Source organism: Serinus canaria, chromosome 5 (assembly GCF_022539315.1).
Source record: "Serinus canaria isolate serCan28SL12 chromosome 5, serCan2020, whole genome shotgun sequence".
Lineage (NCBI taxonomy): Eukaryota > Metazoa > Chordata > Aves > Passeriformes > Fringillidae > Serinus > Serinus canaria.
Window position 1 is genome coordinate 6,989,933 of NC_066319.1, and position 283,917 is coordinate 7,273,849.

General features: G+C 41.4%; 1 long non-coding RNA gene across 2 annotated transcripts; it reads left to right on the top strand.

The window, feature by feature from the left end:
• Positions 1-15,127: 15,127 nt before the first annotated feature.
• Positions 15,128-191,707, top strand: LOC127059662 (uncharacterized). 2 transcript variants are annotated; one of them, XR_007777668.1, is made up of 5 exons: positions 15,128-15,210; positions 61,038-61,212; positions 87,611-87,775; positions 185,896-186,295; positions 189,471-191,707. It is a non-coding gene; the product is annotated as an uncharacterized LOC127059662 (long non-coding RNA). The 2 variants fall into 2 exon arrangements; XR_007777669.1 differs by lacking the exon at positions 185,896-186,295.
• The last annotated feature ends 92,210 nt before the right edge of the window (positions 191,708-283,917 follow it).

Consider the following 283,917-nt stretch of genomic DNA (forward strand, 5'->3'; position numbering starts at 1 on the left):
TTTAAGGATGTATTTGAAAATAAACAAGTGCTTAATGTCAGTTTTGACCCGTGGACAGAGTGAATGAAGATTACAGGGTGGAGCACCCTTTCAAGACATGAAACAAAGGTATGTGTAAATAAAGAGAAAAATAAAAGTGAAATACTGTAATATTAAAATCCTTGCTAATGTAAAATTAAAATCTACTGTATATAAGTATATTTGGTATGTTTATATTAATTTATGTAATTTACATGCTAAGCAATGGCCAAAATTACCATGTAACCTACTGAGAAGAAACCCCTCTCTTTGTTTGAAGACATTATTGTGAAGAACCTCTAAGATGGGGGGAGATATATATATATATATCTATATGTACATATAGATATATATGTATATATAGATTAAATAGATCCTACTTATACATCTAAACCAAAAATAAAACTGTATGAGGCAGGGATGCAGAATTGGTCTGTGTAAGGACTGTGCTAATTTATGGTGACCTTTTTTGTGGTAGGAATGGTACAAATAAAAACAAATTTACTCCCAAAACAAATAGTCATTTTCAAGTTCTACAACTGATACTTCTTTTTTGTTTGTTTGTTTTTAACCAGGGATAAAACATCTTTCTGAACTGTAAAATCTCAATTGTTTGTAAATATCCCAATCATCTGCAAATGCAATCCCTGTTCCACATCATGTAACGTGCAAAAATTTGGCATTTTTCGGACTGCATTATGGTATGGAGAACTAATTACAACAACTCACAGTCATCTGAGCATGTAATTATATTTATTGATTAAAATAATGCCAAAATTTCACTTTGCAGTGCCATTACACTGGTACCTACTTAAACAATTCCTGTCAAACCATGTAAACCAGAGTGCCAAAGAACTCCCTTAAACAGATCTGGTGATGCAACAGGTGGCCTAATTACTTTAGGTAGGTCCATTACAGCCAAATTCGGGGACGAGAGGCTGAGGACGCAAGCAGGGCTACGACTGACTCTCACAGAGGGAATCTGGACAGCTGGGGCTCAATCACCAGCTGTTTGCCATGAACTGCCACCTCAGAAACTGGGGCTGGGGGATCTCGCAACGCACGTTCGTGTCCATGTCACAGCCCTGGAGAGTGGGGAAGGGTTCTGAGGGTCTCCCTGTCAGGATTCATGGAGGCATCAAATTGTTGGACAATTAAATGGCAGAAGTCCTGTCTTGGTTTTTTGGCAGGGACACGGAGTTACTCCGGAAATGCAGTTGGGTTATGCTTGATTGTCACCAAAGCGGGTGACCTGGTAGGGTGGCCCTTTCACTGCAGGCAGGGCTTGTGACAGCATCTACTGCTAAGGCTGCCAGGCACTTCCAGCCCTTAAGGCCTATTTTTGGCTGTTCACAACTTTGTCAAAGTAGCTTTTCAAACTAAATTTTTCCATGTTTCATTTGATGTCTGCCTCTGTCTGAATTCTCTTCAGAAGCTTTCAGCCAAAACAGTTTAATGTCTTCCAAGAACAAGACTTAGAAAAAAATGCATTGTTTTTCCTATGCTACAAAAAGATTGGATTTTTTTTTTTTCTGAAAAGATGTAGTTGTCCCTCTCTGGGAGATAGTTTTTACTCAGCCCTGTCAAGGATATGTAACTTTTGTTCACATCAAGAAAATTATGTAGCTACCTACCACATATTCAAGGGGTACAAGATCAGGTATAATGTGAGGAAATGAGGATAAGGGAAATGGCAGGGAAATAAAAGAAATTATGATGAGGTTTTAGCTAACGAGGATAATGGGCTATGCATAGTTAATGAAAGGCAAGCTGGACTGCACCATGCAGGAGAGAGAATTGGATCCAGGAGTGAGTGAGATTGGAGACACTGATGAAATTAGGATGGTTTGGACAATCAGCAGACAGGACAAAAGTGGAGTTGGAAATACGTGACCTACAACATTCTATGATTCTATGACTCAGGAGGCTAAGACTTATTTAGCAAACTGCTTTGAACTTGGAATAAAGAGTCCAGGGAACTGTCAAAAGGATAAGAGCTAGAAAAAACACTTGCTGGATCACTATCCCTTTAGAATATGGTATAAATCCTGGAACCTAAGTAACATCCTTGTTTTTTGGCTGTCAGCAAATTTCTGGTTTTGCTGGTAGAGCATTTTATGCTGAGCATCTACCGGGCTGTATTAATGGGATGTGACAAAGTTGAGTACTGACATTAGAAAAAGAATAGAATTAAGGATTTATATGCAATTTTTGCTCTGTTCCCTGAGTATCGTGACAGGTTCTTTTGCTCATTTGTTGGAGAGGATAAAGTGCTCTGAGACTGAAGCTTGCAGGAGCACTGCTTTGAATATCCCAGAAACAGAGTGATAGTCTATGAAATGCAGAGCTCTAGGAAGACTGAAGTTTGAAGTGCAGCGATGAGGAAATTAATTCTTTGTCAGTCATTGAGTTCCAAGTGAAAACACTTAGAGATACTTATTCTTTGCTTTGTGGCTGTTTACCTGAAGATCCTTGGCCTAATTTGCTTATTTTCCAGTTTGCTATTTGCCTTTGCCAATCACCATAAACTCCAGATTGTCAGTTTAACAAATAAATTAGTCCCAGTTTAACAACTTAACAGGTACACTGAAGAATCAGATTCTGAGAATCTGAAGTAAGATGTGTAAAATAAGTAGATTCAAAAGGAGGAGTTCCTCTGTAGTTTGTTTTTTTATTGCAAAATGAGATAATGCGAATATGTGCAAAAGTGTTAATCAACATCTGCAAAACACACACATTATGGAGGAAAATTAGGAGGAAATTAATAATTCCTACAATGTGGACAAAGTGCTGATAATGAAGAAAACATGAGAATTTATAAAGCAACCACTGTCCATCCTGTCCAGCAAATGGGGCAGGAACATCTGGGAAAAGTAATCTCCTTGGCAAATGAGTATAACAAAATGGAGGAAAAGTACCTTTACCTCTCCATATGAATGAGAATAAACCAATACTTCCTTCTCTCTAAGGTGCAAATGAGTGCCCAGATATGTGTATTTAGCATCCAGACCCTTTTCACAGTTGATTGTCCCACAGATGTAGAGCTTCCAGCTCTGAGATGTGAGTGCTCTGGGTGTATGAAGAAATTAAAAAAAAAAAAAAATTAGAATGAAAACACCCCCAGAATTTAGGTATGTGTGGGAGACTTTTAATTTTTCGTGTTGACCTTAGTTTCGAAGACTGCATATGAGTGGTACATGTCTAAATACTTTTTTTTTTTGAAAGGCCCAGGTGAGTTTGAAACCTGGATCCTGTATTTAAAGGAATACTTGAACCTGCATCTATAGCATGTGAGTTTAAACTCATTTCCTGACTGTCTCCCCTTTGAGAATTGGCAGCCTTATAACTCTTCATCCAAGTTTCTAACTGATACTTATGAGGTGGAGAGTCCCTATTTTACTCTTTCAAGAATACCTTTTTCTTTGGCATAAGGTTTTTAAAATCTCCAAATAATTGGTGCTCTTTTCTGGGAATTATTACCAAATCATAAAATCTAGAATTAGTTGTTTCTCCTCCCTAGTCATTGTATGAAGACAAATTCATGGAAGAAGGCTTCATCAAGGGCTATTAAGTGCAGGAAATTCTTATGCTACAGAGTGCTGAGAGCTGAAAAGGGTATTAAAGAAGCATCACTAAATGCTTGTTCTATTCTTAGTCTCTTTGAAGACATCCCCTGTCATTATGATGGGAAAGGTGCAAGTTAGCTGATTCTCCAGGGTTCTTCCCTACTGGTCCAGGACACAGTATTTCTCTTTGCATTTGAAAAATAAGAATCTGTCCACGATGGTACTTAGAATAGATCACTGGGACAAATGTTTTGAGAGGGTTGGAAGAACTGGCTTCAACTCTCTGTGTCCTGGACAAAGCAGTGCTGTACTGAAAGGATGGAGAGGAGGATGGCAGGGAGCACTGGGAGCTGCCTGCAGACACCTGACTCCCACACGGTCTGTGCTGATCCCAGAGCAGGTACTTCCAGGAACATCCCTGGTGGTGAGATATCTGGTTTTGTGTCTTGCTCGTCTCTTTCCTTAGATGTGCTTTCCTTGGCGGGCACCTTAGACTGAACACAGCCACTTCCAGTTTTTCATTCCCTGCAAAATGTCTCCCACCACGCCTACATTTAAAAGGGCACAGGATCCAGCCAGCTAATTTGTTCCTAGGCAGTTAAACTACTTCACACGAGCTCCAGACCCTGGAGTAGGTTTAACATACTATTTAAAGAATATGTGAGCAGTGCTGTGTATGGGGACGGATCTGTGTCTGTCTTAGAGCGATAATCTAATTGGAGGAAGTCCTTTGTGTAACCCTGTTAACATTTTAGACTATTCTGGGAAACCCCATGGCCCAAGTACTGTGGAATGTAGTTAGGAAAAACAGTGTTTTCTCAAATATTTCAGATGTGGAATATTTATTTTGTAGCCAGAGAAACTTGTCACCAAGCAACTGACCTTGAGTAGGATCTGCTGCCAACTTGGAAAAACAAGGAAAGAAATCTGCTTACCTCTCCTCAGGCTGCATGTGAGAATTAAAATGCAAGGAGGAGAAATTTATTACAAAATATCCATCTGACAGGCTTCATCATTAGTGGTCTCAGATCAGTCAGGTCTTTTCCCTTCACCTGCCCCTGTGTCATATAATTGACAGAAGCCACTAGTGAAGCTATTGGTGCAGGCAAACCAGTGATTTCAAATCCATCCCATTTTGAAGACTGTGTTTTCAAAGCCCTGGAGAATGGGGTTTGATTGTGCATTCTTTGCTGGTCCAAAATCAGACAAGGACACAACTTGGAATTCTGCTGAGATTATTTTATTGACTGAATATATTTGCTTGAGCAGGCTTCCAGAGACTCAGGTATTATTTGTTTTTAGAGTTCAGGTACCCACGCTGTTTTTTAGAAGGAGCTAAAGATGCTCAGCCTGCCCACAATGGATGAAGCCCAAAATGGGACATAAATTGCTTTGAAGGAAACTTGGAGCAAGTTGGTAAGTGGTGGTAAGTGTTCCACACAAGCAAAGCTTTCCCTACTGCACAGATCTGTTGAATGGGGAGTGTCTGATTGAGGAATTCTTGGTAGCAAAGCTGCCCATTTTGCTGGGTGCATCTGGAGCAAAAAGTCATTCTGGATAAATTCTGATGTCATGGAGATTCCTTCCCTGCAGTGGGAAGGGCTGCGATCAGTGCTTCCACCTCTGCTTCTGGTCTGAGGCTTTTACCAGCCATACTAATGGGGGAAAATGTTCATTAATGGCTCTTTTGAAAGATAAATGGCCTGTTTTGGCACAAGTGGGCACAACAGAAATGCCACCTGGCTGGATAAAGAAGAGAGAACATTAATGTTGCTTGATACAAGAATCAGGCTTACAGCGAAGTCTGATGGAGAAGTGAGTCACAAAACTCTAAAAAGAGCTGTGAATGTGGAGGGTTTTAGAGCAGTCTCAGTGATGTTTCAGAACTTCTCACAAGATATCTGAGCACTGTTTCTCAAAGCATGGATCTTCAGGGCTTTCCCAGAGACACCCAGGAAGCCCCTGTTTATCTGTTTATCCAGTATGTCTTGGTTTATCTGCTCTTTGTTGTGTGGACAGTGCACTTCCATGCTTCACTGCCTGCTCTGGAGATGCTGCTTGGGTTTTTCTTCTAGGAGAGGTCAGATGTCAAATTCTTTCTGTTTCTGAGCACAATAGGAGCTTGCCTGTGAGGCTGCTGCTCAGCCTCCCAAAGCTTCCTCTCCAAACTTGGCTCTTCTTTCCATGTTGTCCCCCTCCTTCAGAACAGTGCCTGTCAGTTGACCTCATTTAGCAGTCAAGGCCCCACATGGTGGCATCACCTGTTCTACAGCTTGGTCTTTAACTGCTGGTAGAGATTGTGTGCACACATGGTGGCTTGGTCAGCTTCAGTGACCACAGATGATTTTAAAATTGCAGCGTTGCATCAGGCATTTTCGTGGCTCACAGGAATTAATTGGAAAGTTCAAGTGATGGATTACTTAAAAAAAAAAAAAAAAAGCTATTTAAAATAATATATTTCCATCACACAAGAGTGGTTATTCTTCAGTAAGACAGGAAAATATTTATTGGACGTGAAGATAAAGATACTTACCAATTTTCTGCTGTGCTGGGGGGGGGGGATTAGTCTCCCCCAAATTCTACTCATGATATTTTTCTCTAGCTAAGAGTATGTGTAATTTCTATGCTGATTAGTTTGAGATTTTTATTAAAATATTTATTAGTTGTATTTTGGGAAAATTTAGATGTTTCGGGCTGGATTCCAAAAATGTAGAGTGAATCAAAACATTGTTCTCTACCTTAAAACCGGATAAATTTACCTTTGGTGCAAAAAAGTGCATGATTATTAGTGATGAATTCAGTTTCTGTCATCTACATGTTAGAGTAATATTATTAACAATAAAGATAATGTATACAATCTGTATCTCTATCAGTGGCTCTAGATCAAGACTGTAAAGACACGTTTGGGAAGTAAAAGAATTTTTTTTTTCTCATAAATATTAACATTTTTTCAGCAGAACTGGGGTCATGGTTCTTTCCAAGTTCTCCCTCAGCCCATTACCTGGGAGTTTTGTCTCCCAGAAGTTCCTCACTGGCTAGGATCAATGCTGCTTGTGTCGTGTGTGAAAGGGAGAAACCTTTCCTGGATGCATTTGTTTCCTTGTCTTCAGATCACCCTGATTTAATTTGTAGAAGAGCTGGAAATCCTGAGAGTTCTTACTCAACTCATAGCTCACTGCATTCCATAGGTGAGCAAAATTACTAAAATGTGTGGTCTCCTTAGTTGTCAGTTACTTCTCAATATTTACTTCCACCAGTGGAAGCATAATTTTTTTTGGTCTGTTTGTTGGCTTTGTCTTTTTCTGTAGTACAGGGGATATAATTTCTCAGATTTAGTCAGGTGTTGACATGCCTATGGTTTGTACTAAGTATCAGAATTTCAGCTTAGCCATTTAGCACCTTGACCTCAACAGAGTGGATATCAAGTTTGGATATAAAGTTTGCACTTGATATCTATTAATTAATGAACCTGCTTTTTCCTTTTGCATAGAATTAAAAGTTAGATGAATGCTAAAGAACACAAAATCAGTTTTTTGATGACACAGGTTTTCAGGTTATTTCCTGCAAACAATTTTTTAAATCACTGAGAATGGCAGAAATCTTCAAAATAATCTTCAGATTTTGCCTGCTTAAAGATCCAGGAAATACTGTTCAGTCATTTTGTTGGCATTGCAGAGTAGTGTGAGGAGGGAGCAGAGGCAATGGGATCTGGTTTTGCTGTCCAGTCATAAACAAGGGTAACAGCTGATGACAGTATGACCCAGCCCGGTGCTTTGCCCAAATCTGTGGTCAGACACATGGTAACACGTTTGTTTTATTTTAGCAGATAATTTTGGATAACAGATAGGCCAGGTTTTTGTAAGAATGGGAGGTGCACATTCCCCCTTTTCATCCCAAGAGCTACTGCAAACAGTACCACCTGAAGCTTTCCCAGCTCTAACACGGGCACAGTGGCCGTGGTCCTTTGTGCATTATTTTGTTTGTACTTTGTGCTCTCACTACGTGCAGTGGCTGCACACAAGGTCCTCATTACTCAACCTGGCTGGGGCTCCTGGCTATGCTGTCAGAGGTTTTGCTCTGGATTTGCACCACAGAAGTCACTCTGTGAGAGAGTCAATCCTCTGTTCCCCCTCTCTGCCTGTGCTCCACAGGCTGCAAAGCCATGAGTGTGGTCAGAACATCCCAGCAATGCCTGAGACCTGTGCCAGCTCGGAGCCCCTGGCAGCTGATGGGAAGCAGAGCAGCTCTGAAGATGCTCCGCTTTCCCCTGGGGTGTGACCTGGAGTGGCCTGGCAGTGTGTACCTGCCCTGGCTCCACTCTGGGATATTTTTGCATGGTTTGAATGCTGCTCAGAGCCTGGCTCAGTGGGTGTGTGCTGCCTGTAGCAAGGCTCATGTTTTCTGAGTGCCTTCTGAGTGCTGGATGCACTTGCCTGTGTCTGAGGCTGCAGTGGATATATGTGTAAGCCACAGCTGATAAACAAAATAGAAAAAATAGAAGTGAGTCAATTAGCAGAAATGTTTTTTCATGCTTCTCATTATTTGCAGTTAAATTTTACTTATTTGCAATAAAATGCATTGATGCACCTAATGCAAAACCAATATAAAATCATGTGTCTGCTGAAATGCTGCTTCTGCTTTTTCCAGGATCAGAAAGTACCTAAGTATTTTTTATTTTTCACGAAAGATAGTGATTGAGGGTGGTGCTAGGTCATTGCCAGATACTTATAGTTACTTTTTTTGTCCCATTTTTACTTTTTCTGTCAGTCTTGAAAAAATGGGCTGTGCAGCCTTCGGTCACCTGTGTAATATTCAGAGCAAAGCGTCATATTCTGAGGCTCCGCTTTCCCAAGGTTTCCTGAAGGAGTCTCTGTTTATCATTCAGCCTGCAGTGCCTGTATTGGGTTATGCCAGGAATGTGGAAAGCTATATGGGAAAATCTGTCAGGCTGTGAAAAGGTCTCAGGCTTTGGAATTTTATGGAGCATGCTGGCTAATGCACATTCCATATTTCAGGGTGTCTGGCTCCCCTTGCTCCGGGTAAGGATGTGACATGGAATATGTGGGCACGTTTTGTTACAGGCACTGCTGAGCTGATAAACAAGGCCACGGAACTGGGGAAGCACCAGAGAGGAAATCCCATGAAGGAATAAATTACAGTGACACCTGCTAGTGCTGGTACAGCTAAAGGTCAGTCCCCATTTACAAAACATGATCTCTAATATGGCAAGGAACACTGGTGTAACTCCTTTTCCACCCCAGCCTTCCAGTAAAATCCCAGTTTAGGAGTGGGGTGTCACCGACATGTTTTATGAAAAATCCTTTCCTTAGGATTTTTCTCCTCCTGAGAAGTTGAGAGGCCTCAGGAACAAACTGTAAACAATTCTTATCTGCTGCTGTGGAATGCAACAGGGGGAATCTGTGATTGGCCTCATCAGGCTGTTTCCAATTGGGAGCCAATCACAGTTCACCTGTCCGGCCGGTCTCGGTCTGGGAGAAGACCTTTGTTATTCATTCCTTTTCTATTCTTAGCTTAGCCTTGTAGTGAAATCCTTTCCTCTATTCTTTTAGTATAGTTTTAATATATTATCTATCATATAATAATAAATCAAGCCTTCTGAAACATGGAGTCAACTTTCTCGTCTCTTCCCTCATCCTGTGACCCTTGTGGAAAATACCACAGTGGGGCCCATGTTTTTCCTATAAACAAATATTTGAGAGACTCATCTACAGCTTAGAACTTTAGCTGCTGTAAATCAAAATCATGCTCATGAGAGGGTTTCCTTTCATATATTTCAGCAGGACCTAAATTTGCAAATTACCAAGTACAGTAAATGGTACTTGGATTAAGTGCCCTGAGTTGTGCACGTGTCAAGTACAGTGTATATTTTGTGTGCTTTGTAAAATAAAATAAAAGAAAAGAAAAGAAAATTCTTTACCCTTTGCACACACAGTTTCAAGAGTCTAAAACTGTGGATTGTACTGAAGTGGTTTTTCCCCTGATTTTTAACTTCAAAATGCCTTGTAAAGTTACCTGTATGATAACTTAAAAATAAGACAAACAACCCAAAATCTTGGGAAATGGAAGGAGCTTCCAAATTAAAAAGCTGCAATGAAAAACATTTAAACACTTTATTATTTTCCCCTCTCTGCTGAATGTAGTTGCCAAGCAAATCAACCCTCCTGACTACCTCTTAAAAAAGGTGGGATGTTAAGAAAAATCTGTTGGTGTGTGGCTGACAGATTGAATTTTCTCTGGGCATGAGCTTAGAGAAAGTGAAGCACAAATTCCAGAACTGCCGGAGTTTGGCTACATGACCACATCCAATACTGGTTCTATAAAAAAAGAGTCCAGGTTTGGAGGTGTGACATGCAGTCAAAGCCAGTCCCCCAGGTGGTGTATCCAAAGCCATTTGAGTATTTTACACATCAAATCAAAGATGGCAAAACTGGCTTAAAAGGCAGCAGACTCCCCATTCACATCCAATCAGTCCTATAGGTTCAGGGTTCAGGGAGATACTCCGTGTAAAAAATACTCCTTCATACATGCACCAAAAAAAAAAAAACCAACAAAAAATCAGTTTGTCAGCTGGATGGAATTCTGTGGCCTGGTTTATGCAAATCAGACACAATGTTGTAATTTGACTGTAGAATGACTTGATACATTTTTTTGAGTAGCTCTGTCTTCTTTGTCCAGCAGCTCCCTATTTCAAATAGCAGTAGGTGTTTAGAAGCTACCGCGGTTTTATTCACCAAACGAACAAACAAACAAAAAAACAAAAAAAAACAACAACAAAAAAAAAAAAAAAACCCAAAAAAAAAAAAGAGAAGTGCTGGTCTGAGGCAGGAGGCACTGCTTGCTTGGGAGACCATCCTTTAGAAGACATGGCCTAGGTTAAACTTGATGAGGGTTATGAATCTGTGATGCACCTGGGTGATTGCTGGCCAGACTGAATCCCTCCCCACACCTAAGCTTGTGCATATGGATTCATGGATTCACTAAGGGTGGTGGGTTATGGACACCTCCCCCTAACATTTGTGTTGTATTGTCAGCCTTATGTCCAGACCTTAGCAATATTCACACCTTATGCTTTTTTGTTTAAAATACAAAGCAAATGCATTGTGAAACTGATCTATTTCCAAATAATTTTGTCACCAGGCAATTAAAATATCATGTGCTATAAACATCTCTAAGACGTTATGGATGGGAAAGTTGCCAGTTTCACAAGTCACATTGCTTTCAAAAGTACAATGAATGTACAGTTCTCTGAACAGTCTGGAAAGAAAAGTCATTTTCCAGCTCTTAAAACCCTTTTATAGCTTTTTGCAGTGCTCTGAAGTCAAATTATGATGATTTTAAAGACAGAACTGTTAAATGCCAATGATTTGTCAGTATTGGCACACTTAAATTCGTAACATGGTTGGGCCCATGCTTAATATCTTAATTGTGCATATGAAATTCCTTTAAAGTGAAGCTGGCCAGAAAATGCATGCTTTTTATATTAAAAAAAAAAAAATCACTTTTTTATATTAGATAAAACCCCTTCAAATAGCTTACACCTTTTTATTTCAATGTTGCTGTTTCTGCTTAAAACATACGATTGTTTAGACTAGGAATTTAAAGAGGACCCTTAATCAACCCTCAATCTGTAAGGGTTGACTCTTCTGCTGTGATTAGGCACCAGACTATTTTCCTGGACTTTGAAAATTGCATTGCTCGTGGCTTGATCAAATTGGCTTCAATTTATAAAAGGTGAAAAAGCATCTCTTGAAATTATTTGTTAGCTTTAATATAAAATGCTGTGAACCTGATGGCTTGGAAATATATTTGGAGTTCTGAATGTGATGTTGTTAACCAAGTTCATTAAGTGAAAGATCATGAGCTGATTAATTGTAATCTTCATGTGGCCAGGAAGACCTTCAGTGCAATGTACTGGGGGGGAAAAAAAAAGTAATGACACTTCACAGCCTGTAATTGCTATCTGAAAAGAAGGAAAAACAATGTAACAGCCTTAATGACCAGTCCCAAAGTAATACAATTTGCTTTAGTCTGTTGTTGGTCTTTAGGAGCAAGAATTCCAATGGGAATACCCCAGAGGATGTTAACAATTAAAAAATTTACCTAAACAATTAAGAAGACTGTGCAGAGTAATGGAGTTACTTGGAAGTCCAATAGGCTATGGATGCTGTAGGTTGGTGCTCTGAAGACACACACTGGACAATGTGCTCGTGTCCAGTGGGCTCTGAGGAGTCTGTCTCAGCCCAGGAAAGGGGAATGGTTTCTTTCTTCTTCTCTACTGATGTACGAACAGCAGAGCAGACATTGAGGCTGAGTTTGCCTCAGTGATGGAAAACTGGGCTGATTTGGGGCAGTAGATGAAGCAGGAAGCTGCCTCGGGAGAGGCAGGGGCACAGTGAAAAGATCCAGCAATCAGCATCCCTCCTCCCAGCCCTTGGTCCATACAGGCAGGCAGCATAACTGACTTTCAAGGTGAATTTTGTATGTTCTCTCAGTAAAATGTATGTATATAAAATGAGAGTATTTTCAGACACAGGAAAGACAGCTCCAAAGTTTTTGAAGAGGAGATGCCTTCTGAAGAGATGCCTTTTTTGAAAACAAAGCCTTTGTCTCCTTCATCTTACCTAACCTCTCATTTTACGCTGCTTTGGCAGTGAGAAAGGACCCTCACAATGAGGATGTGCTGTTTAATTTAATTTAATTTAATTTAATTTAATGCTGCTACTCCTGGTACTACATTGCACTTCAGGAATGATGTCAGGAGAAATAGGTAAAACTGAGAATCATGTAGGTATGGATACATGCTGGAGGATATTATTGCATCCTGGTCTGCAGTATTTTTGGAAAATTCTCTCTCAAATCTTTGTTGGAAATTGTATGTGGAAAAAACCCAAAGCAGTTATTTCTTCTTTTCTGATGCTTAGTAATGTGGTATATAAATATGACCAAAGCAATGAGCATGCAATTTCACTGCAAGTGCTGAGGGAGTAATAGATGGGAATTAGCAAAAGAATAGGAGGAATGAATGGGGATATGCACTGAGAGTTTATTCTCTTTGAAAGATGATCTCTTCCTGAGTTACTGAATAGCTAATGGCTCATACAAATGGTTGCCGACAGGATAGATTGCCTCAAGATTGATGGCTGACTGTTGTTGGTCTATGTTTTTAATCCAGGCTTCTGCTGGAATGCAAAGTTCCTAGCTCAAGATCAATTATCCAAGGACATCAAGAAGAAAAAGACAGTCACAGTATTTGTCTGCCTCTCAAACTACCCAAGATGTGGTTTTGCTTGCAGTGACATGCCTGGTAATGCAATGTAATACTTTCTTATTACAACCCTGTGCTTGCGCTTAAAGGTTTAAAAAAAGAGTTTCTGAAACACAGCACCTTCCTTGCACTTTTTGATGCTTTTGGTGATGGTGTTGTCTACAGAGATAAATCCTGGGGACCTGGGAGGTCACAGCAATGAAGCTGAATGTGCCTGAATCACTTGGGCTGGGCAGCACGTCAGTAGCTGTGCTCTTCATCTGAATTCATTTCACCACATTGCAGAAATGCCAGGGTACAGCAGGGGACACAGGAATTATACAGCAAGCAGAGATGGGCCTGAGTAGCTGTGAAGGAGGCACTTTCACTGAGTTTGTCTGAAACATATGCCTGGTCTTCACTGGCATTAATAAACCAGGTTGGGGCAGGGAATGGAGCTGGGTAAGAAGTCCAAACCTTCCAGTGCAGCTCCAAAGCACAAGCCAGATAATGACCATGAAGCTGTTCTCTCAAATGTAAGTGGTTCCTTACAACAACACTTTTTAAATTTCCTTTGATTTTCCATTAACTAAATACCAACATGGAGGTACATGTGTAAGGAAGGCTGGGAAAAAGATAGAACTATAACATTTTATGGGCAATTTTTAAAAATGGCAGCTCCAAAAGAATGCATGCTATTATTTCTATCTGCTTTTAAGTTCTGATCACTCCTCTAATATACAGAGCATGAAAATTAGATAAATGCTTTGTGCTCAGTTGTATGCATCAAATTTTGAAAATGTTTGCTCATTTTTCTTCTGTGAAGAAGAAAACATTTCTCCTCAGATCAAGTGACACACAGAAGAGAGTTGATACTGGTAATGTTGTTTAAGATGATGAAATCAGCAATATACACAAATCAGATTAAATTTACACACAAAATAAGGATATTAATTTAATAATTTAATTATTTAATTTAATTATTAATTAATTTAACTTCCTGCCAATGGTGAAAGTAAAAAAATAACTGAATCAGAGAAGATAACTAGGTTAATTGAGCATATCAGTTCTTCACTACTGGGCCACTTTTAATTGAAATACATGACAATGGTGGTTATTAATTTTAAATGAAAGCTTACATCCAAATATCAAGAGCTGGGACTTCCTGTACTTTCCTAGACAACTAGCTGTGTTCAGAATTCTGTACAAGTGGGGAACTGAGTTTTTAAAGATGAAAGTGAAAGGATTTTAAAAATTTATGTTACTTATTTGTAGCTACTAAAGAATTCTCTAATGCAGCTCATAGTGTTGATGCTTTTTCTGTTTTTCTACTTCCCATTATGCCCCAATAGGCCACCATTACAATTTTCTATGCAAAATGTGGCCATTGGACCTAGAGGTGCAGTGCAAAACTTTGGAAGTTATCCCTGCTCTCTTCTTGGAAATAAAAGGCACCACTAAAATAAAACCCACTTCCTCTGCTCTGTCTGCCCCACAGAGGTTTCTTGAGTTTGGCCTGTGAGACAGGACATCCTGTGTGATTTCAGCAAGTCCATATGGTTCTCCAGAGCTTTTCCCAAGGTGAGCGTTAGAGAGCATCAAATGCTGCTCAACAGAGAGAGGAAATCTTGTGTAATGCTTTTGTTCTGCTAACATCTATGTAAAGAGCTGCCTGGGAGTTTTGGAATGGAATCTGTCATCGCTGTAATCCTGTTCTGGAAAATTGTGATGGAGACAACACAGGCAGTGATGTCATTGGCTGTCTGACACAGCCACTGCCCACAGCAAACTCATCTCCTCCCCAAACTTCCCTTTGTCTCTGGCTTTTGAAAGCCCAATTAGCAAAGCTTATTGGTGCGGCTTTTTTTCTTTTTTTTTCTTTCACAGCTGTGTTAAAATTCAAAACACAGATATGTGAGAGAAAGGCTAATACAGAGAAGGGTCTGTTCAATGTTCTCTGCAGACTTCAGAGGAATTTTTGTGCACTCTGCCTTCTGTGTCATATTGCGGAAATTCTTCTTTGGTTCATACAATGCAATAAACAAGCCTCTTGTGTATTAGCTTTTGATTTTAATACTTCTGCTCACAGTCTATGGCAAGTGGTAGAACCACAAGAAAGAAGCAATTTGCTTGTAAGGGTTCTGGCCTGCCCCTCATTGTCACAGACACTTATTTATTAGGGACCTGTTGCCATGTAGGGCAGTGGTAGTTGTGTGACATCATGCAAAAATGCTATTTATACACTCTGTGCTAGCAATTGTGTTGGACAATCATTACTATCATTCCATGCCTTTGTAAAGGAAGTGGGAAGAGAGCCTGTGTTGTAACCTTGTTTTAGTGGTGGATTGCCCTTTTTCCCAGGTAAGTTACCTGTTTGTAAGGTAATGTTGCAGGTTATGCTTTATTAATTGTGCATTTCTATTTGGACAGGCACTGAGTCACTGTTTTACAGATTATAACTTTACATATAACAGGGCACCTTGTGTTTACAGAAAATAATCCCAGAATGGCTTGATTTTGATTATGGCTGTGAGTGCTTAGCATCATTGAGACGTAGATCAGGGAGATTTGGATTAAATGTATAAAGAATACACCTTCTCCCCATAAGAATTCCTGCTTCCATGTTGTACAAGTAAAGAACCTACAAAATGTTGGTAGTTGCTAAAGCTGTACATAAAATCAGGCAGCTGCAGGTCTTTCTCAGTTCTCACAGCAGTGTGTGTTCCCTGGCTCCATCACAGCTCCATGCCAGGGTGAGATATGTGTCTCTCTATCCACATTGTCCCCACTTGTCACCCTGCTTTCCATAAGCATGAGAGCTGGATGGGAGTGGAGAAGGGATGTGCTGAAGCTGTGTCCTTGACCTGGGCAGCAGGAGGCCTCCCATGCATCCCTCCAAGATACTTATTTGACTGATGAGTTGGATTTTTTGCCTTTTGGACTTCATTTTCTGAATGTCACCAACAGGTATCACTTTATTTTGTTTTCCAACCTGATTCTTCTGTTGCTGGCATTATGTGTCTTTGATTAGACCATTGAGTGATAGTAGAGGTGTGAGGGAGAGAAGCAGGAGTGAAGTGTGACCCGTTTGTTCAAAGGGCCTGCCACTGAAACAAATACTAATAAATGGTCAACTCTGTTCAGTGGCTGAAATGACGTGGCTCTTGTGCATAATTGGTAGTTTAACTGTGTTCAGAACTCACATATAGTGGGTCTACTGTTTTGTTTTGTTTTGTTTTAGAGAAAAAGTAACTGGATGGATTGTTTGGATCCACCAGATCTCCAACACAGTAGGAGAGGGACAAATAGTATCCTCACTACTGCCAGCACCACCACCTGCAGGGGTTATTGCCGCAATCTGAGACGCAGGCATGAGGACTTGGTATCACCATTACTGCCCAGTGAGCCTGATCAAGTAAAGGAAGTTTATCTGTTCCTGAGAAATGTGTAGGTCAGTCCCAGAGCCTTTTTACTGGAGACTAGGAAAGCTTGGCTTTACCCCGGTTTAGGCAGCATCCCACATTGTGAATTTGAAAGTCAGCTTGGCTTTGGAATGAAGGTGCTGGAAACTTTGCAGACCTGTGGATGAAAAATGCTGCATCAGTGTTTCCTGTGAGACAAATCTTGGTTATGTACTCAGACCAGAAATTACCACATCACGTGCTGGCACTCTCTAAGTGATGGAGTTTTTCCTGTGCACAGTTTTTCTGTTCATCATAAACTCTTGAAGCAAGTTCCACAGAAGCAGCTGGAGGCTGAAAACTAAGGTGAATCTCATAGCAAGGATTTATCAAAAGCAGGACTGACTGTGTTTTTAAATGGAATGTGCAGAGAGCAACAGACACCCATGTAGTCTGTTGGAGACACTCTACAAGATTTCAAGTCTTTAACTTTTTAACCTTTGCATAATTCCTGCAATCTTTTATGGTTTCACTAATTATTTGCTATAAGTGTCTGTGGGTAACAAGTAGTTTTCTTAAACAGCTTTAACTCTGCTTCCACATGGACAGTGTGTTTTCCTGCTTGGGTTTTGATGCTCTTGGGTAATACTTCATGGTGGGGGGGAAGGGGAGCAGAGCTCCCGACTGGGAATCTTCAACACAAAAACTGTTAAGGGGTGATAAATCATTGGAGGCCCAGCATGTGATTCAAAGCTGTGGCCACCAGCGGTGACCCATGGGGCTGGAGATATCCGTGACAGGGAGCAGGGGGAGGTGTTTAGCATTCCTGATCAGAGGCCTATCCAGGGCACGGGGTTTGTTTATGTTTCTGTTCCACCGACTCCTGTGAAATGCCCTCTGTCTGTGCAGGGAACACACATCGAGTCAGAGAAAGTATCCTTGGTATTTCTTGAAATGTCAAGGCACGGCGACTTGAAGGTAAAGTGTGAGGAGAATTATCTGGGATTGCAGAGTGGAAACCAAACACTTGGTTCAGGGCTCTATGATTCAACTGTCAGCCTCACACAGTTATTGCAATTTTAGCTAAGCTTTGCACAGAATATTGTAAATATAGCTCCTTTCCTCTAAGCTAAGTCCATCCTAGAAAAATAATTTTTGTTGGATCAGACATGGGGACATCCAATCTCAGGTTCTACTTTGTTCTTGGTTTAATAGCAGATTTTATTTAATAAGAGTTAAAAAAATGCGGGAAAACCCAAATATGATTTGACCTGATTTGATACACTTTTTGAGCAATAATGATATGTTTTGTTGCTGTGCACCAGACAGTGGAGATATGGGAATATGGTTCTAGGGACTTTGTTTAGTAGCGAACATGGATGGTGCTGGGTTAAGGGTTGCTTAAAGGTCTTAATGATTCTGTGATTCTGTGAAATAATTTCTATGTGATATTTTATATATCAGCTATTTCCCAACAAAAAGATTTTAATCAGCAAGTGCAGAGAATTGTTCCAGTTGCTAAGTGCTGGCAAGACAGAGCAGCAATGAATGGAAGGATGGGTTTGGAAGGCAATGAGGGATGAGTGGGAGCTCCAAGGCCTTATGTGGTGAGGGTCTCTGAGTTATGTCAGTAGAGAGGTGTAGGGAGCACTCTCGGTTTGATAAGTGGAAAAGGTCACAAGAAAGGACTTGAACAGAGGCAAAATCACAACAATGTAGCAGATGAGGTGCCTTTGGAGACAAAAGAGACTTACATTGGTAAAAGGGCAACCAAAACATCTTCTTGTTGAGCGCCATGCTGTTTTGATAGACTCTCTAACTGTTCAGAGACATCCTTTTTCCCCTGTGAATTTATCCTACAATGTGGGAAAGATACTTCAAAGTATTTTAGGGATTCCTTTATGGACATGTTGTTGGATATGTTCGACAGCAGCAACCCCAGACTGCTCCAGAGAAAAAGGCAAGAAACCTCATGTCAAGTAGATGTGAAAATACAAGAGTGTCCTTCCCATCCCCTGTACGCAGAGCTTGGCTTAAGGCCTGACTCAGATTTTATGTTCCTTCCTGTGCTCCTTTTATTAGCAGTTTTCAGCTGCCATGTAATACTGAACAACCAAAAGATACCTCACTGTAAACTTCTCGACTTTTCACCAGCACCAGGAATGTCTTAAAAGTTTCACTGTGCTACAGAACAACAGGTGATTATTGTATAATTGATGCTGCTCAGTTGGTGCCGTGTGGGGTAAATGGGGGTGATGCAGGCCTACCTTGTAAAGAGAGAACATGACACAAGGAAGTTGGTAATAATTTGACGTAAAAGGATCCTTAGCAGGTTTGGAAACATTATGGTTGCCAGATGTGCTCTTCCAGATGTCAGGATTTCCTATTAAATGCTTCTTCCGGTCAGAAGGAGCGGTGCCTGTGATAAAGTGTTAGAGCCTTTGAGACATGGGGGTTACCTGACCCCAAAGATTAATTCTGTAACTTTTGCAGCAAATTATGCCTGTTATTAGAAAATATTGTGATTAAGTCCCAGCAGAGCCCTTGGCTGTTCAGGAACACGCTGTGCACAGAGATGGACTTGTCCTGCCATGATGCTGCTCAGTCAGTGACTTCCAACATTCCTGCTGCATTTGAGTAACATTATAACATGATATAACCCCAGATGATTTCATACACTGCTGCTGCTTCAATTCCTTCTCCTTGGACTTCCCTACAACTGCAGCCAGATGTTTGTGAGCCAGTTATCACCTGCTGCAAAAGGGAGTTTGCTGATGTGGTGGAACTAAACCTAGTTTTTCTCATGACCTTGTAGCTCCTCCAGATCCTCAGCACAGAATTGCTTTCTAAACTTGCATTTCTGTTTGAGTTACCTCAAGCCATGTAGCTTTGTAAGTCAGTGCTTCTCTCCATTAGTCTGACTTGTCCTATCTGAATCCCTGGAGTAATCTTTGCCTTAGTTATTCACACTCATTCCCCTGTGAAGGCCTCAGGTCCCCAAATCCTTCATGGGAGGGAAGATCTGACAGGCCCTGTCCCTGCTTTAGATTTGGGAGTTTGCCTTAGTTTGATCTGTCTCAGGCTTCCATCAGCCTGAGTTGAATCCCTGTTCCAGGACCATCTCTGTTCCCTGGGAGGCAATGACAGGGAGCGGCCAGGTCTAAGATCTAAGGGTGGCTGTAGAAAGGCCTTGAGAGACCCAAGAATCACATACAGCTCTTGTGAGTCTCAGCTCAGGGCTTTATCTGCATAACACATGAAATATTTGTTAAAAAATCTGCTTGGCTATTAAATGCTTTATTTGGTAACTAATGTATATTATTGTTTGGCTTATATTACAGTACCTTGCATTTTTCTCTAGTTATTTTCAACTTGAAATGATAGAGAAATAAGGCTGGAGGGGTCAAGAGATAGTCACACCAATAACCCAATATTTCTAGGAGCATCAGTCGTCCTAATCCAATCCTAAAAGGTGCTTTTTCTCCTGAGACTAATTGCTATGTGGACCATGTCTCTTTACAGAGCCACACATTGCTGTATGGAGCTCTCTGTGAGCACAGGCTATCATTAATTAATTCCAAAATAAGCCCTCCTGACAACTTGTGGGTGTGCTGGTAAGGCTTGAGCAATGTGGAGAAGTGTTTATGGGTTGGATGAAATATTATTATGAAAGATATTGATTATATGCTCTCAGCAGCAATCCAAATTGGATATTTCACATTTTGGCCTGGGCTACTGCTGGAAGCCCACAGTGCTCTCTCTTTTTAGATAGTTATCTGTGGCCACTTCACAATTGTTTGGCTTGATTATTTATGGAGAAACTTCTCAAATCTCATCTATTTAAAAGCCAGTCTGCACTTACAGTAAATGGTCCTCTGGCTTTCTGTGCTTCCTCCAGCAAAGTGACTCAGCCTGATTATGGGTAAAAAGGCAGTGGTGTAGTGAAAATCAGCGTTTTGCAGACCCAGAGGGTCAGAGCAGCAGCCTGGAAATGCATTGGGGTCACCATGGAGAGGGGAGAGACCTTTAACAATTACATTTAATTTGACTTGCTATCAAACAGAAGTGGATGACAAAGCAGGAAATGGCATCTTTAGGCACGACATGAAATAGTATTGCTGTCAACTTGAATAAGAAAATCTGACTTTATTAAAGCAGCTACATATTTAAATAGCCTGTAGGGTCAAACAGCCTTTCCTACAGCCTTCTGATAGCTGGCCTGATAACGGCACAAACACTATAAATATCCTAAATCAATAATCCTGTATCCCTGCTGAAAGCAGCCGTGTTCACATATCACAGCAGATGGGAAGAAAGCAAATAATATTTGTCTTGCCTTTGAAATTGATTTCCCATTTTTAGTAAGCCAGAGTATGTCCATATGTTTATCAGATTGCTAAGAGAGATAGCTCAGGGCAGCAGACTTTTACTTGACCTGCTTGCAGAAGGGGGGCAAGGAAGGGAGGAGGAAGTCCTCCATGACCCTAAAAATATCTGCAACAGGAGCTTCTGCAAATGTGATGCAAAGCCTGTGCTTCCCTGACTTCCCTGGAAATGCCCTCCTGTCCTTCCACAGGGCCAGTGAATGGCAGAATCAGACCTGTTCCACAAGGGTTTCCTGACCCTCCTTTGCTTTCCTTTTGGAGAATGTTTGCCATGATGAAAATTCTAGCATCCTGTCAGGCAGAAAGATCCAAGGTTCCTGGGAAGTGCAGAGGCTGCAGCCCCTCTCTTCTGCCTTCCCTTGCCCCTCTGCAGTGCCATGTGTATCCCTGCTCCTCCACACTTGCACTGACACAAGGCTATTTCAGCTGTGATGTGCCCTTCCACAGTGCACAAAGGCTGTCCTTAATGGCTTCCAAATGCACTCTCAGGTCCTATTATTTTTCCCCTCAGACAGGAGATTTTAATTAAATTTAACGACAAATAGTTCAGAGATCATTTGTGTGCACATAAACTCCAATGATGTTTATGGGCAACGTGCAACTGCCTGAGAGGAAATGATGGCACCCTTGGTGTTCTGAGCATATTTTCTGTGGAAGGCATTTAGGTTCCTTCTACTGGCTTCAGTTTTATCCTGTTTATACAATGTATAAAACTGAGAACATGATTTCAGTGGACACTTGGTGGATACCCCTGGCCTGCCAGAAGCTCCCACGGCAGCTGCAATCCTGCAGAAGTTGTTCTTGCGTGTTCATGCCAGCATGGCACACTGATGTTGTCCCAAATATGAAAACCAACCAAACCAAGGTAACATATTGCACTTCAAATGCAGAATAAATGCCGCAACTAATTGGCAATGGCCCAGTTTTGTATCATTTAATGTTTTATGCTTGGCTGATATGAGTTAATACAAGGTGGTACTGGCACTCACACTGAGTCCCAGTTACCTCCTTCAGGCTTTTGGGATGCAGGTGGATACAACAGGTGAAGCACTCAGCTTTGAATTAGGAAACTGCTTTCAAAAACCTACTTTCTGTCTGATTTTTAGCAACTTCCTGGTCTAAACCTTTGTTCCTCTTCTTTTGATGAAGACCTGTGCTTCCTGCCTTGTAGATTTGAAAAATACACCAAAGGCTGGGATGTGATCAGATCCCGTGGAGACACCTGAAAGAAAATTGAGTGTGCTGAGGATTAGTTTGTTTAATCCTGACTTGGGTTGTTAGCTGTTGGGGACATGAAGGGGAAGGAATGAGATGAGAATTAAGCTGTTCACTTCTTTCCTATGTTCAGTGTGCATTGGCAATCCTTGGGAAGCATCTAGGAAGTCCAAATGCAGGGCAGAACCAGAGCTGATCATTCCTTATATTTTTGAACTTGAAAGGCAAATACAGAAGACCACCCATTCCTGCAGTTGCTTTTATTGTTAGAAAAGACAAGTAATTTTTTTTTTTTTTTAGAGGAAGGATGATTTTATGGAGCTGGAAGCCAGATGATCTCACTTCTAATCCTCGTGTTGACACAGATTTTCCTGTGTGACCTTGGAAAAATCTCTTGCTACATTCCAGTTTCCAATCAGTAAAATGCAACAGTCATTCTTTGTTATCTCTAAGGAGCACGCTGCAGTTAATGCATAGTTTCCAGACAGATTTTGACACATCTATAGGTGCTCAAAGATGATATTTTCATATCCAGTCTTTTTTTTTTTTTTTTGTGGTGTTCCTATAAAAGCATTTAAACAAGTTAGGTCTTAACTCCTGTGGCACTTTGGGATCCCTCTTTCTGTCTTCCATCCACATGTAGCTTAATCCCTTTCAAAATTCTGTCATGAACTAATGTGCTTCCATAATAGAAGATCTCTAGAAATAAATTCAGCTGTTAAAGTGTATTTTAGCAATTCCATTAAAGAGAAGTCAGCAAATGTAATTAAGTCAAACTGCAAAAATATTTTAAAGTCACTTTGCTAAAATATGGAATCAACTGACCTTCTTGGTTGAGAACCAAGCTGCATCTCCTTGCTTGTGCTACCCACTCCCCACGTTGCTGCTGCTGCTACTCAGGAAAAGAACACACATTTTCTTCCCTCAGAATTTCTGCCATCAACTGTCATTTTTTTATATGCCATCATGTCATCAGTGCTGTGTTTTCCAACACATCCTCTGCCACTCCTTCATACCCAAAAACACCCTCATCACAGCTTCTGTGTGTTGCTCTTTCTTCTGACTAGGGTTCACAGGAACCAAGGAATCCTTGCTGCTCCCAGTATTTGCGCTCCCTACATCCTGCAGCTCCTTCCAGTTCAGCTGATCCGTGGCAATCGTGGATCATAAATGAGGCAAATATTTTGCATCACTGCAACTTTAAGCAGGGTAATGATGGTGTTCTCTGAGTACCTGGGGTGTGCCATTTCCAAAGAGAATTTTTATGATACCTGCCTTTTTATTTTGCAAGGCGTGGGAAATGTTTGCAGTGGATCTGAAGGGGCTCTCAGCCCTGAACCCTATCTTGGTGACCCTTTGGTGTTGATTTAATGGGCAGAGCCTCAACAAAGATCAGAACATTTTGTAGAAGCCACTAAAAACAGTCTAAGGGACAAGCTAGAGACCAAGTGACCTTTCTAAGGTTATGGAGCAGTTCAGCACCCGAATCAGGAGCAGGTTTCAGTCTCCTGAGAATAACTGAGATCTTTATTCTTTAGCCACCAATTTATATCAGCTTCCAAATATCCCAAGTTTTTATCCAGATCCTTACTGTATGTATAGCTGAGCCATAGAGGATTTTTCTTTTTTTTTCCTTTTCCAAATAAACACCATTTAAAATTCATCACCAGCATTTGTTCCTTTCGATTACTTAGAATCTTCTTAGCTGCACATCTGATTCTTGATAGAGACAGGTACTGTAATTTCTATGCTTTTATCTAATCCATTTATTAGCGTGTGTGGCTGGTTTTGACAGCAAATAAAAAGTAATCCAGTTAGACTTTATTTAAATCCATCTACTAGGAACAATTACCTCAAGTGCTACAACTTCTGACATTCATCAATCTAAAAAGAATACAAAGATGTGTATAAAAATATGACCATTGAACTCAAGTGGTGCTTCAAGGGCATAAGAATAGACTCATTCTATTGCAATAAATAATATTATGTGGTTTAACTGTGACTAGCAGGTCTTGATTGTGGCCATTAATATTTGTGTTTAATAAGGAGGGTCTAATAAAGGCACTCTCCAAAGGTTACCAAATATTGTAGAGAGTTGCTTTGCTGTTTGCATCAGCAACTGTTTTAGGTAGAGGGAGAAAATCATGGGTAAATGTAATAGATTCAATTATGTAATGTGACAATGACTTTGTTCTGCTTTGCCTTGGGTTAGTTAGAATTTAAGCTTTTCCCCTTTAGGTTTATTCAGATTGTTAAGTGGCTGCTGAGAAGCTGGAACCTTGTCAAACAAACTTGGCTTTAAATTTTAAATTATTTTTAATCAATATGTGAAGAGGCCAAGCTCTGCCATATGTTACCCACCATCCATTAGTTGGTAGCTGGTCATTAAACTCTCACTAAGGTTTCCTAACTGTGACTATTGTGGAGATTTTTTTTCTCTCTTTCTCTCTCTCTGTAGAGTATGGGCAAAGGGGAGCAATCGTGGCAGATTGCCTTGAGGACAATAAAAACTCTCATGTAGTATGGTTGTTTGTTCAGACACAAACAATAGAGACATTTTGCTATTACCATTTGCCAGCTATCAAGGGGTTTCGAGCCCCCTCCCCCTTGGTGCCTACAACTCAAAACAGATGCAAAATCTTTCTTTTCAGTCCCCCTGAAATGACCTGTGGTGGTGCAGTGTCACTTAGAGGAGAAATTATTGGAGTGAGAGTGGCTGGTAACAATAGGGGCCTTGTGCCAGGCACATGACAGAACAGTGAGGGGGCTGTTGGTGACTTTATTGGGGAGGGGAGCAGAGATCTGGCAGGTGCTGCCATTGTTGAGGGTCCCTGCTCCTAGACAGCGGTGCAGATGAGTTCATGGCACTTTGTTTCAGCTCTTTGCTCGCGTTCAGTGGAGTGACACTGGTCAAGTAGCCGATCCAGCTTTTTTGATCTCCTGGGCATGGTCCCTTCTGTAACACAACCCTTTATTGCTGAGATATGTCAACATGCTTCTGGGCCATATGGCTTCAAGCTAGAGTAACTTTTATGCTCTCTGAAAGGGACATAATCACTTGAAGTTTGCTCTGCTGCTGCAGCCCTGGTCCTCAGTGCTGACCCTGGCATTGATGTAATCCAGGAAAACCAATTCCAGTGTGTCGATACAAAATAGATCCGTGGGTTTGATGCTGAATTCAACAACCACAGAGGCTGTTGGTCACCAGCTGAAAGCACTGGCTATATTTAGGTATGTGGTCTCTGAGTGTTTTCCTTTTGATCCACAGAACCAGGATTCTGGTGGTGGGATTGCAGCAAACTGGGGTGAAGAAGTTTAAATTTCCCTGCACTCACAAGAATAAGGTGAATGGTGTTAAGTAGGAGAGGTTAAACACACTGAAATAAATGTATTAATGCATTAATTTTACCCGTGCTGTCCCTTTGCTCAAAGCACCAGGCCACACCATAATAGCTACATCTGCTTCTGTTGTACGTATTGTTTAGTTCTAGTTTTTTTTGGCTCAGAGAATAGAAACTGGTCTTTCTGTGGGGAAACAAAGAATTTGTTTTTGTAAATTGCCATTTTTTTCCCTGAATAAATAATGAAAAAACTGGCAGATTGAACAGATCAGCCATATGGAAACTGGCAAATTTTAGTCTGCTAAGGATAATTAAACATGGATGTTATGTGGCCTAATGAGATACATGTTTGTGGTACAGGGGAGGACCAAATGAGAAGATAGAGCTTAGAAAGTGAAATTACATCTTTAGGTTTTGAACTGCTGTCAGAGGAAAGATCTGAAATTGTTTTGAAAGTGGTTAATAGACTTGGGGCAGGCAGGTCTCATAAAAACAGTGGTTGTACATCCAAAACTGGATGACAATTTATAAAATTCCAAATAAGGGATAGTTGGTTTCTTAATGAACACCCCAGTGCTGATACATTAAGAGATTGAGCAAAGACTTAATATGTGGAGGAGCTCTGACCATGTGAAACCATTTGCATTGTGGATAAATGTTAATGTTCTTATTAGGCAAGTTTGCCTACCCCTTGATTGTCAGTGTATAACATAAAATAAAAGATAAATTAGTTTGCAAGTAAAGGTCTTGAAAATTTGACACTGAAATGGACCTGTAGATGTCTTTTTAAAAAAATAGCATATATAAAATTACTGTAATTGCAAAGTGATTTATTGTGATCATATAGAGAACCAAACTCTAAAAATAACCACTAAAGATAATTTTGCAGGAAAAGAAAGCTATGTAACTCTTGTTAGGAACAATGCTAAATCAAATGTAGCAGCTCTTTCAAGATATGCCTCCTCATAAAACACCACAGGGAAAAGCCTTCCACATTCCAAGCCTTCTAATTTATTTTGTGGGAACCCTATAAATGCACCACATTTTATCATATATTTTAAATGTCTACCTACAGGGTCTTCTTAAAAGCTGATGAAGTCTTCAGTTAGGATGAGCAGGTAGCACAGAAAGGAGGTAGTTACTAGAGTAAAACCTGGAGTATGGGTGAGGAATGTGTTAGGAAAAGGCCATAGGGTTTATAGGAATGTTTAGTATCAGTGTAATGGGAAAGGGCTCAAGGATGCAACCAGCATTGCCAGCCACTCCATAAACAAACATGTGCTTCTCACCTCAGCCCCCAGAAATAACAAGCAGAAAAACAAACTGAAAACAAACCTAAGGGGGAGCAGAGGAGAGTGTGGAAAAATGTGAATTGCTGAAGAACATTCCTAAACTTCCCAAACTGCACTGCTTGGAGTTCTTGGGTGAGGGAAACATCCCTTCTCTGCATGTGCTACTTGCTCACATTCTGACCTTTTGATGGAGTGAAATTCTGCTTTCTCATCTGTGTTAGAAGTAGCAGGAAGAGAGGGACCACTGCCCAGGGATGGGGAGGTTTCCATCCAGTTTAAGAGTGCACTCTGATCCTATGGATGGCAGAGCCCAAAAATACAGAGGGAAATGAGGGCACACTGAGCCATTAAGGTTGTGTGGCCAACCTTAAGTCTGACTTTTAAGGCTTTCTCAATTTTGATGACTTGATCTTGCCATCCTTTTCTGTGTTTAGCCATTTCCATAAGCTGATTTCTATCTCTGGATCCTTAAATATTCTCAGGGCTATCTGTAGGCTTTCTAATAAATAACATGCAAAGTAATAAATGATAGACTGAGCTTCATAATGCTGTTACCAGCAAGAATTTGGAAACAGGTCATCTTATGGGACTTTTTTTCCACAAGAGTGTTGTGTATCTCAGAGGTAATGATGGCAGATTAAAGTCCATCTCACCAGGCTGAGTGCACAGGAATCATCCTCAGGGCGTGTGAAGCTGAGAGTATTTTGACAGTACTTAATAACCACCCCTCATTTTAAGCTGGGAAGTAGTAATGAGGCTGAATGATGACACAGTTTACTTTAAGGGCTTCCAATTTAAAGGATTTTTTTGTCAATTACATTCCAAGGATTTTCCCTGAAACAGAGATTTATATTCATGAGATGGGCTTAGCAGTGATTTCCTCTTTGTCATTAAGCAGACTTGGTTATTGTGGGCAAATAATATAGGAATGTATAAGGAATACATCACTTGTGCACCTATGAAATTATTTATCTCCATTTTTGTAATATAAAGTCTTGCAAGGGTTATGGGGTTTTTTTGTTTGTTTGTGGGGCTTTTTTTGTTTGGTTTTTTTGTTTGGCTTTAGGATTTATTGAAAAGGTAACATCACTTAAATGGCATTTGATGTAATACTCTGGTGTGATGCTGTATTTGAAGCGTTGTGGTTGATACAGCAGAAGCTACAATTAACTCACCTTATTTTATAGCTACTAGCTATAAAATCTAACTGTTATATAAATAATATATATTTTTTTCTTTTTAGTATCTTTGCAGAGTTCTTACTTTTCTTTCTTGGAAGAAACAAAGATGTTCTTCCAATGCCTGTGTGCATAATTAACTCAAGAGGAGACACTCATGTAAAAATAAGTTACTTAAATTATTTATTCTTAGGTATATTAGCCTAATTCTTTTGCCTTATCTACCTCTCTGGGACTGAAGCCAGAAATTATACATGTAGTAGTATGTATTTTTTTCAAATTTGTGTTTGTAAATACTTGTTTTGGTAGACCACAGTTCACTTCCATTGAGATACTAAAGTTCCATCTCAATGGAACAAACAAAATGAGAAATTACATGAAAGCCTTAAACCTCTCTCTTAAAAAAACCTAACCTGGAAATGGCTGTCCTAGAAGTCACCTTTTAGGAACATGGCATAAGAAGTCTGAAAATTATCCCAGTATAACTTTATCTCCAGGATAAGAAAATGTGATCAAACCCATGCATGTTAGCAGGATGGTGCAAGGCACTGGAGACATACTCAAAGGGTGCTTTGTACAGCAAGAACCATCAGGTTTTTCATCTGGTGGGAAGGAATCTGTATTGAAGAGGATAAAATCATAGTTTTTTTTGCAATCCAGCTTACTTTCTTAAGCGTACACCCTCCAAATGGGAAAATATGAAATGGTAAGCACCAGCAGACTTTCTTGTGTTAAAAAACCCAGAACTGTGCTTGGTCATGTCTGACAAAAGTGCTGATGTGTGACTGGGTGGGGGGGGGTAGGTACCTGTTGGGAGCTGTGGGTGGGAGCAGCCCTCAGAGATGTGCTTTCACACAAGGGCCATCACTGGTACCTTGCTGGAGAGAGAATCACGTTTCTCACTTGCAACATGTTTGTTCAAAAAGAAGAGTTAGAAATACAGAGTAGTCATGGAAGCAGTACATAGAACATCGGAAATAAACACTGAGGAAAGTCATCAAACTTGCTGCTAATAGAGCTGAAAGTGTTCCACAAATTTCTTAGGCGTTTTTTATTAATCCAGTGCAGGTTCTCTGTCTTCTGTTGACAATGGCGAGGGTTTGAGGGGTTCCCCTGCCTGTGAAATCAAATGCCTGTAGGGGATTTTCCCCTGCAGTTGCATCTTGTTTTGCTGAGGAATAAAACTGTACAAATGAAACTGAGGGGACAAAAAGAAATCAGGCCACAGCCAAAGCAGCAGGAAAAGCATTCATGAATCAATTAAAACCACTGTTGGGATGTGAGGAAGATATTCAAAATGGTTTGATTTATTAAAAAAAATAATTCTAAGGAATTACTATTAATACAACCAATCAACTATTTTTGAAGACTGTTTTTTTAGCTGAAGGGGAAGAACAGTAGCTCTTTTATTATGGCAGGCTAGCACTCCTGGGAATACCCTCTCCCTCTTCTGCTGGTACAGAGTATGTCTGAAGAGATGATAACAACAAGGAGCGTATCATAGCTTTATGATCACTCATCAGCTTTGGGGAGCCTGTGAAATGAAAGGCCCCCAGACCAGCCAGGGTTGAAAGGTTGAGGCTATAACCAGACTTTTTGTTCCTGAGACGGCCAGAGCCCTCAGTGAACAACAGACAACTGTGAATAGATGATGGGCATCTTTGCTTTGCTGCTGCTCCCTGGTTTAAGGATACTCTTGTCCTCCTTCTGCCCCTTCTATATTTGACAAGTTTGCTTTCAGCAGATATGACAGGCACTGGTGGGGGTCACTGGCCCAATTCCACATTTCCACACTTGGCTTACTCCAAGTTCACTGGCCTGAACTAATGTCTCCAATGGAGGTCGTACTACTGAACATTATGAGTTTTTATATATTAAACATGCATTAGTGGGTTTACCCTGCTTATCTGACAGCTGTAGAAAAATAAAGAAAATTCAGTTTGAACTTTAAAAAGCAGGGCTTAATTTATGTCTGCTACTTTTGTTCCTCCCCTTTTTTCAATTGCCAATTGCAAAGCTCAAGGGAGATAATAAAATGGAGGAGCTGCTACTTTATACTTCCACGTGCTTCCTAGTGCCTGTGCCTTACTGGGTGAGCTAAATCTAAAACTAGGAAAAGAGTTTTCAGATGGAAATTTGATTAAACAATGCAATCATCTGTCTCACAATCTGTTTTTTTATAAGGAGAGTATTTTTTTTTTCCGGGGGGAATTTTCTTTCAGAGGGTTTTGTATGAAAAGGCAGACGTCATGAATACTGATGGGAAGGGCTCAGTGTTTTGTTATTTCTATTTAACAAAGACAAAATGCTTTAATGAAATCAGAAAACACAGATGTTACTTTGAGTATATTTTGCATCTTCTACTTTTCTCTTTTTTTTAAGGTTGGGAATAATCCCTCCCTCAGACTGACAATAGCAGCTCATGACAGACAAAATTAGCAGCTGGAAACTTAGCCAAAAGTTTAGGCTCTTTAGTATGTTGTTATTGTTTGGGATTTTCTTAGATGGTGAAAGGCACACTTAAAGGAAGAGGCACGGATTAATTGAAAGCCCTTGTTTCTCACTCTCAGTACAGTTTGACTGGGTTTTAGTTTTTATAAACAGTTTAAAATGGGAAAATGCACAACATTTTGTTTAGAAATTAGCCCATTGTGTTTTTCTCTTTTTTGTGTGTGGGGACTTCAGAAGGGAGTTCCTGTGGTTTGATAATATATACTTTTCATACTCATTTAAAAGCACTGTATTTTTATTAAATAAAAAATCAGTTCCTGTCATTGGAAAAACAGCACCTATCCATTTCTCCTGAGTAATCTCTTTTTCTTGGGAGGAATGAAGAGATACTGGAGATATCTTTTCACCCAGACTCATCATTAAATGAGTAAAGCAAAGTAATTTCCTGTTTGCCCTGAAATTCTGAGGTATCACAGTTGTATACAATTCTGTGCATTTTAGAGTGGCAAAGGTGGTTATTAGAACCTTTCCAGAGCCCAGAAAAAAGTCTTCTGTCATAACAGTGCCACTTCTATATTCTGTGCTTCTCTTCACTCTCTGCTCATAAAAATGGACACTAGATTGCCTTTGGAGTTTCTGGAAATGGGAAGGGACCATGGCTGGGGACTCCCTCCAAGGCCACCTGACTGTAGGAACTCCACTTTCCCCAGGGCCAGGAGACCACATTCCCTGAGTTTACACTTTGTGTGATGTTCAAATGCCTCTGAACACGGTGGAGCAAACCTTCAGAAGGTCCCTTTCCATGAGGTCTGCCCTAGGTCTGTTCAGTACTGGTTTGGGGGGAAACATGGGGTTTTTTTGTTTTCATGTACCTTTTCTGCACCTTGGATCTCTGTCTTCATGGGGCTGTGCTTTGGAACAGCTTCAGAGCTGAGCTATGTTTTACCTTAAGAAATTAGATTTTCTATTAAAAAACAATTGATTCAGAGGCAGGATTTTACTGTTTTCCTGGTTTTCCACAGCTATGTCTGTCCTTTGTGCAAGGTGCCTGGGGATTTCCTAATGAAACTGGACTTCCCAGCATTGCTGGGTGGTCAGTCAGTACCTGTGCAGTGTATTTGTAAGTGGATCTTTTCCCTATGCTCACTGTTGTTCTTTCAGGGTATAATCTCTTCAAAGAACATACTTCTGGATTCATTGTGCCTCTAAGAAATTGGAGAGAGTACCAGGAAAATCCACCCATCTGCCAACACTGCAATGTAATATGATCAAATGAAAGTATTAGGATTTGGGAGGTTTGCCTTCTCTTTTTTGATGTCACGTGTGTTCCAGTATTCTCCAAGTATGTGGCGATGGAAGGGAACACCTTGTAAGGCTTTAGCTTTATTGCAGGACAGCTGTAACACCTCCTGGATGGAGCTAAACAAAACATGTGAATAAGAAATGATGTTGTCATGGGAAGGGATCACAGAGAAAAAGAGGAAACACCGCTGTCCTCATTCCACTGGAAAGGTAAACCAATGTCAGATTCCTATGTCAAGCAGCCTAGCTTGTAAACATTCCTTCTAAGAGATTTGTTACCTAAGATATATATAAATCAACATAACAACTGGATGTGATTTCTAAGAATGGTCCCTGAAATACTCTGGGATTCCTAGTGTGCAGCTGCTGGAATAACAGGGAGTTGTTTGCAGTGGTAGAAAATATTATATCCTCTGTCTCTACCTGCTAGATTTAGTAAAGGGTCACCTTAAAAAGCAAAATTATTTCTATCTCTGAAAATTGTGGTATTTACTTATTTCAGTGTAATTTTCTTTTTTGAACTTTGTGGAAACTTGTTTTCAAAACATCCCCAAGTGCTGCTTCATATGTGCACATAATTACTCCCTACCTGTATTAGTGCTTCTGATGCAGGAGAATCTTTCTATTTCAAGGTATTCATCCAACTCTTAATATGCAATAGAGTAGTGTTAGAGACCCAGACTCAGTGGTGAAATTAAGGTGAGCTGTGTAGCCTATATCCATGGCTGAAAACCGAATTTTCGAGGAATGGACCTTTTTCCCTGGGCCTCTGAGAGGGTTTGGAATATGGTTGTCCACAGACTAGCAGAATTCAGGAATGGCAGAGAGAAGGGGGCGTTGATGGAAATGCAAGACAAGGAAAATATTTTGCATAGGAAAGCATTTCATATGCAGGAAGGACAGTCCTTGCTGCTGTAAAACACTCAGCACTGGGGTTTCTGGCTTTTCACCCAGCTTATTTGTTCAAGGCCATTCCCTGCCACTTCCATGGGGGAGCGCCTGAGCGAGGGCAAACGGAGCAGAAGAGCCTAATTAAAGTTCCAGGGACTAACAGAGCAAATGTTAGTTTAATGATACAATTACAGGTCACAAAGAAATTGGAGCAGATGCCCCAAGTTTTATACGTTTTTGGCAAAATGAGTGGGAAGCTATGTGCTGAAGTGAGGTCAACAGATGGAGGAAGAGAGGTGCTGGAGGGGAAGAAAGCCACACGCCCATGGACAAAATCAAAAAAGCCCCCCAAACCCCAATCAAACAAACAAAAAGAACTAAAGAGACAAACCTTGGAAGAACCAGATTTTTAAACAAAGTTTGCCAAATAAGCAAACATTTCCCCCCCCCCCCCCCTTAGAGCAGATGTGAAGTGCCTTTTCAGTTAATTTTGGATAAAAATAAGTGAACACATGCTGGTGCTTTAATAAATCTTGGCGCAACCACAATAGGGAAACTCAGACCTTGGTGAACAATTCTGTGTTGGGGTTTGGTGACACTCACCAAGCCTCTCTGTGTTCTTTCCTCTCCTTTTCTCTGTGTTCTTTCTCCTGTGCAGAAGCCTATTTCCACCCTCCTACACATGGACACAGCCAGGGCGGGTAGATTATGTCCATGTCATGAGGGGAGTACCTGGTGTTTCAAAACCTCCTATTCTGAATGTGGGGCTGGGAGTCAGAACTCAGCAGCTCAAAATCCTCACCCTATCATAGAAAATGGTCCTGCTGACTGACACTGGGCAAAAAGCTTGTATTTTCAAAATTCTTTCCCTAAATTCCTGCTCAGAAATTCAGCTTCTAAGTTTCCTTCTTAAATTCCTTCTTCAGTTGCACAGTAATCTGGTTTTCATAAAACCAAGAATTGGTGCAAACCTCTGTGGATCTCTGTGTTCCTTTTTATGAAACAGGGTAATACAGTCACTGACACTTTATCCCACTCCTTCTATTTTGGGTTATTATATTTTTGCTTTGAAAAAGCGTGGTGATGTTTCACAATAAGTTTGCATAACCATGGAGTTCTGTCTCCTGATTTGCTATGCCCTCTTCTCAACCTCCCAGCATTGTGCTGTCTATTGTTTATTCTGATTATTACTATTTTTTGTTGTTGTTATTTTTATGACAGGGATCAGGAGCAAAATCTTAGCTCTGTAAAGACCAGTGGAAAAAATCCCAGACTTCAGGAGAATCAGGATTTTATCCTAAATCCTTTTATTTTCCTCACACCCTTGGATGAATGACGATGATGATTATGATGCTGATGATGACAATAATAATAATAATATCATAATAAGCAGGTATCATGCTCTGATCCCTGCTAAGCATTCTGGATAAAGGTTTAATAGATTTGGTAAGTCTGTTATTATCAGGCTCATAACAAGGACAGAATGCACAGGGGAAAATGATCCTGACTGTAGATGTGTTGACATTGGTGAGCCTTGGAACCTATCACACATTTATACAAAGCTCTAAAGTTTACTCACAGTCCATTTTTTTTTTTTCCTGGGCTACCAGAACCTTTTGGAGAGCAGCTTTACCACAGAGAAAAGAGACTTGATATATGAGTTTCATTATGCTTGCAGCAGCTGGATTCTGTACAAATCCTGTAGTAAATGAATCAAAGCTATCCAGATATCCAGACAGTGCAAACAGAGAACATGAATCTTCCAGGTGCACTACTGTGCTTTCCAGAAAAGGCTTGAAAAATTCTGTTGTGTGAGTACTCTGAAGCTGATCCTGTAGGTGGCACTGAAAGAGGAGCTGCCTTCCTTGAAGGGAGGATTTTTTTTCTGAGCTAAACATTCTGCTTTGCTGTGTGGTTGTAGCTTAGGTTTTCCTTAATGCTATTTTTGTATGAGATCATTGTTTATTCTGTTCGAACACCTATGGAAAATGTTCAGACACCTCTTCTTTTGGAGTAACTTGGAACACCTCTGTAGATGCCAATGGTTGGGCTTGGTGGGAATGAAAGCTTTGATCTGGATGTAGATGACTAAAAAGTATGGGCTTCCACAGGCACTGTGGCACAGACAGAGCATACTCTCAAATGGAACATATTTTTCCATCCCCAGAATCCCTGGAAAGCTCCATGAAATTCATGTCTCTGGAAACTATTTGGTTAATGTGCACTGTAAATTTACAAATGTGAGCTTGTGTCATGGAAAGACCAGTCCTCTCAGTCAGTGCAGGTAATCAAACCTGCTTAATTTTGTTACTGTAGATTAAATTGACCTTGAACATTTTTCTCCATGTGGTACACACAGCACCTGATCATAGATGTGGTGTCAGGCTCAAAATAAAGCAGTTCCTGTAATCAGGATCATTCCTTGCTGAGAACTGAGAGGAAAAATTGCCTCTTGGTTTCTCCCTATTTTGAAGCTCTCAGAGTGCAAACTGATTTGTGAGTCTTTGGCTGTGAATGGTTATTAAGTTGTGACAGAGAATGGAGTGAGATATGGTAATCTGAAGGCTGTTCAGATTTAGAAACAAAGTCAAATGTAGTTTTAGAGGCCTGAGTTCTTTCTTTCTTTTTTAGTTTGAAAAAGGGTAATAATTGTAAAATGCTCTTTGGAAGCAGAAAAATACCTCCGGTCCAGTCCCCTGTGCTCACATCAGACCATGTGTTTCTGAAAAGGCCCTTGGACCTCATAAATTTCCTACTGAGATTAGTCACAAACAAGATAATTACTCATTTCTAGGCCAAAAATGCATGAATTGCCTGGAACTTAAAATACTTGTGTTTACCTTAATTAATAGATTGAGTCAACAGAAATGAAATGCTTCCTTCTCTGACTGTGATTTTTTTGTGTTGGCTAAAACCCCAGCTGTACTTGACTATCTGCACTACCTTCAACCTGTAATCAATTTTCTATATTTGGGCATTATCTGTTCAATGTGAGCAACTGCTTGTTTGGTTTCCATTGAAATAGTTCACTCAAGACTGGTTTTCATGCTGCATTTCAGTCACACTGACACAGAGGCCAGAGCTTCACTCCCATGAAATACTGGCAACCATTGGGATGAAAGGCAGACTGGATTTGACAATGATTTGTGCCCACAGTGAACAAATGGGAGGATATTGAGAGGGATTCAGATCACAGGGAACAAATGGGAGGGTATTGAGAGGGATTCAGATCACAGTTCTGATAGTCATGTGAACAATGTGGTGTTTTTACTCTCAGTTGTCCGTGGCTCTCAACTCTTAGTTGAACCAGGCACAAGTGGATGCTGCCTCAGAGATGGATTTAAGCAGCACTCAGGCTGTGGCAGTCCAATATGGAATGGACTGTTTTTATTTACATGCTCCTGATAGTTCTGTCTGAGAACACTTGTGTGTCCTGCCAGCTACTCTGGTACCCAGTAGCTATTCTCTCTTTCCACCAATGGTTTTTGCAGACTTCTGCCAAGTTGTTTCTCTTGTGTTATGAAAGAGATAAAAATAAAATGGGCTGGACCTTGATCAAGAAATTATTTTAGATAGAGTTTGGCAACAAAAGCAGACCCTCAGCAACATTTTCCATTGTACAGGCTCTCCCTTTCTGTTAACTGGGCAGTATGATGAATTGCTAGTTTCACTTCCTAAAGTGCAAGAACAAAGACAATGACACTATGGAAAATAAAAAGGATGTCCAGAGTACTGAGTTTAAATTTATATCTGTCTCTCACAGAAAGCCAACTTAAACTACAAAGATAGAAACACACCTCAGAGGGATATGGCTAAAGTCAAAGGAACAGGGATATCTTTAAAATTCACTGAGCTAAGTGGACTAAATCCTTTTGGTCCAATTTCTGAGGGAGATACCAGCATTGTTTCAAAGATCTTATTGTCATGTCAGTATTTGTCACATGAATGCTATTCATCTGTGTTCAGTATATTAAATTATTTATCCTCAGTGATAAATCCTCAGTATTTTGCTCTTTGGAAATTGGGAGATGTGGATACAACACAGTTTTAAACAAACTGGAATTAATATAAATTTGTGAATAATTAGGAATTTACCAAATCAAGTTATGTGATATTGAGACCTCTCCTATCAAACCAGATTATTTCTGATTTTTGTTGCACTTCTCAGTTTTTGGTTTTTTTTTTTTTTTTTTTTTTTTTTTTTTTTTTTGGTTTTTTTTGTTGGTATCAAAATGTATAAAGGTGATCACAAAATTTAAATGTTTCTTCATGACAGTCCTGTGGTGGCTGTTAAACCCCTGCTCTGTGGTGTGATAAAACATCTTCCTGCCTGGGTAGGTATCAAAAAATCTTTGTCCCTTTTCCTGCTCTTTATCCAGAAAACTTCTGTTGTGGCAAACTCCTGTTGAATTTGCTGCTCGTAAGAAATTTTCTAGGTTTTTGGTTCTAATTGAATAAGGGACTTTTAGACAATTTCCTGGAGTTAGAGGAGTTGGAGTGACCATCTGTGGTGCTGAAATAGTCATTAACTTTCCATAGCCATCTCCACCCTTTGTCCTCCTTTTAGGCTATGCATAAGGATTCCAGTTAGCAAACCAAATGGGACTGATGGGTTGGGATTTTATGTTAGGGGAACACCTGTCCATTAAGGAGAAAACTTCCCACTTTTTCTTTTCAAGTGGATCAGTGCAGGACTGTCAGCTGGGAGTAACATTTGGTCAGGGGCAATCTGGTCCAGGCTGCTCTGAATCCGTGACCCCAAACTGGAAGGAGGTGTTTCCTAATCAACCTACTTCTTCAGGGAGGAAGTTTAGACTGCAGCATAATTTTGGGCTGTGAAGCAGCATTTGTATAACTCTAATTATGCTTGGCTATAGTTTCAGCAATCTTTTTCCAACAGAATTCTCACCTACAAATGATTGTGGTTGTTTTTAAATGAGTGCTTCTATCTAGTGTGGAATTAGGGTGTCATCAAGCAGAGAGATGCTACATCCTCATTAATTAAATGGCTTAACAACTGGCAAATTCAAAGTGGAAGATAACTTTATCTTTTATAAGTTTTTTTGCACTTCCTATTAAAAAGTTATTTGCTTTTCTTTTAAGGGTCAGGCAAGTACTTTGTATTCACTATCTCTGTAGATGATCTTTTCTTCTCTCAGGAGCTGGTGTATCATTAGTCAATTTCTGCCACATTAACAAATTCTTCTTCTCAATTAATCCTTGTGTGTGTTTTATGTGATTGTTCTGATCTTTACTTTTGTCCTATAATGTTGTTTGAAAGTGAAATACAATTGACACTTTCTCTCTACAGCACCTACATGGTTACAGGTTCTCTATGGAAGTGGTACAAAACCTTTCTTCCTACACAAAGGATTTTTTTTTTTTTAAGTAATTCAGGAACAGGAATCAAAAACCAGTATGGAAAACATGGAAGTGAAGTATTCTGTAGCACTTATTTCTTTGAAGGACCAGTTTGGATGTACACACATCTTGGCAATATTTTTTTCAGGAATAATGATTAGTATTCAACAACTTCAGTGAATGTTGTGGAAATAAATGGTAGCTGAAGTAAGGAACCAAGTAATGGCTTTTTTTGAGCAACAAAAAAGCAAAAGGAGAAAGAAAAATGTACCCCTATTTCATCAAATTGATTTTGTATCTACTTGTCTTTTGGATGTTTGACTAAATTAATGAATTTATACTCTGGGACTTTCAGAACATTACACTTTGGTTTAAGGCTTCTGGTGAAGATGTGATTCTCTGTCCTAAGGTTCAGAGAAGAACAAGATATTATAGTTAATTATTATCACATCCTGCACATGGAACAGAAAACACTGACTGGGTTTTTTAATTTGCGTTTGGTCTGGTTTTTTAGGTCCCTCGTGATAGACTGCCTCTCTTTTGTGTTAAAATATTGCAAAGGTGGTGTTTTTTGAATGATCCACCTCTCTAAGTGGCTGTAAATTCATAGCAAGTGCTCTGAAATCTTTTCTGGCTGAGACTGGAAGAAATCAGACCTAGAAATTCAGAACAAATGATGACACAATTTCATTCAGCTCTTTTTGGTGTTGGAACCAAACACAAGTGTCTAATTATTGAAATATTATTATTAAACAATGTTTAATACTATCCTCCTTTTTTCGAGCTGTAACTTGTGGTAATTGGTCTCTGAACTGATTTTTTGTGGTGCACAGAATTTGACCCTTAATGCCAGCATTAGATGGCAGTGAAAAGCTTGTGAATTTTCAAGGTCTTCAGCCCTCTGTTGTTACAAGGCATCAAGTTCCTTTTCACCTTTCCATTCTTTTTCTTTTCTTTTTCTTTTTCTTTTCTTTTTCTTTTCTTTTTTCTTTTTCTTTTCTTTTCTTTTTCTTTTTCCTTTTCTTTTTCTTTTTCTTTTTCTTTTTCTTTTTCTTTTTCTTTTTCTTCTTTTTCTTTTTCTTTTTTTCTTCTTCTTCTTTTTCATTTGATCCATGTCTGCTGTAATTTGGCAGACAGCTTTGGATTTCCTTCTCTTTTCTAGAATCTGTGGCCACATAAGTTATCAGCTATAAAAAGGCCAGAAACAGAAAGCTTGTCCTTGACATACCCTGTGGAATCAAAAAACAAAAAGCAAACCATTTCCTATGACTTTGTCCTGTTGGTAATTGCTGTTGGAGCTTGCCAGGAGGAACAGGGCCTGTCTTCAGGTCAGGATGGTATACTCCAGTGTCCTGGAGACAAAGAAAACTAAGAAAGCTCAGTTTTTGTTTCCTGCAGAGTCTGAGAACCAAACTGGGGAGCAGGGGAAGAGCAGAAGGGTGGGCAGGGTCTGTGTCCAAAACGGAGAAGTGGGAGCAGCAGGATGAGGAGCAGCCCCACTCTGTCGTTTCTGGTCTTATTTCATCATTTAGAGATTTGCAGTTTAAAACTGCAGGTGTGGACTAGTTGACTGATACTGTGTTGCTGTGAGGAAGTGACAGAATCACTATCACAGGATCAGGAATAACTTCAATCCAACAGTTTACGAATAGTTTACATTTATTGCTGGATAGTGTGAATCATTCTTTAGAAACACTCCTTCCCTTGTAGAATCATAAGAGTTGTTTAGATTGGAAAAAACCTCCAAGATCACCGAGTCCAATCTTTCCCCCTCCGTGTTCACCACTAAACCATGTCTCCAGGTGCCACATTTTCATGGCTTTCAAATTCTTCCAGGAATGGTGACTCCATCACCGTGGACAGCCTGTTCCAGTGCTTGACAACTGTTTTGGTGAAGCAATTTTTCCTAATATCCAATCTAAACCTCCCCTGGTGCAACTATAGATCATTTCCTACTGTCCTTTCACTTGCTAACCTGGGAGAAGAGACCTTCACTGTCCATAGAGGAACGTTTCCTGGCAGGTCTGAGCTTTTGGAATAATGTGTACAGCAGTTAAAGCTTGGGCAGACACATTTCAACCATCCCTTTTTTCCAAACCATGAATTTTTCTATCCTGTAGGTTTGTAACACACATCAAACCAAAAGAGAACATCGGTGTGGCTTTTACTACAGGAAGTTAAGAATAACTAATATCATAACTAATTAAATATTGGTCATTATATAGGAGTACTTTAAGAATTCTCAACTAATATTATAAAACACTGACTTGTAGAGGCTTTTGATTTATAGAAAAGGCTCACTAAAACTCACTTTGGATCAAAGCACATCAGCTGGTGTTTGGTTGGATGTCACAAGCACAAGGAGGTCAAAACTTGTGAGTTAGACTCAGAAATAGAAAGACTTTATTGTGACTAAGCCAGTTATTTGGGTTTGAATGTTTCCAGGCTTGGAAACTTGCAAGGGGTAGTTATTATTGGACAAAAGGCTACCACCAGGAACTCTCAGGAAACACCGATAGCCGCCAACAAAGCTGTGAGAATTGGTGCCAGTTACAGCTCTGAGTGACTTCTGCAGGAGCAGGGTCCTTCCAGAGGGGACACTTGGATGACCAGGCTGGCAGGAGTGGCTGCATGGAAAATGGTCACAAAATTACTCTGTAATTCCCAGCTCTGGGAAGCCTATCTCTGTCCATCCAGAGGGACAGGAAAAGTGACTGAATGTGAGTGATTCTGCTTTCACCTTAGATGGTGACCTCAGGGACAAGAGGATTGTGCCGCTTACACACAGAACTAAGTTTACCTTGATGTTTGGATAGTGAAATCAGTAAACTCTGACGGATTAAAGCAAGAGGAATGGGGAGAGGTGATAACAATCTTCTCTCCTGCCTGGTTTATACAAGAAGCACTTCCTTCTGTACTTCCCTGTTTTCTCAAGGCACTTTGTTTCAGTCTTCTTTGATCACTGCTAATGAGGAAATTGCTTCCACTGCCTGCATTGCATTTACACTTGGAATACAGAGCACCCAGCTAATGTTCAGTGGTTGATTAGCTCTGTAGCTTTAAGGGAGAATTTGAACTTACTGGGTTACATTTCTTCCCTCTGCAGGTAATGACTGGAAAGAATACAATGAATGCCTTTATATTCATGTGAGAATTGAAAGGTATTTCCAGATTTATCAGCTATGTTCTTTGCTACAGCAAAGTTACTAAACTGGTGCCCAGTCATGCTCTCAGGTTTTTTCCTGTGTTTTCTGAACACAGCTTTGAAATGTTGGTTCACTTCAGTGGGTTGTTCAACACTCAACAAGTGGGGATGATTTTCAGACAGATGACTCAGTAGCCTTTGAGGGAAATGAATGTCAATTTAGGTCACAGTCACACTGATGATTCTGTGGTTTGTAGCCTGTCCTCAGCCTCCAGGACTTTATGTCAAATTGAGGTGCTCTTGCACAGGTATTTCTCTGCACACATATTTATTTTTTTTCCTTTTCAGCAAACTTTTTTTTTTCAATACTGCTTTTGGTTCAAAGAGCTCCAGTTTTTCTGTTCCTAAATGAGTTCATAAATGAGCAGAAAGATCTGAGAGGTTTGGATTGAGTGTGTTGACTCTAGTTTAAACACGAGATTAACTTTAAACAAGACACCAGTCTCAATAATATCAGTGGGATTACTCTGTGCCTGTGTTTAAGAAGGGCTCAGGAGTATCTGAACACTGAGGTTGAAATCTTTCATATTTCAGAAGTAACAAGAATTTCCTGGCTGAGGTACTGCAAATTCAAACTAGAAACCTGCCATGTTCCTTTTTAATTAACGGGAAAGTGTTAGATTTTTAATATGTTACATAGTTACTTTATTTTGCTGGTCATGTTTTATTGATGCGAAGCCCAAGGCTGAGCTCCTAAAGAAATTAAATTCCTCCTTCATTGTCTGTTGCTGTTCATTTAGGCTCTGTTATCTGTGGGTGTTTTGGTGCTAGAAGTATGGCATCACTGTGGGTCTACAGTGGCTCCCCTGTGCTGGATCAAGTCTCCTCTTTTTTTTTTTTTTTTTCTTTTTTTTCTTTTATAATGGGTGAGATGTGTTAAATTTATTGTAGGAAACTCTTAAAGATGCAAGATCCTTTTTAGAGGCTTCTACAATAGCCGTGAAACACTTATTTAATCCCATTGAATGGAGGGTAGATTTACTAGCTGGGCTAGACATGATTTTTGTTCAGGAGTCATCTTGGAGTACATCGAAGTTTAAAGATCTTTGCAGAAAACCCAAGGAGAAACAAAAGGAGTAAATTTTAAAAGGAACTTTGTCAAGGAGTTTTAGATGTTAAACAGATAGAAAAACCATGGTGGCTTGACTGAGATGAGTGTTGGGTTTGCAGAATCGTTACTGATCTGGTGAGACATGCTAATGAGGCACTTTAAATGCAAGTTTGATGGAAAAAGGGGCAATTTCATACCAAAGTGCAGCAAGGTTACCGAATCAAAGAAGGTACACTTCAGTTCTGCAAAAGGGGGACAATGCTCCATTGTCAGATCCTTTTTCTTTTGACTTTAAACATGTTTTAACTACACTACTTACGAAATCGTACAATGTGGCTTGCACTCTGATTGAGAATTTATGACCAGAAACAAACCTGTTAGGGGAAAAAAGGAAAACTGAGTGTGATCCATACTGTAGCTGCAGAAATAGTTTGAATGAACTTAACCTGAGCACGGTGGGGGGTGCACAATATGGTTTTCAAGCCCAGGGGCCTGGGACCTGAGTTCAAATAGAATTTCGTCTTTCAATAACAATTTAAAAAACAAGGGAGAGTGCTTAGAGACATCTGTGGCCTCTCAACCTGTGTTAATATAGATGTCTCCGTTTTGTCTTGAAAGGCCTCCTTCAGAATTGTGCCTTGTCAACCCATCCACCGTGCCAAATTCCTCAAATTGCATCATGTCTGAAGCTCACAAACATCTTGTTTTACTTCCAGTCATTAAAGCCATTTTGGTAAAAAACAGAGACCAACAACATCAGTATACTTGGTCTTACTGCCACGAAAAATTGCCACACAAATCTTTCTCTTCCATGAAGGAGAATCCAGGCTCCTTTAGGAGATTTATGGAGCAGCTTTTGTGTGTGATTGCTGCACACAAACACAATGAAATGGCCTAATTTTTGCCATTCGGTTTGTTAAAAGAATGGACAAAATTCAGTTGCAGCAAAGACCAGACTTCCTTCTCCTCATCTGGTTCAGTAGAATTGCACTGGATAAACTATAAAACATGTTACTCTTCCTTGGAGTAATAGAGCCCCAGCTCTAGCAGTTAAATTTCACTTATAAGCCATTTTTAATTTCTTGTTTTCAAAACTGCCTGCCTGTGGCAATATATTTACCATTTCACATCTTGTGAAAGGTTGCTCAGCTGGGTTCTGAATTTAACCTCCCATTTGTATGGGTTCCCACAGGCACTCGCAGTCAGAGTCAGAAACCACAGAACTAGCATAAAAGCAAAAAGGTCACTGAAGTGGAGAATCCCAACAGTTCCTTTCTCAGACCTCAAAATGGAATTTATATGAGGTTTCAAAAATTGCTTTAATTGTTCTCCATATTTCTCTGGTTTTGGGGAGTTTTTTGGGGTTTTTTCTGGGTTTTTTTGGTTTTGGGTTTGTTTGTTTGTTTGTTTGTTTTGTTTTGTTTGGTTTTTTGTTTTTTTGCCAGGGAGGGAGGTGGTGTTTTGTTTTTTTGTTAAGCTTTTAGTTCATTTCTTGGTCTAAAAGGACTATCCCGATGTGAAAGTTCTCTTTTTACACTTCAAAATGAAAAATATCTGGTACCTCCATGAGGAGCCTTATATTGCAAGGCCTTTCTGAAGGCTTTGGTATAGCACCTATATTAAGCAGGAAGGTGTTATTTGACCATTGCATTGAAGAAGATCTGCAATAAAGATTACTAGATTCTGTGTAAGCTGGCAGAGATCAACTATAGATCTACAAAATCCTACAATGTGGCAAAACTGGCTCTTGTTTTGATCCTGTGTAGCCAATTTAAGTTGGATTTTCACACTTAGTTTATATTTGGGATTAGTAATATCTCCCCTAAATAGGAATTTCAAGGTTGCATTTAGATGCATGCAGATTTTATTCAGTAATAGTTTATCCCTGGTCAATTTTGCACTATTTCAAGAGATCACAGGAGACAGATATGTAGACACATATATATATGTGACTAAAATGAAAATTGTCCAGTTTTATATATGTACCTTTTTTACCATAGAAAATGCCAAAGTCTAGGTAATAATAATAATAAAAGTTGAAAACTAGGTGGCAGTAATATCCAACTGTACAGCCCTCCTGTGAGCAATGATGGGATGACTCAGTTTTCTCAGGAATTCTGAGGGTGCTGCAGTCCCATACTGAATGGCTCAGCTATTAACAGACAGGAAAAATACAGGACTAAGTGTTCAAATGAGTTCATTTACTTAAAACCACAGAGTTAGTTATAGTCTAAAATGGAATAACAAGAAGAACTGAGGTGAATGTCCTAGGAGAACTAATTAATGCAACCAAGCTTGTTTAAATATATATGCTAAAAGCAATTTCCTTTCTGCTTGCACTGGGTGGCAGAAGAGGAGGAGCTGTGATTAATTCTGAAACTCTTGTTTCTCATGGTTGAGGCCAGAGGACAGCAAATATTCTAAAGTCCATGAGCAGATTGCTGTTCCTGTCGATGGGATGGGCATTCCACTCATGTCAGAATAAGCTAAAAGTAACACTACTGGAATCAGTGGGATCGCTCTGTAGAAGGATCATTTTTGGCTGTGGATGCAGGAGTTGGTGGTGAACATCATCATTTATCTTGGAGGTATGGGCTGAGGCTGCAGCCCTGGAAGAATTAGACAGCAGTGAGATTTATTGGCTGACTTCATTGTTTAAATGCAGCACGCTTGCCTTAGATTCACACAATTTAATTGCATGTGCAGAGAAGAATGTGATGCCCTTTTCTGGTGAGCTGAGCTGCCTGTGTGGCAGGGCTGTGCAGGAAGTTTTGGGGAGCCCTGTTCTTCTCTGCCTGACACCACTGGAAATACCTGATATTAGCTTTTTTCCTATAAACTGGAGTTTTTTGAAAGGAACAGAGCTGTCTGAGCTACCATGCTAGCAGACATTGTAGAGATTTGTTCTGTATTTGTATTTGATTTCAATTTATGTAGCTCTGTCTCTGACAAAGATCTTCTGATGTCTGCTCCTTTTCCAAAGAAATGGTTTTGAACTTTGCATAATCTTGATGTCCTGTGTTAAACTCAGGATACATCAGTGGCACTCCTGCCCCTAATATAAGCTTGCTTCCTCTAGTTCTCAAAAGAGAAATATTAAATACATAATGACTCCTGTGCCACGTGTTGAGTCTAAGTAGGATATAGCAGTGATCTTAATGTCAAGAACTATCTTTTCCCAAACCAAGCAATAACAGGAGGGCAATGCATCTTAGCTGTAGGGTCACTGGCAGGTAGCAGTCGCTGACTGACTTGCTAACCAATAGGTAACCATTAATAATGATGTTTTTCCTTAAAACTGACAGCTCATTTAACTTTCTAAACAACTCTTGTTTTCTCCAGCCTGTGTTTTCATTCTTCCTGACCCAGTCTTCCTTTGCATGACAGTGAGGCCTAGCAGCCCAGTTTTTCTTGTGCTTTTTGAAAGGTGTGATAAGATTATTTTGTCTGGTTTTTTTTTTTAATATATATTTAGGTTTTCATTCTATTAGGAAATAAATGCTGTTTCTTTTGTACCTGAGCCAAACTGACTACAGCCTCTCCCAAACCAGGGATCCTGCAGGGATGGGAGGAATTTTGACCTACTCCTAAGGACATGGGGAATATGATCTGGAGTAACTTAGTAATTCTGGGGGTTTTGTAAGTAAGTACAAGCTGTCTAGGGTACAGGCTCTCTTCAGTGATTATCCCCACCTTTTCAGGTATGAAGCCAACTCTACACACCTCCCCTCTTCAAGCTGGGAGCTTGCTCATAAGCACCAAAGCCATCGCTGTGAGTTTTTCTCTATATGTAGTTTGTAGGGTTAGAGTGCTCTTGATGATAGGCTTGTCCTTGCTCTCCTACAGGAAAAACTTTTCCATGCTGCTGGAAACATGAAATCAAAATGAAGGCACACATTTGTGGACTTTTGCCCCAGCAACTGTTGTTTTGATGAACAGAGCTAAGGGCCTGTTGGATATGATTCAATGTTTTAAACTCAAAAAAATAATTCTATAGCTCTCTATTGTCAAGAGTTCCTGTTGGTTCTAAGAATGCAACTTAAAACAAGCAAAGCAAGCCATGATAGAGTTATCAGCAATTCAGAAGAGATCTCTTACTTTTGTAACATCAGAGATCTGCTGAGGGTAATTCACATTGCCTTAAGCACACTTTACATTCACATCATAAATAGTAGGATATCTCTGATGGCTTTCAGGTCTCTGACTCTGCTTTGCTTTTTCTTGGGTGTTAACCAGATGACACTTCTGTCCCTTCATTTATTCCAACAGCCTCTCTAATGCCAAAGCTCCTGGTGATGGAAACGTCGTCTAAGAAAGGAGGAAAAGACTAAAAGTAAAATTGGATCTGTTTACAGGATTGTGTTCCCTCCCATGTGATTATACCTTGCAAAAGGTAATGCTACATTTTCCTGCAGAATGTTGCGTAACAAAAGGCAATCAAAGAGAATTCTGTATGCTTCCTGAAAAAGGCAGCCAGATCCTCCATATTTAAAGGTAACTAGAAGTAAATAATTAACATTAAAAATTTGGAACTCAAAATACTACTTGGATCTATATATGCTGAGGTACAAGAACCCAAGTATGTAGGAAGGAAGATATTTTTCTGTGCACTGTTTTCCCAGTCACCCTGCATAAATCAGTAAAGAAAGGTGTCTCTGTTTCAGTTAGTTGCACATGTCAGAAGAAAATTAATATGCTTCCCTTAAAATGCAACATATATCTTCACTTTTTGAACCTTCCAATGAGTCCAGAAAAATAATTTCTATGTCTGGAACTCAAAGACAATTTTGCCTTTTATCTTGGTGGCATCAGGACCGAGCCTCAGCATTACATTTCCATGGCAGTCACTTATGCATTACATCAAAAAGAGAAATGGAAGTTTTCCAGCAAAAGAAATATTCATTCCTAAACGAGTCTTTTTTTGGCCTTGGCTCTGTGAACATGTACAACCATTTTTTGTGTGCACCCAAATTTTCAGGATAATAAGCCTGTAAAAGCTTTTTTTATCACATATGGCATAATGCTAAGGTAATAAACCAGTCAGTGCTGTGAACAGAATACACTAATTGAGATGAAAGCCTTAAATATTCCAGGCAGAATTCTATTTACAGAAATGTTCAAGGTTGAACAGCCTATGGGACACATTCTTTTTTTGTGGTCACTGAACAACTGCTGTCACTGACCTTTTTTTCTTTTCAAGGGCTAGACACAGGTACAGCAATTGTAGAGATCTAAAGTTATTCAGACTCAAATGAGCCCTGTGTAACCTATTTTCTTTTTTGACTGGATTTGCCAGTAACCTGCCCAAAGTATCTTTACAGCATTATAACAAAGGTATAAGCACGCTGTGCTGAGATGCACTATTTTGTGCCCATCTCTTTCCCTTTACTAGCATTCTTTTGTAAACAAACTCTACAATCTGATCCTGAAAATCTTCATCTCTCCTCCTGGAATTTGGATTTTCAGGCTGGAGGATTACCTTTATAAAAAACCTACAGGTAACATCAAGGAAGTCCTCCTTACTCAATCCATGTAGGAAATTATTTTTTTACTTCCCTTCTTTTTAAAAATTTATTAATTTATTTACATTTTTAACACAACTAGATTTTATTTTCTTAGACAACGGTGTCATTTAGCTTGTAGACCAGTTATGAGTGTTTAGAAAATGCTAAAGATAACCAAAATATCCCTTCTCCTTCTCCTTCTCCTTCTCCTTCTCCTTCTCCTTCTCCTTCTCCTTCTCCTTCTCCTTCTCCTTCTCCTTCTCCTTCTCCTCTCCTTCTCCTTCTCCTTCGTCCTTCTCCTTCTCCTTCTCCTGCTCCTTCTCCTTCTCCTTCTCCTTCTCCTTCTCCTTCTCCTTCTCCTTCTCCTTCTCCTTCTCCTTCTCCTTCTCCTTCTCCTTCCTCTTTCTCCTTCTCCTTCTCCCTCTCCCTCTCCCTCTCCCCTCTCCCTCTCCCTCTCCCTCTCCCTCTCCCTCTCCCTCTCCCTCTCCCTCTCCCTCTCCTCTCCCTCTCCCTCTCCCTCTCCTTCTCCTTCTCCTTCTCCTTCTCCTTCTCCTTCTCCTTCTCCTTCTCCTTCTCCTTCTCCTTCTCCTTCTCCTTCTCCTTCTCCTTCTCCTTCTCCTTCTCCTTCTCCTTCTCCTTCTCCTTCTCCTTCTCCTTCTTCTCCTTCTTTCTTCTCCTTCTTTCTTCTCCTTGCTCTTTCTCCTTCCTCTTTCTCCTTCTTCCACTAGAAGGAAATTCCTTTCTCCCCCACACTCCAGTTACACTGAGACCACTTGTTCCCTGAATCTCCAGCCCTTTAGTGCTGCATGTTCTTTTATGGCTCACTGGAACCCATTCATTGAGTGTGGCACTTCCATATCAAACCAACCTGTTGTCAATATCCTTTTAGAGGTGAATACTTTGGCAAAGAACTCTTCCTTTGGAATGTGATGCCTTTCCCCAGCAGTTTCTCTTCCATATCTGCAGCCACCCTTCCTGTCCTGTCCTGTCCTGCCCAGAGAGCACAGCCTTCACACCATTACAAGCTGCCTCTAACTTTAATTCCTGGGCACTCCTGCTCCTCTGGGGCCTGGAACAGCAGGTCCCTGCTAGACCTAAGGTGGAAGCAAGCGTGTCTTCTATCCACACAGCTCCCACCACTGTTCCCACAGGTGGAAAGGCAGCCTTGTATGGTTTTACCATCACCTCATTGCCTCAGAACGTGAAGTGGGTGGGGGTGAAAGTGGACACGGAGCAAAGTTCTTGCAGTGACTCCTTTCTGCACTGTGCTTCCCCTTTGGTGTCAACTTTCAAATGGAAAATATTTCACGTGTCACCTCATGGGAAAGATACTGCAGGGCTGCAGAACATTGCTCCTGAAAGCTGTCATGAAATAATTGTGTGTAATGAGGTTATAAAAATGGGGTTTGTATAAACTGCCCTCTTCTAGCAAACACTTGGCTTCCTATAATTGTGTGCGCTTTTGTTTGAACTTATCAAATATGTGATTGTTCTCCTTCTCCTCCAGGGAGATAAGGAATCCACCCTCCGGATATGCAGAATGATGTTGTTGTAATCACCCTTCAAAGGGAGATCCACAGTAAACAAATGTTGTTAGCCTGTTGCCTCTGCAGCTTCTTTCAGTGAGCAGTAGAACTTCCATAAAAAGGCTAGGATTGAGAGGGGAGGAGACATTTAGCTTAAGAACAAGTAGGCAATTTTCCTTTCTTCGGTCTCAGAAAGATCACAATTTAGAGGTCTGTGTAACATACTCAAAAATACTTGTAGATAATCTTTTTTTCAAAGCACAAAGTGCTTTGCCTCAGAATAGGTTGACACTCAGATGTTTATCAGTGTTGCTATGAACCACCTAAACTGGGATAGAAAGTTATGCCTTAAGGAAAAGCGCTTAGACCAGATAATGCTGTATTACAGCAACAGGGTTTCAGTGCACGAGGTACGTAAGAATTTTACTGCTGCAGTTACACCTGCCAGAATCACATGGCCTCACTGAATCTGATATACTGGCCAAGCTTTGAATGGCAGACTACAGTTTATAGCTGTGTGGTTTAGAAGTTTTTGGGTTTTTTGTGGGTTTTTTTGGGGTTTTGGTTTTCTGGGGGCTTTTTTCTGCAAAGATAAAATTCCTAAATGTGACGGGATCATCACTATAGATCCAAATTTCCAGCCCAGTTGGACAGCACTAGCCTGCAAATTTTCCCAGCCTGTCTGGTGTTTCCCCTTTGCCACAAGGAATCCATTTCTCAGTGGCACAGCTGCCTCTCTCCACCCTAAACTTTCTGCAGTGGGCACTTTTAACAAAGCCACCGGGTGTTAATGGAGGTGTGGTCACTTCCTGGGCACAGAAAGTGGAACAGGGCAGGGCTGGGCTAGTGCTTTGTGGTGCTGAGGGTTTGATTCCTTCAGGGTGCTCCTAGGCATGGTCAAGGATGATGTTCAGGCTCCCATGTTCCGAGGTCCTCTCACATGGCTACACCCAACTACTGTGGAAAAAGTAATCTTATTCATAATTTCCCCCCCAGATTTATTTGAGCTCTTTCTTATAAAAGTAGCTAAAAAAGTGTTTTATATTAAATAGGGGAGAGGCAAACACTCAGTGCTGTTGTCAGCTCTTGATCTCCGTTAGAAAAGTGTTTCTCTAATTGCTATTCATGGTGATGTATTCATGGATTGCCATTCTGGATGTGCCTAATCTTAGCATGTTCAAGCCACCCTTTTGCAGACTGATTGTATTGCACTTTAATGTTATTATTTGTGCTCTACTCTTAGTTGCAAATCTTACCTATGACCAAAACCTGTCAGCTAATACCAAAGGTCTCCTATTCTAAATGGCTGTCATTGCCCTCATACACAGATCAAACAAACACATTCGAAATCCCAAATCCAAGCTGATTTTTCTTGCCTTGAAAACAAAGGCTCACTTGTCAGAATTGTCTATTATCTCAGCATTTTTGCAGAATCTGCATGTCCCTCAACATAGTGCATCCTTTGTTTGATTTGCTTTCAGCTTTTCCATGTAGGTGATTTTCTTCTTTTCTGTCCTAAGAAAGGTAGTTTGATTTTTCACCACTTCTTTCCAGAAAATAAAATGCTCATCTTTAAAAAGGTTTCCTTGAATGATAATCTGTAGCGTATTAACTGTTAACTTGTTGGAAATTTTGCAATTTTTGGTAGATTGTTGGAGATCATCTGAACTCTGAAAGTCTGTAAAAATCTATAAAAATTCTGTTACTATTTTTATTCCCACTGGTACTTCTAGACACAGAATGCCTTCAAGTAGCTCCATTTTCCACTGATGTTTACTTGCATGAAGGACCACATGTGCAAATATCCATCCTCACAGAAATTCCCTAGCACATCTATAACTTCATCTGTAGCATTTAATATTTTCCTGAGAATCCCTTTCTTTTCTTGCTCTCACTTTCTTCAAATAGTTCATCTCCATATTTGCAAAATTAACTTACATAAGTGTTTTTATTCAGCATGGTGGTCACAGCTTCCTTGTATCAAAATTCTTCAATTTTCTTCATTAGAGCAAGAGGATTTTTTTCACAGCTTGAATTTCACATACCTTTTATGGTTAGGTTTGCAGTGCCTTGTTTGCCTGACTACTGGCTGATACTGCCAAAAAAAAAAAAAAAAAACCCCAAAAAAACCACTAAACACAAAACCTTGTGAGTACAGGTTGAATAAAATCCAAAGTATGTGGGAATAACCAGCTGGAGTGAAAATCAAATTGGCCAGTCCTTCCTAAGAAACAATCAGTAGAAAGAATACAAGTAAACTTTGCACAGGGATATGGTTCTGTTCCAGGAATTCAGCATGCAAATATTTCTATTGCTGTTTCATGCTAGTGCCCATTTTCTTCTGCTGTTCCCTAAAGGAGGGATGCCTGAGGAGCGATCCATGCTCAGAGAAGTTTTTGGATGTTTCCATGCATGTAAGAAAGGAGAAAATTACAGGTGCACACATCTTAGAAAAGCATGGCCAGGAATATTTGTCTGTGGCAGCTCAAAATTCCCAGTCTGGGTGCAGTACCTGGCTAGACCTCCTGTAGCCATATTAGCTCCTTTATCAGCTACACTCTGGGGTGCTCTGGGAGTTCTCCCATCTTCACAGTCAGTTAAGTGAAAAGATCAATTTTCCCTCTCAGAGATAGGGTTTAGTTCATATAAGAAATAACAAGGATGGACAGGACATTGTTAACATGCAGAAACCACAGTCACCTTAAGGACTCCCTGTTTCATTTACTGACCTGAGCCACAGGGATTCTTTCACTATTTCTTTTTATTCATACAAGTACAATCCTGAGCCATCCTGAGCTAGGAAAAATAACCTGTGGGGAAACAAAAAAAAATGCAAGTTAAAACTGTCTAAATTTTAGCTGATGAAAATGAGCTTCAGACCAGAAGGTGTGATTTATGTCAATTAAAAGTAACCCCTCAATATCAGAAGATATTCCCCTTGGGCCACTTAAGGATTAAAACAGGGGTAAAAACCATGCTAATGGTCCATGCCACGACATGGGGTTACGGCTCTTATTGTGGGAGAAATAATCAAACAATAATAATTTAGGAAGTTTCTCTGTTCTCCATCTCTTACTTGAAATTAGAAGAAACAAAGATTCTAGGACAATGATTTTTCTCCTTCCTTTCACAGAGGAACCTTGGAACTGCCTCTTGCCACTCAACTTTATTACTCTCTTGGACTTTAAATTGGTTTCTTGTGAGTGAACCAAAGATTGCACTGACCTAAATGTCACTTGAATTAATTAATGTATTCTTCTTCCAGTCTTTCTTTTTTCTCTTGGAGCCATTTCGACCTTAAATTACCTTGGATTTCAAGGCTGGAAGACAAGGTCACAGTCATGCAAAGAATTAAATGTATGGGATGCTCCAAGTTTGCTTTCAGTACTTTGAGAGAAATGAGTCTGAGCACAGATATCCCTGAGCTTGTGGAATAAAGTAACTCGGATGCAACTAATTGCTGTTATTATTCCATGAACCCTCTTGCTTGGTGATGGATCCTTCAGAAAAAGAGAAGGGGAGTGATGAGCCAAGAACAGCAAGTAAATCAGAGCTGGAAAACTCCTTGATCACTCCCTGCTTATGATTTTCATCTAATTTTCCTGGTGAACATTCCTTTCCCTTTGCAGGGACCACAAGCACCCCCACCCAGCCGTGTGGCTGCACAGAACACTTGGGCTGTCAGTGCTCCTGAGTGATCCATTGCACCAGCTCAGGACTGGGAGAACCATGGCTCTCCTGGCCTGGCTGGGAACTGCCAACAAGGAAAGCAAAGTAGTGGTGTCCTCTATCCAGAAATGTTCCTCAGGGAGAATAAGCACCATTATTAAAGCTTGCTTTCTCTGAGAATAACCAAGCTATTTCATTCTGCTGGTTATATACTCATGGCAATTTGCCTGGAAAATGAAGGCTAGAGGCACTATTCTAGCAGAAGCAGAGTGTTTCTAAAAAGTGGTCTCTGATATTTTGTGGGATCCCTCTAATCCTAGTAGTTTTCTATGTGCTCTCTGCTTTTTCAAAGTGCTTTGTTACTTCTTGCCTTGTTCTTCTGGCAGAGTGATGTGGAGGGTTTTAAACATGATGGAGAAATATTTGTCTGCCTATGAACTAGTTCTCAGTCACTCCTGGATATGCCAGTGACTGGAAAATTAGGGAAACTGGGAGCAGGAAAGGGTGTATAACATGGGATGGCCATGGTGGGTGTTGAATTAATGTAATCAATTGCTGTGGTACAGAAGATCAGAGAGCTCTGAACAGACAATGAACAATACTCATAAATACTGATAAATTAGAGAAAATAACAGCAGAAAGTAAGACCAGACTTCTCAAGAGTGGCCAACTCCACCAGAGCACAAAAAAAAATTTGATGTTTGGGATTTTAGCAGTAGCAAATAAAATCCTCTTGCATGATTTTTGTGAACAGAAGCAGCAAGGTGTGCTGCTTCTTTTCAGAAGGACAAAACAAAAAGGGGGGGGATTGGTTCCATTTGGTTTCTATATTTAATTTCTGGTTACTTTCTATTTCATAGTTGTTCAATATAATGTACAAAAGATAAAATGATCCCTAAATCTCTACTTTAAACGCAGTCACCCTCCTTAAATGTAATCATATAATGTCATGGTTTCTGCTCATTAAATTTCCAAATAGAAATGTGTGCATCTTCAGGAATGTAGAAATGTATTGTAATATTAAAGCAGGAACTGTTATTCCACAATTCTCTCATAGTTTATTTTTTTTTCTCTATTGTCCTTCCATAGATCAGAGGATAAATCCTTTTTTAAAAGAGATTTTTAACAGCTGCTAATAATTTCTTATGGCCATTATTAAAGTAGAACATTAAATGGAAAATTTGAAGTGAAGAGATGCCCACTTTTATCTTAATATTTTGCCTCTTAGGTACTGATAAAACCCAGGAGATTGTTTGGAAAATTACCAAAAATCAATTCAATAATTTGCATGTGATGAGAGAAAATAATTTGCATAACTGTTTTGCATGGAAAATGCTGCAGTGCTGATAATTCTGGGTGCATTAGGAAAATTGGCTGGGCCTGTGCTGGTTTTTAATTTGTTGTGTGCCTGAGATCAGGGTCAGAAGGAAGTTGGAGGAAATTGCTCCCTTTTACTTTAGAAGTTGGGTGGTTCCATCATCTACCAGCCTCAGCTCTAAAGGGAAGTCTCTTATGTAATGTGCTGCAAATCCCAAGCTTCATCTAAAAAAGCTGTGGCTCATCAAACTCATGAGCACAGCATGCAGGGAAATATGATGTTGAAATGCACATTACATCAGTGCTGCAGATACAGTACATTTGGTGGTGCTGCTGCTTCAAACTGCTGACTTGTGATTTCTTTTTTTTTTTTTTTTTTCTGGACCAACTGAGTCATCAAGTTCAGTGTGTTTGGAGTTGCTTTATTTCCACAGCAATTCTGCTTTCAAGTGGTTGCAGTGAAAATACATCACAACATTTCCTGGATTCCTTAGTGAAAGTCATTGTTTCTAATTTTAGTTTTTACTTTATGTACAGCTGCGACCCCTGGAAAAGGAAAAATCTTCTTTATTCATATCTGACAAGCACTTGAGCCTAAAAGTTAACAAACACCAGGACCACACAATATAAATATGAATATAAATATAATCTGCAGAAGCAATTACAGGGTCCTTTCCTGTCAGTTCTTCTTGGATGTAGGATTTTAAAGGGAGTCAACCTTCTGCAACCAAGCAACACCTGGTCTGGCTTTATCTTCTTTCAGACTCCATATGTGTTATCAAATGTTGCTTGAATCCAAAGAGGATAGCTTGCAGCTCCCTCTGTAACTCAAATCTGTTTGTAACATGAAGGATGAGGAGGGATGAGGACAGGGCATGGCCAAAGGAGTAGCAGGGTCAGGTGCTGATGGCAGAGTTCCCACCTGAACAGTGCCACTTGTGGGTTCAGTCTGCTCCTGTGTCCTTGACATGTCTCCAGGCTTTTGGAGCCTAATCCAACCTTTCCTCTGGGGCAGCAGGAGCTGGCGAAATGTAGAAGAATTGTGTATAACATCAAAAGGGGTACAGCTTCTGGAAGTCCCTGCTGGTGCAGGCACAGAGCGTGGCAGCTTCGTGGGAAGAAAAAGGATCACTCTGGACAAAAGATCACAGAAGGAAGTGGAGAAACAGCTCATTGTTTCAAGAGTAATGCAGTAGAGCAGGCAAGTCTGCCAATCTGCAGAGCTGAAACACCACTGATCACTGAAGCATTTTTAGGCAGTCTTGTTGGTCTTTTTGTAAAGCACGCATGCAAAGTAAATATGAAGAAAAAATGCTTGTTTTGCCAAAATGAGAAAGCACTAAAGTTTGGCAGACACCAATCAAGTATTTGAGAATATTCAGAAGTAATTGCAACCTCAGAAATCTCTAAGTTTAATAAGAGCAACACTAGATACCAACGTGAGGGGGAAAAGACTGTACATTCCCTTGGCAAAAGATGGGGACATATTTGTAAAGATGGTTTAAAAGCTTCTGGCATAGAGCAGAGCATGGGCTCAGAGCAAATATATTCCATACATCACTGGAGCCTAACTCACAGGCTGGCAAGTGTCCTGCAGACTTGGAGTTTTAAGTTTGGTTTTTTTTTTGCTTGGATATTACCTGTTTTCATACAGTTGTCTCCCTGCTTTTGAGCATTTCCTGGTTGGTGTGATCTCAGCCTGTCCTCTCTCTTCCTGTGGGCTACAAGCACACCCCAATTTTAAGTGTCTTGAAATTTTTAGGGCAAGCCACAGAGCTCTTCCTATTTAGTAAACAGGCTTAGAGACTGAGAGCCTGGTGAGTGAAGGATATTCAGAGAAAAGAAATAGCCTGCAGATTTTATTTCTTTGTATGAACTGAGTCTCAAGTCTCATCTATTTGAAATCTGTAATATTCAAGATGGAAAATGCTCAGCTTAACTAGGAAACAATTAGATAACACATGATGTTATATGTAATTAGTGGTGTTGATGTTCTGGCTGTTGTCTTCTGCCGAGCAGTGGCCCGGGGGTGCGACAGAGAAACAGAGGGTGAGAGGTACCTGGGGAAGAAAGGGTGGGGGCAGTTTGTGCACCCAAAATGGTTTTTGCATCCGTAATGGTTTCCTGCCCATGTTTGGGCCAAGCCACTTGTCCTTGCTGAAGGGAGAGAACAAAGTTCCCCAAGAAGGACAGCAAGGACTGGGGTGACTCGCCTCGCTCCAGTTCTCCCGGCTCCCAGAAGATTCAAGAAGGGACAACAGTGACGTTCACTCTTTCTCATCCTTTACCACCTTCTGTGTTTTCCCTGCCAAGTATCCGCTAAGGTTTGGGTCGGGTAGATGTGGGAAGAGAGCTCTGGACAGAATTCCTTTGGCGGGAGATAGATGGCGCCGTGGAATAACGCTCCAGCGCTTCACCTGAGTGCTCTGGGGCAAACCCACCGCTGGGCAATCGGCGTGCTGCGGGAGGATAAGGCCAGACCGACGGCAATATCCATGTCCTGGTGTCCTCCTGAGCGCCCAGCCTCTGCTGGACATCAGCAAGGAGGGGAAGCTGGAATTGTACTGCTGCTGATGGGGTCAGAATCCTTGGCTGGACACCGGGAGCTGCCATGGGCTCACTCCAGCGGTGGGCTCTAAAAAGGCGGGTGGCTGGGACAGCAGAAATCCTGCACTTGCATCACTTGCATTAGTACATCCAGGTGGAGAGAAGCACAGCTGCTGGTGTTACCAATCAAAGTAATATTTTTAAATTTTTTTTCTCTTCTTTTTAAATTTTTTAAATATATTATATATTAAATAAAGCAAAAGCAAGGAACCTACAACCCCTGCATAACTCCTCTTGCAACACTGATGTGTATTTCCAATTTTTCAGGCTATTTCTCTGGTGGTGTTAAAGGATGCTCCCCTGGAATCATCCAAACTTTCCACTGAACTACTTTTAAAAGAAAAGAAAAAAAAAAAAAAAGAAAGCACACAATAGAATAAACTGGAAAGCACATCTCTGTGCACAAATGTCAGCACACTGCCGGGTATGGGATTTGTATTCAGACAAAGTTTTGCTCTTTCTTTTTGTGAGGGAAAAAAAAGAGTCTTACTTAAAAACAAATGGCTTATAAAACAATGCAAAGAGAGTGGGGAAGATCACTTTATTGTGAAAAACTGAAAATTCAAAGAGCAGCACCATGTGAGAACTCAAAAAGCAGTCAGCAATGGGAGCAGACATGGGACAATTTGGAGGGTGATCAGTGGAGGCTGGAAAATGTTTAATGGGGGCCTGATACCCAGCTCAAGCAGACCCACTGAATTGGTCTGTGGCTCCTGTGAAGCAAACTGAGAGATAACCAGCTTCAGACTCTCCAGCCCTGGTCCCTCATCACTGTCACTGGCCCCAGCTGCTAGCAGAAGGATGGATGAAGAGCTGGCCTAGGAAATGGGTCATCCTTTGGCCTCTAGGAAGGTTAGAACACCATGAGGCTGTCACCAGTCTCAGCAGGGCTCACAGCTGTGGGGGATGCCCAGACCAGAGGGGTTGTGTGCCTTCCTCTCTGGGGTACCTGGTATCATCTGTGACTAGAAGTGTCACTGGTGGCAGACCCAGGTCCCACCATCCCTGGGGAGAGGATGCTCTGCCCTTTCAAATGGTCAGCACCAGGCAAATAGGGGCTCCCTTCCACCCTGTGCTGCCCTGACAGGAATAACTGCTTTCAACCTTCTAAAACAAAACAAACCAAACCAAAAATAAAACCACAAAAAACACCAAAAGACAAAAGAAGAAGCCCACAGGAAAAAAAAAAGTGAAACTTAGACAAAATACCTTGGGAAGACACTCCCAAGGTTTGTTCCAGAAAAGATTGGAGGTGCGTGCGTCTCCGAGTGTCCCCGTTGACCATGTGAGGGGACAGATATTCACCAACATTCTTAAAGCCTTACTTCTTCTTCCTATTCTTTTCCTGACATTTGCTGTTTTATGCTCCCTGGCAGCCAGCAGAACTCCACTGATGCTGACTTGCAGAGCCCACAGAGATACGAAGGAAATATTTTTCCTAGCAACAAGCGGCACACGAAAACACTGAGAGCCGCTTCCCCTGCTCGCATTTCCCTTTGGTTTTTTTGGTCATCTGGTGCTGAGATAAGAGCTGCATGGTGAAACCCGCAACTGGCTTGTGTTTTCTGAGGCACTCTGGAATGGAGGAATGCATGGAATTTGTCTGCAGAGCCATGGTGCTGAGTGGGAATGCTGCCCACCATGCCCAGCTGTGTCAATCCCTGGCTGGCTCATCCCTGGCTGGTCCTGAGGGACCCTCAGGTGTCTTCCCAGCCAGGAAAGAGGTGCATGGCATCACCCTAAGGTGGCATCTACATCCAGGCTATGTGGGGCAGGTCCTTTGCGAGCACTGATGCTGCCTGAGGCACCTATTCCCAGAGAATCCATCACAGGTGAGGCTCTTGGACATTGCTCTAATGAGAATGTAACCATTAATGAGGGATTTGGGAGCATGCCCTGCTGCCAGGGCACTGAGGATCCCTCTCAAGCAGATGTGGTACTTGAGTTCCTGAGCAATCAGGAGAAGCATGGGCACTATTCCCTCTCCTTTTATGTCTGTGGAAGCCTGGGGAGGAAGCCTCAACCCCCAGGTTGGAAGCACCAACCTAGGGATGGTGCTTCATCCCTAGGGAAGGATTTTCTGTTTATTCTCTGCTGGTGAGGCAGGGATAAGGTGTTAACATTATCTTACCAAAAATGTAGTTTTGTGGGATTTAATTATTAGCCATGTGAGTGCAATAATGGGTCCTAGTGTCTGCTTGTGAGTAACTCCCCCATCTTCCCTGTCCTTGCTTAGCAATCCTGAAATAGCACCCACAGCTGGGAGTGCAGAGGGGCTTTGTCAACACCAGCAAATCACTGTTCCTGCCTCTGCAAGGTCAGGTGCTGAAGAAAACGTGTCCAAGACTACAACTGCCACCAGTGAGGAGCATGGAGAGTCGGGAAGCAGTTGGAAATTACACAGATTTGTGGGCAAAGTTGAAAGCATTCTCAAGGCAGAGCCAGCCTCTGAATTTAGCGCCAGCCTCACACCTACAGGGTGACTATTTAGTGAGTAACTTCATCAGAGTTAGGATGGAGCCCAGGAGGTTCTTACTCATCACTTCATGGGTTACTGACAAGAACAACAGCTGCAGAACATGGTCCTGTGTCATCGATGTGTTTCCTGAATTTGTCCTCTAGTATTTTAGAAGAATTTACCCCCTGGAAAAGCTCAGTGGAGCAAACTGAAAAGCTTTGTCTGCAGTGGAACACTTACCTCTCTCATTGTTTGGAAATAGCTTGCATGAAGATAGGAGCAAGTTTGTGAAACTGGTTTCAAAGCAACATATGGGCAACAGAATACACACTTCAGGCAGACATACATGTTCCAAGATAAGAAACTGTCCTGCAGGCTGAAACTGGAGATCAAAATATTATATTTTGCCTGAATATGTATCTACATTACAGTATGATTCCTACAAACTCTGTTTAGCTCTTCCACAGTTCCTATGTGTGGACATGGAGCTGTTTTTTTTGCAGTGAAACTGCAAATACGGCCCAATGATGATGATCTTACATTCTTTGAAAGAATACTGAATAGTGAAGGATAAAGTTTTAAAAATAACCTTTCAGGGTTTGTTTAACTGCTCTTGAACTCTTAAGGGGTTTCAGATTTGCCAGTTGCTCATTACAATTTATCCGGGAATTGTATTGCAGCGAACATCCCAACGTGTAGGGACCAGATAGAAGACCTAAAGGCTCTATTGTGTGAGGAAGGACAAATCTTCTGGTTTATCCTTCACTTTGGAGAGGAAAACAATGTGAGGAAATGGTGTGTTGATCAGTATGTTGCACACATCGTGCTCTATAGAATGAGAAACACAGGGCAGTTGCCCTCTATCCATTCCAAAAATGTTCTGTGGGCAGGTTGGTAAGGTACATACCCTGTTCCATACAGTGCTTAATGGCTTTTTGTTATTAATGTTCTGAACTGTAGCTGAAAGATTATAAATATTAATCTGTTTATTTCGCGACAGAAGTGGAAACATCCCCTCCTTGCAGCTAATAATAGGATCAGCAAATTGTTAAACAATTAAATTGAAAAACATAAATAATAGGTGCCTTATGCATGGTAAATGAAACCTCAATAAGCTTTCTGTTTTATTGTTTAACTGTATGTGTGAGTCATAAGGAAAGTGTTAATGTCCAGGATCGGATATGAATCACGTATTTGTGAACAATCTTGCAAGGGCACCGAAACCCCAAACACATTTATTCCTCGTTGTTAAATCAGCTCTGCACTTGGAAACTGAAAGTGTAGTCAAAGTGACAGTTTATTTATTAACCAGTGGGTGCTGTGCATCTTATTTACACTGATTGATAATGAGGGGTGAAAAACAAGGGAAGAAGCCGGTGGTGCACGGGGCTCTGTGTCCCAGGGGTACAAATCACAAAAGGAACCTGAGCAGCACCAGCACCAGCCACTGAATGCTGAAAGTGTTCTGTGACTTTAAAAGGCAATCCCCATATTCATGAACTGAATCCAAATGGCACCTTATTGGTGAGGAGAGATGCCCCATTCCCTTAGAAGCTGACTTACAGCATGTATTGTTTTGACTGCTTTAGCATCAAAAAGGGTGAGAGAATTCACTTCAAGGGGAACACACAAAACCAGTGGAGTGCACGGGAATAACTTGGGTGTTAATTATATAATGTATTGATTTGCATCCCAGATAGATAATTGCCATCACTGAACTACAAGCTCTTTGTGCTGGCTGGTTTTGGGCTTGCTGAGGGGACCAGGTTCTCTGCAGGAAGTAATCTCACCTGGTAATTATTTCCAATCACTAGTAGTAAGTGTGTTTCCAATTACCTCTTCCCTGGAAAGGAAGTCTGAGTTGCCTGTTCTGGAGGAGGTTTGGGGGCAACTGCCAGAACTCATGCCCAGAGTTTTAGGCTATAGAAATTTTTAGAATTTTAGCTGTTTAGGGGAAATACAGGTCAGCCTCTGAAGCTACCTGACCTTGAAAAACATCACTTTTTCTTGTCTGTTTTCTCTGCTGTGAAATAGATCCTGAAAAGCATTTGGCTAAGTTGCCATAGGGATTGTCCACTGCACATCCCATCCTCTACTGAGCAAGTTGCTGTTGGATTTTAGCTGTGCTGGGAGTGCATGACTGATGCCATTACGGTTCATAGCATGGAGCTGCTTTGGAACATGACTGAATTGCTGTGGATTTGCAAAGGTACGTGTTCTCCTGCCTAGCTCGTTGTTGGCTTTCTTGTAATTTGAAAATATACTTAAGTTTTAGCAATAACTGAAGTTTTTGTACTTTTGTCTACCTAAGGTTAGTTTAACACTGCCATTCTAATCTTACGAGACCACAAAAATCTGGCTATCAATGATAATGTTAAAAAGAAGTGAGAAGCAGAGCTAATACCTTGGCAAGGCTTTGACTGAGCCTGTATTTGGATGGGGAATTCCTGTACTGTACTCCTAGCACCAAACCTCACCTGCAGGTTAGAAATGACACATATTTGCTAAACGTGTTCATACACAAACCTCCCTGCTGGAGAGTCTGAACAACTGGTTTTGCTACACATGGAGACATGGCTTGTGCTCTCAGGTGACAGGATGCCTGGAGTCCCAGCTGGCACACTCCTGGCCTTTTTGGGAGGTACTGCAGCCACCTCCAGGTTGCCCCATGGCATGGCTTTGAAATGGTGTGGTTGCAAATATGTGTGTGGGGGGTGACTTTAAAGAAAGTAACCATTGGTGTTTTACTCAAAGGAGATCTAACTAAAGTGAGCTTTGGGGATCCACAGTGTAAAATCTACAGTGATTTTACAGGTGAACTTCATTTCCCAGCAACTTCCTAGTCTATGCACATCCTCAAATTAAATTTTTTCTTCTTCACTTGTTAGTATTCACAAGTTTAAAACTAGGAAGATGCAACAAGGTTGCAATAACAAAACCAAATAGATAAATAATTAGTTCACTTTGCTGTTTTGGTCAGTATTCAAGCTCTGATTAAGTAGATGTGGGGTTTTTTTTTTGTGGTGTCAGACCTAAAAATCACTGAGACCTTTTGCTGTTGCAGAAACATGAATTGACAAAGATTAGGGATGCTTCCTCCTTCAGCCTGTGTTTTCTTTCTGTCTCAAAGTGGGATGCCCCACCTGCTCTGTTCAAGTAGAAGTAGGGAATGTCTGCCTTTAATAGATAACCCTTTTCACATCATCAAATTTGGCTTATTTTTAAATTTTGTTACACTCCGTAGGTCTCATCTGCTTTGAGCAACTTCACTGGGAGCACAAAGGCAACTGTACAAAGCAATGGCAAGGACTTTATGGCAAAGTCCTTTCTGGGTGCTGAAATAAAAATACTGGATTGCACTAGAATTTAACCATCTTATTGCAGACACATGGATTGGTCTGTCTTCCTGTTCTGACCGCTTTATGTTGTTGCTTGGTGTGAGATGGTGTCTCTAGATTACATCCTTTGGGGATGTATTTATGTCTCCAACTAGGATCACACAGGCATGTGCTGTAGCTCACATCAGGAAGATGAAGCTCAAAGAGCACTTGCACTGCAGCCCAGTGGGAGCTGATACCTCTTTCTCTCTCACTTTTGTATTTGTCACTGTCTGGAGTGAGAATAAAAATAAAGAAACCTCCCTGCAGTGCGGAGCAGTTTGACTTTTGTTTTTATGCCTATCCTTGTTGTCGAAGTATTCCCAAAAAAAAGGATGAAGCCGATGCCTGCTGGTGTTGTAGTTTTGATGGACTTTAAAGATACCTTACAACCTTTCCTGTTACCTCTGTGTGCAGTCCATATCTGTAATTTTGCTGCAGCCTGATGATTTTCAGCAGTGGGTCAGATTTGTTGAATTTTTTTTCTTAGAAGCTAAAGTGCATCTCCATCCCTTGTCTACAAGAAGTCTCCCTGGCTTCTGCCTGCCCTTAGCAGGGTCAGCTCACAGAGCCTTCTCAAGGCTGAAAATTTAGGCTTTGCTGCCATGCATTGTCTGTGGGTTAAATAATGACTGTGCTGAGCTGATTACCAGAGCACGTTCAGTTTCCTTATTGCTGATGAGAGGGCTGCAAGATGTGTCCAAATCCCAATAGTAGAAATCTACTCACTGCAGAACTAGGCAAGATTTTTCAGAACTCATGTAGTACAATTGTATAAATATGAGGTATGAAAGGGAATAAACCTAATTTTATGAGCTGTTTCTGTGCTATTGCAGTGTTGGGTTTTGGGGTTTTTTTTAATTTTAAAAGCCACAGTCTGTGCTGGTACAGGGTCAAAAATTGTTCCTTAACATTTTATAGATTGGAGGTGCAAGAAGTATCTCTATAGCATGGTAGTTACACATCTGACAGTCTCCAGATCCTCACAACCAATATTCTGCAGAAACCCAGAGCAGCTGCCAGGCTCTCAGTGGTGGGACTGTGAGTGGAGTGAACTAAAAATGGTCCCATCTGAGCTGCACTTTTAAGATGCTTGTGTTTAGTGGTGCTTAGCTGCTTGTAGGAATTGTGGAGCACCTGACTTTATCAGACCCTCTGCTGTTGAGAGAACAGAGTATGACCTGAGGGGTTTTTTTAATTCCTCTACCTATTGGAAGATCCCACGTGAGAAATTCCCAAGTCCCAAAGGAGTGTTGAACACTTGTGCTTCCCTGTGGTTACCCAGGAAGAGGAGGAAGGGTTGTCATGTCTAGAATGCTCTTAAAGGTGTTTCAGCCAGTTTATAAACATCTTCACCTCAAGGGAGGCTTAGATTAGAAGTGTGTGGGGTTTTATCCCGAAATACAAACATTACTGTTAAATGCAATTATTGGTGGATATTTAATATCCAATTAATTTAATATTAACTATAATACTTAATGTTCAATTAAAAAACCCAACAACCTAGCTGAACTACCTTAAGTGTGAGTTAAAAAAAAGGGAGGACAGAATTAGATATAAATTGGCAGCAATGGAAAGATACTTAGCTGAGTTTAAGCTTTTGTACACTGCTCTCTCTATATAATGAGGAAAAACTGCACATCAGAAGCATTTATTGCTAGATGAAGCTAAAAGCTGTACAAAGTGTGCTGATTACAAAGTCCATTTAACTTCATAAGTACTGGCACTGGCTTTTAGGTATGAAAATAAGTATATTTTATTCTGATAGTAAGATTTTATGGCTCACATTCATTTGCTCGAAAATATTTATCCTAGAAAAAAGAATATCATAACTACTCATATATAGCTAAATTATTGCTGTGTGCTCTTATGGCAGCTTCAGGAGCTGGGTTTTGTGTGCCAAGGGTTTTTTCAGAATGTGATTCATTCTGCAGGAAGAGATGTGCAGTAAGAGGAAACAATGCACCCACCAAAAGTTACTGCTCTCTCTAACACACACACACACACACACACACACACACAAAAAAAAAAAAAAAAAGGGAGGGGGGGACAAACACAGACCAGAAGGGAGATTTTGTACGGCTCCTTTCTTCCATGAGGGATCTTTCCCAATAACAGAAGTGTTCCAGTTAACCTCTAAGCAGTGACAACATTGAGAAATATGATTAGGATAATAAGTGGGTTGTATTTTTTATTTTCCTCTCCTCTGTTTTTCTAACAACAAGAAAAAAATCCCAAGTAGGCATTCAACCCAAATATTTCAGGCACTGAGATTAGCAGACTTGGGTTTACATTCCCATGATTCCCTGTGGTTGATACCTTTCACTGGACTATTGATAATCACTGGGCTTTGTTTGCTTCTTCCCTTTTAGCAGCTTTGTGGGTTGAGTGGCTGTTTGTACAGTATTACTAACAAATATGCCACTAGTATGCCACTGTGAACAATTATTTCCTGTTTATTATCAGTCCTTTACAGCCTGCCTGTCACTTTTTGGGCAGGTGACTGTACTGTGCTGAGCTGCCAAGAAAGGAACTGACACTAAGAAAAAGCTTGGGGAGATTCATAGCTTAGAATAGTTTATAGGGGCAGATGTAAGAGATAAAGGAATAGTGTAATATTTATTGGTTTAGAAGATTCTAGTGAGGGCCATAAAATCCGAGCCAGAGCACAAGAACAGAAAGTAAGAGGTGTTATTTTTGGAGATTTTTTTGGTTTGTTGCTTTTCTTTAAGCTTGCTGCCCCTTACATTGTAACACTTTGAAGTATACTTGCCTGCTTTCTGCTTTTGTTGCCTTCAGATTAACCCAGCCATAACATTCTTTCTTTAACAGCTAAAAACACAAGCAAGCTGCTGATTACTCAGAGTAGGAAGTTAAAAACACAGCCAAACAAACCCACACAATTATTGTGAGATCAATTTAGAATGCATTTTGAGCCAACCTCTTCTCAAACAATGAAACATCTCTGGTTAAGGTTTATGATAAATTAAGGGATTCAGAGACATTACAGGGTAGGAAATTGAATTCCACATTGGAGCACTGGAAGTGTCTGACAGCTGTTTTCATTAGAGCTGTGAAAATCTGGTGTGCCCACAAAAAAAACCTCAGGTAGCCTAGTTTAGGACAGCCTTTCTGCCTTTGACTGAAACTGTGGCTTGCATGAAGGCCTTACAATGAGGCATTTGGTCCCTGAATGGGTGTTCCATTTGTGTGTCCCAAAATTGGAAGGGATTCCTAACAAATACCCTGGGTTTGGCTCATTTATGTTGGAAAGGGCCCCTTAGATGGTTTGTTGCCTTTGAGTCCTGCCTGGTTGCACTGGGAAATATTTACAAGCCACACTTCCTTACATTTGGAAGTACAAAGGCAAGACTCCTACTCTGCAAATAGTTTGTGTCCAGTCCTTCCTCCCCCAGGCTGTGTGGGTGTTATTTGTCATGCCTCTAGAAGCTCTTAAGCACCAGGGGCACCTGTTTATCTGAAAGGCACGAAGCAGATGCCTCTGGTTTTTGTACCTGTTCCATTCAGGTTATTTCCTCATTGCACCAGGACTGTGCTGGCTCAGACCTACCATTGTCTTAAACAGAACATGTAATAATCCACTTAAAACATGACACATTTATCACTTGCCTCGGATCAAAGGTGCATGGCTTCAAAGGCTCTGATGAAACTGTGGGGATGTAGGACACTAGCTTTATCTGTATGTTTTACACTCTGATGGTTGGGTGGTTTCATTTGGATATTTTTTTTTTAAATTCATTGAGTTCAATATTGCAAGACTCTTCCGAGATGTTTCCTGTCCTTGCTGTCAAAGTGCTCAAATAAATCCAGGGTTTACCATAAGATTATTTCCTTTTTCCTACCTAGAAAAAGTGTTTAAGCTGCTCTGCTTAGCTGTGTCATGGTATTCCTATTCTTCCTTTGCTGTCCCTGTGTTCCATGTCCCTTTTTTGCTGTCCAATATCCACAGCTTCCTTTCTCTGGCATTGCTAGGGCTGTTACTACACTCACTAGATGTAAACCCTTTTTGAAGGTGCCACAGATGAGAAATGTTTGTGTTTCTGGCTCACTTTTAAAAGTCAAGCTGTACTTCAAAGCTTGTAAACCATTTAGGTCAAAACAAGGTTGTGTCCAGGATCTCAAGGGGTACTTAGGACATTGCCTGGAAGTGTGTTTCCTTGAAACAGCTGGACTAAACCTGGTTTAGTGGTTTGCAAGGCTTCAGGCAGGGATTTTTAGAGATGCTTAGGAATGGTTGTGGGACAGTAGAAGTGTTTCCAGAAAATAATGTACCCAAGATTTCAGCTCTACAGTCTAATAATAATAATTGATAATAAGCTCCATATCGGGTGCTTTTAGGGTCAGTACTTTGGAAATAATGGAGAGGATGAAGCAAAGATGGAAACACTCATTTCTGTAAATAAAATGTCATTTTGATTTCATACTCTGCTGTTTTGTCAGTGTTGGTGAAACTCTCCTGAATAAAAAGAGGCAAGTTCTCATTCTCCAGTTCCTTTTTCCTTGTGACTAGCCAGGCCCATATGTTTCATGTGTCTGTGATGAATGAATCATCACTTGCTTCAGATACCTCTGTAAAATGATATTTGCATATAAATCTTTTGCATAAAATCTTAAAGCTCCGGTTTAGTAAGCTTGTGTGAGCAAGAAGTCAAGTGAAGGGTCTCGTTTAATTCAGTAGAAATGCTCGTGTGTTTTTGGTGAGATCAGGCTCACCAGATGATAAGTTGTGTTTTATTATAGCATGCTCCATGGTTTGGCCTGTAAAAACCAATGCTGTTTTGTGATTTTTTTATTACTATTAGTATTTATTGGCAAAAACCTTAACTGATATTCAAATATCTGGAAAGCAGATACTGCATAAATAATTCACTATTTTGTTACATAAAGGGGAGGGAGGGGAAGCAAACTAATTATATTCTTCTTCACAACATGCTGAAATTTGGTATGTAGAGTCTTAAAAGGAGCATAAGTGAGAGCCAGCTGCCTACAGAGAACTCTGCTTTTTTTTTTCCACCAGTCTTTTCTTTCAGTGCAGCCAAGTCATCTCTTGTTGTAAACTGCTGAGTCAATACTTTTAAAAACTCACCAACTGTTTCTTATTTCTATATAGTTAACTGATAAGAGCCTGTTAAGGGTTACACCTTTCCTTATTTACAGTGTTAAGGCAAACATGGAAATAAGAAGCAATTCCATTTAAAATTTAAGGTGCATGTTACGTGGTATCCCAGTGTTCATTTGGCATTTTTAATTTAATTTCATGTGTGTGTGTGTGCAGATGAGGCTGGAAGCTGGAGAGCTGCATTCCTGATGATGGATGCAGCAGGCAGCTCCCTCACAGAACCTTCTCTCAGCCTTTCAAGTGACCTAATCCTTGATGCTCCTAGAAGTAGGAAAGTCCTTCAGTCCCCTTTGCCAGCTGAAACTGTAGCAGCAGCGAGAGGTTTGCTAGAATGGAGAGACAAATCATACCAGAAATGGCACTCCCAACCCTGGGAAACAATTCCTTTGCCCCCTTTAGGTGTTAGAGCCCCCTTTCTCTCTCTGGGGAATTTAGGAAGTTTTTAGATGACAGAGGAACACGGAGAGGTGTTGCAGATTCCAGGTACAGCACGAGCTCTGTGCAGTCAGGGGGGAGTTCTGCTGAAATAGCAGGAATGAGCATCAGTAAAGTTTATAAAAACCCCTCCATAAATGTGCATAATTAAATAGAAATGGTGTTCCTTCCAACAGCTTTTAAAACACTCTGCAGGTTTTAATAGCTTTTTGATAGAGCTGTCAGCACAGACACACTTAGAGCAAGGTAATTTCTTTTTCTTTTTACATCAGAACTGTAAACCATAATTCAGTGCCATATAAAAATGTTTCTGAGAGCTCTATTTTGTATTCCTAAAATATGCATGTCAAAGATGCAACAATAAATATTTTGTGGTTTGGGTGTGTAATTGCAAAGAGTCAAGAACCTTCACCCCATCATGTCTTTTTGTTTCCTACTTTCATGGATGATGTTTGGCCAAAGCCAAAAGACAGTCCTAAACAGCCCTTTTTCCACGCTCCCTCTGTCTCCTCCTTTCACCTTTTGGATAAGTTAAGAAAAAGCAGCTGTTGTGAAGGGTGACAAAACTCAAGAACTATCTCTGGGACAGGGCAGGGTTAAACAATGTGGAAATGTGATTTCTGCTTAGGATGAACTGCTGAAGGGAGAACTTAGCACCAGGATTGTACTTAGGAAGAAATGTTTAAGGGGGTTTTTTTCCCTTGTGGATAAAATAGAATATAGGAATTAGTGGTTTTTTCTTGTCTTCCATCTTCTCTGGTTTCTTCTGTCTTTTTACCTTTGAGACAAATATTACAACAACTAAACTAATTTATAAATTATATCCAGGATATCAGTATTGCAGTTTATCTTCCTATTTAAAAAAAATATCCTAAGGGGAAACCAGTGCAAATGAGTTTTATGAGACACTCTGAGGAAATCCACCAAATGGGAGATTCTCAGTACAGATGGGAAAATAAAAAAAGACATAATGTCTGGGCTCAAGCCAGGCTTGGCTGTGACACCAGGGCTGAATTCTTCAACCCTGTCAAGACTGAGGTCTTTGGTGGGTGTTGGTGCAGAGAAGGGTTTCGGATTGATGGCATGTGTCCTACCCACATTTATGAACCAGCAGTGAGATGACAGCTCAGGTGAGGATTTCCAAGATTCCCAGTGTGCTCTCATAAACTCACGCAAATTCTTGCAGTATTTACTTTTTGCCTGTGAATAACTCCTTTATTTCCACTGGATTTCATGGGGACCTGGGTACTCTGATAGCCTTTATGCCTTTGCAAACCTCCACCAATATTTATTTGATGTATAATATGTTCCAAGGCCATTATGAAATTTGACTTGACTGTCTTTATGGCTCCTGAAAACCATGGATTATAGAAAAGTTAATAACATTTTGCTGTTAGCTCATTTGCAATTTTTTGCCTGGGTGAAGGGCTGCGTGTTTTTGTGTTGCCTGTGGTTTCTTCTTGGAGTAACAAACTTAGGCTGAATTTTAGGCATGTTACAGTAAGAATCCAGATGTTTCTCATAATGAGAATGAAAATACATTTGGTTGCCCATGTCAAAAATACTCTGAGCATCTTATTTTGGCACTTTAAGTGTGTTGGTGCTTGAAGATTGGATTGAATTGAAGATTAGATTGAATTTAGTACCTAAAATTTGGAAGGATTGCAGACTCCCTGTGAAACTTTTTATTTTCCTTTTTTGCCATTCCTGTGCATGGAACACATTTTTTAACCGGGAAAATAAAAATCTAAGTCATAATTTGGATGTGCTTATTAGGGATTTGTGATGCTGCCATTAGTTCATTCCTTGAAGAACGTGAAGTGGTTTTGAACTCTCCAAGTCTAGAGCTGAATGGGATTTTCCTAGATTTAGTTGTAGTTAAACACGGACAACAGGACGGGGAAATTTAGTTCTTGCTCTAAAAGAGGTGTCCCTGCACAGCAGAAAGGAACAGACTGGCTGGGCAGCAGGTGGTCACAGAGACTGGGAATACAAATGGAAACTAGGGTCTGGATGTTAGTTTAACAGATTACAGTTTCAGTTAAGGAAAGAGAGCAATGTTCTGTGGTAGGATGTTGAAGGCAAGAACAGTGTGATAAGAAACCAATGGGATGGTTGATGTGAAAGGTCTGAGGCAGGATGTGGGCTGGAGGAGAGTGGGACTGCAAGAAGGAGCGTGGTATCTGGGGACAATTGGATACGAAAGCTAGAGAGGAGCTAGAAGATGGCACAAGAGGAACCAAGAAAGAGCTTTGTGACTGCAAAGAGAGTTGGAGTTTTGCCAGAGTGAGGCTTCTGCATTCCTAAGTAGAGAGACCAGGATATGGATAGAGGAGAGTCAGAATGGGAACTGGGGTGTGTTACTATTAGATGAGCTGATGAGTTTTGCATTAAACCCTCAGCAGTTACTCCCTTGATCAAGGAGCCTCTAGATTTAATTTCCATGTCTTAAGCTTGCATGGTGTAGTTCCGCAGGAGGATCAAGCCCAGCATTCCAAAAGCAGCAGGAGCAGGTGTAGATAGGGAGAACACCATTGCTGCTGGAGCTGTACTCATCCCTTTGTAACCAAGTTTGCTATTCAGCTGCAAATTGCATCTGTTCCCAGATCCTTTCTCTGGGTAGAGAAGGTGATGATTTGTGTAATGGCACGATTGAAATGGATAAAGGGGAATCTTTCCATTTGGTTAACAATTGTGGAGGATACTCCCAGGGTCTCTGAATGCTGCCTGCAGATGCAGAACGATGCTCCAGTGAGCCTGGCTGTGTGTGTGCCACTTCTGAGCTGAATCATCAGTGTTAAAAACCACATTCAATGCTTTACTCCAGCGCCCGTGGTATTTCTACAAGGGAAGTTACGGTCACACTGGGCGGAGGAACCTCCCTGTCTGGCTATGGGAACAGTGAATACAAGGAAATGCTTGCGGTTCTGGACACGATGGCATCGTTTGGTATTTCTCTGCTATTTTTTGCACTGATGCATTTCATTTGGCAGTTGAGAATTTCACGGCAAACACTCTGTAAGATGCAGACACTCTGTTCCAATGTTTAATGTTTTTGAATGCTAATGGATTTTATTTTTTTTCCCCCTCCGTGCTGAACGTTTCTTTCTCTTGTGGAGGTAAACCTGTATGTGAACTGCGTAGTGAGGGGGCTGCTGCCTGATGGAGGCAGCCACACAGATGCCTTTAGTGTTCCTGAGCATCATGAGTGGGCTTTTTGGGAGCCACTCACAAGCGCTCCTATCCAAAACTGGAGGGTGCTTTCCTCTCCCCTCTCTCTAAACATTGTGCAACATGCATGTGATCCCCAAAGTGTTTCTTAAGATTCAGATGAGGAAAATCATTATTTATTCTGGTCAGCAGCCATGTAGCACTGGAGAACAGACAGTGCTCTGCTGTAGATTCTGCTACAATTGCCATCTCCTTTTTTTCCCCATCCCAGCATTTTCAGCCAAGGGTGAGAAATACTTGATGCCCACAGTCTCTGTTCATGTTCTCTTTAACGAGACTTTTGGGATCTGTAAGGAGTATTTTGTGGGACTCAGTAAGTGTAAGTTCCTGTGTATTGTGATGAGAAGTGCATATTACTCAAATTTTTGTGGGCTTAATTGTATTGGCCTAAACTTTGCCCCTGTACCACTGTGACCCAGCTTCCTGGCAACTTCTGAATTGAGGCCCTTTCATCCCAGCTGTGTGATAGATCCCAAGCAGGAGTGTGGAGTGTGGAGTAAGTGTGGTTTCTTATTCATGAATTAAGCCTTAAATGAATTGAGCAACACTGGTGTATTGTAAAAGGCAAGGAAAGATTGAAAAGATCTTTTTAGAGGACCAATGTTGAAGGTGTTTGGATTGAGACAGAAAAACTTGGAGGAGTTACAGCTGGGCAGATCAGTTTATTATTTCTTCAGATTTTTAAGGCCTTCTTTCACTTATTAATAAGTTCTAGTTTGCTATCTTTACCTATCTAACTTTGAAGAAAAACAAAAGTGATCTGTGGTATAATTCTCCTTTCTTTAGTCTCTGTTAATGAAAGAAGTGCTTACATGCAACTTAAATAATGAAGGCTTCCAGTGTGCACTATTTATATTCCCTCTTGTCTATGCTTATAGTTTTGTGAAAATGAAACGTGACTGAATATACTTTTAATTTCCTCTTCAATATTTCGTTAATACACAACTACAATTTATTGAATTTTGCACAGAACAAAAATGCAGTGTGAAATTAGGCCCTTTTGAATGTGGAATATTAAGACATAATAATTTTTGTTTTCTGTGTCGTGAAGTCTGAGACTAGACAGATGATCTGACTTTTAAAATATTTATGTGTAGTTTGAGATGTGCTCAATTTGTCTTCGAGAAATAATGAATGGCCACCATTATTCTCCCTGTCTTCAGCTGGAATTCTGGTGTGTCTGTTGCTTGGGATGACCAGGTCTCTCTCAAGAGAAAGACATTTATATGCTGACATGTAAGCTGGAGAAACCTCAGATGGTTAAGAGACAAGTGGAAATACAAGAGCAAATGAACATCTGCAGTTGTTCCTGTGCCTGTTGCTGGTACTTACATGTTCCAGAAGGCTGTGGAAGTGTTTCAGTTACTGTTCAGCCCTGGCAAATGGATATCTTTAAAAAAAAATCCATAAATTCACTGCTTGTAGCTGGGAATTTCATGTGGTTGATCAATGGGTCGTGTCTGTGGTACTTCCACAGACAGGGGGAAGGAAGGAATGAATGAATGAACGTGGGGTAGGACTGGAAGATCTCAAGAGGTCTCTTCTAATCAAAAAAATTCTGTTTGTGCAAGTGCAGGCAGAGCAGGACCCCTGTATTTGTGCTGCTCTACCTGACTTCTCTCCTCCCTGAGTGCACCAGAACTGCATGAGCAAACGTGAGATCAGTGAGCTCATGCAGGGAGATTTTGGCTTTTGGCTTTCACTATTGAAGAGCTTTAATCAAAATATCTTCTCTCTCTTCATCTATTATAGCAAATAGTTAAATGATGTGAGAGTTCTTCCCTTGGTTCAGTGTCTCAGCTGAGTTACTGATGTAATACCCTGGGGAGCCCTGAGTTTAAAATACCCTATTGCTGTCATTAGAGCCTTATATTCCATGTATTTTCATGCTGTTCTCAATCCGTGCCTTTCCAGCCATTAATGCCACACAAAGCTTTCCCTTGGGAAAGTGACCAGAAGCAGCCTGTAGCTGACATTGGCGACCTCTGGGGAGAAAAAGAGAGAAATGGGAACTGACTGTAGCATGATCAACTTCTAGATGAAACACATATCTCATGGAAAGTCAATATCTTTTCTTTTTCCCAAGCAAACCTTCCCCTCTATTGCTACTGCTGTAGCAAATCTTTTTGCTATTGGTACCAAAAAAAAAATTAGTTTAATTCACACAATTCACACAAACCTGACTCAGAGCTTGCTTTTGCCCAGTGAAAACATACACATCTGAAAATCTGACTATGTGAAAACATATGATGGTAATAAACCAATAAAGTTCATTAGATTGACAGCAGTAACTCACCTGAGTGGACTTTGAAGGGATTATTGTTTAACCAGGGATTAATTCCACCTGCACCACCTTGACTTTTGCCAAGCAAAGTGCCCTTATCTCTGCCTGTTTGTGCACTGGTCACCCCACTTGCTGGTGTTGGTACATACATCCAGGGAAGGAATGCTTCCTGGGCAGTCCATTTCAATAAACTATTGTGTATCAGAATAGATGCCTGCATTCCATGGCAATTTCGTTTTCAGCAGTTTGTCCTAAGAAAAATAGAAGATGAAATAGCGGAAATATCCAACTTCCATGTATCAGGAAATCATATGTAAAAGTGTTGTTATTGCTGGCTTAGCCCAATCTGCTGTAAGCCCTGGATCCTTGTTAGTGACCTGATGAGACCGGATTTCATCTTGTCTACCTGCTGGGTGGAAATTCATGTCACAGCAGCAAAAGCATCTGCTTCCTCTAGTTCAAAGCTTTGGCACTGCTGTGTTTCATTCTTAAATTGGTCTCAGAAGTTGTTTGGCAAGGGTGTGCTTAGTCATCTGTATTTTTATTTTTGGTTCATGTCACTCAGTAGCAGCTCTTGGTTACATTCTTCCATACAAAATGCACAGGTTTGCTTTCTTTTAAAGTTTCGGTCTTCTGGTTCACACCCTGAACATCTGGGTGGCAATAAGAAGTGAAGAAGCTTTTCATTCATAAAGCTGGAATGATTGATACAAGCGCTAATAACTTCCCTGCCTTCTCAAAGAAAAGGAACTTTATGAATGGGTGAGTCAGGTTGGTGCAGATGGCAATATCAAAAATAATACCTAATCAAGAACAAATATTTGAAATTACTTCCACCTGTGAATAAACACACCAGGTGTCTTCCAGCAAACAGGGTGCTGTGACAACCAGGAAGACATGCAGCAGAGTGATATCTGCTGACTTTCTCAATCTTGCCAAGTTTCAGAGCTGTGAGCAAACAAAATATCTCACCTTCCTTTTGCTTGTGGTGATGATAGAGTCTCTGAGTCTTTAGTATCTGGGCTGTGTGTTCTAGCTGATGGGCAGCTAGAACACACAGGCCAGCTGCCCATCAGTAGGCTCCCTCTAGTATATTTGTGCCTCTGGAAGAAGCTGTTTCTGGTTTTCTAGGCTTGTGAGAGTTCTGCTGCTCCCAGTGCCTGGCCCACTAATAAGGATTTATAGTCAACTTTATATAATGCAAAAATTAATATAATGAAAAAATTTATATAATGAAAAATAATGCATGACCATTTTGAAGAGAGAAATCACAACTCAAGTCAGTAATGGAAAAAAAAATCTAGCCCAAACATATCATGTGTTAGGCAACTAATGTATTCTTCGGTGACCATATGTAAAGTTCAGAATTCAGTGGAAGTGTTTCTGAAAAGTGCTATTTTGTAGCTGGGAACCACCTGACACTGACATGACTAGCTTGACACCCTACACTGTAAGAATACTTGTAGTAATTTAAAAGGACTACTAGTACCTTTTGTGAAAATATTTGCCTTTTCTTTTACCTTGTATCATCACCCTATTTCCCTGAGCCATCCTCCAAAGGAAAAAAAAATGTAATTAGAGTGATGGGGTGAACTCGCTGGGTGTAGATAACTGACCTCCCTTTGATTCTGCTGTCATAGTGTGCACATGGTCAATCATGAGAAGCTTCATCTTGCCTTGAGAGATAATAAGGGCCTTTGAACTCCAAAAATGAACTCACATTAAAAGAATGTGTTTGTACTAATTCCTCTTAGCTGTGATGCCAGCACTGTAAAAGTTTCTGTACATTTTACACTGTTTTTATGTTTAAGTTGTGAACACAAGATTCTGCTCATTAGAGAAACAGGGATATCAAAACATCACTTTGAAATAATTTTGGAGGAAACATCCACAGAATGTACCAGCCCTACATAAATAACACTAGTGGCATTATTAGTCCTGGCTTTATTTCTTAGCAAGAAATTATCTCTTGAACTCTGTAACCAGGAAGGACTAAAAGGCATTAGGGTAGAAATGGCTGAACTGCAAAAGGAAAGATAATTCTTTAAAAAGAAGCTTGCAGCACTGTAGGAATGGTAACACAGTTTGTGGTGACCCTGAGGGTAATATTTGTGAATTGATAACTTGCATGTGAATCTTTTGAAGTGTTTTAGAACAACAGCTACAGCTGCTTGTGTTTGAGTCTTCTTAGCTACCCTGTCAACCTGGCACCTCTCTGAGACAAGAGATTGCTGAAGGATTTGTGGTGCTGTGAACAACACACCAGCTCTTCAGTGAAATAGTGCAGACTGAGGTTTCCTCACAGGTTTGGGCTGTGGCTGTGCTATTGGAAACCCTGATTCTGAACAGGATGTAAAATGGAACTCCTGAGCTGGTTTTGATTCACCTGCAAGGCTGGGGAGAAATCCTGGTGCTCTCCTCTGGGATAGGAAGTAAATGATCCCTCTATGATTCTGATAATTTGGAGCCGCTGGGGAGGATCCAGCAGGTCAGACCTTTGGTCTGCACCTCATAGAAATAGGTACCTGATGGCTGGACCTATTCACTAAATCAGTTTTCTAAGGAGTCTTCCGTATGTAGGAAAAAATAAAAATAGCAGGGTTATGTGGGGACTGTGGGAGGATGGATTGTAGGAGGATAGAGATAGTGCTGAAGGCAGCCTCACCCTGAGGCGTTGCAGCTGTAATTAGTACAGAGTAGGAAGAGCCCTGCCCTTTACAGGCCACAGCTGTGTCCAGTGAGGATGGGTGTTATAAAAGAGTGGGTTAGCTGGTTGAGAGGAGAGTTGGAGTTTGTTGGTGTGCTGCAAGGATTAGTAAGGCTCAGGTGGTAGTGCAAGGGATAGGAAGGAGTCAGCTGGCTGTGTAGAAGGAAGAGGAGTTAGTGTTGTGAGGAGCTGCCCATGGGAATTCACAGAGAGAAAGTATGAAAGTTTTACAGTGAGATAATAAACTGGTGCCAAGCCCTGATGCCAACAATTGATGGCCCGTACAGGGATGAGTCCTGACAGAGAGGATGAAGAAGATGTAATTCAGTATGACACAAACACAACCTGGAAATGCTGGACTCTTATGTTTCTGCACAGCTACAGATGCTGATTATGGGCATGCCTTTTTTTTCCCCCCTCATTCAAGGCTTTGTTATTTCTGTATTAGAGTTGTGGGGTTTTTTTAATACTGGAGCACCTTATTTTTGTCATGTGTGATGTCTAGGATTTCCTCAAAATTCTGCTCAGAATGACTCCAGCGACCTGTTTTCACTCTGAAGTGTGGCTAGCCCTGCTTTAGTGGCTTCTTTGTAACTGGCTGCTAATGACAATTCTCATGGAGCAGCTAACAGCTTACAAGAAATTAATCACCTTTCTTAATATTCAGGCAAGATTTTCTTTGGAAGAAAGAGGGAAGTCAGTTATAGCCCTTGTAATAATTTTTAGAGTTACAAATGCTGAAATAGCCAGTCAGGAGAAGAGTACTCATAAGGGTGTTATTGAAGTTGTCCCCCTGCTACATAACTTACAAGTTAATCAATGTTTCAGAGTTCAAAAGCGAGGAAGGTCAACATGGATTCTGATAAAGTTTATCTCGTGTCAGTAAGCTCAGAGGCTGGAGAGGGTGGATGGGGAAACAAGTCCCCAAAACAGTCAGGTGAGGGGATGCAGATCCTCTGGACCCCTGGCTAGGAAGCTGCAGTGGGTCACTTAGAAACAAAAAGCATTGTCCAGGGTTGTAGCACAGACAGTATATTTTATTTTTATCCTTGTTTTCGTTTCCATTGTGATTCCCTCCTTCATTTTTGTGGGCAGCCTCCAGAAGGTAAAACGCGCGTGGCCGCACACACAATGGGGAGAGCAAAGCTTTTGAGTTAAATATTCAAAAGTCTTTATTACTTCTGAAGTTAAGTGGCTTGCCTAATTCCAATGAACTAAGCACCATGGCAGGAACAAAAACTGGTGAAATTCAAGGCCCATTAAAGCCAGAGGAATTTTCCCACGCTTTTGCTTTCTCCACTCACAAATATTCCACCTTACTTGATTTATAGTGTTGAGATTCTGATTTTTATAGTGTTGTTCCTGATTTGCTCTTGGTTCAGAATGTGGTATGCAGCAGAGCAAAAAGATTCCACTCTAGCAGGGAAGCAAAGTCTCCTGGCATCAGAGGAGATCATGACTGAGAAGTGGTTTTTAGATGCAGCAGGAAATGGAGCATTTTAAAGGCCTTTTTCAAACTTAAGGGTTCTATGATTTTGCAAAAACATGTATCTGAAGATGGTGTAAGCAAAGCCTTCCATTACTTGGAAAAGAGACCTTCAGAAAAATATGATCTGTTGGAGTTTGGGCATTCAGTGCTGGAAGTTGTCTTGACAACAAATGTATTTCCCAAATGATTTTTTACTTTTTTTTCTAGCAGGAAATATAGTTGATACAAAGTCAGAATGATGTCAGAAAACGCGGAATGTCTGCTAGTTAAAGCGGAGTTAAGAGATTTGATATTTGCTCAGAAAGATGGATATATGTAATAGAGACCTCCTTGGGCTGGGGGTGAGGGGGATGAGTCAAGGAGATTGGTTTTGGGGACATAAATGGGTTCTAAAATTTTTTTTTTTTTTTTTTTTTTTTGGCCACATGTGGAAGAAAATGCAGTTCATTTAGGATATTGACATTGGCCTGTTCTGTTGGAGGTACTGGCAAGCCTGTCTTCATAATTATACTGTACATCTCCAGGTTTCCCCTCATATTTTTTTCAGAGCTGTATATTTTCCAGCTAAATGTACATGATCAGCTAGTTGTTGAAATAATCCAAAACAGATTTTGCAAGGCAAATGCATTAGTTAGGATTTTAAATACACTTACCCCATAGTAAATAACTGTCCCGTAGAAAAACATTGGTTTTATTTCAGTCACTGGAGATGAATTTATTCCAGTTAAGGTGGGTGTTGCTATACTTTAGCTTGCTCTTCTGGAGATATAATGGTCAAAAATAGGATTGTTTTCTTTTTTTATGCCTACTGGAAAATGTGTGTGACTTTTTATTAGAATGAAAAAATATGTCCAACTCTAGCTGAACTCATTCAGAGTAGCTCCTTGAAAATTTGTCTAAATAGGAAAAAAAAAATCTTCTCAAGTCTGAGTTTTAGCTTGCTGTCAGCACTGTAGATAGCATTTGCTCAGGGCTTGTTTCAGCTGTTGCAATGTTTAGTTACTGGGCTGTTTTTGTATGCCTTCAGGAGATGCTGTCTCCAAAGCTGTGTCTTGTCCATTTGTGCAGCAGGGGGAGGTGGATTTGGGCAGAAGTGCGTGGATTTAATTTAATGCTGATCCTCTTCCATATAACACTGTGAAAATGAGGGATCTTTAGACCAATTTACTGGGCACACTTTCCTGCAGAATTCCTGAAACAGCCCTTCTCCCTGAGCAGAAGCAGTTATTGCATTGTGGAGATTCTCCTCTCTAGCCTCCCTCGCACAGAGCTCTTCCCATGCAGAGTTCCATCACACCACCCTGGAGGGGGTGATGGAGCAGCATGAGCTGAGCACCAGAGCCTCTCCCCAGTAGCTCCTGGGCTGGGCTGGGCTGAGCCACTCCAGGGGCTGTGCTTGATTTGTGGCTGCTTTTGACACCATGTGTGCAGCAAGGTGTAGTTACTTGAGCTATGTCTACGGCAGCTGCATTTATCTCTTATAGGTAAATAAATCTCAGGTAGATCCCTCTGTCAGGAGAGGATTTGAAAGAGGATCCCAACTCAGTTTTTCTCCCTGGTACACTTTTAGCCTAGCATAGTCTCCAGAGAAGGTTGTTCTACCTGCAAAAGATTTTGTCTGGTTCTCAAATTCCTTCTACAATCTTCTTGGCATTCCTAAAGCCTTAAAGTGTATTTTCCCCCTCTATTTCCTTCTGTAGGCAAAAATCTAGGCCAGCCTTACCAGTAGGGGTCAGGGAATGCCTGAGCTAATCCTGCCTTCAGCACACAAGGAATGGTGGTGGTGGAACAAAGCTTGAGACAATCTGCAACCATTATTTTTGCACAGAAATTGAGAGTTTTTGATGGATTAAGGGTTTTTTTTTTTTTTTTTGACTTAGAGAAGGGGTAACTGAGGCATTTTAAAAACTTTTATTCCATTTTCATTCTCCTGTGAAGGGTGAGACAGCACAGATGTTATAATTCCATTCCATAATGCCATTACAAATAGAAGTTAACTATTTCTTAATTACAATACACTATAAGCATTTCTTGGCCTATCAGCTTTAACCACACCATGCTGTAAATGCCTTAAAGCCAATCATTCTAACATTGCCCCTCGTGGGTCTTACTACAATGCATCTTTTATAGTTCTGTTTCTCTAAAGTGTCTACTCTTTTTTGCAAGGCCATCCTTGAAACTTGTTTCTAGTTTAATTTCTCTCTCAAAAATGTCTGTCCTATTCCATGGCATTTCTAAGTAAGCATTTCTTATCTCAAGGTATGCATACTATGTGAGCCTTCTGTCAGGTTTTGAGAATTTTCTATAAATTCATTTCCCACATGTTTTCTTAAGTTGTCGTGTAATTCAGCACTTGCATGGACTCTGCACAAAACTATTTCAGTTCCTGTCTGCCTTTAATACAGGTGCCTCAAGAACACAGAGCCCCAAAGTTTACAAGGTGTGAAGTGCTCTTAGGGTTTCTTTAAGAATCAATACCAACCAAGCCTCTGCTTAGCTTTAATTCCACATGTTCCATGGCTGTGGAGGACACATATGCAATGCTGACTGCGTGCCACGTCTCCCCAGCAAAGAAACAAATTTTGCTCCACCCACTAATTTTTAAGAGACAATTAATATTTTGCAAGCAGGTCCACCTCTCAAAATCAGTCTTGAGACTGAAACTATTTCACTGTTGGATGTCAAGAAGTGTGGCTAGGACATGCAGCAAATGCATTCCATTGCTGCCACGTCACAGCTCGTGCTCCCTCTCGGAGCAGGAGCTGTGTCATGGACAGATCCATCTCCTCAACCTGCACTGGCACCTCAGATGGAATGCAGATTTCCTGGGAGTTACACAGCCCTGTACAGAGGTGCAATAAATCTTTAAACATCATTAAGCTTGAATGTATGTGCACACACATACAAGTTCATACAGTGCAGTAAGTTATCAATCACTATCTCTCTTTGCTGGGCTGCTTTTATTTTTTCTTTCCCTTCTGCTTTTTCCTTTCTCTCTCTCTCCTTTTTTTTTTTTTTTTTTTTTTTTTAAGCCTTCCCTCAGGAATTGCTTTTGGAGGTATTTTGATTAGTTATGTAATTGGCCACTTGCACAGTTAAAAGCAAACTTTCAGGTCACATATTGTATGTTTACTCTTCGGCTTTAGGAGAGCTTCATTCAGAAGAAATTGCTATTGTTTCTTTGCCTTCCCATGGGAAAGCTTTTGTTTTGGAAACCGTTCAACAAATGTAAGGTATGCAAAGAATACTGTAAAGACAGTTCTTGACTGTGCCAATTTTTTTTTTTTTTTTTTTTTTTTTTTTAGCCAGTAGTTACCAATTGCTTTCTTCTGTATTAAGGCAGAGGTTTTCCTATGCTGCCACTGCCATGGACTGAGCTTTGATTTCTGGATGACCTGTGGAGCTGATAAATTGTCAGAGTTCTCTCTTTCCTCTCCCCTGCCCCAGACTGCAGGAGCATCCTCAAGGATAGAATGGCTCACCTTAGCTGATTCTGAGTCATTGCCTCAGCTATTATTGAGAAAGTGACTATCAGTGATGGCATTATCTGAACTGATAGATTTTTATGCTCAAATCTGCTCATATCTGTTTTACTTCTGGTGAAATGAATATATATTTCAACAGCAGATAGCTCCTTGAGACTGGGAATTCATTGGAGACCTAAAGATGCTCATGAAGGACTTAACATAGTTTTTCATCAGGAAAATGTTCTTTAGATGTGTGGCCCACAGTGCATTAGGTATGCATCATATTGGAATAATCACTTTGATTTTAGATTTAATACCCAGCTGTACTGAGTCAGAAATGCATTGAACATATCCCCATCCTAAAACAAGCCTTTCAGAGTGACTGAATGATTAATCTAGTTTGAGAAATCTGACATTTCAGTTCAAGTGGGTATATAAACTCTGGTTTGTTTTGGTTCTAGGGTGAATTTGTCAATTATTTAATCTCATGTTATTATAGTGATAAGGTACTTCCTAATAAAAATTCTGAATGTAGTTTGTGAAGATATTTGTTGAACACTTAAACCATGGAGAAATGCACTTCTCACCTGAACGTGGTAGATATTTTTTTAGGGATCTCTTATGTTAGATTTGTGGGGAGGACTTGATTTTTAACTGACAAAAAGAGGAATTCCCAGTAAAATGCAACAACTTATTATGTAGTTTTATAAAATTAATGAATTGGTGCTATCAGCTTATCGTTTTGGTAAATATCAGTCTTCTAAAATCCAGCTTTGCTGTCTAAATGGCATAGCAGAAAAGCAACAGAAACTTCTAATTGCTGCTGTAGAATGAAAATTTCTTTCTGAATGATGTTGTTACTCTATGATAAACCATAGCATGAAAATAAGTTTGGTCTTTGCATCCCCTGTTGTAAAACATTAAAAAATCCATCAACTATAACCTGTTCTACCTTACCTTTTGATGTAATTGCAGTGTGACAAAAAAGAAGTCCCCTTAAAAGCAACAGGTGACACTTCCTAACCTTGATGGTTTGTCTAAGAGAGACGGTCACGAGGAAGCACTTGGGCACCATGGTTACATAAACTCTTTTCTATTTAAAGTCTTGATGCTTGGCATAACTGTCATGCATGGGATGACCTTTCCTTCTGTTGCTCTATCCCAGCAGTTGAACTTTGATAGCTTGCAAGGGACACCTCTGCTTGCTTGGTGATGCACCTTTTCTCTTTCTTCTATGCACTAAGGAAAAAAAACCTCCCTGAGAAGAGCTGCCCAAACTCTCAGGAAGCGAATTTGTGTCTGGGTGATCAAATTCAAATCGTTATTGGCGTTGTTGGAGCTGACTGGAATACAGCATCCAGCTTGTTCCATGATTCATCTTCTCTTTGGCTTTTTGTCACTGAACATAGGTTTTTATGGACTCTCTTGCCATGGATCATTTTATTCTGTGTCTAAAACTAATAGCACTTTAGAGTTTAAAGTTTTGCATTATTGAAAGCACTGTCCTCAGTTTGGGCTGATCTGACCTGGGTTAGCTCAGAAGGAAATCTAACAGGACCTTCTCCTGGGAGTGCAAAGCCATTTTCAGGACATTTGTCATTGTCCTGAAAGCTTCTGCTTATGCTAAGTGGGAGGCCTTATAGCACTGTGGCTTGGAAAGAGCAATACAGGGTTAGCTGGGGGCAGGTCAGGTCTGTGCCAGCCAGGTTAGGGTGTCTCTATTTAATAAGGCACACGTAGCCCCAGAGCAGGTTTGGGGGTGGGGATGAGTTACAGGGCTGCCAGGCAGCTGGGTGGCTTCCTCCTGCTGCTGATACCTCTGCTGCTGCCTGGGGTTTGCATTGTTCCTGGCCTGAGCTGTGCAGCCACACTGAAGCACCTCGGGCCATCCTTATCGCTGGGACAGAGGGAACTGCAAGCCCTGAGGGAAGTAAAGCACAGGGATAATGAAGGTGTGGGTGTTTGTATTTATACAGCAGGGGCTCCATATCAAATGACCCTGGGGGGAAGCTAACCATTCCCAGGCAAAGGTGTGGTGGGAACTTAGATAAAGGTTTGTACATGGCCTGCAGGGAGAATAAATTAGTGTGAAATTGAGTTTATTTAAGCTCTTCAGAGTCTTGCAGCCCATGCAAGACAGACACTCGGTGCTGTGGCAGACACTCATCTCCACAAGCTGGGACTGCTTCCAGGTAGACCCCAGTGGAACTGTTGGGAAAGAGGTGCTCTATGCAGCAGAGACTATGAGAATTATGTGGGCATGTGCATGTCACTTTTTCAAGAGAATGCTGGTTATGTTAATTTTCCTTCATTTCCTGCCAGCTTGTGTGTGTTTCAATGAGACCAAAGGATTTGTGTCTCCTGGCCTTTAAAACATATGCTTGGTGGAGATTTGCTTGCAATATATTGATCTTCACTGTCAGAGCCTGTGCCCCAAAAAAGAGAGCAATAAAAAATGAGATAAATTTTTGGGAGGGTCCATTTTAAGCATTGATTGAGGCCATCCAGTTATTCTGAAGATATTCTTACTCTGAGGAAAATAGACCAGACTGCCTCCTCTCACCCGCTGTTCTACTTTATAGAATGCTTTGCTTTAATCATGACTTAAATAAATAAACAATTTATCTGTGAAACACTCCAGATACTGAGAATCACATTGAAATGCAGTAGTTTAGGAGGTGGAGCAATAGAAATTGTTTCTCCTGCTTCCTATTAAACTAATTGTTACCAGTCCACACAGGATCATATTATCCATAGGTGGGGCTGGGACCAAAGGGTCTGAAAGGGCTTCTTTGCCTGTTGCATTTCCATTTTGACAAATATAAAAACTGCTCATGCAGATCTGACCAGAGTCCTTTGAATCAATATCTTATCTCCAGGCCCCAAGATACCAGCCAGAATGAAGTGCAGCAGGGTTATGAATGGAGCCACATAATGGATTTGGTTGTTTGAGTCTGAGAAATTATGTGAAGCTGCTGAACTGGAATTGCAATAATCCAGAACATGCATTGAGTTTCCTGGTGTCATTAACATTGAGGTTCATTGTATCTGGCTGCACACAGATTGGGTCAACAATTTTTATCTCTAGCATAGTAGAAGAGACGCAGTGATCCATTCGCCTAACAAAAAAATAATTTACAAATCAAATACCAATGGTTAATGTGCAGGAAATGTTTTCCAGCAAATGGGAGGTCATAGTTCAGTGCACTGGAATCAAGCAGGGAGGTGAAAAAGAGCCTGATTTTCAGCAGAGCAGGTGACCACCAAGTCAGTGGTATTTGAGATTGAGGTACATTTGATTCTTCCTTTTAAGTCTATTTCATTGTGAATGTAAAGTTATCAAGGAAACTGTGTGGATTTTAAAGAAGGTATATGTGTCCTTTTACAACAGTGCTGTTTAAGGAGTCACAAATTCTAACTTTCATCCCATAATGTAAATATTTGAAGTGGATCGGTATCAACATGACAAAGTGGAATTTCTTTCCTTCTCACTGTCCATCATCCTCCCCTCCAGGGTGCTGTGGAGCAGCAACTCCTACAGTGTTGCCCTAAGCAGAGCCATCATTGTTCTGAAGGTTAAAAGTACGGCCAGGGGAGGATGGTTGGGGTTTGCTGTAGAGGTAGGGATACCTACCACAGTCACTGCTGAGCAGGGCTGCAACAGGAAAACACAGGAAGTGAAGGTATTTGGCTGGGTCATGGGTCCACTAAATTTAGGATCTGATGGGCTAGAGGAGAGAATGAAAAGACCTGAGTGTTTTCATAACAGAATTGATGAATGCACTGAGCAGCTGCAATGTTTAGTAGCTTTGCCAGTCAAACCCTCAGTTTTCTTTGCTGCCTTTTTTTTTTTTTTTTTTTTTTTACAATGGACTGAATATCTTTTGTGGAATCTGACACTTGAAGCACAAACATTTTAGTCATTGTTTTACCAGGGGGAAATAAAAAAGGTAAAAATTTCTTTGAATGGAACTGATTTTATTTATGTATTGAGTTACTAGCCATGCCAAAATACCAACATTTCATGAAACTCCATGACTTCATATAACTTCATTCTATCAGTGTGCTGAAAAAATGAACTGTTTGTTTGAGATACCTTCCCTAATACCTCCTAGGAAAATCTTGATGAGTTAATTGAAACTTACAGGACTTAATGAAGATTCAGGCTTTGGTTTTAATCTATTCAAGTTGTCCAGCAGGAATTTAAAGTGTTGAAATTCAAATGTCTAAATTCCTGGGGTCTAAGATGTGTATACAAGTGTTTGCACAAGGGGTGGAGCAGAGGTGCCCCCAGGGAAGTACACTGAGTCTGGTAGTGGGGGAGCAAAAGAGCATGGTGGGTGTTACAGTGAAACACTATTTCAGAATGTTCTCCTGAGTGCAGAAACAAGAAATATTAGAAGTTTCATTTCTCAAAGTTTTCTACTTTTTTTTTTTTTGAACACACACATAGATCTGTCCTCTGGTGAGGAATTCCCTAAGTTAAACAACACTGTATGAAGAAATATCTCCTTTTATCAATCTTTGATTTGTCACCTGCAAGATTCATTTGCTAGTTCTTGCATTGGTAACTACATGTAGCAATTGTTTGCTGTTCATCTTTTGCACGCCCATCATGACCTTGGAGATCATAACCGCATGTTCCTGATAAATCCCTGTTTTCCAGGCTGAGCACTCTCAGACTATCTTGTTATTCATTGTGTGGAAGGTGGTCTATTCCTTTGCCCATGATTATTACTTTTGTTTTTACATTCTTTAATAGAATGTATTGATTGTTTGAAGAAGGATAATGGACTGAGAATAAAAACCTGGGAGATGGGGACTGAAGGAAGATTTGAGTTTGTATTGTATGTTGTAATGTGGGTTGAGAGGGGGAGGAGAAATGTGTTTGAAAGATTTCCATTCTGTTCTTTGTGTATGTGTGTGTGTGTGTGTGTGTGTGTGTGTGTGTGTGTGTGTGTGTGTTTGTGTTAATAAAGTCTTCTTTCCTTTATTCCTAAGTTGGAGTTTGCTTGCTCTGTTTCTGGTCACATCTCACAGTAGACACCAGGGTGGATGTGTTTTCATGGAGGCACTGGCATTGTGCCCCGTCTAAAACCATGACAATTTTATAAGATGGGGAAACCAAGATTGCGGTATTTGACCCGTGGGCACATGATGGGCTGTTTAACAGGGAATGTTGTTCTTTCCTGTCTGATTCCCGATAGTATCTGCTGTCTATTTGTTTTCTGGCTGTACTGGTAAAATTCTGGTGCCTGTGTTAGGGCTGATGTACTGGGATGAATTCACTACTATGTGTTGAGTTATTTAGTAGGCTCTTCCTACTCTTTACCCTAAATAACCTTGTGCATCTCTGTTTCCTAATCCAGTTTCCTCTGCTAATAACTCACAGTCCTGCACTTGGCCAGGCTGCTTAGAAAAAGCACAAGTGCCATTGCAAACTTGCTGTTTCTGTGCTGAGGGTGTTTGCCTGCAGCTAAAACAAATTCCTAAACCCATGGGACTGATCTGTCATGCATTGAGCTGCTTTCTCAGCTTTCCCTTCCTCTGTTCCCTCCCTAACAGGGAGGAGCATTCCCTAGAGCAGGGAGTTTGCCTCCCCTTTTAGGCCTGTAGCCACAAAATAATCAACTAAAATGTAAATTGAATGGGTAATTAAGATGGACTAACACAATCTTGGTATGTGGTACTAAAATGAATGAATCTTTTGCAATTAAAAATTATGACAGGAACCCTGTATCTGTCCCCTCTACTTGCCAGCATTAGTTTTTGCACTTGCCAGTGTCATACAGAATGTTGTGAGTAGAATAAATCATTATCACCTAGGTCATCTTTGCTCAGGTTGGTACCAAAAGCCACTTTCACTGTGAGTGTGGTTAATTGCCAATGGGAACTGGCATAAACCTAAAAACTTGCTTTACATAATTCAGTGAATACCTATGCTAGCTACTGAGAGCTCAACAGCAGCTTGGAGATTAAAGGATGTGTTGTCCATGCAAATTTCATGGTGGAAAATAATTTCTTACTGATAAAATATCTGGCAATTGCTCTTGCAAACTATACCAAATGTGCTTATTTGTTGCTCTTAAAGAAATGTGTCTTGCAAGCATCTTCCCTGCTCTTTATACGTGAACACACAAATGCACCTTGCAGAAACAATTCTGAGATATAATTGCATTCTATTAGTAACTCCATTAGATTTACATCTTTGAGGGCAGACTTGCTCTAAAATGAAGAACTGCACGAGATTCACATTTGTTCCTTCAGACAGGAAGAACTTTCAGATACCACAAGGAGGGGAGAGAGTGTTACCTTAGCACACAGTTGCTCACTTGCTGTCTCCTGATCCCCATCTCTCTCTTCCTCTCCCCTCCTGCGTGACCAGATTGTTCTCTGAAATGTAGTTGTGTGATTTTGCTGCAGGCAACTAGTTGAGTTATAGGTAAATTGCTGCTTTCTCTCATACCTGTATTTCAGATGAGTTCACAGAGAAGATTAAGATAAACAGTGGAGGCTAATAATGAGAGCCAGGAAGGATGGTGAGGGGAAATCACACAGAAAGAATTGGCACCTTTTTTCCCCCCACCTTATCTCTGTTACATCTTGTGATGGCACAAAGATATGCAAGAGACATAGCACTAGGTAAGTGATGAGAATATTTTCTTAATATTGAGTGGACAGTCATTATTTTGTTATTAAATATATTTATCACAATGAATCTTTCCACATAAAAGGTTATCATTTCACCATATTACTCCTAGAGAGCTCCATGAACTTGAATGCTTTTCAAATTATTTTAGTCTTTTGGAAAGGGAATTATTGGAATGATTTCTAGGTTAAAAAAAAACCTTAAAATATTTCTGACACTAGCCCAGAGTATTCTTTAATGGTCTTTAACTTTTCTCTACATAAGCATCCAGTGCATATTGGTGAATTTAACTTTTTTATAATGTTAACTTAAGCCCAGAATTTTTTCCTTTGCTCCACTCTTCTTTCTGCAGCTCAGTCAGAATTAAGAATTTGAAGTAGGTAACAATTTGAATTTGTCATTGAAATAGAACCTGGCACCTTGCAACGATCTCTTCCAGTATAAAAAAATTCATCTCATGGATCCCAGCATTAAAAAAACCCCCAAAATTAGCTTAAAAATGTCAACTGTTCTATAGTAGCTTCCTCCCTAGGATGAAAGATGTTTTTAAACATTAGTGAATTCTCACAAAGGTTCTGTAGGAGGGAAGTTATTTCAGTTATTGGAGCTGACAGAGGAAACCTCTGGCACCAACTGGAAACACTCCCTGACCCCCAGCCATGCAGCAGCCATGAATGGTCCTTCACCCAGCAGCTCCTTTTCTAAGATGAAGAATTTGAGATGATGGAAAAAAGTGTCTAAATGATAAGTAGACGAGCAAGTAATAATAATAATGTGCTGCAAATTCAAGTTGATGGCAACTGTTGTGAGTTCAGACTGAGCAATGCAAGTATACTTTGAAGAAAGCTTTATGACTGGAAACGTGTAATGGTGATGTGGAGCATTTGACCAGCAGTGTCTTGAGCAAGCTCCTTGCAGGATTAAATTGCAGTGGACCAGCTGGAAGCTCTGATTAATAAGCAGAAATATTTGTACTGGTATCCCAGCTTCAGGGCAGTACCTATGAAAATGTCTTTGCTGGGGTGAAAATTGGATGGCACCAGGCTGCTCAGACTAATTATGAACATTTGGAGCTGAAGAAAGGGACAGAGTTTTCATTGGCAAATGAGATATGTGTTCTTAATTTGAGAAGAAAATCACTTTCCACTTCTGGGGTTTTTTGAATTTTGAATCATTCTATGAAAGGAGAAAAATAGATTAATCAGCTATTGTAACCTGAACCCAACCAAATCTAGCATTCATTCAAAAATTCCTACTGATCTAGAAGTTCTAATTGTCAAAAGAATTGCTGTTTGATTTCAGTATGTTTTGTGTTAATGAAATCTCCAGAAACTATAACCCGAGATGTTTGCTTTTGTCCTCATTTCCCTCTCAGTAGTACACCCCTGTGCCTAAAAATGACGTGATTTACAATTTCCCTGCTACCTGCCTGGCAGCTGTAGGGGTGCAGTTCCTGAATTTAAGCTTGCACATGGCCTCTCCTTTGCTGCAGCTTACAGTCCTATTTATTATAGCTGTTGTTTTGGGGATGTTTGGAACAGAATGAAAACCTTGACAAGGTGTCTGCTTGCAAAGGCCTGTCAGAGGCAGGAGGGACATTCAGCAAAATCAGCTGCAGCTTTATAAGCCCAACACTGGCCAGTAGCAGACTGGGAAAAGTCTCTTCTGCCCAGGATCCAGGTGGATGAGCTTTGTCTTCTGTGGCAGGAGTGGTCAGTGCAGGCTGCTTTTGCCCATGCAGAGCCTGTGCACATGGAAAGGGCCTCTTGCTTCCCTGCAGGGACCTATTGAAATGAAACCTAGAGGTAATAGTTTCCAGTCATAAAGGAGCCTTACATTCAAGTCAGTTTTTCTAGTCTGTGCTGCAGTAGTTGAGCTTTATTCATGCTGTTCTTCAAGCACCCAGAGGAACAAGATGTTCCTAGCCAATATTTTACTGCTTCTCGTGCTCTTTATATTTGATGAAATTTTTCATGAATATATTGAAAAAAATATCCTGAATCAATAATTTTCCCTTTGAGTTTCTCAATTCTTGGTCTCACAATGATAATTCCAAATATTCCAAATATTGTATTGATGTTTGTGAGTAGATTCTGGATACTCTGAACAATGTGCCTCCTGCTTCAAAGAGTTCATGATTTAGGAGACCAAAAGTCAGTGACAGCTGAGAAGGGCAGAGCAGGAAGGATTTGCTCCAATTATGAACAGTGAAAATTTGTCTTGCAAGGTCATAAAGCAGGGTTAGCACACCAGTTGCATTCCTTGACTATAAATTAGAAATAACTCATGAGACTGAGTGTTTATTTTAAAGGAAGTAGAGATGCTTTTTGTGTTCCTCAGTGTAGATTTGGAGATATTCATATGGTTAATACAAATTTAGTATTTTGAAAGGTTTATTCTGAAGGGATTTTCATATATGTGTCCATTTTCCACTCAGATTGAGTTTCTTGTAAAGTTGTGTGGTTGTAGGTACTTGACTCCATTACAGAAGTTATAGTAACTCAAGCAGACAATAGATCTTTATGAAAAAAAAAATCAGAAAGTTAAAAGTAATGTCTGGCCCTAATATTGAGTGGTGAAAATGCTCTCAGAATTTCAAGAAGATACCTATGAAAATCTTTAATAGAAATGCTATTAATTGAGTGCTACTTAAATTAAACCTGTGAACCCACACAAAGACAAATTCTGGAGCACAGATTCAACATTGGGATTGGTGGCTGGGTTTTCAGACTCAAGGTCAAGCACTGCTCTGGATTTCCGAGGCTTGGGGAGAGAGCAGTCCAGTTTTTTAAACACCTCTTGTGGCTGCACTGGATCTATCTGGAAGTTCTGCATAGCCACAGTGGGGTTTTAGGAAAAGTGATGTGTCTTCGTGACCTAAGGAAAACAAGTAAGGAAGAGCCTGTCCCTGTTAACATCTTTCCCATTCACTGATGTGTTTATTTTGTTATGTGTACAGCAAATCCCATTTAGCTTTCTGGTTATGGGAGATATGGTAAAAAGCTTGAGAGTGTGGAATTGTATTCCTTGGATAAAGTTCACACCTCAAATAGACCTTAAAGAAGGCATAAAACCTGCTCTGGGTTCTCAGTTGGGAGTTAAGTGGAACTTAAATGTAGCATAGACCATAGATTGGCAGATAACAATGAATTTCATATATAGCAGTAGCTAATATGGAAGTATGAATTCTTTACTTTGCATTCAAAATACAAATTAGGATACTAATGGTAGGGATGGCTATGGCATGTTTACCTGAAAATTGTGGGGATGTATAGAATGAATAGCTGCCTGGAATGTGGCATTTTCATTTTCACCACCAGACATTAGTTTTAACCTTCTGCATCCCACGGGGCTTTCTACAAACAACACCAAAAACGTTCTTCAGTGATTTATATTTATATTTTTCTGAAAAGGTGAAGCTCATAGATTCTATTTAGCTGAAAATTTATTTAGGCGACTGTACAACAGCATGCAGCATGTGAAGCACAATAACACAAGCCAATAATTAAAGGAAAAAGTTACACCCTTTTAAGGGTTCCTTTTTTTTTTTTCTAACTGCAAACTCTTTCTGTAGCAAATGTAAGCATTGTGAAGAATGATAATGGGTGTCCCCTTCCCTTTAAACTCCTTCCTGCAGAGGGGAAAGCATGAGTGTCTTACAATGGCCTCTTCCTTCCCTGCCTCTCCCGGGAGAGGTGAAATTCATCCTTGTTTGGGAGCCCTCAGATCTGTCAAGGCTTTGTTTCTGTGCATGAAGGTGAAATCACTCAGGCACCTCTTCCCCCCAGCATGAGGTATGAGCTGTGAGCGTGGCCAGCCATGTGACCCCAGACCAGAGCTACCGAGAAACAGGAGACCCTGGGGGCAAAGTGCTCTGAGGCTGCTTTTGAGTTCCACTCTTTCCAGTGGGTTAAGTGAGTCGTTACCATGAGGTTATTGCAAAACCCTGTGAAATATTGTTGGTAGCTGGGTCTCTGGCACCAGGAGAGAATTCTGCTAATTTTTTCAAAATTCTGGCTCATGTTACAGTGGAACTGAGGATAAAATATCTATCTGTCCTTCCTTCTATTTTGCAAACCCCTGAACTATTTAGCCTGCCCACACATTGTGGTCCAAAGCATTGTGTGTTTTGGATTGTCTAAATTTTTATTTTGGCTTTTTGAAAGGTATACTATTTATATGATTTAGGATGCTTAGTGGCATGCATACTAATTGTAGAAAAATCCATCAGATATTACCCAGTAGACTAGAGAGGCTCCTTCCTGGCTGTTATGGTCCATCAGGTAAATACATACTTTGGAACATGTACTAATGTCAAAAACCATGAGTTATTTACCCAGGAGATGCTGTTCCAGCATGCTGGGCAGATGTGTATCTAGGGTGGGTTTTTTTCAACAGCTGATTTTTAATTTTTTTTTTTTTTTCAAACTGAGAAGGCTATATCAATTTTGAAACAGCTGCCAGGACAATTTTTTTAAAAAGTACACACAGTTTCAAAGCTAACACGTGCCAAGCTGTGTGCTGTTATTTGTATGCATTTATACAGCTCTGTAACATTGTATATAATGGACTCTGGAACCATTTTCCTATTAAGCCAATATATCCCTGTGGTTCTTATGTAATGCTGGCTTTGTCTGGCTGGTAATGGAACAGATGGATTGTTGTTGCTCGCACCCAAGCACTTGGGGTAGTCAGACCAGTGCCAGGTCTCCATTTTAATTCCTCAGTGTGGCCCAAGTCCTTCTAGGAGATCAGGAACAGTATAAATGCATTGCATACCTAATGTAAAATGTGTGTTTTCTCTGCATTAACCCCTTCATTCCTGAAGCTGAGGTAGCCATTCACTCTTCAGGTTCTTTTATAGCTGAGTAATCTGGGGTATGGAGAGAAGCAGTAACTTGTCTGGCCTTTCTCTCTATTTTGTCTCACTCCCTTGTGTTTTTCTAAATAGTGCATATTTAGAAAAGATAAGCAGATAAGGAGACAACTTTTTGTTCTTGTCATTGGTCAGAAAACACTTTCTGAAATCATCAGGAACACAGATGTGTGGACCACAGCATCATCTGAAACATGAAGTGTATAGCCCAATGCATTTGAACATGCCCTCAGGATTTGGATCTCTTCTACCTGAACATTTTTGGTCTCCCTTTCAAGACCAGATTTCTGGGGATGCAAGCACTTGAATTTAAGTGTATAAGTTGAATTCAAGTGTGTGCCATAATCTTTTTCCTCTTTGATTTTGCTGCCATCTCCTACTCTGACTTTTCTAGGAAATGCATCCTAGCTTGGCATGGCATTTGCAAAGTTTCAGCATGCAGCTACAATTGAGAGGACAAGCTGCAGCTCGAGGCAGGGCAGTGCAGGGAGGGGAAGGGGGTCCATGGCAATCTTTTCTGCAAGAGTGCCAACCGCACGGCTGTATTAAATGACACAGCACTAAAGCCAGAAGACCATTAAAATGGTCTGAAAATGGCTCTGTTACACAGTTATCTTTATGACTTAGTCATATCTGTATCTGGAAGGACTTTGGCTTTCATTCATGTGCCAACCATGTACTACAACAATTAAAATACTACACTCATAAAACCCTGGCTGCGGCATGCGTGTGCGGCTCGATTGAAGCTCAGCAGATGAGATTGTGATCACATCCCCAGCTGCAAAAAGAAAAAAAATCTGTGATATTTGGAGCAAAAACCAAGGCTGATGGTAGTGTTATGCTCCATGTTCAAAGTGTCATTGCTGGCCAGTGATTTACATCTTGCATGTTCACTGAGCAGCCTTTCTCCTGTGTGTTAGTTTGGACGACAATGCATTTTTTCATATGGGAGGAAGCAACAAAATAATAGAGAGAAATTAACCAATCAAAATCATGGTAAATAAAAGTCTCTCTCTCTCTCTTTCTTTCTTTTTAAGGCTCAAGAGGCAGCTGGCACTCTCAGGCTTTGTTATACTGAGGAAAGAGAACAGCAAAACTGCATGCAGTATAGAGTCAATGTCATTGAAACTAATGGCATGAATGATCTCACACCATTGTAGTGAGACGGAGATTTACTGTGCTTAGCAGAGAACCCATATTATGGAGAAAAGCATCGATCTACTTCCACATTTTATTCACATGAATGACAAACAAGTTATTCACTACTATGCAGTCACATTCAATCCCTCAGTGTCTGAGTCACAATGCCTCCCAAGTCCCTCACACTTTACAGCTGTGCAGAGCACCTAGCCAATAACTATTTGTCTCCACTTTGCAACCAACAGAAAAGGTTTATTAGCCCCTCTTACTTGACCATTTTACACTTTAGACTTGTGTTTGCTGGATAATTTTAGCCACAGTGCTTGATTCCTACAATAGCATGTCCATTAATGCAGTGTCCTCTCTCTCCCCCTCTATTTCATGATAGGCATTAGGCAGGTGGGGAGAGAAGCTGTGGTTACATTGCCAGTTTCACTTTTTTGATCAGATTTTGACATTTCCATGGCCTAGGTGTTCTGCTTGCAAGAGCTCAGTGCCTGTTTCCTATGCAAAGAGTACAAATAATAGTAGGTTAAAATAAATGAAGATAGGCAGGGAGAGAGAGATTAAGTGTAGTATGGATGATTTGTTCTTGGTTTTTCTGTATTTATTGACTAATGCCACCTGATAGGGACCCTTTCCTTTGTTTTTAACTCTAACTTTGGTACAGTAATGAGATGTCATAGTGGTAAATATGGCAAAAGAAGGAAAATGCTGGCAACTTATTTCTGTTTCAGTGGGGAGAGTTAAATGATGGTGAAGAACAGTCCAGAAGCACACAGTGCATTGATTTAATTCCCTGTTTCTTTATGTTACAGCACCTGGGCAAGCCCTCCTTAGCCATGAGAGGATGCTCTTGGTACACAAACTTTGGATGAGCCAGAGTCCCTGCCACCATCCTCCTCATCATTTTCAATGTGGCCTTTAGGGCAGATTGAAGATTTGACAGGGAAACCTGTGTGCACTGTGCTACCACCCCTGACTATTCTAATGGCCTTCTGGGAAACGTGAGATTGATTTTATCATTTCCTTCCAACAGGAAAACTCACTTTTGAGCCCTTCTTCATCATCATTGTAGCTCCACATGTGTAGGACTCTGCATAGTCACCTTGTCTTTGTAAGCTTTGTTGCACACTCCTTAATTGCACACATTTTCTGTGGAGACTGCAGAAAACTGTTGGTTCCCAAACTTCAGTCACATCAAATCTATAGCTACCTGTTATCATACACTTTGTATCATTGATTCTTCACTTGTACTTCTTAGGGAGTAAAAACACATCAGCTTTCAAATTGCTAATGTTTCATAATGTTAAATGATTTGTCCCAGAGGATCTGGTGGCCAAGTCAGGAAAGGAATTTGTCTTCTAAATGCCTGCTCTCATTCTTAAAGGACACTCCATTGAGTTTCTGCATCCCCGTGATATGAACTCTGAATATAGTGTGGAATAAATGGAAAAAATATCTTAATATCCTCGTTGCTCTAAGGAAAAATGAAATTCTGCATTTCTGAATTTGTCTTTTTAATACATATATCTGGTTGCATCTTACAACCTCCTTCTCAAAATGGGATCAAATAACTGCAAGATTTTGACTTCAAGAATAAGAAACTTTTTGTTTTAAGGTTGTCTTCCTGCTGGGATCTCAGGACAGTAATTTCAGCATTAGCAAGATAGGCTGTTGAATTTCTTGCTCTTAAAAATTTACGAGCTTGGCTGATTTTGAGTTACAAGCAACACAATTTCAGGTCTTATAAACCCTTGCAATGCATTGTGGTTTCAAATGGAGGGAGTGGGAAAGAATTTCCCACTGATTGCACAATGACCTTATCAAATAATTTAGTAAAGGAAAATAACCCAAAAATAATTTCTGAGAACTGAGCTCTAGACACACAAAGTGCTTTAGGCTTGCCCTTCCTGGGGGAAAGGAGGCTTTGTCATTTTAGATCTGCAGGGAGGCAGGAGCAGAACAGGCTGAAGAACCTAGTTTTTGAAAGGATGCCCTCACACCTTCCCCCTATGAGTGAGGCAGGAGGGGTTGATTGGTGCATGGAGACCCTCCCTCTGCAGACACACTTTTTATGTGCTTAAATTTCATCTATCATTTGTGCCCACCTCTGAGATTTAGCTGGGAAATGCGTGGCTCCTTTTGCCTTTTCCTGAGGCAGGACACATGGGATAAAATCCAAGCTGGTTTCCAAACAAAGCCAAGCCCTGTGCAGGCTCCTGGGGGGTGACACACGGGGCATGTATGGCAAGCAAACATTTGCCTTCAATTCCACTGCAGCTTTTAGAGTTCTGGTTCCCCTGGCATTTTTATCTTTCCCTTGTCCCAGTTAATCTGTGTTATTGTCTCTTGCTAATTCCCATCCAAATGTAAAATGGAAGTTGCAATCAGTTAACAATTTGGTCTCAATTATACAATTACTTTTCCTTCAGTTGTTCAGATGTTTTCTGTGATTCTTTGTTTTCCCATTTCCACACCTTGGAAATGAAGAAAAATAGGATTGGAAGAAACCTCAAAAGATCTTCTAATCTATCCCTCTGCCCCAAGGTGGGATCAATTATATCTCCATCATTCCTGGCAGATGTTTGTCTCTTGCTTTTGAAGTCTTCCAGTGATGGTTATTCCACCATTTTTCCAAAGCATTAGCTCTTTAAGTCAAAATGAAAAGTCCTTGAATGTCTGGTTTAATTTTAAATCAGCACTGCAAAGGACTGGTTGTAAATGTGCTGTGGAATATGACTTAAATAGGATATAAATTGACTGTAACCTTTGGGTATATAACTGAAATTAATCTTTGCAGGGGGCTTTATGTAGGACTTAAATTAATTTTTAACTAACTCTGCTATCATGAATCTTTCACAGCTTTTGCAATTCTTTTAAACATGATAGTTCTTGCCATTTGATTACAGAAATTAGTTTAATTATAGATTGATGTCAAATGCATGATGAAACACAAATATACATTCAGAAAATTTAAATACAAGTTATTTTACCTACTCAACACAAACAGATTCCTATTTGATAAATGCTTGTTTATAAGAACTGCCAATTTTATAATTCTAGTCTTAATGAGAAAACTAGCATACCTGTGTGTCAAGGGTTGGATATTCTTAGCTTCTGTGTACTTTGTATGTTTTCTATTTATATAGAATTTGCTACTAGAAGTGTGCCATTGCTGCTGGACTGAAAATATATCCAGTGACATGGAAAAAAGCAACTGTTTTAACATTTTAAGATCTGGCAATCTTCTGCAGCCACCATTATGATATTCCTGGTGTTGGGGGTCTTTTGAATTTCTGAAAATGCTGGAAGGTTTCTGATAGAATTGTATTAAAATTGTAGTGGATCATAAATCAGTCAGCCATTAAATAGGAAGTTCCTGGGGGGCATTGATACTGAGGAATTAAAGAAAATCCACATTTTGTGAAAATCTCAGACTTGGTAAGGAAGCTAACTAGAATTTGGGGCTTTATTTACAGCTTAATGTTGTCCAAGGTCCCTCACTGATGAGGTGCTCAAATGTCCAAGATTTGTATGTATTCTTAAGATTTTACAAAGATTTTTGTTTTCTCAGTTGCAAAAAAGTGGATAATTAATTACAAATTCATCTTGTAGATGTGCATATTTGATTAGAGGTTTTCTTTTGCAGGTTGTTAGAGTTAGTTCCAAATTTTCCATACCATTTCTCTTACCTTTCCCTTCATTTACAGGGTGTTTTCTGCTTTCTGAAACTTAAACTTCCCTCCCCCCCCACCCCGCCAGAAAGAGTTTATTCTCATTCTGCTGCCTTCCATCCTCTACCTTGCTAATACTGCAGTTACCCAAGCCAGGGAGAGGATGGAAATTCTCTGGAAAATTGGGATACACATACACCGAGTGGCTGTGAAGCTGCTCTTGGGTAACACCTCAGGTTTACTCCAGTGCCTGCTCTTCGTCAGCTTGGGAGAGTTCAGGAGGTCACCTGAAATCCATCTCCTGTCTGCTGTTGCTCTCCCTCTCAGAGCCCTGAGTGTGTTAATGGTTTCTCAGCAGCAGATGAAAGGAACAGGAGAGATAAGAGGGGCACAGGGATATTATTCAGCATGGCACTACACGTGTGACTTGCTTTCTCAGGCTATCACTTAGCCTTCATGCTGTGACACTGTGCAGGAGGGGGCTTCGGATGGGCAGGAAGCAAGCAGCACCAGCTTGGGGAGCAGAGCCTCTGGCATTTTTTGGGTTCCTCAGCCAGAACAGGCTCCTTTGGCTGCAGGGTGAGAAGGGACCCTGAAAGTGTGGCTCCCCACTCACTCTTCTCCAGTCCTGTGTTTAATACCACTTCCAGCTAACCTTTAGAAAAATGCTTGCAGAGGAACGGGAAGAAGAGATTTTGCTAAGATGCAAAATGCATTTGATGTGCTAAAAGAGTGAAAAACTCTTCAAGCAGAGAGTGTTGACATATCTTATCTCAGTTGTCAGAAGTGGCTTGTGAAATCCAGTGAGATGAAATCCATACTCTACATATGGACAGTACAGGCATTTCTTGAACTTATTCGAACTTCATTAGGCAGCTTTCATACTCATAGAAGGTGCCTGCCTTGACAAATATAAGTAGGTTCTTCCATGTCTTTTTTTCCTTTGTTATTTCTTCCCTAACACCCTCCCTGTTCTCCTGCTCTGCCTCCTGTCTGACAGCCTGATTTTGGTGCCTTTCAGTACCTGAAATGGTTATAAGCTAAGGAGGAAAGTGGTATCTTGTAACTTCCATGTTTTGTTCTTGTTTCTGACTTTTTCCCTTAGAGAGTTGGGAGTGTCTGAACACAGAACACAATATCCTTTCCAAACAAGTATTTAAGGATGGAAAAGCAGTTAAAAGGACAGTGACTATAAGGGAAGTAAAGGAACACAGAAACTAACAAGAAAGTGTTAGGCATGGAAATGTGAAGCTGAAGTTACACCAGTGCTAGTTAATGAGTTCCTAATAGGGTATGCAGATGCTATCCTGGAGGGCTCTGCCTGGAGGGAGTGCAGGTCCTAATATGCATCAGAAACGTCATGAAAGATGATGCAGGAACATTTTTGTGACAAATGGATTGTTAAAGCTGGTGCCACCAGTAGAGAGACAGAGAGCTCCTTTCCCTCCATCATTTAATTAAAAATGCTCTGCTTGAGTAGTCTCTTCTATATGGGAAGTTTGTTCTCCACGGGCACTTTGTGCTGTGAGATGTGAGATATTGGCCCCAGTGCATGTGATAACATTGCATCAACAAGGAGCCTGTTCTCCGGTGTGCACAGGCAGATCTTTCATTCAGGACAAAGGAAGTGTGGTTTGTGTTAAAGATATAGTTCAACTTTCATAATGAAGCAAGTTGTGAATGATGAATGAAAGCACTTATTGAGCTGAAAGTACACACACCAGATTGAGCAATCTTGATCTTTGTGCAACAATCAGCTGAGTAAGAGAAAGCAGGGACTGAATTTTTGACTGCCTCAGTTTGACCTTCATTTTGTACTTTTTTTAGCTGCAAATTAACACATCCGATTGTCAGCCAAATGATTGTTGAAATTTTTTGCCTGTTACTTGGTGGTGCAAAAAAGATAGATATGCAAATTGCACTCACAAAAGGGTAGGCCACTCCTCTGACAAGACAAGCAATAAAGTCCAGTTGTATAAATTGTTATGCAATCGACATAGGCAGTTATTAAAACTGTTCATTCAGAAATACCATACTCCCTGGCTGATTCTGAGCCATTTGTCCTTCCTCTTTCATACCCTCCCCTCTTTGTTTTTTGTTATTTTTCCTGCAAAACCAAACACTGCCTTTTCCACAGATTATTCACCATGAAGAAATACCTTAACTGGAGCTCAAGCTGAATCAGATTTTAATTTGCAAGGAGTGTTTGAAACAGATTTTCAAATGGCATAGCAGCACAAAGGTAATTCACAGAGGCGTGTGTTTAAAATAAGGGGCTAGGTTATAGGAAAATCCGGAATGTGGGCTGGAACGTGTTCCAGAATTCCACCCTCTTGTCCTGGCTACACAAACAATGTGACCGAGGCCTGCCAAGAGTTGTCGTGTTTAAATAGAGAAGGAAAGTGGCAAGAATTCCCTCAGCACCAGGATCCCTGCAGCCCTGCTACTTGGCACTTTTAAGAGAAAGGCGGGTACAGGGAACAAGAATAAGACACAGCGCACTCCATCTCCTCTCTCCAATAAACACTGCTTAGAATTCCATCTAATCTGGGAGAATAAATATTTCTAAGGCTTTTCTCTGAAAATTTTGATCTCAGTGACTAGAGCAGCTCATTTTAATTTTTTTTTAATTCCTTGCTATTTTTCTAACTGTATGCTTGCAGCGTCAGCTTTGCACATTGTGCACTCCAAGACGTAACTTGAAAATCAAATCCTGGGATTTTTAATCAAAATCCTGCGAATTTTAACAGAATATTGGCTTTAGGAAAAACTTGGCAGTGTAGCTGCTGCTGAGTTGACAATTAGAAAGAGGTAAAGAGCATATCACTAAGGTGATGACCCTTTCATTGGGAGATTGTAAGCTAAATTGCTCAAAAGACAATTTGAATTGTTGGGCTTTTATAACCACTTAGGTCAGAAATGGATGCATAGTGCACTGGCACAAAAATGTCCATCCCACACAGAGGTTGGCAGGTATTCCCTGTCTTTCCAAGTAACCAATTTTTTATTAACTATCTGCCTCATTTCCAATTGAAATGAAAATTATGTTTTTCACTTCCTTTACAAGTTTTTTTGCCAGTTGATTTGCTGCCCTTTAATGTTCGGAAAACTGTGCTTGGGGGGGGATGTAGCTGGAATTGGTTTTATGGGCTGTGGCAGTACACAGCTGAAGCTTTAGGAGGTTATGACATTTTCCTTTTCATGCTTTGCAAAAAGATGCAAAGCACACCACCACTGCCCCCTGTTTTCCCACCTATAGGGTAGGTTTTTCACCTACTACACCCTTCACAAAATATTTCATTAACTTTTTCCTTCAATAATGTTAAGGTCCTCTTCAGACAGGGATGTACTGAAGGGTCAGAATAATCATTTAGGCTGGAGTTATTAATGAAGAGTCTCTTGAGAGTGAGCACAGAGCTTTAAAGTAATGTAGGGAATGGTAGGATCTTTCTTTCATCTATGCGTGTCTTTAGGTTGTTGCTGTCTTTGAAAATATTCACCTTTCTACATGTATTGTTTAATGCAAGTACAGGAGCCTGAAGAGTCTGTGGAAGCTTTTACCCTAGATTTACTGTTAGAACAAGTACTTCAGCATTTGTTTCACCTACAGAGTGGGAAAACTCATGGTCAGCTTCCAAAAAGTGTTTGTTAGACTAAAGCAATTAATACTGTAAATTATGAGAGACACTGAGTAAAAGGCAGCTGGTATGATCAGCACTGAATAGCTATTAATCTCCAGGCCAGGTTTTTCAATGAGCTGAGCACTCAGCAGTTGTTGTCAGCTTCCAATTCAACTCCTGAAGGAAATGCCAAAATAATCAAAACTTCTGCTGGAGGCCTAGTGCTTCAGGAAATCCAGTCATCTGATTTGGAAGTGCACGTGGGCAATTGAGCTCTGTTGAGTATTCAGGCCCTGATGGCTGTGTTTAAGGCTAGCACATCCTTCTTGGGCAACTGGCATATTAAATATTTTCAAAGGCTGTGCTTTCACTTTATTCTGGAAACAATGTTTAAAACACAAGCCTTGAAAGGTATTTCCTCCTCATTTTGCTCTCTGTGAGACCAAAGTCTCTTATTTATGAACTGCATTACAGGCAATTACAGCCTGCCATTCCCCACCCTAGGCTCCCTGGGGGGGTAGGAAGTAGTTTGTTCTTTATTCCCAATCAGTCTTTGGCCTCTCTCTCTCCTCAGCTATCAAGAAGCAGTTTGTCTCATGCAATATTGTCAACCAGTAACCAAATTGAAGCAGTTAAAAAGCTTTGTGCAGGTATCTTGTGGTAGAGACTTCAGATTGTGGAGTGAAAATCTCCAGAGTCTGTTGACAACATTTGGAACTGGTTGATGCCCCTCAAAACAACTTTAGTCTTTGTCAGTTGATTGTGTCTTAGTCTTCCTTTTAAAACTAAAGCATAGAACAGAGCAGTGTTGTTATGTTCACTGTATTAAGCATTTGAAAACTAGTTGCCATTCATAACTTGGTCTTTCTCTGTTATATTTATATACAAATGTTGTTTTAAAGGACCAGATATTTTTTCTTCCTCAGTTTTGCTGATGTAAATGGAGCAACCCGGATGACTATGCAACATGGAACTGAAACCACAAATAGGCTATTGCCTGTGTTAACTTTGGAATAGTTTGATTTTTCCTTGGAAAAATGTACATTCCAAATGATCAAACCCTCATACGTTAGTTAGGAAGAGCCTATGTTATGCCTGTCCTCAGTTGTGAAAGCACTTCATGCTTTCACAAAAGTTATCTAAGAGAATGAACTATGAAAGCTGTGGCTGATACTGAGAAAGGAGAACAAGTCCAGCTTGTTCTTAAAAACTCCCCTGTTCTTCTGGGATATTAGGACCATTGCCTAACATATGGGAGGACATACAGCAATATACATGCTGCTCTATTACCTAGATGCAATGGAATGAAAGGATCTCCTATCTCTTCTTCCTTTTGATTTCTTGTGTTCTGACACATATTTTTTTTCCCAGAGAATTATATGGAGCAGGATCACTTACCATTCTGTTTGCAAGAGCGTTCCTTCCTATATTTAATCTTCCCTAAAACTGCTCAAATTGTTATGTTAGGCATGCCTGCTACATTCATGTTGAATGCACAGAAAGGGGGCAGCTGCTTTAACAGTTGTCTTTTCTGTTACAGCCTTATCAGAGGAACTATAAAAATATGGATGTCTCTTCCTGTGTGCATGATTTGAATCGTGAATGAGCTCTGTGCCGTGCCAGCTCCTGAGAAAATGAATATTGCCACCCCAGGGCTCAGCGTTGCCAAAAGTGCTGCTGGTGCGCACAGGGAGGGGGAAACGCATCGAGCGAGGCTCCCTGTGTGCATGATGTGCCCTTTAGGTGGTGCCATAGTGTTTTTTTAAGGTGAGGCAGGATGAAGGAAAGGATGCGGCGCACAATGCATCCTCCTACCCGGGGTGACTCGGAAACATCTGAGAGCGCAGAGCCATCCCCACGCACAGGATGTAATGCTGCTAGAGTAAATATAGAACGGCTGCTGTCAACAATGGGGAGAGCAAGAGCTGAAAGAATGGCAACTTCAGACATCCTTTTTTTCTTTTTTATTTTTTTTTTTTTTTTTTTGTCTTTTAAATGACAATATCACCAAAAGCAAGAAAAGACAGTTATTAGGAGTGGGTGCGGTCTGTGGAATTTAGATTTAAACTGCCAGGCAATGCTAAACCCATCCAAACAAATGGAAGGGTTTGAATGTGTCAGTTGGCTTCACGTGGCTCCTGGTTGAGGATGAATCATGAAGAATCTCAGAAATATGCACAGAGAAATGTTTAGGGTGGGTCTCAAAGCAAAGGCAAAGTGCAGTTTGTTGCTAAGTGGGCAGGAAATTTTGCCTTATGGGGAAGGACCAGGGAAATGAGGAGTTCACATCCCCGTTTTCATAGCCCTGGCTGGCCAGTTTCTTACTGTGCTGCTTTTCTTTCCTTTTTTTTTTTTTTAATACATATTCCATACTGTCTGAGCTTCAGTTTGAAGCCATGTTCTTGAACTTAATGCTTCAATATATTTTAGGTGCTTTGAGAATGCTGAATTGAAGGGATCACATGCACACAAAAGCATTGCTGTTTTTTGCATATTGTTTAGATGGCATTTTCTTAAAAATCAGAGCACCCTCTGTCCTGTGTTTTCTCACTGCATAGGGGTCAGAAAAGCACAAAAGTACTGTATGTCTGAAACATTTCCAGCAGCTTCCCTGGACCTGCTTCCAAAGCTCATTGAAATCTTGTTAACAGAGCACTCTACCTCCCCCTGATACCTCACACTGCAAAACAGCTTTGAAGGCCTAGACTGAATAATGAAGGAAACAAGGGCATCTGGGGTCCATTATTTACCCCATTTCATAAGGCACTTCTACAAAGTCTGCTGCCTGCCTTTTCAGATCCATGACAGAAATAAACACAAAGCCTGGAAAGAGGGAGCAAGTCAGAGTCGTCTGCTGCCCTCTCCACTGCCCCCCTCCCCTTCCCCTCCTGTTTCACAGGACACATTTGTTTCATCTCAGCTACACGGAGTTCTCTTTCTGCCCACAACACTTGTTCTTCCCTCTTCCCCCTTCACGGATTGTTTATTCCAAGGAGCTCCTTTTTTCCTTTTTTTTTGGGGAGACACCTCAGACACTTCTGGGTTTTGAAGAAGACCAGCGTGAAGCTACTCAGAAATTTTTTATTTTCACTTTTTTCCTATTTTCCTCTCAAACTGACAAAGGCTTGAAGGCTTGAATTGTTACTGTGGCTGCATTAGGAAAACACACGTGAAATGGCAGTAGAGTGATTTCCATCTCAGTGTGCTAATTCACAGGAGGGCATTTTAATGTAATGGGGGTAATTTGAAATGTTAATGCATCCCAAAGGCCGGAGCTGCTGCTGAGGGAACAAGTTGTGGAAATTTTTTTTCAATTCTAGAGTGTCTGAGCATTTTTAAGAGGGTTGGCCCAAAGTACCTCTACATTTCTTGTGAAAATAAACGCTCTGCAAAGCTGGCTTTCCAGTGGAGAACCTTTAGGAATGCTCGGTCAACACTAGAGCACTTTCTCCAGACACTTAGCACCGAGTATAGGTGAAGTATCTGGGTGGCTACACCATCACAGAGCAACTGTTACTTGCAAGTGATTAATTTTGCACTTTTTTTTCTATGATTTGTTCTCTGACTAGATGATAATTTATACCAGTTTGTTAGTGCCCCGTTGGTAGCTGTCTGTTTGGATATTTGCACCTGTGGCTGACCCACAAACTTTCAGGCATTTATTGAAAGGGTGGCAATGATTTGTGAGCAAAGCCCTGCCCTTGTTAAAGTCCTTTGCAAGAATGATCACTAAAGCCCCATAGATTCTTAAAGTTATTTCTTTTTTTTAATCTACTCAGGTAGGACGTTGCTATTATATGTTGCTTCTACTTTGATTGAGTTGAGCTGACAGTTCCAAATTGAGTTAATTTCTTACATAAATGAGTGGCTGCAATCCCTCTGCAATGGACTTTCCTCTTGCACAGTTCCAAAAAGCAGTAATGTTATTAATGTGTCAAAAGAGGGCTAGAATGGGACCAAAAAAAAGTAGGAGACCTTTGGATAAGTAGTTATTTAGGGAGCTTCTAAAACCAATCCTAATTTATTAGAGTGTCCTAAATGAGGGCTCAGGTCTAAAGGAAAAGGACAGACAGTGCATATCCTGAGTTTTAGGGCTGCTGCAGCCTCTGCAGTTTATTTACAGCCATCCAAACCATTTTCAAAATGAGGTAGGGCTTCTGTTTCAGTCGCCCTGTCTATTGCTCAAGAAGTAAATGATCTTGTGTTCTTTAGGTTGAGATCAACTTTACAGGACTTTATGTGCCTGAAACATCACCCAAAATCAACCTCTGAGGTGCAGAGGCTGTTGCTGATCTCTTAAGTGCATAAAGCTGCTTCCTGGTTATTTATAAAATTAATGGGTGGCTTTTTTTCCTTTCAGAGAAAATGACAGATCTCAGTGTTCACCAGCACGTGTTTCACGGGCAGTTACCAACCTGTGATCATGTGCATACCATCTCAATAAGAGGCAGAAACTTCTCTCAGGAGCAGCATGAGTACCATTTGTCTTTCTACCATAATAATCTTAGGTTTAGCCAACAGACTATCTCACAGGATATTTAGCTAACAGCTCACACCACCAGCCTCTGCTGAATCATTGTTACATGTGCCATTCCTTTTTCTTTTTGATTTTTTTTTTTTTTTAGGTTTAGAGAGAATGTTTTGCCACTAGAGTAACTGCCAGACAAAATAATGAGCAGTCAAAAATAATGAGCAAAAAATAAAGGCAACCTGAAAATGATGGTTTAATTCAACCATGACATCTCTTGGTTGGCTGTGAATTGCTGCATAAAGATTTGTCTGTTTTCAGCAACCTGCTCCCTATCAGTCACTGATTCTTTATAACAACAAGCCCCAAAGAGACCCCCCCCCCCCCAAAAAAAAAATGTAACGCTTTCTTCTACACTGCACAATATTCTGATGCTTAGTTTTCTTGCACAGATGAGTGGAATGTTTACTGAATAGCTGATTTAATCAAAAGCTTCTGGTTGTACCTTTGCTACTATTTTGGAGGTGTTATGTGAAGGCCTTCATTCCAGGAAGTGTGAGGTGGGTTTGGGACACTGTTAGCCCATTTCTTGCCACAGAACTTAGAAGGATGCCACAGAGTGCAGAGCCAAGAAATGAGCACTTAATGTGTCAAAAGAGGGCGTGAATAAGATGAAAAAAGTAGGAGACCTTTGGATAAGTAGTTATTTAGGGAGCTCCTAAAGATAATTCTAATTATCATTTATTAGAGTGTCCTAAATGAGGGCTCAGGTCTAAAGGAAAAGGACAGTGCATATCCTGAGTTTTAGGGCTGCTGCAGCCTCTGCAGTTTATTTACAGCCATCCAAACCATTTTCAAAATGAGGTAGGGCTTCTGTTTCAGTCGCCCTGTCAGTGAGGTTGGCTTGTGCAGGGACTGTATTATCCCATGTTCTGACTGCAGCCTCCTCTCATATTTGCAGGCAAATTAATCTCATTTTCCCCACCCTTCTTGTTGAGTAAGGAAGGTGAGCAATGACAACCAGTGAGCAATTGTAGGAAAAGCTTGTGGAGATGCCAGGCATCCTCAGCTTGACCAGAACCCCACAGACAGTCCAATCCAGAAGATGGTTGCAGTTTAGCTGTAATTATGTGCTTCTTGCTCGTCTGACTTCTCTCCACACCTCCCTGGGCGCAGCACTTGTTTGTTGGGCTGGGATGGCGTGGAGGTGGTGAGCACTTTTGCTGCTATGTGCTTTGCAGACGTCTTTGTGTGCTAGCCGCAGTTGCTAGACTTTGAAACCAGCAGGGTAAGCAGCTCTGAGGGGAGCTGAGGGTGTGTGGCATCCTGCTGCCTCACTGACCTGGAGCTGCTAGGTGTGCATGTGCTGCAATCTCTATTAGTTTAGATTTCCCTGTAGCTCACAGCCTTGCACTTCCTTGTGTGGCTCCTCTTGCATTATTCTTTTTGTGTATTTAACCTTTCTCATTGGGTTTCAGTGTGATACTTGCTACTTTCCTCGTGATTGCTGTTGTTTCTTTCTTTTGTTTGTTTCTTTCTTCTCTATTCATTTTAAATACACCTGGTAGTTTTTGCAGTTCAAGCTTGCTTTTCAGAAAAAAAAAAAAAGTATTGGTCTACTGAGAGTTGTATAGATCACAGGCATGTCAGTAATTGATTCTGTGTAACCATAGGGTGTAAAATGAACAAAGAACAGGAACAGCCCTGAAGTCTGATGGCAGCTGTCTGTCTTGCTTTGAGAAGCTCAGGTAGGAACAGCAAAATTATCAATTGCTGTGGTCAGAGAACAGTGTTAAGAGCTCATTTTGTCTAAATTCCTGCTTTGGGAATTAACTTTCCCTGTGGTGTAGCTAAATTGTTCAATCTATTAGTCTTAATTTTCTTCCCTGTAAAATGGAGGTGATGCTAATTGTTTATGTATCCCATGGCACGTTATGAGCACTAATTAGCACTTGGGAATGAACAAATGTTGCTTAAACAACCCAGGGACCAAGAGAGGAAGTGGTGAAATTGGCTGGATTCATCCCCAAAGTGATGGCTGCACTTCATGGTTTTCTGTGTACTTTCATCCTGGGAGACACTTGACTTGCCAGCTTCCTTACAAATCTTGATGCACCCCAGTACTGGTGGATGGATGAAGGGTGGGGAGAACTGGGGAACAGTTCTGTGTTGTGGGCAGAAGAAGAAGAAGGGAGGAGCTGTCATCTGTCAGATTAGGAGCACACAGAGTGATTTGAACAGTTGCACATTCTCCTCCTTTCATAGTGCACCTGATCTGGTCCTGCCATGGTGATATGTGTTTAAAAACCCCACAATTTTACACTTTCTCTTGTCCTTCTCCTCCATGGTGTGCCTGCCCTTTTCCTTTTATCTCAGCCTTCTGCATCTTTCCTAACCACATGCACATTACCCACATTACAGTTTCCCTACCCTTTTGCCCACATTGCTGTTCTTCATCCTCCTTGCAGTATTTTCCCCTTTTAAGGGACAGGTTTATCTTGTCACTCAAATCATCCCATATTTCCTCACGCCTCTGTCTCCTGTTTTCCTTGCAGAGTTATGTGGTGTGATGCATTTATCATGCCCCCCTAATCTGCTGCTTGTCCAGTGGTTCAAGATTGCCAAGACAGCATCTGATTAGTGCAGGCTTTGAGATATTGGATGCAGGATTAGCTACATGGCTGAATGATTAATGAACCAGGCTCACCACCACATCTTGTTAAGTATGAGTTTATCAAATCCATAAGGGGGTTGTTCAAATTCACTACTGTGGATCATTTTTCCTTCCATAACAAAGCCCTCACCCTCTCTGCTTGTTGCAAAAAATATTTATTACCTGGTCATATCCTACCTGGTGTCCTGTATCTTCTTGGTCTGCTTTAATTGCCAATTTCATTATCATGACTGTCTCCCTCTTGAATTTTTTGTGATTTTTTTTTTTTCTGATCTTTAGCACAGAAAGACCTACAACATCTTGCTCTAGCTCTGAAAATATCTAGTTCTTTTGCAAATCATTTCAGACCTACTTCTTTGCTTTTCCATCTGCTGTGGTCTCCCTCTGCTGTTTTCACCTCCTAATATCTGTCATGGCTCAGAGCTGCCTTGTTCCTTTTCTGCAAAATTTCACATTTTCTCAGTATTGCTTTGGAATCAATACCTTTTCAATTCCTCCCCCCCTATTTCATTACTCACCAGTAACCTCCACAAGCTTCTTTCTCAGAATTCCTGTGGTGTGATCTGCCTTTTATTCCTGCAATAAACTCTTGCTCATGTAAGTGGTTCTAGTAAATGTCATCCCCATGGACTGCAAAATCCCAATGCAAAGAACTGATTTTGCAACCTGTGTGCACATATAAAGTGACTGTGTACATCGTTTGCAGGTCCTGGCCTGTATAATATTGTTAAATTCATGGGCCTAAGCATGGCCTAGTCCCTGCCTGTCAGACACAATTCCTGTGAGGATTTAGTAAGGGTTTGAACTCATCACATGTGAAAGTGCCCTTTAGTTCCAAGGTCTTCGTCCTGGCTGGTCTGTACTTGAGGTAACATCTATGTGTGTGAAAGGAACCATAAACTCAACTGTGTTGCCATCATAAACCTTTTATCTTCCTTGGTGTGTTTATATAAAGGCAGTGTGCACAATAAAGAGGGGAGGGAGGACAATTCTGGACGAGAAGCAGTGACAGTGCCGACACTCTCGGGTCAGAGTCCCTGGAAATCCACGTGGGGATTGCCTTGGTGCTCAGCAGCACCAGGGGGCTGTGCAAAGTGACCAAATATCGTCATCTGGGACAGTGCCTGTGTGTGCCATCCGTGCAGGGTCACAGACGATTGTACTGCAGCAAACAGCCCCTACCTACAGTGAATCTGTAGGAACCTCGTGGCCATTGAGGGTTCAGGCAGGTATGTGCAGTGAGCAGGTGTTTTCCTATAGGCACATCTCTCATGCAAGCATGTGTTACTGGATGGACCACAGATCTGACATTTTTCTTAGTGAACTTGGGAGAAGAATGAGGTGGAAAAGGGAGGGGGAGCAGAAACCAATCAAAGAAAGCAATACTTTTAATCAATCATATTTGATGCTATTCTTTCTCTCTCTTTCATCACTTTGATCTCTCAAATAAAATTGATACTTTGGCCACTTTCCAAACTTTTAGCTGTGCAGTCTGAGAGGGCTCTGGGTTAGCTGCTGAGGGTATGTGTTTGCAATTATGCATTTGAAAGTATTTTCCCCTCCGCTGAGATAACATTCTTTTTGTGTTACCACACACTTCTGCTGTCTCGTTTTTCTTCTCCCATGGCACTGCAGGCTGAAAGGCCTCACTGCGTTCCCCCTCCTCCCCCGATCTTTGCAACTGATATCTGAATAAAATACTTTACTCTGCTGGTATTTAACCTGCTGAGCCTTTCACTTTCTAGCTGTGAAACACACAAAAAGGGTATCGGGCAAAAACATCCCAGCAGTCTCACTTCTTAATGTGCCTCCAAGGTAAGGCAAGAATGAACAGGGTGGGAAAATTTATACTGATGTTGTGGATCTTCAGTGCTTTATTTATAGGTTAACATTCACTGAGAACAGCTTTACATTTACTTTTCCAATCTCCAATGTTTTTTCCACACAAGAGAACAAATTTGAATATTCTTCTTTGTTGTTCATCTGGCTGTAATTCAGTTAGTATGAGTAATGATCTGTCTTTTATAGGATAGGTAGGTTATAATTTTTTTAGCTGATGAATTTTGGCTTCACAGTAATGAGTATATGGAATTACATCAATTATTAACATGAGAAGATAGGCTCTGTATTCCCTGATAAATAGCCAAGTTCCTTGAGCTAAAATGCAAAAATCTGTGTGACCTTATGAGCCCTTCACACTGCAACCTGTTCTACCACGTGTGATTTTTCTGGCCTTGGACTTGCTCGTTGTGGTCCAAGAATGAAATACTATTTCTTCAAAAAGCACACTGCGCTCAGTACTACAAGAAACATTCTCCAAGTATAATTTAAATATTCTCTCTGGAGTACAGCACTCAAAAGGCTTAAAGTGATTGGGGTCAATAGGAATAGGAAAACCACTATCTTGGGTCTGCTGTAGCTTATCTCATGTTAAGTCTTTGTGAAAATTAAACATGTGGGGTCCAATGCTGTGGTAATCCTTCCCTCCCACTGGTTTAGAAAGTTGGTTGGGAGCACTCTCTCCCTTTCACACACACATGTGTGTGCTTGCAGCCACATGCACCCACACACGGGGCTCAAGGAGAGGAGCTGCTGCAGAGACAGGTCTTGTCTCTTTGTGTCTCCCAAGAAGGAATCCTGTAGGATTGTGCTCAGAGAGCACAGTTGTTCCAGGTGTTTTATCCTGAGCTTTCTCTGGCTAGGATAAAGCTGAAACCTTTTGAACATCTCTCTAGTTTTTAATATAAATCAAGGAAGGTTTTTGCAGGCCTGCAGATACCTGGGACAGGACATAGATTTCTCCATTCTTTCTTTTTGTATAGAACTGTCTGGGCAGCTAAAGTACTGGGTGAAATAAAAGTACTAGTCCAGTTGAATTTCCCTGATGATATCCTAAATATACCTGATGATAATGGCAAGGCGTATCCTAAGCGAGAGCAGTATTCTATGAAACTAAGACCTAATGCCAAAATTTTATGCTAATGATCCCCAAATTTCTTTTGCACTCATGATCAGCTCAATGTTTTTCAAAGATCCACATATACCCTTACATCAAACTTTTCACAGAGATCTTAAAAAGGAAAAGTAAATTTTACTGGCTTAGTGGAGGTCTGCAGACCAGCTTGGTGTAAGGATGTGCATGTAATAGTCCTCATGACTTGGACCCAAACCCAGTAGTTTAGGTTGAAGAAACCCAGCAGTGGACTTTTAAATAAATGACAAAATCACCTCCAAAATATTTGTAGGACGTGAAAATGGCTGTTAAGTGAAGTGTAAATGTTCTCTTGGTCATCTTTCTTCTGCTACTTTCACACAAGTCGTGACCAGCTTCATTTACTACCAACATCTAATAGTTCTTGCCCAGCTGAGTGAGATGAGCCTCTCTCTAGCCAAAAGGCTGTTCAGAGAACTGAGGATGGGCTGACTGGGTTCTTGGTGCCAATGTTTGGGAGGTGGACAGCAGGTTCAGCAGACACTGACATTCACAGGAGTGTATCCTCCTTATACTGAAGTCCAGAGTTGGTTTAATACCTTAAGGAAAGCACAAGAGGCTGAAAAGGAATCCATAGTGCTGGGTAGGGAAGGGTTTTGTGGATGAGCATCTCTTAGTTTCTGTGTCACTCAGTCTTGGGTGAAAGTGCAATACTGGATGAACAAATGGCTCCACAAGCACCAGCCATTTTAAATTGATATTTCACAGGGCTGGTTGTTCACCTCTGCGAAAAGGCCTGGACTTCAATTGCTGTAAATTGGGTTAGTCGCTGACTTAGGGGAGTAAAGGCTCTGCCCACTTCCATGAACCTGCAGCCCATTTCCTCTTGGTCTCAGCAGTGCTGCAGTAGCATTTTCAGCATGGCACATGACAAAGGATACCACGCTGGGTATCCCTGAGCCTCCCCTCCCCCTCTTCCTGACTAATGTCTTTTCCGTGTGGGACCAGAATCCTGATACGCGTGACACAAACAGAGTACGTGGGAATTAGTTCCATTAAAGCCATGCCATATGGCTCGCAGGGTGCTCTGTGATACCACTGTGCTGCTTGACAGTCCTTCCCTATGGATGGGATCAGTGCATATTCCCTGATTTGCACTCTTTTTTCAGCGTATCAAACAGGGACAGACTTTTAATTAAAAATGACATCATCACACTGCTGCCAGCTCGTTGCAGGCAGTCCACATATTAATGCTGCTTGTTTCAGTTTTCAATGATCCTATTATGAATTGTAACCTCATTACACAAACCTTGCTATACAGTGGAATTTCAAATGGGGTTTTGTGGTTTTTAGAACTTAAACAGCTAGAATAAGCACAAAGGCAGTTGTGGTCAGGCAGCTTCCTCTCTTACCGCAGCAGTTGTGGAGATGCCATTCCAGTGACCACTGTTTCTACAATGAGTCAGTTTCATTTTTAACAGTTTGACTCAGTTCTCTTCAAAGGGGGCAGCGTGTTATTTCTGCATGATTTTTGTGTGCATGACTCTCTGCAGAGGGGTCAGTGCCAACTTGAACCCCTTGGGATCCGGCCTCTTGGAGCAGCCTGGATTCTCCAGGTGGTGGGAGGTGTGCTCCTTAAACGCTGTAGAGCTGGGGCTGCTGGCCATACATCTGTTCTGCCAAACATGCCCTGTGCTTTCAGCCATCTGAAAACACCATGTTAAGCACAGCTCCTTCTACCAGTGAGCCAATGCTCGAGGTAAGCAACAGTGCAGCCTTTGCAAAAGCTCCTGCAAGGAAAGTGAGGTTAAACTGTTGCCTTTCTGAAATGAAAACATGAAATAAAAGTGCATAGATGCTTCAAAAAGTAGGGGGGGAAGAAAAGTATAAATAGGTTAGGCAGTGGCAAGAAGGAGTCCAGTTGTTTCTGCGCACAGTGAATTGTGAATCTCCAAACCCCTGCAAATGACTGTCAGTTACCTTCTAGAATCAATGATTAAGTAAACAGGAATTTATGGAAGCTCAAGCTTTGCACAGCATTCAGCTGCAAGCTCTTAAAGATCATTCATGTAAATTTTACAAACAAGGAATGCAGCAGTTTTCAATCTTAACGAAATATAAGAATGTCTTTTTCATTCAGTATGACTCACAGCTTTGTTTTGAAGTTTTTGAGCTTCTCCTAAGGTTATGGAGTGGTCAAGCGAAGCCGAACAGGGTTTTTGAAATCAGGAAGCCTGGACGCTGTTTCATTCAGAGAAAAAAAGGGGGAGAGCGAGAGAGGGAGGGAGGGAAAAAAGCCCTATTCCTGTGTTTGATTGAAAAATAAAACTGCTGCTCTCAGTGAACCTTTGAAGTCCCCCAGCCCAGTAATTGTTTCACGACATTTGCAGCTTGAGGCAGCAAGAATGTTTGTGGTTGTTTTAAAGGCATCTGAGTGTGGATTCCATATGGTTTATTTTTATTTTCTATTTTTTTCCCCTCATTTTTTTTTCCCTTCCCCACTTGGAGCCTCAAGTTCTTGCGCACTGCCCGATACCAGGTCCTAGCCTACTCTATTTCTGCATGAACTGTTTGTGAAAGAGCTGAGTGAAGGCATTGTGGCCCTAAGATTCAAGCGTGCTTAATTCAGAGAAAATCTGTGAATGCCTGTTGAGGCAATAGTTGATTTTAGCCGCGCTTTATCGATCCTATATTTGGAGTGTGGCTTACTAAACACTGTACAGTTTGCTTTCCTGAACAAAAGACCTCTTCATATGGCCTATACTTAGGGCATGATACTCCAAACGCTCACTATAGAGCATAGTGCTGGCTGTCATGCTTTCAATAGGTAGTTTGCAGTAGGCCTGATAGTGAGCCATTGGAGGCAAATAAAGGGCCTGATTCACCACTGTGTTCCTCTGGTCTCAGAGCAGTGAAACTGTTTTGTTCAGCGGGACAAGCTGAATCAGATCCAAGCATTCTGAAAATATGTACTATGGAACCGAGGAAATCTAAAGTCAATTTAAGGCAGGCAAAGTTGAAAGTGCTGTGTGTATCTGTAACTCTCCCTCACCTCACTCCTCACAGAACACTGTCCATTGTATACAGTCCAATAGGTAACAACACTGATCATGTCAATCATTGCAGTCCAGTCCGGAGCTTATTTATAAGTGACCACTAGCAAGTCATCTGTCTTTACTTTGCAAGAAAAAGTCCTGGAGCAAGTTATAACCAGCCAAGTGCAGAGTTTGCAGCCTGGGGTGCAGTTGTCTCTGCTAACAGGGGAACTTGCTCATTTACGGTCAGGGAAGCTCTGCTGAAGACCAGCAGTAACCTTTTGGTCTAGTGTGGAACCAGCTGTAGCCACAGAGGAATTGAACCTACTCAGTTATGAAGAGAGTCAGACTAGAGGGCACTACAGACCTCATCCAGAGTGGTCCTTCACTTGCTTGGAGAGACTAAATGACTTCCAGCTCTTGGAGTCTGATATGGTTATCCGTGCAGTTACAGGGGCCTGAGCGCCTTAAATCCCTTTAAAAGGGTTTAATGGGAGAGTCCTGCACAGGGAGGCTTCGTTCTATGTTTGTGAGTAGTGCAACATTACCGGAACAGATCCGATCTACAGAACCAACCAGCTGGTGCCAAGGTCCAAGCTGTCCACTCTGCAGGCTTTGGACTTGGGACTGGCCACAGGCAGGAATCTCAGTTTTGTTTGGCTGAAAGGAACTGGGCTCCTGCTCTCAGTCTGATGTGTGATGGAAATCAAAATGTGGTAATTGGAGATAATTTGAAGGAAGATGTTCCCTCACAAGCAGGCTTCCAATATGAACACTCATGCTCCTGAAAAAGCTGATTTTTACCAGTAACCTTTTAACTGTTTTCTTTAATGAAGCAACCTGGGTGAATAAAGGATAGGCATTTTCTAAGGGGGAAAATGCATCACAGGGCTTCTATTTACCAGGAAACAGCACAGCACCGATCAGTATTTCTCTTCTCTTGTGGTCTCACAGGGTTGAAATGGCCCCTGGCATGGTTTGGGCCAACTTGTGCTCTACACAATTCCTCAGCAAGCCAGAGAGTTACAAAGAGTTAACCAAAGAGACACAAGCATGAAAGTTCCTTGAAAAAAAAATTGTAAAGGCAAATTGACTTCTAATATGATCCATGTCTGTTATGTGGCTGTCTCTTAGAGAGAACTCTGCTGTTGTTTTATGCTTTCACATTATGCTATCTTCATTCTTGTCGTGTTGTCCTGTTTAGCAGGGCCTAGGGGAAATTTAGCAAGGTGCAGTGGAAAATTTAATTACAAAATAGGGGAGGAACCTCTTAGAGAGAATGAGGTGGTCCTCAGAATCAGTAGTCATGGCTGGTGTCCAGTGACAAGCCTCCACTGCAGTAAATGGTGCTTGCATGACTGGTCAGTGGGCTGATTTCTAAGAGCAGCCATAGCACCTGTGGGCCTGAACTGAAAAGAAAGGAAAATTTGAAGGGACAGCTTAAAAAAATAGAAAAACCAAACAAAACCAAAAGGTACAGAATATCAGTCTTGGCCATAATATTAGCAGGAAGCACATCTGCACCAAAGAACTTGGTCTTTGAGAAACGGAAATCAAAAATTGTCTGCTGCTTTTTATGTGCCAAGCCCACAATTCACTGACCTCCTCCAAGCCTGCCTTCTGAAACCAAGCCCAAAGCTGGGCTAAACTCCTGAATTTCTGTGAGCTCAGGTCACAGCTGACACTGATGAGAGGTGTGCAGATGAGGCAAGTCCAAGCTACAGTCACAAAAGCCCGTGGAGCACAGCAGCAGCTGCACATGCTTCCTGAGAAGTACAAATATTTGGAGGGCCAGCCTGGGCAAAGCTTCACACCCCACTGCTAAACAGTGGCTGAGGCAGCTCATTCAGACCTCCTCCTTTCACCAACTGTGCTTGCAAGGCTGAAGTTAGACAGACAAACAGGGTGAGAAATAGATTAATTAACAGCCAGTTGGAGTCCAAGGCATAATTAACGGGCCTAAATCATCATCATGAGGCAAGTGCTAAACTTGTAACTCAAATTGCAAAAATAAAAATGGCTGTCACAATGGAAATGGAGTATTTGTAATATTTGTTGAAATCAGAATATTCTAGGAAAAAGGGTCCTGTTTCACCAGTTCTCATTCTATTCATGCCAATCACACACTTAATAAAAATCGTAAATGATATTAAAAATTATAAATTACACCAGCTTTTGTGGGATGGGTATCCATAAGAATATGGATACCCTTGGCTGAAGGGAAGAGTCTGGTGTGACCACAAATGGCCATTGTCCCATTGGGATGCTGCTGAAGAGGTACCATTTCAGCGGGTGGCTGAAGTCTTGAAAACTAGGTTAGTTTGCTGAAAGCTTTGCTAATTACAGGGCAGCAGTCTCATAACTGTATGTCTGACCTTATGTCCAAAGGAAAAATACACATTTTGTAGAATGGTGTAGTTTGGAAGGGGCCTTGAAGATCTAAAGTTCCACTCCCCCCAGTTGCTGTGGGTGGAGGCATCTTCCACTAGACCAGGTTGCTCAAAGCTCATCCAACTTGGCTTTAGACGTTTCCAGGAATGCATGGGGCATTCACAGCTCCTCCTGGGCAACCTCACCACCCCCGCAGTAAAAGAATTTCTTCTTAGTGTGTTATCTAAACCCACCCTCTCTCAGTTTAAAGTCATTCTTTCTTGTCCTGTTACTACATGCCCTTGCAAAAAGTCCCTCTCCAAGCCTCTTGTAGTCCTTTAGGTACTGGAAGAGGCTCTGGAGTCATCCTGGAATCTTCTTTTCTCCAGGCTGGACTGCCCCAGCTCTCTCAGCCTTCATAGGAGAGGTGCTCCAGCCCTCTGATCATCTTTGGGGCCACCCCTGTGCGGGAAAATCGGGTGTCGTCCTGGGCAGTAGAGGGTGGTCCAACTCCCAGGGGAGCAGTCTCCTCGATCTGCGTCCACACGTGTCTCGATCCCGGATAGCTACTAAGAAATCCAACCAGAAGGAAGGAGGGCTCCACACGCACTGTCGAGGGTCCAAACAGGTTTATTGGAGGGTCGGCGAAGGGTCCAAGGTGGGGTGGATCGGAGAGGAGCAGGGAGACAACCTGACTGAAGGGAGACAGGTAGCGAGAGAGCAGGGAGACAACCGATTGAAGGGCGACAGGCGGCGGAAGCCCCGAACAGGGCGGGGACAGGGTTTATAAGGTAGTGGCAGGTAGGAGGGGCCAGGGCACAGAGCACCAATGGGGTAAGGGACCAGGGGAGGAGCAGAAGTGGGGTGATTGGGGATCCACAAATGAGATCAGGGGAGGAAGGCGGGGTTGGCACGCAGGCCAATGGGGAAGGGGGAACGGTAGAACTTTCCAGACCCAGGGGAGGGAACCCCGATTGACGGGCACCTACAGGGGAGTGCCTTCCCAAGGCATCTCCACCCTGCAGTCCCTGGGGTCTCCTCCTACACCCCTGGACTTGCTCTGACAGGTCCATGCCTTCTGATGCTGGAAGGCCCAGAGCTGTATCCAGCTGGGGTCCCATGAGAGCAGAGTGAAAGGGAGGCACCACTCACTAGACCTGCCAACCCAGGTGCAGGCAAGGACACAGCTGACTTTCTGGGATATGTTACTTTTAGGTTCTGCATGGCTTGGAATGAGTCAGTTGATAGAGAGCAATGCTTGAGAGAAGAGCCCTTGAAGTCGCATCCATTTTAATTGGTGTGGTTTAATTATTTTGCTGTATTTGTGGATAATCTAGCTACCCTGTAGAGGAGATCTGAAAAAGCTGTGGGGGCTCCACTGTGGTTGGGCAAGCTAGGAAATGTCTTACAAAAGGCACCCTGTATCTGACAAGACTAGACTACATTTGCTTGGTGTTTTAAATTCCATGGATTTTTGCATGCCTTTGAATAAATGATTCTTCTTTCAACAACAAAGGGGAATAGAGGACATTTTTACTTTTAACAGTTCTGTGCTGTAATAATTATCCCATTTCTCCAGTGACACATTCCTTAGGGTTTTGAAACTGCAAAAGGGAATCCAGCTAAGTGTAGTTTTATACCTTTGGTTCTCTATTTTCTGAAGCTGGATCAAGTCCTGCAGGGTGCTGTCACTATCTCCCACTGGTTGCACCTCAGATTGGTGGGGAGTTGAAGACACCTTGCAGAATCTGTCCTTGGTGAAGCTTGCAGAGGCTGGTTTGCCACATGAGTTGCAGAAATGGGTTCCAGTGAAGGCCTTGGATTAGAGAAGCCCCGACTCAAGAATTTTGGTTTTCCATCCAAATGTTGTAGCTGACTTCTTTCTCTAAAACTGGCCAGGCAGGATGTAAGCATTTTCTTCGGCGTGGGAAAGTTCATTTCAGTTCCAGTTCACCTTCCACAGTGCAAACCCAGCCCTATTGAATGGTGATTTTTTGCCCTTCAGAAACCGTGGTGGTTCATTTATGTGAAACATTTTGATGAGCACTTAGATTTAAGGTGACTCTCCTGAATTTCATGGAGCTCTCCGTGGCTCAGGCTCTCTGCACTCAGCATAGCTGTGTTATCCTTTTTCTCCAAATCTGCTCAAAACATTTTCCTTTCAGTTACAGTTTCAGCATCAGTTTCTCCTAATCTCACTATGAAAGGGCTCCAAAAGTGACATTTTTGAGACTTGAGGAAAAACGACGTGATTTTTTTTTCCCTCATCTGCATGATGACTGAATAAGTGGGAACTCATGTTATTTCATCTGCCTTAAGTCTTCTGTGACATTTTTATACATTCTCTCCTTCTGTATCCCAAACGAAAGCAAAATTTATTAAGAAAATAAATCCAGTTTCTAATCTGAGTCTGCAAGTCCTTGGAAATTAGGAGTGCTGAACAGGTTGTATAAATAATGTAGATCAACTTGCTTAGATAATCTAATCTCATTTTTAATTAATTATTTGAAATAACATTGCAACTGCAGTATTCAGGCATATCCATTTTATCCCTTGAAGCTTCCTTCCACAAGAAACCTCATCTCCATGATTACCCACTGTGGTTTTATGTTTTGGGCTGCTCACCTGAGCTTCCCCTGCCTCTTTCTCAGCCTTTGGCCATCTCTGGGCAGGCCATAACCTCATGTCCTTGTCTGAGATGGCTTTTACCTCCCTTCACTGGCTTTCTCAGTCTGTTCCTGTGTTTGAGAGCTCAGGGGGCTATCTGAGGACTCATTTGTTCTGATGTGGAGGGTTTGGGAGGCCGCAGGGACTGGCTACCCTTTTCCTGACCTTGATCAATCTGGATGGGAGGAGCAGGGTCTGGGGCTTCCTGCCCCTGACAGCTGCACCCTGGACAGTAGCAAAAAGAATGATAGAGCTGGAGAAGGCCAGGGAAGGAAGTTTATGCAGCATGGAAGAGTCATATCCTGAGGAAATTGAGTGGAATATGTGTGTATGATTATATAGATAAATATAAACTTTTATATTTAAGGAATTAAGAGCACCAAGTTGAAACAAGAATAGGTCTGATGAGGGAGAAGATGTAACTAACAATGGCAGCAAGCCCAGGGTCACCTTCTGAAGACAAGGAGATGAATGGGAACAGAGAATTGTGAAGAAGTGCATTTTCTGTAAGTTTGTGTTTGTTTTTTTTTTAAATCTTAAACCAATTTGCAACTATAAAGTCAAGTGTACTACTGGCCTGTATTAACAGTGGAGTTAATACAGTTAAACCAGTTTTGTTTCTTCTCTTCCATACCCCTTTTTGGTGTGGGTGTAATCTCTAATTAACCCCTGAACCTGCAGCTTGGTTCCATGTGGAGCCCTCCGAACTTCGGCTGGGGCTGGGGTTTCTCCATGTGGGAGCACAGAGGAAACGAGAAGGCAGAGTCCCTGCTGCACAGGTGCACGTCTCTCTGTCAGCACTGGCTGCCTGAGCTCTTTAACATCCTCCTTCCAAAGCACAGCATGAGGTCATTTTCAACTCTCCTTCCCAAACTCACAGCCCACAACTGTGGCTTGTGTACTGCAGAGATTTAATAATGGCAGAACAACTTGCAGGCACAGCATCCACAGCTCGGGTGGGGAGCTGCTGCAGGAGGCCAATCCTAGGGCAGTCATGGCAGGCAGAAAATGACCCCAGGTTTTGTGGCATAAGCAGTTAACTCACGTGCATCCACCGAAAAGTGTGGGATGGAGACTGTCAATGGGAAATATGGGTCCAGACTGGGAAATGAAGGAAGCCATTGCCAGAAAATCTGGTTTGGCCATCATTATTGCAGCTGGGACTTGCAGGTTTCTGGGTTGCCTGCAAAGTTTTGAGTGTCTTGCCTAAGTCCAGGTGCTCTTGCAGGCTTGTGCGTGAAGAATCCTCAAGGTACTCAACTTGAGCTGGTCTGGGGTCAGCATTAGGTGGGTTTGCACATTTATACACTGACTTTTAATTTTAGCAGTTCTGAGAGAGAAAGGACAAAGCTAAGATCACTGTAATTTGGAGTCACATCTAGCCAGCAGTAGGACTTCATTCCTAATTCAGGGGAATTTTTCTGTATTGCTCTGCTTGCTATTTTAGAGGGATTTTTCATAATACTTGACCTAGGGTGTTGTCAGATGTGCTGTTTCAGGATGGTGTCACTGCCTCTGCTTAGATTTTTATTGTTCTAAGTAGCTAGATGGAACAAGTTGCTTTCAGAATTTGGTGGTGGTGAAGCTAAAGAAAATTTCTCTGTGTAAGCACCTGGGGGACAACCTTTTTGATGTCAAATTTAAGCCTGAACTGATGGAAATCATGAGTAAATGTACTGAAGCCATCAGAGTTCATTCAATGTAAAGCCATAAGGTAGGGTCATTGTCTCCGAGTGGCTCTGTACGTGCCGAAAGACAACATGGTCTAAGTGTGCCTTGCACTTTTTCAAGAAAACATTTAAAACTGTAAAAGTTCTCAGAGAAAACTGCTGAATGAAAATAATTTGAGGAAGGAAATCTGCAGAGCAATTTATTCCTTCATGGTTCCTTTTCAATTAGAAACACTTTTGACTATCTGGGGTATTCATTTCCAAGGATGAGTTTTTCTCTGTCTGATAGCTGGTTCTGAAATTTCAAAAGTGAAATACTGCAAGTGGGAAGGCACGGGAAGACAGCAAAATTGTTTTTAAGTGTGGAGGAACTGAAAAGGTTTTCAATAATCCTGTATCATTTCAGCAGTGTTCTTTCTCTAAGGATGCCTTGGAATTAAAGAAAGGAAATATTTACATTATAATTATATTCCTGTTTATTTAATTAAGTTATTAGGCAGACCTGACACACAGAAGTGACTCCCTTTAGTCCTAATTGTTTCTCCTAATGTTGCAGTCGCAGTGTTATTGAAAGAATTCAGCAAAGAAAGGCCTGCCATCTCTGTCAGGGTGCCGCAGGAGGGCTGGGGGGGATTTGTTCCATGGGAAAGAGAGGCACTGAAACGGATTGCTCAGCTGCCCCCTCTGAAAGACAGCAAAGCAATTTCACAAAATGAGACAGGAGTCTGCAAAGGGGGGTGGGGAAGGTGGCTTCCATACAAAAACTCTTCCTAGTTACTGAACAATTTACATAGGTCTGTGTATGAGGAGATTTTTTCCAATCTTTCCACAAAGCTTTCTAGAGCAGTAATTTTTATGTCAGGATATTTATATTAAGAAGCCTGCAAAGCCACAGTCAACTTTCCATACATTTAACTTGCGTGGATCGGTATAGAAAGTTTCCATTAAAATACAGCACTGACTGTTGTATTTACTGCTTGGGCTTTAATTTCTACTTAGATATTTGTTCTTTCTCTGTTAGATTTTCTTTCCTAAAGACACTTTTCCCATTCAGGAAATCAGCATAAAGATGACTGTAAGGATAAAGAGCAAAAGGAATATGCAATTGTGGGTGCCAAATATGTATATATCTGCACAAGCAGTATTTCTGTTTTTAAAACAAATTTTCTTGGCTTAAATGTGTGTGTGTATATATATATATATATATATATATATGGATTTTTCATTTGTTTAATGAATTGTGGGCTGAAGAATTGATGTGCTTCCCCTTTCTTCTTATGACTTAAGATCTCTGAAATACAATGATACATGTATACTTGTTTGTTTGTCTATCTGTGTATTGCATTTGATCAAATCAGTTATCCTCATGCTCATACTAGAGCTTCCCATGGAGTATTCAAAGTTATTAAAGGCTTCTGGTTTAATGTTCTTCCCAGCTTATCAGAAGAATTTATGTTCATTTTTGTGACAGCACTCAACTGATGTTATTTACCAGATAGGAAAAAAAAGCTTTTGAAACACCCTTACTTAGGAGGAAGTTTAAAAAGATTAAAAATCTCATGGAAGTCTGTATGTAAATAGTATGAGTTACAAAGCCCTTTAAAAATTCCCACTCAGTGGTTGATGTGGGGGGATGAGGGAGGAGAGGGATTGGCTTTGAAATACCTCCAGAAAAGTAGATTAATGATTAAGAAATAAGGAAATAGCAAAAGAGAATGGATGAGCATTTTCCAGTAGGCAGCTGTGTTATTTTAGAGAAGAAATAAAAAGTTTCTGGTAACTTCTAAGGGTTCACTGAAGATGTGCAGTGAGCCATGAGGTGCCTTTGGTTCTAATACAGGAATCTTTTAGGAAGGCGCAAATGAAATCTGTTGAGTGTCATTAATAACATGGATTTCTTTTATTCTGCTTGTGCTTATTCCCCTCCTGGACCAAGGGTAGGTGAAGTAGGGATCCATGAAGGGATTGTTAAATAGTTTTCCTGAAAGGCAGGTGGCCAAGCGCCATAGCCTGCAGAAAGACTTGGTGGCACCCAGCAGAGCTACCTCATGGAGTGATGGTGTCGGACAGGGGATTAGACCCACCTCTGCAGAAAGCGAACTTTCAGCCTCTTTCAGTCCTCTGAAATCCCTTCCCAGGTATAGGGCACTCTTGGTGTGAGGGGTGAGTGCATATCCAGTTATACTCTGATGGGAGATGATCCATGCTCCCCCTGGGACACATCCAGGCTGAGGATGGTGGAGCCAGCCACTTTGCCCATCCCCTCACCTCCCAGTCCTGTGCCTGTTTATTAAAACATCTTGGGCACTGTAATGGTACACAGATTTAAACTCATGCATGGTTCAAAACCAGCAGTGAAAATCATCACAAGATCAGGCATTACCTTTGTGAAGTGCGGAATGGTGCTCAGACCTGAGGAGAACTTCAGCTTCTCTTTCAGTGAGGCTGAGACCATGGCCCTGTTTAGATCCAAAGAGGGGCCAACCGAGCTTTTTGTCCCAAAAAGCTGCACCTTCCTCAGCCTCCAGCTACTATGGCCTATGATGGATGCAATAATATGGAGAGGGGATTGAAAACAAGTGCAACTGCATTCTTCTGGGACTGAGCTTTACTCCCTTTTCCTGTTGTGGGGCTGTTCCATTGCTTTAGGGTGAGCACGAGGGACTTGGATCTAAGGGTTTCCCATTTAAGCAGCTCTGCTACCACCCAAGTGACAGCTGCCTGCTTGGCTGGGAGTGTGGCATCCAGTAGTAGGAGAAACTTCTTGTTCCAGCTGGCACTTTCTTATCTAACAGTCAGAGCTTTGTAAGTGTGGACAGCTGCAGTTTCAGAAATTGGCTCTATCTGTATCAATTGGATTTGTGAAGTCAGTGAAAGGGCATGAGGCAGATTCATGGGATTTCCTGTTAGTATTAGCAAATGGAATCTACTGCAGAATTTTAAAAGAATAGGAGACTCAGTCAGTGGTGCTTAAATGAGGCCTGTGGTTAGGGAAGGCTACCAAAGAGAAAAGTCACTGGTCAGCGAATGTGATGGGGATGATTTCCAGGGACATTAAACCCTCTTGGGACTAGGGCAAGGAATAGCTCCAGTGTGTGTCTGTGTATGCTGGCAGGCAGAGGATGACTGGGAAGCAGGTGGTGCCTTGAGCTGGATGGTCAGCCTGTGATGCAGCAGCTTCACCTCTGGAGAAGGGTGTGCAAGGAATGGCAGGAATGTGGAGCCTCGTCAGGGTTCGGCACTGGCTCTGCCGGGACCTGCAAGTTCCCCTCCCACCTCTGCCATGGGTTTGTAGCCCTGAGCAAGTCACATACCTTTTCCCTGCCTCCTTCCCTGCCTCCTGTGGGCTCGATGCTGCTGGAAGCGGGAGGAGTTCTGCAGAGGTGCAGTTATGTAACAGCACAGAAATAAAAAGCCTGTGCTGAACTTCCACTCCCTTTTCTGCTCCTGTGGGATGGGGGAGGGAAAAAATCACTCCAACGTTCCTGTTTACTCCTTAAATATTTCCGTGGGTACTGTATAGGATTTCCCCAGGCTGTACCAGATGGGATATAAGGGAAATCATTGGCAATGCTTTGGCTTAGCTGGGGGTTTCCTAAGTTTCAAAATTACCAGTTTGCAACAGTTTTTCTCATCATACTTGCCTGGCTGGGACTGAACTGCTGTAAAGCCAGTACTGCAACACCAGATGTTATTCATACCAACACAGGTATTTCCCTGGCTTTTGCATTTGCTTTCTATATGTCTGTCTGTGAGTAAGAAAGTTCCTTTAGCCCCTTGAGACATTTGTACCTAAAAGAAAAAAGAAAAAGAGAGATGTCACGTACCAAGAAAGTCCTGCGTAAATTTTAGTGGCATGTTTAAGGTGTCAGTTTTTCCTCCCTTCCATTATTCCTAAACCATGGCAGAGGTCCATAATCCCTACCCAGGACAGCAGATCAGGAGTGCACCTGCACACACAAGCAGCAGTTTGGGCACAGGTGCCCACCTGTGATCGGCAGTGGCTGAAATGCTGGGGGAGGTTTAGTTCTCATGGGAACAGGTCATAGGTGGAGAGCCAACAGCGTGGGTGGAATAGTGTCCTCAAACTATGGGGCCAGGCTTCTTTTTGTGGCTGACATCTCTCAGAGCCCTTGGCTTCATAAATTCGAGGTGAGGACAATCATTTAAGGGAGGGAACAGACTAGCTCTGGTCCCATGGCTAAGTTTTATTCCCTGGTTCTGCCCTTTTTTTGTAAAATGTGAAGCCCCTGAATGTTAAGGTCAAAAGTCTCTTGTAACTGCAAGCCTGCTGCCAACAGCAATTGCAGAGGGATTTGAAATGTGCCTGATGTAATTCTGCTTCTTTCTGTCCATTGTTCGATCAATTTAACAATTTTGGCACTTCTTCTGAAACCACATTATAGAGAATGGGATTCTGCCTGACTTCTTACTTCCTAACAAGATGACACAGCTGCTTCTCTAGGAAGTCACAGCCCGTGGTGGATGCTGGCAGAACCCTGGCTGGCAGCCAGCGTGGCCCCTCTGTCACCTGAGCAGCATTGCTGGGGGTTTTCCTAAACGCAACAATGTGATTTCTTTTCTGTGTTGATGTTATAAAAGCCATCAATGGCACAGAGCTGACAGACATGTTGGCCTTTTGCTCTTCGCATAGCAACAGAAAGGGTGCCTTTTAATGACATGATTAAACAGTGCTGAGAGCTTTAAAGAACATTAATCAGCAAAGAGGAAGTTCTACTATCATATGCTCTACTTTGAAGAACTGGATGGTTTCAGAGAGCTGTATGTTCCTCTTGTGTGTGCAACTTTAGGATCTGCAAAATGGCAGCTTAGAAAGTTGCTGCACAGCATTCCCAGGGCTGTAAAACCTGCAGGGCATGGAACCCTGAGCTTCTGCTGTCTGCGTGGTTAAGATTCTTTTCATGAAGGATATGAACCTTTCCTTACAAAATCTGCAGTGGAGGTGTCAGCACATACCTTTAAGCTGGACTGAAACCTTTCAATCATCAACTGAAGCATGAAATCTTATCAATATCAGCTGGACTTTCTCCATACAGGAGGCCTCTGACACATTTATATTTAGCCCTCGTGGCATACATGTGATTACCATTTGCATTGCATTTCTTGAGATAATCTAATCATATAGAGGACTTTTCTGACCAACACTGTCTATACCATTGTCTCTACACCACCATTTTTCTCTTCAAAAACTTTCTTTGGCATGATACCAAGTAGGAGGTTTCCCACTGTTTTGGCTTTCAAGGTTGTGTTGGGAACTGAATGTATTTTTCTTGCAGCACAGTGGTATCAGGGCTGCAATACAGTGGGAAGGCTCACTAAAAAGAGCAGCCACTTGCTGTCAGACAGAGAGATTTTTATTTTGGAATCAATAAGGCCAGAAGGCAGAAAGAGCATAAGTGTGCATTGGAGAAGAGGAATTGGCACGCTCCTTGTGTCTCCACCTCTGTGCCTTGAAAAAAATCACAGCTGCTTGTGTGGATATTAGACAGAAATTTAAACATGCAGCATATGGTAAAGAAAATAAGTGTTTTGTAGCTACAACCACGATGGGCAGGTGGCTAGGAAGGGTTGCTTTGTGCATCGCATGTGCTACATATAGCCCAGCCCTGCAAAACCTTTATCCTGAACCTTCATCGTTTATGCTAAGGTTTGGGGCAGGCTCTTTACATGCTCACATTTCTTTGCTTGAAGGTGTGCTAATCTACATTTAAAAGCATCCTGACCATATAGCTTCTGATCAGCAGGGCCCTCAGCACTCCTGGTTCCAGTCAGACTCAAGAGTTAAAGGCATGATTAAATTTAGATCAATTGAATAACTCGTAAAGTTGAATTTCAGAGCATGTGTAATTGCTCTGCCCAGGCCAGAATGCTGAATACCCATTGCAATCAAGTTTCTAAAAGCTTAGGATACCATTGCTTTCCGTGGGAAAGCACTGGCTCTCAAGAAGGTGTTATAGGACCAGCCCAAACTGTTCCTTCAATCCCAGGACACAGCTCAGAGGATTGCGTGGAATTAATCCTTGCATACAATAATAATTCTTGTGCTCAAAGTTTTCCCTTTAATGGATAGGTTTTCTTTTTTGTCTTGTTTGAAATTTACCAGAAATAAAAGTTGGCCTGTGTTTGCTTGAAAGTAAATACAGGGACAATCTCAGCAGCCAGGTCTGCAACCTTGTCTTCTGAAAAAAACATGGCTGAAATTTTGTTTGTTACAAAATTCAGAGCACAAAAATGTTCATATTTTGGGAAGGCAACATCTTGCATAGATCTAACACCAAATCTTAGGTGCTGCTCTGGCAGAGCTTGTGTTATTTATTCCTACACTGTGTAATATTGGCAGTGGTGCTGGGAGTCTGCCTGGCACACAGCCAAGTGACAGTTGAGCATCTGATGTTCTTTTACCCTATAATGGGTGTTTTGGGGGGTTGTTGGGTTTGGGTTTTTGTTGTCTTATTTTTTTTTTTTTAAATTATCAGGGAAGTTCCTCTCTGCTCCTTGCTTCCTCTGCCTGAGTGCAGCCCTTGGCTGCCTCCTGAGCTAAAATCTGCAGCTAACCAGATTTTTTTTTTTTTTTTTCATGTTGAATAGCATGTCTCAACGTTTTCCTCTCAACCATCATGTAGGTCTGGTTGCATTCTTGATTCCCATTACATGTCTGCTGGTATGTAAATTATTTCAATTCCCCCACACCCCGCCCTTCTGTTCTTGTACTTTCAAGGAGTTTAATCCGTGAAGGGGACTACTTCAAAGCTCTCACAAGAAACTAATTTCTTGATGGATAGAAGGGCCAATAAAATGAAATAAGAGTTTTATCTCATTGTCTCTATAGGAATGAAGTATAATAATTATTTCAGGCAAATACATGTTGGAGACAATAATTAAGATCTCTATCATGTCTTTAAGGACAAGCAGATTCTAAAATAAGCATTAGTAATGGGATTAAATATTATTGCAGTGCCCTGGATTTCAGCCCTGCCAAAGTGCCTAGCACATCTGAGTGGATGAAGCTTGCTCACTGAGAGAAAAAAGAACGAAAATATAATTCTGCATTTACAGGACTTTTTTGGCCTGTGTAATATTTAAGAGCTGAGGCTCCAATCTGAGAAAAAAAAAGAAAAATTCTTATGTGCCTGAAGGAAGTGGAAATGGGGTGGGATTTGGTATCTGTGTCATCCAGAAAGTCTGCTGGCTAACAGGGTAGGTGTCAGCATTTTTACAGCAAAGTTCCCAGGGGAATGCTGCTCTGGAGCAGAACTGCAGCTTCCCAGCAGGGCTGTGAGCTTTGCCATCTCTTTGGGATTCAGGAATTGGCTGTCACTGCCTCTGAGTCTCTGCCCAACAGCAGACCAGGTTAAACACAAGCCCCATGTAAAGTGTGGCACCTGTAAAATATTTATCTCAACCATCTGGACCAAGTTTGTGACAAGCTGACCCTTGGTGCAGCAGCTTCCCAAGTAAACTTTGGAGATGGACTGTTTCTCTTCTCCAAAGATTTGTTTTCTTTCTTCTTTCTTTCCTTTAACCTGCCTGTGGCAGTTGTCTGTAGGCTCTTTTCTGTTCTGTTCCCTCACACAATTCCCTCCTGCCTGTTCTCAGTGCCATTGCTGCTCTTGTCACACAGGGGGTTTGGCCTGTTTTTGCATATGTTCAAATGTCTTTTTTTCTTTTTTTTTTTTTGTGTGTGTGTGTAAAAATGTTCAGATTGGCCCTAATTAATTTTAGGCTAATTAGCTGCACAAAACTGAGAACCCTCCTGTGGAAAGACAACAGACTGTTGTGCTCTGTTAGTGCCTAACACTTCGTACACAAATTTGAACCATCTGGCTCATGGCATTAGCTTTGATTTATTGTAATATATCTTTACCATACCCAACACCTAGGATTTAAATGTGAATAAGGGAGGCTTCCTCAGGCTTGCTTTTCAGCTCTTACTGTAGTTTTCTTTCTTTCTAATGGAATTCAGTCACACCTATGAGAGCAGGTACCACCTGTCATCTTAAAATCTGGCTTTCATTTTAGTTTAGTGGTGTTGTTTTATTAATATTTTTTATTTGAAATAAGAAATTTTCTTTATCATTAACAAACTGTAGACAACTCTCCTGGTGTGCTGCAAAATATAAAACTCCTGGGGCTGAATTAATTTCTAAATAGCTTGGGACAAATTAAGTGAAAGCAGCGAATGCAACTTGGTTGCCCAGATCAGCCAACTGATCCCTGCTGTTGGTTTCTTGTTCAGCCAGATCTTCTCACAGGACAGAAATAAAGAAATGCTGCTAACCAGCCTAACCTGCTGTCCAAAAGTACTTAGTGAATTTTCTTCCAAATTGTGTAAAACAAATACAAGCCGTAGCAGCAGGCAAAGCTCTAATTTCAACACTCCCATCAGTCAGCAGAGCCTGCTACCATGTCTAATATCTGGCTTGTTTAGAAGACAGGTAGGGCCTAGGGGGAAAACATGGGCTGGACTGACTCATGACAAAACATTCTTTCGGTCCTGTGCAGATCTTTGGAATTGAATGGTAAAAAGGAGGGAAGTTTGTTTGGCAGGCTGGAGAAGTCAGTGCAAGGTGGCAGCTGGAGCAGCCCTGCAAAGCTACAAAGCTGGACCTCTCTGGCTTCGTGTCACTGAGTTTCCCACACCTCTCTTGGGCTCTGTTCTCTCTCCAAGGTGGTATTTGTTTTGGTTCCTCCTTTTGTTGCTCCTTTCCTACCAGCCTGAGGATAACCAAGGTTTAGACTTTAAACAGTCCAATTAATTGCCAAGCAGGGCTCCCTGGGCCCAAAAGCAATAATAACTGAAAATTTAGCACCTGCAGCAGGTAACGCTGTCCTTCTTCAAAGGAAGGACAAAAGGCAAGTCTGCCAAATGTGTTGTTTCACCAGGATCACTGCTGCCTTTCCAGAGGGGATTCTTCCATTTCTGTACCTACAGGATAAGTGGAATGAAAATAACCAAGTATTGTTTTCTTCCAATCTCTCTACCTAACTTGAATAAGAAAAGACTTGAGTCAAGCTGTGTGAGAGTTGCAGGTCAAAGTTTTTCTGGGACAATTTTTGATAATGTCAAATTGTACCCCTGTAAGATAAGTACAAAATACAAGAACCCTGTAAAGAATTCCCCTTTTGCATCCTATTAAAGGCCACACAGCTTAAAAAACCTTTCTGGATACTCTGAAAAGCTGCTCTCAAGAGAAGCATAGAAATACCCTTTTGTTTGTTGGATGACTATTCCTAAAGTTATGATAACTTCTCTTTGGCAGCTTTTTAAACTAGTCTGAAGGTTATATCAGCAAAAGGACAGGTGTATTCAGCAATTTGAGTGGACAAGCTGCAAGCAGAGACCAAAATGCAGCACTTGAGCCTCACAGTTCAGAAGCTTCAGAGCCAGCACTCTGCAGGATTTTGTCTGCTGTGATTTACAGGTTGCTAATCCTGACTCCCGCTCTCTTTGAATGCATGAATGGGGGAGGACTGGCAGAGCCCGGGGGACTCTGTGTGCTTATGAATAGTGGCAGGAAAAGACCCCTTCCCACATGAGTAACACTCCATTTTCCTCTGCCACCAGTGCAAGATAAGAGTTGGCTTATTCCTACCTGTAACTGAGTTGTTAGTACTGACAGACTGTGTTCATGTGCTGTGTGCCACCTGTGAGATGGGGCAGAGAGTTTCAGTCCAGTTCCTGACAAGCAGTTCACTGACTGAAACCCACAGCCACAGATTTGTGCTGGTTACCTGCCCTGTTATGAAGGGCCAGTGGCTGAGTCAGAAGGGGAGAAGGAACTCTCACTTCCCTTAAGTAAAAAATTCCAAAAAATTAAATTCATCATATTGAGCACAATGGGGTGATTTTTGAAAGCATATCTAAAGGTGTGTAAAATAATTATAGTATAGGTAATGAAAGTAGATGATCTGATTTGAGCTTATATTAAAAAAAATAAGAGAAATATCACTGAGTCCTCAAGGATAATTGAAGAAGTTCTTCTGAACAAATATTTTATCTTGACCTGACAATGACAACATACAGTGACTTCTAAGTTTACTTTGGAAGCCTTTCCTTAGTTGAAAAATTAAAAACGTAACTTATTTCTGCTTTTGCTCTATCTGGATGTAATTTTCAAGCACTCTGAAGTGCCTCTGTAATAGCTGATTTATTTCCATGTAAATATAATTATGCCCCATAATCAAAGCCTCTATGGTATTTCTTTCTGTGACACAGGACCATGCAGACTGAACGCCTTAACACCCCTCTCACCAAAGGACTTTTTGTATAGCTTACTGGAGTTTTAGGGACTTCCCACTGATATCAGTGAGTTTTGGACTAGAAAATGGCCCAGACAGGGCTATATGTGAATGAAGTCTGCAGAGTCAGGGCCCTGATGAAAGCATCTGGCATCCTAATCTCCTGGTTTGGTATCAGATCTAACGGAGCTGTTTCATCAATACACGCTGACGAGAGCTGAAAAGGTTTGGTCGTGCCTTTGAACATACTGAGGATTTTGAGAGGACAAAGTGGGGGAAAATAGGGACAGCTGGAATTTGTTTTGTTGGTTTTTTGGGTTTTTTTTTTTAATACAATTTAAGGGTTTTGTTTATTTTTTTAATAGCATGAATGTAACGCTTATGAAAACGCTCGCTATACACTGAAATCTTCTATGAATCAACAAAACATGTACCCGCAGTACAAACTTCACCTTGCCTAAACAATGTACATCTCAATTCCGACTTGAAGACTTGAAAAGACCACCTGTAGGGGAAAAATGTTAGTTCGGTATCCAGGGGCCATTCATTCCTTTGCCACTTTCCTGAGACTGCCAATTAGTGCCAACTTGTGGTGGCAGATTTTGTGATGTAGACACATGTTCTCTGGAAAGTGGGCTGAGATATTCGACTCATTTCACATAGGGCACAAAGAATTATTTGCTCTGTGCTATACAAATGGGAATTGTCCAAAGCTTTCCTCGGTGTTAGCCTCTGTACGCTTACTGAGTGTAAATACAGGGGAAATTGGTGTTATTGCAGGGACAAATTAGCACCAGAACTGAGCTGTATTTTTTTAAATGTGCTGCTAATTGTGCCCAATTTGTGCTGGAGTACTCACTCAAATGCAAAAGCACAAAACCAACCGAACACATTTCAGGGTGCCAAAGAGAGCTTGCACTTTTCTCTTAGCAAATTATCCTTCTAGTTTCACACTGCAGCAAGCACCAATTGGTCCCACTAAAACTTTTATCTGGAGTAATCAAATTAGCACTGCATGTTAGCAAATTAGGCTGCATTTACAAAGGTTTATATTTGCTGCAGGTTTGGGCATTAAAAGAAAGCATTTTCTAAGTTCTGCTTTAAAATTTCTTATATGAGTGACATTAATTCTGTGACATTTAAAAAGAGGGAGCTGCTGAAATGGAAGAAATGAGGCAAAATAGTTCTTTGTATTTCACTCCCAGAGAAATGTGAATTAGGAATTGCAGAAGTTTCTAAACTGTGAGGTAGAACTGAGAAAGCTGGAAGAGGTTTATTCTTGTTTGCCCAGTAAGTAGGTTCATTCTTCCCTCGGGTACACAGAGGGCCAAATAGGTGCCACTGGTTGTCCCCAGGAAATTACTGGGGCTACACAGCTGCTGTGAAGGGCAGTGCAGCATCAGGAACATCACGGAGTTTGCTCCTGCCAAAAGGTGTGCCACTGACAGGGTGAGAACTACAAAATGCTCCCAGGATTGCCAGAAGGAGAGACAAGAAAAATTGCAGGCTAAATTTCTCCCTGGCAAACATCCACAGAAGTCATCAGAGTTTTATTGGGGCTGAGTTTCAGCCACTGAGATTAATTATTTAATGTTTGTGTTATATGAAGATTAACAATGTAATTGTTAAGTACTATTGAGGCTTCTGCTTCCAATATTGTTTGTTTGAAGTTTGTGAAACTTGCTCAAAGCTGGATTATTCTTTTTTATTACGAGTTGGTTGTGAGGAGGCAGAGAAGGGCAACACACAGAAGTGCATGTGACGCTAGGCACAATCACCTCGCTGCTTTCAGCTGATCACAAGGGATAGCTTCAGGAAATCCAGTGGCAAACGAAGGCAGAGGAGTTCCCCACCCAATTACAAACGAGGCTACGCCAGAGGCACTGCCATGCTGGGGTACAAGGAATAGATGGCTTCAGCACACAGTGGCCTGAGTCATTATATTTCAATGTTGGCAGATGCAAGAAATCATTCGGGCAGAAAATTCTGTTGGATCTGCCCAGTCCATGTAGAGAGTGCCGAGCCTGAGTTTTGCCCCTCGTTTTGAGGTCTCAGCCCAGATCACTCAGTGCCTTAAGAATCACTCAGTGCATTTGTGATTTCTAGCCAGTGCTGTAAAAGAATAAATCACTTGTAATGGATTTCTGCAAACAGCTTTGTAACAATCAGGCTGTTGATCTGCTCTTCACAGATCAATATCTCTGGAAAATGCTGCTTTATTGCCTCAGATGCCAATTCAGGATCCAAGGAAGGAGCTGGAGGTGGCAAGAAGGGCAGGACCGAAGAGGCCTCACAGAGCACCAAATGAGCATCAATCACAGCCTCCTTATCAGCAGCACAATGCCATGAAAGAGCTATTGAGCACAGTAATCCAGAGCAACATCTGAGTCAGGAAGTCTCTGCATCTTTAATTTCCAGAAACTGAGAGGAAACCAGGGAGGAAATAAAAAATACCACTTTCTCCATACCCTGGTTTTGGTGCTTTGTCGTAGGTTGACAAGGAAGTGAGTTTTTTGGGAAGTTATAGCTAAACTAATTAGTGGTCAGATTTAAATATTGACACTTGGTGGAACACTGGAGACATGGGTGTACTTCTGAGTACACAGAGAGTTAGAATTAGAAATCTCTCAGAGGAACTCTTTTTTTTTTTTTTGTTTTGGTCAGTGAGGAGTTCAGAGCTGCCCTGCCCAGTGACAGGTTAGGTGGGGAGGGGAAGCCATGTGGCTTAGGCTGAGGTAGGCTGGGTGTCTCAGACAGAGAAAGGGGGTGAAGGGAATGGAACTGGACAAAAGGGTGAGAAACACTGAGATGTCTTGGACAGCCCTCTTCAGAGAGAAAGAGAGCGTGTGCCTGTGAAACCCAGGGCACCGGGAATATTTCTGTCTGCTCTGGGGTGCCCTGACACCCAGGGGAGCACTGACTTTGACCCTCACTCATGGAGAAAGTTTCCCAGACTTCAAGATAGACTAGAATCCACAAAAGTGTGCAATAGATTATAGAGAGTAGTGTAGGTGTGTCACTTGGTGAGAAATTGAGGTTTTGGGATTTTTAGTAGGTTGTGGATGGAAGCAAGATGGAGTGTACAGCGTGTTGTCCTGGGTTTCTTCTTCATGCTGCTTCTTCCTTCTTCTTCTTCGTGGGTTTGGTGGCATTCTGTAATTGGGCAGAAAAGTCCACATTGCAGCTCTTTGGGATCAGTTATTAGGTCAAAAGGGAAAATAATCCAGGTGTCAGTTCTTTAATGTCTCAAAATGAGAAATTGCTGTTTCTTAGTATTTAGTAAAGCATCCTTAAAAATAACCCTATAAACAATTTTAGTCCATAAACAGTAGTAAGAACACTATACATTAAAAAAAAGATGTCACAATGGCAGATTTTCTCCAAGTAGTCCTATGTCTAACATAAAAACATAAGAAGTTTCAACTGTTTCCTGTAGTAAACTATAATACAAAAGAAACTCCTCTTTCCCTTAATAAACTAAAAATTGACTATCTGAGAAGTAGTAACTTGACTGAGAATCCCAAGTTTTGTCTCGCTGTACTTTAGTAGAAATTAAAGTAGGGGGGAGGAGGATTGTTTTAGAAAGTTTTCATTCTAATTTTTGTGTGTTCCTTTTATTATAGTGTAGCTAAATATGGTTTTTTTTCCTTTTTTTCTAAGCTTAAGCCTACTCTGCTGTGTTTCTAGTCACATCTCACAACAGTCATTTGAGAAAAATATATTTTCATGGGTACACTAACACTATGCCAACACCAACCCATAACATGCTCCTTGGTCAAGCATCCTCCAGTGTCAACTGGATTTAGGGCTGCTTATGGCTTTGGTCTGACACAGAGTGGTTTATGTTCTTAGAAGATACTGTCACTGTCCTCCTCTGATTTCACCCACAGGAACAAAATCATAGATATGGAAACATACCCTACAAGCAAATAAGTCCATGAGCTTTGAGGAGCAAAACCGACACTTTGTTCGCTCAGCTAGATTGGGAATTAAAAAACCCCATTTTTTCAAGCAGTCTCTGAAGTTAAGCCCCCTCCCTGAAGTTTATTGCATGAGCCAAGAGAGGGAGACCATTCTTTCTAACAATGCCCTTTCAGCTACTTTGATGCTAAAAATAAAAAATGTTTGATAGCTATCCAAGCAAAGAAGGTGAAAACACAGTAATTTCCAGCTTTTTTTAAGCTCTTTGGTTACATACATTTGATAAAAGCCGAGCAGATGAAGTCAGATTGTTTTTTTTTTTTCCTGCTTTTTATGCCTATAAACTCCCTTTCACTTCTCTGAAGCCTGGACAGTTAGGACTGAAAATGTCTGCTCATTAACAGACTTGCAGAGCCACAGTACCTTTTCAGCACAGATAATGCATATTTCTGATAGTTACTGGAGTTCATGGTTAAGCTAAATTTATTTTGTGGCTGCCAGAAGAGCCTGTCTGAGGACAATAGCAAGAATTACTTTCGTAGTGTTGCCAGTCACATGTTACCCATGTAAGATAAGGCCAGGGAATAAATCTCATGGCAGCATTGATTTATAAAGGTGTTTCTCCTTGGGATCTGTTTTTGCAGGACCAGTTTCAGGGTTGAAATGGAACTCGAAACTCTCCCGATTTGGTGAAGCAATTAAATCAAACAGAACTTTTTTGTTGTTGGAACTGTTTGTTAGGCTTTAGAGAAAGGAATTTTTTCCAAGAGAAATGCATTTTCAATTCTGCTGAAGGACAGAATTCTGAAAACTGAAGTGTTGGGAGCCCTGCATTCAAGCATTGTAAGTGCTGTAAAAGAGTTAAAGGTTCTGCTGGGTCTCACCTCATTACCGCTCAGGGTGAGACTGCCCAGGAGGTGTCATTTCTAAAGACACACAGTGCTCCTTGGATCCCTGACCAGGCCTGCCAGGATCTGTCCCAGACCTCTGTTCCAAGGACTACTTCCACAGTGTCTGAAATGGCAGTTTTTCTTTGTGAGTAAAAATGCATTGTTTTCTCTAATGGAAAAAAGAGAGAGAGAGAGAGAGAAAAATCTTCCTGTTTTCCAGGCAGCTCTATTTTGATAATTTCAACTTCTGCCAGTTCCATATCCTTTTATTAATATCATCAATGGCACTGATGCTCTGAAAAAGAGCCCATGCTGGTGTAACAGGCAGGGTTTGTGATTCTCTTGCTGACAGGCAAGTCTTCAGTCACTCCAGACTAAAGCTTTTCCTGCCAGACGAGTGCTGGCTGCTGCACTGAGGCTGTGATGGGTGGGTGATGATAAATAACTTCTGCTGACTGGGATGGAGGCTACCACAGTTGGTTTTCCTTGTTGTTAAGTAAGAACTTGAACCTGAGTGTCTGGGAGAAAGCTGCTGTGTATTTACTCTGTTACCAAGATCTCTTTTTCAAAATCGGGTGTCAGTGGCAGGAAGTGCAGCCAACACACTGATTTGTGAGCACATTTCTCATCTCATCTCTCAAAAAAGAGATTATGTAGACTCTCTATAGGTAATATACTGTACCTTAGAAGGAACACTAACATGGAAAATTATTACAGCATTCCAGAAATATCTGATCATTGCTGATAAATTTTATTTGCCACTTGCGTGCACTATTATGACATATTCCTCCTTAAAGCTGAGGACATTTGAAGTCTTCACAGGCCAAACTCAAAGCCTTCAGTGTTTTGCTTCACACTTTTGTTACTGGATGTAAAAGTCTTAAAGGGAATGCTTGAACATTAAAGAGGATAAGCAAAGCATCAATAAAAAGGTGTATTTTGCTAATGAATGAGGACATTTGGGGTGATTTAGTGAGCATTTTTAAGAGGTTTGGGTTTTAAAGTAAAAAAAGAAGTAGTTTTCAAAAAACAGAAGAGAAGTGGTTTTTGACCACCTCACTGAGGTGCTCTGCATTGGGAAAAGTGGGAAACTTAGGAAAAGTCATTCTCTCTCCATTGACTGTAAAGGAAATGTGGAAAGAGGAATCAACATTAGACACATGGTGTCCTCCTCCCTGCTGGCATCTACAGTTCTTTTTTCAGTCTGAGAAGTTCCTTTTTCATACTGCTCACTTCACCTACAGTCCAGCTGGCTTTTGAAAATGAAATGTAGATGCCCAAGCTATTCAGATGTCTAAGTTATTATTTGTCCTCTTTACCTTGTCCTAGCTTGTTTTCTTCTGGAGATTCTTTGGAAGGTTAGGGAACTGGTGGGATTAAAACAAGCCATGGCATCAGGGAGATGAAATCTCATTAAGAAATCAGCTGTGGTTTTCTAATCCCTCCCTGTGAGTCTTGCTCTGAGCCAGAGCTTAGGCTGAATGAAGCAATGAGTAGACCACAGACTCAAATTCAGATCAGGAGTTTGAACCCTTCAGTGGTGTTGTGCTTTACTCTCCTAGGAAAAAAAGTGGCTCATGTAACTTTGGATGCTCAGGTGGGAAGTGTGGAGTCAAACCCTCACACAGATGAGGGACCTGAATATGTGCTGGCCACCTGCTGAATGAATAACATCTTCTCTGAGGGTCATCCAGGTCACCTCCAAAATCTTTTATCATACAGGGGCACTCGAGGGAAGAGTGAAAATGTGTTCTTTTTATTTTCAGTTTCAAGTTTGTGTATGGGTAGGGTGGGGAGATCCTTTCTCATTTCAATAGCAGGAACGGGAAGAAAATGAGATTTAGATCAAGTTGATTGTTGACTTTTTTTTTCCCTTTGGATTTCAGTGCCAAAAAAGCCCAAAATGTATCAAGAAAAGTTACATGTGAAAAGTTAGTAAGGTTCACTTCATTGCAGTTATCATCAGTGGAGCCTACTGATGTAGCATTATCTTTATTGAGGTTAGTTTTAACAAAAAACCCAACCAAAACCAACAACAGCAACAACAAGAAGCTGTTCTGAGCCCGATTTGAAGGGACATATTAAACTATCCCTCATATGGATGGAGAAGTGCTCCAGAGCTCCTGTACTAACTCAGGTCTGCTGGGGAGGCCTTGGAGCAATCTAAGTGTGCTCGCTCAGCCTGTGATAACAAGCAAACCTCACAGAGGAAAGCTTAAAAAAAAATCAGTCTCTGATGAGAAATGCAAAATCTTGTTGGTTTGGGAGTTAGCAGAGGTGGTGAGACTTTTGAGAATGTTCAGGGAAAGAATATCATATTATAATCCATTTTATATTGTGTTGTAACAGAAAGCATGGGTTGGACTGTTTCCATGATCAGCTCCAAGCACTGTCACAGGTCATGACAGGATGGATCAGTTGATTCCCATTTTCATCCTCAGTTTATATTAAACAACAGTTTTTGCCAATCTGAACATATTTTTCAACTACTCTGTGAAATGCTGATAGCAAATCTGTTCTGAGTCTTCCCTCCCACCCCCTGACCCAACCTACTCTGCTTATTCAGGAAATGATCTCTAAAGCTTGAACACTATTTACATTATCAAGATTTACTTATCTTTTCTTTTTTTCCATTGAAACACTAAGCAGCTCTTACATCAATGTAGGTGTGTTTGAGAATTATGAGAGCCTTCAATTCTCATACCAAACTACACCCACACAAGTCAATTCCAGTTCCAATGACTAAAGGTCATGTGAATGGCAAAAAGTAACAGGTAAGAACCCAATTTTGCTATTAAGAGTAACTGAATTTGCAGTTGTGGTTTATTAGGGAAGGAATTAACGCCACGAGGAGTAAATCCTTTCCCTGCCTTTTGTTGGTGTCTGTTCCCACTATTCCCGCTATTATTTTTAAAGACAGTTCCAATGGAAAAATAGACCTACGATATGTGAGAACACAGATTTGCATTTTAACACACCAGTGAGAGAGAGACAGGGGTGGGCTAGCTCTTGCCAAGAGGTAGGTAGCACTCACTACCCAGCTCCTTCTGCAGGCTTTGCTGAGAGCAAACATTTGAGTGCTGGGAATTGTCAGGTTCCCTGGGGCTGATGGCCCCTCTTTGTGCATTATACCTTTCCCAGGGAGACATATTCATGTTTCTTAGGTATGGCTGAATTCTCACATTAATTTAGTGGTTATAGTTCTTAGCATGGCCCTTTGTCTTTTTTCAGCCAGATCCTCCCTGGGATAGTGGTCTCTTTGATTTGTTCTTCTCCCATACCATACCTGGTTTTAATTTGTGCTGCCCACCTGAGCCAGTTGTTAATCTACAGGCTCTGAAGTCCAAAGGGGGGAAGATTCTGCAGATCCTCCCATCTACCTTCCGTCAGGGTGCAAAAGGTGGGGGCAACGTGAAAATATCCTCCAGGAATTCAGGAGCAAACCCAGTGTTTGTGGGGACTCTGTGTTAAGGGACTTGGCTAGTCTTGCGAATCACTTTTAGGAGAGTGAGTCTGAAAAATAGAAAGAAAATCCCACATGTGGCCATGCTTCTGTAATAAAACCCTCTTTCCCTAGAATCACCTCTTGACAAGACAGAACCTTTGATTCAGATAATGAAAGACCTGTAAACACTCAAGAAATTTTCTTCAGTATGTCAATACCTTTACTTTCTTTGGTCTCTCTTTTCTGCTTTTAGCTGTACTCTGAAGGGAAGGGTCAGTGGCATTTGAATGGTGTGATTGATAGTGTTTCTGTATTTCCAGCAAAGTGATCTCTGGAACTCCCAGTCAATGGTGCTCCATTTCTCTTTTACTTACAGCCACCAGACCTCATTTTTCCTTTCTAGAATAAGGTAGGACTTGATGTGAAGAGGAACATATATAATTATCTGGACCAAATTAAGTTATGCTGTGGCTCATCCTTGTTGTTTGTGGCTGCTACAAAGCTCAGAGGTCAGGGTTTTTTGTTGTTTTCTTTTTCCTGTCACAAACTCACAGCCGGTCAAGCTGGGTATTTAGGGTAATTGTGAGCAGGTCAGTGTCATCTAAGCAAATGGACAAAGCTTGTTTGACGTGTGGTTTTCTCAGTTGCTTCCTGCTCTATTTGTCCATCCTTTTTAATTTGAGACACATGTAAGTATATTGACATATTGAGTATATTTAATGCTGTTCCAAAAACTGCCTAAATCCATCTCTGATTCTATTAAATGCAAAAGGATTTAATGACATCCATAACAGGAAGGCTGAACATTCAGACTGGCAGCATCAGGAAAGTACCTAAGGGACAGCAGGATAAAGAGGGGTGCCAGAGAGAAACTGGGAAAGAAGGACAGGGAATGGGAAAGAATTCTTCTACCATGGTTTGGCTGGAGCAAATTTTACAGTGCATTTTGCAGCCAGTGGTGGTTTTAACAAGGGAGCAAAACTAAAGTAAGTGCCACTGTAAGTGAAAGGTTACATAAAGCCTTATGGGCTCACAGTGAGATCTGAAGTTAGCCTGACAGAAGTTAGCCTGAAGATCTGAATTTGTACCATGGTTTATTTATCTGGATCTATGTGATCTCTCTTTTTGTTTAATGGATTTTGCTGTCCTGAAGCAGCAGAAAGCTTTCAGGTCCTGTCTGCAGCCATTGCAAAGATTATTTTCTGTGCACAACTGTGTCTAGTTGTACCTAAACAACATCTTATTTGGAACACTTGAATGCAAAGCTTCCAGCACAGTCCTCAGCCTCCTGCCATGTTTATCTACACTTCCTTGGTGGTCTGGGCTGTGCTAGAGGCATGGAAACTGATAGCTCCCAAAAGGCTGCCAAATCCACTGCCCTGATCTCTGCTGGTGTGGTGCTACCAGCAATTACAGTTCTGTCCTAGGGCCCCTGTGCTCTAGTGACATGAAGGTGAAGTTGTTGTTTTGAAAGGAAATAAAATCAACTGAATTTTTGGTTGGTGCAGACATATAAAGCTGCCTTCAGCTGGCTAATCAGTAGCATTAGTAAATAATAATATGATTATTACTTAAACAAGGCCTGATTATACTTTCCTAGAGAAAAGCAATTCTTTACACTTCAAAATTAAGTGGATTAAGGTCTACAATTTTTCTTATATAGGACATCAGGATGAAAGATCACCCTTCTGGTCTGAGAGTGTCTTTCATCACTTTACCCTTCATAGACCTGCCTGGTTATGTGGCTCATGCTTTGAGAATATGTGAGGGTCAGGATGTGTGTGGCAAATGGATCTCCAGGACCATCATGGCTGACAACTTTTTGTCAATGTCTTGGCAAAAATTTGAGTGCCAGTATAGCAGCTGCAGATGAGGATCTAGCTGATCCACTGTGCTAGGAATTTCCCTTCAATGCTCATCAAATTTCTAGATTTTAACTCCCCTGGCAAAATTGCCTGATGCCTTCCAGCTATACTCCAGAAAGTCCAGAAGTGGGAAGGTCACCTTTCTTGGGACTCTTGTGGTATCTGAAGGAATGAAGTGATTCAGAAATTCTGTTTGCTTAATAATTCATAAGACTTCTTACTTTTCCTGTTAGCCTTTAAACAGTGGGAAGAGCCATGGCAAAATAATTAAGATTAAAAGGCACGGTTTCCTCTTCAGATGAAAGTAGCATTCACTTTGAAATGCTTGGTGGTGACTTTGATTCATGTCTTAGATGGACCTTTGTCTGCCAGAAGCTGCTACCTTTGCACAGCTCCAGAAAAATTGCTGGAATACACTGTGGGGCCAGGAAGAGAGGGGAGTTCAAATGTGGACCAAAGGAGAGTGATAAATCTAAAATAAAGCCACTGATCCAGGCAGACTTCCACGTAAGACAGAAGATTTAATGCTGTTTACTTGTATAATTTTTCAGAGCTCCAGTTAAATGCAAAACAAATCACAGATATGTTAAAATTTTACTGTGTGGGCTGGACTGTTGTTTTCAATGAGCAGTGGTAAAGCCCCTGCTGTGGTTTCAACATGGTTAAAAGTCCTATTTTTGCTGTTCTCAGTGATTAGAAAAATAGCACGTTTTATACGCTTTTGAGTTATGTGAACGCTTCTGTTTTAAATCATGAACGAGAAAATTGTTAACAATAGGTTAATTTTTTGTTTGTTGCTCAGATGGGATGTTTTTGTCTCTAAAATTGAATGCTAGTGTAAATCACTGTCTCTGCAGCATCGCCGCGTTTGCTTTCAGATGGATTTATGGAAAGATTTGATTTCCCTTTTCTTTAATCTTATATTGCCTTATAATGGAGCCCACACCAGAGCCTTGTAGTGAACCAGGGAAATATAGCTGTCTTCTAGCTCATGCCTCAGCAGCTGCAAGGTACTGGCACACAGCAGAGGAGCTTTGTGCCTTGGGTTTTTGGATTTCATTCAATCGGCTCCGCTTTGCATATTTATTCATAGCAAAGCACCATTAGCTCAGGACTAATAATTGGGATGGCGTGGAGAACACTGTATAAAGAAATGCAGGCCACTTGGCTCTCCAGAGGCCTGACTTGGTGAGGATTTGACTGATTCTTTACGTCAGGAGCTCTGTGAAGCCTCTGAATAACTTATTAATGCACACTGCTGCTTTTCTCATCCTCTCATTTAACATATTTCAGTTCAGTAGGATGGTTCTTGAATTATACTCATGCAGCTTAAAACCCAGCCCACAAGCTAGGTAGGAAGCCAGCTATCTTTTAAAAAAATATCTAAAAAAAATTAACATTTCTGAATTTGAACATTTCTGAATGCTGGTTCAAATGTCTTCATCAATTTCAAAGATTTAAGCTGGCAGTTTTAAATCTTCTACATGTTTATTTGTAAATGAAAGTTTAATATCAGCATAAATATGTTTCGTTTTATATACACTTCCATTAAAGCTGCTTTGACTTGGTAGGAGCCTTTTTCTTCTTAGATGAATCACTGCAAGAGCTGGTCCTTCAAAGTTTTATGTTGAAACAAATCTTACCTGTCTTCGTACCAAGCCCTTTGGGCTTTTCAGATGGAGAGCATGCTGCAATGGGAATCTTACAGAGAAAGAAAAAGATTATGGTTCAGGGTTTTCTTGTTTGTTAGTGATTCTGGCACTTGGAAAGCATGAGTGTATCAGAAACTGATTGGATTAAGAGGGTCATGACTCAAATGTCCCAGCAAAGGTCAACATTGTAATGCTATGAGTGAATTATCCCTGATTCTGGAGGGACATTAAGACGTGGATTCATTTTTACCAAAATTTGCATCTGGATATCCAATTGTTAGACCTTTGTTTGTTGAACCTCTATCTGAATGGCAGAAAACAACAGCAAAAGAAGCCATCCCAGGAGCCAGCTTTGTTCCAGGGGGCATCAGGAAGGGGTACAAAGTGTTTTAAAGATGTAGCTTGTATTCTCTGCCCGCTGAAGCTCAGAATCCTGGGGATTTTATCATATGGTGTGACAGAGAGACCCATTTAGAGAGCAACACTGAATCCACTGCAGGTCAAAAGATGAAAGAAATGTTGTGAGAGCCACTGACTGATTAAGCAGTCTGTCATCAATAATGGATTTTGAGGAAGTGGAACAGTAAATATGCCTGGGAGAAGGAAAAATTAACTCAGGACTGAACCTGTACTTCAGACTGAGGTACACTCATAAAGCAAAGAATACTGTGCTGTACTTCTGGTGTTTTAATTTTTGTGTGTAGATAGGAAGAAGTTGCTTCTGTTTCCACTTGGAAAATAGGCATTAGACTCTTAATGCACTTTCTGAGTTGAAGTCAAATAAGTGAAAAGTGCCAAGCTAGCAAATAGACCTCTATTACATCAATTAAGTTGTGGCTATTTATTTTAGAGCTGATTTTGGCTAGAGTATTGTGCTGAATATATTGCATTATGGAACAATTTGACTGTGCTTTGGGTTACTGCTCTGCAGTATGTGGGGAAGCTATTAATGTATAAATATATTAATACATTAGAAGTATAAACCCACATGTGGTTCAGTTGCATCCCAGGAAGATTCCACACTGGAGCACCCCATGGAACCCCAAATGGGTTCTGCAGGCAGTGCAGCCAAAGCCTTCTGTCCCATGCTCAGCTCTCACAGTGAAAGTGAATTTTCTGCTATTGGAAAGCACTTTTGAGTGGTGTGGCTTTACATCAGGTCTGTCAGTGAAATAAGTCGCTTCAGCAGACATAGTTTTGTGTGAGCATAACCCTATTTTTGTCCTTATGGAAAAACTAAACTAAAAAATGGCACCACTAAATGATCAGTACTATAACAGCAAAGGCTCCCACGGTTTACCTGGTCTCAGTCAAATCTTTGGTGATGTTAAAAATCACAGGGGAATGGACCTGTGGGTACCTTTCAGCATTTTTCTGGTTTGAGAGGTAAGTGAAGCAGATTTCCTACCCAGCCTCATTTAAAGCATGTGGGATATCAGTATCCATATGGAATGCTTCATGATTAATCATCGTGGAGATTTGTCTCTGTAGAAGATGTTTCGTTCAGCCCAGGACTGAAAAACAAAGGATATGTTACTGCCCCACTAATGAAAAACACAGACAATCTGCTCTTCATATGTGCCAATTGTTGCTGCAGCCTTTACATAAATGCACTTAAAGATGAGAAAAATAATTACAGGCAACCATTCTTCAGAAAGCTCACAAGAATATGGGCTCTTTAGGGGGATGCTTTCAAGTGCCTAAAAAGCCATACACAAACTTGATTGTTGTTCCTGAGTTCTTCTTTGTGCTTGCTGTTGGTCAGTCCATCAGACCACAACACCTCAATCAAAAAAGTGCCAAGCAGAAAACTAAATTGTAGTCAGGGGGTGAGAAAGGTCAAGGGAAATTTCAAATTTTAGGTAGTTTTGTGTGTAAGACAGCACAAGCACAAAACCTGACCTGAAATCCAGAGAACCTTCTAAGGATGACCATGACAGGTAGAACTGTGCACATATTGGCAATCCAGTCAGCTTCTGAATGTTTTTAAGTAACAAAAAATGTGTAAGTACTTCCACTGCAAAATATTTATATAGAAATGGTCACTTTGTGTGGGCTGAATAACATGCTACCTGTGGGTAGATGATAACTTTGAATAGATCTGATTTTGCTCACCAAGTTCCAAAAGGTATTTTGTAATATCATTGGTGAATAAGATTGGTAACTGGTAAATATTCAGGCTGTTGCCCATCTGAGGTTCAGATCCTTGTGGTATGAATAGACAGATACTTCTGCAGCCACAATCATCATAAGAATTGTACTGTTCCCTTTCTCCTGCAGATTGAAGAGGTTTCTCCTCACTTGTCCCAAACTGGGTGGGCTGCAGCCCTGGAGCATTGAAGAGTTGCCACTGTGTCATTCTGCAAGCCCATACTCCACCCATGTGCAGTGCTGGCCCCTCTGCTGCAAAAGAAACAAATCCCAAAACTACAAAAGGCCCTGGAAAGGGCAGAAAGAATGAGCAAAGGTCTGAGCATGAAATGACTGCACCTCCTGGGATGCTTCAGTTCAGAAAATAAGAGAGTAAGGTGGGATCTGAGAGAAGTCTACAAACCTCTAGTGGCATGGGTGGCTGGATACCTGTTGCCATCTCTTAGGGTGCAAGAAATAAGGGCTATCAAATTATCTTGGCAGAACTCACGTTCAAAACAAGGAAGAGTAACTTCTAGAAGTAGACTTCCTGCCAACAGATGTTTTGGATGCAAAATGTGCCTGCATGGCTCTAAGGGGAGACAAGGCAAACACCTGGAAGGGACAGCTCTGTTGGGTGTTCCTAAGAGGCCACATCAAGCTCAGGAAACATTTGAGCATAAAATAATTCCAGGACTGGGAAGGTGCTCAAAGAAAGTGTCATATACATTTGCCCCTGTTCTTAACTTAGACATGAGGTTTGCTTATGGCCATTGCTGCAGACAGGATGCTGGGCCAGATGGCCATTCTGCAGCTCCTATATCTGCTATAGATAGGTCTTGCCAAGATATTTTAACACTTGGTACACGAGACGTTGATGGTTTGGGGTTTTTTTCTTACTTGGTCAGACTTTCAGGTCCCAGATTCAGTCCAGACATCATTCAGATCATCTTCCTCCTGCTATCTGGAGAATTAATGCTGTGGATTTTAGTATGATTGGAACAAGACTTTTGAAACAGAAATTCAGAGGGCTTCAGTCTGTTTTCCACCCTCCAAGAATTATTATGGAAATGACTGCATCTTCCTTTGTTTCCATCTGTTATTTCTGTGGCAGAAAGTTCCCAAATATGCTGTAAAGAACTGTGGACTTGCTGTATTGGCTACTATCCACACATTACTCTGCTACTCATCCCCAAACATATCTCTTCAACTAACTTTCTCTGAATGTACAAGCCTCAGTTTCCTAGCCAATTTCATTTAGTTATTTTATCACAAGTGCTAACCACCAGTTTTGGTTGTTGATTTTTCTGGGATGTTTCAGCCTTCCACAAAAGCCAGAGAACACCACCATTGGGACCCTTACTGGCAAACTTTGGATCCACAATATGTGTGGTGCAAGAACAGTGCAAGTCTCTCATCTTTGTCTTTGGTAGAATGCAAGGCAAGTACATAAAATACTTCCTTATAATAATGCTTAGTAGTAAGTGTTGCTATTAAGTCATCAGCTAATTTCTGATTCTGTGAAAGAAACATGTTTTGGGCAGAAATTTTCCAGACCTAGGTTTGTTACAAAGTAAATTGTTTGCTGAATAAAAAGCTTTTAAGCAGACAGACAGCTGAAAGGCCTGAAATTCAACAGTTGCAGTTTGCATGGAAATTGTCTTTATTGTGGAGTTGTCTATAGGTTTTTTGGTTTTGCCTTCATTTTCAGTTGTCTCCTTTGCTTTGCCACAGCCATCTTGTTTAGTCTTTGCCATTAGAAAACAATCAGAAAACCAGTGTTGCCAAGTACAAATGCATCTCATTTTTAAAGTTCAGCTGGGGTTTTTTTCCTTATGTGATGAATTTTGCACAGAGACTGCTGCATGATACCTTTCAAAGATCGCCAACACTGCCAAATCTAGCGAAAGGAGCATTTTGGCTAGACGTTATTGTTGCTGCCATTGTGAGTTCCACCATTGCAAGACCTTCTGGGCTAAAACAGCACAATTTTCAGCCCCTTATCTATGAAGGCTAAAACAGCCTTCATAGATAAGGGGCTGACTGGCATAAAAGAGAAACCTTGCATTTGTCTAGGTGCACAGCAGTAAGGAGCAGGTGCACGTACAACAATGCAGAGACTGTGTAGGAGAGGTGCAGCTTCTCTAGGATTTTCAATATTGTCTAAAAAGCCCTCCAAGCAGAGCTGCAAAATAGCTGCAGACTAGATTGTGATAAGGAGTAGAAGAGATTTAGCAGATTATCAGAGACCAAAAAGGAGAAGTCATCTCTGTGTGAAAAACTCAGCAGGGCTGAGCAGCCAAAGGAAGGTGGAGGTGAGTACAGAGGTGTGAAGACTTCTGCTCAAGAAGTGTCATTGTCAGCTTGAAGGCCAAAGATTTGGCAGGTGAAAATTAGTAACATTTTAGGCATTCTAATTCCCTATCAAGACATGATGCTGGGGCTTAGTCGAAAAAGCTTAGTTGAAATAACTCCTGTCTTAAGCCATCCTGTAAAACAGGCTTCTGGAAGGGCTTCTGAAGTTGATTAACTTTGTTCTCCCACCTAGTTTGCTTTTCATGAACGTTCTGGTTTCACTCAGGGCTGGAAATGAGACTTGTCAGGAGGGCAATGGGAATTTTGTGGCGAACGAGGAAACACAAGAGCTTGCCGATGGAAACCTTTGTCTGGTGAGATTTTGTTCAAAAAAGCGTGTCCATGCAAATTCAAGTGCTGGGCAGGGCAAGTCCAACTCCTCATTCATTTTGTGCCGGTGAAGCTGTACGTGACACGACCACCTGGGCACGACACAGGGGTTGATTGCAATCAGGCTGCATTGTCACCAGCTGGCTGGGAGACAAGCAGCACTTCCAGCCTTTGCATCCCTGGTTTGACAGCAAACTGTGGAGCTTTTAGTTGGCAAGATGGATGAAAACATTGTAGATCATATTTTTAATTCTGTGTGTGTGCATTTTGGGAAGCTCCATTCTCTCTTCCTACCTCCTGAAGGCCACAGCAATATTTGTGTTACCAATATTTTTTAAGCTGGCCAGACATGCTTCTTCTTTATTGGCAAACTGGTGAAATTTCTTCCAAAGGAAAATATATGGGGGGATTATTTTGGTTTTCAGAACTTCTGCTAATATTATTTTTTCCTTCTCTGTGCATCTTTTGTAATCAGAAACAAAGTTGGATTCAAGAGAAAATGTGCTAAGAAGTCAGAGCCTTTTTTTGTAGCATTTGTAAGTGAAAGTGCAATCCAGCTGTTGGCAAACCATAAGCTCATTGTTTTGGCAACGCTGTTTCATTTACCTTTTTTTTCTGTTATACTGACTTGTTTGCTCAGGTATTGGAATTCAGAGTTTTTCCTTCTTTTTAGAAATTCACACCCTTTCTGGCAAGGTTTGAGCTGTTTTTATTGCTTACAATTATACCTACAGGTAAAATAAATACTTTCCCACGGATGCCCTGGAATCCGGTATGGTTATAAGCTGATGTAGCTGGAAGAGCTGAGTTGTACAACGAGTATTTCTACTGCTCTGTCTTTTCCTTCTGACACTTCTTAAAGACACAGGGCTTGAGTCTGTTCTTGCTCTTGAGTTATTGAGGCAGTTCTTTGTAAAGGTGTCAGGGTGTCCTCCACACAGAGCTGGTGTGGATGGGAACAGATCCAAGTGACTTGGAGATAACATACCTGTGAGGAAAACCTAAGGTGCCTTTGCAACATAAATATTCCTGTGGCCTTCAGAGCACAACTGAACAGAACTCTATGCTGTGCACACAAAAAAATTGCTTTGGAAGGACATTTTGATGTCACAGAGAAAGTTAGGAAATGCCCTAATTAAAGCTGCCTGTGCAATTCATTATGATTCATTTTTTAATTATCTGATCCCATACTATTTTTTCCGCAGACGCCTCTTACCTCTGTGCACAGGATGTTCAGAGGCCTCTTAATGAGCAGCTATTCAGCAGTTTGTTTCATCCTTATTGTTTCATGTGTGGCCCAAGGCCTTATTTACTGTGTGCTATTAAATCCTGTTTTGAGGGCTAAATCCATAAAAAAGGCTTTGGCCTGGTGACCTTGTGTGATGAAGGATCTGACTTCTCAGCCCCCTGCTGTCTGGTGTTGAGAGGTAGAGTTTATGGCCCAGGTGTGCTGTTCCAGCTGGGGCAGAATGGGGCCAGCTCCCCAGCCTGGCTCCATGGTGCCATTCTGAGCCACCCCTGGCTCAGGTGACTCCAGGAAGCATATCCCTTGGGCTGCAGCCTGCTGCCACCCAAAATCCAAACAATCATCTCCCTTCCCTGCAGAGTTAAACGGGAGCCTCAGGTTTGTGACTCATGCATCCTGTTTTCAGCAGTGCCACTTGCATGCTGAAAAAGCCCTGGAAAAATATTTCACCAAAGTTGTGACCCAATTTTCCTCCCCACAGAAAGGGAATAATGGCTTGGGCCAAACTTGGGTCTCACAGAGGTGTTCTCTGGCTCCAGTGTTTACAAGTCCTTTGGAGTCCTAGTTATTGGAAAGACAATGTATTGCTTCTTCATCCAAAATTGAAGGTCAAAGTTGTGGAAATATCCCCTTGTCTCACTGCCTGAATTAGATTTACAGAAGAACTCTCGGTGAACCATTTTTTAACACAAGAAAAATGGGTTACTTCCAGTGTTCTTCAAACTGGGATCTTCCAAATCACCCCAGAAATCCCACCAACGTGTTCTGGAGAAGTCCTGAGAGATTTATGGAGGGATAGTGAAGCAGGCAGTTTTCTTCTCAACTCAGACTGTCAGGATTGTGTCCATAGCAGAACTCAATGAGCCAGGGATGGTTCTTTGGCCTGGAGATCAAAGAGCATGGCATGACTCAGCCATGGGGCTGAGCTCACCCTCCTCCCCTCCCGAAGAGCCAAGACACCTTGGCCACGCTGCCTGGTGGAGACAATTGACCTTTGCTATCTCTCAGATCATGCTGAAGAAAACCTGAGAGAGGAGAAGCTGGCAAGAGCCAAACCCAGGTTTGTGAGCAGGCTGACAATGGTGTGGGCAGCACTGACCAGGCTTGTGCTCTGCTCCATGTCATTTATCAGTGCAGACAGGGCCTGTGCAGGGTGTTTAGCTTTCCCTGAAAACTCATCACAGGGAATGTGGAGGTATCTTTAGGATCTGCTGTGTTTCACTGTTCTTCCTCTGGGTGGTTTAGGAGGGTCTGGGTTAGGTACATCCTGTGATGTAATGGCAGCTAACCCAGGAGTCTTTGGTGGAGTTGTGGGAATGTTCCATTTCTGATGTTTTGTCCAGGAGAAATTTTGCAACATTAGATTTCTATAGGTAAATAATTCTCTTTCTGGAATACTGCTGGGCTTTATATTTCAGAGAGGGAGGGAGGGTCAGGAAGTAGATACTTGAACCTGAATCTCTTACAGTTTAGGATAACACCCAGCCTTGGAATCACTTGCTGTATGGTTATTTTCCTTGTTTTATGATGTTTGGAGGTAGATGTGACAGAGGTGGTAATTTTCTCTTTCTGGGAAAAATGCATCAAGAGATTATTGGAGTTTTTCCTTAATGGTGTTTTGATGATGTTTTCAAGGGCAGAGGAACAATTTGCTGCTTATTTCTACCCCGAGGCCCTGCCAGTGGGACCTCATGTTCATTTCCAGCCAAAAGCTGCATTGATTTTCTTTCATTTACATTTCTCCTGAATTCAGAAGCATGTAAATGATACCTCAATTGTTCCTTCTGTGTTAACATAGTGGAAATTTTCATCACATTGACTGGGAATATCCTTCCAAGCCCACGCACTCACATGGCACGTCAAATGGACCACAGTTAATATGTGTAATAAGAACAGAGCCATGAGGAGCAGGCTGCCTTGTCCAAAAGGAGCATACATTTCTGGAAACAAAACTTACTTTCACCACTGAGGGCCCGATTGCTCTTTAATTCAATCCTTGGTAGGCCAACACATGGGAAACAAGCTATGGAGTGGGAAAAAACGTGTGTAACTCTGCAAGTGCAGCTAGGCAATCTTGCATATGGCATAACTGGAGGAGGGGAGATTTTTTAATTTTTTTTTTTTAATCCAGCAAAGAAAAAAACTGCCCAAAAATCTACCCTAAACAAATCTCCCAGAAAATGAGACTCAGACCTACATTCAGCTTGTGTCATTTCTCTCTGTAATCCCTGGTGCTTTACCTCTGCCGCCTCCCTTGAGCCTGATCAGGAGCTGGATTTCAGCATTGCTGGTGCTTCTCTTGGCTCTGTTGTGCAACTGCTTGGTGAATCTGATTTTGGGACCTTCTTAGATGCTTGGTGCTAAGATACTTTCCTGATCTCTGTCCAAACCGCTCTGAAGCTCTTTGACTCCTGTAAATGCGATAATTCCGCCTGGTTGGATCCTTGTTGAAGGCTATGACACAACTTGGGTTAACTTCAGAATCAGTCCTGCTGGCAAAACAGACTTTCTTGTGAGATTTATGGAGCTTCCTGGAACAAGAATAGCCTTTCTCAGTGTCTTGGCTCTGCTCCTTCTAGAGAGAACCCAGAGCAGGACACAATGAGAAATACCAAACTTCCATAGACTAAAAAAAAAAAAAACCAAAAAACCAAACGCCTTTGCTTTTTGTTGGATTTGGTGGACTTTTCTTGTGTTACTATTATTTTTAGGGAAGAGCATACAGCAAATGCATGAAGTCATAACTCTGTGGATTAAATATAATTCAAGTTGACTTGAAACGGTGATGTTTTGGCACTTCAAACTCTTAATCTCAGCAATTATTTTGCTTTTCTTACTGTTTCATTTGCCCTGTCACTGTCACTCTTATTACCATTGAGTTAAAATCCCTAAAACAGGCAGTCTCTGTACATCTCTCTGAGACAGATGAAGGTCAATGAACATTGAAGTGATCTGCTCAAGACTGCAAAACAGGGAGAAAAAGGAGTAGAAAATCAAGGGTTCCCAAAATCTTCTTTTAAGTTGAAAAACCAGGATGAAAAATCTATTTACAATAAGAGGTTTTATTATTATCATTATCATTATTATCATTATTGTAAATAATCTTCATGCAAAATACCTGCATGACTTTTCTCCCATGCAACATAACATTCATGGTTTTGAATATGGGCAACAAAGATTTTTATACCCCCGCTGGAAGCTGGGATGATATGCATCATAAATAGTTGCAAAATAGTAAGACATTTAAAACATGCTTATTGTAGCTAATCTGAAAGTGTTTAAAAATTGAGTGTGCCACCCCCATATGAACATCATCAAAAAAGCCCAGCAACTAAACAGGTTAATCAAAATCACATAAGTCCCAAAGTCCTCAAGTTTAAAACCTGCTGACACTAAAAATACCCTCTTCATTTCTTCACCTGCTAGAGCAGACCATGTAAACAAACAGACCTTGTCTAATAATAGCTGCAGATGTTCAAAACCAGTGTTTCTATTTACAGTCATGAGCCCCGAATTTCTGTTCACAAGCCACATGCTTTCTTTCCTGATGTTTTGCTAAATATGTAGATTTTTAATAAAATCTTTCCAAAGATCCTATGACTCATGTGGAGCTCCAGCTCATTCTAATATAACCCAAGCTCTATCCCTCCTCATTCTGTAAGATCTTTATAGCTGCAGGTCCATGATTAATGAACTTTAATTCATTTAGTTCTCCTTCCTTTTTTCCTTTTGCTTCATATGTGTGTGTGTTTTTTCTTGCCAGCAAGAGGAACGGTAGTAAATGACTTTTTGTCTGATTGACAAGAATTCTTTTCTCTTCCTCCTCTTCTCACATTTGCATGTAATTCTTTAATGGGTCAGTCTTCAAATGCAAATTTGTTAGTTACCTTTATTTTATTTTATAACTTTGCCTACCTTGGAAAGCCCTAAAGCTTAATCCATTCTTTTGCCCTCCTCTAAAATGAGTAGAGAAACTGACAGGTGAAATGGGGGGAAAAAAAATCCTAAATCCCAAATGAGATTAAATATTCAATAGAAATTGAATGCAAGAACAAACTAGTATTTGCCCAGAGGACCACTGCAGGCCAGCCCCTGGGTGGCTGGGGACACCTTGCCTTGAGCCTGGTGTGTCACGGTGTACCCAAGCCAGGCAGTCATGGCAACAGTCCTTGATGTGCAGTTTCCTGCATGAATCACCTGTTTCCTGTAGCTCTCCCTTCAGCTTGAATACTTCAAGTACTTCTTTACCCACCCTGGTTGTGCTCAAGGTGATCCCAAAAGGAATAAATTTGCTCCAAATTACAGGGCTGATACTCAAGGTTATGTTTGTGAGTGGGCAGCAAATGGATGCGCTTCAGAGAAACTGATATAAGTGGACTGCTTTCTAATTGTTATTAAAGAAGAAACAAAATGCTTGTTTTATTAGCTTTAAAATCTAATGCAATAGAATTGTGGTAAGGAGGTAGCAATTAGGAGACACTCTGGTTGCATGCACATAAAATCCTATGTTTCTCTCTCAAAGTAATAGGAGTGGAATCAAAGGCTGTTACAGCTATTTGGATGTAAAAATAACATTCAGCCCTGCTTTGTAACTGCTAATGGATTTCTTCTTCAGCATGTCTCAGAGGAAATTATTTTCCTTCCTGGGAAGAGACTAGAAAGGCTGGGAAAATCTGTTTGTCTTTTCTCTTACCAAGATATAAATCAGCCATATCAGCCTTCAAGCCAGCGGAGTTTGAGGCAGGTTTAAATTGCTGCTCATGAGTTACAAGGTTTCACAGACAGTTATACAACTGCTCTGGAGGATCTTCATCCTCTCTGGGTACAGAACAGGGTGAGGAGTCTCCACAGCAGCTGTGTGGTGGCCAGAGGAGCCCTGAGCAAGGCTCCTGGTCTAAAGCAGGGCTTTCCAAGCTGTGATGTGCATACCACTAGTGGAACACAAACCACTTCCAGATGGCAGATGAAGGCAGCTCCTCCACTCCTGTGTGAAGCTGCTTGTAAAGCTACGGGGTGAGTGTTTCCACACAGATACTGGAAGTGATTCCGTGCCTTTGTGCAGACTCAGTTCCTGCCTGCAGCCACTGACTGGCAGTGTGGAGGTGTCCACCCGAGCTGTGAGGAGATGTCTGCTGAGAGGGTCGGTGAGAAGAGACTTCCTAGGGCAGCTTTCTAGACATCCCTTTGCAGATTTTTCACTGGTGTTGCACAGACTATTGATTTTCCCCCATTGTTTTAATTGTATCTGTTTTCTGATCTTGCCCTGATTTGGTGATAATTGTTTATTGCAGTGGTGCTATTCTTTCAGCAGAGAAAGAGGCCACATAGTTCTAACCTCCGGGAACCATGCAGACACTCAGATATTTCAAAGACAATATTTTTCAACATGATCTGACACAGAAGTGATCTATTACAGAAATGCATTTGTTTCTGTAGAGATGCAGCAGCCTTGCTGCACGTGATGCTCAATGTATGCATGAGGAAATGGAGAATGCAATCAGGTGAATATTATTTAGCTCTCAATGAGTGTTTCTTTACCAAAAATATCTCTGGACCTCTGGTGATCATCCAGATCTTTGTTTTACATCTTGTTGGTACATTGCACCTGGATGACACAGATTTTCCACACCACTGGCTTTTGGCCAAGTCTGTGGAAAGTTATTGCTCCAAAGTATAGTAAAGAAAATAACAATAATCATGTATTTTTCATTATGGAAGAGAGTTCGTAGTTAATAATTTCTATTAGTTCAACTCTGCCTTTCCATTAGGGCACTAAATGACTTCTTTACATTTCTGATTTCTTTCTTTTACATTCATTTTAGCTTCTTTTATGGACAAAACCTCTGTGTATGTTTTTTCAACAACATTCACTGGAACAGAAGGAATGGCTTATAGGTGATCCTTTGAAATGCCCACATGGGTGAATGCAGGGACAATGCCAATGCTTGCATGTATTGCAGCAGAGAAACTTGACCTTCTTTTGAAATGCAAACAACAGCTGTAGACTCCCAAGCTGGCAGGGAATCCTTGGAATATGGAAAAACAGACATATTTTTTCCCAAGCTGTTGTGAACCTTGTGAGAATCATGGTTGTGCATCTTTGCAGTACAGTCCATTAGATTCTAGAGTTTATCATTTCATATAATAGCACGTCTCTTCCCGGAAAGCTTCTACCCACAAATAACAACTTCCATACACTGAAGCTACAGAAATTTCGTGTTCTGTCCCAACCTACACATTGATAGGTCTGAAGCACAGCTTAGTAGAAGCAGCAGTTGCACAGCCATGTGGCTTTTGGCCCCGATGAAAAGGTGACCCATTTTCCCAGTCAGTGGTGGTTTTGTGTAAATGCACACAGATGAGCTATTTGTGCTTAATAGAACAGCACGTTTGTCCAGAGCATATCTTGGTTTTATTGTTGTAAGGAACTCCAAGTCAGGAGGTACATCAGAGAGGAGGAAAATATGCAGCTGCAAATCTGGCTGTAGCTGTAGGAGGAAGGTTGGACTATTTCACACCCAGGGACAACCAGAGCAGAAGATGACTGTGGCCTCTTGCCTCTCCCTCTCTCTCTCTCCCTGTAAAGACACTTCAATATTTCGTTTCCTTCTTCAGGCAATCACCACTTGGCTCTGGGTTATGAATGATGCTTGCAGGGATGAATGCCTGATGCTGCACCCAGCTGGGCGAATGTGAATCAGGAGCAGCTCAGGAAGACTATTCTGGTTGAAGGGGGCCCCTAGAGAGGTCACTGGATTAGGAGAGGCTGGGAGTCCTCCAAGGTGCCTGGCACCTCGGTCACTAGTGTGATTTTTAGTGACCTGCATCGTGTGCTGATTTGTGGGAACCTGCAGCACATTTCTGCTTTGAAATGCTGCCTGCATTAGTGACATCATCCTTGCAGGAAGGAATGTTAACTCCAGTGCAACATCTGGGCAGCTGTTGGTACCTGAGCTGACCACACAGAGAATTTCACTGTTTCTTGTGGTACATTGTTAACAGAGCTCCTGCTGGGGCACTGTGGCCTGTGGAAACAATCTTCCTACCCTGTAGTTCCCAAGGTTATCTTGCTATTTATCTGGAATAATTGATAAATCGATTATGCATCAACGTAACTCTAATTTCTGGAAGTAGTCTGGGGCAAAGGCTTGAGTTTTTGGAGAAGTGCCTCTGTGTATAATTGATACACCCAATTTGCTGCTCTTCTGACTCTCAAGGACACATACCTGGAGTCTGTGGAGAGGTTTGATTTTGCATTGGTTTGTTTTTGGAGAGATTGCCCAGTCAGCAGTCAGAGGTCGGGATGGGAAGCCAGGAGACCCAGGCTTTTCCCTGCTCTGCAACCTCAGAGTTTTGTCTCATGCCTCTTCCTCTAAGTACTGCTGTTGCTGATTTGGGGAGTGCTGGTCTTTACATTTCAGGCTGATCATTCAGCACTCATGTCAGTGTTCAGCAGTTAATGCTGTTTGAGTGTTTGGAAAATATGAAATCCCATATTCTGAGAGGCACGGGTTATAAAGCCAAGAGGGATGGTTGCTCATCAAGACTGTGACCTGTTTATTGGAGGTGGGCCCAAATCTAGATACTGGATGAAACATATCTGAACCCTGGGGAAGCTCAGTTCTGAATTCAGATCTGGGTGTGAGCTCATTCACATCTCTGTAAACACCACAGAAAGGAACACATACAAATGATTCTGGAGGAAATCATAAATATATATATATTTATATGATAATGTATAGGTAAAGATTGAATCCAGAGCTGAACCACGTCCCAAACTGTCCCAACGACTACAAATAGGTTTCCAGTATCTCCAGTTACATAACTCCAGAAATTAAATTTTTCTGGAAAAGCTTACACATCAGCACAGAACATTGTCCTCTGCAAGGTTACAGTGGCAAGTTGTCAGAGAATTTGATCCTCAGGATGCTGGTAGAAACCTGGAAAAGCTCCAATACCTTTTGTGGTGGAGATTAGGATCTGGTTTACTGTGTCTCTCTCCTGCTGTCTTTTTGTATCTCCTGATTTTAGTAAACAAGAGGGGAAGAAAAGAAAAGGAAGGAATTCATCACAAGCTTTGAATGATGCAAACAGTTTAATTAGGAAGTAATGTTAAATACAGTTTCCCTTCCTTTGCTGTTTTCCAGGCAGGATGCATCCTTAGGAAACAATAATAGAACTGGGGATTACAAAGCCCTTGCAGGCATTGCAGCCAAGTGGCAACACAGGAAAGTGATCCAGGGGCAGGCGCTTGTGTAACGTGAGTGGAAGTTATTCAACATTCCTTGAGGAAGCACAGCACCAGCACAGCTCGGTATCAAGACAAATATCCCTGTCAAGCTGAAAGGGAAGATAATGCTCGTTGCCATTTTGTATTGTTTCTCTTTGTGAAGTTTTGCTGATTTTGCTCTCCCCAGTCTGGCTTTGAAATAACAGCACAACTAAAAATAACCTCACATTTGGGCCTTAAAATGTCTCCGTGACACAAGGTCAAACAATAATGGGCATTTCCTACTCTATAACCTTTGTAGCAGGCAGGAGGAAAAGTGTTCAAAAGGGGCATTGCTACAGGGGTCAACCTGAAACATTTGACCCTGAACCAGTTTAGTTGCCAAATTCTCCATCCAGGAGAAGGTCTGTGGAAGCCTGTGAGACACCAGTTTTCTGTGAGCTGAATTTCCCTCTGTGCTATTTATAACTGTCCCCATGTTTCACTGTGTAATAGCAGTGTTTGCAAATGCCTGTGCAATTAAGCCCTCACCAGCTGTGCTCTGGGAGCCAGGTCCTGGAAAACAGAGCTCATGATGCAGAAAGGCCTCATCAGCCTGAAGAGTTTTGGTCTGTTAATTGCTGATATCCACTGGAGTGGCTGGGAGTCAGAATGCCTGTGGTCAGATCCTGCTGCTGGGCTGGCTGGAGGTTAGAGGGATTCACTGCACTTGTGAACCTCAGTTTACCACCAGGACACTGAAATGGTGGGAAATCTCTCTTAAAAGCACATTTCTCATAATGTCACACTGGGTCTCTTTGGAATTGAAAAGGCATTGAGGAGTCATTCTGGTCTTCTCTTTTGGGGGTACCTACCACATGTATTTTTCATACACTGGTCTCTCATCAGAAATTAATTGCAGGAAGAATGTTCTGTTATACTCTCATCAGTACATTCAGTGTTCAATAGCTCTGGCATTGTCAAGTGGTTCCTGTGCTTCCTTTTTTTCCTGTTCCTGACTGTGAAAAAGTGAATTCAAGGATGATATTAAACAATGCACCTAAAATACTGATCTTTCACCCCTCCTCTCTGTACAGAGGTCTCTTGAAATGAAAACCATTATCTGCCTGTGCTCTCTCTTTAATCTTTGAGCACTGAATTTCTTGGTTCCCTCAGCAGTATGCATAAGCCTAACTCCCCAGTCTGCCCACAGCTACTGCCTTTGAGCCCTTCAGAGGCTCTACCTTCAACCTAGTCTTTTACTTTGGAGACCCTGCATGACTTGGAGATACTCTTCCCTCTTGGCTTCTCATAAAAGTCATTCTTCCCACTCATTCTCTTGTATTTTCTTGCTGCTTCATCTGGAATGCAAATATGTACCAGGAGCCCAAACCTTCCTTTGAATTCCCCAGTATCGCACAAAGGGTGGTCAGAATTGGTTTTCAGTGGATTATGAAGTTTTTGACTACTGCCTTTTTTTGTAGAAAATGTTGTGAAATCTGCATGGCTTCATCTTTCACATGAAAAACTAAGAAACTGAAGAATGAAATTTTTCTGGGCCAAAAGGAGAAAAAAACCTAAACAAACCAACAGACAAATCCTTGAGGCATGGAGGGTTTGTTTCTTCTCCAAACCAACGTTTCTTCTCCTTGCTTTCATGGATATGTTTTTTCTGTTTATATTTCTACTTAGACTTTTACCTGTGTGGGACATATTTTGTTAAGGCTTCCACATGTAGTTCAGGTCAAAAGAGAGTCACTGACCACTGCTGCATTTCTACAGATTATTCTGTTTAACTTCTTGGTCACTCTGTGTGCCAGGATGTGAATTAATCCATGCCAAAGCATTTAGGGTTCCCTCAAGTGTAAAAGCATCCATGGAAATCCAACCTCTTCTGTTCCCTGGTGATCAGCATTGAAAAATGCAAGGAGCCTAGTGGGATTTAAGTGATTTATGAAACATAAACCCTGTGGTGTGTATGGAACACATTGCCTTAGTCTTGGGAGCACAAGGAACACAGCTCTGCATGTTTTGGCAGTATGAGGAGAGAGGGATGGAGCTGATCCCCAGCTCACCTCCCAAAGGTGGTGAGATCTGCAGGGCTGTGGGGAGGAAACACTGAAACATGCAGCCCCTCCAGCAACAGGGTGAAGAAGAGGCTCCTGCAGGTGCAAGCTCTTCAGTTTCTGACTCTGTGTGGGACACTATGATCTTGTTTTGCTGGAGACTCCAAAGACTCAAAAGTTAGCTCTGTACAGGGCTCCCAGAGATTAAATAAATTCAAAATGACATGCCCTGCATCCTGAGGGGTCATACCATTATGCATAGCATTTTGTGCAGAACATTCATTTCTGATGAGGGCTTTTATTGATGGCATCATTAGAATCGAAAGAGAGAGGGAAGATTGATTTGCTTTGACAGAGCATCAAATATTCCTGTTAGGGTATAAACATAATTTGTTAGCCATGCAGAGAACTGTAGAAAAATTAAAAATTAAATTATATAAAAAGCATTTGTTTAAAAAGTCAGAAAAATTGCTTGGAGCCAGATCTACTCAAGTTTAAGGTAAGTTTGTAGTTTGGAGCACAAAATATTGAATGAAATTGTTACACTGGTTTCTTACTCATCTGGTAAAAAATAATTCTGATACAATTAATCTGAGTTTGTTTCAAACTGTTACCACCTCATGACAAATGAGTCCCTCATGTACTCCTAAATTTATCATTGTATCATGACAGGATGAAGGCTTTAATATTTGTGTTGTGACAGTAGGCTTTTCATCCTACTATCAGTATATTGAATAATTTGGTTCTCATCCCAAGGTGCACATCAAAGAGTCAGTTTTTCTACATCAGGGTCTTTTCCCATAATTTCCAAGCAGTTTGGGAGTTGGATGAGGTGAAGTGAGGAGGATGTATATCTGAGATGAGAATGTCAGGCAAAAAATTATGTACATTTTGCTCTCCCAGAGCATAACCTAGATTTTCTTATCAGTGATATCTGCTGTAAAAGCTGCAGGAAATTTGAGTGCACAGTTTGATTGAATATCAGCTTGAAAACAGAATTTCTACATTTGAAACTGGGTTTCATGTAAAGATGCAAAGCTTCACCCAGGCCTGTTGATTTTATTTCACACGTTTGCATTAGGCAGCGACTCAAATAGTTCAGGAGACCTTGGGCCTGACACTGACCCTGCCTGGAGTTATCTGTTTTGCCTTGCAGTGCCAGGCTGGAGTCTCAAAGCCCGGTTGCTCTGCATGAGCTGATAAAAGCACCATGGATTTCATGGGTCAGATTTACCTTGGTAGAGCAGAGCAACTTCCAGATGACTGTGACTAGATTTTGTCCTACATTTTAAAGGAGCTAACTGAGCCAGGAGAGTTTTCCTTTCAGTCACACTGTACATGAAGCACCTGAGGCATTCAGGTATGCATGCCCTGGTTATTTTCTGTCAGGACTTGTTGCATTAATATCGAAGGACTATCCTTTAGCATCAGCTCCTGTTTTTCCCATGTGTGAAACAAGGAGAGCTCCCAGTCTTTTGTAGTCCTGGATTTTGGGGGTTTATAAGTGATAAATTTCATGTAAATAATGTGAATGAAAGATTTAGTGTGGAATATAATATTCCCCTTTAAAAAAATTAAAATAAAAGCACTATTTATTTAGACATGTTGAGGCAGTTGGTTGGGTTGTGAAAGAAATTGCTGTCTTCAAAACTGGATTAATGGCCCTTGGGGCTACATAGAGAGCATGGTGGGGAGGTGACAGGGGGTGTATGCCAAGACTGAGAAAAATATACATTAAAGTTGTGCTGAAAATGCCTGAATTGATGTTTTTGTTTGTTCTGCCAAGATTCCTCTGGGATTCAGTGAGCACACATAACCCGTGCTGACTTGAATTGTCCATGAGCCGAAGCCATGGAGTTATTTTCACCACATCTCTTGCGCAGAGAGAGCTGTTTGTTGTTTTGGGATGGTGCTGATAAGCAAAGTGAGTGCATTCAGCAGGTTTTGCTCATGATGTTTGCTGGGGGGGTTACCTTTTTGGGGAGGGGTTTCTTATTCGTGGGGAAATCTTCCAGCCAAGTCCACCTGTTGGCTCCAACATGCTCTCCCAGTCAGTCAAATCCTAGGAGATCCTGACTGGCTCTGCAGTGGCATCTACACCTCTTGGGCCAGCAGGAGGTGAGGAGAAGTAACACCAGTCAAAAGATCCTCAACACACTGCAGTATCAATGCCTCTGGGCACATTGGATCATAGGTGTGATTTCTTTGTGAGCTGCCAGTGAAACCTCACCATGGCAGTTTTTCCTCAAATTTTATATTAAATAGCGTGTATCTTATCTCCTTATCTCCCTGTGAAACAGCAAGGTGGAAGAGTGTTCAGGATCAATCTTGTGCTTCATGAAAATGACCTGGCAATACTCCTTTGCCAGATCATTCCTATGTGTTTCAAAACAAAACTGAGCATAAACTCCTGCCAGTGAAACACTTAGGCTGAGCTTATCCCTGGGGAGATGGTGGGAAACAAACAACACGTGACAATTGCTAATCACATTCTGTAATATATCACTGGGAGGCTCTGAGACACTGCAGCAAAGGGCACAGTATTCAGAATGGAATAGAATGGCTTTGATCTGAGGTTCATTTTGGGTTATGCTGTGGAAAAAAACCCCAGCAAGCCCCAAACAAATGTTGCTCTGTTACAAAGATAAAAATGACTAAAGCATTCACACCGAATTTTATGAACAGGTAGCTCAGTAGATACTAGGAACATGCAAAACCTGAGTAGCAGGGTTCCAAGAACGTGAGTAGTATGATTATGTACAAGAGTTGAAAACAAACTAGTAATTTGCAAATTCTCCAAAAATTTATTACACATTAATTATTATTTGTTTTGTATGATAAACTAGATTAGTTATTAATTGTCCATATTATTATTCATTAATTCGTTTATTGCTAATTCATTACTTCACCATTTGCAACTAGAATATTTCATGTGCAGTCAGTGCACCAGAGCCAATGAAAACCTCCAGTGACAGAGTCTGAGAGGGACAGAGGATGCTGTGGGAAAACCCCTCTGGTTGTCTCATCCCACCTCCTTCTCAGAGCAGGTCCAGTCACAACAAGATGCCCAAGGACTTGTGGAGTTTTTCTCCAAGGGTGGAGAGCTGCCAGCCTTTCTGGGCTCCTTTTTGTACCCCATATGGTACAAAATTATTTTCTTTTATCTTGTCTAAATGTCCCAGTGATTGGTTCTTTTGTTTAAAAGACACTGACTTTTCCAGTTTTTGCCAGTCTAACACAACTTTCTACCTTCTCTTCTTTATAGCTCTACCACAAAGCACTTGGTGAAGGAATTATTAAGCCTATAGGAAAGCCAGGCTCTGGGAAATGACTGATATGTGCCACCTTTCAAGGCACTTGTCATGTGGTGATGTGCACTCCAATTAAGTGACGGATGCTTCACAAGCAATGTTATCCTACTTAAAATACCAGGAACTGCTGAACTGCTTTTTTTTTTTTTTTTTTTTTTTTTTTAGGCATACCTGGCATCCTTAAGATACCATGAAGTCTCTTTGGGAATTTCAGGGTTTTTTTGTCTGTATTTCTACTTAGACTTTTACCTGTGTGGGACATCTTTTGTTAAGGCTTCAACATGTAGTTCAGGTCAAATTGATAGCAAATATTGATAGCAAATATTACTCCTTTTTTCCTGCCTTGATCTTCAGATTCATTTGTGGTCAGAGGTTTGAAAGGCTGAGTCCAGTAAGACCTTTGAAAAATGTGCTGTACTCTGCAGGAGGTGCTGATACAAGATTATTTATCCACTACAACTTTCATCTTTCATTTCTCTGACTCTTGGATGCTCAAAGGTGGAAAAACATGCAGAGATAAGAGGCTGTGGCAGGTGAGCAGCAGCTCTCAGGAGAGAAGCCCTGGTCTGGCTCTCTGTGCTGGGAGATGGATGGCAGTGCAAAGCAGGAGGAACAAACCCCATTTCTCACTGCTTTCATTTGATCCGCTTCCTTTCTCACATCTCCGTGTGTGGGGCAAGGGGGAGGGCAAGGAGGGTGAGGAGAGGAGGACAAGGGTGGGAGTGTCCTTCATGCTTCAGCAGTGGTGCTGAATGTGAGGGAAACAATAGTTGGTCTGAATCCAGGCATTCCCCTGGGCAGGGGCTGTTTGGGGAGTGAGTGCAGACCTGTGATTCTCACAGGTACTGCTGCCAGTGGCTGGAATACCTGTGGGGCATTTGGGAACCCATAGGAAAGTGGTATGCTGTTAGAGCTCTGTCCTTAAATTTCATCCTCTGAGTTTTCAGGGAAATAGATTTTTCTACCTCTGAATAATTTTCAAGATAAGGCTTAACACTCAGCTGTCAGAATGACATGTTCTCTTCTCAAATGATAGCCTTCATTTCCCCTGAAGTACTGGAAGTGCACGTTGCACTCACTTTCGTGCACTCAAAAAAAACCCCCAAACCCTGAATTTTGTCACAGGAAGAGATAGGTTCTACTGCAGAGGAAACACATGTAACCAGCTTGCTGGTAGTTGCACCACAAACCACCTGAGCACCAGGCTGCCTTCTCTCCTTACCAGCTGTGATTAAGAGGCCTGAATTGCTGATAACTGCTTTAGAAAAATGCAGGGACAAGCATCCGCTCGGCACTGCAGGCAACAGCACCCAATGGTTCTGCTCCAAAAATAATCTCTGCCCACCTCTGCCTGACAGCAGGCAAGTTTTTGATCAGCTCTTCTATTTCCCAATACTTTCATTTCTCAGATAAACAAGCTTGATTCTGAGGGATGGGTTGTGATTCACTTGGGGAAAGATCATGCAAAACCAGGTTTTGTTTTATAACATCTCAAAATAATTTGAAATTATTGCAATTTACCTTGGTGGGGGAAAAGCTTTTATGGCGAAAATGACTTTACAAGATCTATATGTGATTTTTCTCTGGCTCAGGCTTGAACACAACAGTCTAAATTATTGTCAGAACTGATTTGCCCTGCCCAGGCAGCCTCGCACCAGCAGAATGGGCTCAGGTAGCTAATGACGAGCTGTGTCTTGAGATTCCAATAGTGTCTTCCTCCCGGTAAGAGAGATCTAAGATTAGTCTTCTCATGGAGCCACAGCCTTTGGCTCCATCTGGCATTGTGATACACCAAAAATGAGAGCAAAATCCTAGATGAACTTTATTTGGACCCTTACAGATTTCATTTGGGTCAAGTTCAATAGCAAGTCAAGTTATTTAAGGCTCGATTGTTTGTTCCAGACACGGACCAGAAACATGGAGTGGAAAGGAGCTGCACCCTGCTAGCACATGGCTGCTGAGGAGAGACATTTCCTTTCAGAGGTCCTGCCCTCGTAGGGACTGATTTACACCTCTTGCATCCCTTCACAGTCTCCTCGTGTCCTGGTGCAGCTCTGCTGGCCAGCTCAGCCTCTCTGAGGAATAAGCTTCCGGAATGTTTGGAGGAACAGTTCCTCTTTCACCCCAGCTGTAAAGCCTAACATTTTGTGCTAGGCCAGTCTAGGCCAGTCTTTTCCTACCTCTTTCCCAAAGGTAGGAAAGAGAGTGATTTCTGGTCTTTCCTCCTGATCTCTACCTACAGCATGATTCTGAATGAGTAATATTGCCCTTGATTTCTATTGGTTTTTTGGGGCTTTTTTCTTTAAAGAGAGCCTTTTTCTTTCCTTCCCTCTCTTCTTCCTTCTTGCTATTAAGGAAAAAGATGCAGGAGAAGGGATGTGGGTAGAAGAATGTGTGATGCAAAAATCCAACTCTAAGATAGCTATCTTTTTTGGAGGGGCTTGTGAGAAAAAACTTTTAAAAAACACATGCAAAACACTGCCTTTGTTTCTCTTGGGGCTTTTTGTAGGATTTAAGATGAATGTTTTGGCTCTGTTTGGGCAGGATAGTCTGTGTTTGTGTGCATACACAGATCAGGGGAACACATTACGTAGCAGCATAGAGCCCTTGCCCAGCCATGGTGCCTGCTTGCACGGGAGAGTGGATTCTTCAGCTCCTACATCACTCCCAGCTTAGTCAGACATACCCTGCAGACAGCAGACTGCCTAATGTATTGCTGTTGTTTTGATTTCAAGGCTCTGGGGCCTGACTCTCAGCTGCCTTGGATTGAAAAGGGACAAACAACAAAAAAACAGATAACTCAGAGGATGCAGGAAATAAAGGACATATATGTATTTTTAAGGATATGGATAATGGGGGAGGAATTGCTGATATGGCTGTGAACTCTTGTGATATATTTAGAACATTGGAGTAAAGCTCCAGTTCACTGAAGTCAGTAAAAATATTGCTGCTGAATTCACTGGAAACAATTCTTCTGTCCTCTGTCACAGGAAAGTATTAGTTCAAAATATACATCAACAGTGCTTTCACATCTGTGTCCCCAGGGAACAAATGACACTGTACTTCCATAATGTCCATGTACAGGCACACAGCTTTCTAAAGATGCTGATGTGAACCCTGAAAGCCCTGTCTTTTTTCTTCTTTTCTCAGCTTCCAGGTCAAGTCCTGGGTCAGGTCATAGGTGTTACCACTGGGGAGGAGGAAGGAAACGTGTCCTTCTCCCTCCAATCGAAGCAAGTTTTTGTGTAGGAGTGGAGTGGTTTGGGCTTTTCTTTTCTTTTCTTTTCTTTTCTTTTCTTTTCTTTTCTTTTCTTTTCTTTTCTTTTCTTTTCTTTTCTTTTCTTTTCTTTTCTTTTCTTTTCTTTTCTTTTCTTTTCTTTTCTTTTCTTTTCTTTTCTTTTCTTTTCTTTTCTTTTCTTTCTCTTATCTTCATTTGGTGTTTTTTTTTGCAATGAGTTGTGTTTTCTATTTTAAAAACAAAGCAAAGTGCATATGAGTCCCATACACAGCCACCTTCAGCTTTACTGAAGCTCTCTGCAGCAGAAGAAAGGCAACAGTATTCCAAATGAGCAAATGGTATTTTGGGTTTTTTAATAAATACTTGAGTTCTTTGGATCTTCCTGAACCAGACTCTAAGGATTGGTATGTTTCATAACCAATATCAAAATAGTTTTAGTATCAGTCACTTGGATGTGGCACTCTACTCCAGCTTTGTCTCCTGTGGTGTGATCTTGGGAAATATTAACTGAACTGACTTTGTAATTTTTCCATGGCTGCTTTCTCTGCAGGATGTGCCCTGTGCCAGATGGTTGACTTGAATGAATTCTCTTTACATAGTTAAAAATCACTTTCTTTTATTATTCATGACTTGTTTCTTCCATCTCTCATGTTTCTCAGTTTTCTCTCTGCTTCATAGATGGGTAGTCATGCCAGATTGAGATCAGGCTGTTATTTCATCTTATATTAGGAAGCCATGTTGGGACAAAAAAGGATGTCAGAATGACATAGGGCATTTTCTCAGATTCCTGCTATGTTAACTCCCAGTGCCTGTCTTGTCAGAAAATGCAGAGAGCTGGTTTTCATAAAGTAACCATACTGTCACTTTGAGGCTGTCTGCAAGGTTTTTTTGTCTGCAAGAAGCAAATAGGAAATTGAAAATAAACTGCATGGGAATTTAAAGTATCTGTAATATTTTCAGTTAAACTGTTGAGCTGTGTAGAAGTACTCCCAGCATATATGAAAATCATCATGAGTCAGTGTCCTTCAAGATGCAGCACCTACAATGATTAGAAAGATCAAAAAGCTGGCCTGATGAAAAGGTTATGCACTCACTTGCACATGCAGTACAACTAGTTATTAAAAATCAGACTCTGAAGTATTTGTTAAAAGCAGATCTAACTCCACTGATGTCAAATGCACTGATTTTCTTTGGACAAGGATCTATTGCTTTAAGTTTATATTCAATATAAACATCATATGCAATAATAAATCTTAGGAGCACATGCTCAGATTATTTGATTTATAATTTCATTTAGTGTAAAGCTCTTCCATTTCATTCCATTTCATTCCATTTCATTCCATTTCATTCCATTCTTGCGTTTCTCGTTCCTCTGTAACAACCTTGTAAATGTGACAGGGAGGCTCAGATCTTTGCCCAGCAAACAAAATATATTATTTGCTACATGAAAGTGGTGCACAACTCTCTTAAATGTTCTCTAGCAGACTCCTATTGCATTCCACAATGTGCCTGCACTTGAACCACCTCCATTCATATCAGAGTCTTTTTATCCCAGCACACATTGAGCAAGCTGCTCTGAAGCTTAATTCTCCTGACCCTTCAGTGCAGTCGGATATTGTCACCTAATCCCCTTTTTTTCCTTCTGTCCCATGTGTGGTTTTGACTTCTTTCTCTTTTCAATTCCTTTTTCCTCTTCCCTTTTTCTTTCTTTCTTATTCTATAAGCCTCTCTCCAGGCTGCACATTCCAGAATTCATCCTTGCATTAGGGCTGCAATACAATGCTCTCCCAGTGTTAAAGGATTAGACATTAAGGAGACTGTGGCAACTCCAGCCTTACTCGGTGCACAGGGGGAACATAAGGGGATGGAGGAGCTCCCGCTAAAGAGGAAGGAGGCTGAGAAACAAGGGGGGGAAATAGCATCTTAGCAAAACCAGAGTGGGTGACAAAGAGGTTTGTGTGATTAAAAGTAGCACTTTCTGCCCGGTTTAACACTCTGGGTTGTTTCTGGAAGACAGTAAACCAGTTAGAAAGCAAAGTGCTGCACATGACACAGGTACTAGTACATTAAATGCAGTTTTTATTTTAGCAGCCATCTCTGAGAAATGGCCAGTTTGAAGTTTGTCACGTGGTGGCATGTCATTCCAATGCATGAGGTGACGCTGCTGTCTGAAGTGCCAAGGTTAATCAATAGTGCATAGATTTTTTTTTTTTTTTTACATAGATAGTTGTGCCTCTGACTCACAGATATCCAAAGTTCATTCTACTCCCAGAGGAGGAGTCTGGGGTCTTAACTTCCAAAGATTTCCTGCAGATTTGTTTTAATTTGTTTTCATTTTTCTGAAGAGAATGGCCTTTGTTAAATGTCTCTTCTACTTTCCTTATTGGATTGGAACCAATTTATTGAATCAGAAAAAAAAGTGTAATACTTTTCAGTGTTCACAGGTTCATAACGGTGTAGAAACCCTATTTTGATAAAATTAAGGTTAATTTCTTTCTTCGTCACCACTTCACCCAAAAGTAATTCTGTAAAAGCAAATGTAAGGATATAACCATGTTTCATTTAAATCAATCGATGATCTCCAGAAGCTATTAAAGGATTAAATTACTGAGAAGAGGGTCGTTCCCCAAGCACACAGACCTATTAGCAGAGCAGTAATTGTCCATTAGAATCTGCAGCACGGCTCACAAAACCCCAGAGAGGGGTTCTTGTTTTCCACCGAGGTTGTTTTGGTTGTATTTGTTGATGGGGTGGGAAAAGGAGTGTGAAGAAGCAAAGTTTTGCATTTTGCACGGGGGAGCTGGTGGTCATCCTGATCTATTGCGGAAGTGAGGGCTGCAGCTGTGGGCCAGCTGCCCAAAAAGTTCTGTCACCCAGACTCATGAGTCTCACCCTTGTGGCTGACAGTTTCATTGTTCCCGAGGAACGTAAGTGTCATGGGAGGTCATGCTTGCATTATTATTATTCAGCTACATTTGAATAAATGTACTTGGCTCTGTAAAGAATGCTACAGGCCTACTTACCCTGCTGTACCCCACGGGCATGTGGTGAGGCTTAAAGATTGTAAAGTGCTTTGAGTTCCTTGGAGGAAAAAAAAAAAAAGGCACTACATGAATGAAACAGGTTCCCATTTGTTCATACAGCATCTGGTCCCACATCAGTGATGTTATGATATACGGGATCAGACCCAGAGTGCTGTACATGTGTTGGATTATTCACAAACATAAATGCAGATATGGCCCAACCCCACGGTCTCTGCAGTGTAAAGAGCTGACCTGGCAGCCTACCAAACACACCTTCTGCAAGGCACTGAGTGGGCTTTTTAGCACCAAGCAATTAGGGGTGAGGATTGAGGCTTGGAGCAGACAGGGAAAAAGGGCATAGGCTGAGCACTGGGAAGATGAGCAAAATCCATGGAGGAAGAAAGATTCAGATCTTGAAATTCAGGGTTGTTTGGGGTGCAGCAGTGATGTTTTACACTGTACTTTCATGCTTTACATTTTCTTGTGGAAATATCTTGTGAGATTTTGACGAGAACAGAAGGAACTGGAGCAGTAGAAGTGAGACAGCATCATTTTAATAATAAGCAAATACTCGATTAAGTTAATAATTTTGTTGGCTAGATTCTCACCCTGTATTGCCTGGCCCAAATCAAGGAAGTTTTGTGGTTTCTGGTGTTTTCTTCAAGCTGCAGATTTTTTTTAATTTTTTTTTTTTCAGAAGGGAAGTAACCTTTGGAACAAGACAGACATTCTTGCCAGTTGCACACGGATATTTTTCTGTCAGCAGGATGCAGTTTGCTGCTTACCTGCTTTAAGGCCAGGCTATGATACTCTCCATCGTCTAAACTCTGCAGTGTTTTTCAGTCTTTCACCTCCAAAGCGCCCCAGGAACTGGAAAATGGAAAATAGATAAAATCTGGAATTGGTGCTAAGATAGCATATGCAATTGCTCCACACAACCAGAGTCAAGACTTCTGTTTTTGGATGTAAAGCTCGTGTTCTTCATGGTTAATAAGAGAAAATCTATGTTGATAGTGTTCACAAAAGCTGCAAGAGCACAGACACTGTGTGCTGCATTTCCCAAAGGAAAATGCTAAGTGTGACACTGTAATTTTCTCCACCTGTTGCCCAAACTGTCAAAAGGAAACATGTCTCTTATTTCACTCTGAATAAGATGTAGTATGTTTGTGGTTTGGGAAATGATAGCTTGGTACTCTGTCAGTTGAAACAGCTGGCTGGCCCTGAACCAGAGCTGTGGCTGAGACATCCATGTACCTGCCTTGGCTTTCAGGCCCAGGCAGAGAAGGCTTTGCTCTCTGCAGTTGGATATTTAGCAGTCTAACAGGGCAGGACATTAGTTTGAACCCACTGTAACTTTGAAATGGCAAATGTGAAGAAAGTATGCAGCTGATGAGAATTCAGAGATAAAGAATAGAGGAATGAACAGGCTGATGTTTTTTAAGAAACAGTTACATGTTTATTCAGAAATTCCTCACAGGTGCTGTTCCAAACTATTATTGAGGAATTCAATAAACTTAGTCTATGCAAATTACTTTTTTTTTTTTTTTTTTTTTTTGGTGCAAAAATCCACTGACCAGACTCATCTTCCATTTCTTCTCACTGCTGGGAGCCCTCTATCAACCTCATAAAATTCTTTCACATCTTCCCATTTGCCTTCCCTACCCAACTCTTTCATCTCTTCATTCTCCTTAACCTACTTTCTATCACAGATCTGCTCCTGTGAAAATAATCCCAGCTCTGCAGACATTAGTGCTGCTGGGTTAAGCTGCTGGGGCAGTTTGTCTCAGGAAAAAACAACCTGCTGATGGTGGTGGGAAGCATGTCCAGGCCAAAATCCTGCCTGGCAGAGGCTGCTAGTGGTGGAGTAAGTGGATTCCCATTTTCCAAGGCTAAAATGAAGCCCACTTGGGGATCAACCATGCTGCCTGGTGGAATTTGACAAAGTTGCTTGTTTTGTACATTTGGAAAACCAATATTGTATGTCCTTGTGAAAACAAAAGTGGAAGGCAAATGACTGGGCAAGAAAGGCTAGATTCTGATTTAGTTTAAATCTTCTACATATAGGTTTCCAATTTTCCCAGTTTTCCCAAGCTGTTAAAATTTTAGGGAAAAAAAAATGTAAGCTAGAAGAAGAAGAAAGTGTCTGAAGCCTTTGCTTAGGACCTAACCATTCTTGAAAGAACTATTCCTACGTGGGGAAAAAAAAAAAATCAACAAGCACTTAGGCCCCATTCCAGTTAAGACTTTTTTTTTTTTTTGTGCTATCTTCCCAAAACAAGAAAAAAAGAGGAAAAGAAGAACAACTAGGTGCAGAACTACTCCCAGGTAATAATAAACTGACTCAAAAAAGTTGAGAACAAGCTGGATCAACCCTCTAGCAGATGGGAGGTTTTACTGTTTTACTCTTAAGAGACACTGGTAAATCATTTGGCATTATTAAAGATACCAACCCACAAAAAGGATCTGTAAAAATACATGTTTCTAACTTTTCCTCATCTGGGATTCTGTAGTTGTTAGTGGTCCGTGAGTCACTGCTGATATTTAAATGCTATGTATTCATTTGGATAGGTGCATAGCAGCAACCTCCAAGAATGAAATAATTGCCACCCATGTGAAAAAAAAAAAAGGTGGTTTCCTGTGCTGGCATATGTAATCAAAACATCTTTTTTACTTGAAGCAGATCTTTTAGGCTGTAATCATAGATACAAAGCACAGTAGAAGTATCAGATCTGCCTCACCACTGCATTAGCCTGACTTTATTCAAGTGCAACTCAGATGAAAAAAGCTGCAGTTACACCAGCAAATAATGGAATATTTTGCCCACCGAGACGGCTCTGCATTGCCTCGTGCCCTGCTTAGTCATTTGCAGTACACCAGGGAGTTGTGCAGAGCTCTGTGTCTGGTTTGGATTGTGGGATTTGGGTAGATGTTTGTGGTACTTTAAAAGGCTCCTCAGTGTGGCTGACAGCAGAGAACTCATCCCACCATCTCTGTCAGATGCTGGAGCTGCTAGAGGGTAATCTGTTGTCTAAAAGTGGTATTTACTAATGGAGATGGATAGGAATTCTCAGAGAGGTCCAGGTACTTTCCAACATGTCTCTCCTGGTCAGCATCTGGAATTCAGGATTCAGACAGGTCTAAAGGCAGCTGTGGAAATAAACATGAACAAGGCATTAGAAAACATGATGATAAAGTTTCTTCTTTTGTGACTTTTGGAATCAGAAGTTAGCAGGCAAGAGACATAATTTTATGTAATAATTCCAGTTCAAGTTCTGATGAGTAACATTTTACTTGCTTTTGGCAAGCAGAAGAGGAGTAGGTTCCCACAAAACTTTGTGTCTCCCAGTTTCTTTACATGTGGGTGCCATCTGTATTTGCTCCCAAGTAAATGGGCAGAATGGCATTTCAGTGGCTTCCTGCAAATGTCCAAAGTTCCCAAGAAAATTCTTGAACCTCAAAAAAAAAAAAAAAAAAAAAAAATAAAAGGAAAAAAAAAGGAAAAAAGAATGGACAGCTGAAAAACAAATTAGATGTCTAGAAAGCCAGAAGTTGATTCAACGTTTCCTATTTATGCACACAAAAATGACAGCTTAATACATTTTTTCCCTAAAGAGGCAAGGGTTTAGTATGTAGTATCCCCCAACCACTCAGCACTCTCCAAGCATAAACTCAGCAAAGCTTATATAAACTAACTACAGAACCTCACAGCTGCTGCAAAATTTTGTGGGACAAACTCCTTTGGTTTAAGTGAGACCAAAAACATGAAGGTCAAAACAGGGGCTCAGTCTGACCCTTCCTTTTTCCGGATAATGTATGGAGCCTTTCTCTTTGCCTGATGCACTCGGAGTCTTCAGAATGAAAGTGCACCACATCCCTACCAAGTTAAGTAGTTTATAAACAGAGAAACACACCATTTTATCACTGAAGTGAAAATGTGTGGGGGAATAACTGTTTTGAGTTACTCCTAAGCTGTGAGATTCCTGACTGATTCTTTTAGTCTGAGCTGGAGTTGTCAGCAGGTTGTCTTATTGTTCGTTTTGCTATTTAACTTGAGAGACTCCATCTAAAATGCAGTGCCTGTGTGTGTGCATAAGCTAGACAAATAAATATCAATCATCTCCCAGATGGTGATAATATGCCCCATGGGAATGGAGCATAGATTTGCTCAGACACTTCTGCCTGTGTTCTTTGCATTTCTGATCTCTCCAAAATCCAGTACCCTTTGTTCATCTCAAATTGTGCACTTAGGTACACCTTTGCTGGTGCATTTCCTGAATATAGTTAGTCCCTGGTTTGTATCTGGGTGTCCTCCTCCTCAAAGCCAGATCTTTCAGATTTTGGAGCTTGCTGGTTTATTTGAGTCTATTTTTAGGCAGATTTTATGCATCTAATTTTGAGTCTGTGATCCAGGACTTTGAATTAGGCATCCCTGCTCCTTGTAAAAGGAGTGAGGAAAGTGAGCTCCCTTGGCCTGGGCCTCATGGTGGTGAGATCCCTGAGCAGAGAGACTCCTTTGCTGGTCAGCAGGAAATGACTTCAACTCTGCAGCTCCTTCTCCTGCATTTAAGTGCTTGACTGGGAGCTGCAGCGAGGTATTTCCCTGAAACCTTTCCGGGAATAAGGTACTTATGTCATTTTCTTGGAAACTACCATGGAGATCATTCCTTTCTTTTAAAGTATAGCCAAGAAAGTGCTGCCAAACCCTTTCAGGCCATGTTCACAACCCGAGAATTTGAACAGGCCATTCCCTCCTCTCTTTGCTGGATTTCAGGCCCATATGGCCGAAGTGCCCTGAGGATCCCCTAACCACTAAACCACACTTGGAGCAGTTTTTAGCCCTTCTGTTGAAGCCATTTCTGCTCTGCAGAAAAGCCTGATGCATTTTCTGGACTAGATAAGCCAAGAGAAGGCATGTCAATGGTGAAAGTGAGTCCTACATTGTCAGTGGTCACCACCAACACAGGTTCCTGCCCTCCTGCAATGGTTCTCACAGCTCATAATGAATAGTTGTTGGATGGGAATTCACTGAATCATAGGCCACTTTTCTTTTAGGCAGTGTCCTAATCCTGGACAGGAGACTCTGTCTCCGTATTTTGGCCTCATGAAATAGTCTCAACAGAAAGCTCTAGAGTTTTGACACACAAAACTTGGTAGGTGGCCCCCACAACAAGAAAAGCCATGAAAGATCTCATCTTTTACCTTTACCTCATCTTTTACCTTTTACCTCATCCTCACCATCTTTTACCTTTGCTTTTGTGAAATTCTGCATTTGTGCTTAATAAGTTTGAGCCCTGAGGTCTCTTTGTAACATTAAGAGGTAATTCTTCCAGTTGTTCTCCCCTTTCTAATGAAACTCCAATGTGTCCATAAAAGGATTATTTGTCATTATAGTTCATAAATATGAAGTTAAGATCAAATACAAAATGTGTGAGACAAGTGAAGATGGAGAAGTTGTGAAATGTTTTCCTTCATTGTTGTTTTTTGAGAATACAAGGCTGGAGCAATATGTGCCTCAGTTGATTATGGTTTGTATGTGACAATTGACTGCATGGGCAGGAACTCACCTGGAAAATTCACTGAGGAATCCATTGCATGGATCTTTCTCTAACTTGAAGATTAATGTCTAAGATGCCTTTTGCCATAAGGAGGAAGTTAGCAATTCTTTTTCTCTGTTTTCAATAAAACCCAGGCTTTTGGATTATACAAAAGGGAATATGTTTTCCACACTTTTTATTAGAGATTATGAAATGTATTCCCATTATCTAGATCATTCAGCCATCCTGTATTTATGCAGGGAGATGAAAAGGGAAGATTAATCAGTGAATGTAAAGATACTCAGTCAACAAACCTTGAGTTTTATATCTGTGTTAGTAGCTCTGCTACCAGCTACCAGATTTCTTTTTCTATTGTATTGTGTAGAGGGGAAAAATTGTGTGCTAGCTAATGATTCTTTGAAGAGAAAATGAAAGCTAGCTGATTATTAATATAAAACAAGCAGCACTGCCTTTTAATTTTCATTGATGGGTCCATCTTTCAAAGCATATAAATGTCACAGCTCAAGAGTGAAACTGTCGTAATTTCTATAGCTGAGGTTCTGGTTTATCACACATTATCAAGTAACAGATGACTTGCATTATAATTATAACTTTAAAAGAACAAAACTTTTTCTTTTTTTTTTTCTGTTTGCCACATAACTTGAATGCAAAATATGAACAGACCACTTGCAAAGAAAAAAGAAGGGGTGGCCAGGAGCTGCACTCAAAAAGAGGCTGCAGGTAATAAAAGTTGAAGTAAAAAATAAATTTCCTTCCAAGTTTCTGCTCAAACACCTCCTGGAATAAGGAAAATGGTATCTAGCTAACTTATAAAATATTAGAAAGCAGTAAAATGTTGTTGTTGTTGTTGTTATCATCATCATCATTATTTGGGAACATTGATGGTTTTTAGTTGCTTTGGCTTTGCATTCCTTTTGCTGTAGTAGGTGAAAGGCAAATCCCTTAGGACAGAATGCATTTACTCTGCTACTTTAGAGCAACTAAAGCATTCTGGATCCAGTGGAAACTGGCAAAGTGAGCATGGGAGGAGACTCCTGAAAGCAGATGAAGCTGGTAGATGAAGCTGAAAATTGAGTTGCATGTAAAACAATGGGAGTTTTTACTGTCACAGTATTTGTGCCACCGTGCAAGGGCTACTGAGCCTTAAGGCAGGATGTTAGACCTCTCTAGGGGCTCTGCCAATGGCTCTGATTCCTGGGAGGGCTGGCCCAGAAAGGAACATGAGTGGGGTTCATGTCCCAGCCATTTATTCTCTTTTCCTACCCTGCTTTCCTTATTACAGGTCACTGGTTTGCCTACCATAGAATCATACAGATGTAATATTTTAATGGATCAAAAGAACACAATTAACTCTTGCCCTGGCGTTTTTCAGTGCAAATGACCTTCATTTTATTCTGTTAGCCTTTAGTGGTGAAATAAGGTGGCTGCATTTGCATTTGCTTTTCATTTTAAAATACATTAAAATTATTTAAAACCATTGATAAAAACACTGAAAAACTTTGATTTGGGACAATCCCCAAAAATGCCATCAAGCCAATTGTGATTCTCCACTGATAGGTTTTTTAAAAAAGCACTCATCTCATTCTTAATGCTTTTAACATCTACTTTATTGTCATGATGTGGCACTGTTTTTAACCAGTGTTGTACTGTACATCACATCTGCAGAATCATAGCAATCTACATTGAAAATAAAATCAGGTTTGTCTGACACAACCTGTTTCCTGTTAAACACACTGAATGACAAGAATTCTCTTTCCTCTCTTTATTTTTCCTCTTGACTCCTGCAGCAAGTGAGTCATTCTTTCCCCCAAGACCTAGTTCAGCCTCACTGACCTGGTGCTGCCTGTGTCATCCTGCCTGCCCTTTTTAAACATAGTGCTCTTGTATTTCATGGGAATCTTCCTGGTCTTCCAAGAGACATCAAAAATGTGCCAGAGATTTTCTTCAGACAGGTCTCTTGGACTGTTTGGGACAAACTCTACAGCCTGACAGGTTTAAAGTACTTATCAGTAATTGATGTTTTTTACTCTTCTTTACAGTTATTATCAGACTGGGAAGTACTTTGCCATCCTCAAGTGAGAAAAGTACCTTAGCCTTTTTTATTCCAGTATTTACTAAGTGTTTACCTCCTCTCCATCACTAACCATGTTATCTTCTTTAAAAAAGAAATTAACCATTGGAAGCTTTCTTAGTTTCTGAAATACTTCAGAATTTTTTTTTTCATGTTAGTCCCATTTCTCTCAGGTAAGAAATGTCTCTGATGCTCTTAGCTTCCCTTTTTCTCTGGTTTTCATTTTTTAAAATATATGTGTGGATTGCTATCTAATCTCTGTTTCCTTTATTTCATTCCCTCAGAAGCTACATTATAAATATCCAAAAGAAACTGTACAAGCACACACACACATATATATATATAATATATATATATATCCATTTGAGTAAGGTGTCCTTGCCCCATTTGAATGTTGCATTGAAACACCGCAAGTCTTCACATTTTGCTGAAGGCATGCAAAAATTGGTAAGCTTTTGATCCACAGCAGTTACTGTGGGCCATTCATAGAGGGATGGAGAATAAACCTCCCATGCTGAATGTGAGTGGAAGGCACTAAGGATGTGAGAAGGGAAGGTTAACACTCCAGCTTGCCTGTAAGAGAGCCACAAATGTTTCAGCTTAGTGATTTTGGACTAAGTTACTTGGATTTTGCTTGGAGAGTGAGACAGCTACTGTTTCATGTATCTGCTTCATTAAGTTTAGACTATATTTGTCTCTGTTTGCTTTCCTACTTGTGCTTGGAGTGTATCTATCTGTGCTCTGTTTCACAGAGCCTGGAGTTTATTTGCCTAAGTTTGCTTTCCACTGCCTTTGGACTGTGTTTGCACTGAGCTCTGTTTCATTCAGCCTGGACTAACGGGTCCAGGATTGTTCCATAGCATTTGGGCTGTGTTTGTTTTGCTTTCCAGAGCTTGGGAATGTAGCTGTGCACAGCGGGCCACTGCCCAGAGTGCCTCTGTCTGTCCCCTGCCTGGCCTCGGAGCTGTCCTGGGCTACCTGGGCCCACACCCACCTGCCTTGCCCAGTGCCTTGATGCTGGAATCTCCCAGTTTACAGTAAGGAAGGATCTGACATAAACTGAGTTGCCTGGCATGAAGTATTACATCAGAGCAAAATTTGTCCCAGATCTGCTACAGGCAAATCAAATTTATGTGGGGACAGAGAGGGAGAGCCACAAATTCGCAAACACCCTTGCTCAGCTTGCGCTATTTTTAATTAAAATAGAAAGGGGGAAAAAATAACCACATCCTGTAACACTCACTTTTTGAGAATGATGTTAACTAGAAATGCAAATGCTTCTCTTGATTTCCAGTTTTTTTGTTTGGTTGGGTTTTTTTTTTCCTAAATCTGTTTTTCTGCATCTTGACTGGTCTGTTCTCCAGTGACCACATTTCCACATCTGGAGATGAGCATTTGACAGACAGGTGTCCTTTGAGAGTGCTGTCTGGAACACCTTTGGGTAGTTAAAGACAATTTCTTGCTCTCCCCCCCCCACCCCCCCCAAAAAAAAAAGGTGCTGTTTGCTTCTCACCCAACATGGACTGATCTCTTGGAGCACAAAGAACTCTGCTACAATCATTTCAAGCATTTTCTTGGTTTATTAGTTATAACCTCATATGATTTTCCCAAGGTATGGGTTCACATAAAGCAATAATTTCTAGTGTGTTATTTGCTTTTTCTCAAAACTAAACACAACACCATTTTAAAAAGGAAAGGCTGGGTACCAGTTTGGCTGCAGACACCTGAGGGGCAAAGTACCAGAACCACCCTTCAGCCTCCCACCTCCCTCATTTTGGTCTTCCATGACGGAGCAATGAATATCTCAAATATTAAATTAAAATATTCAAATATATTCAAATAAATTGAATAAATAGTTCAAATAAATATTCAAATATCTTGAATTCAAATTCCATGTCAGAAAGGAATGTTCTCCACCTCCTGTGATGTGGAGAACATCAGTCTCTGCCTGCTCATTTCATCTCTTGCAGTGGTCATGACTGTTGAGCTGCTGCTGAACACTTGAGTTATTCCTCCTACCCCATCATAAATGGAATATATACACAAATTTGAAGCAAAGGCATGAAATTAAATACCCAAACCCCATTTTTTTCTCCCTCACTGCAGCTATTTACCCAGCAACAGCAGAACTAGAAATACCCCAGAGAACAACTTAAACTAAGGAGGGGGTCAGATTGAATAAAGTGAATTATGATGTAGTCAGAGTTACTGACAGAGGCTTCAGAGTTAACCAGGGGCAATACTTTTGTAATCACTGGGGCTGAAGACAAACAAGCCTCCAGGTACAGTGAATGTGCCATCTCTGTGGGTGTTTAGAAACAATCAGTCCTTCCTAATGACCAGGGGATGGATTAGTCAAAGCCTGCCTCAACACACAATTTTTTGGTCTCTAATCACAGGATGATAGGTGTGATCAGTTTATTTGAAGAAGATAGCAATGCTGGGAAGGCAAACTATTGTGTTGTGACTTTAACATTTGGATTTAGTTGATTTTGGAATCGGATGTATTTAATCTTCAGGGATAAAAATAAATTTTAGAAAAGGTCATAAATAAAAGGGGTCATAATACATACGTTATCTATTCTTTGGAAGATTTAATATATTAAAATGCTAAAATTAAAAATAGCAGTTGAAATCTGCAATCTTCTCTGGACTGATCTCCAGCAAGGTTTCATGATCAGCTTTAGATGGCTTGAGTCTGGAAAAATAAGGGGGACTGTTTTCCATAAAGACAATTTTAAAATGTTAGATTTTAGATTTTGAATGCATTAGGTAAGTTTTTCATGTTACAAGAAGCTGATAAACCCATTGTAGGTATTCAGTAGATTTATTGTAAGACATAATAAAAGTCTTATAAAAGTAGGTGAATGAGAGTTTTCTCTTTAGAGAAAGGGAATGTGAATTCCCTCCTAACTTCAGTTAGGAATAGCAACCTGCCATTGCTGTGGTATCACAGCCACTTACTGTAGATACAAAAGCAGAATTTTACCAGCCCTCAAAATTACACAAGGGGAACAGGGAAAAATGAACAACTGCAATGAGACAAGTCATGAGAAGATTTTCTTTTTCAGTATTTCTGTTGTTATGGAATCCCCTCTGTAGTTTTCAACTAGTTTGCCATGAAATCAAACTGGAAAGGGATTGGATGGATCGTGCCTCTCCTTTCAGTGTAGGGGCTGCCACTTATCCAGGGAAAGGATGGGCAGGGAACCCCCTACAGTATCTGGAGAGGAGAAGGACTGACCTCATCTTCAGGCTTAGGATCCACTACTTCTCCTGTCCTGGGCTCAGGATTCCCAATGTTATTTCAGAATATTTTTTTCAAGCTTGTGGACAGGGCAGTTGGCTTTGTTGCTTCAGTTAAATGCTTAGATGTGCTTGATTACCTTCAGACTTCACCAAAGGAATCACTGGATAAGAGAACTGCTAAGAATGTCTGCTTTGGGAAACAGTGGTACTGGTGCTTAGCAATAATTAGCAATACTGCATCTCAATTTTTACCCCCATCTAAGTGTGCTTCCACTGTATCCAGAATGTTTCTATATGACTGTTTATCAAATCTGCTCCAAGTATGTCCTATAATCCAGTTTTGTTCACACTTTTATCACAATCTCTTACTCAGGTGATAACGTTTTTTTCCATGCCTTTGGAATCTCAGTCCTCATAGCACTGATTATTATTCATCAAGTATGTGGTTTTAAGCAGTTATTGACTATGTAAGCCCAGTCCTGCCTTCATTGCTGAGGTAACACCCACTGACACCAATTAAGCACATTTTATTAAGTAAAGGACCATTGGAATAGATTCAGTGGGCAGACAACACTTTATTTTTTGTAATATTTTATCTTGGCATGAAGATCAGGGCTTTTTTCCAGGCCTGTATCCAGCAGTAAAAAAGAATTATAGCAATGAGACTCTCCAAAAAGTGACCAGACAACCTAGGATTTGTGGGAAGTCCTATGGCTACACTCAGGGATATATGCTGTGGTGTTTGGATCCATGCTGGATCCAAAGGGGAGCAGAGATTCATATTTCAGGTCTCCATCTTCTAAATAAAGCCACTGTGTGGCTGTAAATTAAAGACAAAGGCAATTTGGAAATGTCCTTAGTGCAAGGGCAGGTGAAATGCAGCCCATTGCTAGCATCACCAGAGCCAACACCATCCTTGGGTGTTTCTACTGCATCTTTTCCATGGCTGAGCTGGTGGCACACACAGGGCTCTGTCTGTTGTGCCATCTCTGTGGAGACACTGCAGAAGGCTCCCTGTTCATGGGCAGCATTGGCATTAATTCAGTCGCTCACACCAACGATCCCAGAGATCAGCCTCTTATCTAGCAACTGGAAAAATGCCACAAACAACTGAAAATGAGGAACTGAAAGTGAGGGAAATCAGTGTTAGTGAGAATGTGCAATACTCAGGCTGTGTTTTTTAGTAGTTTCTTGTGCAAAGTGCTTTACATATTAAGACAAATTCCCACACTGGGTGCTTAGAAGGCAGAGACAATTATGATGTCTATTCTGCACAGAAGAACTAAGGGTTCAGCAGAGAGATTCAGAGACCTACCAAAAAGCATGAAGAACATCTGAAAACATCGGCAGAATCTCCAGTCCAATGCTCCAACCATTATATTTTCCCTTAGCATCTATGCTTTATTTATAATCAGACTTGAGAGTCTTTCCCCAGCCTCAAAACCCCAGGAAAAACTCCACTGTGGATGTTTGCTATTTCACTGAAAAATTGTCTGATTTCTGGTTTTCAAATAGAGAGCAAGTGCTGCCTAATGGTTTTTGAATTAGGAGGATATACTTGTTTTCCACATGCTGTCTGGTTCTACTTGCTGTCATGAGATGTTTAGAGAGTGCTCTTTGAAATAAAAAAAAAAGGAAGAAAAAACATCACAGGGGGCTAAACTTGATGATAAGTAAGACCCAGGGTGATTTATGACTTTTCCTCAGTGTTTTCAATCACAAGGAAGCAACAAGTTACATGAGATCCTGACTGTTTAGAGCCCCTTGGCCAAAAATCTGGGAGCTACATTTTATTCTGTGAGGGGCTGGAGCTGGGAGAGGTGTATATGGGCAGCTCCACCCAGGGCATCCACATGTGACTTCTGCTCTGTCCCAGCAGTCTTGGTGTTTGCAGTTCAATGATTATTAAGTAGGATTTGCTGCTTCTGTATGCAAAACCCTGTAGTCTGGGCAGGAAGCAGTGGCTAAACATCAAACTGAGGAGCAGCACACGCAGCACAGACTTAATGTCAGTAACTTACCTTGTTTCTGTAGTTGGGCACAGTAATAGTAAGTAGTAGTAAGTAATCTTATTTTTTCTTGGCAAGATCAAGTAGGTGTCTTGACTGAATAGGTAGAATGGAACAACCTATAAACTTTTCAGATTTCACAGGAGAAAAAACCCTTGAACTGCTTATTTTTATTCCTTTTGTTTAGTAATTTATTTTTATTGCCACCTTCTTTATACCCTTAGACTCAAATAGCTATTGGTCAGGTTAGGTGAACTAATGGTCTAATGGGTCAAAGGATCAGAGACCTTCTGAAGGGCTCAGACCACCCACCCTTCTCCTTTCAGATCTCACAAATTTTAAAAAGATATATTTCTTCAGCCTTTGGAAGGTTGTTTTCAGCTCCCAAAGCTAGGAAGGTCCTCCTTCGATTGACACAAATTATGTCCAAAATCCATTGAAGAATCCTGAAAAACTGAAACATTCAAGTATTTTTTCTTGTCAAATCTGATGTGTGCTGAATATATTACTTTGTGTGTGCCAATATAACTAGATAAGGGAAACTATAAAAATGCCTTTTGCAACTGGTAAGGATATTTAAAGGGATATTCAAGTTAAACTGAAATCTAAGACAGTAAAATTCCTGTTGTTTGGAGAGGAAGAGATTCAGTCTAATTTTTTTGTCTAGAGAATGTTAGGAACTTACCTATGGTATCTAATACAACTTTAACCCCTGGAGAGAGAAAGACACATCTAGAGAGTTAGTTTGTCGTGACATAGGATTGATGAGGAGATATATGTATATATATATATATATATAGAGAGAGAGAGAGAGAGAGAGAGAGAGGGAGATAGATTTGTCTACATTAAATTCACAGAAAACCCCTGTAATTGCCCATCATGAGATCTGAACAGGATTTTTAAATTTCCAGCCTTAGAAATGTAGATAAACTATTCATTAAAGGAAGCAAGACTGGATCTTACAGGCCTTGACTCTTATTTCAAGTGATGATTCACATCCAAAAGTGAACATAAATCTCTCAAATACAATTCTGTGCTTTACAAATGTTTTTAATTCTGTGCTTTACAAATTCCTGTAAAGATTCTTCTTTGTGTTGAGGGGAAAATTATTTTCTCATCCATGAAGAAGAGAGGAAGAGAAGCAGTGGCCTCAAAGTGTGGGAAAACTGTGACAGAGTTTTCAATTTCTTGGATTATAGGATTGGGTTTGGCCACATCTCATAAACACCTCTACTTGCTCCCCTGAATAGATTGAATACCAAGTCCCAAATACTCAACCTTGAGAGGCCACAGGAATCACAACCACCCAAGAGATGGAGTTCCTCTGGCAGAGTGGCAGTGTAGCTGCATTTAGCCTTACTGAAGTCCATTCGTTCAATCTATAAGACCTATGTATACGTATATTTAATCTGTAAAGTCTCTCTGTGTAAGGTTTTTGGTGTTCTTGAGGCTTTTTCAAACATTAAAGCAGTCAGACATTGTTGCTCATCAATACAAGAAGATACAAAATGGGTGCAGATTTTCTGCTGGAAGTAGAAATTAACATGAGTTAAAAGTAGCCATTTACAGGAGCAATTTTAGATACAAGAGAAACACACACAAGAGATCACACTTGGGGCTAAGATTGATTCCATCATGGGTATAGAAATTTTTAATCCAAATGGACAGACAAACAGCACTGAATTGTTGCTTCAGAGCCTTCCCTGATGTCCCAGAAGATTACAGCAGCTCTGCTGCTGCAGTGTGATTCCCATTGCAGAACAGCAGATTACCTCATTGCCTGCAGAGGAGCATCAGATTCACCACTTTCCCATCCAGGTCTGTACCCAAACCAGCAACCAAATGAGGGAAATCCCAGGCTGACTCCCACTGCTCTCCCCTCTTTGGCCTGGGAGCTGCTGTTTCCTTCCTACCCGTGGTGTAGGGCAGAGTACAGCAATAATGAGGGTCTTGCTTTCCTTCCAGCAGCTGTACCACGAGTGCAGGAAGGAAAAAGATTGTTTACAAACTAAGAAAGGGTTGGAAATTCAGATTGCAGGAATAGATAATTGAAAAAGCAAGATACGGAGGTTTCTTCCATGCCAAATAATAAACATCACCCCTTCAAAGAAATCACTTGATTATAGTATCATGTTGTATTTTCTATCTTTTTTAGTCAGACATTATTACTCATAAACTAAATAATATGATCATTTTTTAAGAGCTGAGATAATGCCTAGAAATTGGTCCAAACATGACTAGACATTGTAATTCATTTTTTCAAGGTTTTTGCTAGCCAAGAGCCAACATTGGTACTGAAGTGGAAAGGATTTTAGAGAGGATGGGTTGTTCCTACAGAAACTGTTGTGTCATTTTCAGAATGATGCTGAAATTAATGAAGGTATGCACAGCCTCCTTTCCTTCAAAAGAGATCATCAGTCTGTGCTTTCCAGTGTGAAATGGAAGGATGTAAATATGAGGGGTTAGCTGTGTTTTATAAGAGGAAAAAACAGCAATACCTGGTGAATTAAAGCAATGTAAATTCTTCACAATGGGCTTTTTTTGGACTGGAGGCCTTTGGCACTGCAGACAGCACCTCTCAGCCTTCCTAACCCTGAGCACAGTTGAGGTTTGGGTCATTTGTATGCCACTGAAATGCTTTTGTGGTGCATTAACGTGGTTCCCTTTAATAAACATGTAGACCTCCTGCTCCCCTCTGACCAGCACTGCTGGGTTTGGAACCAAACTGGACTTGTGTGTGCACAGCCAGGGGACTGAAACTGCTCCAGGACCTAGTCTGGAGCCATTCTCACTCAGGCCTGGCTTTTCCAATATGTTTTTATAATCATGCTTAATTATGGGCATGAGAAATAACTAATTACTGAAGTGCATGGCTTTCTTCCTCCAAGAAAATGTGCCATGGCTACTTTGCTTATCAGATTTTGCAACCCACGCAACCCCTGCCAGCAGAAAAGGTGCTGAACATCAGAAATATTATTTCCTTCTCCTGAGTGTTTAGTATAACAATATAAGCATTGACTGTTGTGTACTTTGGTATTATTTTCCTTTCCTGCTCGTAGTCACTTCTCATGTTTCTCCATCATTTTAGGCCCCTAACAGGGATAGGATGAACCCATTGATGTCGGCACATGGAGGCCTGCTAGTGGCATGCCTTTGGTTTTAGTCTCCTAGCAGCAGCCATTCATGTTATGTGGGCTTTCTTTTCTGGGCATTGCCCACCCCTGAATCTGACTTCAGGCATTTTTCACTGCCTGTTCTGCATGAATAGCCACAGGCCTCTTGCCAATTGTCCCCCCTCCTTGAAAGCCAGCTTCAGCCAAAGGCCTTTTCAAGTGTGATCCCAGAGTGCCACACAGGCTTTCAGGGTATTGTTGTCGAGATGAGGGCCCTGCACTGGAAAGTGGGGTCAGAAGAGAAAGCACAATAAGGGGTGATGGAGGCTTCATGCAGTCCTCAGATGCTGGCCTGTTTATTAATTTACAAAACTAATGTCACTGTCTTTAGAGGAGAGATTGAGTGAAAAAGATGCCCTTTGAAGAGAAGAACTGCTTTTGATACATTACTAAAACACTGCTCCCCTTATTAAATTGATTTTATGGAAGAAAGTACAGCTAATAAAAGTTCAGAAACACCAATAAAATATTGAAGGTCTGGATTCAGTGTTTTCTTTTTTCTTCATCAGCTCAGACACAATTCATGTTAATGGGTTTTAAAAGCTGTCCTAGGGCAAAAATTTAAATTTGCAAGTATCTGGTCTTCCTTATGCATGTCACACAAACTATTAGTCAAGATAGTACAATAGTGCAAGCTCTTTAGCAGAGCTCTCATTGTACATAAAGTAATGAAATATTCAAGCAGAATTTGTTTACCTCTCAGGGGTTTTGGGGGGATCTGAAAGAGTAGGGGTTCATGAATCTTGAACATAACATACAAAAGTGGCTTGGCTTGTGAGAAGATTCAGAGCTGGGCTTGAGTGCTGCTCCTGCAGTCATTGTTGGTGCAGGTTGCTGGATCTGGGCAAGCAGTCCTCTGATCTGTCCCTGTCGTGTGAGATGGAGTCCTGTTGCCTGGTGGCAATTCAGGTTTGCCCTGCAAGTTTTTATCTAAAAGCAACCTTGGGAATAAATGTGGTTTCTTGATTCCTTTTTCCTTGCTTTAGCTGGTCAAAGGCGAGGCTGGCTGCATCCCCCGACAGGCATGCTCGTGGTGGTTTCACTCTGCTGACCAGTGCCACTACAAACTGTCAACTCCATCTCCTACCTCCCAAAAAAAGAAGGGAGTTGCTGCTCTCTCTGTCTCAGGCCAGCTCAGGAAGCAGTGTGTCAGACCCAGCTGAATCCTCTTCTCTTACCACCTCATGAAACCAACCCAGGAACAAGTGGCTTCATCTGCAGAGGCCCTGTCACTTCCACGAGTGATGATGATCCTCATTGTGGATGCACTCAGGATTGAGATCAGGGAATTCTGAGGCCACAGCCATGAAACTCTCCAGCTGAAACTGAAGACAGCTGCCATTGGACTTGTATCCTCTGCAGAAGGAAGGCATTCCTGTCTGACCAGTGAGTTACAGATCGATGCAAGATTAAGAGTTGGTTTTAAACCTGTGGCTGTAAACATGTGATTGAATTTTAACTGCTTTCAATTAATGTAGAGCAAAAGAGGCTTTTGTAGTTGAACAGTCCTTCAAAAGTACCAGACTTCAAGCATAAATCTGTCCAGTCTGCTTTTGTTTTTCATAACTTGTCTTGCCATGTTTGTTAATTATGGAAGGCATTTAGGACTTGCTCTGTCTCATCCAGTTTCTTCTCTTCTGCAATGCTCCAGCAGTGAAGTCAGCAGTTTTACAATCCACTGCCTTGGACCTGGAAAGTCATTTATGGCCAGCAAGTGGGTGTAAATTGTTAATGGCAACATTTTAAGTCTACCCCGTATGCAAAGCATATATGGAACAAAAATAGTTATAATCTACTCACCTTCCTAGTAGCAGAAAATAATTCAAAAGCTTCTTATCTCTTTTAAAAATGATAATCCAGGGGAAATAAGTTTTTGATGAGGAATATTCTTACCTGAAAGCAAATACCAGAACATCACCCTGTATAATAAGTACTGGTAACATTTAATTTCATTTAACATGAATTTCATTTCATTCGTTTATTTTGGTTTTCAGCTCTGCTGCAAACAGATTCACAGATTAATATGAATTGAAGATTACTTGCCATGCTTCTGTCAAATATGTGTTTTCAGATTGATATATTTGGTTATAAATATAATAATCTGAAGCATAAAAGCGGTGGGTATTTCCTGAATAGGACACTATTATTTGGTATATATATTTATAGCTGATTCACTAAAAATTCTTTTTGTTTGAGGAAGACTTGGTAGATTTTCAAACACAGAATTCAGTGAAGAATTCGGAGGCTGGTTAGTGAATTATTCTGTGACTTTTTAGAAGAGAATTTGGTATCATTTTGTCCTTGCAATTGTCTGCTATGAAGATACTGCACACCTTAGTAGAAAGGTATGAAGGGCTTTTGCATCCTTCATTCTCTCATTAAAATTAGTTAATTTGAAAATTAGGATAAGAAGTCAGATCACTCAGCCTTTTACAGTGCTTTTCAGGCTCACAGTCAAGGTAGGTAAATAGGCCAAATATCTTCTTTTAACATTGTCATGTATTTCTTCTCTTTATTAATTAAGAATGTAAAAATAAGAGGTTGATAACTTGACATTGCTTTAGTCAAGGCTGAAAGCTACTAACTGTGCCTGAAGATTCTCTAAGAAACACCCCAGCTTTGCAAAAAAGCATACCTGGGGTGCAGGAACAGGCATCAAACAGCTCTGCAGCCTGTGGTGATAAATCCAGCACCCCCAGACAGTTTGGAACTTGCATGTACAAGATCTGTTTATTTTGGCTTCGAGTGGAGGAGAGGATTTGTCCTCTGTATGTAAACAATCGCAGATAACGGGATGTCAATGAATGTATTTCAATATTTGCCTCTTAAAAATTAATCAAATTAACCGCAGAAAAGCACTGAGAGAGAAGTATGACAAGTACCAGTAAGATTCTCATGAACTACTTCCCTTCTCCTTCCTTATGAACAGCAATAAGTAGTTAGAGTACCCAGGAAAGCTGTTGTGGCAAACTTGCCACTTCCATGGCAGGAATAAACACAGCCATGACCAGGTCTGGAAAGCCCCCTGTGTGGGAAGAGGTTTTGTGATGGCTTAGAGGCACTAATGGGTAAAAAAAGGTGTCTGGTAAAGATAGGGAATGAGTAATCCTCAAATGATCAACATTTTTGTTCAGATAACAAGCTGAATAGTTTATCTGGAGTTTTCTGAATCTCACTGGGGTAAAGCTCAAGCAGCAGTCTTATGAAAGCAAGGGTTAATGTGACATTTTAAACTTCTGCTTCTGGTCCATTTAAAAATTAAACAAGAAGTGCACAAATTAAATACTTCCTTAAAAAAGAAGTGAATTCAACGTGTTTTAGAGTTACCTGAGTTTTAAATTGGTTAAGTTCAGATTTTGGACTATTTAATGCTTATTTTAAACCATTATCTGTTATGTAAATAGTCAGGGAAATTTTTGTAGCTACCTGGACAACACCTATATCAGATTCCAAACACAACATGAGGTTAGCATTAAGTGAATTTAGTAATGCAAACTTCCACATCTTTTTTTTTTTTTTTTCTCCTTTTGGAGCTCTCTTATTTCCTTCACAGCTATTTATCATCTGAAGGATAAAGGAAAAGAGAGAATGGGCAAATCAAAATAAATTTTGAGAAAACAGAACCAAACGAATCTGTCTTCCCTAATCAGACACTGTTTTCTTTCTGCTCCACAAAATAGATAAACTGCCTGAGAAAATCAGGTTAAGTGAAGAGCAGTGACATTGTGATAACTGTGGACAGAGGCTTCAAACAAAGTGGTCAAGCTATGAGGAAAAGACACTTGGTGGTGTTTTGCAGTGGAGAGAATACAGTGCTGCTGAGTTAGGTTTTGGAGACCATGTGAAAACCTTCTGCAACTTTCTCTGCAGATTCAGCTTTTGCTAACTAAAAGTCATGCTATTATACCCTGGATGTAATGAATGTGAAACCAGCAGTGGACAGGAATGTCCAGTTCTCACCACAAAACACAGCCTTGCTGCAGATGTGGAGTAGTTACGTCTCCACTTGTAGATAATCTAGTATGGGTTGCAATGTCTCAAAGTTCTCTGTAGTATTTGGTTGCCTTTCTGCCTCCTTTCAGCAGTTTTAGAAAGCAGTTTTTTATGGTTTTAGCACAGGGCTTTTGGAAAGGCTCCGCTTCCTGAAAAAAAGCTCAAGAGGTAGATGAATTTTCAGAGGGAAATCTGGTTAAATCTTGCAGTGGTAGGTCACAGATACAGAGTGGTCTGTAAAATTTAGTCACTCAAATGAGAGCAGTGTTGTTTTGAAATCCTCCCCTCAACAGTAATGCCTGGAAGTCTGAAAAAATATCTTAATTCTGCTTTTGAGTCCCTTTAATTTGCCTCCACTTGTGGATGTCATCTCCTGAGTCTTGCCTGTGTCCTTCTGTCTGTCTTGCTCCCGCTGAGGGAGTGCCTGAGCCTGGGTCTGCAGAGGGACTTTGGGCAGAGTTTTGTTACCTCACAATCCCTCCTGCATGAATTGATTTCATTGCTTGAAATTACAACAGTGAGCTGCTTCATCTCAAAGAAACTTTGTTTTCTTTCTTTTTCTTTGCAGAGTAATCTGAAATGACCAGAGGATCCATCCTGGCATGGAAGTGCTCTGAAGGTAGGAAGGTATGGTTTCAATTAATATTCAACTTTGGCAGAGTCAAAATGTTTCACAAAAACGCACTAATTTTGATAGAATTCAACAATTTTGGTTTTGGCCTGGGAGAAATATGGCATGAAAACCTGTGGGATTTTTTAAAAGAATACTACTCAATTTTTAAAATGTTTGAAAAGATTTTGGTTTCACTTTATCGTGAAACAAAAGCAATGCTGGGGATTCAGAAATAGTGTAGAATCAAATTTGGGATTCACTGGCTATTTCCTTGAAATATAAACATGCAAACAAAAGAACCTATCTGTTACATTGGTATTATTGCTGTCTTCCAAGCTCTTCCACTCTGGAAGTGTGACTGAGCTGTAATGCTTTAAAAGGTAATAAAGAGTTGGGAATAAGATTTCTGTGTGGCCCCTGTGCCAGCATCAGAGAAAAGATCCAATGCAGCTAATCTGTTCAAGTTTAATGAACGTCCTGCTGACTTTTAAGGGAGCTGGCTGCCTGACTACCCTCTGAGACTTTAAAAATCTCCTCCTATTTTTGTAGAATTTTGTCAGGAAACCAGATTGAGCGAGACCATATAGAAAATGCTATTGCCATTCCTACAGGTTTCCACAAGATATTTGACCCCTCCCCTCCCTTTCTTTCTTCTTTTTATACCTCTCTGGAATGCAGATATTTTGGTTAATTTTCTCCAGCTGTCACAGAGTCTCACAGGAAAATGACCTCACAGAGTGACCAGTTCCCCATTCCTTGACTTAAGTAGATTTTTTTTCTTCAGAGCTTTCACCACATTATTCACATCACTGCCTGGTGTGTTTCACAAGTCAGGAAAAAAGCAAAAAATAATTTCCACCCCCTAGAAAAAAAAAGGGGAACCCAATCAGATCAGTTTGGGTCCATTTTATCAATTTACATTGGTATTTCAGATAAGTCAGTGCAGCAGAAATTTAACATTACCCATTCCTACTAAAAGGTAGGGAGATATTAATATTTGGATATTTTTCTTCAAAGAATGATTTTTATTACAAAATTCCTTCATTCATTTAGTAATGACAGTAGTCTCAGAAAGCTGGAGAGTCAGACCTCTTAATTCTTTTGTTCTTTTCAATATACAACTCAGAGGGGAATTTTTTTTTTTAATTTAGTTTTCTGAAATATTATTATGTGGGGAAAAAAACAAAGAGGAAATCCCTGTATGGTAAATATTTATGGTTCATGAAATATGTGAACGTGTGCATGAGATGCATATGTCTCAAAAGCTAATGGTTTATAAAGTACCAAGGACCTGTTGTTAAGAATGACTTTCTTCTTCCTTCAAGTTCCTCCTCTGTTTTTGGGAATACCTGGTTGGAGCTTGTAAAATACCAAGGACTTCCAAGCACAACTTTTCTGTACTGTAACACCTCTTCATATCCTCTATCTCATGTTTTGGATGAGTATCCCAAAATCTTGGTGTTTTCTGTAGCAGTCTGAGAATTTTCCTCCAGGAAATTGTAATGAACATGTTCCTTTTGAATGTCCTTGTGTTTACATGAGTGCTTCATCAAGACTGCCCAAGGGGAGTAGGTTGTAGCTGTGCCTTATTTCTCTAATCTTCCAAAACTGGTATTACCACGTTATTTTTGTAACATAGATTTTGCAATTGTTTAATTTCAGAATTTTGGGAATGATTGCTTGGTACAAGCCACAGAAATTTAGATGTTTTATAAGGAAATTTAAGATAGATTTTCATGGGCTGTGGTATTAAGTAGGTCATCTGGTATAAGTATATGCCTGATAAAGGTCTACAAGCAAGTTACTCTTGTGTCACCGACATAGTTTATGAAAAATCCTTTACTTAGGAATTTTCCTCTCCTGAGAGCTGAGAGGACTCGGTACAAACTGTAAACAATTCTTATCTGCTGCTGTGGAATGCAATGGGGAGAAATCTGTGATTGGCCCCGTCAGACTGTTTGCAATTAAGAGCCTATCACAATTCACCTGTTCGGCCCGTCTCGGGCTGAGAAGACTTCAGTTTACACATTCTTTGCTATTCTTAGGATAGCCTTGGTAGTGAAATCTCTAGCTTTATTCTTTTAGTATAGTTTTTATATCTTATATATCATATCATAATAAATCAAGCCTTCTGATGCATGGAGTCAACTGTCTCGTCTCTTCCCTCATCCTGGGACCCCAGAAAACCATGTAACACTCTTGTGCAGTGACAAGATTTGGTGCTTTTCTGTCCTGTGTGCAGAATACACACCTGACAGATTTGAAAGATTTGCAGCCCAAGGTGCAAAGAGCCAAGTGTGATTGTGGAGGTCATTGCAGTGTGAGCCTGGTATGTATCTCATGGAGTTTGGGTGAATGGGAGCTAGAAAATAAAATTTCATGTCTCAAAGGCTGCCGTGAAGGACCTGAATTAGGTTGAATTAAATGAGCAAAATCATGGTGTTACTGATGAGCACTGGGTTTATACCCTACTGAAGGTCCTGCTTTTGTGTAAAAACTATAAACCCTTACTCTCTCTGTATATTTGAGACTACATTGCGGGGATGCCTCAGCCTTAAATGGGATCATCCTAGCTTGGAATGGGGCTGTGTATTCCTCCTCCTCACAGCTCCTAACATATGGGGAAAGCAGCTTTGAAGGTGCCCTCAGCTGGAACCCACACAGATTTCCAGCACTGCTGCCCAGGTTCTGTGCAAGGGCAAATGTTCTGCTGATCCACCCCAACCACTTCACTCATGCCCTAAAACCTGCAGCTGGAAGGAGGTTCTGCCAAAAGGGATGGCAAATCCGAGGAAGTGGGAGGGAAGAGGGGTGGTGACACAATCTCTGCAGGAATGTGATGGGACACAAACTCCCAGCTGGAAGCAGCCATGGCCTGGGCTATTCGTCCAACTGTGCTCTTGCACGTGCTCAGCCATTTGCTGGTCCCACTCACTGGTGACCCCATCTCAGCAGGGAATACACTTCTGGAGCAGCACTCCAAGCTGTGAGCTGGAAAGCTGAAGTGGCCATCTTGACTTAGTGTAACTTGGGAATAAGGGCGTAGGAAAATTACTCAAAGTTGTGTGCAGCATTCCTTCTCTTGTATGTTTGCTGAGAGGCTCGACTTTGTGAACAATCCCATCTATTTCAGTGGAAATTCTTTCAGAATAAGTTTTGGCTGAGATTAGAAAAAATGATGGCATCTTTTCCGAAATTATTCTTTTTTGACAGAGCCGAATTTTTACAGCTAAAACCTTTGGAATTTAAGAAATGCGATAAACGGGTTTCCCAAGTCTTTCTAATCTGAATCACAGAGGTAAAGGAGAATGGTTCTAATGGTAATCTTATATTCATGCCCTGTTTCAAGTGATTACCTTGCACAGGATGGAAAACACTGCTAATGATAATAATAATAGCACCATTAATGATATGGATAATTGGTGTAATATCTATTTGTAGCCTCTCTCCCGAACCGCGGGGCTGTGCGGGTGCCCGGGTAGGGTGCCCGCGGCCCGGCCGAAGATGCCACACGAAGTGCCACTCCCGGATCCCCTCCGGAACCCTGAGTCGTGGTTACCCTCTGCGGCGTGGGTGGCGCAGGCGGGAACTTCGGCTACGAGGTACCGAAGCAAAGGAAGGAGGGACGCCTGTATAAGTACCAAGGATCTTTTAAATTTCGTTCCCGGCAGGTTCAGGGACAGGCGACAAAGACAGGATCGTGGCGGGATGCTGATAAAGGGAGTGGGTGTGATGGGAGGAGACACAAAGCTAACCAATAACGAGGAGCCAGGGAGGAGCGTGGGTTACAGCTAAGCCACTGAGGATCACACAGGGGAGGGGGAAAACCCCAGGGGCAAATCTTACATTGAATTAAGGAATGACTGACACAGAGAATTCTCGAGATAAGAGGGGTGGTTACCATGACTGGCAGGGAAGGGGGGAGCAGCTCTAACAGGGAGAAACCATTGTGAGGGAAGTACATGGGGGGGAACCGAGGACCGAACCATTATTGAGTTATAAAAGGAATAATTGATTCTAAAAACATACAATGCCACATCTATTTTCTTGGAATTAGTACTTGTCAGATACTATGGCTTGATTACTTTGCTTCACCTCTCAAAGAGAGATACAAAATTTCCAACTTGCAGATTTTTTTTAAAGATCTGCCAATATGAAAACAAGTGATCTTAGTAAAGTGTTTACCCTGGAAGGTGACCACCATGTTTATGACATTAAAATGAGTTCTTTGTACCTGCTATACACATACAATTACATAAACATCTCCCTATTAACTTAGATGGATTCTTTACATTTCAAAGTCTGGAAATTCTAGGGGGAAAAGAGGGGATGAACCAGAGAATGAATCCCATATTCCAACTGATCAGTGTTTCCTCACATGTATCTGTTTCACAAAAAGACTTCAGCGCATGTTTAGCCTTCCCTGTGCTCAGGTCTCACTGGTCAATGCACTGGTTGAGGATGCTTTCTTAAATGGAAGCAATATGTTATCCCACTGTAATGCACTTGATTTTCCAGCTACATCCCTCCTTTGCACAGAGGTGATTTCTACAGGCATCTGTAAAGGCAAGGGAAGCTGAGGTCTTTAGAGCAGCTCGTACCTCCAGAATGGATTTAGATCTTTGTGGTACAAAGTGCAGTCTACTTCCAGTGCCAAAGCCTTCTCCTATGAAAATAAACTTAAGGCAGCATAAAGGGACTGCAAACTTCTTTTGTAGCCTATGTGAAAATAGTAAATCACTTATTAGGCTATTTTTGAACTGTTCCTTTTTCCCCCATCTTTACCATCTGACCATTCTCTCTAAAGACCAAGGCTGCACAAATGCTGGAGAAGTTGCTTTATTTTGAAGGGGGAGAATCAAAGGTGTTGAGAGTGACTGGGTCATTTTCCCATCAGTCTCCTGCATTTAGACTCCTTTCAGCTTGGTTTTTGGTGACAAATTGCACAGCTGCAATGCCTTACATTTACCAGCCTGCATATATGAAGGATGTGTAATGTTAACTAAGCTCTTTCCCCTCCCTCATGGAAGACCACCCTGCCTGCAAAATCTCCAGAGGAAAGCACGGCATGTCCTGATCAGAAACTGCCTTTGCTGGCAGAAGTACAGCATGTTGCATTAACCAAAACAGCACTTTTAAAAACATTTTTCATGGTGGCTGCTTTCTATTTAAATATCCATTTTGCTTGATCCGTGTAAACGGATCTCATTTGGCCTTTACATCCCAGGACTATCTGAAAGCCTTGTTAACTTTTAGCATTGGAAATAGTTTCAAGCCTTGCACAAAATCCTCAAAACCTGATCTGCTCAGGGCAGGAAAAGGACTGGATTCTCCTTTGCAGTTCTCTAGACAGCAGTTTTCTCTGGGACAACCTTTCTGGTGATGTAAGCTTTGCCTAGTCTCTCCTTACCACTGACAGTGCAGTTTTTCTATTGGGTGGGAGCTGTTGTTAAGCAAAAGTCACTTTCAAAACTTGTTTTGCTTCTCTTACGTTGGTTTGTCTGTGCCTTCACTTGTTGCTGTATATTTCCTGACCATGAATTTATCACTTGTCTCCTACACAGCAGGTGATATAGCCCCAAAATCCTCCCCAAATTTCAGCCCCAAATTTCTCCCCAAAACTGCATTTCCCCCAAAAACTGCATTTACCATGGCAGTGAATGACATTGTGCTGGACACAGCCACTCACTGGCTGTGAACACAACTGTGACAAGATCATTTGGTCTCTAATTGGACACTGAAAGGGGAGACCTGGGCTAATTGAGTCCAGGGGAGTCACTTTTCATTTGGGCATTTAGAACCTGGCCCTGGGAAACTCATATTGACACCACCAGCAGCATGTCTGAGGGTCTAACAAACATACCTGAACAGTATCCTTCTTGTTCCTGCTAAAATCATGGAAGTGAGGCTTCTTGCTTCAGCTGTTCCTCTATATACATGTCAGCACAGCATAAAATACACTGTCTAGGCTACTTGAACTTGCAAGGTGCAAGAATTGTAGAACTAAAACCCTTCTCTCTTCAACACCATTTCAGCAGTGTAATTCCACTCAAAACAAATAAAACAAACCCTGGTTTGCCTCTGAATAACCTCAGGGACACTTGGCTAATCTCAGGATAATCTCAGGCTCTGTTAGGAAACCAAAACTTGAATTGGTGTTTTCTGACAAGTGATTTACCCATCAGAAAGGTCTGGGCTGCAGTGCCAGTGGTGACAATGAGCTGCTTCTTTGCTGTGTCCCAGTTTTCTCAAGTGTGTGATGGTTGTAATTGAATTAATTTACCTGTCGTGGGCACTGTGACGAGTAAATTGCAGGAGGGCTTATGAAGGGGTATCATATGTGTGGTTCTAGATGTGAAGTCTCCAGGTTTAGACAGCTACTTTTGTAGGTCCCAGGAGGAGTGTCTACCTTTTCCTGCCCACCATTCCTTCATTCCACAGTGCATGGAGTAGTAGCCACCCTACATCAAAACCTTGACTTTTTTTGTGCATTTGTCTGGGGTTTTTCCATGGTGAGAGGCAGCGCTCTCTCATCTCTCTAATTCTAAAATCCTTTTCTGCAAGAAAGGTGAATATTGCTTTTTGCAATTTGCAGATGAAAAGACTGAGCAGGGAGGTCAAATCCTGTAGTTTAATGACAGACAGACATAAGAAGCATGGGAACAATAGGGGTGGGCAGAAATTTCAGGCCTCTGGAAGGGTTCAGGCTCACCTTGCAAATTCACCTCAAGGCTGAACACTTCTTTCCTGTGCATCCAGAAGTATTTGCTTCCCTGTGTGTCTCCTTATAACCTGAAATAAATCCTCACAAAGCCATGTGCAGATGTCATTATGGTAATAATGTTACAGGGCTTTATTAGAGCACATTTTCCATCCTGATTCTAACCCACTGCAATGTCCTTAGAATATTACCCCAAATTTTCTTTCACGTTGTGTATCATGTCCCTCTCTTCCTGTGAGATTTAGGACCAGTTTTTGGATATAGAGGAGGTAGCTGGCATCCTCACCTTACACTTTCACTAGCTTATATCTTCACTGGGATGGCAAGAGCAAAATATGCCAAGTTTCTTGAAAGTTTTCTGGACTAAGAGGATTTTGGGTTTTTAATGGGGGTGGTGGTTTTCAGAAAGGCATCACATAGGTCATCTCCATGCCTTTCTGTGGGCAAAGCTCAAGATACTTTTTTCCACTTTGGTTAAAAAAAAAATCCTATGTATTTATTTCATCTACTTCCTGTGGTAATGTCGTGTACCAATGAAGCTAAAGAGAGAGTCAGAGCTGGGATGACTTTCATTCACCTGGCAAATAAGAGGAATAAAACTTCATTAGCATAGCACACTCTGTTGGGTCCCATACTTTTAACCCCCAAAGGTCTTTGTGCTTCCTTGCGTTTTGATAAAATGGCTGATAAGCTGCTAAATTGCTGGGAAACTTAGGAATAACATTAATTTAATGAGGGAGTTAGATTAAAAAATACACCATAGAACTGGACTGCTGCTTTTTTTAAGTGCTTGGCATTCCTGGTGCTAGGTCTTGGTTTCTGTAGACATGCAGCCTATGAATCAGAGAGAACCCACCCTGTGCTTTGGCATAACTCTTAAAGCACTGACAGTTCCTCTTTCTTCGGCAGTAATTAAACAAGTAAAAACTGGTTAGTTTGGTTAGCAAACATAAATGTGGAAAATATTCACAAATACATATCACTGGGTGTGTGTGCCTAAGGAATCTGGATGAGCTGTGGTTGGACTCTCCTTTCCCACATTCTTACAACAAAGGTGCTTTATCCAAACAAGCAATCTGGCCAAGGTCTTTTATTTCAGCTAATTCGTATTCTCTTTTTCCTTTGGAAGGGCTGGAGGTTTGCTGATAGCACAGTCCAGTGCAGCCCTTGATGACAGGAGGCACTCTTGGGGATGGGACTCTGCAGGGGGAAAAAATCAGGTAAAACCAGGATGAGACAGCCCCTAAAACTAAGGCTGAGCATATCCTTTTTTTTTTTTTTTTTTTCTCACTTACTTGACTCTCCCAGTAAGCTTGGCTACCACAGCTCATGGTTTAGGTGCAATTGTAACTATGAAAAGGTGCCTCTCATTAAAATCAGTCCTGGAGTGAAGAACCACAGTGGTGTCCATGAGTTCATGGTGGCAGAGAGAGGGGGACAGGCACCTTTCAAAACACAGCTCAAATGAGTGCAGTCAGACCCCAAGGGGCTGCTTAAACACTTCTACCTTGAGGGAGGAAGCCTGAGCTAGGGATTAGCAGAGTTTCAATGTGCTTAACAAGGACTTCTTGAAGCCACCGTTCACAGCCATGGGACAAAACCACTCCCTTTGCCTCAGTGGCTCCTCTATAAAATGGGAATAGTCAAACCACAGTTTATAAATCCAGAAATCCTTCATGAGATGACACTTAGTGCTCACCTTTGCTGCCCACTTTCTAGTGCAAGCTACAGAGCTTCCTTAGATTAGCTCCTGTCAGAAAGATTTAGGAGCAATGTATTTTACTGATTTTAGCATTTCTGCTTGAGCAGTTGAGACACTGACAACATCTAAAGTAATAATGAGCATAACCCTGATCTAAAAGAGCCAGCCTGTGACACAATATAATATAATTAATATAATATAATTAATGTAATATCCCAGCTGTCAATACTGAGGTGAGGAGACAGAACCTAATACCTGATAATTGAAATGTAGGCTTTTTAGTCTAGTGGTGTTTCATTTCCAGTTCCAGAAATAGGAATACCTATGGCAGTTACACTGAAGATCTGCCTGTTGCTATTTCTGCTTCCCACATTTATTTTTCCCTAAGTTTCTCCTTGTAAGGTTGATAGTGCACTTTTCTGATTTTGTTACTTTTCAATTCATCTCATGGGTCTTTTCCTAACCTCTGCTCTCTAGAACTTGTTGGTACAACTGGCACTTTATCCATGCCCAGGTTCTAGGAATCCTGCCTGTGTCAGGCACAGGAATGGCAATGACAGAGGTGGATGAAGCTGCTCATCACATTGGCAGGAAAATATTGTTAGGCTGCTTACCTAGTAATTCAAAAGTTTGTAGAATTCATCAGGCTTTAAACCTCATAGTCCTAGACTGAGTAAGGGCAGTTTTGGTGTTTTTTTTGTTTTGTTTTGTTTTTTAAGCAAGGTAACTTCAGTTTGTCCCTTTAAATTATTTGATTTTTCTCAAATTTCCCAATTCATATTCACCTCCTGCAGGATTCTCTTTTCTCACTCCTGTTTCTTACATGCTGAATTGCTTCCCCTCTAATTTACCCTCATGGTACAAGCCTACTGACTAAGGAGGAGAAATTCCTGCTTTAGACCAAAATAAGCAAAAGCAGAATTGGTGCCAGATTTTAACTTTGGTGAGCAAAGCTTGCTTCTCTTTGCCTGGAATCATTCAGCGATACCACAACTGGGATCTACAGGCAGACATCCAAATCTAACTAATATTTCTGGGTTTGCATGTTACACTTCCCTGCTCCTCAGATTCAGGCTGGGAGGAAGAAGATTAGGAAAGAAAATTTATGCATGAATATTTCAGCAATCTGCTGTGTTAGGAAGGAAAAAATGTAGAGAGCAGATGACTGATTCATGGTGATTTAGTTGAAAACGTTGTAGCTTTTAAACATTGCCTCAGTGTGGTCAGGGTGCTTATGGTAAATACATTTCACACCAGATGTGGCCTCAGCAGTACACAGCTCAGAATCTCCCTGCACACAGTAACTGCCAGTTCTGGGAGCCTGAGAATCCTTAGGTTTCAGAAAGACTCTTCTTGTTGTAGCTGTCCTGCCCAAGGGGTGCCAGCAAAACGAGCACAGGGGTTGGGGAGGCTGCTGACCCCTAAAAATCTCAGGCTTCAAATAGTCCATAAAACATAGATGCCAGTGTTTTGCTCCCAGGAGCTGAATAATGCCTTTTGTTCCCAAACCTTGTGTCTCTGCACTAGGACGAGCGGGAACCATTAAAAGATGTGATCTTCCATCGACCCCACAACATGCAAACTTAGCAGGAGCAGAAGGGCCCATAGGACATTTTCCTTTCTGGAAATAATTTTTAAATAAAGGATAGTACATACATTTGCTGTGTCTTTATTGGGTGCAAAAGTAGAATGGGGACTCCAGCTGAAAAGATATTGACTGCCTACTATGCTGCTGTGAAATCCCTGCGATTGATTTGGACCAGAAAAACATATATTATGGTTTCTGCCATTCACCTGGTGCCATACATCTGCATGATTTTTATAATGAATTCAAAGAAGTAAAAAAAAAAAAAAAAAAAAAAGCAAGCAAAAAAGCAATTGTTGATGAGTTAGATGTGGATATGGAGTTATAACAAGATAACAAGATGTTGAGTATGCTGAGTTTACTGAAAATTTCTGATTCCATTAGTATCAGCAGAGTGTCTTGCCAAGGGTGTATTGCTTTTGGAACTGAAGCTGGAATTAGGCTTGAATGGGGTAAACATGGGGCTGATCTCGTGCATAGGAATGGGCAGCTCCAACGAGACCTGAGGAGGAGTGTGTGGAGCTGCTGCTGCTGCTGCTGCTGCTGCTGCAAATGTGGGGCTCTTTCAGTGCATCTGCACAAAACTCGTTTAAATGCTAGCAATGCAAGAATCTGAGAAATAAAGGAGTATTATTTAATAATATTTAGCATATCAATCCCACTTTTTCTCCCAGTAGGACTGAGTTTCTGGCAGTGCCTCAGTTAGCACCATCCTCCTGGGCTGTCCCAAGCTGCAGTCAGGTGTGGCATTGCAGGATGCCCTGCAAAGCTAACCTGGCTTTTGCAGCAGGAAAGCTGCAACACCTTGGGCTTTGGGTGAGACACAAATGGCATTCCCTACCTGAAACCAGGAGCAATTATTTGTCTCTTTGCCAGATGAAGCCTGTGATGCTCTGACCTCATTGCTTTGAGCAGTTAGACCAAGTTTGCAGCCAGTCTGAGATCCCTGCCTGTGTTGCAGCTGTGCCTTGCTGTCCCTGAGTGGATAGTCCAGAGGCTTTGCATCATTCTATGGCAAGAGTCCGGCCCAAACCTAGATGTGAACCTCAGCTGCCCAGGTCCCAAAGAGCCAAATTTGTGTTCACAAAGCCATAGGAATGAAAGGATTTAATCATGTCTGGATGCAATTTTGGGTAACTGAGTAATTGACGTAATACTGGTCACAATATGTTGGCTGGTGAAGACCACAATAACTGTGCATGTCAGCTAATCATGATTAAACACTGATGAGGCCAGGCTAAAACTGCACTTAGCTGACATGTGCTGAATGCTATTTGTTCTTGTCTACACCGATTCACATGGTATTCAGTGCAGCACAATATAGATAAGCCCTTTGGGGAAAGTGTAGCTCTGGTCAGGCCTCAGTGTTCCCTGACTGGCCAACAGCTGCTCCGAGCAGGTTTATAAAGGGACCACTTACCCATCCTTTGATGGAGAGATAAGCCACTGTAATGTAATTACAACCAGGGAGATGGGAGAGGGGAAAGAAAAAAATATGCCAATCATGAGGGGGGTACACGGAGAGCCTCAGATTCCTTCCAACCTAAACATTGTGGCAAGGAAAGAAGTCTTAATTAGGAAACGTGTAGGCATAGAACAGGAGCCCATCCTAAATGAATTGGGGTGTGATGAGCATAAAGAAAATGCTTTTTAAAAAGATCTTTGACTCCCACTGAGTGCTTGTTTCTTAGACTTCCTTGCCTAATAATGTCAGCATTTAAATGGCCCCAACTCCCAAATAACAAGGCTTTGAAGTTAACACCTCATTGAGGTATAGAGTTCATACGTTTTCTATTCCTATTATCTGGCTAGAAACCGTTTTCTGCATGGCTAGCTTAATAGGGCAACAGAATATTAAGTTGTATAGGGATTGAGAAAGCTATTCACACAAAGGAAAGAGCTACAGACTTCATGTATTTGAACAGAACCTGACAATTAAGAGAAAAGAGCAAAAGTCTGGGAAGTGCCCCTAATCACATAATTGCATGAAATTTTTTCATACCTGTGATATTTCCAGTGGCCAGGCACAAAAACAAGGGATTTTCATCTTGGACTGTGTTAGGGAGTTGGAGTTGTAATTAAGAGAGGAGACAAGGTGGTTTTTCTGTCCTGCCAAAGTTTTAAAGCTTCAGAAAATACTCCTTTCTTTAGCAGGACAGAATCAAGATGGCTTGGATTTTTTTCACTAAGAAAGGCAAAAGGGTGTTGAAAAATGATCTGGTGCTTGTTGGACCAGTTACTTAGGGAATGGGTGATCCAGACTCAGGTTTCCCTCTGTTGTTTTCCACCATTACAGAGGAATGCCTCAGCCACCAGGCTATCACCTATTTTAGAAATTTTTTCTTTAGGTTTCGGCCCAAGCATCCATCAGATCTCTAAAAATTACTTTTCCAAACAGCATCTTCTCAAATACACCAAAAAATGGCTTTTTATTAATCCGCACTTTTGGATCAGTTGTCTCCACTTCTGGTAATTCGCTGTGGCAGAACAATTATCCCTGCCCCAAACCAGCTATTCTAAGTCAGAATTATCTGTGCCATAGAAAAGCCCAGAGCCTGCAGTTAAAGGCAGGGCTCTTTGGTATTTGCTGCCATATGGCAGATGTTTTCTTACCCTGAAAAATTCATGAATAATTTGAACGGTGCAATGGAGAGAGTAAATGATGTTATTAAGCTCATTTTCAGGGGCAGGAGGCTGAACCATAATGTCACATTTCACCAAGGCCATGCAGGAAACTTTGCAGTGCCAGGATTAAGCTGAATTGATGAGATGTCCCAGGCTTTGACCACAAATAAAGGTGTCCTCTAAGTACACCTTAACAGAGCATAAATTAGGCATTAGAATGATTACAGAAGTTGAAACGGTTTAGAAAAGATCCTTTTGTTCCAGTGCCCAGCTGAATACAGCTTCTACTTTTTTATCATTTCCTATGGCTTTTACAGTTTAGAAAATGCTGGGGATAAAATTGTCCTGTGTTTGGGATTCAGGAGATTTCTGGTCATTTGTGTCACTCTTTCACAGGCACAGGCTAAGCTTATGCTTCAGTTATTTCCTTGAATATAGATATAAAATCATCTACCTCTTCCAGGCTTGAGTGATCAAAGATTCCACCTTTATTCCTACCTGGTACAATTATGTCACATCTATTTTACTGCAAATGCCACAGCATAAGCCACATTTGTCATTTGGCTGCAAGCAACTGGCATCCATGATTAAATTAGACAATTATTCTGTGTATGCAACCAGAAGAATCTTCTGCAAAAATCTCTTTTTTGACTCTGTGAGCCCTCTCAGGGCTTGGGAAGCAGATTGAAGGCAATCTCATGTGTTTATATTAACTTGCTGCTGAGGATGAATCACAGTTTCCACACAAATCCGCTGAAGTGTTAATAGCATCTGTTCATTTTATAGCAACTTATGGATTTAAAAATGGATGAATGGAGAGGCAAAACATCCCCATCACCCTGATGGTCCTGTGTCCAAGTGCCACGTTGTGCTGAAGAGCAATACTTTTTTTGATGCTGCTTCTTTAAAGAAAAAACATCCTGTTGCGCGTGTAATCATTGTTCCTTAAGCACTGTATCCTTCTAGGGTGTAAAATCACAGTGACAATAATTGCTTTGAGAAACAAAAGAGTCAGATTCCTCCTCTGTTGTCTTACAAAGTGGGAGATTGACAGAGTGGGCAGCCCAGGTGCCTAAAGGCTCTGTCCCCTCCACCAGCTGAAAACTTAGGTTCTCAAAATCCCTATTTAACTGCAGACAGACTTAAACTGCTTAGAGAGTTTAGGTCCCTTCAGCCCATAGCCCACTGACCCGATCCTTAATTTGGGAAGAAGGAAATGTATTTCAAACACGAGTTGTATATAACCTGGTAGGGATGGCATTTATTGGGGAGGGGGAAGGAGAGGGGGCACAGACTGGAGTTCCAGCCCCCACACCAAGGACTGGAGAAGATACAATTGTTGGATAACAGGAAGAAGTTCTCTCTCCATCCCAATAGAGAGTGAGAGAGATTCAAGATGTAATTTTGTTCATCAGCTTGGACACATCTGTGATGGGGAAGATGAGCTCCTCAGCCTCTCCACCAGCTCCTGTGAGAAATATAAACCATGGCATTGTGTCATGAGGAGGAACTGCTCCCAGCTTAGTGTCAGGGACAGCTACTTCTGCCAGTGGTGCCTCTTTTTTATTATGTCCTGCACTTAATATTACTGATGTTCCCATGTGCAGTGTGACAACTTCTCCCTTGGCTGGCACAAAGAAGCTGGAGAGTGACAGGGGTGTGTTGGCACCAGGGCTGCAAGAAAATGCAGTAAAAATAAAAGCGTAGGAGTCTTGTCCACCTCTATGTATTCCTGGGTCTAAAAAACATGAATTAAAAGTGGGAATAAAATCTGGCTTGCATCTCCTGTATTGGAGGCACAGGTTACCTTCCCTAACAGCCAAGTGCTCCCTCCCTCTCCAGCCCTGACCCCAGTCACTGTCTCATGCAGGTCCTGCTTTCCTCTGACCACATGCTGAGGCAATTTAACCCACTAATCTTGTGGAAAACTATATTTTGATGGATCAGTTTTTCATTGGGTTTGTGATTAGAGGCTCTCACTATCCAGTCAAATAAGCTTTAGAGCTAAGGGGAGGACTGGAGCAAGAGGAAATAAGGGGGAAGCAGTAAAGGGAGAATTGTCCCCTCCTGGCAGTAGGGATGCTTTAGATTAGCTCAGCCATGTCATCTGTCTGGACTGTGAGAGTAAATTCTGCTCTGTTTTCTGTTATTGCTTGCTTTATGCTTTGTTTGTTTTGGTTTTTGATAGGAAGAAATGTAGCTGTATATATTTGGGAGAGGGTTTTGGGCAAACATCCTGATCTGACATCTGTTCAGAGCAGCTTGGACAGGGATTTCTAGACCCCCAACCCCCTCAAAATTTGGATTTAAAATGCTTCCCTGTCCAGCACATCACAATTGCCAGTGGCCCCCAGGCTATTTCAAGAACACTGAGATGTTTAATTCAGCCCAGGCTCAGTGCAGGTCGCCCTGCTTGTGGCTTCTTCCCACGGTGCCAGCTACTGCTCCCAGTCCCTTTGAGGAGTAGCTCCAGGTCACACAGAAAACCAGGGCAAAGCCAGAAGTGACATTCTCCTTTCCTGTGTTACAGTCTGGTATCTTAATTATTATTTCAGCTCTTCCTGTTCAGTGTGAGGGTCCCTCCCCTCCTCTCCCATATTAGTGTGCTTCTTCTAAGTGTCAGCAACAGAGGAAAATCATCTGCAGAAATTCAGCTCTGGGGAAAAAGAGGGAAAAAAAGCTCCTATAGGCATTCATTCATTCATATATAAGAATGACTTTTCTTCAGCTGTTCTGTGACCTCACTTTATACTGTTAGGGGAAATGCTAGATGAACTTTAGAGGATCCTTTTTAAGTTGCCTTGTAAAGTTTTGGGGTTTTGTTCAGAACATTATTTTGTTCAGCCAGAGCATGGAAGGGGGTTAAAATATTTCATCGTCAGAGTCCTTGTGGTCTGCTGGAAAAAAATGATCCCAGCTATTACTATCTGTGTGAATATAACATTTCCCTCATTTCAGCTCATTTTTCTAATGTTTGCCTTGTTTTGGGGAACCTAAGCTGAATAGGCAGGCTGTGATTTGTGATATTTGTGTCAGAGGATCAGGCCCTGAAGTTCTTTGTTTCTGAACTATTAAGCTATAACTGTGGAAAGGTGCCACCCAAATATAAGAGAGGAATCTTGTCAGTCTTCCTGTTGTAGAAGATTGTTCTTTTGTCTTAATTTAAAATGTTTTGATATAAAATTCTCCTCTGTTCTTATTTCTTAAAAACTTCTCTAATAACAGCACTTTGCTTGTGCATGGAAAACAGCAAACCTGACATCATATTTAATCTGATTCCAGAATTTCTTGACCAGAGCTTAACTTCTGTAGGATAACAGCAACAACCACCACCACCACCACCAAATAATGAGAACCAAATAAGCCAGAGCACTGCAGGGACCTTACATGCGGTGGGTTTTGTGAAGAGAATTAACATGAAAGAGGGTTCACTTTGAGGGTAGAGGTCAGGGCAGATATCTCCTGTGTTCTGATACATTTCCTTAAAGTGGGAAGTGCTTTGGAGAGCAGGGCTGTGGGAAGAAGCTGTCAGCAACGGGGTGGTCAGCGGAGTCAAGGGTGGTGGCCTGTGTTTTTCTTCTCTTGCAGCCTTTCATCCTCCATCTGTCAAGCTCCATAATTTTCAAGCCAGACAGTCAATTTTTAATACAAACCTTTAACTTCTCCCAGGTCTGAAGTGCCCCTTTTATCTTGGATTCAAGCAAAACCAGCAGTAAGTGGAAGATTGCTTAAAGCTGGTGTCCCCACTTGGGTCTCCTGGGGATGGCACCAGGTTGCCACCTGGCCAGGGGGTGTGCCTTTGGCCCCTGCTGTGGTTTCTCCCTCCACAGCTGTTTGCAGCCCATGGATCCCACAGGGAGCTGGGAAAGGGAGGGTGGTTAGGCTGGGGGACACCTGGGACAGACATGCTGGTGGAGCACAGCAGGCGCTGTGCTCGGGGAGCATAGCTGTGGCACCAGCCTGGCTGTCCCTGCCCTGCTGACCCACTGGCCTGACTGATGGCTTGTTTGCTCAGTGCTGGCCACAGGGAATGGTGTCCCCAAGCAGGCACGAAGCTCAGTTTGGGCTGAGGAGCAGCACGAGCCCAGGCTCCCTTCACGCCCTGCCGCGTTCTGGTGCTTAGCTTGAGCTGACATCTTAGCATGTGTCATATAATTTCAGCATGAACAAGACTTGGCCCACACTCAAAATACACAGTGGTTAAGTGTTTAAATTAAGGTTTAACTGACTCAGACACTGAATCTAGCTCCAGCTACTGTGTTGCCATGCTATTCAGTGCTGCAAACTGGAGTTCTTCCGTTCATCTGTAGGGATTAGCAGTAGAGCTGGCAATAAGTGAAGCGTCCAGATGAGTTAACAAGGCAAAACCCAGTGAAATTGGTAGGAATCTTTCAAGTGGCTGGTTTGAGGCATATATGTCATCCAACCATCCCAGTTGAAGTTTTCCTAAGGAGGAACTGTGTATATTCCTTTATTCATTTCCCAACACCAATATACCCCTTAAACGTCAAAGGCACAGCACTGAAACAATTTCAGTAAATAGATGAATGTTAAGAAATCATGACTTAGCCTGGAAATATGGGGGGGGGAAATTTATATATATAAAATAAATCCTATGTGTATATATATATATATATATATATATATATCTATATATATATATATATATATATATATATATATATATAGTGTAATAGGAATCATCTTATTTCTTTGTATCTCAAGGCATAGCTGCTAGTTGGACTTGTGAGCTCTGCTTTTCTGTGTTTTAACAGAAAAAAACATCCTGTTCTGTTCTACACTTGCTTTCAAGTTGTGAATAACAACTGAAGACGTTTGGAGAAGGATCAGAATCCCCTTGGCAGCGGGAAGTGTTTGGATATGAGGATATTATCTCAGGTCATGAGCCTTGAGAGCCATGGAAGAGCCCACACACCTTCCTCTGGGAGAGAAGGATGAGGAAGCACAGAACTGACATTGCCCTGCCTCTGTCTTTGGCCATCACCATTTCCACATTAACCCACTGCTGCCTTCTTCATTGGTGTTGGGGAGCAGACCCTTGGAAACATGGGAAAGCAATCCCAACAGTGTTCTTCAGAGCAGGACTGCAAACTTTTAGGGACTAAGCTTCCTAATCACTACCGTATGGCTCATAAAAGGAGCAACCTGATACCATGTACCAAGAGGTTGTTATTCCTCCTTTCTCCCCTGTCCCACTCCAAATGTTAGAACAATAAATACATTTACCTCTTGTTTAAGATCACTTAAAATAAGTTGTTTTAATTAAACTCCTGGCAATCTATCTGCACTAAGTGATTAAGAGCCTCTTCTTTCAGTGAAAGGAGAAAGGATTATCACAGGACAAGACTGACTGAATTGTGGACAGAACCAGGACTGGGTAAAGCTGTTGAGTATTTTCCATCGAAATTCATGTGAACATATTTTTCAATTTGTGTGATGTTGTTCCACTCAAATATTTCCCCTCCTTTCAGACCTTCCTTCCCTCCCCACTGTCCCAGAGTCAATGAAATAGTTCTTTCCCTCAGGTTAAAGTTCAGCTTTGAATATCAACTTTAAACGCTGCCCAAGAAGAGAGCTTTCTTTTCTCAATGGGCATCGTTTTCAGGGAATAAACTTAAAGATGGAAAAATAGCAATTGTGTTGATGAATTATAGCTATTTAAAGCTGCTAAAAAATTGACTTTGCACGGCAGTCAGTTCTTTGCAGCTGCACCATAAAAAACGTTTGCAGGCGTTGTTGTGCTATTTTTACATTTTAACTTGAAATGTCTTGTGTGAATTAAAATTGGGTAATTACTCTTTCAAACCAAGCTTTTTACATTGCCCTTAGCTCAGGAATCACACTGGTGGGTTTGTTGTTTTATTGCTGGCCATATCACTTTCAGGATGGAGAAGGGTCACAGGAAAAGCCTCTTTTAAATCTTGTGGCGTGTCTTGAGATAGTTATGGCAGCATCTCTCTTTTAGCCTCCCTACTCTGTTTTGTCTTCCAGTTCCCATCTTTCCCTGCTCTAGCCCTGCTCTGTTCCTGACATGATGGATTGGATGGGAAGCTGAAGCAAAGTCTGGATCCTGGCAGGGCCCAGGCAGGCGGGCACTCAGGACAAACCACTCTGCAAATTTATTTGGATTCTTTACCTGCACCTCCCTGCTGTTTTAGTGCTGGGGCCTCTCTTGGGCAGGGCCAGGCCAGTGTGCTGTGTGGTGCTTTTATGGCAATGGGGACAATCGATCATTAGGGGCTGGCTGGAAACCCTTGGATGTACTGGCAGACAGGAGTGGTATTTAAAGGTAAATGCATTAACAGCGCCCTGCCACCTCCTTTTATCTTAGCCGCCAGCATGCCCGGCGCCAGGCAGGCAGGATGCCACCAGGCAGGATGCCACCCTGGGGACTGACTGCTGCCATTTGCATGTTATAACCCATCTCCAAGTGGGAGTGAGAGGGAAAAAGCAGCCAAAATGTGGGAGTTCAGTTGTAGCTGCAGAGCTGTCCCTGGTTTTTAACTCCTCCTGTTAGCTGGGGAGGGCTGCTGAGTGTTAGGCTGAGTGGCTTAGGCTCTGCTTTTCACTGATGAGCAAAGGAAAGGGACAGGATAAAATGCTATTTCCACTCTCCTTCCACTGGGTGGGAATTGGCTCCTAGTTTTAAAGTACTCTGAGGTGAACAAGACACTGCATCAGTCCCAAATATTACTTTATTTTTTTCTTAGTCCTAATACATGGCATTGCCAGCTCTGGTGTGGTCTCTTTCCATGTCTTTCTGAAACTAAAAATTAAAGTAAATTAACCTAGGGACTTTTTCCTGTGTGGCATTTCAGAATATATGTGAGTTCAGAAGGAGTGAGATGTCACTGCTCTGCTTTAGGGAGATTTAGCAGGGACTTGAGCAGCTGAGAGAATCTGCTGTCTGCCCTCCTGAGCAGCTAAAATGAATTTTGCATTTTTCAGCAGAGGACTGTGGTCATTCTGCCTTTTAATCACACAGTATGAAGTTTGTGTCCTGCATAATTACGGCCAAAATTTGGTCTTTTCAGGTTAGGTGCAAAGCTATATGCAGAATGTTCTGCAGTATAAAAAATTCCACTTATGAGAGTCTGCCTTGCAAATGGGATTTACTTTTTTTTGCTAATTGCAAAGAATTAAGCTTTTATTCAGCTGTACCAGTAGGGTTTGATGTTTTTAAAGGAAAGGAACTCCTGAAGGGATGTTTCATCAGGAGAGTGAATTAATAAAGAAAAAGACAAAAAAAAAAAAAAAATTTTATATATATATATATATATATATATATTGAACAATTCCTCACGCACATTCTCCAGTTCAGATGTCTAAAATACATGTGATCTTCCAGCTACATTTTCTGCTTGCACATCATAGTGGGTTTTATTAGGAGAAGTTTTATTTTATTGCCTTGTTTTCCTGTAAAGTCAACAAGTTAACCCAACAAGATTAAATTTTGGGTTGGCAGGCCAGCTAAGAGATAACACATCATGTTGCCACATTTTTATAATTTTCTTTTCCTTCCTCCTCCTGCTTCCTGGTCTGCTGGAGGTGCTCCACTCTGCTGCTCAACTTATTTGCCTTAAAAATAAAATTTAAAAAAAAATCTTTGCAGGTGATTTATAGAACCCAATGGTTATTGTATGGCTAATGATTCATGGAACTTCATTAAATACCAAGTATGTGCCTGCTTACTGTCTGTGCACACTGCATATTAGAACCTTTTCACTCCCCCTTGCAAATTGCCCCCATTAAATTCGCAGACAAAAGGTCCTCTCAGTAGCTTACATATTTTCCCACATGTGAGAGAGCAATTGGAAACTTCCTCTTGATAACTAAAAACTTTTGAATTAGAATTTATGAGAAGGGTCTTTTGGTCTCATTGCCTAAGGGCTGAAACAGATCCCAGTGTGTACAAGCGTTCCTTTGATGCCTGGAGCTGCACAGGGTAACATTTTTTAACAGGATCAAAAAGCCTAATGCAGGGACAATATGTGGAGGCCCTAGCTCTGACACAAGGAGTCGTACCCTGTGTTTTTCCAAAGCTAAAAATCCAAAAGTAACTGTCCAGGGCAGCAAGAGCATTTTATATTCTTTTTAATTGCGGTAAAGGCCCAGATAAAATAATGGCAGGCAGTGTTACAACTTCCTTTTCTTTAATGTTTGCCTAAAAATGCTTTGAAGCAAGTTTTACCTTTGGGAAAATATTGTATATGTGTTAGGGGAAAACATATCAAGAAGAAAATAAAGGACCAGCTCTTTAATTTGTGGAAATCAGCATGGCTCTGTTACAGGTATTGGAATTTCTCAAGCTGTGGATCTGGCTAAAAACTTTCTGTCATTTCTTGCCATGGGCTAATATATTCCTGCCCACTTATTTGGTTGGACCATCCTAATCTGAGTTTACTACTGACAAAACATTTCCCAGAAACATTTCTAAACAAAGGCAGCAGAAGATTTAAACCTGGATCTAATTTTCAAATGGTGAATATTTCCCATGGTTTCAGCTGCATTATCCAAGGAAGAACTGCCATATGTACGGGCTGATCCAAAGTCTCTGCAAAAATGTCTTGATAACTGGAATTTTTCTCACTTAATAGCAAAAGGAAATGTCTCAACACTCATTTAGGTGCCCTATGTATGGTCTTCCATTATATCTTGCTTCACACTGTCTGCCTATGTGCGGAGAAGAGTGAGAAAAAATGGACCTTCCTCCTGTTAGGGGGCCAGCACACCACAGGCATGACCATAAAATGACCATATTACCTCCACCTTGGTTTTGCATTATTACAACAGAGATGGTTTTGAGACCATTATTCTCTGCATTCACATCGGCAATATTTGTAAAATCTGTCGTGATGTCCAAGTCATGCATATCAGCTAAGAAAAATGTTTCCACCAAGAAAAAAAATCAGGTTTGAAAACCTTGATTTATCTTTAATGGAGCACTCCAAATTATTACTCATTCTGCAGCTGATAAATTAAATGTCCCTCCTTTTACTTCAGTTTTAAATGAGACAGAAGATTTAACCCTTCATTACTTCTGTGGGCAGTTAAGATCCAAGCAAACTTTTCTCTGTAAATTTAGCTTGGTCTCAGAGCAGAAGATCTTTTTCTTCAACAGTAAAACACTGCCAGAGTGTTTGGGTCTCAGTGGTGACCTTTAGAGAGCACAATATATTGATTACAAAAAGCCCAGAGAAGTCACTGTCTGAGAGACCAGGAAAACATCCCACACGAGAAAATCTAATGGAATTGGTGATGAACAGTGAGAACCTTCCTGGGGATGGAGGATCTCTGCTTTTATGGGGACAGTATCTTTTTCTGACTTTGTTTTCTTGTATTTGCTTATTATTAATATCTCTGACCAGATAGTAAGAGTCATCCATCATATAATTTATAAACATATATGCATGTTTGCTATATGCCATATCGTCATCTTACTTTCAGGGCCATATTTTATTAATTTGGCCCCGACCTTGTCTAATTTTGGATGTATTATATTACAACTCCAGTACATTTGGGCTGCTAAGCTGAGGAAAAAAGACCCCTAATGTGAAACATTCTTTTCTTTCCATATGTGCAGAGTGTATAGCAGTGTCCTGGTCGGGGTCATCGCTTCCTTAACCTGGAGAGTCCCAGACCAAAAATTCCAGGACAGTAAAAGGGGAGAAGGATTTTGCCTCGTGAAACGGTTTTGGAAGTTTAAATTCAGACATTTCACCCATCCTCAATAAAAATCCTCTGTAGTACTTCATAAAGATAGATGTAGAAATATCTGGCTGTTAGATCAGTAGAAAATAAGGTATGTCATGTTTAGAGCAAAATTAGGCAACAGAAGAGGAGAAATATTAAGTGTTGGTAAATATAAAGAATTTGTTATGCTACTTTAGATAAATATTGTCACAGTGGGATAATAGCAATACGCTTGTTATTGGACTAAGCAGGAGGTTTCTCTGCTTCACAGAGGCACAGGTGGAGTTGGCCCTGTGCTGAGATTCTTTTGCTGCCTCTCTTCTTTCAGCAGCAAGGCTTCATAATTCTCACAGGGAAATCTGGGAAAGCAACACTGGGAAATGCTGTTGATTTTGAAAGTTCAATCCATTTGGGTGGCATTTGGCATCATGTGTTTTTTTCCTTCTGGTGAGATAACATTAACTTTGCTTACTTTCTTGGCAATAACTAGGAACACTACATGGTTTTCAACTGCAATATGGGGACCTCTACCAGGATGACTTCCGGGCAAAACAGCTGCACCCAGTCTGTTCTTCCTCCTCTTCCTGAGTTTAATAAAATCTGGTCTTATCTGAGTATGCACCAGAAGACTGGATGGTTATTTAAGCCCCAGTTAGGGAACATATTTAAGAATATGCCTAATTTTAAGCATGTGCTTAAATCAATGCGACTTAAGCAAATGCTTGAAGTCAGGCATGTGGTTGAGGTGTTATCCTGAATGTGGGTCCTAATCCTTAAACAATAGCAAAGCCCAGAGGAAAGGGCAAGCTATCTGGGTTCCTTTCTTGGCTCTTTTGTTGCTCGTGTTATAGTCTATAAAATAAGGATCATTATTCTTATCCCTCTTTGTGAGGCACATTGAAAATTATCAGGGAAAAGCACTCTGAATACTGTTATTATTGGCTATACTTCTTGAGGCTAAAAAAAAAAAAAAATAGAGACAGACATTCTCAGTGGATTTCTGGTTCTTCCTCCTTTCACTCAGGCAGGAAATACCATGAGAATGGAAAGAAGGATGCGTACCCATGATCACAAATAATCCTAATCTCCTCCTTTTCACCCCTGCTGTAAATGATTAGATACTGCTACACTTTTGTTTCTGGGAGTTCCCGCAGGGCTGCATCCTCACTGTGTGCGGGGGTACCTGCTCCTGGTACCCTGGGCAAGCTGAAAGCTGTGCTGGGAGATAATAGGGAGTGTTTGGGGGAGGAGGGGAGGCCCTGAGCCCACATAATGGCAGAAAATAGGGAAGTTTGTGTGAGTTTGTGAAAGCACCACTGGGATCAGGCCTGTGGGAGGGACAGCACATGAGGGCAAGTCCTGGGCCACCCAAAAAGTGCTGCTCCCACCAGAGAGGTGCTGGGGGACCCGGCCCTGTGGTGCTCAGCTCCCGTGTTACTGCTCAGATGGAAAAGCTGGAGGGAGCAAAGGCTCTGTTCCTGATGATAATTCAGAGTTCCTCACATTCTCACTACCTTAAGTCAGTGCTCATTCCCCAGCTTCCATGTAAAGGGCCCGGAGCCAAGGCCATGAGCCTGTGTGTATGTGATCAGGACAGTTAATATTTATGATGCCTCTTACTGGGAAAATTAGTATAAAGCTGTGTTCCAGTAGTACATTTATCCCATGACCTAGTTCTGTGAATAACGTGCTGAAACACGGCCTGCTGGATTTAAACCTTTGTCACCCATTCTGATGGATACAGTGCCTAGCTTTGGCTTAGGCAATGCAAGCCAGGATTTGTGCAAAAAATGTGATGTATATTAGTGCAAGGTAAACAGATGGGAATGCTTTTGCTCATACCAAGTGCATACAAAGATATTTATCAAAGGACCACATGTAATGTCCATAGCTCTTGGCAGAGATCCCTGTGCTGTTACATCAGCTAATAAGAATACCATTTTATTGCATTACACACAGTTTTTGTAGGGTTGCTTTAGACTGTGCAGGCAGCTCCCAAACTTGCCACAGTTCACACACCAAGATTCTGATTCTGAATAGTCTTGAACATCTATAATACCCTGTTGTTTTTGTTGTTATTTTTATTTTATTGCCATGACTCCTGGCATTTCTCCAGCTCAAATCCCTTCTAGAGAATTCCACTGCTGCTTGGCAGCTCTGAAATAAGTGTAAGAGAGCCAGGTGGTGAATACACTGAAATGCTGGAGGACAGACACAAGAAATTGTAGTGGCAGAATTCAAAGGGAAAGAGGTTGTAATGTAAAGATTTGAAGGGAACTGTGACACCACTCTGGCCACAGAAAAATGCAGGGAACTCTGCAGAAGTTTCTGAAGAATTGTGGCTACACACAATTTATATCACAGAATATTGCATCTGAAAACAACAAAGCTGGCTGAGGTTGGCAGGATTTCCTCATCTGATTTACACTCTCCTCTTCCATCACCATCATCAGCAGAGATTACTTTTGTCATGTCCTGAGGAATCTCAGTCCCTGGAACACTGGCAGTGCCCTGGGGGTATAACTAGGAACTCAGCAGAAGGGGGAAAGGAACTTTTCATCACTGCAACCACACCATAAGAATTTTGTCATCCTTTCTTGTCCCCTGGGCTGTTCTCACTAGATAGCACTTCATCTCTTAAGCTGGCAGAGCATGACTGCTTCAATGACTACACAGTGAAATAATTCAGAGAATCAATTTGGCTGAAAACAGACATTCTTCGACATTTTTTTCCTGCCAGGTTTGTTTTCAGCCAGATCAAGTTTCCTAGTCTGTTTTACCTTTGCGCTGGCTTGTGCCAGGAGATGAAGAAATGGTGCTTAGGAGAAGGAATGAGCAGATGGGGAAGGACAGAAGGACTTCTTTTAGGTGACAGTGCTGGGCCACATGGCCTTGAAGTGTTTCTGCAGATATTCCAAACCCACCTGGATGTGTTCCTGTGTAACTTGCCTTGACAGAAGAGTTGGCCTGGAAAATCATCCTTCCAGAGGTCCCTTCCAACCCTAAGGACTCTGTGATTCTGTGTAGGACAGTTCCATGGAAGCATGGAACTACTCCTCTGGGGACATCTCCATGACCTGCAATTCTGCACTGAGACAGAAATGTGGCAAGATCCTGATGGAAGGTGGCTCTGCCTCAGGTGCCAGCTCCCACTGACCTCAGTCCTTGGGCACACAGTGTGATCTTGCCCAGATATGCTTCCCTGGACCACAGCATGCAACTGCTGAGCTGAAAAAAAGAGAGTAGAGTGTGTGGGTGAGGACATTTCTTTCAAACATCCAGTTCTTCACCTCACTGCCAGCACAGGGGGAGACTTGGATCCCCTTTTTCTGTGGGACTTTATTCCATAGAACTGAAGTTTTTAGAATCCTCATGGGTAAAGCATCACCAAAGGATAAGAGAGGTCTGGCAGTGGGCTGTGGTACAGTAGCACTACTTCTATCACTAGGATAGTTTCAGGCCAGACTTCCAACTCCTTTTTCCTTGGAGACTTTCAGCAGATGTAGTTGCATTGACTTTAGAAATCTGATTCTGAATTTCCTCAAAGATGTAAGAGCCTCATGATCTGGACATTTATTGTTATTGTTATTGTTATTGTTATTGTTATTGTTATTGTTATTGTTATTGTTATTGTTATTGTTATTGTTGTATTATTACTACTACTATTACTATTGCTATTTATTACTATTACCATTACTATTATTATTACAACTATTATTTGAATATAAATAATAATATTCCTGTAAATAATATTATTTTTATTTAATATTTATTTTTATTTATATTTATTCCTGTAAATATTATTCCTATAAATATTATTTCTATTTCAGAATAAATAATAACATTCCTGTCATTGTCAAGGTTATTTACTCTTTCAAAGACTAATTTAGAGCACTACTTTAATTCTGTTTTAAATAGGTAAGAAGTAGGGGGTGAAAAAAGGACTTCTACTGCAAAAGTCTTACTTAACTCATGGGCATTTAAATTCACCCAATTCAACACTGCTTGGGCAAATTCTTAATTTTAAGAACTGTAAATGTCATTGATTTTGGAACAGTGGTGTGGCACAGAAGCAAATAGTGTTACATTAGCTCTTGCAAACATTTTCCTGTGAATTTTATGTCAGGATTTTCAGAAGTTGAAATCCAAAGATTCAGCCTTTGATCATGGGGACAGCTCCCAGTAAATGTGAGTGGGAGTCACATGGCAGCAGAGCACATGCTCCTTTTGAGTCATTTGCCTGCATATCCACAGCAAAGCCATTAAAACCAGCCAGCTTCTTGGTCTGAGGTTTCCTTTAAACATTTTCTGTATTGTAAACATTCCACTCAGATTTCTCCTGCATTGTGGCAAATGCCAGGATTCAAAGGGCTGTCACCAGCTGCCATCGTGGCCACTGCCCCTCCCCTGAGACAAAGAAAGCCACTGCATCCTTCCTAGGACTGCATTCATGTTGGTAGCTTTCCATCCCTACAGCTTCAACAGCTCCGTTTTCTTCCATCTGATGTATTTTATCCCCCAAGTTTTTTCCAGTTTAAAGCCAGCTTGAAGAGACTCTTGGTGGGCTTAAAGTAGTTGGGAACAAGGTGGATGTGAAGTGGGTAAACAGAAATTTCCAGAAAACTGGCTGCTGCTCTAGGGTAATGGTCAGATTGGGGTCAAATGGGAGCTGGGAGATGGATCCCAACCTGCTTGCAACTCCTGCCACTGGAGCTGTTGCATTCTCTATCAGCTGTTTTGATTTCTCACATATTGTTTATTTTTACAATTGTTTCAACTACTTGCCAGAAGGTGTGTCAGGTATCTTGTCTAATCTTTTTTTTTTTTTTTTTTTTCTGATTCTTGTTTCCCTGGGTACCTCAAGAAATCATTTAAACTAGGAAAGGGTCCAAAACAGCAATAGTCTGTAGTCATACAGCATTCAGGAAAGTTTGCTTTTCAAACTAGAAATTTAAATTTCTGCTAAAATTGCAATCAAATCCATTTTTAAAATTGCAACCAGAACTTCAGATCCATTTTTTTTTCCTCTGAAGAATATAAGTAGATTTTTTTGGAAGCCTGAGTTACACTGTACTTCAATCAAATGTAGGTTTTTATTCATCCCTACCAATTCCTTCTTGAGTACCTCATCTTTCAAATGCAGTTGCCTGCACCTTTGGAGACCAGAAAAAAGCTGAAGGTTTAGGCACTAGATAATCTCTGTGCTACAGCATTAAATCAAAACAAAGCTACCTGAAATAATTGTTGATAGAACTGATACTGTCAGGAGAAGTAGTGAACATGAAACAACTTTTATTTCAGGGCTATACGTGATACCTGATTGATGGTGGAGCTGATACTGCACCCAGGATGGCCAAGGTTCCACTCTGGTTTTTCCAGTTTGTTTGACAAGTTGAAATATGTATCAGGATGCCACATGGAAAATGAAGGCCTTGATTATGCTTCCCATTTCCAGATGAATTATCTCAATTGGTCAGAATGGAGCATTTGTGTTTGTTGGACCTGTTTTTTATCTCTCAATTGATAGCTAAAGCACTACCTGTGGAAATTGGGTGATATTTCTAAGGCAATTGATAATTTCTGGAGCTTCATAACATGCCGTGCAAGTTCTGTGTGGATTTGTTTCCATCAGAGTGCCACGTGCTAACAGGAGTAGTGGATGGAAGAACAGGATGCTCTTCCTGAGACATTTTAGAAACATTCCTTTTGTTAAAAATTAGCCCAGTGGCCCTGGGACAAGGCAGAGGCATGGAGGGGATTTCATGTTCTCAAGGACAGAATGTCAAGGTTTGGGGGCTCTCCTACTTGAATGAAGAGGAGAAAATGGGTTGTGTCAGTGGGGCTGCTGCCTTCACAGGGACCCTGCAGCACCAGAACAAACCTCTGCTCCAGCAGTGGTGCCCCTCTGCTTCCTCTGGCTGCACTGGAGCTGCAAGGTGTTTGCTTCTCCCAAGTGGATGCTCAGTTGGTGTCACATTCCACACGACTCTTGTGTAAAAAAAAATAAAATCTTGCAGTCAGAGGGCCAAAATTAGCTTCTCCTTAAAAGCCTGGAAAGGCAGAGTGGAGATTAAAACCTATGTGGGTCACAGTAACCCTCTCAAAATGAAGAGAGTGATACAGAATGCTGAGGATGAACTTTCTTTTCCTATTTCCAGACCAAAAAATAAACCCAACAAAAAAACCCCCCAAACCCCAAAAAAGCCCCAACAAACAAACAGCAACCACACAACAACAACAACAACAAACCCACCCAACCAAACAAAAACCCAAAAAGCTCAATAGGTGCTTCCAGGCTCTGTTTTTAAAAGCAGTGGCTCTGATTCCAGGTCCAATGCCATCTATTTTCAGCTGTCTGGTCTGTGTTATGTCAAAATGTAAACCTTTATTATTCCAGCCCAAAATGTAAATGAATTATGAAAGTCAACTGAGCCAGGTAAAACCTGGGGGGGGGGGGGGGGAGGAAATTTGTGGTGTCAGAAAGAGAGAGAGAGAACATTAAAAAATCAAAATTCAGAATACTTTTGAAAAACACATAGGAGCCTTTAGGCATAGAGAGATGTGGTAAATTCATCATGAAACAGCCCCTTCAATAAGCTGATGTGGGACAGGTAGAGGGTGATAAACTCTCTTACCCAAGTATCCAAGCTGATCAAACCATTTAGCAACTAGGAAGAGAATACATGAACATTTACTTCACAAGCACCTGGTGTGGTTTCTGCTCTTTGCTGGTGGTTTAATACCTGTTTAGAATAACCCAAAACTTAAATAGCTACTTTTAATAGAATTTTTGTGCCAGCATAATGCTAATAAAATCTAAATACATGTGCCTTATGAGTACAGCTGTGCAAATACATTTTCTGTAAGAACCAAAGGTGGGGAAAGAAGGAGAGGAAGGAATTGGGTGGAATGAAATCAGCTTACAAGCAAGAAATGAGAGGGACAATGCATTTCAGACCTAATGAGACATCTCATTTGGAAGATTCCATTTTATTTTTTTTAATAGAATGTAACTGAAGATCCAAGTGAAACTTTTATTATACAAAATAAAAATTTGAAGTACCCTGTCTTGATAAACTGTAAGAGAAATAATTTCTATTTTCCAAATAAAACCAGTATTTGAAAAAGTGTTCAACACAAAAGCTTAATCCTTTTGACTATAAAGATTCATATATAATTTAAAAGCCCTTGACTGAAAATTTCATTAATTTCTTGTTACACAGATACTTTTCTCGTGCCAGCATTCAATTGATTGAGCAGCATTCTGGAATGTAGTTCTCAGAATTTAGAATCTGGGGCTTATATATACAATATACCAATATATACATATTATTTTATTTCCTCTGGTCCCCATGTAGTTTACACCTTGGTGTAATAATTTTGGATCCCTGTAATATTTTTTCTTTTCTTTTTCCTCTAACCACAGTCATGAGGTTGATATTTCTGTGATTGCTAATGAATTCCAGTTGTACAAAACACATTTTATCTTTTCTCTTTCTGGACAGGATAAGGCAAGAACACCAATATAGTTAAATTATAGTGCAAATTAGGTGGGTAGAGAGTCCTAAATACTGAGGCCACTTAAACTTGGTGTTGTCTACCAGCTGCATGAGTTATTGCCTTCTCAGCCAAGATCTCTGCAAAGAATGCATGTAAGTGATTACAAGCAGTCTGTTGATATTTTTATTGAATTGTCCACATTCTGCTTCTTGTCCAACAGCAGTAGGCACCTAAAAATATTCATGCCCTGCACAAATCTCTAGAATGAGCCCACTAATCCTATTCTGGAATACAGCAATACCTCATAAAATACCCAGGATGAAAAGTGTTTCCTAAATTCTCTAGAGGAGACATGAGGGAGTGTGATAGGTGAATGGGTTTTAGTGGGAAAAGAAGATACTTCCTCCTTCAAAACAATTTGCTTGTGTGATTTTTATGTTCAACTACCTCCTTCTCTTTCTTTAAAGAGAAGGTTTAAAGAAAAATTAGATTAATTTTTGATGGAAAAATATGTCAATTTGCCCTAATAAAGACTCTTTTGAGCTCTGACTAATGCTTGGAGAGCAGGCCTCTGAGGAATGTCAGGAGATGGAGCAGCAGCATTCTTCTGGCTGAGATCAGCATCCCAGCCCCTGTGCCTTCCTAGGCTCCTGGAATTCCTGTCAGTCAGATTAGATGTGAAACCCAGGGCTCAGTCACAGAACATGCACTGCCTTTTTCCCTGGGCTTTAAAGTCACAGCCAAATCACTTGGATATTTTGATCTTTGGAGTTGTGTGTTCTCCTACCCAAACTCCTGTTACTATTTCTGTTTGAAATGTTGGTGTTTACTCAGTTTCTGTCCATGCTTTTCTGTCCTGTTTGCCAGCTAGTGCCCTTTTTATCCAAGGTGATTTACTCTAACTGGAAGATAAAATTATTTGGTCTGAAAGATTTCTGTGCAGACAGCAGAAAGCTATTATTTAAATACAGGGTGTACAAAGCCACCTTTTATAATTAAGCTGGTTTTTATATGTAGAACATGCTGGCTGTGTTATGAAGAAACAATCATTCTAAATTTAAAACATGCTCTCCCTCATTACAGAAATATATTCTTCTTTTCTTTTTATTTTTTTTTTTACTGTGTTTTCTTTTCTTCCTCCCCCCTCCTCAGTTCATTTAAACAGAGGCCATTCCTTTCTCCATCTAAGTTAAATACCACAGTATCCTTTTCGGCAGGCTTCTAAGCTAAATCTAATCAAGCTGTGTCACAGCTCTGTCAGGCAGGTTGCTCTTTCTTTGGCCTTGAATAATTGGAAGAATGTTGGCACTTGTGCCTGGGCCATGAGAACGTGACCCGAGTTGATATTTAATCTACTTCAGTGCTAGGCTGCACTAGGGCTGGGGTGCAAGCCAGGCCTGGGGAGCAGTGTGTTAGCCATCAGCAGCACTCATTTTACCTTGAAATGGATTCCATTTGATGTATCATTACACCGCTCCGGGAGAATGCTTTAATGAGACAGATACATGCACTGGAAAGGATTAGATTGTTGTCCTTTAAACTCGGGGGGTTTTTTTGCTTTTTTTTTGCTTTTTTTTTTTTTTTTTTTTCTTTGCTCGCCTAATAGCTACAAGGTGCTGGGAAGTACCTGGGAAAGGCAAAAAGGTTATAGGGGAGGCCAAAAATAGCTAAAACTGAAGGTCTGTCATCCACGGATCTGCAAGCACTTTGAACGAGTGCAAATATCTGGTCCACCTCTCTCTTTGACAAACTTGAAGTCAGCGCTGAATTTGGGGTTATGCTTTCACCTCCTTCCAGGGAATCTTGGTACCATTAGAGAATATCAAAATTGCTTCACGTGTTTGTGACTCGGGAGCGCACAAACCAAGTGTTCGGCATCAATCGGGGTTGCAGGAGAGGAAAGTTTTCGTTCCTCTTCTCACAGGCATGTGTGAGCTCCAGGAGCCCCGAGGAAAGAGGAAATTCCTCTCGGATCTATGGCTTGCTCCTGCTGGGCAGGCCGAAGTCACAATGGATTTCATTCGTTTCGTTAACACTTCCATGCAGGTTTCAGTGGGAGCCTGTGAGGTCGGCGGCGGAGGAGGGGGAGAAGCAGCAATCGGAACTTTTTGCAGGGAGAGGTGTAAATTGCCCTTTTCTTGCCTCACAAGGAAGTCTTGTGCCTCGAATGTGTGCCTGGAGTGTTTGGGAATGCCTCGCACTGGGGTCACCCACCCGAGCCGCTCTTTGAACTCCGCCAAACTGAGAGGGGAGCGCACCCACCGTTTGCAGAGGAGTCTGCGGCCGCGTTCAATTTGCATTTTAAAAATGGGTGATCCCCGTGACCCTTTACCTCCTCTAATGAGATGTATCCATGTGGACACCGCAGCCGCCAATTTCCATATGAAATCTGCATGGCAGGGCTGTCTCTCGCTGTCCCCTGTGTCTCACCGCATCCTCCGAGGGATGCCAGCAGTGGGAGAGAAGATCTTTGTGGTGGAGCTGTGAGACGCTAATCAGGTGCGTTACTCATTAACTCGGCCTCCTCTGGAATGTCAATGACTCCTTTTCTGCCCGGCCACAGTGTCCAGGGATGCAGGGTTTGTCCCTTTCGCAGTCTCATTTCCACTGACATTGTTAGCGGAGCCCAGCACTTGCTTTTGAGTCATTCTAGCCCCTGATCGTGCCTTTTACATTTTACAGTGTGTGAGTCTTGGTAAAAGCAAGCTTCAAAATATGATGCTAGCTATAAATTTTCCTGCTCTTACTGTGATAAATCATTCTGTGGTCTTGAGAGCCACCTCCTGAAACCTCTCAGGTCAGGCTAAGGATAATGCCAGCCTCTGAAGACAGCTGATAAAACAGCCTTCTAAACTTGTGTTTGTATTCCTTGGAAGAACCCGGGTGCATTAGCAAAGGTAATGCCTTTTTATGCATCTTTTTGTGGATAAAATGATTGGATAAAAATAAAATCTTCCTGTAGGACAGACAAGAGTGCTGATGGTTGTCCATTACCCACAGTTTCTTCTCTGTTTATTCTGACTATGAACCTTCACAAGACTAGAAAGTCCATTCCTTGCTGGGAATGTTTTCACACAAGTAGGATGGCAATGTCAGACTGACTTAAAGGAAGTTGTTCTCTCCTACATTTCCTTTGAGGGTTTTTTTTCCCCTGAAAGTCTCTTGTTTCAAATTAAGTGAGGCCATCAGGGATGATATTCTGTCACTGTCAAAGTGGCAGCTACCCTATTGTTCTGTTAGTGAATGTTCTGATTTTAATTTCACCTTCAAGCAGTGCCTTTATTTCATCTGCAGACCTTTGGGAAAGTGTGTACTGATCTTATTTGTGCCATGGATTTTCCCTGGCGTACTTTGATATCCCAGATTTTTGAATAGTTGAGCAACACACCTCTGCCACACCTTTGCCACTATTATCTTCTTGCTTGACATAATCATGATTTTTTTTTCCCTAAAACTTGGATTACAAACCACCTGCTACCCCCTCATTTCTCACTGAAATAAAATGTTTGGGGCCAAACTTTCAAGGACATAATCAAACCAGAAAACAGAATATTTGCAAGAGGGAACATTCCTCAGCGAGTTAGGGTTAGAAACACAAAGAAGCTCTGTCCCAAATGCTAGAAAAATGATCACCTTTCTGGCCCCTGTCAGGTCACCAAAGGATTTCAGTAGAATAACAGAAATCCACAGAATGCAGGACCAGAGGCTTCTGCTGCTTTATTTCTTTTCTCACGCCTTGTGTATAACCTTGGGCAAGATGTGTCTCTGTTTTCAAAATCACTTTCAGATAAATAGACTGGGGAATATCTGTTCTCTAGCTGTGTGACATCCACGACCAATCAAAATCACACATTTATTAATTAAATTAATTACATGCATTGATTACAAACAGGAAATTAGGATTTGTCCTGCTACCTGCTAATATGAGGCATTATTTAATATTTTTTGAACTAACTGCTGATGTGTAGAAATAGGGTTTCTCTTGGACTGTGACAACACAGTTCCCAGTTGTCACTTAAAAATTGTTTGCTGGATTCCTTTTGTTGGAGCTTTGTGGAAAACTGAATCAGGGAAAAGTGAGATATGGCAGAAATGGCCAAAATAATTCCTTCAGCTGGGCATCAGCTGAGCAGTCTTCAGGCAAATGTAAAAACACTGCTGGATCCTCTGCACAGCCAGAGGAGTGGTAAGAGAGAAACAAAAACTTTTTTTTTTTTTAAACAGAAAGCAAAGGAAAACCAGGAGAAATGTAAAGCTTGGAGTGCAGAGAAAGGAAAGGCTAGGATTTGGATGATGATTCTCCTACAAAGTGGTCAGCAAACTAAAAAGAAATGTCAGTGGAAGGGGCTGGCTGAGCATTGTTCATCCTTACTCCCCGTGCCTCCCCACGGGACAGGAGCAAACCCTGACAAAGGCAAAGCTGAGGGTTTCCCTCTCTATGCTGCCATTTTTTATTTGGAGCTTGAGAAATCCCAAACTGAGGAATTTATCTAATGGATGAGATATGGCTGGAAAAACATTTCATCTGACAAAGCAAGCTGAAAGCAAATGTGCTTTTTCACAATTTTGTTTTATCCCAAATCACAAAATGCTAATATTTTTGACAGAACTGGAAGACAGTCAGCTGCCTGCTACTGGGTTTGGGGGATGTTGATTTCATTATGCTGTGGAATAGTACTTCAAAATAAATATTCATAGCTTTGTGCTTAACTTTAAACAGCTGCTTAAGCTGCTTGAGTTCATGGACCTGGTCTTCATATGTCAAAGAAATGACCAGACACAAGCAAAGAGCAAAAGCAGAGTTTTCAAAAGGAAAGAAAACCCTTTTCTGTGGCATTTTGGAAAAGTCCAAAGCTTTTGAAATTAGATGCTAAATGCAGTGGCTGGGCTTAGGAGAAACAGAAGAATTTCCTCTGGTTTGCACAGTTCTGTCTTTTGAGCTGAATTTGATTTTGCAGTCATTTTTTTCAGTATTGAAATGCACAACTCCCAGAGCCTCTGAGGGAAATCTGAATGGGAATTTATTCTGCAACATTGCATAGAGGTGGAAATGCAGATCAATGGAAATAAATACAGCAGAATGTAGCATTAGTCTGCATTTCCTGCACTGCTGGGAGTTGCTGCCCAAGAGCTTCACACACATCTTGCTTGCACATCTTGCATATATTCAGATTTTTTTATTTTATGTAAATAGGGCTGGCTTGTTTTTCTAGGGCAGAAGAACAAGGTGCTTTCATGTGGAGCTCAGAACTGCTCAGTAATACAAACTTATCTTTTTTCCTACTATAAATGGAAACATCTAGTGTGTTTAGGGCTTGGACCCAATGCCCTAAGCTGTCCTAGCAAATAGAGCCAATCTGAACAAATAGCCACTGGATTTAAATTCATTTCAAGCATTTTCTCTCATTCTGATGGCTAGGCATGAATTTCAGTAGCAAGTTTGCAAACCAGTTCATTAGTGCCTGGCAATGTTAATAGGTGTGATGGCTCCATCCCTGTCTTTTCACACCTGCAAGCTCACATACAGATGAGAACTTTGCCTTTGAAAACTTGCTTCTCCTTTTTTTTTTTCTTTTTTTTTTTTTTTCTTTTGCCACTATCTTCTTTGCTCTTTCTCACTGTGGTGCAGTTTTAAATATTTACTGTCCTTGGATATCCAACCAGTTTCTTAGTGTGGAAATACTCCTTTTAGTTGCAAATGCCCCTTTTATCATGCACAACATTGTTGTCTTTTTTATTGTAACAAGTTTTTGCAATTAAAGGAGCAAAGGACTCCTGAGGTCATCTAGGCACATTCATGCCAGTGCAGGATTGTTCTCTGCAGAATGCTTGATCGCTATCTGGTTGTGAAAGGTCCCGGGGATGGAATGTCTTTGGGTGGTTATTCTTTCCAAATTCTTCGAAATTACATAGCTGGAAAATTCTTGGAAAATTCTTTACAACTGCATCTGGCTCAAAAATCCCTTTCTACTACTTTGTCCTTCCTCATATCACTTCCTGTACCTTCCTTGAGCACCTTCAAACATAGCCTCCTGAGCAAACACATCTGGCCCATGAGGAGTGTGTTTGTCCTGTCCTGTGGGGAGGCACAGGGAGTAAGGATGAACATTGCTTAGTCAGCCACTTCCACTGACATTCCTTGTTTCTGTTTAGTTTGCTGACCACTTTGTAGGAGAATCATCAACCAAATCCCAGCCTTTCCTTTCTCTGCACTCCAAGCTTTACATTTCTCCTGGTTTTCCTTTGCCCTCTGTTCAAAAAAAAAAAAAAAAAACAGCATGAGAAGTGTTTTCTGAAGTTGGCTCACTGAGTCTGGAAGAGCCATACTTGGAATAGCTGTGCTTGGAACATGGAGCCAGCCCCTCCTGCAAAAGGCAGAGCCTGCATAGCCCAAAGCCTGCCAGGAGGGATAGCTGTGCTCCACTTGGTGTCCCAGCCTCTTTCCATGTTCATGTGTAGCCACAGAGTCCTCAAATCATCCTGTTGTCAATGCAACCAGGGTAAGATTCCAGCTTCCCATGGTTTTCCAGTCAGTGTCCCACCCCCACAGGAGAAGCACTCAATGAAGACAATTCTGTCTTTGCCATGGAAAGGATATCTCCAGCAGCAAAGTGACTGAGGTGGGAAGGAGATCTGTTGAAGGACCAAGAGTTCAGCACTTAAAGCAAAGCAGTTTTAAGGAGAATGCCTGTTTTGGTCCCTCCTTTTCCTGCCAGTGGGAGTAAAGCAGCAGGACAGGAAGGAGGCTCATTAATGCAAGCAGGAACTCAGAGGGGACACCAGGAATGTCAGCTCTCAGCTGCCAGAAGGGACCCGAGAGGGTGAGGCTGGATGCAGAAGCAAAGGGCTGTTTGGGAGGGCTGGGTCAGCAGCAGGCTGGACATCCAAACCACCACAGCCCTGGGAAATGTATGACATGGGACATGCTGGGGACCCATGGCTACTGATCTCTGTGCAGAGGTCAGGGCTCAGCTCCTTCCTCTGCCCCAGGGGACTCCAGCTCCAGTCCTACCTCCCAGGAGAGCTCTGTGGCCAATGAGCAGGACTCTGGTTTGGGTGAGGATGCTCTCTGTCCATCCTGTCCAAGCTGTGCCACTCAGCAGAAAGGAATTCATGGAGCCAGAGGAAGGATACAAGTGAGTTGGGGTGTGCTGGGACTCTGGGAGAGGCACACTGGAGTCAGAGCAGGGTGATGGGAGGGCCTGGCAGTTCTGCTGCTGTATTTCTGTGTAATAAAATCCCCCGTGCCCTCTGCAGAGCCATTCTTCTTCTCCCCACTTATCTGAATCTCTACCAGCTTGGCACAGGCAAGGTGTGACTATTGATCACTGCCCCATCTCCAGAGATGTTGCCAGCAGGAGCTTTCATTCTCTAACAAAGTGGAAATATTCAAAGCTATGTTTAAGGAAAACATTTCAGCATACCAGGAAAAAAAAAAAAAAAAAAAAAGGAGAGGGAGTGAACTGCATGAATGTGGTGCTTCTGTAGGCAGGTTATTGGGACAGATTGGTGTATCTATCTCTGCTTTTCTGTAACAATTTCAGAACAAAAAAGATTCATTTGCACCTTCAATCGGCCAGTGTTAACAACTCTATTTCTACAGGGAGAAATATTTCAACATGGAAAGAGTGTCTTCTAAATTGGAGATTGTCTTGTTTTGAGCTGCTTCATACAGAAATGGCATATATAGTTTAATATAATTTCCAAAATCATTGTTTGGGGAAAAGAAAAAAAAAAATTGTATCACAAGGCCTAAATTTTACTCCTTAATTTGGTATCACACAGTGATCTTGTCTTTGAGTACACCCAGGATTGCCCTTTTTCTTGGGGTGCTGCCTCACCAGGGGATTTAATTATTTCCCAGTTTCCTGCTGACAGGGCTCTCCATTTGAGAGGTTCTAAGCTTGAATCTCAACACTAAGGGCAAAAGGCAGCCCCTGATCTGTACAACTTAAATCCTTTCTCTCAAGCAGAGTTTCTTGAAAGTGCTTCTCTGCAAAACATCTAAATGTTGGGGTTTGTCCCCTCTCTTATCTCATTTTGGAAAATGGGAAAGTTTCAACAAAAAACAAATGTGTAAAACAGCCTGAGGTGAATACATGGAAAATGGTAGGCCAGACAATTAGAGTTGAATGAAGTAAAAAGCCCAAAAGTCTTTAAGAGAAAATTTTAAGTAAACATGATTGCAATTACTAGTTCCTCCTTTTAAGTACTTCCTGACCCTTTTTTTTTTTTTTGCTTTCACACATTAAAACAAAGGAATTTAGTGAAATATTTAAATGAAATATTTAAATGAACTAAAACCTGGGCTTTAAAAAATTTGATTGTGTGACATACTTGCCACCAAACATTAGGATTTCACAGCATCCTACTGCTTTAAGGCATTATTCAGAAGGCTTTTAGGTTTTATCTTTCTTATTGACAGTAAAGTTTGCTATACAGTGGGGTGGCAAAGAGATTAGGAAAAGCCCAGCTCTTCCTCCAAAGCTGGATGAGGAAGCAGGGCCTGTGCACTCTGTTCTCAAGACTTCAAACATACCAAATTCTCCCCCCATCGTTTTTTGCATAATCCAGTGGAATCTGACAAACAAAAGACTCTCAGAAGTCAGATGGCATTTAATTTGAGTAGTAGGTAATCAGTGAAAGAGAGTATCCTGGAGAGAAGGCAATTTGTCTTGAGCTGACAATTTGAGATGGATGTGCTGGGGTTATCTGCAGTGTCAGTTCAGTCAGAGATGAACTGAACTCCATTTCTCTGGCTGGAAGTCTAAATCAACAGAGACCTTGGAGATAATGAGGTATTTAACGGGTTCCCTCTTCTCCTTGCAGGAGCTCTCATCTTTCCTCAAATAATGAGAGCTTGAAAGGCAAAGGAAAGGAAAAAAAGGAAACTACAAAGGGGAAAATAAAGCAGATGTAAAGGGAAATTTGCTCAGTAAATTAACTATAAGAGTTGCATTAATGCAATCTAACTAATGGCGCATTTTCCCCCTCAATTGGAATAGATCAACAAAGTCAGATAAAGCACACCACCCTCTTGTCTCCCAAGCTGTGGTTCGTGGAGCACTGGAAGACTACAGAGTGCTTGCTGGAGTCCTTGGAGAGGTGCAGGACGTTTTCTTTACAAACTACAATGTTTTGGGCATCACCTAAAATAATGTACGGTGGATTTGGCCAAATCTGAGTCCTTCTTTTGTGATAGAAGCCTTGTTATTTTGACACTGAGTCCAGTCCAGATGAACTCTGGCCACTTAAAATTGGGATCCAACACCATCCAATCTGAGTTGAAATGTATTCTTACACACTAGTGGGAAGAAATCAAATAAAGCCCTCATTTTAAGAAAGAGAATGCCTAGAGAAACAGAAATACTCTTGAGAACAAATGGCTAATGATGTTACTTTAAAAAATATGTGAAATTCATTTAGAAAAATTGACTATTCTTTTTATTTACTTGTACTGGCACGTCCTGGGGGGGACAACCTTTGACAAATGTGAACCTATAATTTGTTTTATAGGTCTAAATCAAGATCAGCACTACCATAGCAAAAAATCTCAAAAAGCTTCAAGCTAAAGGTCATGGCTCAAGGAAAAAAAAAATGTAAATCCTGCTCAGGAAACCACTAAAATATGATCTTAACTTCAGAACTTTAAAGTCAATAGCACTGAGACATTTGCTTGGTATTATGCACACACTTAAATATCTGCCCTGAATGTGAACACTGAATAACAAAAGAACTCAAAGAACACAGGGTGGCAGAAAGAAAGAATATTATTAAACAATGTTCCTTAAACAGCATGGCTTTAATTTTTTTCTGTAAAATATGCAAGACTTTCCAAGAATCTGGGATTCATTTTTTCTGTCTCTTTGTCCCAGCGACTGGTTGTGTATGAATATTCCTATCGATAATTTGAGACTCTGTCCTGCAGCAGAGTCTGTTTTACTTCAGAAAAGCAGTATTCAGGTTTCAAAGTGGATGAAATATCTGCTACTAACAACCCAAACATTTATTGAGTTCCTTGTTCATGCACAGATCTTTGCATTTATACTCTAAAATAAAAAGAAGCAATTCATGTTTTCCTTATGAGTCATAGATCATTCCATTTCCTTATGAATCTCAGGAAGTTTTTGTACATTACTGGCAAACAATTCAAAACAAGATCTCTCTTTTTCAGTGTTGCTTTAAATATGGCCGGGCAGCACATTTAAAATTGAAAGTTTTCCTTAAGAAATGATTTATTGTTATGAGTGCAATATTTTGCCATTACAATGTGTTCAGAACTAATTTTTTGCTATAACTCTGTTGAGGAAAGTATTTTTTTTTGACCTCTTCAAGACATGTTGTGGGGGAAGATTATTTTCTACCAGAGCTATATTTGACCTCTTACATTTTTCCCCATCACGATTCTCATGATTTCTCACCAGGGTGGGTGGAAAGAGGCATGTTCCCCAGCAGACAGTTTGCATGTGCCAACAGTCAGGGAAATTTCTGTTCCTTGGAAAGTTGGTCCCAGTGCACTAAGCCTGAATGGCCAGCCTAGGGCAGAGTTTCCCTGACTGTGGGCTGCAATCCCCCCTGGGCCACGAAAGAGTTCAAAGGGGGCTCTGAAGTGTTTGAAAAAACAGCGCTGGTCAGCAGCTGCTGACTTTTTCCTGGCCGGAAGAGTGAGGCTGTGGTTTCACAAGATTAAGTCTTCAACACCAATTCTGGCTTCTGATATTCCCTTTCCAGCCTTTTCCTACTGCTTGTTTCATCTTCCCTCCTGCAGTGCACGGGCCCCTGGGTTCTCCTGGAGCATTGGTTTGTGGCTCTGCTGTGAAACGGATCAGGAATTTGATCCAATTTGGAGGAAGACACATAAAAAATGAAGTGTTTCTCTGCCAGGCTATTTTTGAGCTGGACCTATTCCCTGCTCCAGTTCATTGCACAGATGCATCCATGGCTCTACTGGTGGAGCAGAGGGAGTGGCATGGTGTGACCACGGAGCAAGCGATGAGGAGCAGAAGCACAGAGCTGGAGGGTTGTGCTGGCGAAACCACAGCCACCAGGGATATTTAATTACTGGTGCCAAGAGGTTATGCTCTCTAGAGAACAGGGAATTGCTTTTCAGAGCCTTAATTACTGGCACTCAGCTGCTCTAGAGAAGAGCAGTGAGCATTTATCCCTAAAGCCAAAATCACAGCTGAGTTGGGCTCTCCTTCTGCCCATGGGGCATGAATGGCTGCTGGCTCAGGGGGCTGCATGGAAACAAGTGCTCCAGAAACGGGCCTCCTCCTCCACATGTTTGAAAACAGAGGCCTTGGAATCCCAATGGAATTTTTCACTCTGTGTGCTCATGACAGATCCAGCCCAGCCTGCTGGAGAGCACACTGGAGCAGAAGTTGGCTGATCTCAGGACATTGTCTCATGGAGTCACTCACCACTGACTTTTAATAACTTTATGTTGGTGCACAGAGAGTGAAACTCTGATTCAGGGATGCCACTTCGTGGTCAGCCCCAGCTGATGCTGGTTTTAAGAATTTCAGCAAAAAAAGGGTTGGTCTGGATTACCAGCCTTATAATTAACCTGAAGACATTGTTACAACTTAGCTGAGCTTCATGCACACAGAGTTGGAGTTCCTAGAGCATGGTCTTCTATGGCAGAGCTTTAGTGTTGGAGTCAGAGAAAATGAGACAAATAAAAGCAAATGTTACATGGTCCCACTCAACCTGCACCATAGGCATCACAACTATTTGTGGTGGTGAACCCGTCTTCCTTTGTACTCATGGAAAATAAACCAGAAATATTGTTTCAGTGGGAGGAGAAAGCAAGTTAGACATCAGCTGTGACTGCCACTGCTCTATTTTTGCTGATTGAATTCTAGCATGTTTTAGATCATGGCAGATAGTCAAGATGAATTTCGTTGTGATGATGAGGGAAACAAGAACTGGTTCAGCCCATCAAACACGGGGCTGCATTTTAAAAATATCAAAACTACCTAGGAACCTTCCTGAAATCAATTGGATTTATTGCCTAAGTCTGCTAAGTTCATGCATTCCTAATATATGTGTGAATCCCTTTGGAAAAATAGAATTTACACTCCCACATCATTTATATGCCTTTGATAATTTACCAGGAGCTGTTTATAGACCAGAGCTGAAAGGCCAAGACTCTGAGTATCACACTGGTTTTAAATTGAGATGTTGTATGAAATCCAAACACCAGCTTTTTCACCCATGTGCAGGAAGAGTAAAGATAAAGAGTCACCAAGAAGTGGTGACTCTGCCCTGCTGCCTTCTTCAGAGGCTGTCCAAGGACACAATTCATTTCATGAGGAACCTTTGGCCTGTGGAAAAACCCTATTTCTGCCCTGTGCCCAGGTCAGAAACCCCTCACACTGGTTTTGTCCAAGAGTCTGTAATCTCTGCAAGTATAGGTGACAAGAAATAATAGTAATAATAAAAAAAAACAACCAATTACAAATTTGGAAAAATCTGACTTGGATTCCAGTTTCTGAAAAGCAACTAATAAAATTTACAGTAGCTAAATCCAAGGCCGGGGGTTAAAACTTAGGTTCACAAATCCTGCTGCTATTATGTGTGATGCCTCTGGCCCTGCCCACATGGACACCCACACAGAGCTCAGGAGACAGCCTGTAGCCTCCACCATCAATCACTCTGACTTCACAAAAACTACAGCCATGACCAGAACATGTCAACAACATGGGCCACATCATTCAAGTGATGCTGGTGGTGTTTTCCTCCCCTCTTAACAAAATAATAAACACTCATTTGCTGTAGGAATTGGAAACAATTTATGAATGCCATGAACTTTCTAAGACCTTGTCCTATGGAGGAGCTGCGTTCTATTTTCGTTTGGATTAATCTAATACAGCCACGCCCAAACATGCAAATTTCATGAATCAGACTGTCTAGAATAAGGGGGTTGACTTACCAATTCAATATTTGGAAAAGAAAAAATAAAAAGAATGAATGTTGAGTTAGCCTTTCAGTGAATGTGGACCATGTTTTTTGTGGCAACATTGAGGCTAAATAATTTCCTTTCAATGGTGAATGAAAGCCGAGATTCTTAGAAAATCTTGTATTTCATAGATATTTGTTATTTTTTTTTATTGTCATGTTTCCATCTACATGTGGAGAAGGAAATATCTGTGTTAGCAGCTGCACATATAGAGGGTCCCTGTCCCCAACAGGCTCCAAGTTAATCTCTAGCTAAGAAATGTTTACACACAAACAAAAAAAGCTGTTTCAAGCAATCAGTGTTAGATGAAGTTACAGTTTCTTTTTCACAGGGTTATTTGTGAGCATTTTATCTGTGAAAGAGTTGAAAAAAGACAGTGGAGTGACTTTACAGATGTTTATGGTGAAAATACAGAGACAAAAGTGCTTCTTTGTGTCTTTACTGGAGAGGGGCAGCAGCATCCCTGAATTACTGAGGAGGAAGCTGAATTGCAATAGAGCTCAGAGGGGACAGAGGGTGAGATTTGGCTGGATGAATTGCTGGACCAGGACCTTGTCAAGACTGTGCTTTAGCTAAGAAGGGTTGAACCAGATGTGATGAAATATTAAATGAGGAGAGTCCTTTTGCAGCCCAGCAGCACTGCTCCTATATGGGGCACTCAAGTCCTGTCCCCTGGGTGATTTTTACATCCACAAAGGATGCAAAAATCTCTACCACAAGCAACCCAAGCAGTGGGGTTGTTCAGAAACAGGATGTCAACTGATGTTTCTTTTAGAACAAAGCAGAGCTCTGGTCTTGCCTACTCAGCCTGGCTGCTGCTTCAAAAAGAAAAAGAAAACAAAAAGAGACACAGCACAAGTAAAAGGAGCCCAAAGTATGGGACAGGCAGAGCCTTGCTGACAGATATTATGTGGGATGCATTGTTTTCCAAATTTCTTCACCTCACCTCGAAAAATTATGTTTATTTTATGGATCACAAACGGGAAATTTTTCTTATGACTGTCAACCTTGGACACATTCTTTGGTACCTCCTTCACACAGCCTGAGCAGGAGCCTGAGCTGTTAAAGATCTGAGCTCTTCTAATTTACACATACCAGTGACTTAAAATTCCTGTGTACAACTCTTACTGTACCCTATTCCAATGCACTGGGGCCAAACAGTCCCAGTTTCTCCCATATGTTTCAAACAACAAACATAAAACAGGTGATTAAACTCCATAAACAAACAGGGTTTTCCCAGCAACAAATCAACACCTCTCCATGTCTGGTATTTGTGGAATTTGATAAGCTACCCACTTTGCTCCCTCCCCATTCTTATTATGTCTGTCCTCAGCCTTCTTCATCTTTTATCCCCACCCTGCTTCACCCAGTCTCCAAAGGCAGGCATTCAGTGTTAATTAACTGCTGAAACAAGCAGCTTGGTTCATGGGATTGAGATGGGAATGGAGCTTTAGCTCTGAGTTTGAACTGTTTTGAAAGGCCTAAAAGGCATATTTTCTCACTCAGGAGGAGTGAGGGAAGCAGGAAGGAGTAATGTAGAAGAGAGGGAGAGTTAGGGAATGCAACTGGAAAACCTCAAACCAGTAAATTGAGACACATGTCTTAATCAGTTTGAATGATAGGGGGTTTTGAAAAATCAAAGGTTCTGGTGTTTCTGGTACTTATGTGCTCGCAGATGTAATTACTTGCCTTGTATAAAGTTTCTGGGCCAGAAACTGGTCTCAATCAGAGTGGTGTAAATCTGGAATTATTCAGGATTAGTAAACACTGCCTTCATATGGGAATTATGATGGCATAACAGATTAGCTGTCTCTTATTGTGCTGGTTTATCAAGAGCATTTAAAATTGCAAGAATGGTGGAAAAAAAGAAATTGTTAAAAGCTACTGCCCATTCATTTCCAGTCAATGTGTGCTAAATATCTTGCCTGGAACCTTTAGTGGTGGATTGATAAATTGCTGCATTCTTTCCACACACAGAAGTTCCCATCTGCCTGTGCTGTTTTAACTCACAGACTGTGTTTTCTTTTATTGACAAAATGAAGACATTAATAAGTGTTCAGATTCCATCTCTATGTGTAACAGGCTGAGTACTGGATGATTGAAATGCTGCCCCTATCTGATTATTCCTGTTAAATATGCTCAATCCAGTGGGATGGCTCAAAATCTGACTTGAGGTTGTCCTCTCTAATTTTAGATGCTGATCTTGGTAAGAAACATTCTCAAGACTTGAGGGGCTGATATTTCTGTTCTGGGTGTTGAGCTGCATGCACAGTAACAGCAATGGTTCAATATTCCCATTGTATTCTGCTAATTAGAATATGACCTGTTGTTGCCCCCAGAAATCCATAATTATTCTGCTTATTTAGGTCTAATATAACATTAATTACTCTTCCAGGGAGTATCCTGCAATGTTGCAGATACTTTTAGCCTGTGTTGATCAGAAGTGAAAGTATTTCATTCCATAAAGAAGTTAGGAGCTCTACTGCTGTCACATTCAGCAGTTAAATGAAGCAGAAACTTAGTTCAAAGGCCAAGTCCTGGAAGCATTTTCCTTTGCAACATTTCAAGAAGCAATGCTTCCCTTTTGGGATTGTCCAGGAGAACATGCCTATAAACTAAATGCCATGCCTTCTTAACAATGACAAATATGTCATGTCTAGCATGTCTCGGAAAAAATATTGAATGTGTGAATTCAGCATCACAAGAGCTGAAAATTTATTCAAAGGATTTTTTCTGCTGCACTGTCTGTCCTGGGGGAGGCCTCGGACATGAGGACGAAATCTCTCCTGTAAGTGATGAATTTGTGATTTCACGTGATGAAATGAAGGAGTCTCCTCCTGTTCTCTCCCTGAGGCCAGTTATGTCAGTCCTGCAAACTCCTAGCTACACAAAGAAACAAGATTTGGAGGGAGAGGATCAGGTTTCCCAGAGAAGCTGTGGTTGCCCCATCCCTGGAAATGTTCAAAGCCAGCTGGGATGGGGCTCTGAGCAACCTGGGATAGAGGAAGGGGTTGGAATTAGATTATCTTTGAGGTCATAAATTGCTTGATGATTCTCTGAGAGCAGCTCTCAGAGGCCTCAGGTCTCTGCCCATCGCTGTTGTGGGGCACAATCCATTCCCCCAAGCAGCAAAACATCCCCCAAACCCTTTCCTGCTTTTCCTTTCCCCCCAGCTTCCTCCTTCTCTGCTGCAGGTGTGGAGCACTGCCTTGGCACTTCAGGAATTGTGGGGAAGGGAAGGGAAGGGAAGGGAAGGGAAGGGAAGGGAAGGGAAGGGAAGGGAAGGGAAGGGAAGGGAAGGGAAGGGAAGGGAAGGGAAGGGAAGGGAAGGGAAGGGAAGGGAAGGGAAGGGAAGGGAAGGGAAGGGAAGGGAAGGGAAGGGAAGGGAAGGGAAGGGAAGGGAAGGGAAGGGAAGGGAAGGGATTTCTGCTTCCCCGGGATCTTGGCTGTTCTGCCAGCCTCCTTCAGATGTGCTAATAAGCAGGGAGATGCTGAACGCGGAGCAGCCGGATTTCAGTATTTTGAGCCACGAGTGCAGATGCAGTGGAGAGTGGGAGGGATTTCTCTTTTCTCAGGTGAGCGGGTAGTGGAAGTGATTTCTCTTTTCTCAGGTGAGCGGGTAGTGGAAGTGATTTCTCTTTTCTCAGATGAGCGGGTAGTGGGAGGGATTTCTCTTTTCTCAGGTGAGCAGCGGCTCCGCAGCCGGAGGGGCCGTGCGGGGGCTCTGCCTGCGGCTGCTCTCGGATCCCGGCGCTTTTCCTGGCTGCGAGGGAGCCGCGCCTTATCAGCAGCATCTGAAACGTCCCCTGGACCTACCAGCATCTCCTCGCCAGTGGGGAGGGTGTTTTTAATCACTCCGAACAGGAAATAGCATGCTGCATTTAAATACTGTATATAATTATCATGGGAAATATAATTAGGAAGTGTAATTAAATGGGCTTGAATGCATATCAGGCTGTTTCTTGATTTCTCACTCAATCCAGCTGTTTCTCACAGGCTCTTTACTTTGAGTACTGGTGGTCTGTGACAGAACCTCTGCACAGAATGGAGGAAGAATTACTCCTTTAAAGGCTGTTCATTTAATCTAACTAGGCCAATTTATTTAAATGCAATAATGACATTTTCCAACACAGCCTCCTTTACTTATTACTTTAGATGCTTCATTTTGGAATGTCTAGATTCATCCAAAATATTCCAATTTGAAGGTTTTATAAAACCCCAAGCCTACAAAGTCACTAGTGGCATGGGCTGGCTGTTTAGTATGTGTTTGTTTAATGTGTTGCACAATGTGGGCCTGATTCTTGACTGGATTTTCTTAAGTGCTACAAGGATATACAAAAAAAATAAGGGTGATAAAACAAGTGTGGTTCATTACTCAGTACAATGCTGGTTTATGATTATTCCTTTTCTTCCTGCTCAGAAAGGAAGAATTCTGAATTACTGGAGAAAATATTTTGTCTTCCCTCCAATAAAACCATAATACTGCAAGAGTGGAAAACGTTGGCAAGGATATTTTGAGAAAATGAGTGTAATTGCACTAAAAAATGGCCTTTTTTTTTGTCCCAGTGGACAAAAATCTTTGGATTGAGTCATGTAGGTGGCTGAAGAACAGTTTGTTGCCAGTGAAAGAGGCAAATCCATGCCCTCCCCTTCCTAAGCAGGACTCAGCACTCAGGCTGGGGCTGGTGCTCCTTAGTGTCACTATAGGACATGAAATGACACAACGTGGACACGCAGCTCTTCTAAGGCAAAAAGAGAATTTTTAATTTCTGACTCCAACATTTATAGATTTCCAAAAGTGACACTGGATTGGAGGGTGACAGTGCCACCTCTCCAATGACACTGGACAAACCAACAATCCATTAAATTTCTCCTCTTCCATAGAAGAATACAAAACAATAAGTTATTTACATAAAATGTGTGAGAAAGTTCGTTACAAGAATGTAAAACATCAGAAGGCTTAGAAAAATTTAAAAAATCAAAGAGACACCTTAGCAAGCTGATTCAGCTCCCTATGCCAACAAATACCTTAACATCTTCTTTTTTTTTTTTTTTTTTTTTTTTCCTTCCCTGTGGTACCTGAGAGAGCTGAATTAGCTCCCAGAGGGGTCAGGTGAGCCCTGGTGTCTGTGCCAGGGTCCATCAGTGCTGGACTGCGGGCACACCCCGCTCCCTTTCAGCAGGAGCAGGCGCCTCTGTGGGCCCAGCAGCCCCATCTGACTCTGCTTATCACTGCAGTCATGTGCTGCAGGGAGAGGCTATCTGCAGATCGTGGTATGGCATCCCCACAGCCAGGAATGTTTGAGATGTTCCCATCCCACCAACGGGTTTTGTTGAGTGACACTAGTCCTTAAAGCAAAAGAAAACCCATTGCTTAGAGTTTTCTGCTGAGGGACAGTTTTTCTTGGACTGTGCTCACAGCCCTTTTTGGATATGTAGGATTTCATTATGTGGGCATAAGAAGCAGCAGAAAATGCTTTTTCAAATTCTCCAGTTCTCAAAAGTCCTGCTACCTACAGGAGCCAACTGTGTCCTTTTTCCAGAGAAAGAGGGGTTAAAGTAGCAAACAGATTCCTCCTGGTCACTGGAGAAGCTGGGACTCCACATTTGTAAAATGTCTTCACCAAACCAACAGGCTGTGCAGTATCCTCTGAGCTTTAACAAACATTAAATACTTTATGTCTTACTGAATGTAGCATAGAGAAATCAAAGAATCTATGGCTGACATACCAAAATGCCTAAAGTTAATTTCCAAGGTGATAGAAAATTCAAAGTTTAATTTGTAGGCATATTGAAAGGATTTTGCTATCCTGTATCTTTGTGGCAAAAGCTACAAACGTTTTTTTATTCCAAGTGTGAAGAATTGACTTAAACAGAAGCAGTAAAGTCAATACAAAGTTCCTCCTGATTCAGAGATGTCAGAGCTTTTCCAAAATGTGGCTCAAGTCAGCATTTCCTGCAGTCCAGGGAGAGAAGCTGGCTGTGCACTTTACAGATAATTAGCTGAGGAGGACGTGGCTGATGCTGAGAATTGTATTCCCTTCCAACAAGAGATGCCTGGCTGACCTGAGAACCACACAGCAGCAAATGGCAGTCAAGAGAATTAGGGGCCCTCTAATTTGCCTAAAATGCCAAACCCCAAATTCCACGGTTTCTTCTCTAAGCATACAGTAGAACTAGTCAAAACAGCTATAAATACTTTCCCCCTGTATCTGCACATTCCATAAATAGTACAAATATAATTTTATAGGAATAACAGAGACTGGACCAGTGGGATTATCTGCTTGGATCCAGATACTTGTACAGTTTAACTTCTGCCATTAGAGGTTGAGCAGATTATGAGTACAAATCAATTTGTGATTTTACAACACAGCCATGTACAACAGGGTCCTTGTTTTGTGAACAGGCAGAAAACAAAACTTCTGAAGAGCAGGGATCATCCTGCTTCCCCTGAAACCAGTGATAATGTTGTCCCTGACTTTGTGGAAAGGGTGACAGCACCCTCTTTTATATACTTCTAAAATTACTTTTTCTCTGCTTTTTGTTGCATGTTCTTTATTTCTTGAGGAATAATTCCATAAATGTGTGTGTGTGCGTGTTTACTCCTTTGTAAGGAGCTGTACCAAGTTAGGTCTTTTCAGAGAAATTAATTTTCCCTGAGATTGTGTCCATTGAGGTTGCAGAGCAAGGAGAAGCCAGAGCTGCCAGAACCTTCCCAAAGGAATAAAGGGAAGACAACCACAGCAGAGGGAGCAGCAAATCCTTAATTCCCTTAGAGGCATCCTGCTAATCTCAGTGCCTTCTGAGGAGGAGCACCGGCATATTTCAGTGGCCAAAGAGAGGCAGAGCACCAGTCCAGCCCTTCACTGGCCCAGCTGACTGCAGGATGCTGCCTGGTGGAGGAGCAGGACGCTGGGCAGACGTGGAATAGCTTGTCCACTGTGGCCATAGGTTTTATTTTATGCTGAGTGAGGCATGTGTAGCACTCTTGGCCAGCGTCCATCCTTCCCACTTGTTGATTATTCTCCGAAGCCATCCGTCACTTTTCTGCTCCCTGCAGCAGGAGCTGGATGGAGTTTTTCCTGGCAGTTTCCAGCAACCATTTTATCTCTCTTCTGTCAGCGCTCAGTTAGTGCTAAATTGGAGTTAAATAGGCAAGGACAAAATCTGCCCTGTAAGAGAAACTCTGTGTTTTCAGCAACTTCACTATTAAGATGCTGAGGCTGAGGTTGGTTTAGTGTACAAGGGCTGGGATTGAAGCCTTCCAATTCTGAGCTGCTTCAAAGTTCCTTGGTGTCAGTGGCAAAGGTAATCCAAAGATGGAAAGAAATAACACTTGTGTAGGGTGAAAAGACAATACTGGTTTTTTTTGTCCCACCTTGTTAAAAAGGCAAAAATGCAGAAAATATTTTGGGGGGTAATAAAAGTGCACCCTAATATATTTCATCAGTACTTTTTATGGCATAAAATTATTTCCTGAGATACTGCCAGAGATAAAGCAGCACAAAACTTTAAAAGACAAAGGAGTGTATTATGATTAATAACATTAATAATATTATTAACAATACAATTGTATTAATTAAAATATTAATAACATAATATTACTATTTATAATAATAAATTATTATAATAATGCTGTGATAATTATATAACTATTTTAATAATTATCGTTATTATTTAATGTACATTATGTAATTATAATATAATATGACATTATAATATAACAATATATTATATTATATATTGTAGTATATTACATTATATTATATTATATTATATTATATATATTATATTATATTATATTATATTATATTATATTATATTATATTATATTATATTATATTATATTATATTATAATTAATAATGTTATGATTATGTTGTTATTAATAATTGATTTTAAAATGTATCTCCATTATATCAAATCACAGTAATTATTGCTTTAAATAATCAAGCTAATTTTAACTTGATTGTCTGTTTGAGGGAAGTAGCAATGTATATTTCTAAGAAAAAATGTATGAACAGATGTTTGCCTGGAATCCCTTAAAGCAACATTCCCTGGTTTTCCTGTGTCTACCCCTTACTTCTGCTCACGGAAGTGGTCATCTTAGTGGAATGATAAAAAATTTTTATGCATTCAGACATTCTTATAGTCCAAACCCTGCAGTGATGGAGCCAGTGGATTTTGGGCTTTTTCCACCCAAGAGGTTTTCTTTGCCATTGTAGCAGTTTTTTGTCTCCCGTGCTGGACAAATCTCCCTGCTGGGCAGAGCACGGCCAAGGTTTGGGCGATTTCCTCCCCCAAAGGACAGGGACAAATAAACCGGGAGGGTTGGAGCCGGCGTTTCCAGTGCTGTAACGTGGATGTCCCCGAGAAGAGAAAGGCGGGAGGGAGGGAGGGAGGGAGGGAGGGAGGGATGGATGGATGGATGGATGGAGATCCCGCGGGGCCATCGGTGCCTGTGCGGTGGATGGGATCGGGGTTTGTTTCCGACATCCGCTCCCCCCGGCAGGTGCGGCATCCCGGGAAAAGCATCCCGAGCCCGGCGGCAGGAGAGCCGGCCCCGCCCCGCATCCCGGAGCCGCGCTGAGATGCGGGGAAGGACGGGCGGGACAAGGATGGGACAGCGAGCCCTGGGATGGGACCGAGACGGGACGAGACGGGGAAGGGACACGGACAGCGAAGGGAGGGGTCCACAATGGGACCAGAATGAGACGGGACAGGACGAGGATGGGACCGGGCAGAGGCGAGACGGGATAGTTGGAGGCACGGGACAGAGATGGGAGAAGGACAGGACAGGGAAGGGACAAGGACGGGACAGGAGCAGGACGGGACAGGGATGGGACAGGACCAGGGATGGGACCGGGACTGGACGGGACAGTAGCAGAATAGCACAGGAGCAGGACGGGACAGGGATGGGACGGGACAAGGACAGGGATGGGACGGGGCACGGACAGGACCGGGGCAGGGATGGGACAGGAGCGGGACAGGACAGGACGAGACAGGGATGGGACGGGGCACGAACAGGACCGGGAGAGGACGGGGGCGGCGGTGGCGGTGAGGGAGCGGCCCCGCCCCAGCACCGCCCGCGGCGCTGATTGGCCAGTCCCGAGGGCAGCGCTGATTGGCCGGTCCCGCGGGCGGTGCCAATGGGGAGGCGTGGCATCCCGCTCATTCACGAGCCCGCGCTCCCAGCGCTCGGCTGAGTCCGGCTGTTTTCGGCCCGGCCCGGCTCGTTTTACTGTGCTCGGCTTTGCTGGGCCCGGCTCGGCCCAGCCCAGCCCGGCTCTGCCCGGCTCGGCTGAGCCCAGCTCAAGGCAGCCGGGGGCTCGGGGCCGCGCTGGAAGCGGAGCTCTGGCCTTTCCCAGCCATGAAGTCATCCCCCGGTGCTGATTGAAATCATCTGTTTTCAGTTCTCTGACAAATTAATTGAACTTTCCTCTGACTCAGGGGCCTTCTGACTTTTGAAGCAGATTTTGTCTACATGCCGTCTCCCAGACGAACACAATTTAATTTTCTAGGCTTTAAAGGAACTTTATGTTTCCAGAAAGGCAATGAAAGAGGCATTTGTTCAGCGATAGCGCTGCGACTTCTACAAATATGGCACAAGAATAGAAGCCCATAAAATGTTGATTTTACTGCCGCTGATAACCAGCCCCAAAACGTGTTAGATCCTGAGATGCACGGGCCTGATAACGGGGTAGGCCAGGAGCTGCTTTCTTTCAAGTGTGTTAAAAGAATGCCCCTCCAAGGGCAGAGCGGGGGCAGCGCCCAGCCCCTGCCCAGTTGCTGTGCTGATCAAATAACTGCTGATGGAGGAGTTCCAGTTCATGTCTTCCACCTCAATCCACCTCAATTGCATTTCCTTTGGCCAAGCAGGAGCTGCGAGGTTCAGCTGGAGTCCAAACCTGAGCCCAGGTTTATGATCCAGGCTCCCCAATGGGCTGGGTTGTTCCCCCACTCCTAGGGAACGTTTAAAACTCACCCTTCAGACATCATGAGACAAATTCTGCTTTCCGGTGCTGGAGTGCTGCTGCCTGGGCATACCCAGAGTTTGCAGTGGCAGGGCAGTCGTGGCTGGTGGAGGAGCACAGAGGGGTCAGACTGCCATATACTTCACATTTTTCAGTTATACCTTTCGATTTTCCCTGTTATAAAAGCACCAAAACACGTAATTAACTCTGGGGGCTTCTGCTCGCATTTACTGGGGTAATTTGAGCACGTGTTAACGTCCTTTGCTGAAAACAGAATGAAGAAAATCAGCTGTTTTTCTTGGCCCATCTGAGTTCTTGTTTAATCTTCTCCCCCACTCCCCATCCACTATAAAATCCAAATGATTTGTAAACAAAAATTAGTTAATTTATCTTTGAAATAATCCCAGGAAATAAGGCTGTTATTTGTGTTTCTTCATAGACATCAGAAAAACAAGTGATATGGAAGGAATTTTATGAGGCTATCAGCAATTAAATGCAAATTTTGTCCCATACTTCAGCTGTGGTGGCCAGGACCTCAACTAGCTTGAGCTTACTGCAGAACTTTCCTTATTTACTGAACCTCACACCATTTCTAGTTCTTCACCATCTAATTTGCGCTTGCTACTTTGAAAAGTCACCCAGAGAGCACTGAGCTGATTGAAAAATCTGTGTTCCACTGAAGTGCTAGAAAAGAATTAAAATATAGATGCTAAAGTCATAACAATGGGTGCCTGTCATTTCAGCAGAAAACCTCTGACCCAAACATTCCTAAATGCCAAGGAAATATGTAAGTGAGTCCAGACTGTTTCAGGCTTTTTGAGGAATGTCATGGAAAGGGAGGGTGATATTAGTCTGGACCACCTATTCCTATCCAATCTTTTAATTTTGTGTACACTGGATGCATGTAAACCAGCTCTGTATTTTCACTTTCACTCAATTGTGGCAAATTCCAGGAAGGGGAGATTTTTTGTCTTTTTCAGTCAAATTTCCCACTGACCTTAAATTTCTCCTGGTAGACTCTTACAGTTTTACTTGACTAAGTTGGAAGTACCAAGACCATGAAGTCGAGGAGTCATTCTTATGCCCTGGGGGAAAGCTGCTGCATGATCTTGAAGGTTTAAGCAGGCATCTTTACAATGCTTTATGCCAATACCTAGTTCTGAAGTCTGGGAAAAGACACTGAAATGTTCTCAGTGATCCTTGATGGGTCCCTCCCAACCCTGCACATTCTGTGATTCTGAATATTGTGCCAGTCTACAACCTGTTAGTCCTTAGTAAGATTCCACCTGCTGCTGTTTAAACTTTCAGCTAATTTCTGTTATCCCTGATTTTTCCAAGTATTTATCTATTATGCAACTGTACAACATAAATTTATACATCAGTGTCCCAGAGGAAGGACAGGTGTGCAATAAATGTACACACAGACAATAGATATGACCCAAATGCCACCCAACAGTGGCAACTCAGAACAGGATGTGTGAAAAAAAGGGAAAGGCAGCGAGGCTGCCTCCAAACCATCTTCTTCCTTGGCACAGGAAATCTGTGCTGGGCGACTCCAGGGAAGCACAACTGGGAGTGGAGCCCTCTGAAAGTGCAGCAAAAGCCTTGATGATAGCCAAGGTATTTTACAACAATAATTGCTTTGAACTGTGAACTGTGCTTTGGAATATCTGTGCAGCTGTGAGGGAGTGAGGAATGAGACAAGATTTTTGTAACTTTAAAAGAAATGGTTTTTTGTCCTACTTGCATTGGTTGTTGGTGCAGAATTTGCTCCTGTTTTATTACAAAAGCTATGGAACCAACTGTTACAGGAAGTTTTGGTTTTTTTCTTCCATCAGCATGTGCCTTTAGCTCTCCAAAACATCCTCCTTGGGTCAAATCTGTCTTATCTTTATCAAGGTGGAATAGTCCCCCCAACTTCAGTGCAGTTATTCACGAGTGAGACAAGTGTCCTAAGTCTCCTGCAAAAAAAGGAATTGAAAGTACCCATGGTTATTCCTCATGACATTGGCATTTCTGCAGCAAAACTTCACTTTTCTAATCTAAATTGAGCAAAGTGCTCTTAGGGTGACAGATAATTAGGGAAATGAACTCAGAGAATCTTGTTCTGACTTTTAAATAATTTCTCATCATTATTCTCCTTTTAATTTGGTTTACTTGCAAGTGGAGCTTGTTCGGGAAGGCAAAGTGTTGATTAGCAGCCAACACATATTTAATAATGGGACAAAATTAGTTTTGCAGTGAAGGAGAATTCACTTCAGGAAGAAACAGGAGTAACTTGTAAAGATTAAATCAACCAAACAGGAAATGGAATCAGTCCCATGTGGTTTAGGTAGTCTGATTGCAATGCCAAGGGTGTAAATTGCCAAACAGCTTTTACTGACCTGGGCTGCTGCTGGCTTTCCCTTCCTGCTGACTGCTCCTAGGTGTCCACCCCTGCCTGAGCCATTCCCCTCCCATCTGGATCCAGCCCCTGGGCTGCCTTCAGGACAAACATGGCTGGGGGAGAATTGCTAGCAGCTGCTTGCACTGCTTAGTCACCACTGCCACCAAGAACCACTGCCTGAGAGAGCTGAAAAATATTTGCAACATGTATTTACAAACAATTGCTAGACAGATTTTGTCTGCCCATAGCATTTGCCAAACAATTTCGAGCAGGAAATAAATACAGATAAATAATTTTTCTTTTGACCAGGGAAAGCAGATTTTATATTGTCTAATATGGCTGTCATGATGCCATAGTATTAAATAAAGGCCATGGAGCAATGGGCAGTGTAACTGAGATGTAGCAGGATGTGGCTTTTTTTTTTTTTTTTTTTTTTTTGGGCCTATTCTGATGATGGATTATGTCAGTTAAACATTTTAGGAAACAGAAGCCACTTCTCTATAGGAACTTAGCAGCAGAACTCCCAACTAAACCACAGACAGTCCATGTTTGAATGGGTGCTGATGCCAGCCTCGGGTGGATGACTTTGGAAAGCAGCATCACGTAAATGTGTCTGAATAAATAGGAGCAGTTCCTGAGACTTGAGTGAATGACCTTTCTTGCTGTTGTCATTTCCAAATTTTTTGGCAGACTCTCCCCTGACCACTATATTTCATTTCCATGCACTCCTGTACTTCCCAGTTCCGGTCAGGAGCAGAAGCAGAAGTAATAAAATACCACAAGAAAAGCTATTCTTGTGATATTTCCTGTGCTACTGGATGCAGCACCAACAGGAAATCTCATGAGAAAGGCTGTCCCTTCACAGTCTCCAGGCCCCACTTTGGAAACCCAAGTGATTTGGTGGGAATAAACAGCAAATAAGCATCCTCCAGCTTGGGTGATTAAAACTTCTCCCAGCTTTCTGGCCCAGTTCCTTCCACTAGCCTTGTGACAGTGGTAGGCACAGAGAAAACTGTGGGTGGTTTATGACAGTCTGAGCCTTCCTTTCTGCCCAGTTATGTGAGAGGAAGGGACCTGCAGCTTTCTCTCTTCTAAAATGAGTCCTTGAGAGCTTGCTGTGCCTCAGGATTGCAGCCTTGACCTCTGCACGTGTCTGACGGTGATGATCTGCAGAAAGGAGGGTGTCCCTCTCCCACTTCAGCCTGCTCCAGGAGGATTCCCAGTCTCCCAAGAGACTAAGAAGGTAGAGAGGGAAAAGAGTAGGGAAAAAAAATAAGGGCCATTCAGGTGATTTTCCTCTTTCCTTTCCTGCTATTCCCCTCACCCCTCACTGCTTTGAGCCTTGCGCACTTTATGCAGGAATGGGAAGGAGCTGGGCCTATTTTGCCCTAAATGTTAAAATTCAGGCCGTAACCTGTAATTCAAGCAGTTTGGCTACATGCTTGGAATGTTTACTACCACTTCCAAGCCCAAGAGTTGCCCTCTAGTCCTCAGCCCACAGGAGGGGAACCTTACCTTCAGCAGGGCAGCTCAGGAGGCCCGTGGTGGTCCCAGACCTTGGGAGCTCCCTGCCATCCTGCAGTGTCTGCACCAGCCAGCTGACGGACACTTGCTGGCAGAGATGATGACTCAGATGTAAGCCCTTACTGAAGTGTCACTCTCTGTCTCCTGAACAAATGCCTTCCCTCTCGGTGACTGACACAACAGCCCTGGCCCAGCTGCAATGGCAGGTTGCATTTGCAGTGTCACTTTGGTGGTCAAAAAATCCCTGTCAGAGTAAGCCATCCTCCAGCCCAGCAGAGTGTGGGGCTCTTTGTTTCCCTCCCTTGCAGCCGGGATGCAGGTCTCCAGTGATGTTTGATACTCAGAGCTTCTGGGGTTGGAATGCAGCCACTTAAAGCTGTTTGGTTTGTCACTTTTGGATTTGCTACACAAGGCTCTGTTAATACAAACGGGCCTGTTTATAATATTCATCAGACAGTGGAAGAAATTCCTCTGATGTCTGCATAATGCAGCGAGCAGACTCCTTGATTATTAACATACTGATTGTGCACTCTTATTTCAGATGTTAGCTCAACACCGTGGAGAGACAACTAGGGGAATAAAAAATGCAAGATGCATGGCATGCTTGGGATTTGGTCAGCGAAACTGGAAAAAATATTTACACGCTTAGGTCGTGGTTTTTATGTAATATTTTCCTTTTATGTAACATTTGGAGAAGCCGCTGAATTTTCAGTTCTTACCCAAACGAAGCCACACCTCTGAGCCCTGGAGCAATCACTGCAGGAGAGGGAGTGGGAGAAACACGTCCCCATCCCTTCTTAATCCTCTCATTGATGTGCTCATTAGTGTTGACTCGGGGATCGGCTGATGCATCTCGTCCCTCCCCCAGCACTTCCTTAAGCTGGGCATTTCTATAGGAATTTCCAGCCGGGGGCCGGGATGCTCCAGTGATCTTCCCGACCCCAGTTTGTGGCTGCTGGATGTACCAGCCCCTCTCACCACGTGTGTCTAAGCAGACCTTCACTGCCAGCCCTCAAACAGCGCTGCAGAGGAAGGAATCCTGCGTTTGATTGTGCATGAAAATATCCCCTGGAATAGAAAAGTCTCAGCAGTCAAGGTGCTTAATGTTGTCTGACCAGCAGCAACTTCGGTGGGCATCAGCTCCAGCATCCTGTCTTACCTATTATTTGCAGTACTTTCATTTTTAATGAAGCCTTTTAGATGCCTTAGTAATAGAAAATACAGCAGAATTTTTTTTTCTCTTACTCAGTGTTTTCATCCCTTGGGTGTTATATCTTCTCTTCATTTACTGTTTTTTGTTTTGGTGGAGAACTTTCACTTTTGGTTAGTTTTAGAGCCCACCCTGCATATCCCCTGGATGGGCTGAAGTACAGTAGATAGGACATTAACTCCTATTAATGTGGAAATTTAGAATCCAAATAGAACTTGTCTTGTTGCCCAACAATGAGTCATTGTCCTTTTTCTCTTTTTAGCCAACAGCAGATTCAGAAGCTGTGAGACAGTTTCCTGCAGATAAGAGATAAATTGAAGGGAAACCTGGCAAAAAGATGATGGTCAAGCTGCAAGATATCATTTCCTTCAAAGCCCCTACATGCTAATTAACCATTCCAAGCATATTTTCAACAGCATTTAGGGATTTCCTCATCAAAATAAACTTCCTCCCATGTTATCTTCATTTTTGACATCCGGTGTTATAGTCTGACATAAGAGTCAGGGCTAAAAATCCCTAATATTGGGCTGTGTGTGTATTTATGCACAAATGCACACACACTCGCACGATTGAAGCTGTGCCAGTATTACTGTGGAATTTTAATGCCTGATCCAAAGTCCTCTGTAGTCAGCAAGAGATTTTCTCTTCACTTCAATAGTACCAGGATCGAGCCTCTGTCCTTCTGCATCCAGATTTTTTCATTTATGCCTTATGACTTGTTTATAACAAACTACAGATGGGCTTGAGTCATAAAGTTCGGAGTATTCGGTGTGGAGGCTTTGCTTTGGGCCCATCCCTTTTATGTACTGCTTATTCCAGACCTGCCTTTTAAAGAGGAAAATATTGTCAGAATGAAAGTGTATGTGCAATAAACAAACTTCTCATTTCCTTCCTCCCTTTTTTTTTTTTTTTTCCCTTTTGAAGCTGATTTCTTAACTGGACAATTAGTTTTAGAGCTGCAATTGAATGCAAACTTGTCATACCTGATTTGCAGTCCTTTCTGTTTCAAGTGCTATCAATTATTTTCTAACTAGATGCTCCTGTGGGATCAGCTGTCACTAAGAGCAAATTTTAACACAATGGGTTGCTTCCTATTTCCAAAAGAATCTGAAGATTGTCAAAGCTTGACAGGCAGCTCCAGTTTTAAGATGAAACAGATAAGTTAGGTTTCCCTGGTAGGAGCTTTTGAACGCAAGCAGATAAAGGAAGTATTGTTTCCAAAGAGGGGATGCTGTTTATAGTGCAAATTCGCCCTTATTAAGAACAAACTGCAGTTGCTTTAAACAGGCAGTCAAATGCATTTACACTGCAGAGGTAATAAAATACTTATGAGTCTTTTCAAATATTTCTGTAGATCCAGCACTTAAAAATTTGGCTTTCATATTTATTTTTTTTAATGATGGACCAAGTAAACTGAGTAAACCATTAAAAAGATCAGTAGATGGTATAATGTAGCTGTTGTGTAGATCAAATACATGAGGTGTTGATTTTGTAACTGGGTTCACCAACAATCAGCTAGAAATTAAATTTATGTCACTTTGTTTTTGAAGATGCTTCATATATTGTATGCCCTGTGTATCACTTATGTATGTCACACATGGGGTTCAATTGCATGTTATTTTAGGCACGTCACAAGTGAGAAGTGCCACAACTTTCAGCAGTAATTTTATTTTGTAAAAGTTACTGGGGTATAGTGGTGCCACCTTCATGCAAAGAAATGTGAGAGTGCCAATGAGTGTGGACTTAAGAAATAAAAAAAAATATTTCGGAAGATGACGCTGGATTAGTGTTCCCAAGGTCTAAAGTATTGCGGTTGTCCACAGAGGAGACTCACTGTGTCTACTGAGAAGACTCATTGCTTAATGAAGGAAAATTGTCCTTTGAGCCCTTTTATGCTTGCAAAGGCAGCCCTGGCCATTTGGGGTGTCAACAAAGATCCCATCTAATGCCAGGCTGTGGCTGGTCTGTTGTGTGTCACTATGAAGAGGGTAAAGAACTCAAGGCAGAGCCCTGAGTTACCCAGGTGACTGATCAAATGCCCAGTGACTTCTGGAATTAGTCACGTGCTGCTACGTCTACTTTTGTTCCCAGTGCCTTGCTGAATGAAAGACTTGCCACAGTACCCAGGAGGTCCTGAGATCCCTGTGTGAAAACTGGCTGAAGGAGAATTCTTCCTCCCTCAAAAATCAGAATCCACCATAACAGGAAACAGGAGAGAATGTGACCACGTGTTTCTGCCATTTGTAGTCAGTGGGATATTTTGAACTTTCTCATCTTGAAAATTGTCAGTGGAAGCTGACATTGAGGGAGATCAAATTTCATTCAGAACCACTACAGCTGGGGGAAACATCAAGGAATGGGAAATATTCTCAGCCGGGGAAGTACTGTACAACCTGAGCCTAGCTGCCTATGCTCTGATGGATTGTACCCAGAGCGGATCAAAAGCAGGAATTTTGGCCACAAGGGCAATCCATGCAATCTACCAATGGTGGAAAGCAATGCTATTTCCACTTATAGAATCACAGGGCTTCATTGCCACACTTTCACAATCACCAAATTAGAATCAGGTGTTAATTAGCACTTGTGTTTGGCAAGCTCACTTTATTGAGAACATTTGCCTTGGTCAGACTTTTGATTATTTTGGCTCTGAAACCTGGTTTACATTGATTTAATCATTAGAATACCCTCTTCTAAAGCTTTCAAGTGATACAATTAAGTGCAGATATCACATCTCCTGCACAGCAACAGGAATCTGAGCAGTTATGACAAAGCCAGGAGACAGTAATAAGTGCAATTTTTTACCTTTTAATGGGGTCTAATCCTGTAGGAGAGCATGTGTCAGATATTAATATATATATATATATAGCTTGTCCATTACTTTACTTGTACATTGTAATTCTTGCACATCTTTGTATCATGCTAAATGACAATGTATTCTAAATGAAATGTTTCTAAATGAAAAATACAGCGTTTATTGTATGGGAACATGACAGCCCTTACTCAGTTTATAATTCCAACCATTTACAGAAAAATCTCAGTCTTATGGTTGCATCCAGGGAGCATATAGAGGCTGTGACATAAATGTGATACAAATGGGGCAGCATCTACCAGAATTCCTGACCTTTCTATTCAGAAATAAGTTATTTAGGTTATTTCCTTTTAGAAGCTACTTATCTACTTAGCCATGTGTCCTCTGCTTTGCAGCAGCATTTCAGAGAACTCAATTGCACATTTTTGTCATGCGCATTATTGTGCCTGTTTGGAACAATTTGCTAACAATTTAAAGCTACCTATCTTTTAATTAGCGTTTTTTCCATTTCTAATTGTCAATATTAGGGTACAAAAGTAAATCAACAATGAGGCTTTATCTGCAATTTAAAAAGCTTCCTCTTGCTCGATGTAGTAGTGAGTAATAATTTGGTGTCATCAAGTTTTTGTATGAGTTGAATCAAGCAGCAAATAATGTAGGAAAATCAATGCTTCTGCTTCTAGAATTATGCTGGGTCATATATTGTTCATTGTTACACTTCAGTGATGACTTTGAGTAGGAAGGGCTTTTGTAACTTTTCCTTTTTCACCCTGAGTAGTGCTTTACTCACCAGAGCTTCGAATAAACCCACTGACAGCAGCTGAGGTGTCAGGATCCCACTCTGTGCTTGTTTGTAATTTCATTCCCACATGAGCCATGAAAAACACCCTGACCAAAGGAAGCAGTCTCTCTAAGGAAGGCTAAATCTATTTTTCCCCGCTCCTCCTTGAATAACTGTACAACAGTGATTTTTATCAGATGAGTCATCTGCCAGGTTTCATGAATCTCATGTTGTGGATCCATTAGGGGTTTGTACTTCTCTCCATGACAATGAACTTGGAGGGAGTCATGAGGAGGCAGCTGCTTAGATCAAGTGGCAGTGTCTATCCACTCCTCAGGCTGTAGCCAAAATCAACAGTGTGTCTTTACAGTTGATCTAGGGAACGCTGTTACAAATATGAGATGTTTGCACTAATGACTTAGTCGAATACATCTGGAGCCCTTTTCCCTGAAGAAATGAAACTGATGTAATAACACAACACAGTCTCCTTATTATGTAAATCATGAGGCAGAAGGCTGAGTACGTTATTTAAAGCAAACTGAGGAAAGCTGAAGATTTGCTCAAATAATTTCCCGTTTTTACCCTGTATGAGATCTTGCAGATGGCAGGAAGGAATAGAAAAAGCAGCAGCCTCCTGACTTCCAAACGTGAGACAGCTCTTGTCTCACAATAAGTTGTTACACCACTGGAAACCTGGAGTTTTCCACAGTAGAAGCATTTGGACACGTTGTAAGAAAATCAACCCAGACTTTATCTGCACATCCTGTGTATAGAGAATAAAGGAATAATGTAGGATATCATTTATGATAGGAGTTTTGGAGGCATGAATTTGTCTTAAAGACATACTCTGGTTTTGAGCCCAGGAAATCTCTCTAGCTTGCAAATAGAAATTTCCATCTTTTTGCACTAACTGAAACTTGGATGCAGTGAAAAAGTGGGAAAGAACCAACTAGAACATTTTCTGCAATTTTTGGCTAATCATGCCAAAAAGTATTCATCTTTACTTCACATAAAGTTCACGCTCAAGTCTTTTGCTTATTTTATTCAAGTTATTTGGGATCATGATGTGTTTTGGATCATTTTTCTCCAATGATTTGTTTTATCTGTGACATTCAGAATGTATCATCCATAGATAAATGTAAAGCTTCATGGGTTGCTGCTTGTGGATGAGGAAAAATGAACCTTGGTGCCATTTCCTTTCACCCTTAGCAAAGCCAGGCCAGTGCCCTGTCACAAAAAAAAATAGCTTTACTTTTCTGGCACAACAGGGTTTTCCTAAAGAGAGAAAGCAGATCTCTGCAAGAGACAACATTTTTGAGGGCATGACTCAGACACGAAGTTCTCTGGGGAGTGCACATCATGGAAGGGCTCCCCACCCTCTGCTCAGCTGTCCAGGTCCACCCTCTCAGATTTCATTTTCTGCTAGAGGAGGAGATGTAGGAGGTCGTAGTGCATCACTGCTTAATGCACTGCTGAAAGAGCTCAAATACTTCAGGCCTGAGTGCATGCAAAGATTTACATAAATGAGAACAAAGAGGAGTTGCCTCAAGACTCTGAGGTTTGTTGCAGACCACTCATTACAGTGCTCCCCTACACTCACTGTCCTGCTGAATCTACAGGGGATCCTCTGTGGCTCATTGTGACCTAGGTATTGGTCAAGGCATCAACAGTTTCTAATTTTGAACTAATATGACTTTTCTCATGGAAAAATAAAATTTTGCACCTTTAAAATCTGCTTCCCACTCAGTTTCTGATTTATTTTCATTCTTTTTAATTTTCCTTCTCCTAATTAGGGCTGTGAATCCCCTCTCTGGGAACCTGGAACCTCCAATGCATGAAGTAAAATTGTTTACATGAAAGAAAGCTGTGGGGAGAGATCAAGAACCATGACTGTAAGTAATAAAATGTAAGTAGAGAAGGAAGAATTTTCATTCTTCACTTAAAAAGCCTAGGATTTCATTTGCCTTCTCAATACCAGCAAATCATCACATATTCTCACTTTCACCTCCCTGGCCCTAGTGATCTGCATAGGGCTCCAGCTGCTTACCCATATAAATTAATATAAATACCCATATAGAGTACAAAGGCTCAAATATTTCTTATCAATTATAATTGTGGTTCAAGGCAATGAGGTGTTTGTGTCTTGCACCTTCTAATCCTACAACCTTCATTAATTCCAAGATCACATGAACATTTTCTTCCTGCCTGTGTGAAGATTCACTTGCCTTGCACAAACATTATTGCTGTTAGAGTATTTTAATATTTTAATTTCCTATGAGCCAGATCTACTGGGACAGTGTTTCCCCTAATGTGGATTTTTAGTCTTGAATGTTTGTGTGGATTGCAATTGTTCTGCTGGAGACAGAAAAGTCCTTCTTCCCATGGGTGCAAAATCCTTTCTCTGCACTGATGAGATCTGGGTTCGAGCAAGAACTTATTATTTCTGAAATATGGAATGCATTTGCTCTTGGAACACGTCCTTTTTATGCCCCCTGGTTCATGAGCTGGTTGCAAAGCTACAAATTTGCTATAAAATTCCTTTTAAGGTGCAGCGCTGCTAGAAATTTGCAGAATAATAGAGATCCTTTCATCCTTTGTATTTAAACATGCAATTTGCTCTAACGGGGTCTGATCAGCCTTTAAAACACACTCTGTGTTTTATGTGTCTAACAAAAAACACACTTGCCCAAGTAAAATAGCATCTATTGTAGCATGCAAGGCTACAATAGAACTATTTATATTTAAGGCATAATGAGGTTCTGCAGAACTCCTTTTGTCCTGAGGGGTTCAACAGCCCTGTCCCAGCACCACCAGTGGAAGCTGAAGCCCTGTGGAAGGAAAGCTGCAGCACGGCACCATGCAGGTGTAAAGTGGGGGTTTTGGTAGTGTTTTGGGTTGGCAGTCCCAAAGAGGGGGTTCAAATCCCTCAACAGGGATGCTCCAGCACCTTTGTGTGGAATCTGCAATGCTGGATGTCTCTCCTGTGGCACTGGGAAGGAAGAAGTTCTCAGGGTTCTAGGCTTGGCTGAAAGACCCACAATAAATTTGAAGGTTGCATGTTTCCTTTTAAAACTGACTGATTTGCCGGAGAGTTGCTTTTTTTTCAATGACGAAAATGCAATTTCTCATGTAGTCCTGTTTCTTTTGCTTAAGCATGCAAAGCTTTGCTCAGCTGAAGACATCAAGCAGGCATCAAGCCACAAGGGAGAGTATCCTGGCTTGCAGTCCAAAGGCCTTTCCACAGCTAGCACTTTGCTCAAAATCCCATCCAATTCGCTTTTCTCAAGGTAATTTTTTTGTGCCTTCTGGCTCTGTGTTCAGCCTTTTTTTGTCCTTAATGCCCAATTGTTTTCTCTTGCTTTTTTTTCCTCCCAAACCCACAAAAACTCAACAACTATTAAATCTTCTGAACTGTGAGTCTGTAGGTATGCGTTGGAGCTCCCGTGGTTTCAGCTGTCATATCCTGGGAAGTTATTTACATAATGGCCATAAGCATTAGTGGAAAACCAAGAAATTAACTGCCACAGACCCTTCAAAGATGTTTTCAGACTTTGAAACTAAGAACTGATTACTTTGTTACCAATATTTTTCCATAAAGTTTGATTCCATTGCTGTCATGAGCATCCTAAAATGAAAGCGTCAAAATAGATTTTTATTTTGGAACTACAGAGATCAAAAACCCCAATTTTTAGTTTGAAGATTATTCTGTGCATTGCATTTGTCGTATCAGAGCTGAAGATGAAAATTTAAAAAACTTATCAAAACATTTTGATAACATTTCCATCCTTTTAAGTAGTGCTTTTTTTTTTTTTTTTTTTTTTGCTAAAGGCTTCATGCATTCTTTCAAGGAAAAGACGTGGTTGATTACTTTTGTATTTGAAATATCTTGTGACCATGAACACCCCAAACTTTCCGGTCAGTTTAGCCAGGACTGCAAGTCATTTAGTCACCACAATTTTTAACTTAATAGTAAAAATCCCCAAACTCTTGGTTTTTACATGTATTTATGTTTAACACTAAGGATTAGATCTGTGTAATGAGTTTTAAGAGACTATTTTACCATGGTTGTCACAAAAACTAGCACATAGCAGATTTGTCTTCTTGTTCTTTTTCAAAGCCCAAATCTTTTGGCTGACCAAATAATCCCAAGACCTCTAAAATATTCTGTGATCTTTCTAATTGGATACACTGATGTCTGCTGGAAAACAGATGTGATCAACTGCAGTCATCTGTGAGCTGAAAGAAAATACAGCAGGTTTTTTTCAGGAAAACTTTATCAGTAACTCTACCTCCTTCCAAGGCATAGATGTAATCCATAAATAAAAGAGTTGCCATTTGATGAGAAGGAGGAAATTCTATCTTAGTCAATGACAGAGAAAGTGAAATGTGGTCACCCAGAGTTCCTGCAATTCAAAGCCAACTCGTGCCCATTTTAATTGTTATGATGTATGTTCCTGTTCAGCTTTAATAGCCCTGCTTGTATGAGCAAAGGATCTCAATTGCCAGGGTCACATTTGCTCCACTTTTTTCCTCTCTAGTTTGGACTTAGAAAACCTGCAGGAAGGACAAGGATCCTTTGAGAGAACCATCTGTTTTCTGGGCTCTGCCTCCCCCAGGAGAGTAGCAGAGCCAGGGTGGTCAGTTTGGGTAGACCCCTGGAGAGCAGCAGAGTGGAAGTGAGGGAAAGTGGAAATGGAATGGCCTTGTTTTCTCCTGAGAAGCTGTGGGATTCAAAGGCAGAGCACCAGCATGGTTTTGGAGAGGACTGGGTTAGTGTAGGTGGGATGGCAGAATCCGTCTCAGGAAACCAGCGACTCTGGACAGACCACTCAAGGAGGTGACTGCAATAATTGTTACATTTTCGTGGGTTTAAGAACTTGCAGTTTTAGCTTTAATTTTGCCACAGGTTTTTCAACCTCATTTGAATGTTAGCAAGCAAAAATTTCACAGGTGCAGTTGGGAGCAGATCTACAAAGTAGATGAAACTTTTTTGTAGGATTGGAGAGGATGGAGATGACAGGTGCTAATTGCTGTCATTACTGGAGGATTTGGTACTGTTGAGAAGTTTAAAGAGTTTTGATTTTGTCCAAGCTCTTGAGTCTCCAGATGGGTTGAGACAGTCTGAGGCTTTGACAGTCCATTTGGGCAGCACCTCTACCTTGGTGAGGTTCTCCACTCAAGAGCTGCCTTCTGTATCGGATTCTCTTTGGAAAACACTGTTCCAATCAACCACTCTCTCTCTTTGGGCAGGGTGTTGTCTGCCTGAAAGCTCCAGGCAGGGACAGGGAGGCCATGCTGGTAACTCCTGTGGGACTCCTCTGGGGAATGCAGACAGTGGGCATCACCAGGCTGCCTCTGTTCCCAGCCTATAAACAGGATTGGCTCAGCTTGGACACTCCAACATCCATAAAACCATTAAGGTGGGTAATGTCTTCAGGCATTATTTACCTCTGAGGGCTAAGGCATGCCTTGCTTTAATGTGAAAATTTAAATCCTGATGTCAGAGTGTGGCTTTGGGAGCTGTGATTGAAGCCAAGGACCTATAAAATATGTGCTTGTATCTTGTGCTGTTACCTTGCTGCTTTCTAGCACAAAGGTCTTGCAGGCATCTAGCATACATAGGTGGCATGTTTCATTGCAGATTTAGAACTGATTTTATTCACAGTAATAGTGCCAATCTTCAAACTGAAATCAAAGGCCAGTAAGAATATGATCTTAGACTGCAACTGTTAGCCACCTCAAATCTCATCCAGGATAAATTGAAAAATTTAACAAATAAATGACTGAAATAATTTTTTATCTTTTCAGAGACACGGGCTCCCAATTTCCATGAAAACTGCTCTGCAGCCAGCTGCTTCTGCAGCTGACATGTGTTTATTGAGCCAAATCCATATCTCAGGGCAGACCAGAGGGAATGTGTCTATTCTGGTTCCTGAGAAACAAAGCAGGCAAGGGCTATTTCTAGAGGCCTTTCAGGTCCAGTGTGGGTGGCTGAGAACTTTGAATCAAAGTCCTCCCTTTCAAACTGAGCCCAGTGATAAGAATTTTGAACAGGGCTTGCAGACTTAAACCTGGTAAAGGACAAATTTGAGACAAATTGTTTCATCACAATTTCATTTGTGATGAAACAAGCAACTCTGCTTCTCAGAATATTATCTTCAAGAGATGGGGGAAGAAGTAAATAAGAAACAAACTCAGAAGAATGAATTTAAATATTAGAGGACACCAAAATCTAAGGAAAATGTCTTGGCTCGTTTCTTCAAAACATTTAGATAGCCTTCTGATAAACTGGGAAGCAAAAACTGAGCTGTCAGCTTGGGCCAACAAACAAGAAAAAATGCTGACAGATGTGTGGAACGCTCGCTTTCTTTTTTTTTCTTTTCTTCTTTACAAAGTTCTATAATAAAATCCAGGCAGTGTATGTAACTATGATATTAGGGAGGAGAGAAGGAAGGGAAGAAGATTAAAGATTGTCAAACCTGTATGTTTAATGCTAGGTCTCTAAATCTGTATTTCTTATACAAATAATTTTGAGTGATGCATCTCTCATCTAATGCATCTCAGAACTGCCCCCTTAAAACATTTAAGGTTGAATTGTCCTTTTGAGATGATGTGATATGGTGTTCTTCATTCAGTGAAGGAAGCACCTATGAACCATTTCTTTTTTGACTTGCTTTATTTCTGAATCCTCACCCTAAACAAGATCTGAAATTTGGGCATGAGAGGTTGAAGGAGCAAAGGCTACACTGTATTTCTCAAAGTCAGTCTGATGATAAACAGTAATATATATTTGCAGTGCTAATAGTGGTAATGTGCTACAGCTTGAAAGCATTTTAATAATATGTACAGGCTGCAAAGGAAGAGGTATTTCATTTTTTGTCAAAGAGTAGCCATTCATAAATTGCTGAACAATGGGAACTGCATGCACTCCTAGTGCCTGGACTTAGGGTGAACCATAGCATTCCACAGACTTGTACAGCTCGGCATAAAGTGCTGCTTTTGGGAGCCTGCATCACCAAATATCTGCTCCCTTAAACCCCAGGGTAGAGGAGAAATTTTCATGGAGCTTATGGTGATTTATAATGGGAAGCATAGGCTTTTTCATAGACATTGTTCTCAGTGACAGTGTAAAGAAAGAGAGCACTAAATCTCTTCTCATCATAACTAATGATTAAGTCAGCAGCTTTTTTGGCGAATACAGAATGCCCTTCCACAAAAACAAAGTATTCTATTGTGATGTATTACATTTAAAAAAACCCCCATAAGTATCCCATAAGGCTATTGCAATATTTTTAACTAGATCTTCCCTCTTTGTCACCATATTGAAATAAATGGAATGTGTCAGACTGAGTAATGCTCTTTCAATAAGTTTTTAGGAGCCCACTTAGAAGTTTGGCAAAATATAAAGAAGCGAGGAAAACTTTCTCAGGATCCTCTCTGGCCCGAATGAAAGATCGGTTCATTAAGGAGAAAAGCTTATGCTGATGCTGACACTAATAAATGGGACAGGGAAGGATATTTCATTTTAGTTTGGGCTACCTTGCTCCAAGTTTGCTGCCTCAAGTTGCCCTGTGAAATAAATCAGCCAGCTGAAGATGATTCATTGCATTGCAAAGTTCCCATCAATACAATATGGAAATCAGTTTTGCCGTGGATGTTCAAATGTGATCCACCCCTCTACTATTAGAGTCAAAGGGTCAGCAGTTGCTGAAAAATTAACTCCCCTGCATCCACTGCTTGGACCTGGATTGGAGCTATGCAATGTCTCTGCCTTCAGAGAGCATTTCTGTTATTCAGCCTGGATACTGAACTTGCTTGAGCATCATACTTTATTTAGAAGAAAACACCGTCGTTTTGCAAGGTCATTCCTTCTCCAGTTCTTTCATTTCACATGATCTCAGCCCTCATGAAGTCAATGATAACAGTCCTACCGCCATCACCAGTTCAAGGCTTTTTTAATCTCTTTTTTCACCATTGAGGAAAATTTTTAAAAGATGGGCCTTCACAGTTAGCTCTTGCTTGGATTTTAAGTCTGTCTTGTAGGGAATATAAATACATTGTCTTTTATAAATATGTTCCCTGAACAATTTTCTGCATCAAAACACAAAAAAAAAAAAAAAACCAACAACAACAAAACCCAAACCTCAGTGCTGCTCAGATGGAGAAATTTGCAGTAGTATGGCAATGAGAAAGAAATGTGTTTAATCATTATCCCTCACATAAAGGTCAGACTTAAGGAGTCCATTGACCTCCATGTTGCAAGTGCTGTATTTTAATATTTTAATCTTTCATTGTTCAGGAAAAAAAGATGCATTAATGAGAATCCATTTCCAAGAGATTCTTCTTTTGTGACAATGAACCTAGTGTGTTCTTATATGACTTTGTTTAAACATTTCTGAAATGTTTGGAAATCTTGCCTAGTAAGTCCTCTTTCGCTTCTTTGTGCTGCAGCCTGTCCTGAGTGCCACATCTGGAATCCTGGCCATGATTCACAAAAGTTATGGTTGGGTAAAGTGGGCCCTCCTCAGACTTGAGAATCCTTCAGTTTTCCATTCTTCCTCCCCTCTGCCTCACAAACATCCTAATCAAGACTGGGATAGAAGGAAATCCCATTAGAGCCTAATAATGCTGCTTCTTTCCAGAGGGAGTCACTAGAAAGTAATTTATTTCTTCTTCAGCGTGCAACTGGAGGTACTAATTTGTCACAGGCCTGTGCACACTGGTGCCACGGCCTTCGTTATCCCGGGGACAGGGGCTGAGGTGGTGACCCAAAAAGCCTATTCTTCTGCCAGCCTAGCCCTGTTTGTTCCTTCCCAGCTCAGACATCACATCCAAGTCCCCAGGACATGTAAGGCTCTGCTTCTGGCTGGAATGTGGACAGTGGAAGGTACCAAGCCCACAGTTGTGCTGCCGGCCCGTATTAGCGTCAGCGAGGGGCTGCGGTGAGAGCACCGCTCTCAGCTGCACTCCCTGGGCTCCTGGGCTGCAGGCAGCTCTAATTTTCAGACATGCTTTCCTTCCCCCTGCCCTGCTTTCCCCTATTGTTGTGTCTTTCCCATCAAGGGAATTCACCCTCAAGTTCAGAACACACACACTTGGGAGGGATGCGGCAGAGAATCGGCCCTTTGTGAGCGTGTGAAGGATGCTTTCCTTGACCTGTCAGGGAACATATTTTACTGGCTGAGAAAGAATGCTGGGCCAAATTCCTCCCTACTGTAAGCAGGCTGCTGGAAGTGGCCGTCCATCAGGCATGAGCATGGCCTACTTTGGCTGGTGGATGGTCTCCTCAGCAGATGACACTGTTTACAATGTGTTGGCTGCTTTTACTACTCTCTTAAGTGATGATGAGTGTTCAGCCCAAACAATGCAAATAGGAAGTCATTTGTTTGTGAGGGCCTAATCCTGAAGCCCTTATTTGGTGTTTACTGAAGTTAAATTCAGCTTTACTCAGATAAACTCCAGTAGAATTCACATGGAGTTTGCCGCAGTGAGGACAAGAAGAGGGTAGTGGGAGTGCTCTGCTTGTTTTTGGCCCCAGCACAAAGATACTTTGGGTTCAAATACACACCGAGGGGAGGGAGGCACACACAATGCCTGTCTATATACGTGCAGCACTATACGTGTGCACATGAACACAACTGCACACTAATCTAATCAATACATTCATTTCTTATTAGAACATAATTACACATCCCAGGAGGCTGGAACAGAAAAGTCCCATTAACCCCTCATGCCCTTTTCGGCTTTCCTCTGCCTTTCCATCTAACAGACCTCTGTGTCACTCCACTCATTAGCAGTTACTGTCTATGACATTGTTACATAAATAAGGATGTCGACCTGTCAGAATGGGTCACCCAATTCAAGGGTGATGATAAATATCTGTCCCTCTGAATTAGGCTAAAGACACCAGAGTACAGGACAGCTACTGTTGATTATTGGATAGTTAATGTATAGAGGACAAAAGGTGCTGAGGCCTGGTCACTTTTTGGATCATTAATATGGATTTAGGCCTATTGTTAAAAAAAAAAAGCACACGCACACTCAAAACTAGGTTAGCAAGAACATGCATAACTTTCAGTTTGGGGTAGAATGTATGGATGGCGGGTACATTCATGGTGCTGGAGGTGTGGGTGGGTTTCACATCAAATTCATGGCACTTTTGGGTAAACAGCCAAAATATTTTGGGGCTGGGCTGAAAAGAATTTGTGCCCCCCTTGTTTATAAATGCAGGGGAAGTAAAAGGCACATGGATGCCTTTAAATCAGCAGAAATAATTCCAGGAAGGGGAATATGCAGTTAAGCATATTCAGTTCCAAGCCAGCTAGAGAGTGCTGAAGTAGATCTCATGGTTTGCACTGAAAATCAGTAATTGCCAAGATTCTTTTCTCAAATCCTGCTCTATTTTCAAAACACCTTTTCCTACATAAATAATGAAGGGACTGGAGAGTGTCTATAACCCAAAGTCATTCATTTTGTGATTGCTATCTTTTGGCATTACTGATAGGTTATTCCTTGCAGGTAACACTGAAGTGTGATGCAACACACTTCTTTGATTTTAACAGCAGATAATGTAAAACATCAAGGCAGCTTGTAGACAGAGGCTCTTGCCATTCCAAATAAGAATTAATTAAGACCCTTTTTGAAAAGACTCAACACTGCAGCTCACATGAATGAATTAAGACTCTTTCCAAAAGAGTCTCACTGAAAATGTTACGCACTGGGCACAACATCTTTTAGGATCTGTTTATCTGAAAGTCTAATCTCAGCACCCATAACTTTTCCTGAGTTCCATGTCCCACAGGATCAGACAGTTGTATCACTGTCTAGAATTTATTACAATGACTTGCCCTGAGTGGCAGATCCAGTCTGGAGGGAGCTGAGTGTCCTGTGAAGAAGTCGGGGTAAGTACCGTGTGTCTTGGCAGACCCAGGCCCCCCAGCTTCACTCCACTTGCTCCAACCTCTGTGCAGTGTTACATCCTGTGCATCTGCATTAGCTATTGGGAAGAAGTCCTCCCCTGGGAGAGTGCTGAGGCCCTGCCACAGGTTGCCCAGAGAGGCTGAGGCTGCCCCATCCCTGGAAGTGTCCAAGAGCAGGTTGAACAGGACTTGGAGCAACCTGGGATGGTGGAAGCTGTCCCTACCCATGGTGGGAGGTTTGGAATTTGATGAACTTTAAGGTCCCTTCCAACCCAAGCCATTTTTGGATTCTGTGATTCTTCTAGAGCAAAGCTCTGACAGAGGATGCTCCAGCCCACGCACCAAGTCAGTTGTGCAAGGTAGCTGCAATTAGCTCTGTTTCCCTGTTCCTAATGTCCTCCACCCTCAGGGAGCAACTGATTCAAGAAGTATCCCTGTCTCCCCAGCACACTGATCTGTGGATATTTGGCTGGTTATTCTAGTCTGAGAATGCAGTCTCACTGGGGTGCCAGACCTTCTGAGCACAGGAGGACCAACAAGTCAACTCAAGTCTGCTGATTTGAGTAGACACCGTGAGTTCTGGCTTGCTGGGAGAACATTCCCATCTTTGTCCAGGTTAAGCCTAACAGATCTGGAAAAAGACAATGCAGGTTGATCAGAAATAGGAATTGCTACAGCTCCTGAATTTGGTTTGCTAGAGGCAGACTCTGGCAGCTCTTTGGGAAAGTGTATTTGTGCTGAATCAGCATTGGGCACAGGGAAATCTGAGCAGATGTGGTTGCACTTTGGGCTCAGTTGGGTTTTCCTTTCCATTTGACAAATAATTGGCTCATTAAAAGGTATGAAGGAGGGAAGGAACAGGAAGAAATAATACAGTGGGTAAAGAACCTGTGTGTATCCTCAGGTTCAGAGTCTGGAGTGTGGAGCTGTAGTAAATCCATCCCAGATGCCTTTGGATTTCAGGGGCAGAGGAAAATGTAAGTTTTCAGACCCTCTCAGACAAAATGTCATATAATCAGAGGATCATTAAGGTTGGAAAAGACCTCTAAGATAGAGTCCAACCATTAATGATGGTTGAATGCATTCTGCAGTATCCTCTGCAAACATGACAATAGATCCATAAGAAATGTAACAAGACTCTGACAACATGGGTGTTTTATTTCCCCATTCAAGCTGCAGTCCCACATACCTTTCTTTTTAATCATCTGTAAGAAATGTAACAAGACTCTGACAACATGGGTGTTTTATTTCCCCATTCAAGCTGCAGTCCCACATACCTTTCTTTTTAACTGCACTAGATTCTACTATTTTGTGATCATTATTAGTAAGATTCATGCTAGTCCATAAAATAAAATCTTAGAATTAGTTTTCCAGAACAGGTTTGTCTATAAAATAATCTGCAGATGTGTTTCTGCTGGAATATACATTTTCTCTCCAGATTTAAGTTGGAGGGAAAAAAAGGCCAACATTTTGGTATCATTATAATAACTAAGATTTGAAAATATTTAATCTGAGATTCCCTCAATACATATTCTAATATGTGTGGAAGATGATGTTACAAGAAAGACAAGGTTCTTGCATGGCTTGGAAGTGCAGGGTGCAGTAAAGGTGCTTGCTAATACTTTTGTTTCTTAAAACCCTGACATCAGTCCGTGTTCTGACTGATATCAGCCACCCTCAGGTATCAACACCTATTCCATTGAAATGACAGATTTGATAGTCTGTGGGAAATACATAAAAACCACACTAAATTATATTATTTCTTCGTATTTAGTTATTTCATGAATATTTTACAGGGCTGGCATAGCTCTATTAGCTTGACAGGGGAGAACCACGTCAAAATATAAGAATGAAAATATATTTCTTTCCTTTTTAGGGTTGATTGTAAAAACCCTTGTGCATATGCACATGCTACATATATATATTATTTATATAAATAATTTCTAACACCCACTAAAAAGTCTAATCATAATATCTCAAATATGTGGCCAATATAGATGGGATTATTTTGCAGCAGGGGCTTAAGCATATTGCTGGCACAGAGCTCTGGGCCATGGTGATATAAATTCACAGAAATAGTGCTTGCTAATTCAGTAAATGACGACAGCTGCTGTAACTGCTGGACTCAAAGGGAGCTCTTTCCAAGAATAATGAATATTTCCCGTTGCATTTCAGAAGTGCATGCTTTGCACATGTGAGGGTGGGTCCTAACTCAGTCAGCTCCGCGTAGCCCTGCATTTACTGCATGGTCATGCTGAGGGGAACTAATTAGAGGTCCCAAGTTAACTGTGCACATACCTGCCATGAGAATTCCAGTGAGGCACCCAAGGGATCCAATCCCTTGGCACAGCATGGGCCAGGTACTCCTGACTCAGCCCAGGCAATGGCATCGCTGCCATAACCTGCCCTGGTGAGAAATTCACTCTGCAGCCCATGAACAATCCACCCATCTGTGCCTGGGTTTTCTGTGCTGTGACTGCCTTTCCAACAGGAACTGGACTGAGATCACTGGCTTATTCCAGTCTAGCCGCTGAAAGGCTGCCTATTTATTAAAACCATACTCTCTGTGAAATGCATCTTTGTCTATGAAACGGCATAGCCATTACATAATAAGTTGGTGATTTATGGTTGTCAGGTAGTGTGTTTGGGGTAGGCAAAGCCCTAGACCATGAGGGATCAGGATTTGTTAGCCCACGGCTGTCCATCTCCAGGTGCTTTCATGCTTGTTTGCTTCACTGAAACACAATAATTGATGGGACTTAAGCCTCTTCAGCCATGAACAGCGCTGTTCCTGACATGGGGTGAGGAATGCCAAACCAGCAGCCATAGCGTAAAACATAAATGTAGTGTAACATGTATCAGGAGCATCTGAAGCACCTGGACACCTGTCAGAGTGACATAAGAACCTACCTGGGCTGTCTCCAGAGCTCAGGAATTGGTAGCAGTCTGGCTGTGGCAGGATGGAGCACCGTGGACATGAATTTACCCCACTGAGAAGCGCTTGAAGCTGTGGTTCCACAAACATTTTCTCTGTCACACTTTTGGCTCTAGAAAGTCAAACTGCCACCAGGATTGCTTGTGGCAGTCCCCACACTTCCCTCTTTGTTCTTCATGGGCACAGAAGGGTGGCAGGAGCATGGGAGCAGCAGAGGAGAGCCAGAGTGGACATTGCCTGCTGGTGCTGACTCCACGTCCTGAAGAAATGTGTGTGTAACCACAAACCAAAGTCCAGGATGAATAAGCTTATGTGAAAGTCTGTGACTAAATCCTTCTGGAAAATAGGCTCTGGGCTCTTTCAAAAGTGTTACCCGCTGCTGGTCAACTGGATGTCTCAAAGAAAGACAAAGGGCTGTTTCATCTGTTCCTTTAAGTGAATATTACCATCTAACAAAGACATCACTGGAAGATGTGAGCTTTCTCAAAAAGTTAGTGATGGCAGTAAAGATTACACTGCCCTCTCTAAAGTGGTTCTTGGTGTTAATCTAATCAGTGTCAAGTACAGGAGCTGCTGATCTGTGCCAAGTCTCTCTCCTATTATCTGCATTAAGCCTATTCCCTGGGTGTTAAAGTAACATTTCATAAGTATTGAAGCTGAAACAAAATATGAAGAGCAAGTGTGTTATAGGGCAATAGGAGAGAGGGCTGTTGTGTCCATTGTATCAGTTTATCTGAAAATTTGGATGGCAAAATGTTCCTTGCTCCTTTGTGTTGTCGAAGGGGTGTGTGCAATGCATGGGAGCAGCAGAGGAAGCAGAACTGCTGAGTGAATTTTCCACCACGAATTACTCAACAGTGAAGTTACAAATATTCATATGCAATGGTATGCATGTCACCAGGGTGGTCCCAGCTGGTGTCACTTGGGTGTGATGCAATAAATTGCCTAAATGGCTCCATGCACCATTGTAGGGTGAGTGTGCCAAGCCCCCTCTGCCTCCAGCTCTATGAGTTGCACTTTGAAAATGCTCATTTGAGAGTTTGCCCCTAAGTGGCATGTGCAAAACCTCCACTCTAGCTAGCTCTCCACTAAATCCTGCAAATTAAGGTAGAGAAATGAGGCACAGAAGGAAGCAGACCTCCAGAGGCAGGTCACGAGAGGCTGATGCTTATGAGCCTTTTTACACCCCAAATTTGCCATTCATCAGAGTCCCTGTGGATCATTTGTCTGCCTGGCTAGCCTAACCCCAGGACCACACCAGCAGCTGTGTCTGGGACAGGATCTGCTAGTGCTTATCCTGAACAGGGCCAGCCAGGAACATCAGTCAGGAGCTACATCCCAAGTTTTTGCCCAGAAACTCCCTCAGCTCTCTATTGACAGAGAGATGTTGGAGCTTTTGTAAAGCTTAGAGCCCCACACTGTGATCTCATCACAGATGTCTTGTGCTAACTCAGTGCTTCAATGGAGGCCTTTCACAGTGTGCATGGGAAGCACTGGTGGTGAATAGGTGCCATCTTTTCCTCTGAATATGCCTTAAAAGATGCCATAAACTCACTACAGTGTCCACCACAGGTACCTACCCCAGTAATAAACTTGCTCTTAACTTCTCTTCATGTGGCTGTTTTTCCATAATTTTTTCAAAGGTGCATGTGATAGTGTAATTAATGGCTGCACTTCTTCTGACAGTGGAAGCAGACAGTGGTGCAGGATGGATCTCACCTCCAACAGCTCAGGACTGCCAGGTGTGCAGGCAGGAAACACAGGGATGTGGTGTTCCCCAGCCTCAGGCAGTCCCCATTCTTGGCTGGGGTGATGAGAAGAAAGCAGGGCAGCAGGCATGTCCTGAAGCTGTGGTAGAGACAGGGTGAAGGCAGAATGACTGATTCTCACTGCAGGAAATGTGTGTGATAGAATCAAAGCAGGTCAGCAGTTAGAAAATAAGCAAATATACAACCTGAGAAAATACAATTTTCCAGGCTGCAGAGCCAAGGCACTGATTCCATTTACATCCCTGAGAGAAAATATCTGCTCACACCGAAATATGGGATTTCCACTGCTGAATTACAATTCTGTGCACTCAAACATATGGCCCATGTCCCCCTGACCCCACCAGGAACAGTTCCACAGCTTCTGTCAGAGCTGGCTTGCCACGCTGGCCAGGCAGGATTTCCAGATTTGGGACAGACAGGTTCTGCTCCATGACCCCATCTTTTCTGCAGCCCTTTTGGTACGTGCAGGAGGACATCCTTTCCCAGCAGCCATTCACACCACTGGAGCTCTCAGTAACTCACTAAAGAGCAGATCAGCCCCTCAGACTGGGGTTTGTCTGGGTTAATCTTCATGGGTACAGCACAGGTGTTTTGCCAGCAAGTAGGATGGACAGACCTGCTGGGTATGAATGTTCATGGCTGTATCCTACTGCCTGAACTTGGCTAAAAAGCAGCATTTTACATTTATCTCAACTGCCAGTAATGCTTTTAACCTGGCTCTCACAATAAAGGTGTGCACAGCTCCATCCATTGGCATCCTTCTGGACCACCAAAATAGAAATTTTTGACGTATAAGGCATTTTTTAAACAAATGAAGAATCTGACCCAGTTATTCAGCACCATTAATTCAAACTTTTTTGATATTTTGCTGTTTTAATTTTGGTACACTTTCAAAAGGTGTAGAACCAGATATGGAGACATGCACAGATTTATGTATTTGTGTGTGTGTGTGTGTGTGTGTGTGTGTGTGTGTGTGTGTGTGTGTGTGTGTGCGCAAATACAGATATTTATATAGATATATAGATGTATAGATATAGATATATAGATATATAGAGATATAGATATAGATATAGATAGATAGATACAGATAGACATGCACACAAGGAATCAGAAGAAACTCGTACTCTGCTGGATTTCAGAGTCCTGACACTGAATTTACTCTGTTTGTTCTGGGATCAAATCTGGCAAGGGCTGTGCTTTGCCCTCAGTGCTCAGTTCAAGGTCCCTCGTAAGTCCCAAAGATGTAAGTTGGCTTTCATTCCCATTAGTCCTCATTTTCACATGCTTGTTCACATCCAGGTTCTGGAAGAAGCTTCCAGAGGAAGTGCCAGAATCTTATTAGGGAGAAATTGTTGTGCTTTTTCTCCCTGAGGAGGCTGATGAGATGTGAAATCAGCATCATGGAGCTGCAAGGGGCTCAGGGGTGAGAGAAGCAGAGCAGATTGGCCAGTTAAAAGGAAGAGGGAAAAGTGCAAAAGAGGTACAGTGTACAGGGATGTAAAGAGAAAGGAAATGACAGATGAGCAGAGTGGGTCTTCTCTGGTTTGCAGCATTAATGATATCCCTGTCTGCATTTGTCACATCATTTAAAGTGACCTGGAAATGATTATTTTTATTGCATTTATGCTTTTCATCGCTTGTTGATGATTTACAATGAAAGCATAAAAGAGATCACAGCTTGATTGATTTTTTTTTTTTTTTTTTTAATATACTCACTGTTGCTGTTCTGTATCTCAGGCTTTCTGTATACACAAAATTTTTGCCAGCACAGCTAAATTAGTTCAGATGGATTCTGATATGTTACTGTACAATCCTTCTCTTGCAGCAACCCAAACCCTCATCAGCATCTGCTTTGGTCAGGGCAGTCATTTTCAGTAGCTCTGCTTTCTGTCCATAAGAAATGCTCAAACCATCAAAACTTTTGCTGGCAGACAAACTTTCAAGGTGTCAGGAAGAGAGATGAGGGAAGTGGAGAGTGGAATTTTACAGGCAATGGTTATCTGAACTAAATAAAAAATGGGGAAGAGGATTTATTTCCTTGACTCAATTCCTTTTGCAGTTCACCTCTAAGGGAAAATTTCTTTTTTTAAATGCACATGTGCTAATGTGCTCATGTTAATTTGTAGATTGTTGTATAATTAAAGGGATATTCATTACATTTAAGCACGTTGAGCTCACAGAAACAGCTAGAAAAATAGTATAATCATTCATTATGCAGAAGTGAGGAAACAAGCATGGATGTGTATGGGCACATGTGTATTAAACTCCACACAGCACATTATATCTGGGACAGGGCCCTCCCAAGGACATGGATGACATACAAGCATGATGGATTTAAAATAACAGAGTAAGAGGTGAACATAAATCCAGAGATCAAGCAGAAAAACAGAAGAGAAGATAGGGAACAAACTGAGAGGAAGTTCTAGGTTAGTGGAGGGGGAAAAGAAATATTCTGTTTGCATATATTTAATTCTGGCTCTGAAGAAGAGAAAACTGGTAGCAAAATGTATGAGGGAGAAGCTAAAAAATTGCAGAAGAATAAGGGAAACATAAGGTGAGAAGGCAGACCTGTACCCACCAGGCTCATTTTTAATATATTAAGAAGAAAACCTGAATGACACTGATCTTCTTCATTGGTTTAAAATACAATAAGATAAAAAGGATAAAACTGCCCTTATTTTTTTTAAAAAAATCCATATCTTATAATTATCCTAAATAGGGATCATTCAGTGTTTCCTTTCCAAGAGTAATTTAATAAGTTCTAACAAGAGCTTTTTAGGCACAAACTACTGCAATCAGAGTTAAGATCAAAGCATCCCTATATCTATACCCAGGAATTTTAAAATATCTCAGAGATTTTCTGGGGTGACTGTAGATACTGATTGGATATCAGCTTTCAAAACCACTAAGGGACAGGTACCATCCATGACTATGTGAAAAGGAAGCTAGCAAATAAGGATGTTTAAGGCAGGTGACTTCTGCATTTCTCTAGAATAACATAGTGGAGATTAACGTGGGTGCTGTTTTGCTGAAAATTTTAAAATCAGAGAATAGAAACTCTGATATAAATCAGTTTAGGAAATTCTATGGAATACACTAAATTGGAAATAGAGCTATGGGATAAATGTACACCCACTTATGCCTTGACTTCCTTTTCTCAAAATTCTACTGCATGAAGTGGCTTTGTATTTATATTGAACTGTGTATTATATTATATTGTATTTGTATTTATATTGAAGTTGCTATATCTTGTATTTTTAAATATGGATATTAAGCACCTATTTCCTTATGGCTTGTATTGCAAGGCTGAGCTCTTCAGCAGCACAGCTCCACAAGAGCTGTGACTTGTGTGTCCTCTAAATTTTGTCTTGTGTGAGCCACATGCAATCTCCCAAATCTATAAAATTATACATATCACCTTTGATCTAAACCAGTACAAGCTCAGTAAGGGGAAACCATGTGGTTATCTGTGGGTCAAAAGATGATGGTGGCTTCTTTGGCCCCTTCCAAAATCTGATAATTGAGACAAAGAATAATTACTGTCTCTCAACTGCTTCCTTTCTTCCTGGAATGCAATCATATTGACTTTTAAGTAGCTTGAAATATAAAAGTATTACATGGAGACATCAGGAAAATGGGGATCAGACATGTACAGGTAGAGACCTATAGAACATGGATGTTATTGGTAAAGTTGCCTGAATTAAGGTTTCTAAATAGGCTTCTGATAAATTGTGGAGAAAGGGGAAAGAAAGGCAAAAATACCATTGCAAGGAGATAAATTTAAATGTGCAACAGCAGAGGAAAGAAATATTGTCATCAATTTAGTGGTATCTTCATGGATTATATGAATTTGGGTTAAAAAGCAAATGTTTATAAAACTAGAGCTTTCCCTTCATATCTGCACGGGCTCTAGGTTGCCAGATAAATAAAATACTTCTCAAAAAACTCTCTTTTTTTTTCAGAATTTACTATCTGTCAAAACCCTAGGGGAGTTGAAAACCCCCCGAGTAAACCAGAGATTGACTGTGAGAATTACAGTTGGCTGCTCCAGCCCCTGATTGCCTGGTGTCCTTTGCAAGAACAAACACAGAGCCCTGTAATTTGATACCTCCAACCACAACCTGTGATAATCCACACTCTTTAATCCTTTGTATAGCTGTCACTGTGTCATTACAGTTTATTTTAAAATGGTGTCCCTCAGTACTAATCTCATTCCCAATCATTCATATTAATGTTAGAATTAGAGTGAATTAGGGCATTATTTGCCTCATATGTGGCACTTAAGCACTTGTAAGTAATTGCACAGGGGAGAGGAGAGCATTTAATGGGAATGGCACATACAGTATGAAAAATTGAAGAGAACAAATATTAAACTTTTAATAGAAATAACTCCAGCAGAACTTTCCCACAGGCAACAGAACTCTGATATTTTTAGCTGGTTGAGGCCAATGTATGTTAAGAATAGCATTCACTGCAGTGGGAAAATACACAATTTCTATTATGGGGCAGTCAGAATAACAACATACTGATGATACACTGGTATAAAATATGTAATTATCTAGCATGCAAAGAATAAATCACATAAACTGTTTACAGTAGGAATTGTGAAGGGACAATGACGCATTGTTGTCTTCTTTGCATAGCAAGGATAAAGTTTGGCTTCTAAAATTGCAAATTTTAATTTGCGGTGTTTATGTGACACTTCCTGCAAGAAGGCTCTGATAAGATTTTTTTTTTTTTTAATTCTAATAAAATAGGTAAAATATTAACTTGGTTAAGATGGGAGATAGAAGTGGTTAAAATTAGAAAGATGTCAGCTTGGATAGCATCTTGTGTTTCTTCATGTTGTACCATTAGTCTAAAATTACAGAATAATCCTCCTTTCCCATGCAGTTGCAGATAACTGCAATTTTTCTTCTAGAACCAAGTATTTTGGTTCATCCAGTGCAAAATTCACAATCATACCTGGAATATCAATCAACTCTTCGAAAGCTGTGCTTGGAGTGATTATTCTTGTTACAGAACTCCTAGTCCATCATATTAATAATTATTAATAATGCAGAGAACAAAGGCATTGAGTGTCCTCATCTATCATCATGTATAAAAATAGTTTTAATTGATACGCCCGTCTGTTCTGTGTGCTATTATTGTATCACTATAAATTGTAAAAATAGGGTGAAATCAATATTTTTTATCTGTCCTCCTTGGTAGCAAAGAAAGACCTAAGCTTCAAAGCTTCAGGATTAGTGGGCAGATATGAGGAGGATTTCTTTCTTTGTGATACAAATCTGTATTAATTGATTTTTCTTGATGTGGATTAATTGCAGCTCTTTATTAGGAATAATATCACAAATAAACTATAGACAAGTATAGATTGCTAAGCCTAGATTTCAATTGAATGAGGCTAATCAATACCTAAGTCTGTAATTTAAAGCAATTCATTAGGGCCTTGGGAAAAGCCAAGTAATATACGTGAGAAATGTCTCATCTGGAGCCTTCCAGGAGTTTCTCCCTAAACAGAATAAATACATTTGCAATATATAATTATTGCAGATTAATCTTGCTCTAATGCTTTTTTTTTTCCTTGCCAGCTCTTGCTCTGAGGGCGAGGAGAGCAGCAATGGGCCGGAGCCCTGTGCTGTGTTTGTCATGGGCTGGGCAAGGCAGGAGGGAGGCTGGGGGAGCTGGAAAGGGGCTCACCCTGGAGAAAAGGAGGCTCAGGGGGGACCTTCTGGCTCTCCACAGTTCCCTGACAGGAGCAGGCAGCCAGGTGGGACCGGGCTCTGCTCCCAGGGAACAGGGACAGGACAGGAGGAAACAGCCTCCAGTTGCACCGGGGTAGGTTTAGGTTTGATATCAGTGAAAATTTGCCAGTGGAAGTGTTGGCCAGGCATTGGAACAGGCTGCCCAGGGATCCCAGAGGGATCCAAAAGCCATATAGATGTGGCACTTGGGGACATGGATTACTGGTGGCCTTGGCAGTGCTGGACTGGTTGTTGAACTCCATGATCTTACAGGGCTTTCCCAACCTAAATGTTTCTATGATTCTATTAATTGACTCCAGCATTGTAGAGCAGACACATTTTGGGTCTTGTAGGTCATTAAAAACCAATTGATCTGGTGCATCCCTGGTGCTATCCCTTTATTCAAATGGACAAAAGATCTTAGGCATCCATCTAAGGTTAAATACAGCAGCAAACATGCTTAAAATTGCTGTAATTGCTGCCTCCAGGAAATTTTAGTGACCTGTAGTGAGTGTTTATTGTGCAAGGTGAATTCCAGGCTTTGATGAAGAGTTCTTAGGATAAAAATTGTATCATACAATAAGGCTGGAGCATTTGTGTAATAGAACTGCCATATTGCTTGAGACAGATCCTAGGTTTAGAAGCACTAAATGCAAAACCTGGGATAAAGCAACTAAGTCAGTGCAACAGTAATGAACAAAATGTTCATTACTGAACATTACTTGAACTTCAAAATGATATTATAGTAAGTAGATTTTACACACACATTTTGGCATACAATCTACCTGACCATGTGTGTGGATACCATAGAAGCAGACTTCAAGAATGTACTCGTAGTTGTCTAGTGCAAATTTTAGCATTTAACAAATCCATGAACTTCCTTAGACTTGCAGTGGCGATGAATTTCTCCTGGTAATTCCATAAAAGCTGCACTTAACAAGATGTTTCCTTTCTGTTGCTTAAGAAACTTGATTTTAGAGCTAGAAATCCCAAAATCTTAGCATAAGCCCCAGGTTTCAGTGAGGCTACAGCAGGGATCAAGGCAAATTCTTCCTGCTGGGAAAACCATGGTTTTCTCTGCAATGGAATAAGCCAGGCAAAACATTCTATGAACTCCAATGTGCATATCCTGATAATCAGTAGATGCTGCTATTGCCATAAGCCTTGTCCTTTTCCCCCCGTCGCCCTTCTAGGAGAAAAACCACCTTGATTTCCAGTGCTGGAGCCAGCAAATTCCTTCAGTGGAGATTCCTCCAGGGAGTTTAGCTCTCACTGTGAAGATACCCAAGGTTATTAACTCATGTGCAGCAAAGATCAACTAACCAGGTGTTTAACTTGGTTAAATGACTTGACTTGGACTGCTGGTTCCCACAAGTTTGTCCTTGTTTTGTGTTGAGGATTGCTTTGACAAGTAAATTATCTAACTCAAAGTAGCTACTACCTAAACAAACTTCCTCCAGGACAGACTTGACATGATTTGGGGCTGATTTTCTGCATGCTTCATTTTCTGCATTTTCTGCTGATTTTCTGATCCTTTACACAACTGTAAGGGAAATACTGATAACAAGTGCATTTAATTGATATAGAAATAATACCCTACATAACTACATAATGAATGATGCTATAGGATAGAAATATCTTGCTCTTTCTCATTCATTTACATCTCTCATTTATAAATTCCATGTTGCTTCCATGGCAGCACCATAAATCAAAGCCTAAACCTGAAGATGTGTGGAAATGGGAGGGCATCCAGGACAGACTGCTCTTGCATCTGACAGCTAAAAAAGCCAAGGGAATGAACACCATAATAAGTCAGTGTGCCCTGTCTCTGGCTTAGATTATTTGGAGGCCGTCTGAATAAACTCTCAGCTGCAGCAGGAAGCCCTGGGACTGGATCTTTCACCTTCCTTTGATTGTCATTTTCCAGTTGTTTTCATTTTTCAGTGACGCCAGCACACTTGTTCATTGCTGTTCCATTCTGGCCTTGCTCTGCCAGATCCACCCAGAGAACACTGAAGCCAAGAACAAATAAGGCCTCAAAAAGAGGGGCTTTCCTTGAGGCATCCTCAGCAGTGAGGTCCTGAAGAAGGATGCAGGCAGTGCTTCAGTTTTGTGTAAGTGCTTTGAGTTCATCAGGCTTCTTGAATAGGTGGAAATGCCATCACATGCTCAGAACCAAGGGTACCAGCAGCAGAGATATTTGTGTGGCAAAAAAAAAAAAAATTAAAAAGTCCTTTATTTTCCTCTTCTGAACCAGAAAACTATAAAAGCTGACTATATAAGGAGAGATTTTGCTCCTTTTCTAGTCTCTGTTAGACTGATTGTGCCATGAAAAGTGGCACAATGTGGCAATGCAACAAGTTCACTGAGAATTCTAAGCTGGAAAGGATCATGGAGTCCAACTTTTGAGTAAATGGCCCATAAGGGGATTGAGACCAGTTTCGTGTCAGGTTGGTTTGGCACCAATCTCAGTTCCTCTCCTCTCCTCTCCTCTCCTCTCCTCTCCTCTCCTCTCCTCTCCTCTCCTCTCCTCTCCTCTCCTCTCCTCTCCTCTCCTCTCCTCTCCTCTCCTCTCCTCTCCTCGTCCTCTCCTCTCCTCTCCTCTCCTCTCCTCTCCCGACTCGCTCTCCTCTCCTCTCCTCTCCTCTCCTCTCCTCTCCTCTCCTCTCCTCTCCTCTCCTCTCCTCTCCTCTCCTCTCCTCTCCTCTCCTCTCCTCTCCTCTCCTCTCCTCTCCTTTTATTGCCCAAGTACAAGGTGTGTTTGAGTATTTGATACACAATTGTGTATCACCAGCCAAGGAGAGAGATAACACCTCAGCAAGTTCAGCACCAGGATTCCTCCTCACTCCTGTTTGTTTTGGCTCATTGCTCATGTGAGATGAAGGAAAGAAAGATCCACACTCATTTATCCTGACCAAAACTCAGCATTCCTCTGGGACAGGAGTTGGCCTGAGTGTGAAGAAGGCTGGACTGTCTTGACCTTTCATGTGCCCTGTCCATTTTAGGCTTGGGACCTGGCTGGCAAAGAGAGCAAACACCAGTGCATCAATTCTCCTTGTGCAGACATTTCAATTGCACAGGGGCTGCCAATTTGGCACTTGACATTAACATTAAAGCTAAGAGGGGAAAAGCTGCTTTGGAATGGCCCAACAGGGAAGGTCATCCATGTATTTCCACTTTACAGCTGGTAGTGGTGCCACATTCAGAGCAGCTCCGTGGTCTGAGGGCGGATCTGCAGGGCAACTACATTTCATTTGAGGTTTCATTTGAAACAGAAACAAAACAGAAAAAGAAGCACCAAACCGCAGTTTTAAAAATAGGATGCTCCAAGACGCCTCCTGGAAGTCACAGGCTGTCCTTATATCCTTCAATTTTTTGAATTCTTCAGGAGTGAGAACAGCCTGGCTTGTCAACAGAGGGCTGTTCAGAGAGACAGGCAGGAGAGTGAAAGAAGGCTGGCTATTGTTCGGGATGTGGTGTAGGCTGCAAGAATGCCTTGAGAATGCAGAGCCCGTATGTCAGGCAGAGAGAGAGGGCTTTGTGTGAGAACTCTGAGGCAGAATGTCAGTCATGTGGATAACCTCTATCTCGTTTTTTTATCTTGGTCCTTGTCATGACACTTCCCTGCCTGGAGTCCATAAGGATAGGTGTCAGTTTCCTGGAACATACTGGTGTCTAATCCAAGCTGTCCAGGTACTGCATGCAGAGGAACTGACCTGCCATGAGGAGGGAAAGAGTGTTGGAAGCACTCCACCTTTCCTGTGTGCTCTGCTTTGTGCCACTCTGACACGGCCTTGAGCATCCTTTAGGAACAGGTCACACACAAGCACCCTGCTTTGCTTTGGCTTTCCCTACAACAGGAATGCCTTTATCATTCCCCAGAACAAAGTGCATGATTTGGAACATTCATAACAGGAGAAGGAAAACATTGGGTAATAGAAAGGAAAAGCTACACGCTGATGCAAATGTAAAAACCTTGCTTGATCTGACAATGGTGCACATTGTGTCTGGGTGCAATGATGTCAGAGCACTGTTATGAAATTCCTCAAAATCCTGAGAGAAACAGAGGCAACATGCCTGGAAATGGCCCATCTGTGATTAAAATAATTTTAATCTTTAAGCAAATTAATGTTTGAAACAGAAGCTTGCTGGGCTGGGAATAACATACCTGTTGTGACCTGAGTCAGAGCTGAAGCCTCCCTCCTCATGGGTTGGTGCTGCTTCGTGGTGCTTAAGGCAGACCCACCTCTGAGGTAACACTGCTTTGCTTGCCAGCAATGGGAGGAGATCCCACACTGATAAAATCCTCCTCCCTGTCAGAGGCTGGGCTAGGATTTTTGGAGCCCACACCATGCAGGAATCATAATAGCTCTGTTTCAGTGGAGTTTAGGGCCAACAGGAGCAAATTTGCTCAGGCACCCACAAGTGAGAGCTGCCATGTGAATATGCAGGAGGAAAGTGGTCCTGGGCAGCACAGGGTGCAGTCCTACACCACCAAATCAAAGAGAACTTTCCCAAAAAGTTAAGAGAGCATTAAGAATGTGGATTTTGGGATAAACCATGTTACTTCACTGGCCTCCAGCACGGTTTATTTGGTATAGTGAATGAACGACAGGCCATATAAAAATCTCTGCTTGTTTAAACCAGTGTAGCTCTTGTCAGTTCAATAGGGCTGTGGTGATTTGTCCCAGCTGAAGATTTATTTTCACCACCCCAGGTTTCTTCTTCACTTTTATAGCAACTGTAGCTTTTTGCACTTAATAACAGCACCTTATTATGTCAGAGTTTTCCATGATTCATGTAAGTAACATAACCACTTGTACTTAGGGCTTAAATGCTGTGCAGATAATCATCTTGATTGTAGAAGCACATTTTATTTATGCATGAAAATATTGTTTATTTGTCCAAAACTAGCAGTTTCTAAAGTTTGCCAGAACATAGAAGCCTACAGGATGGATGTACCATTGGGAACTGCCAGTAACTGGAGAAAACCATGCATTGTTTTACAAAATCTTAAAATATGTTTTTCAGACTAACCCATGAAAAATATTCAGTTTCATTTTAGAGGGTAAAAATGTTTAGAGGAAAATTTTACATCTATTTTATTTTGATAACAAAAATAATATTCCCCCTCCATTAAAACACAATTCAGAATACATTTTAATATGAAATCGTACAAATGTCAGTGAAAAAAAAGTTGTTACAACTCCTTGGGGAAGAGGGAAGGGTTGTTTCTTTTGCATTTGTCTTGTGCTGTGCGGGCGTGAAGAGGAAAATTTCTCCTAATAGCGATAATTTAGTCAAAAGCTAATTTAGAAAGAAATGTGATTTGACAGAGATAGTGGCCAATGCTTGGGTTAGATTTTTTAGCAGTGCACAAAGCAAACACTCCAGTTGGGGTTCCAAACTACAACTCCCAAAACTCTCTGATGACTAACTCTTCCTGGCTGTGCTTCATGCTGGCTTGGAAAGAACAACACGACTTTCTGACTAAGCCTGTACCAAAGTTAAATAAAAGTCTGTGAAAAAGGTTGTGCAGGTCCATCCACAATCATCTGTCTTTGCACATGTTTGTGGTATTTTTGCTTGTGGCTTTTGGGGAGAGTTAATCTAAAGTTTAATTAAATCATTGAGCTTTACTCCAGCACTACTTTTTTTTCCCCCCCAGCTGGCTGTTTTTTCGTGCAGGAATTTGCTGCAATCCTAAAAGAAGAATGTATAACGCTTCCTATCCTGAGCACAGAGTGCTCTGATGGTGCATGTTGCCACTGGACATTGAGGAAAAACATCCATCATCTACTCCAGCCCATGTGGTGGGGAGCTGACATCCCCTTGCCCTGAGTCAGGCTGTGACAAGAGACATTGGTGTTAATTAAAATTAATGTGATAGTAGCCACACCTCCAAAACACCATGCAGGCCATTTGGGCATGTTTAGCAAGTTCTTTGACCCTGAATTGAAATCCACAGAACAAACATAACAGCTGAAAGTACAGGCAGCACTGAGCAGATCTGATTTTCCTATAGGAATCTGGGCCCACCAACCCATGGACTCAAAGCATCATGTTAACACCTCAGGAAATAAAGACCAAGGGAGAGCTACATGAAAATCCTCTTCTTGCTCAGAAAGCACTCTGCCTTCCCATTCCTGCTCCCTCCCTTCCATATATTTCCATATTTTACTATGTCCTTTGTTTGCTATTTGTGCTTTGAAAAGTGGTATCTGCATTTGAAGAGATCATCTTTGATCCTTGCACCGGCTTTGTGGTTATCTTCATTCTTATACTCCAGATCATGGAAAGTCCCTGCAGGCTCCCTTCTTTATTCTCCCTCAATTTTCATCCTTCTCTAGGGCTGGACTATTTTTTGTGCAGGTTATCCTCAAAGTAGAAATTTCAGCTGAGTTCTATGACCTCAGCACGTTTTACATCTCTGCTTCCTTGGCCTTGGACAGGGCTGGACCGAGGCTCACCAGGGGGAACTTCCACCAACAGTTGTGGCTGCTGGGAATGGAGGCAGGGATGGAGCCTCACAGGACTGGCAGCACTGCCTCTGAACCCCCTGGGAGAGGGAAACCTTCGGACACACCTCTCAGGACTCTTGTCATCCTTTGGCACCCCTCGAAAGATGCTCCAGCCCAGGGTTGTGCTGCATCTCAGATGCAGCTGTGTGGTGTGTGCACATCTCTTGACACAAAGAGGCTGCTCTAAAATGACTGCTCTGTTCTAAAATGTTGCTGGCAAATTGTTGTGAACATGGGAAAGAAACAAGAGTGTTGAGAGCTCTGGGTATTATTGAAATATTTAAATATTATGTATGGTGATGCCTCTAATTCAACATTTGCTGTGGTAAACACAGCAGAAATAACTGTAGCAAAATGTTATTCCATATTCTAAGCCAGATTCTTGAGGTTTATTTTATTTATATCACATGTGGCTGGGGAGAAATAGTTCTAGGAAGTCTCAAACCATATATTTTCTTTTCAAGTTGCCAAAATATCTTAGAGAAATCAATTGCTGGGGACTCTTCTGTGCAGATAGAGATTTATTTTTAACCTCTTGGTGTGCCAAAATCAGGAACATTATTAATCTGTCCTGAAACTGGCAATACAACCTGCTAGCAACAGATGGTGTGAATGAAAAGCCTGAAGTGGCCATTTTTAATATTCAATAGATTAAAACAATCTTAGTTCTCTAATCTTATCTAACCTCTTGTGACTGAGGGTCCACAGTATTGACTAAAAGACAGTATCAATAGCCTTGATTTGAGCCTGAATCAGCCAGGGAACTGAATATCTGAGGCACTTTGTACCCCTAAGTGGTGCTTTGTGTTCCCATCTCTGCTGGCCTTGGTGGGAGAGGAGCACTGGGGGTTCCCTTTCTGGGACTTAGAAGCCAGAGCACCCCGTGCTGCAGGTATGGCTGCACTCCAGGGGCTCCTGTTTAGGTCTGAACTTGTATGGTAGTTAAGAACAGCTCCTGCCAATGCCAAGGGATGCTGGAGGATTACATTACTAGATATTATCTCAGGCTTGCTGTATTTATACATTTCAATTACAAAATCAGGAAGTGTTGCCAGCCATCCTTTGGATACAGCTGGCACAAACACACACACACACACACACACACAAACACACACAGAGAGAGAAAGAGAGAGAGAAAAAGAAACAAAAATAATCCCATACTGTGAGCCTGCTTGATTTTTTTGATTAGTTAAGGAATTGTGGAAATCTGATTCTTGTAGCCTGTGGTGAGCCTGTGCTGCTGGGGAAGCTGGGTTTGGTCCCTACTGGGGGAGGCAGGAGCACAGGATTCCACATCTGCTCGGGAAAGGTGGATCCCAACTCCAGACTCGCTCACCTCACCCAGGAGAAAAGCTGCATCTGAATCCCAGGTTTGGGAATGCTCACTCTTTGCTGTAGTATCTCTGCACCCCTGATTTAGTGTGAGCAACAAAGGCAGGGGGGACTCAAACCACCACAGCTGATCCTGTATGAGGTAGCACAGGGGAGAAACAGCCAGGAGGAATTTCCATGTCAGGTATCCTGTATTTGCTGAGCAAAAGCAGCAGATGTGGCAGGAGGACGAACTTTGCACATTCGACTCTGGGACAGACAAAACCTCCTGTACACCAAGGGCTGCAATTTGAGCAGCCTCTCCTCTCTCTATTTTTAATGCCTTTATTGATAGTTGTGTGCACAGACCCCGTGTCCTGGAGGGTCAGCAGCTCCCCGGCCACAAAGCCCAGCTCTGGTCCAGCCTCCCTCGGGCCGCTGTCCCCGTCCCCTTCCCTCCCACAGAAAGCACCGAGCCCGGGTCGGGCAGGCATTCCCCTGACAATTGGGGATGTGGGAAAGCTCTTCCCGGGCGAGCAGCAGCCTTTCCAGAGCTCAGGCCAGGCAGGAAAGGCCGATGCTCCAGGGGAGAGCACTGGGAGGACATTGCAGCTTCCTGATGAAGGGGAAATGAGTTCTCCCCTGTGGAGTTTTCTCTGGAGGCCACGAGAGCAAGACTTCAGAATCGGAGGAGAGGGAGGAAGGAAAGATGAGAAAATAGCCAGCTAGAGGGATGTAACCTTAATTTGCACATTAGCCCGCTGATGGCAGGTACTGCTGTGGAATGGGAAACACCAAGAAAGATCAACTTCAATATCAAGTGATCTTGGGCAGCAAAATTTAGTGTGCCAAACGGAGTGAGGCAAACACCTAAGGAACAAGGACATAGCAAAACTATCCCTCAAGGATTTCTGCTGGAAAGAAGCAGGGCCTGAGAGGCCTAATAGTCTGAGTAGATATCAGCAAACTATTCTTCATTTCTACTTGTGGATGTGACACAGAACCCCTTCCTAGCTTTGGATACGTCTTGCACCAAGAGTGCTTTCACTCATCTGAAAAGGGGGTTATGAAGTGATTATTCATGTCTGGAATATTGTTTCACAACAGAAAAAATATTAAAATGCCTTCCTGTGACAGCAAATTTCTGCCAGCTCTGAGATGTGTTCGTAAATGTTAATTTCATACTACCAGGCCATGTTTTTTCTCATGATTTTGTTGAAAATCTCTTTGTCTCCCTGGTTTCTAGGAGAATTTCTACACTATTAACAGTGAATTAACTCTGAATATCAGAATATATAACTCTGAATATGTCCACAATGCATGGGTTTCCTTAATGCAGAAATATTTTGCATCCTTGCAGAAATAGCTTCAGCACTTCTGTGAGGGATATAGTCTGCACAGCACAACCAGCCCATGTAATCACACCACCACAATTCAGAAAAATCAATGAGGGGTCTAAAACATGATATGAGATCTTTTTAGTAACGGAAATAAAATTACTTTTCTTTTTTTTCTTTTCTTTTTTTTTTCCTTTGTGTGTGTGCCCATTATAGTTCTTATTCTTACTTCTCTCATGGGTAGGGGAAAAACCTACAGCTGTTTAGCTTGATAATATCACAGAAAATAGCCCAGATTTCTGCTCTGCCTCACTTGAAGACTCTCTTTTAGGCTGTTTTGTGTTGTTTGTCCTCAGAGAAGAGAGCTTGCCATTTGATATTAACATTAACAGAAAAGTCCTGAACCAAACAAGCTCTTAGAGCTCAGCGAGAAGATCTCCAAATTTTTCTGCTGTCTAGATGGACTAATCACACACTGCAAAAACAGAGAAAAAGCCAAGGAACTAGAAATTATATCTTCAGGGCTGTTTTTTTTAATCATGTTTCAATCCACTTTTTAAAATTTTTCCTTTTTTTTGTTTTACTGTTTAAACAACAACAACAACAAAGTATTTCCTTTTTCTTTTCTGTATAGGGAATCACAAAAGATAGAGATTATATGGAACAGTCAAGGCTGGGGTAGAAGGGAAGGTTTACACACTTTACAGGACTGAGTCCTAAGCACCACCAGAATTCCTGACAATGCATAAAATAAAGAAAAGCCTGCAATAACTAAACTTCCTTTTTGGAATGGGTGCCTGGTGTTGGAAGGTACCATTGACAAGAAAGGCATCTAAGGACACTTAGCAGCAGCCAGGTAATATTCAGTGTCTTCCAAGATCCAGTGCCTCAGCAGGCAGGAGCAGAGATGCAGGGGTTTTTTAGCATCCAAAAAAAGAAAGGTGAAGGGTTCATCTCAGTCCTAGGTGGTATTTGAAGGCTGGTGTGGTTAAGGCATGCCCAGCACTGCTGCCAGCAGCTTGCAAACCATTTTCTTTTGACTTTTCCTGTCTGAAGAACAAGAGCTGGGATTAGGGTGAGCACAGAGCAAGCCCCAGGCTCACCCTCATTCCTTTCATCATCAGACCATTTGGATTCTCTGCATAGCTGGGAAACAAACTGTTCCACACTCCATGTAAATGCCTCTGTAGTTCTCTTGATACAGGTCAGTGAGGACTGCCACCAGTGGATGATATTTTCCTGCATTTTTGATTCTGAGATTTAACATTTTTTTGCAGCAAAATCAAAGCGAATTAAGCCATTTTTGGTAATGGCTGTAGTCAAAGACTGTGAAGCAAAGCCAGGAGCATTTATAAAATAACCCATTAATCCATTAAATCACCTACATTTATTTATTTGTTTATTTATTTATTTATAAAATTTCTGGAGCCCACTTGTCAGGCTTCTAAAACTGGTGACAACATGACAGACAGGTGAGAAATAAGGACCTTTCAACCCAGAGATATTTTTCTCTTTATAGTTCATGAGAGTTTATTTTTAACAAGACTTCTATGAAAATAGAGAAAGCTAGGTTAATCTTGATTCACATCTCCTCACCCCCTCAAAAAAAATGCATATATATATGCATATATAGATATTGAAGTAGTCTATATAAGGAAATACATGAAAGATGTAAAGAAAGAACATGAGAGATATAAAAAAGAACATTATGAAATAAAAACTTTGTGTATGACTGTTTAGTTTAATGACCATTAGACCCCTCATGTCTTGGAGTATTCAGATAGAGCTAAGCCTAAATAACAATAAATCTACTCTCTTTTTTTAGGACTTTAAAACAACTTTGTTCCTTTGAAAGTTACAGCATGTTTTTACTGCTCTGCCTTCAACAAGGTTCAGTGGCCATTTGTGTGATGTGATTTACCCTCCATTAATTTAAACTTTTCTGGTAGGGGAAAAACCACCACAAAAAAAAGAGACTGAAGTTCTGGCATTATTCTGTTTCTATCTGTATTGAAACAAAGGAATCATTTCAATTCCAAACACTGAGCTGGTAGAAATAACTTTAGCTGCAGGAGGTAAAACTAAAGATAGTGTTAAATCTGCATGTACAAACCAGAAGTCTGCACACACAAACCCACATCTGCATGTGCAGAATGAGTTGATTCTTGCTCAGGTGAGATTTTGCCAGTGTGAGCATGCAGGAACACGAGGTCAGTTGTTAAAACGCTGCACACACAGAACTCACAAATTCTATTTGATCTAATTTGTGAGTCTGAACACACAGCAACAAACAGTTAAACCATGGCATGGGGTAAAGAAGCATACTGCAATAATAAAATACCTACTTTTCCATCATTGTTAAATTCTCAAATGTT